This window comes from Muntiacus reevesi, chromosome 12 (genome assembly GCF_963930625.1).
Source record: "Muntiacus reevesi chromosome 12, mMunRee1.1, whole genome shotgun sequence".
Lineage (NCBI taxonomy): Eukaryota > Metazoa > Chordata > Mammalia > Artiodactyla > Cervidae > Muntiacus > Muntiacus reevesi.
This window is the reverse complement of record NC_089260.1, coordinates 48,620,145-48,908,502: the sequence shown is the minus strand read 5'-3', so window position 1 is coordinate 48,908,502 and position 288,358 is coordinate 48,620,145. Positions and strand designations below refer to the sequence as shown.

At 40.5% G+C, this 288,358-nt stretch overlaps 3 protein-coding genes and 1 pseudogene across 11 annotated transcripts; 2 read left to right on the top strand and 2 right to left on the bottom strand.

Moving 5' to 3' along the window:
- Positions 1–34,976: 34,976 nt before the first annotated feature.
- Positions 34,977–58,834, bottom strand: ARMC1 (armadillo repeat containing 1). 2 transcript variants are annotated; one of them, XM_065903170.1, is made up of 7 exons: positions 58,650–58,834; positions 53,684–53,904; positions 51,199–51,290; positions 42,119–42,308; positions 38,290–38,406; positions 38,129–38,203; positions 34,977–37,167 (listed from the first exon to the last, which is right to left on the bottom strand). In XM_065903170.1, the coding sequence occupies exons 2-7, from the start codon at positions 53,864–53,866 to the stop codon at positions 36,976–36,978; spliced, it is 849 nt and encodes a 282-aa protein (XP_065759242.1). In that variant the 5' UTR covers positions 53,867–53,904; positions 58,650–58,834; the 3' UTR covers positions 34,977–36,975. The 2 variants fall into 2 exon arrangements, with proteins under 2 accessions (XP_065759242.1, XP_065759243.1); XM_065903171.1 differs by lacking the exons at positions 42,119–42,308; positions 58,650–58,834 and having other exon boundaries at positions 53,684–53,897.
- Positions 58,835–66,156: 7,322 nt separating this feature from the next.
- On the top strand, positions 66,157–66,987 carry LOC136145228 (biogenesis of lysosome-related organelles complex 1 subunit 5 pseudogene; annotated as a pseudogene).
- Positions 66,988–69,633: 2,646 nt separating this feature from the next.
- Positions 69,634–127,864, top strand: MTFR1 (mitochondrial fission regulator 1). Of its 5 annotated transcripts, none has more exons than XM_065903557.1 (10): positions 69,709–69,739; positions 76,191–76,350; positions 77,232–77,350; positions 83,941–84,078; positions 90,788–90,886; positions 100,463–100,578; positions 122,153–122,388; positions 124,377–124,641; positions 125,268–125,436; positions 126,307–127,864. In XM_065903557.1, exons 4-10 carry the CDS (start codon positions 84,016–84,018, stop codon positions 126,373–126,375), a joined length of 1,017 nt encoding a protein of 338 aa, XP_065759629.1. In that variant the 5' UTR covers positions 69,709–69,739; positions 76,191–76,350; positions 77,232–77,350; positions 83,941–84,015; the 3' UTR covers positions 126,376–127,864. The 5 variants fall into 5 exon arrangements, with proteins under 5 accessions (XP_065759627.1, XP_065759631.1, XP_065759630.1 ...); XM_065903556.1 differs by having other exon boundaries at positions 76,191–76,381; XM_065903558.1 differs by lacking the exon at positions 76,191–76,350 and having other exon boundaries at positions 69,656–69,739.
- On the bottom strand, positions 127,136–237,084 carry PDE7A (phosphodiesterase 7A). 4 transcript variants are annotated; one of them, XM_065903554.1, is made up of 16 exons: positions 236,815–237,084; positions 177,687–177,747; positions 173,365–173,448; positions 156,300–156,451; positions 154,484–154,547; positions 148,764–148,859; positions 146,401–146,501; positions 144,240–144,371; positions 143,951–144,042; positions 141,024–141,168; positions 140,042–140,138; positions 139,259–139,339; positions 132,700–135,748; positions 128,989–129,612; positions 128,409–128,570; positions 127,136–128,130 (listed from the first exon to the last, which is right to left on the bottom strand). In XM_065903554.1, exons 1-13 carry the CDS (start codon positions 236,950–236,952, stop codon positions 135,540–135,542), a joined length of 1,452 nt encoding a protein of 483 aa, XP_065759626.1. In that variant the 5' UTR covers positions 236,953–237,084; the 3' UTR covers positions 127,136–128,130; positions 128,409–128,570; positions 128,989–129,612; positions 132,700–135,539. The 4 variants fall into 4 exon arrangements, with proteins under 4 accessions (XP_065759626.1, XP_065759625.1, XP_065759624.1 ...); XM_065903553.1 differs by having other exon boundaries at positions 127,136–128,570; positions 128,989–129,157; positions 129,351–129,612; XM_065903552.1 differs by having other exon boundaries at positions 127,136–128,570; positions 132,533–135,748.
- Positions 237,085–288,358: the final 51,274 nt, after the last annotated feature.

Below are 288,358 nucleotides of genomic sequence, written 5' to 3'. Positions count from 1 at the left end.
TTAGATATGTGTGAACAAAACATACAAAACTCCCCATGCTTAAGGAGTTTACATTCTACTGGGGAAAATATACAAACAAGAAGCACAAGAAGTTAATTATACACATTAAAAGATCATAAGGGGCTTCCCCAATGGCTCATCAGTAAAAAGTCTGCCTGCCAATGCAGAAGACGCAAGTTCAGTCTCTGGGTTGGGAAGATCCCTTGGAGGAGGAAATGGCAATCCACTCCAGTATTCTTGCCTGGAGAATTCTATGGACAGAGGAGCCTGGCCGGCTACAGTCCATGGGGTCACGAGAGTAAGACACAACCAAGTGATTGAACGCACATACAGGCACCAGGTAACAAGTGCTACAAAAAACCAAAAAGAAGGTAGAGTGAGGTGAGGAGGATGGATATAATAACGTGGGAAGGTGTGTGACATTGTTAGACATGTGGCAGGGAGTCTGGTGGAGAAGAGAGGGTTAAACTTGAGCGGAGACTTGGCGGAAGGGGAGGAGTTGGTGAAGCAGATATCTGTGGGGGTGGGGAAGGCAGGAGAGGCAGAGGCAGCGCCAGCACACAAGACCCAAGTCAGCCGGTAAGGAGGCCCTGGTTGGTTCACCTGAGTGGACGAGGGGTGGAGAAGAAGAAGTGAGGTCGGACTCTTCCCAAGGCCACACTCCGGCGGGCAGTGGAGGAGCCACCAGAACTGTCCCTTCTCCATCTCCTCCCATTCTACCAATATGCTATGTTGATTTCACCTCATGAACACGGTTTTACCTCTTCTGATGTCTTATTTTACACTCTCCTCATTTCCCACAGGGATTGTGGAAGAAGGTCTTACCTTCCAATCACTGGTTTTCCTAGTGCATTCTTGTGAATTTCAGGAATTCCTAAGGGCTTGAGAGGAGACCCAACTTATCATTCTGATAAGGCTATCTCAAAGAATGGTTTTCAGAATGGCCACTGAGGTTGTCTCTAGGTGATGGGATTTCAGAGGATCTTCTCCTATATTGCCTTTTTTTTGAAAAGTGCATTTTTATGAAAACATTGCACAGCTGATCCTTGAACAATAGGGATGAGGGGTACCCAGCATGTATAACTTACAGCCTGTGTATGTGGTTCCTCTGTATCAATAGATTCAACCAACCTCAATTACATGGTATTGTAGTATTTACTACTGAAAAAAACATACCTGTAAGTGGACCTACACAGTTCAGTTCAGTTAGGTCGCTCAGTCGTGTCCGACTCTTTGCAAACCCATGAACTGCAGCATGCCAGGCTTCCCTGTCCATCACCAACTCCCGGAGTTTACTCAAACTCATTCCATTGAGTCGGTGATGCCATCCAACCATCTTATCCTCTGTCAACTCCTTCTCCTCCAGCCTTCAATCTTTAACAGCATCAGGGTCTTTTCAATTGAGTCAGTTCTTCACATCAGGTGGCCAAAGTATTGGAGTTTCAGCTTCAACATCAGTCCTTCCAATGAATATTCAGGACTGATTTCCTTTAGGATGGACTGGTTGGATCTCCTTGCAGTCCAAGGGATCTCAACAGTCTTCTCCAACACCACACTTCAAAAGCATCAATTCTTTGCTGCTCAGCTTTCTTTATAGTCCAACTCCCATATCCATACATGACTATCAGAAAAACCATACCCTTGACTAGACAGACCTTTGCTGGCAAAGTAATGTCTCTGCTATTTAATATGCTGTCTAGATTGGTCATAGCTTTTCATCCAAGGAGCAAGAGTCTTTTAATTTCATGGCTGCAGTTACCATCTACAGTGATTTTGGAGGCAAAAAAATAAAGCCTGTCACTCTTTCCACTGTTTCCCCATCTATCTGCAATGCAGTGATGGGACAAGATGCCACGATCTTTGTTTTCTGAATGTTGAGTTTTAAGCCAACTTTTTCACTCTCCTCATTCACTTTCATCAAGAGGCTCTTTAGTTCTTCTTCACTTTCTGCTGTAAGGGTGGTGTCATCTGCATATCTCAGGTTATTGATATCTCTCCCGGCAATCGTGATTCCAGCTTGTGCTTCATCCAGCCCAGCATTTCTCATGATGTATTCTGCATATAAGTTAAATAAGCAGGGTGACAATATACAGCCTTGACGTACTCCTTTCCAATTTGGAACCAGTCCAATGTCCAGTTCTAACTGTTGCTTCCTGACCTGCATACAGATTTCTCAGGAGGCAGGTCAGGTGGTCTGGTATTCCCATCTCTCAAAGAATTTTCCACAGTTTATTGTGATCCACATAGTCAAAGGCTTTGGTATAGTCAGTAAAGCAGAAGTAGATATTTTTCTGGAACTCTCTTGCTTTTTCAATGATCCAGCAGATGTTGGCAATTTGATCTCTGGTTGCTCTGTCTTTTCTAAATCCAGCTTGAACATCTGGAAGTTCACGGTTCACGTACTATTGAAGCCTGGCTTGGAGAATTTTGAGCATTACTAGTGTGTGAAATGAGTGCAATTGTGCAGGAGTTTGAGCATTCTTTGGCATTGCCCTTCTTTGGGATTAGAATGAAAACTGACCCTTTCCAGTCCTGTGGCCACTGGCATATTGAGTGCAGCACTTTCACAGCATCATCTTTTAGGATTTGAAATAGCTTAACTGGAATCCCACCACCTTCACTAGTTTTGTTCGTAGTGATGCTTTCTAAGCCCCATTTGACTTCACATTCCAGGATCTCTGGCTCTAGGTGAGTGATCACACCATCATGATTATCTGGGTCATGAAGATCTTTTTTGTATAGTTCTTCTGTGTATTCTTGCCACCTCTTCTTAATATCTTCTGCTTCTGTTAGGTTCATACAATTTCTGTCCAATAATGGACAATAAAGATGTGCCCATATTTGCATAAAATGTTCCCTTGGTATCTCTAATTTTCTTGAAGAGATCTCTAGTCTTTCCCATTCTAATGTTTTCCTCTATTTCTTTCCACCTATCGTTGAGGAGGGCTTTCTTATCTCTCCTTGCTATTCTTCGGAACTCTGCGTTCAAATGGGTATAATCTTTTTATTCAAGGGTTCTCTGTAATTATTTTTATAATAAACTAATAATAAGTGTTTTCATTTGAGGGGCAAAGCCTCACCCTACTTACTTTTTTTCCACTTTATTGTTTTTGTTTGGTTTTTCATTTTTTTGCCACACCACATAGCATGCAGGATCACTACATAGCATGTAGTTCCCTGATCAGGGATTGAACCCATGCCCCTTGCAATGGAAGCATGGAGTCCTTGCCACTGGACCACCAGGGAAGTCCCCCTACTTATTCATTTACATGGAGAAATGCATTACATTGTTGAGTGAAAGCAATCTCTAAAATGAGTATATTGCATATACATTGTTTTTATAGTTTTTTAAAACTGCAATATTTTTCATATACTCCATACATTTTATAAAAGCTAGTACTAAAACCTTAAAACAAAGGCATATTTACATTGAAACTGCCTTTGCTAATGCTAATTAAGTGTCCTGTCCATTCTCACCTCTTGATATGTACTAGTCCCCTACTGACTAATAAGTCACATTGAGAAACCCAGGATAAGTCAGTTATGCAATCATTTCTTTTTGCACAGCTTTAAAAGAAGATTTTGAAGAAGGGAATGGCATCCCAGACTCCAGTATTCTTGCCTGGAGAATTCCATGAACTTCCATGTCCATGGGATCACAAAGAGTCAGACACCCTGAGCAACTAACACACACACACGAGAAGATTTACAATATGGCACTGAAGAGGTTTCATAGCAAGATGCTGCCAAGCCTCCAAATGTATCCTTAGACAGATAAGGAGGACTACACATGTCAACTTGGAGGGAATTCCCTGGCTGTCCAGTGGTTAGGACTCCGAGCTTCCACTGTAAGGGGCACAGGTTCGACCTCTGGAACTTGGCAATTCTCCATATTTTTGTCCAGATTCCCTTCAACAACCATACTGTTTGTCTCAACTGTTTAAGACCTATCCTTTAATTTCCATTTCTAACACACAGAACCCTGTTTTTCCTCATATTGAAATAACTGCTTTATCATTTTGATCTTTCCCCTTTGGAATTACACTCTTGCTCTCATCCTTAATCATAAGGGGTTAATGGCGGACCTTACCTTACATTTGTTCCTAGAAATCCTGACCAGGAAAGCTCTCCTCACTGTCTTTATTTTATATCTAAGTCATCTTCTTAGTCAATGAACCTCCCTAAAAGATTAATGTAGTTTGAACTTTTATAGAGGAATATCATTTGTGTGCTGTCATATTTAGCACAAATGGTGCTTCAGTCACAGCTCAGTAATATTCCAGCATATTATTTCTAAGGCATTTGAGAGTTTAAAGAATTATTGAAGGGCACGCTGTACTCATTTGGTAATAAGGCAGAGAGCACTGCCGTCTACATATGATTTCAACAAATGGAATCACCGCTAATTTCATCGCACGTAGCAAAATAGTTGTGATAATAACCCAGATAAAATATCCCACTAGAAGAAAATACATGAAACAGAGTCTTTTATAAGACCTCCAAGAAGTATGGAAGAGGAAGTCCTAGCAATTGAAGGCAAGATGCTGAGAAATCATCTTCCCACAAGAACACATACCCTTGGCACTGTGGTTTTGTCAACCCTAGGGGTTTTTAGAGGAAGGAAAGGTCTTGCTTACTGTCAGGTGTCACTTAATAGTTTAAAGGCTTCAGAATGTACCCTAATCAGAAGAACAAGAGAAACCTGCTGTCATGAAAGGTCCTTACACATACATTGCTTCAACTCTATTTCAGATACTGACTTCTCTTTATTAAGATATACGCTCTAAGCCAGCAGAGTATTTGAGTCTCCAAGTTATGAGAATCCTGAGAGCAGGAATGGATCTCTTCTTCTATTTCTGGATTTAAAAAGGCATAATATGGCCATTTTGGGAACTAGCTTATGCAAAACACATTATGTACTGTTTCTCCTGCTTATTAAAAGTTATAGCCTGCTATTAGAATTAACGAGATGTTTTGAGGATATTGTTATTTGTATTAGTTTGAAAAAAATCCAATCCTTTATTTAGACAAAAATGGCTCCACCGTCAGGCTTCTCTGTGGCTTGCCAACAACTTCAAGCCCCTCCACTCTACCCACTATGTCTTTGCTTCCAGTGACCAAAGGCACTTCAGCCTCTTTCGAGAAAGCTCTTGGAATATTCCGTGGGCAGCATCTACACATTACTAATTAAGGGAAAATGAAGTTATTTCAGTAATATTTTGGTATCTCTAAATTCTTTGGTGGGGGGAGAAAGCAGTCAAATAGTCAGGTAGCATATAAGGGGCTTCCCTGGTGTCTCAGTAGTTAAGAGTCACTAATACAGGAGATGTGACTGTAATCCCTGGGTAGAGAAGGAAGACCCCCTAGAGAAGAGAAAGGCAACCCACTCCAGTATTCTTGTCTGGAGAATCCCATGGACAGAGGACCCTGGCAGGCTACAGTCCAAGGGACTGCAAAGGACTGAGCAACTAAACAACAACAAAGCACATAAAACTCCTTAAAAGTTTAAATTTAAGCTAGATGAAAATCATAAAAAGTATATAAATGCCAATAAGTGGTTCATCCAAATACAACTGAAGTGATGACATGTCAAAATCCTTAGAAATACAGGAATCCCACCTCACCTGTGGGGAATACGCTCCAAGACCCCCAGTGGATGCCTGAAACCACAGATAGTACCAAACCCTACATGTACAATGTTTTTTTACTATACGTACATACCTATGATAAAGTTTAACTTACAAATTAGGCACACTAAGAGACGAACAACAGATAAATACAAGTGTAATAATAAAACAACAATTATAACACTACATTGTAATAAAAGTTATATGAATGTGGTCTAGTGCTCTTTCTCGGATCTTGTCTTGTGCTCACCATTCATGTGATGACGTGAGATGATGCGACACCTGCATGATGAGATGATGCGAGGTGAATGACTCTAAGCGTTGTGATCTAGCGGGAGGTTGCTGTTATTTCCTTTCGCTCGGACACTCAGCAAGTTAAAAGCTCGGACACTCAGCAAGTTAAACGTGGACGCAGAGATATGCAGCAAAGAGATGGTTTATGTGCAAGACCAGCGAGGGAGGGAAGAACACATCTTAAGCCCACCTCCCCACAGGCAAAGGATTTGGGGAATTTATGGGATAAAGAATAAAGCAGCAGGTGACCAGGAGCGTGGGGAAGAGGGATCAGAAAAAGGTACAAGAATTGGCGGTTCTACGCAGACTTTCTACACATGCACGTTCAGAGGGCGGAGCTTTAGGCCCTCTGACGTCAAAAGAGCGCCGAGGGGACACTCTGCATGTTCCCAGTTGAAGGGTCCGTGATTCCCCTGTGAGACTTAACTAGCTCAGCTCCTGACTGCTGACTCTCTTCTCAGCTTAAACTCCAGGTTTCTGTCGGGGGGAAACTCAGGCAAACATTTTATTGCTTAGGCTACCTGCCGCATGCAGAACACATGAGTCTTAAAATGGCCTTGACGATTTAACCCACAGTTTCACTGCTGTTGACCTTGGGTTGATACATCAGAAGAAAGATCGTCTGCTTGACGTGGTCCTGAGTCATCACGCCAGGATAGCATCATTGGCTGAGGATCGGAGTGGTGGGGACCTCGCGGAGAAGGCAAGATTTCATCACGCTACTCAGGAGGGTGAGAAATTTCTAACTTATGAATTGTCTATTCCTGGAATTTTCCACTTAGTACATTTAACACACGTTGGTTGACTTGGGGTAACTGAAATCACAGATAAGAGGGGACTATTATATAGGAAAATGGTTTTTACAGATTTCCTTAAAATACAGAAGATTTTGTCTTCAAGTATTTGGTATCGGGTATATAACACTTGGATTTGTTTTCCAGTATCTTATTCCTCCTCAGGTATCTTATCCTTTGTTGTTGTTATTGCTGTTTAGTCTCTAAGTCATGTCTGATTCCTTTAGGACCCTATGGACTGTAGCCTGCCAGGCTCCTCTGTCCATGGGATTTCCCAGGCAAGAATACTGGAGTGGGTTGCCATTTCTTTCTCCACGGGACCTTCCCGGGCTAGGGATTGAATCCGAGCCTCCTGCATTGGCTCAGATTTACTACTGAGCCACCAAGAAAGCTCGTATCTTATCCTACAATGATTCAACTCTCCCTGGCTATGACACTCTTCAGGGGTGGCCATTGGCCTTGATAAGATCCAGTAAACAGGGACTTCTCTAGTGGTCCAATGGTTAAGACTCTGTGCTTCCACTGCAGGGAGCACAGATTCTACACAGGTTTCTGTGTAGAAGTTCCACATGCCACATTATATAGCCAAAAAAAAATAAATTAATTAATTAAAAAGATCAGTAAACATGAAAATCAAAATATTGATCGAGACATGTTTTTTTCTCCCACTGAACGTAAACAACTGCACTCTGTGCTGTGAGTTATTGGAAGTCACTTTTCAACGACCAGGGGGAATCAGACTTGGAATAAAAGTTGGCATTTTAGAAAGCAAACTAGAAGGGAAAATGTGGCTTTAGTAACATGGTTGAGCTCTAAATGAAGCCCCAAAGCCTGACTTAACTTTGCATTTTTCAGTAACATAAAAAAATCAGCCTTTTTAAAGTTTAATGTGGTTTGAGACAGGTTTTAGTTATTTGCAGCAGCAATTTGAAAAGTACTAACTGACAGATCCAGGGGGAAAAAATTGAATTATACCTATTAAAAATCTAAATAAAAAAGAAAAAAATATGTAATTTTATAAATCAAGAAGTTCCAGGTCAGGGCTTCCCTGGTGGCTCAGTGGTAGAGAATCCACCTGCTATTTCAGGAGACACAGGTTCAATCCCTTATCTGAGAGGATCCCACATGCCTCGGAGCAACTAAGCCCATGAGCTGCAACTACTGAAGCCTTCGCGCCCTAGAGCCTGTGCTCCACAACAAAAGAAGCCACTGCAATGAGAAGCCCTCGTACCACTAATAGAGTAGCCCCCGCTCTCCACAACTACAGAAAAACTGCACAGCAACAAAGACCCAGCATGGCCAAAAATAAATAAATAAAATTATATTTTAAAAAAGTTCCAGGTCAAAGACTAAATAAAGCATTTTAAGCACATAATTTTATACAGTACTTATCACCAAGACACTCAGGTGCCATGATGAATGAGCAGGTTAAAACAGGATATCATGTCATTTCTCAGGTTTTGCTGCCAAATACCTCTTTTTTAAAAAATTTCTTGTCTCCAAACAAAACTGGAACTGAGGATTATATACAATTTTCTCTTGTATTCAGGGCCCAGATGGCAGACTGCAAAAACTTAATTTCTGGTCTCTTGATAGAAATTTGAGGATTGTCAGCTCTTAAGATTTTAAGTAATTCAGTCAAGTGACTATAGGCTCTGTAGGCTTGGGAATTGTGCTTTCTTCAGTTTTGTCATTGTTTTTGCTTTGTCCTTAATAACTGCAACATATCTTAATATTCATAGGCTGTCCTCAGAGAAAATCAGCAGGGTGTCCCCCCCACCTACCACTCCCCACCCCATATCTGACAACATGGATTGTTTACAAGCCAAGGATCCCCAAGGATCAAGCTTTGAGCAGCTGGAGCTTCAGAGGACTGGTGTGATGGAGCTCAGCGAGCATTTGGGAACATTTGGGAACATTTGGGAATTGTGCCATGAGATGCTGCCTTGAGGGAGGATTGACAATAGGAGAATAATGACATGTGACAGAGGCAGACGGGGACAGAAGGAATCTGGGTTGTCCATAGGACTCTGCAGAAGGCTTTTAAAGCTCACAGATTTGATCTGTTATGGGATTCTAGGGAGGGGAGGGGAGGAGGGCAGTGCAGGCAGGACTCTAAGATGGACCCCTAAGAAGTCCTGCCTCTTTCACTCATCCCCATGCACACCCTGCCAAATCCTCTGTATTGTGAATCTGATGGCTTTTTTTCTCCATATTTTGTTGTTGTTGTTGTTCAGTTGTTAAGTCATGTCTGACTCTTTGTGACTCCATGGACTAAAGCATGCCAGGCTCCCCTGTCCTTCACTATTTCCCAGAGTTTGCTCAAATTCATGTCCACTGAGTCGGTGATGCCATCCAACCATCTCATCCTCTGTTGCCTCCTTCTCCTTTTGTCCTCAATCTTTCCCAGCATCAGAGTCTTTCCAGTGAGTCGGCTCTTCACATTAGGTGGTCAAAGAATTGAAGCTTCAGCTTCACCATCAGTCCTTCCAATGAATATTCAGGGTTGATTTCCTTTAGGATTGACTAGTTTGATCTTGCTGTCCAAGGGACTCTCAAGAGTCTTCTCCAGAACCACAGTTTAAAAGCATCAATTCTTTGGAGCTCAGCCTTCTTTATGGTCCAACTGTCACATCCATACATGACTACTGGAAAAACCATAGCTTTGACTAGACCAAAAAAAAAAAAATAGCTTTGACTATATTACTTTGTCTGCAAAGTAATATCTGTGCTTTTTAATATGGTGAGTAGGTTTGTCGTAGTTTTCCTTCCTAGGAGGAAGTGTCTTTGAATTTCATGGCTGCAGTCACCGTCCACAGTGACTTTGCAGTCCAAGAAAATAAAATCTGTCACTGTTTCCACTTTTCCCCCTTCTATTTGACATGAAGTGATGGGACTGGATGCCATAATCTTAGTTTTCCTCCCATGGTCAGATTACATAATGTGACACAGGTCACTTTAAAAAAGGTGGATTATCAAGTTGTACACAACCTAATGGCCTGAAACCTTTCAAAGCTGGGAGTTTTCTGTGGCTGTGAGCAGAAGAGGAAATCTAAGATTTGGGGCCTGAGAGGGATTCTACTCACCATGGCTGGCCTGAAGATGCAGGAGCCACAACACAGTGGAATCGAGTTGTCCATAGCAAGGCCCTGCTGACAACCAGCAAAGAGACATAAATCTTAGTCCCCAAACTGCAAACAACTGAAATCTGCCAACAACAAGCAAGAACTTAGAGGCTGATTTTTTTTCTTCTCAGAATCTTTAGGCAAGAACTCAGTCTGGCTGACACCTTGCTTTTGGTCTTGAGTTCATCCTGAACAGAGAACCCAGTCCTACTGTGTGCTGGACTTCTGACCTATAGAATTGTGGGCTAATGAACGGGTGCTGGGGTCTTTTTGTTCTTGTGGGTTTTTCTTTGAGGGGGGCTCAGTGTGCAGCATGCAGGATCTTAGTTCCCTGACGAGGGATGGAACCTGCAGCCCCTGCAGTGGAAGTGCAGAGTCTTAACCACTGGACCACCAGGGAAGTCCCAACTGGGTGCTGTTTTAAGCCTCTCATTTTGTGGTTATTTGTTGCACAGCCCTTGCTGACAGATACATTTGTCAAATCCAAACCAAGAAAATTATTTTGGCAGGAACAGTGAAGAAAGAAGGTGAGGAGGTAGAGTTAAGTGAATAAAAAGTTATTCACATATTAAGGGCCAGTGGCAAACAGTCACATAGTTCAGACCTATGTATCTTGTTACTAATCACGTTATGGAGTTTTGGATAAGACCACATATCAACAGAGAAGATACATGAAAATCATATAGGAATATGACTTTCTTCATAACTTTATAAGCCCAGTGCTTCTGTAACACAGGCAGCAATGATTAGGAATGAATAACAGTATAGTTTTCATGTGATAAGATCAAATGATCTATAATACGATCTTATGACTTGATCGCCTAAGAGTATGCTAACTTTTGTAACAAACCATCAAACTATCTTCCAGAGTGTCTGTACCATTTTCTATTCCCACCAGCAGTGAGTGAGAGTTCCTGTTACTGCACATCCTCACTGGCATTTGGTGTTATATGTGTTCTGGATTTTGGCCACTCTAAGAGGTGTATGGTGGCATCTCACTGTCGTGTTAATTTTCATTTCTCTGATGACATCTGAAGTGGGGCATCTTTTTATATGTTTATCTGCTGTCTGTATATCTTGGCAGATTTGGTGAGGTCTTTAAGGGCTTTGGCCAAATTTTTAATTGGGTTGTTCATTTTCTTATTGTGGAGTCTAAAGAGTTCTTGGTATATTTTGGATACCAGTCCTTTACCAGATATATTTTTTTGCAAATACTTCCTCCCTCCCAGTCTGTGGCTTGTCTTCTCATTCTCTTGACAGTGACTTTTGAAGAGCAAAATTTTTTATTTTTAATTGAGTCCAGTTTGTCAATCATCAGTGATTCATGATGCTGTATCTAAAAATTCATGCCAAACTCAAGGTCACCTAGATTTGTCTCCTATGTCATCTTCTAGGAGTTTTACAGTCTTACTGTGCTTGGTTGCTCAGTCATGTCTGACTCTTTGCGACCCCATGGACTGTAGCCCGCCAGGCTCCTCTGTCCATGGGGATTCTCCAGGCAAGAAGACTGGAGTGGGTTGCCATGCCCTCCTCCAGGGGATCTTCCCAACCCAAGTGTCGAACCCAGGTCTCCCCCATTACAGGCGGATTCTTTCACCCATGATCCACTTCAAGTTCATTTCCATGAAGGCTGTAAGATCTGTGTCTAGATTCATTTCTGTGTGTGTGTGGATGTCCAAATGTTTCTGCACCTTTTATTGAAGCGTAAAGTTTTTCATTTCCCTACCAACTTTTAATGAAAGGCATCTTCTAGTATGTTAGTGGACATATGTTTCTAACAATAACAATAAATCTGTCTAAAAACTCAGGATGTAGGCGTTTTATACAAAGATCCAACAACGATGGTGAGTTTATTCACTTTTCTCATATCTACTCTCTGAGCTGGACTAGTGGCATGACCTCATTTTACAAATAGAAAAGCTGACAGAGAGAGAGAGGGGAAAAGCTGCCTTGTTTACCCCACAATGCCCACAACAGAGACTTCACGCTTACTGTCTCTAATTGTTGTGCCTGCTCACCTGAGTGCCTGATGCATCAGGTCACCCGTTTTTACGTGGTTGTTCATAAATCAGTGACAAGCCTGCGCATTGGATTTTCTTGGTCCTGCACTATGGAAGTAGCTAAGATTCCATTTTTCAAAAGTGATCTTCCTCTCTTAAAACAAAAGTGAGCAGAAACCCCGGGCAGCCCAGTCACAAGGAGTATGAAACCATTTCTTATCAAGAAAGGAAAGCCCTTAAACTCTGGTCCTTGTAGGACAAGAAGGAAAAATACACACTCTGTTCTTTCCCTCTTTTTGGCAGTAATACTAACAAAAGAACAAACATGCGAAATTGTGAGCCTGAGCTAGAGGTGAAGGGAACATTAGTTGCAGACCTTGAAATGTCATGCCCGTTTTCTGCAAATGACTCATCAGTAAAGTTCTAACAAAAAACAAGTCTGAGGGACTTCCCTGGTGGTCAAGTGGTTAAGACTCCACACTTCCACTGCAGGGAGCATGGGTTCAATCCCTAGTGGGGGAACCAAGATCCCACATACTGCACAGTGTTGCAAAAAAAAGTCATAATAATAATTCTGGGAAGTTGGGAAGTCGATTTGGACCAGAACACGCACAGATAACTTTTTTTTTTTTACATTTAATCTGCTAACTTTTTTTTTTTATTAGTTGGACGCACAGATAACTTTAGAAGCAAAAAGAAGATGCTTATCTCAAGTTCCAGTGGTCACAACTTAAATACTCCTTTCCTTAATTGAACATAATCCTGCTGATTTTTGTGAGCCCTTTGCTTGTGCACAGCTGAAAAAAAAGAAAAATGTTACATGACAAATTCACTGATTCTTTGAAAGAATATTCTAGAATCTGTGAGACAGAAGACAGACCTTTTTAAACACTGCAGTCTAGCCTTCCTGTTGACTTTCTTTGTTTGCTAGCTATTCCAGTTGCTCAGAATCAATGCTGCTCTTGCAGAGAAGTTCCACCTGAGTCATGGTGTCTGACATTGTTTCCAATAGCAATGCACTTGGTCCCAAAGTACTGGGTTACTTTCTTGACATTTTCAGCTTCTAGAAACTCCTCCATTCCTTGGCTCTTGTCCCCTCTCCACGTCGTTCCAACATCTCCCTTCCATCACCATGCCTCCTACTACTAACTGGGGTCCTGCCTCCCTCCTATGAAGACCCATGAGATTACACTGACCCAACCTGAATATTCCAGGATCATCTCCCCATCACATAAGTCTTAATCTAATCACATTTTCAAAAGTCTCTTTTACAACACAAGATGATATAGTCACAAGTTCTAAGAATTAGGACTTGATGTCTTTGAGGCAACCATATTTAGCCTACCTACCACATCAGTGGGCTTCCAAGGTGACACTGGTGGTAAAGAACCCACCCACCAGTGCAGGAGAGGTAAGAGACTCGAGTTCGATCCCTGAGTCAGGAAGATCCCCCGGAAGGGGGCAGGCAACCCATGCCAGTATTCTTGCCTGGAGAATCCTGTGGAAAGTGGAGCCTGGCAGGCTATGGTCCATAGGGTCACGAAGACTCAAACTCAACTGAAGCAACTTAGCATGCACACACCACATCAATAATTTCTTGGTTCATCTAAAATGTGTACTGTTACATTCACTGTCTAAAATATATAGAGCATACTTTGGTGCTGTGAGGGATCATAAGGACAATAAGACAAAGTCCCCCAATTTTAGGGAATTGATAACCTAATAAGGAAAATAAACTCGTAAATGATTTTCAGTTCAAAAATGCACATAAGCAAAGGGGACAGAACAAGTTGGTTTCTCAGAGCCCAACACAGGAAATTAAGTAGGACACTAAAATTCAGAAAGTGCCAAAAGTTAAGGTTGTCATGGTAACATGAACTCAGCAACACAGCAAAACCTGCTCTTCAAAAGTATACACTTAACAGCTTTGCACAATTCTGATCTGCTGAAGGAGCAGCTTTCATTCAATGATCCAGAACCCTTTACAGCTATGGATTCGCTCTTGTTCTATAGCTGTAAAACAGGAAATGGTTTGCCTCACCAAATTCAGTTCCACAAATATCTAAGGTCATCTACTACATGTAAGACGAAGAGCTAAATCCTGAGGGGATGCAGATATGCATAAGATCATTCCTGACCTGAAGGAACTTTTCATCCAGGGTTACGTGTGCTAGCGGTAATAGAGAAGGTCCACTGAACACAAAGAGTGCTAAAAAGGAGATCAAATATGTGCGAGGCCAGACTTGGGATGACACAAGTTTTCCTGGATCAGGCAAAGTTTGAAAGGGATGGGATATGTGCAAGAAGGTGCTCCGGTGGGAATACCCCAGTGAGAGCTCAGAGCTGGAAAGAGCAGAGGATGTCCGAGTCCAGCTGAAATAAAGGAACATTCCAAGTCCAGCTGAAATAAGGATTACAGGAAAGGGTCTTACAACACCAGGGCCCAGAATGACAGCCAGTAGTGTCATTAGAAGGTGTCAGTGTTATCAGTAAAGGTACTCCCCACTTCCCTCTGCATGGCCTCTTCCCTCTGACCTCATGTCCTACCCTCCCCCTTGGTCAGTGCCCTCCAACCACACACTTGCACAGCAGGCTGCTATCTTGAGGTCCAGGCATCCGCTCCTCCTCCTCCTCGGGGCACTCTTTCCCCATTTATCCATCCTTTCAAATCAGTGCTCAAATGTCATCTTATTCATCCTATTGGTAGGGCCTTCCCTGACTGACCCACTTACAAATGCAACTACTTTCTCCGCTTTGTTCATCTCTTTGTTCGTCCTTGGCACTGATCACCATCTAATATTATAAGGTTAGTCTATTCGCTTATTATCCCTCTCTACCCACTAAAAATTCAGTATGCCAAGGGCAAATCTTTTTTCCAACAAGAACAGTGCCTCCGAAGGTACTCAATGTAAACTTGTTGCATGAATGAAATCAAAGCATTAATGCACTGCAAACATTATATTTTGCCCTTGCAACTGTTAAAAGCGCATAGAGATACAGAACATATGAAACATAGCTTCTACAGTGCACAAGTGCACATTCAACGGTTTTACCTGTTTGTATGTTTTATCACGGGCTTCCCAGGTAGCTCGGTGCTAAAGAATCTGCCTTCCAATGCAGGAGATTCAGGTTGGATCCCTGAGTTGAGAAGATCCCCTAGAGGAAGAAATGGCAACCCACTCCAGTGTTCTTGCCTGGAAAATTCCATTGACATAGGAGCCTGGCAGGCGACAGTCCATAGGTTCTCAAAGAGTCAGACACAACTGATCACACACCTGAACATCAGTGTTGTATGATCTTATTTCATTTAAAATGCAAATGTTTTCTAGAAAAATACCTAGGAGGATATTAACAAACTACCTCAAAGGATTATGGGAGACTTCATTTTCTATGTCATATATTCCTATCTGCTTTAAAAGTTTGCAGCAAGCATCTATTATTTCTATAAACAAAAACACATTCGTGTGTGTGTGTGTAAAGTTCACCAAGTTTTGGGCATAATGAAACTCAAAAAAATGGTCCACAGCAATGATGATCAATTTCCTATTAATTATATCTGTAGAACAGACTTACACCTTGTATCACTTTATAAGAAATACATGAACCTAGAACTAGAAAACTGAGGTCAATCACAGGAAAACAACTTTTCTTTCTGACTCAAAAAGTCCAATTACCCATTGAAACAAATAAGCAAAAATGAAGCCAAAAATGTAAGATAGTATAAATTTAGGTGAAGACTGAACTCTGTATATAAATATTCTTTTCCCCTTGGGCTCCCTCTTTTCTTAATCTACCCACCACATACCCCCCCAGACAAGCTCAGGCCTCAACCTGAAAACCACTTTCACTTTCTTGCTTGTTCCTAAGTGATGGTACAAGTACGTTATAAATTTCCACAAAGAACACACTAAGTAAGATTCTACAGTCTGTTGGTCTCAGATTCCCTGAGATGACTAGTTGTAATGCTGTGATGGAAACACATAGACCAGCATATACTCTGATTGGCATTTAGATGTGACTCTCTTAGCAAAATATGATAAATGACTGTAAGATAAATAAAATAAAACTTTCATTATATCTTTCATAAAAGACCTGAGAAATCACTCTAAAGCTCTCACTGGCTACTCTTTGTTTAGAAAGGACCAAATTACAAAGATTTGTCTATAGTTTATTAAAAAACACTTAAAACAAGCTCTCTGAATGACAAATTTAAATGAACATTTCTCTGCTGCCATCTCGTGGATTATCTAGGTAATGCAGTCAAAGCTCAGGAGCAGGCAAATTTCCCCCAATTATACCAGATATGAAAAGACTTATTGGTTATTTAAATTTATATACTTGACAGACCAAACACAACGATGTATATATAATACTACTTCTAATTAAACCTCTTCCTAATAACCAGGTTAATATTAACTTCTTTTAGGTTTTAAATATTGTCACCTTGTTACAGAAACAAAATACTTTTTGCCACTGCTTAGGCAATAATTGGGGCTTCCCTGGTGGCTAGATTATAAAGAATCCACCTGCAAAGCGGGAGGCCCAGGTTCAGTCCCTGGGTCTAGAAGATTCCCTGGAGAAGGCAATGGCTACCATTCCTGTATTCTTGCCTGGCAGGCTACAGTCCAGGGGTTTGCAAAGAATAGGACATGACCGTGACTAAGACTTTCACAGGCAGTAATTACTATAAAAAATACATCATAAATATCCTCTGTTAAGGCAATGATCCCTTTAAAAATGAGTTATTAATATACACTATTAGTATTATTTCTACCACCTAATACTAAAATTTAGGGAAGGGGGGAGTAAAATCTGCTGTCTTAAAAGATAACATCCATGGCATTTTAGCCTAATTCCAGGTCCAGTTCCTCCAAACCCACATGCCATTGGGAAATGACTCCAAGAGACATAGCAGGAATTAACTTGTGGGGACCTCCCTGGTGGTCCAGTGGTTAAGACTTTACCTTCCAGTGCAGGGGGTGAGGGTTGGATCCCTGGTGAGGGAGCTAAGATCCCACATGCCTCCTGGACATGAAACCAAACAACCCACAAAACCCATAAAACAGAGGCAATATTGTGACAAATTCAATCCAGGTTGTTAAAATGGTCCACAACAAAAAAAATCTTTAAAAAAAACTTGTGGTCTTAGACAGTGGGAATTCAGAGCCTGAGCTCTCTGAGCACCTTCCCCCAACATCTGTGGACATCAGCCATCTCAAAGCCAAGGGCCTGAACCTCCGGGAGGACCTGTGAACTTCCTGGTGGTGTGACAATGCCGTGGGGTTAGGAATACCAACCAGAAGTCCCCGCAACCTGCTTTCTACTCTGTGAACGCAAAGTAGCATAACTACAGAACTGTCCCCCCTCCATCAAACCTGGAGCAGGGAAACATGAGTGCAGGAAAAGAGGAAAGAGTATTGTGACATGTCATTTATAATAACAAATGTATATTTGATCTTCATCTCCTTCCTGGCAAAATAAAGTGAAAGTGTTAGTCACTCAGTCATGTCTGACTTTTTGCAACCCCATGGATTGTAGCCCTTTCCTTCTCCAGAGGATCTTCCCCACTCAGGAATCAAACCTGAGTCTCCTGCATTGCAGGCAGATTCCTTATCTTCTGAGTTACCAGGAAAGCCTCCTTCCTAGTAAAGAGCTACTAAAACTCTTGGAATTTCCTGAGTGATCAGGGTGACATTTGTTACATTAATGTGGTGACTTTGGGGCTGCACCTAAGGATGGGGGCTGGTTGCCAAGGAAACCAACAGGGTAAGGGACTGGTGGTTGAATCCATTGCCAATAGCCAGTGATTTCCTCAATCACACCTATGTAGTGAAGCCTCCATAAAAACCCAGAAAGACAGGGTTTGGAGAGTTTCCATGTTGGTGAACACGTGGAGATGCTGGGACAGACACATGAAGGTCTGCATCCTCTCCCCACGCCTTGAGCTGTGCACCCCTGCCATCTGATGGCTCCTGAACTGTATTTTTTTTTTCATTTATTTATTTGTATTTTTGACCACACTGGGTCTTTGTTGCTGCACATAAGCTTTTCTCTGGTTGTGGCCAGTGGAGGCTACTCTAGTTGTGGGTCCTAGGCGTCTCACTGCAGTGGCTTGTCTTGTTGTGAAGCAGGGGCTCTAGGGCATGCAGGTTTCAGTAGTTGTGGCTCTCGGGCCCTGAAACACAGGCTCAGTAGTTGTGGTACACAGGCTTAGTTGCCTCACAGCTTGTGGGATCTTCCCAGACCAGGAATCTGTGTCCCCTGCATTGGCAGGCAGATTCTTAACCACTGGACCACCTGGGAAGCCCCTGTATATTAATTTATATTAATATTAAATATTTGTATTTCTACACTCGCTGCCAGAAGAGCACCTTTCAGCAGGTTGGGGCTTTGTGCACAGTAACTACAGTAAAAGGAGGGAAGCGGGGTAGTAATATGTGCTCTTAGTTGGGGATCTGTTTACCTCTGGCTGTAATATAGATGGTTCTGTGAGAAGAAAAGGGTGTTGACTAGTAGATCATAGCTTCTGAGTCAGGCCCTGGCCTCTGAAATGCTATTTGTCCTTTAGGGTCTCTAGAATCTTCTTTTGGGCCTTCAAGATATAACGTTAGATTGACCAGAAGGAGAGCCTGGGGTTACTAAATTAAGCAGAGAAAAAAGAAACACCCTATTAAATTAAAATTTCAGATTTAAAAAAAAACAAGCAATTGGGGATGAAGTAAGTCAGACAAAGAAGGAGAAATATCATATGACATCCCTTATATGTGGAATCTAAAAAGCAATGATACAAATGAACTTACTTACAAAACAGAAAGAGACTCACAGACATAGAAAATGAACTCATGGTTGCCAGGGGGAAGAGACAGTTAAGGACTTTGGGAAAGTCATGTACACACTGCTGTATTCGAAATGGAGAACCACGGACCTATTGTATAACACATGAACCTCTAGGCAGTGTTATGTGCCAGCCCGGATGGGAGAGGGGTTTGGGGGAGAATAAATACATGTTTGTGTATGGCTGAGTCCCTTTGTTCACCTGAAACTACCACAACATTGTTAACTGACTATATTCTGATATAAAATTAAAAGTTTAAAGTTTGAAGGAAAAAAAAAACAAGCAACTGGGACATACCAATATTACAAATATATCCATTTTTTTATCTGAAATTCAAATTTCTAATGGGCATCAGGAATTGTATACAGCAACCCTCGTCTTTTCCCTCCCCAAGGGGGAAACAAGTTGACATCTCCACTAGAGAGAAAGAAAACTGGTAATTCCTTTTTAACATAAAGCTAATATTTTTAAATTTTAATAAAAACTAGCATAAGAAATACACTGAGTAACAAGTTTTCCAAATATTATGGGGACAAAAAGTAAGGCAAATTACATTAAGGTTGTAATTACAGAGAAAATTGAATGTCAGGTAGAATGATTCAGTTCAGTAGTTCCACCACTGCAGGCAGGCACCATGCCTGACACCAGGAAGACAGAGAACAGGCCCATCGTCTAGACCTGGGGTCTCCAACCTCCAAGACCTAATGCCTCATGATCTGAGGTGGAGCTGGTGGAATAATAACAACATGCACAATAAATGTAATGCATTTGAATCATCCTGAAATCATCTCCCCGCCAAGGTCCGTGAAAAATTGTCTTCCACGAAACCAGTCCATGGTGCCAAAAAGATTGGGGACTGCTGGTGTAGAGGGTGGAGGTGGTACACAGGTGATATAGGCAGGAATCCAGACGACACACAGACCTCATGCCTCTCTTCTGCCTCCCACAGAGCCTGGTCTTATCACTCAGGAGGTGTGTGTATCAGGTGAAGAGATTTATCTTAGACAGACAGACCAGAACTGTCTGCACTAGCTCTTGGTTAACTTTAAAACCTACACAGTATCTGTTAAATGTGTTAGTTGCTCAGTCATGTCCAACTCTTGGCAACCCCACGGACCGTAGCCTGCCAGGCTCCCCTGTCCATGGAATTCTCTAGGCAAGAATCCTGGAGTGGGTTGCCACACCCTCCTCCTGAGGATCTTCCCGACCCAGGGATTGAACTTGAGTACCTTATGTCTGCTCATCGGCAGGCAGGTTCTTTACCACTAGAGCCACTTGGGAAGCCCCAGATAGAGGGTAGAAATTGACATAAATTACTGAAGCTAGTTATTTACTGCCAAGAATCCTTCTTTCCTTTACTTGTTACTTTAATTTAAAAGAATAAGTGGCGAGGGGGAGAGAGAATAGAGCAGAGATTCAGTCTCTGGGAGAAAAGGGTAAAATTACATCAAAGTAATGGAGTGCTTGTTCATGTTCCTCTCACTTCCCTTTCTTCAAATCCTCCTTTATGTAAGACATCCTTCTCTCAAGACGTCCTTGATGTCATGTTGGGAAAATCCTGCCTTGTCTCCCCAGTAACTATCTATGTTCCTCTATATACATAAGTATGGGCTGATCCCGTCTAGAAATAGGAAAACTGATTAGGACAATTGCACCAAAATGTAAATGATGAATAGTTTTTAATCTTCTGAACCCACCCAGTAACATTTTCCTGTTTTCACAAAATTGATGACATTTTAGGCATCGATACAGAGGTATTTTTAGTCATTAAGAACTTCTTTCTCTGCTCCCTGCCATCAGCTCTACTAGCAACTTCTTTTTTTTTTTTTTTTTACCACAGCATAAGGGATCTTAGATCCCCGACCAGGGATCACACCCATGCCCACTGCATTGGGAGCAGGAAGTCTTAACTACTGGACCACTAGGGATGTTCCAGGATGGACAATTTTTATAGTACATACTGGCCAGTCCCCAATTCACTACTCTTTGTTTTAATAAAATACTCATCTGCCTTTTGCCCCTTCATATTCAAAACTTCCCAACTTTTCTGAACTACATGATTGCAGAAAATATTTATGTTTTAGGCCTAAGACTTCTCATCTTTGGCTTAACTTATTTTGTTCTGTTGAGCTGAATCATATAAGCTCCCATATCAAACTAATCTACATCTAAAGTAAGCCTATCACTGAACTTTTTAGTTTTGTGAGCAGTATGTTATTAATACCTCTCTCGTTATGCAGTTTAAATCTATCATTTTCAATAAAGGAATATGATACAGTTAGTATACTTAGGAATATCTGAGACAATAACTGAGGCATGATGCTCTGAAAAGAGGACAGAGAACCTTCTGGTTCTTAAAACTCGAAACTATGATTTAAATAAAATTTTTACAGAGACCTAGAAGAGAAAGTTGAAAAAAAATCCCGCAGTGTAAACCAAAAAGGTGAAGCAGTGGAAAATATGAGAAAAAAGTTGGAGAATGCAAACTAAACTAAGTCAAATAGTACCTAAATAGGAATTCAAGGAGCGAGGGAGGAAGAGCCAACTAAAGTAAGAAAAATTTTAGACTTAAAAAGACATAAGTCCTGGGAATTCCCTGGGAGTCCAGTGGTTAGGACACTGCATGGGGCCCAGGTTCAATTCCCTGGGAACTAAGACACCACACATAGCCAAAAAAAGAGAGAGAGAGAAAGACATAAGTCTTCAGGCTGAAAAGCCATGCTATAAAAAATAAGAAGAAATTTATACCAGGGTATAGTCCCTTGGACTGCAAGGAGATCCAACCAGTTCATCCTCAAGGAGATCAGTCCTGGGTGTTCATTGGAAGGACTGATACTGAAGCTGAAACTCCAGTACTTTGGCCACCTCATGTGAAGAGTTGACTCATTGGAGAAGACCCTGATGATGGGAGGGATTGGGGGCAGGAGGGGAAGGGGACGACAAAGGATGAGATGGCTGGATAGCATCACCGACTCAATGGGCATGAGTTTGAGTCAACTCCGGGAGTTGGTGATGGACAGGGAGGCCTGGCATGCTGCGATTCATGGGGTCGCAAAGAGTCGGACACGACTGAGCGACTGAACTGAACTGAACTGATATCCTTATATAGTTGCAAAATTCTAAGGAAAAAGTGAAGATCCTAAAGATTCTAGTGGGTAAAAACAGGTTCCCTACAAAAGAATAGAATTCAAAGTAATACTAGATTACTCAACAGGCTACCTGAGTAATGTAACACAATATCTTAAAAATGGAAAGGAAGAAAATGATATGGATCTACAATCTGTATTAGTCAGTACTGGGCATCCAGAACAAGGCAGTAAGATTTTTAAAGATAAGAAGTGGAAGGAAAAAGATAAGGCTTATTATTCGCAGGTGATTTGATCTTCAAATCAGTCAACTCATAAAAATAATAAGAGAATTGAGCACAGCTCTTAGATTAGAAGATAAATTTATCAATAGTGTTATTCTACACTCACCCGGTGACTCAGCGGTAAAGAATCCATCTGCAATACAGGAAAGTCAGGCGGGAGACCTGGGTTTGATCCCTGGGTCAGGAAAATTCCCTGGAGAAAGGAAATGGCAACCCACTCGAGTATTCTTGCCTGGAAAATCCCAATCCATGGGGTCACAAAAAAGTCAGACATGACTGAAGGACTCCACAACAACAACAACACTCACCAATTAGAAAATATAACTGAAAGTAAGATACCATTGAGAGAAGCAGAGTCAAGCATAAGGAAAAATTTAAAGTTTTATAGAGATGCAATGACTCCTTTGACACACACCCTTATGAGAGAGAAAAAAAAAAAAAAACATAGAATCTGAAAACAATGAGACTAACCCAGAGTACAATGAAAAGACATTTCAAACAGGGAGCTCAGCTCAGTGCTCTGGGACCTCGGGAGGTGGGGTGGGCGGGAGGCTCAAGAGGGGGGGAATATAGGTACACTTACTGCTGATTCACACTGTTGTACTGAAGAAGGTAACACAACACTGTAAAGCAATTATCTTCCAATTAAACTTTTAAAAAATAGCAGCCATGTGGCTAGACCGAGACATTAAAATGTGTTAAGAAGTGGATCACAAAGAGTCGGACATGAGCGACTGAGCACACCCGGAGGTGCAACAGAGAAGCAGAGGCCAAAGCAACAGGACAGAAGCTTTCCCAAGATCAGAGTTGTCTGAAGACCAAAAGGGCAGCCTAGGAAGAGCTACACTGATGAACACAGAAGCAACTGGGTGACAAAAGGAACTACATTTAAAAAAAAAAAAACATTCAACCCTGAGACTTTAATCAATGTAATGTTTCTTTTTTTAGTATCTATGTATTTGGCTGTGCCGGGTCTTTAGTTGCAGTACATGGGATCTGAATTCCGTAGCATGTGGGATCTAGTTCCCTGACCTGGGATGGAACTCAAACCCCCTGCATTGAGAGCTCAAAGTCTTAGGCACTTGACCACCAGAGAAGTCCTTCAATGAGATGTTACACATTGAGAGGATGTTGCCTCCAAAGTTTATGCTGGGAAAGTAGACAGTCAGGGGATGTTTTTGATCCAATATTTGACCCACTATGGACAGTGGATATGGCCCAAGCTGCCACATAGGGTCAGACAAAACAGAAGAGGACTGAGTTAGCCTAGTGAGTCTTCCAGGGGCCCTCAGATCACCCTGGTGCCAAGGCCCAGATAGAGTTAACCATCTAGAGAAGGATGCTTTTACTCCGGCTTCTTTATGGATTGTAAGCCTCTCACATTTCACTCGTTTCATGAGCACCATCTACAAGCCACACTAAAAATTAATCAGCGAAACAGGATGGTCACTGTGATTACAGGACACAGAATCTAGGATCAGGAATGTAATCTTCACCACAGAACTGTCTGGTGAGGCCACAGAGACAGGAGGAGGGCCTGACCATGAGAGGACGATGAATTAAAGTTTCCTGAGCCACTCCTGCGTGGTGAGCCCACAGGAAGAGAGGGCTGTGATGCAAGGCCCCATCCCAGTCAGCACAACCCTAGTCCACGTGATCACACTGTACAATCAGGGGTGGAGGCCAAGCTGATACATCAATCAGAAATAAGGCAGCTGCGACCTCCCTGGCGGTCCGGTGATTAGTACTCGGCGCTCTCAATGCCAGGGCCCAGAGTTCGATCCCTGATCGGGGAACCAAGGGATCATCATTATTAGGTTCTGCTCTAAACTGAATCCCACTGTGAATCCCACAACTGTACTATATGGTGATAACACAAAGGAAAGCTGGTCTCAAATTTAAGGGAAATTTTTCAAGAGAAATTTAGAATACACTCCCACATATTAAACAGAAAAGACAACTTCACCAATTGAAAAACAAATATCTTCTTACTAGAAGTATAAAACTACTTTCTGACTCAGTAGAGTACTCACAGTTATTTCAGTGCTCAAATCACTTTACTGTTTTGTGCACCAGGGCTAACACCATCAAAAACATCTTGTATCGTTTTAGATTTCACCTTAAGGATCTAGATCTTTATACAGATATATATATATATATATATATATATAAAATCTTGCCTAGTCCCCATCTCTTTGAGAGAGATAAGTTTCATCTAAATTATTTCATCTGATTTATGATTATCATTTATAACTTTATTGCTACTTCTACCTTGGGTATTCCTTTGGAAAAGGTGTATGGATTCATTACATATTCTAATGTATTATCTATAAATTATAAGATAAAGTCAAGCATTCTATCTGCTGATACTTTTTAAGCTGACCTGTCTTTATACTTAGAAATGTCTCTTAATAGTAGGCTTCCCTGGTGGCTCAGATGGTAAAGAATCTGCCTGTAATACAGGAGACCCAGGTTCAATCCCTGGGCCAGGATGATCCCCCTGGAGAAGGAAAATGGCAACCCATTCCAATATTCTTGCCTGGAGAATTCCATGGACAAAGGAGCCTGGCAGGCTACATTCCATAGGGTTGCAAAGAGTCGAACATGACTGAGGGATTATCCCTCAGTCACATGTACAATTTTATTTTTGGCTCTACTCGGTCTTCATTGCTGTGCAGGCTTTCTTAGTTGTGGCGAGCGAGGACTACTCTCTAGTTGGGGTGCACAGGCTTCTCATTGCAATGGCTTCTCTTGTTCTTCGTTCTCTAGGTGCACAGGCTTCAGTAGTTGTGGTGCAGGGGCTTAGCTGCTTCACAGCACGTGGGATCTTCCCAAACCCGGGATCAAACCTGTATCCCCCAAGAGGATTGTTAACCACTGGACCACCAGGGAGGTCCCAGGAGTCTAGATCTTTAGAGCGGTGATTCTCAAACTTCAGTGTGCATGTATCAGACCTCTAGGAGAGCTGGTTAAAACCCTCATTGCTGGACCTCAGCCTCAGCTTCTAACTCAGTAACTATGACTGGGAGGGAGGAGGGGGTCTGAGTATTTGCACTGCTAACAGTTTGCACTGATGTCAGGGCTGCTGATATGGGAATCACATATGAGAAACACTGCCTTGGGCATCATTTTCTAACTCAGAGAATCCAGTGCACCCAATCCAGCCTGTCATTTCTTTGTAAAAATAGTCTCATGGTGACGCAGCCCCATTCATTTGTTTTCTTGTGGTCTGTGGCTGCTTTCTTGGTACAACTGCAGGATCAAGTAGTTGCAACAGACTTTAAGGCCTTCAAAGCCTTTTTTGGTCTTTTACAGAAAATCTACTATTCGGTGCTTTATAGAAAAAAAAAGCTCTGGTCTAATGCAACATCATCTAACCCTAGACAACCACCACATCATGTACTGGACTGGACAGAGGACAATCCTATCAGGATGTTGCCGTGACTGGGGCTTATTTCACTAAAGATGCAATTTGATAAAATTTTATAATAATCTTGACTTTGTGTGGGTCATTTACAACTCCATATAAACTAAAGAAAGGGCTTTCCCAGGTGGCTCAGTGGTAAAGAATCCACCTGCCAATACAGAAGACACAAGGGACCCAGGCTTAAAGCCTGGGTTGGGAAGATCCCTTAGAGGAGGGATTCTTGCCTGGGAAATCCCACCCACTTGCTACCCCAGTATTCTTCCCTGGGAAATCCCATGGACAGAGGAGCCTGGCGGGCTACAGTCCATGGGGTTACAAAAGAGTCAGACATGACTGACCATGTGTGCACGCATAAACTAAAGACATTCACTTAAAACCCTGCTTTATATTCAGGTCATTATTTTAATTCCTTGAATGAAGACTTTTTTAAAAGGTCTCCATATACTTTGGAAGATAAAGAACTGTTGCAAGTATGTTATCCAGTAACACAGGAAAATTGGAAAGATAGCAGCATTTATGATGGAGTTGTATCTTGTGCACAGATATATACACAAGGGAAAAAAAACCCTCATGGAGTCAGAATTATGCTTGGAAATCAAAGTCACCTTTAAAAGATACAGTACACAACATTTACAGACCATGTTGGAGGCAGACTCAATGTGTCCAACACAGTCAATTTTTCCCTTCAGTGTTCAAACAGATGGCTCATTCTTTGGGTGAGCACCAGATGAAGTAGTTGGCTTGCATTTGAGGCCATCTTGTGTAAAAAATACTTATCTTTAAACACTAGAATCACACTCTGCACCGTGAGAAGCTCACACTACAAGACACAAAGAATTTATGACCAACTTAGGGAGTTGTGGATTACTGTCTCCCTTTGAACGCTTAGTTGCAGGAGCACTAAGAGAAATGGTAGGCACAAGCGACTGCATGACTTCAGTTCTCAACCTCTCTCTTTCTCTGTGGCCCAGCACATATAGTTGGATGTATAAAACTTGAATGTGCCTCTCATGGGACTCCCCTGTGTTCCTGAAGACTCTGATGCTATAATAAAGGGTTCAACATGGTGCTTCATATCCCACTCTTGAGACCAGTTTCTGGTATTGCTCTGCTCAGACTACAAGTAAGAAATATGCCCAGGTAAACCTAAAGGAAAATGGATTATTTTTAAGCTCTATCAGCATTACTAATGGTACTAGTACGCTGACACATTGTCATCTGTTACATTGGGGCTTTTTAGCTTCCAATAACCCAAGCTGAAAGCTGATTGGGTCATTTCATCACCATCCACCACCTCTGATCCCTGAAGGGTTATTGTTATTGTTCAGTCACTAAGTCGTGTCTGACCCTTCACGAACCCTTGGACAGCACCATGCCAGGCTTCCCTTCCTTTACCATCTTCTGGCGTTTGCTCCAACTCAGGTCCATTGAGTTGGTGATACTATCTAACCATCTCATCCTCTGTCACCCTCTTCTCTTCTTGCCCTCAATCTCTCCCAGCATCAGGGTCTTTTCCAATGAGTCAGCTCTTTGCATCAGGTGGCCAAAGTTTTGGAGCTTCAGCTTCAGCATCAGTCCTTCCAATGAATACTCAGGGTTGCATTGGTGGTTCTCAACTTGGGGCTTTGCTGAGCAGTGGAGGATGTGTAGCATCCCTGGCTCCAGCACACTAAGTGCCAGCGTGTGCATGCTTGGTCATGTCTGACTCTGCAAACCCATGGACTGTAGCCCACCAGGCTCATCTGTCCATGGGATTCTCCAGGCAAGAATACTGGGGTGGGTTACCATGCTCTCCTCCAGGGGATCTTCCCAACCCAGGGATCAAACTCTTGTCTCCTATGTCTCCTTGCATTGGCAAGCAGATTCTTTACCTGAGCCACCTGGGAAGCCCGTGAGTGCCAAGAGTTCATTCCATTACTATGACCACAGCAAAGTGTGGGCGTTAATCACGAACATGCCCCCAAACGTTCTGAAAACCCTGTACCACTCTGCTCTTCCCCTTCAAGACCACTATGATGGATGTTACAGCAGCCCTGGACCAAGCTGGAAAAGTAGCCAGTTCTTTGGAAGAGGTTTTTAGAAGACTAGATGTATTCAAGGTAAGATATAGCTGAGAAATTTTTCTATAACTCATAATTTGACTTACTGACTTCTTCACTATTGAGCTGGCTTAATTTTGGAGTAATACATCCCTGTGATACTGAATAGGCATAATGAGTATTTTTTACTCCTGTAGATAACTGTGTTCATTTAAGTTAAAGAAGGGTTCTGAGTCAGAACTCAAAATTCAGGAATTATACCTTTCTCTCTTCCTCTGCCCCCTCCCCATACCCCCCCAATCACCACACAAGACTTGGACTTCTTTTTAACTTGAAAGAATAAAAATATAATGGAAAATCAGGGTACCTCTATTTATAAACTTCATGTATCATACAAGATTTCTTTAAAAAAAGAAAATCAGATTTACTAAACCGTTAAATCAATTCCTCATAGCTCAGATGATAAAGAATCTGCCTGCAATACAGGAGACCCAGGTTCAACTCCTGGGTGGGGAAGATCCCTTAGAGAAGGAAATGGCAACCCACTCCAGTATTCTTGCCTGGAGAGCCGCATGGACAGAGGAGCCTGGCGGGCTACATTCCATGGAGTCGCAAGAGTCAGACACGACTTAGCAACTAAGCCACCACCACTGATTTTATAGAGCATATTTACATATTAGTTTTAGATGTGCTTTTGGAAAATTGTTATGCAGTCACATCTCACAAATATATTACACTGCAGAGCCCCAGTACAATTATAAGAACTACAAACCAGAAAATCTTAACTGAATAAGACTGCATGGAGGCAACTATTAAAACACAGGTGAATCTGAAATCTAAAAAGTAGGTGGAGAATCAATCTGCTTTCATCCTTTCTCTTGGATAGTTCATCTGCCAAAAAAGAGGGAGGTAAAATTTATAAGAAAACTTTCAAATCTTCAGTTGAAACTAAAACCACTCCTTAGCACACAGGCACAGAATCTTTGTTTTATACAAAACTGTATTGAAAATAATCCAGAATATCCATTACATTTGTGTACTTGATAGTTACAAGTTATAATGTACATTATAGAGCCCTGAATCTACAATATGTACATAAACTGGCAATATTTACTTTAATAATGAGATTGCTTCTGTAGAGCAAATGATACAATAAATGTTCAACTATTTCGAATAGGGGCTATTTCTATTTTATAGTCTTCATATGTCTTCATTGTTTCGAAAATGCAGACAACTGAAATTAAACTGTCAATACCATTCCTCTGCAGTAAGTACTAATAGATGTTACACATGAACCCACTTATAAAAACACACTATGCTTTCCTTAGAAACAGGTAAAGAAAAATAACAGCCATAACTTGCTAAAAGGTCATGTAAGATAGCTGCCTTTCTATTGATGACATTTTTGCTTCTAGGGTTATGAATTAATATTTTTAATTTGCAGAATTTATAAATGTACAGAAAATGTGTGACACCCATTAACCAAGACTCACAAACCAACATAATAGAAGTTTATGTAATAATAGAAGCTGTGATTTATAACATGTACCAAATAACAATTCAAGCTTATTATAACTATCAAAAGCTTTTTCATCCTAAAACATTTATGCTTTTGAATAGTTGCTAGCTCTAAAATGTTTATGTCCATTTTAAGTATTCAACTGATTAATTATAAACCTTCTCCCCAGCAGAACCTTGAGAAAATTTTGAATTATATTCTTACTCTATTAATATCTTTTTACTTGGATCATGCCCTAGATTCTGGCTATCTGGAAAATACAAACATTTGAGGGTATATATGTTGTCAAAATATTTTAAAATAAGTAATATTATTGGGGGCTGAAATAAAAAAATATTTTAAGGTTAAAAAACTTCAAGTCTATAAAGAATATACACCATCAAATAGGTGGCACCATGCTGGATGCAGTTTAGAATACCCTGACATTTATAACAGGGAACATGTTAGAAATAAGCCCAAAGGCAAAATGAGTACACTAAAAACCATACAAAACTGAGTAACTAATAAAACTGCAAAGATACTCAACTAACAATTAATGTTTTATACTGGGTTGGCCAAAAAGTTCATTCAGGCTTTTCCATTACATCTTCTGGAGAAACCCAAACAAAGTTTTTGGCCAAGCCTGTATATAAGCTTTTGCTTAGAACTTCAATTTAAGCCGTTTCTAAACCAGTTGGTTGGAGGAAAGGGGCTTTCCTGAACTGAGAAATAAGTAACAGCTCTCACAAGACTTTTAGATCTTGAAAGTACAAGAATTAAGCCATGGTCTTCAATCTTGGCTGTATATTACTAGCATCAGCCCAAAGTTGTTAAAAAAAAAAAACACCCATGCCCTTACCCCATCCCCAGAGACTGGTTCAAGTGTCTCAGCTGGGGACAGACAGGGTTGAGACCCACTAAACTAGATGCAAGGATCAAGTGAAAGGATCAGAGAAAGCAGATAGTAATCTGGGAATCTGATGATCTTCCACGGAAATAAGCTGATCCATGCTAACATAAGAAATATGAGTGACTAGAAGATTGAGACTGAGCAGTCTCATTCTGGTTAATTTTTTACTATTATATTTATTGGCATGTGTGTGTGTGCGTGCATTCAGTTGTGTCTGACTCTTTTGAGACCCCATGGACTGTAGTCTGCCAGTCTCCTCTGTCCATGCCAGTCTCCTCTGTCCATGGGATATAACTGGCGTATAACTGCCTTCATTCTGGTTAATTTTAAATAGCCTTAAGATAAAACTAATTCAACTTGCCACCTTAGTCCACGAGGAATTTAAGAATAGGAATTTAAGAAATTTCCTAACAGGCCAACCTAGCAAATCTCTGTTCAGCCTTAGAGACTCAGAAGAGTTCATCTATCAGAGGCCAGTCCTTCCACTCCACTCTGGATTACTACTCACTTCTCATTCTACATTAAATGTCTCTTTTCTATATCTTCTCTCTCAAAACCATCCCACTAACATTTAAACATGTCCATTTCTCCTATCCTAAAATACACATCCCTAGATCCTTCATCAACATCTTCACCCACAACCCTATTCTTCCAGCATCTCCTTGCTCAGTGTCCGACAAGCCCATCAGTGCAGCTACTAGGAGTGCTGGAAGTCTTCCCTCAAAAGGAATCACCGAGTCTTTCTGTGATAATGCATTAAAAAACGTCTCCATGTCACCTCTCTCCATGCCCACGGCTACTTACCCGAGTCCAAGCCACCATCTTCCCTCACTGCAACTATAATAATACCCTTATAATCTGGTCTCCTTGGAGCCATTCTTCTCCTCCCAGGACCATTCTCCACATTGTGGCCTAGGTAACCTCACCTTAGGCAAATTATCAAGCTTGTGCTTCAGTTCTTTTCACATGTAAAGTCCACTTTTAACAGACCTAATACAATTGTTAAGATTGAATGAATACCAAACAAAAGCAATTATTAATAGCAACTGTGAAGCATAGTGAATGGTAGCTATTTTAAATTTGTGTGTGTGTTTAGTCAGTCATGTGTGACTCTTTGCGATCCCACAGACTGTAGCCTGCCAGGCTCCTCTGTCCATAGGATTTCCCAGGCAAAAATACTGGAGTAGTCTGCCATTTCCTGCTCCAGGGGATCTTCCCAACCCAAGTATCGAACCCAAGACTCACCTGCATTGGCAGGTGGATTCTTTACCACTGTACCATGTGGGAAGTCACTTTTAGTTTATTAAGGTACAAAGACTTAAAAGCAACTAAACTACTTGCATTATGAGAAGAAAGGATACTCAGGAACTAAATCAAAGGGCCTGCAAAGTCTTGTTTTATCTGGCCTCCACCAATAATATTTCAGTCTCAACATCTCCACTGAGTTTCACCAACCAGAAACACTATACATAAAAGAGTAAGGAAAGTATCTTTTTATCCCCCCTAATATTAAGGTTATATTTCTAACATAACTTACGGAGGTGACAAACCATCTGTTTTGCTCTGACAACACTAGGGAATGGTATGTGTGCTTAGTCGCTCAGTAGTGTCCAACTCTTTGTGACTCCATGGACTGTAGCCCGCCAGACTCCTCTGTCCATAGGGATTCTCCAGACAAGAATACTGGAGTGGGTTGCCGTGCCCTCCTCCAGGGGATCTTGGCCAACCCAGGGATTGAACCCAGGTCTTCTGCATTTCAGGCGGATTCTTTACCGACTGAGGGAACAGCATACTGAAGGAAAAAAGCTGGTCTATCTCTTCCTGTATCACAACTTGATCAGGATCTTAATTTCGTGAATTAAGGTGAAAACCCTAATTTCCAGTACACTTGCTACTTACTATCCAATCACAGGGTGAGAAAAAATTCCTGTAGGTTGTCATCCCTGAGTTTCACTATACAGTGTCCCCACAGGAAGTTAAATAAAAGGCTAGTAGTCCTTAATATCAAGTACCACATGTATCTACATCCAGAAGTGTCTTTCTGTTGTTTACCGTCTTTACACTAGTTTTCTACTATATTTGACTCTCGAGGGACTCTATAAACACTTGGATTTCTCCTAAGTATGTGGGTGCATGCTAAATCATTTCAGTCATGTTGGACTCTTTGTGACCCCATGGACTGGAACCCACCAGGTTCCTCTGTCTGTGGGATTCGCAGAGGATCTTCCTGACCCAGGGATCAAACCAAGTCTCTGCCATCTCCTGTATTGGCAAGTGGGTTCTTCCAGAGTGTGTGTGTGTGTGTGTGTGTGTGTGTGTGTATGCATGTGTGCACTTAGTTGCCAGGTGTGTGTGTGTGTGTACGCATGTGTGTGCACTTAGTTGCCGTGTGTGTGTGTGTGTGTGTGTACGCATGCGTGTGTGCACTTAGTTGCCCAGGTGGGTTCTTCCTGTGTGTGTGCACGCTTAGTTGCCATGTGTGTGTGTGCGCGCACGCACTTAGTTGCCCAGTCATGTCTGACTCTTTGCAACCCCATGGACTGTAGCCCTCCAGGCTCCTCTGCCATTGTGGATTTTCCAGGCAAGAATATTGATTAGAGTGGGTTGCCATGCCCTCCTTCAAGGGATCTTCCCAACCCATGGATCAAACCCAGGTCTCCCACGTTGCAGGCAGTTTACCATCTGAGCCACCAAGGAAGACCCCTCCTAAGTACATCTTGCTTTAATTCCATGTGTCACCAGAATATAATTTGAAAAACAAACCAACCAACCTATGACTAGAGGAACTTGATACATTAAAAAATAGGAAACTTTGTTTTACAAAGCTTTATTTTTACATACAAATTTCCTTAAAGCAGTACACTTTTCCTCTGAGTCTCTGTACTGCTGCTGCTTCTGTACTGAGAGGTAATAATTCTTCTTCCCATAAAATATATCTCCTTAAGATGAATCCTGCCTTCTAGATCAACTCTTTCAGTCTGCCTTAAGAGTTTCACTCTATTGTTTCCTTCACTGGTGATGTCAGGATGACTGAGTTTCCATGTATCTACTCTTTTTCCATCTTTCATTTCCTACTATCATTTTAAATTCATTATATGCCACTTTCTTACCTACCAGTCTTCTATGGTCTTTATCTTAAGCTAAAATTTTCCTTTTTTCACCAATCACAAGGTTCCTTTTTCCACTGAAAGTGTAACTAGAATATTCATTTGCAGACTACACATTGAGAATTATTTTTAAAATGTGCCCTAATAAACTATCATCCCACCTGGAATATTTAAACATGATAAAATGGGTACTTACACCACTTACATTTTCACATTGAAGTCCTTGTCAGAAGAGAATCAATTAGAAAAGAACCTCAGGAAACAGGCTGGCACAGAAGCCAGTAGTAATGAGGCGGCACAGAGCTAAGCTTCAATGTGGGCTTGGTTTAAGAAGACGGCAGGGTAAGAGGAAGCATGAGCTTTGAAAGTGATCTGTGCTGAGAGACACTCAAGCCTCTGGACTTGAACAGTGGGAGAAGAGAGGGCTCAGCAGGGGCCCCACGACACCGACTGCCCATGAGAGGCGGAGCTGGGAGCCAGGCCACCCGGTCTAGTCCCGGCCTCACTGCTTACTAGTTTTGTGACCCAGGACGAATGAGTTATTAGTTTACAACTAAACTAATACTTAGTTCCTGTCTCATTTTCACCCATCTATAAAATGGAGACATAACTATCTACCTCATAAACGTTAAGGATTAAATGAGCAAATATTTGCAAAGCACTGAGTGCAGTGTCTGGCATAGGACTAGTTTCTGTGAAACTCACTGCATGCCTACCGTGAGCTCAGTTCTAAGAGGGATAAAAATTCTCAGACTGTACATTAGATAGAGACAGCAAAGGAGAGAGGAGTCTCAGGTGATGATAAAGGGAGACTTAGAAGGTATCCACACAAAGGGACATGGAGACAGAGGTGAGTTCTTCAAGGGACCACCTTTAGACAAAAATCAAATAGCTGATGATTTAGCCTCAAAAAAAAAAAAGTCACATAAAGTGTGACTAGAAAGGTATAGTGTTGAGAGAGGAAAATCAAGGAGGGAATATATGGATACTTATAGCTGATTCACTTTGTTGAAACACAACATTGAAAAACAATTATCCTCCAATTAAAATTTTTAAACAGCTAGAAACTTTTAAAAAATTTAAAAAAATGTATGGTGTCTCACTTGAGAATCAAGGACAAGAAAAGAATCATGTTAACCTGGTGGCTCAGCAGTAAAGAATCTGCCTGCAATGCAGGAGACACAGGTTCAGTCCCTGGATCGGGAAGATCCACTGGGAAAGGAAATAGCTACCCACTCCAATTTCTTGTCTGGGAAATCCCATGAACAGAGGAGCCTGGTGGGCTATAGTCCATGGGGTTTCGAAGAGTTAGACATAACTTACCGACTAAACAACAATTTCATCTTATACTTGTATCACTATTATATTTAACATTCTCCTAGAATAATTCTGTAAGAACACAAAAATCAAGACACGTTATCTTTAAATTCATTAAACAAAGCATTATACTCCTCTCCCGATTAAAAAATAAAAACCAAATAACAAAATAAAATGAAGGAATGTGCCTAACATTAATCTGTCAGAAGCAAACGGCCAGAAAAGAAAAAAAAAATACAGCCTGACGTTTTTCCTGTTTGCCCAACGAGTTAAACAGTACCTTCCATTTAGTTTTACTGATTTGAAAAGTTCTTTGTTCATTCTCTTAAATAAATATTTGAGCACTAAATACTAGCCAGGTACCTCTACAGACTTTCTTGGTTCTCAAAGGGGAGAGACACTGGTACATACCATTTTAATCTAATGTGACACACGCTACAATGCCTGTATGACAGGAGTACTGATCCAAAGGCAGGAAAAGGCAGGTATGCTGCTGAGGAGATGAATGGAAGATGCCCAGGAATTAGTCAGGGAACACACCTGCAGAGCGCTAGGAGAAGGTGCCAGGCGTTGTGAATGCAAACAGGTTTTGGAGTAATCAGTAATGCTTATACCACACGAATGCAACATCCATTCAATTTTAATTATGTCACCTTTTATTATTTTACAGCATATTTCCAAAAAACGCCATTACAGTTGCCTTAACTGCTCTATAAGACCTGGAATCAGAGAACACTGAGAATTAGAACACACATCAAGCTGTATGTGTGCTGAATACCTACTTGTGCTGAACCATTACTACCAAAGGGATGCTGTTTCTTAAACAAGCAGATGTGTGGCAATGCAAAATAAAATACAAACTGGTTAGAACAGTAAACTTTGTTTCAATGGCTATAGAAAGGAGGTGGTTTTGTTGTGTGTTTTTTAACACATCTGGTCTGGCAGCAAGATGTAATATGCATTTAGAGCAATACATGCCCTGAAAGCTTGTGTTTTCAGTTGTGTGCATCAACCTGAACTCAGAGTCCAGATGAAAAAAGTAATCACTCTCCACACCCTCAACACCCCTCCCTCCATAAGGTCACAATATTCCTAAACTCGAGATTCTTGGTGAACTATTTTACAATTTTTTCTCCAGTGACACTGGATGCTTTTAGTTTTTTCTCTGAAAGAGAAGCAATGAAAATGCAAGGACACCCTCCAGGGTCCAATTTTCACATCACATTCTCCAAGTAGTAAAATAGCAGCTCTATAACGTGGATGAAAAAAGTTTTCAGTTTCTTCCTATTCCTCCTTCAGTTTTTAATCATATTGGCATTAAAATTTATCTGGAGTCAGTGGGCTTTCCCAAAGAAAATTTTTAGTTGCCAAGTATTTTCAGAAATTTATTAAAGCGTTACATATATGTAATTAGCTCTTATCTACCAAAAATATATATGTATATATATTTGTATTTATTTATCTTACCTTCACTGAAGTGCTGTTTTTTTTTTTTTTCCTGGCTGAACATAAGAACCTAGTGGACGGACAAATGCTGGCTTTATTTCTTTATAAGCAGCAACTGGAGTCTTTTTTCTTTTCATTCAATAGAAACTGCGTGTTCATAATAACTCACAAAAGGCAATATAAGGAAACACCTACTGAATAGGCATCTGCCAAACAAGTCATGTTAAGGTTGGACTCTACCAAGTAGCACTATGGCATTATAGGCATTCCATTTTTCTTTTTTCAAGTCTGTCAGTTCTTTGCTAACTCCCCCCCCCGCCCCCAGCAGGGGATAGTGTGTAATCACAAAGTAAGGCCTAGAAACCATTCATAGTCACTCCCAATATTAGGGTGGACATCATTCTCAAGAGCTGATATAAACCAGACTGAACAGGAAGTACTCAACTAGAACCACATTTGGTCCCATTCAAATAGTCTCCACTAACACTTTGCTGATACACATGTTCCCTTCTCGACCGATTTTGTGTCAACCTTTAAAAACTTTTAACAAGTAAGACTGCAAAGTTTTCATAGAGTTGTAGTCTTAGGCGGACTGCTACATTCCAAAGAATATGTTTTAATTCACAAAATGTCATTGGTAACGTCTTGTCCATAAACATGGTTGGCAAAATTAAAAAAAGGCACAAAAGGGGAATAACGAGAAATGCTTTCCACTTTCAGTGAAGAGTACCAAAGCAAATATCTTTCACGAGAAAAGGCAGAGAAGAGTGTTCAGTACGTCATGCACAACTTGAGCTAAAAAAAAAAAAAAATTCTCTTCTAGGTCCTGAAGCTTGAGAAAATGAGTTTTCCTAATCACGTGCTTCATGTCAAATAAAATGTAAAGCTGCACAAATACATGTTTGGTTTAACAGTGGACCCTTTTTTTTTTTTAAGTGAGGCAATTAAACAAAGGACAACAAAACCAAAATACCTTCATCAACAAAGCAACTCCACCTGTCGCCTCTGTCCCTTTTACCACTTAGTGGGGTAAAATGTCCGGTAGAATGTAAAATGCAGCATTCTCAATCATGGGATCTAGAAACTTTTCATGATAACTTATTGCAAATTGCACTTGACAGTTCACCACGACAATGGAAAACTGGCCCCTTGTTCGCTTATACAGTCCTTGAGCCCCAAAGGAAAGTCACCAGTAGAATGACCTGGATAAAAAGTTTGCAGCTGTGCTCAGCCAGCTAGCTCCACCCTCCGGGTGGGAGCCCACCCGGGACACCGCCTTGTCCTGCTCCTTCGTGGGACTCTCATCCTCGGGCAGGTAGTCAGGCAGCTCCGTGTTCTGCTCTACCTCCACAGGCGTGTCCTGGAATGGGACCAGCATCTGATACAGAGAACACGTGAAGAGTTATTACAAAATCAGCCTAACTGATGGAAGTATGTGTCACACACTGAAAGTCAACTTTACTTCTCGTTCTCATCCATATTCTCGGAGGCTACATTCCTTGAAAAAGTATCTTCTTCTTGTCTGAAGGTAAGTCCAATTAAAGAGCATTATGTAGGCACAGAAGGAAGAACTGCACATGAAAATTCTCACGCTTTTCTCCTAAGGTTCCAGGAATAAATGTTAACCTCTGTGGTATTCTCAGATGGTAAAGAATCTGCCTGCAACGCAGGAGATGCAGGAGACTTGGGTTCAATCCCTGGGTTGGGAAAATCCCCTGGAAAAGAGAATGCCTACCCACTCCAGTATTCCTACCTGGAGAATCCCATGGACAGAGGAGCCTGGTGGGCTACAGTTTATGGGGTCGCAAAGAGTCAGACACGACTGAGTGATTAATTAACACTTTTGTTGATTTCAAGATGACAAAACAAGTATCTGGCTGCAGTGGGCCCCTAAAGGGTCAATGAACCCCCTTTCTTTGGGAACCTTAAGTGAACTAAAGAATCTTTTCCCTTATCACAAAGCTAGTGAAGAGTAGCAAAAGGCAAAGATTTTCAAATATGTACTTGCTCAATGATGCAACTGGATCTTAATTTTTTTGGGTTGGCAAAACTAATTAAGGTTAGAAAGTATTTAAAATGCAAAGAAACTACATATCGTTTCCTTCCATATACAATCAGCAAGACACCTCCACGGAGATCAAGAATAGTCTGAAATCCAAAAAATATCTCTCCATATTTCTAGAAGTGTTAACTGTTAATGAAGAAACACCAGGATAATCTGACTCTGCCACATTCCTACATACTCAGTGGCCATTTGTCTAGAAATACTAGCCATCTGCCAGCCCCAAAGAAGAGTCGAGAAAGAGTCAAGCAGAAAGCAAACTGAACAGAGCTTTTACCTCTTCTCCACTTTCGCTCTTCACAACTTGCTGAGCCTTCATAACCTTGGTAGATGCTATTGCTGATGCCAACGCCTAGGCCAGGATAAAAAGACAACACTTATGAACATGGATGTGTTCACCCATAAGTTCAAGCGTATTTAGCCATTTGAGATACCAACCTCTGCTTTAAGGTCTGAACGGATTCGTACCACACATCTCTGAACGGCCATTTGAAAAGTAAAGCTAATAACACCTTTAATTTTTAACAAGGCCTCTTCACACAGGTTTCTCCGGGACTGAAAAGGTAAAGGCAAACTGTTATTAAAATTTGCAAAATAATGAATGCAGTAAACCAAACACTGAACTAGTAACACAGGGGAGATAGGAGGGAACAGGCAAAGTAAACGTCCCTATTTCAATTCTACAATTGCATATTTGAAGGCACATAAAGGGTGGTATTTTAGTTAAGTTTAGGAAAACTTAAGGGCCTTTGCAGAAGGGGAGACATGGGCCTTAACAGAAGGAAATTTGAAAAATTCAGAAATATATGGAAATTAAACTCCTAAATAACCAATGGGTCAAATAAAAAATCACCAGAGTAAAATACTTTGAGATGAATGATATGAAACACCACATACCAAATCTGGGGGGATGCAGAGACAATAATAGTGTCTAGAGGGAAATTTATAGCTATAATAATGACATTAAAGTAAAAGAAAATTGCAAACCAATTACCTAATACTCCATTCTAGGAAACAAGAGAAGAGCAAACTAAACCCAATGCAAACAGAGGAAAGAAATATAAAGATTAGAGCAGATAAAAAAAAGAAATAGAGAATGGGAGGAGAGAGAAAAATCAATGAAATCACAAGCTGGTTCTTCAGAAAGAGTAACAAAGCTTGATAAAACTTTAGCTAGACTGACCAAGAAAATAAAGAAGACTCAAATTACTACAAGCAGGATATATATATTATGACCAACTTTACCAAAACAAAAGGATATGCAAATACTATGAACAACTGTATGCCTAACACATTAGATAACCTCAACAAAACGACAGATTCCTTGAAAGAAAAAACTGCAAAGTGACAAGAAAATATGAATGGACTACAGAACAATTAAAGAGACTGAATTTATACTCAGAACATTTTCCACAAAGAAAAGCCCAGAACCACATGGTTTTACTGGTGAATTCTACCAAATGTTTATAAAGATCAACACCAACCCTTCACAAACTCACCCAGAAACTTCCCAACTCATTTTATGAAGCCAGGATGACACTGATACCAAAACCAGACAAAGACAGCACATGGCAAAAAATAAAAAAAAAAAAAAGGACTACAAACCAATATCCTCTATGAATACAGATGCAAAATACTTCAACAAAACACCACCAAACTGACTCTAGAAGCATAATAAAAAGATTTTGTACCATGGCCAATCAGAAACTAGGAATGAAGAGTTGTTGGTTCAATATACGAAAATAAACCTGATGTAATACTTGATATTAACAGAACTCAAAAACAGAAAGACAAATGATCAGCAATTTTTTTAAAAAATGGGCAAAGAATGAACATTCTTCCAAGAGAAAATCTATAATAAAGATGCATACAATAAACACTAACCACTACTTGGTGGTAAAGTCAACCACGAAAAATGGCCAACGGGCACATGAAAATATAGCACCACTGTCATTAGGGAACTGCAAATCAAAAGCACAATAACATACCACTTCACACCCCTTGGAATAGCTTTTTTTTAATAACAGAAAATAAATGTTGGCAAGGATGTGGAGAAACTGGACTCCTCATACATTGCTGATGAGAGAGTGTAAAATGGAGCAGCCATCGTGGAAAACAGTCTGGCAGTTGCTCAAAAAGCTAAACATAAAGCCCCCATATTATCCAGCAATTCTACCCTTAGGAATATATCCAAGAGAACTGAAAACATTTATTAACACAAAAACTTGTACATGTACGTTCACAGCAGAATTATTCACAAAGACAAAAGGTGGAAATAAGCCAAATATCCATCAACTGATGAATTAATAAACAAAATGCCAGATACCCTTACAATGGACTATTATAAAGAGGAATGATGCACTGACACATGATACAACAGGGATGAACCTCAACAACATCATGCTAACGGGAAGCTCGACAGGAAAGGCCACATCCTGTATGATTCCAGTTACATGAAATGTCCAGGAGAGGAAAAGCCACAGACACAGAAGTAGATCAGTGGTTACCAGGGGCCAGGAAGAGTGAGTGCTAACGGCAATAATCAGGCTTCCCAGGGGGCACTAGTGGTAAAGAACCTGCCTACCAATGCAGGAGACCTAAGAGACATCGGTTGAAGATCCCCTGGAAGAGGGCATGGCAACCCACTCCAGTATTCTTGTCTGGAGAATCCCACGGACAGAGGAGCCTGGTGGGCTACAGTCCAAAGGGGTGCAAAGAGTTGGATATGACTGAGGTGACTGAAGCAATTAACACACACACATCAATAATCATATGAATGGTGAATGACGCCAGCACTCCTGATCAAAGGTAGAAATTTTTAGAATTAAAATTTAAAAAGCAAGGTCCAATTACAGAGTGCCTGTCCATGTGAAATACAGACACAAATAGAAGATACACACGATAATTAAAAGAAACCTTGAGCACCTAATATTAAAGGCCGACAAGGTAGAATGAGTTGAAAAAAAACAACACTTTACAACTACTGTGCAGTACTTTTAAAAACTGTATAATTGATATTACTTTTTCCTTAAACGTCTGGTATTATTAGAATTCACCAATGAAGACATTGAGACCAGAATGTCTTTATAGGAAGGTTTTTAACTGCAAAATCAATTTCTTTGATAGACACAGAGCTATTCATTCAGGTTATACATCTCTTTTAAAGTGAGCTTTGGCAATCCATCTTTCAAGAGATCTTCCTGTTTCATCTATATTATTAAATTTATTGGCATAAAGTTAGTCAAAATATTCACTTATTTTCCTTTCAATGTCTATATTAAAGGATCTATAGCAATGTTCCTTCATTTCTGATACTGATAAATTTGTGATTTCTCTTTTATTCATGATAAGTGAGGTTTATCAATCTAATCGATCATGTCAAAGATCAGTTTTTTATTTCATGAATTTTTCTCTACAGTTTTCCATTTCACTGATTTCTGCTTTTTTTGTTTCTTCTGCTTACTTTGGATTTACTTTGCTCTTTTTCTAGTTTCTTAAGGTAGAAGCTAAAATCACTGAGGCCTTTTCCTTTTTGTATATAATATTCATCTGGTGCTAATGATTTCCTTTCTAAACTGTTTTAGCTGCTTCCCCCAAATTCTAACACTGCATTTTCATTTTTATTTAGTTCAAAATACTTCCAAGTTTCTCCTTTCATTTATTCATTGACCCATAGATTATTTTAGAAACGTGTTAAATTTCTAAAATATATGGGGGATTTTTCAAGTATCTTCCTGTGACTGATTTCTAACTTGCTTTTCGTTGTGAGCAAGGAATACTTTGCTTGGTTCTAATTCTTTTAAGACTTGTATTATGGGACACTATATGGACTGTTTTCATCATTGTTTCATGGGCACATGAGAAGAATGAATACTGTATCTTGCTGCTGAGTGGGGTTTTCTATAAATATTAATTAGGTTAAGTTGATTGTCAGTGTTATTTGAGTCTTCTATGTCCCTAATGATTCTCTGTGTACTTGTTCTATTCACTGGGAGACTAGTATTCAAATCTCCAGCTCTAGATGGAGCTTGGTTATTTCTCCTTGCATTTTTGTCAGTTTTTGCTTCACATATTTTGAAGTCCCATTCTTAAGGCATACCTATTTAATTAATTGACCCCTTAAGCATAAAATGCCCCTCATTACCAGAATAAAATACTGGTATTGGGACTTATTCTTGAAGATTGTTAGCAGGTGACACTGAGGTAACCAGTTAACATGAGTTCTCTCTCCCCCATGTTATGAATCATGTGTTTATACAAGTCTTACCGTATCATCAAGACCATCTATATGCAAAACCACTGTTTTGGCACGTTTGTTTGTAGTTCCCAGGAAAAACTGAGCTTTCCTTCGACGTGAATTCATTTCACTGAAACTATCCCCATCTGCCATATTGGAAGATTGAAGAATGTCATAGATTTCAGAGGCTAGCAGTTTTGTTTCCCCTGGAGTTGTAGACCTTGAAAAGAAACATGTAAATTAGCAAAGTAGTCTTGTCATTTCTACTGATTCTGTAATTTTATTCCCCAACTTTGCAAAGCCTTGTTTTCCTCATTCTGATGCTTTGTTCAATCTGAAAGAAATACTGGTGAATCCCAGAATAATCAATAATACAAAAAAAGCATCTAGTCTATAATAGTCTTCTAGTTTCAATTTAAACTCATGGTTCATCAATATTTAAAACTCATCACTAGAGTGATATAAAAGCACATTTAAAGAAATCATTAATTAAATAGGACATCAACTGAAAAAAAAAAATCAGGATATAACATGTCCCTGGATTAACACTAACATCCAACACTCACTTCAACTTCCAAAAAAATATAACACATAAAAATCCAAAAGTAAAAAGCAAAATTGGAGAGGATCATTTATATTAGTTATCTCAATACAGGGATTTGAGCGTAGACACAAACACCATTTCTCAATTTACGTTTTTATGTACCTTTTACAAAGCAAGTATGTATCGTTAAACCACAACTCAGGCAATAGTTTTCATAAAATTTTCAATCCTACTATGGCTTCTCACGTAAATGTCTAGTGCCATTCTGTCCAACAGAACTTTTGGCACTGATAGAAATGTCCACTCACCACATGTGGTTACTGAGGACTTGAAATCTGGCAAGCAAAACTAAACAATTTTTTTTTTTTTTTACTTTGTAGTTCTTTTTTTTTTTCTCCTGCAGTTTATTTTTTATTTTTTTTATTTATTTTTTTTCAGTGGGTTTTGTCATACATTGATATGAATCAGCCATAGAGTTACACGTATTCCCCATCCCAATCCCCCCTCCCACCTCCCTCTCCACCCGATTCCTCTGGGTCTTCCCAGCCCACCAGGCCCGAGCACTTGACTCATGCATCCCACCTGGGCTGGTGATCTGTTTCACTATAGATAATATACATGCTGTTCTTTTGAAACATCCCACCCTCACATTCTCCCACAGAGTTCAAAAGTCTGTTCTGGACTTCTGTGTCTTTTTCTATTTTGCATATAGGGTTATTGTTACCATCTTTCTAAATTCCATATATCTGTGTTAGTATACTGTAATATTCTTTATCTTTCTGGCTTACTTCACTCTGTATAATAGGCTCCAGTTTCATCCATCTCATTAGAACTGATTCAAATGAATTCTTTTTAACGGCTGAGTAATATTCCATGGTGTATATGTACCACAGCTTCCTTATCCATTCATCTGCTGATAGGCATCTAGGTTGCTTCCATGTCCTGGCTATTATAAACAGTGCTGCAATGAACACTGGGGTGCACGTGTCTCTTTCAGATCTGGATTCCTCAGTAAACAATTTTATTTACTTTTAATTAAATAGCCACACACTCCAAGTGGTTACCATAGCTGGAAGCACACGTTTAATGGTTCTTATTAATTAGTTTAATTGAATAAGCAATAAGTACACATAACTAAGAAAATAATACTCATTTCACCTATACCTAGGCTCAATTAGGGGGTCTTCCTTTGTGGCTCAGCTGGTAAAGAATCCACCTGTAATGCAGGAGACCTGGGTTCAATCCCTGGATTGGGAAGATCCCCTGGAGAAGGGAAAGGCTACCCACTTCAGTATTCTGGCTTGGAGAATTCCATGGACTATATAGACCATGGGGTCACAAAGAGTCAGACACAACTGAGCAACTTTCATTTCACTTCACTTCAAACCCTGTAACATGCATCCCAAGGATTTTACAATCTGTCCCCTTTCAGCTTTACCAACATCAGCCAGAAGAGCTTCACCTTGACTGTATCCTTGAAGGCTCAGCTCAACCACCGTCTTCTTCATGAAGCCTCCTCACCCCAGTACCCACATCCATTCCTCTGCATTCAAAGTACTATGCTTGTACTTAACACTACTAATTGAAATTTTCCATTTCTCTTCAAGAATAGGGATATAGTCTCTCCATCCCTCCCACAGAGTCAAACAAAATTCTGTGTAATCCATTTGTTTACTGGATGGATTTTTCCTGATATTCAGACTGTACACATTCCAGCTACACAGACCATCAACTCCTGGGGTACTACTCTGGCAGTTTTCTGGGCCCCCAACTTACCATACCAAGTGTTTTTCTGGGCTACTGTTGACCACAGAGATCAATTACCTTGAATGATTTTAGCTTTGTATTCCAGGAAGCTACCAAAAGGAAAATTTTTTTAGGAGATGTCTCAGCACATTTCAGATAGCTGTTTCACAGGCCACTGCAGTTGTGAGGTATTTTGAATACTAGCCAACCAGAAGTTGTAAAAAGTATGAGGACATGGGTAAGAAGCACCATGAATTTAAATTGAAAAAAAAAATTCTTTCCTCTCTACAATGGATACTGTTTCTACGCATTTGCATCAAATAAAAGAATCATCATGACATGTAATAGGAGATTATCTAATGATCTTTCTCATAAAACTTTTTAAACACACACTATTCTAAAACTTTTTTATGTGCTTCCTAGTCAACCAGTAGTTACCAAACATTAAAAGACTAATATCAAATTATTATCTTTCTGTTCTGCAGAATAGGAACTAGAACTAGATAGCACTGGTTCTTAAACAAATGGGTCTACTAACCCCTTTGAGAAGCTGGTATAAAATAAATACTCCCACCACCACTATTTTTAACTTCTTTTATTTCATAGTTCCAAGTGTCATCATTTCCATACAGTAATAAATTCCTTTCTGGAAGATTTTCAATTTCTATCTACTTAAAACCAAAAGATTTTAAAAGAATAATATAGTCAAATCAACATGATGGTCTCAGTTTGTTTCGAAGCATGTTCTACTGGCATATCTCCTAGGACTAATTTTATTGCTGCACTTCCTATAAAGCAGTTGCAGACTGTTTCTTCAGACACAGTTTGAAGAGACACAGTTTAAGAGACACTCTCTTAAATGGAGTAAAATTTTGTCTTAGGCAAAATGAACTCTGCAAAAACATATAAGCAAAAATGAAGTAAAAATTAAGTTACTTCTTGATCTGGGCACTAAATAAAGTATCACAAATATCTATGTGTATGTTGCTGTTCAATAAATTATCATTTCCTTTTTTCCCCTTATTTTTAAAAAATGCTTTTAAAACCAGAAAAAAAAAGTCAAGATCATCTACAGATTTGGAAGCAAGTAATTTAGTCTTTAAAAAAAAAATTACTATTCAAATACTATGATTTAAAACATTCAAGTACAAGAAGTCTAGAGTTATGTGGTACATTTAGCCATAAATGTAAGAAAGACTGTATAATTAAACAAGTATTAATTGCCCTAATCTTCTTAGACAAATGAAAACTGAAAGAGCTGATTAATGCCCTGGATTTAGTTCTTCAGTCTTTAAAATGTGACATCCAAGAAAAAGACCATCTTAAAAAACTCTTCAAATAATTGGAATTCTGCTCTAAGTAATTTACTATTCCATAATGAAGTATACTGATCCTTCACCACTTTTTCTAAATAGTTATCTATATTGAAAACACTCAAAATGTTACTCATAAAACACTGAAAAGTGAACTCTGATCTTTATTATATATAAAAAATAATTTTCATTTTGGATATATTTCCTTATTGATCATAAACAGCAATTCACTCTAAGTCTAGATGCTGCAAATAACATTTTATATTACCTATAAAAGCCAGGTAAGACTTTCATATTACTTCATGAAAGCAATGAAAATACTATTTCAGTATTAGAAGGCTTGCTATCATCTTTTGAAAAACTTCACAACTTTTCCTTTAGGAGTTGGTTTTACTTTTTTTTCCTGTGTTGCTCACTAAGAAAAAGTGTTCTCGTAATGTTTATGCAACACAGAAAACCATCCTCTATCTTTCCACGCAGAAACAATCCTAACTCAAGGCCTCTAAGAAGAAAGCCAACAGCTCTGCTTAGTAACAGTGAAGTCCAAAGGCAGAAAAACTATGACCCTAAGGCAACAGCCCATCATTTATGTATGTATCACCTCTGGCTGTTTTGATTCACAAGGGCGGAGGTGAGTACCTCAACATACAGACTGTGAGTCCAACAAAGCCTAAAATAACTACTATCTGGTTTGCTTTTCTTTTTTTAGGAAAAATTTGTCAACCTCTGTTCTATACAAATAACATAAAAATCAAGGCAAAATGGAGCAGCATTTTCAAAAATCACAAGAAAACAAAAAGTGAGTCACGAATCTAGTTCAACTGTCCTGTTCAATTTTTTTTTAATATTAAAAAAAAAAAAACCACAGGAAAAAGCATAAAGAAATGAAGCACATATTTTTCATCCAAGATTTTAGCAAGGATAGCCCACCATTACTATGGCACTGTTTCAAAACTAGAATTTTAGGCAGTTCTCCAGACAAAATGAGATACTTTAAAGTTGAAATGCCACATTTTATTAAAGTGACTTATTTATACCATATTTCATGTGAGATATTCACACATGCTTTTATAAAATGCATCTTATATCAGAAGTATTACTCCTGAAATACTAATTAACAAATGTCTTAAACTGAATTTAGATGTTCTCCTATCTGATATTCTGAAAATTTTCTTCACAGAGAGATTCAGGGTTAAAAATAAAACATAAAAAAATTTTTTTAATTAAAAAAATAAAAATAAAACGTAAACAGGTTCTAACCGCTAACGATCAGTTTTCATTTATGGAGAATTAAAATTAGAACACAATATGAGCTTCATTTTGAGTAACAGAGAACTTAAAATTCTCTTCACAACTGAAGAACTGAACACAACAATGACTGAAGTCAATCCAACTGCTGATCTCTAAGCACCAAAGTGACCCAAACACAAGTCAAACCTGCTCTTGAGTAACATGTTAAAATCTCCACAAAATTCTGTAGCAAAATATGGTGATTAAAGGACAGACATTATAAGATGCATAATTTTCTCTATTTTATAAAACATTCCTCCCTGATTCTCCCTGATTCTCATGGTAAGAACCACCTCTACTCTTCCCACCTTCTTCTGATTTCTGGTTTTCTCTTTGATCACTTGAGAGGATTCCTCTTCAGTCAACATGAAGTAGCAGCTTGCCACAAAAGATCTGTTCTACGGGGTCTTACTAGGATATCAGGAGATCCTTCTGCCTCTTCCCGAGTTGCACAGATTCACAAAATCACAGCTCAATCTCCTCCTAACTCAGTGATCTGAATTCCACCCTGCCTGCCTGGCTGTCAAAGGGCAGCCACATCACTGAAAACAATTAGGGTATCTATATTATATGTGCTCCCGTGCTACGGCTCACCAAGATGACCTATGTAAGAATGGAAGAGTGCGTGTCCCTGGTGGTCCAGTGGTTAAGAATCCACCTGCCAATGTAAGGGACAGAGGTCCAATCCCTGCTCTGAATAGATTCCACATGCCTCGGAGCAACTAGCCCCACAAGCCCATGCACTGCAACTACTGAAGCTTCAATCCCTAGAGTTGGCGCTCCACAGTGAGAAGCCTACACAGACCACAAGTAGAGAAAGCCCTGGCACAGAAACAAAGACCCAGAACATTCAAAAATAAATAAGTATTTAAAAAAAAAGAATGGAAGAGTGATAGTCATCTGTATCTGGTAACACAGGTGTGAAAATGCAGAATAATGTCTAAATAACATATGTCTACAGTGTCAAAACAATTATGTATATATAAAGTTCACCCTGCTCTATATGATAAAAACTTTTCATTTTGATTTCTTAAGAATAGTTAACACAAGTACCCAAAAGAAAAAAGTAAATGAGAAAATAAAAAGCCAGAGCAATCTAACTTTTTTTAAAAAAAGAGAGAATCATGTCCAAGCCATGAGGTAAGTTTACAACACTGAAATATGCTGAACCAAAACCTGATTCTAATACGTCACAGCCTTACATGTTGACAGGCCAAAACACATAGTTTTATCAGCCTTCTGATAACATTCACTGATAAACTTCTAAAATGATTATTTCAGTAAGCAGAGGTGACTTTTAAAAAGCTTGAAAGGCAACCTTCAAATCTGCGATCTCCACTGGCCAAATGAGCTGAAAAATATATATAAAAATTATTACCTTGTATCTCGACTTTTCAGAGGGGTATAGGACCAAATTATAATGGAGTATGCAATGAGTGTGCATTCGTTTTACTACTGGAGGAGCCAGCAACGATCCCCACACTGTCCAAAAAAGTATACTTTATTTGTATTAAAAATAGAAGCTGCTTGTAGCAACCATGAAGACATGCTCGGATCTCCCTTTAAGAAGCCTCCCCTTCGGCTGTGCGAAGCAGAACGGCAGAGCCGCCGGAAACAGTGGCCCTGAGATCTAGCACAGCACACAGTCCAAGGCCTGGCCCCTCCGGGGAGACCCCCAGTGGGCGCACTGGGGCCTGGCCAGTCCTGCCCGGTGCAAGACTCAGCTACAGGGTGACCCTGGCTCTGCACCTCCCTCCAGAGCTTTCTGTCAGATCTGCACTGCAGTCTGAGACGCTCCTTGTCGCATCAGTTTCCTCTTCACTTTCCTTTAACAGAGGTCAGGTCTGTGTTGTAATCTAAAGACAACAGTCCGATCCTTCTTCATTCCCTTCTCCCTTTACAGACCATATCTCATAGTAAGCTCTGCCAGTTCTAACTCCATCTCAAGATCTCCCTCCCAGATGATCTGTTGTTGTTTAGTCCCTCAGTCATGTCTGACTGCCACCCACCATGGACTGCAGCACACTTTCCTGTCCTTCACCAGCTCCCGAAGTTTGCGCAAACTCACGTCCATTGAGTCAATGATGCCATCTGACCATCTCATTCTGTCGCCCCCTTCTCCTCCCAGAAGATACTGCAAGATAACGACCTAAGCTGACACAACTCTTCTCCTATAAAGACACTAGTAGGGACTTCCCTGGTGGTCCAGCGGCTAAGACTCAGTGCTCCCAGATACTGATCCCTGGTCAGGGAACTAGATCCCACCTTCTGCAACTAAGAGTTCACTAAAGATCCTGCAGGCCACAAACTAAGAGTCGATGAAGCCAAATAAATGTTTATAAAAATATACATACACTGATAGTCTCCTTACTATGTTATAGATGGGTCTCTCACTTACATACACACACATACATATATACATATCAAAACCTTACCCAACCAAGCTCAGAAACTGTTGTTAAGTTAAATCTATGGTGCCTCTAAAACTTGCTCTAAAGTTCAAATGCGAAGTATATTTTAACAAAGAAATTTTCATTTCTTACATTTTTAAAATTTGTACCATGTATTTTCAGCTTCAATAAACAAACCTGTTAAAAGAATACACAATCTTAAGTTCATCATGTGAATAAAATAATTGTACAGAAGCATTGATTATTATGTTTAATCCTTTCACTGTTTCACAAAGAGTATGCCAGTTAAAAATAATTACATGGCATTAAAGCCTACTAAGAACAAGAATAATGCAACCTCGTATTTTATATAACACTTTAAAATTTACAGAGCATTTCTACAGATATCCCACTGAATCCTCAAGCACTTTGACCTCAAATCATGGGCAATGATTAATAAAATTAATGCCAGTCAATATTTTCTAATATTTATTTCTAACTGATCACCTGAATTAAAAAAAAAAAAAAAGCCCTTCAGGTTCTAACTTGTCATTATCAAAGATCAAGGTACCTAACAGTGTAGCTCGATTGAAAAAAAAAAAAACTATTAATAAAATAAAATTTATCTAGAAGCCAAGAACGCTAAGAAAAAAAATACAGTTCCTTGGAAGTCAGTCTGGAAGATTCACCACTGATATAATTTAACTTAATAGTGTTTGGGAATTATAGATATTTTGTGAGCATTATAGAAATTTCGTGAATGCTCAAGCCAAAGAAATTGCAAATTTTAAAAACCAGTAAATTAAATGGTTACCTATTACAGTCTTAAAGACAGTCATGTCTTAGGTAAGATCAAGATACACAGTAAACTAAGATAAAGCCTCAGAAAACATAGCTTTTTTGCTTTCAGACACAGCAGAAGTATCAAAACACTTCATCTTCAATTTCTATTCTTTTACAAGGAAATCAGCGAGGCCTGAGAACCGGACGTCCCCAAAGGCAACACAGCTGAAGGACTACAGATAAAAAACCTGGCCTCTATGTAATTTTCTTACCCATAAAATTTATCTAACACACTTCAAATAGCAAAATAAGAAGAATACAAAAATCTTTGTAAGATGAAAGGTACACTTAAAAAAAACATCCACTTGCTAAAATTCAAATTAAATGGCTCTGAGAATTTTCTGGAGGTCCAGTGGCTAAGACTCCACACCCCAATGCAAGGGGCCGGGGTTCAATCCCTAGTCAGGAAACTAAATCTCATATGCCACAAATAAGAGAGTTCACATTACAACAACTAAAGATTCTACATGCCACAACTAATACCTGGGGCAGCCAAATAAGTTAAAAAAAGAAAAAAAAAATTTTAATGGTTCTCAGTCTCTAAGAGACCTCTCAACGATGCTCAGGAAAATCTCACCTAAAGCCCCTTCAGTCATGATACAGATCAAGGTTCTTTTGAGTAAGACTTAGATGGAGTAACAAAAGAATTATGTAGTATAACACTGCATATTCTCAAACGTCACTGTGTTACTCTACTAGCAAATCAATAAACATTTCACAAAACCTCATACAAGGTAGGATCTTCTCTTCTTAGAAGAAATAATATTCATAAGCACAATGTGTATCAACATTTTAAATAAAATCTGAGCATTTTCGTAAGGACTACTGTTAATGTTTAAGAATAATCAGAACACTGCCCATCAGAACAGTTTTGGACATACAACCCACACAACCTACAAAGCTATGCCTTCATTTCACCAATTTCAGTAAAATAACACGATCCACTTCTCTACCCTACTAGGAGGCACTACCTACTGTACTTACTTCTGTATAACATTTTGCAAGCTTAACATCATTCCCAGCTCTCCTTTCATCTTTTCTCTGTTGGCACGGCACTCTGCCAAGTATCGAAGAGCCTACAGCAAAAACAGGAATAGGTTAATTCACATGTCCAGACAACTCAAAGTGAAACCCTGTGCTCACTGACTGCAAGAGGAAAGAAAGTGAAAAATAGGTTTTTGTTTTTAGAATCAACTGGTTTTGAAGTGTTTGGAAACTCTTCTTTAAATGTGATCAGCAGAGCAGTCCTCTAGGGGAAAAAAAATAATTCTGAGCTGACGGAGCTGAATCTGCTTAGAAACAAAGGTTCCCAACTTATCTGCAAAGTCAAAATCAGGATGTTTCAGTTTTATTTTCACTTTATCCTAACAAAGATATAAGGAACTAAATTCTATTAATTAATTTCAGAAAGCAGTCCCAGTAGCCATCATTTCCCTAGGTGCTTTTTACATATTAATTAAAACAAACTACCGAGAGGGACAAAACATACAACTCCCTTTATGGAATGGGTGATTTCTAGCTTTATAATTCACTTTTAAAATGTTTTTTTCCTTTTCCTTTTTTAACTGTGGAAAGCCAAACCTGAACTCACTCTCACAGATTTCTATCTTGTGAATTTCACTTTTCTAGGATGCTTCTCTCTTAAGATTTGACATACATTTTTGCACGTTTCCTTCATGAGCTGATTCTTGGGTGACTGGGCTGTTCTACAGACCTCCTCCTCTCTCATCATGTGCTGCAGAGTTCAGTACCTGTGTCGCAGGGGAATACCTCTGTGGACTACACCACCCAAAAGGGTCCTGTCCCTCCACTGACCTTCACATTTCCTACCAGTCCTCTCCACAACATCTCCAAAGTGCCTGGTCATCACCAGGAATGGTACCATCCGTGAAATCACAAATCCAGCAACCTGGCTCTGACTGCAACCTCCTATCTTTCCTATAACTCCTTTTACCTAGATTTTTACTTGCACTAGGAGAGGGGAGCCCAGTGAAGGCTGGTGGTCTTGCCCTGTTAGGCAGGCAGACAGCAGAGTTGGGGAGGTTAGGGTGGAACAATATAATTTAAAAATATACATTTGGTCTTCATCTAGTTCCTGACACAGAGCTCCTAAGAGCCGTGGAATTTTCCGACAGGGGTTTGAGGAGGTCCTTTAGACCACACTTGGTTGAGTTTATGTGGAAGAAGTAAGGGAAGCTGGGGCCCCTTGATGGCCTCAGGCTGGGACTAGTCACCAGAAAGACCAAATGACTAGAGCGTGGCAACTTTCAGCCCCACCCACCAACCTGGGCTTCCCAGGTGGCACTAGAGGTAAAGAACCCGTCTGCCAGTGCAGGAGACATGAGAGACACGGGTTTGATCCCTGGATCAGGAAGATCTCCTGGAGAAGGGCATGGCAACCCACTCCAGTGTTCTTGCCTGGAGAATCCCATGGACAGAGGAGCCTGGTGGGCTATCGTCTATGGGGTTGCAAAGAGTCGGACATGACTGAGGTGACTTATCACACACACACTGATCTGGGAGGTAGGGGGAGGATGGAAATTGAGCTCTATACAAAGTCCTGAAAAAGGAGATGCAGAGTTTCTGACTTGGTAAATACATCCACCTGGCAAGGTGGTGTGCCCCAACTCCACAGGGACGGCAGTTCTGGCACTCCCCTCCAGATCTTGCTACTAGAGAGGAGCCCCCACCTGTTGCAACTAAGGAAAGTCCGTGCACAGCAAAAGGCCCAGTGCAGCCAAAGACTGATGTTAAAAAATGGAAAAACTTAAAAAAAAAAAAAAAAAATGAAGTATTGACACATAGTACAATGTGGATGAACCCTGAAAACATTATGCTCAGTGAAAGAAACAAGTCACAAAGACCACATATTATATGATTCTATTTATACAGAAAATATACACACACTTTTGCCAGAGACATCTGCAAATAGAAAACAATAGAGAGTCATGGCTGTTTAGGGAAAGGGCGTGGGGGCTGAGGAGCAATAGAGAAAGAGCAGAGCTTCTTTCCAACATGATGAAAACATTCTAGAGTTAATTGTGGTGAAGGCTGCAACTGCGAATACACTAAAACCCACCAAACTGTACACTCTAAGTAGGTAAACTGCAAAGTCTGTGATTTCATCTTAAAGTTGTTACAAAACAGAAACAAAACATAAGTGCCTCTTTGAGTGTCTTTCTGTATTGATATAATATAATCCTTAAGAATTCTTCCTCTTCCTTGAAAAAAGCAAGTTGCAGAACATTCCATGCAGGTACTATGCTACCACTTGTGCCAAGAGTAAAAACAGTATTATATCCTACCATTTGTCTAAGAGGACTATACACACTTATATGTCTGCACATACAGAAATATAGTCACACTAGTATCTGCTCTACACTTTTAACTTACCATGTCATCTGCTATTTTTCCAAATTTTAACTGCAAAATTATAACACTGAGACTAAAATTACTGTAGTCAACTTACGAGCAAAGCTGAGTGGACGACAGGGGGGTTGGGATGGTCCATAAATAAAATAAGGCCAGGCAGACATCCCTGATCCTGGACAATGGCTCGTCGGTTTAAAGGATCTGCGGCTAGGTCTCGGAGCTGGTTAACTACAGAGAGCGCGTCAGGTTCCTCATTCATGGTGGAGGAGGACGAATTCATCTTCTATGCCATACACGTGGACAAAATCTTCTTAAATTCTGTAGAAATGGGTGGCAAAATCATTTCTAGGCTACTGAGCTGTTTTACAGCATTTATTAAACCATCAGAATCACACCTTCAGAAAGAAATAGATGTATCTAAATCTTACAAAAAACTTAAGAACTAGCAATTCCACAGTCTGGGAACACAGTCAAATGAACATAAGAAAGGCTAACTTAAAAAAAGTTATTTATGTGTGCACAATGTTTAAGGAACATATATCTTCATGATTCCAATTAACTTCTTTTTTAGCAATACAAATTTTAACACCAAAGTCACAATAAATAAGATCTTTACAGTTCAAGTTTATAACCCTTGCTACACTTCTCAAGGAGCACTGAAGAACTGATGCTTTCAAACTCTGGTGCTGGAGAAGACTCTTGAGAGTCCCTTGGACTGCATGGAGATCAAACCAGTCAACCCAAAAGGAAATCAACCTGAATATTCACTGGAAGGACAGCTGCTGACGCTGAAGCTCCAATACTTTGGCCACCTGATGTGAAGAGTCGATTCACTGGAAAAGACCCTGAAGCTGGTAAAGACTGAGAGCAAGAGGAGAAGGGGACAGCAGAGGATGACACGGTGTGATGGCATCACCAACTCAATGGACATGAATTTCAGCAAGCTCAGGGAGATAGCTGCAGAGCCTGGCATGCTGCAGTCCATGGGGTCACAAAGAGTCAGACAAAACAGCGACTGAAAACACTTAACAAAGTGTAACACTGCCAATGTTTTCTTCCTCTAGGACACTACTGGAGCCCAAGTGTCTCAGGGAAAAGTTGCTAGCTGACAGCTTTTATTCTAATTCATCTGTGAACAATACTAAGCTTACTGAGATTACAGCAGATAAAATCCTCTAAGGAAAGAAGAGAGTCAAAGAAGGCCATAAACACAGAAACCAAGAAGGGTACCTTGCCCTGTGCCTCAGAACAGTGGAGTCTGGGAGATCAGAGTGAAAGTGAAAGTCACTCAGTCGTGTCCAACTCTTTTTGACCCCAAAGACTGCAGCCTGCCAGGCTTCACGGTCCATGGGATTATGCAGGCAAGAATACTGGAGTGGGTTGTCATTTCCTTCTCCAGGGGATCTTCCCAGCCCAGGGACTGAACTCTGATCTCCTGCATTGCAGGCAGATTCTTTACCAGCTGAGCCCCAAGGGAAGCCCTGGAAGATCAGGGTGAATCTGAACCAAATCCAAGTACATCTGTCCATCCCTGGGTGCACCATGCTCAGAAGAATGAGAGAGAATCTGAGGTGACGTCATTCATTTGATAGATAGGGAAACAGTCTCCGAGAATTTAAATAATTTGCCCCAGGTGACAAAAGTCACATAGTATAGAACTGAGCTAAAATCTTATCTCGACTTGATGAAAATCAAGCTGGAAAGACTGCCTGGAGAAATATCAATAACCTCAGATATGCAGATGGTACCACATTAATGGGAGAGAGCAAAGAAGAACTAAAAGAGACTCTTGATGAAGGTGAAAGAGGAGAGTGAAAAAGCTGGCTTAAAACATTCAAAAACTAAGATCATGTCATCCGGTCCCAACATTTCATGGTAATTAGATAGGGAAACAATGGAAACAGAGACACATTTTATTTTCTTGGGCTCCAAATTGACTGTGGACGGTCACTGCAGCCATGAAATTAAAAGACACTTGCTCCTTGGGAGAAAAGCTATAACAAACCAAGACAGCGTATTGAAAAACAGAGACATCTCTGTTTGTACCTTTGTCAACAAAGGTACATCCAGCCAAAGCTATCATTTTTCCAGTAGTCATGTACGGATGTGAGAACTGAACCACAAAGTAGGCTAAGCGCCAAAGAATTGATGCTTTCAAACTGACGCTGGAGAAAACTCTTGAGAGTCCCTTGGACAACACAGAGATCAAACCAGTCAGTCCTAAAGGAAATCAGTCCTGAATGTTCATTGGAAGGACTGATGCTGAAGCTGAAACTCCTATACTTTGGCCACCAAGAGCCAAATCACTGGAAAAGTTCCTGATGCTGGGAAAGACTGAAGGCAGGAGGAGAAGGGGGTGACAGAGGATGAGATAGTTGGATGGTATCACTGACTCAAAGGACAGGAGTTTGAGCAAGCTCCAGGAGATGGTGAAGGTCAGGCAAGCGTGGTGAGCTGCAGTCCATGGGGTCAGAGTCAGACACGATTGAGCAACTGAACAACAACCATCTCCTAAACTGGTCAGCTCTTTCCACTTCCCATACCTTCCTTTGAATCCCAGCATACCTTTTTTTCCCACAAAAGTAAACAAGATTTCTAGATAATGTAACATGATACACATACAAGCCAAAATACAATGTATCAAGGAATAATTCTCACAAATCCAGAAAGTTAAAAACAGAAACTTCCATTAAACAAATTACACAGTATATTTATTAGGAGAAATATAAAGGTGTAAATACTTACCACAAATTAATGAGTTAGTTTAATGTGAAATCCAAAAACAATGCCAAGTGGGGGGAGGTGGGCTGGGAACAAAATTATTCTGTTAACTCCAGAAAGCCTACTAAAGTTAGTTGGGGACTGGCAGGGGTGGGAAAAGGGAAGGTAATAAACAGCAATAGCCTTCCAAAGTATTGAAATACACAAAGATATAGAGTAAAGCCATAGCAAGGGGCTGGAGGGGCGGTGGTCAAGAGATACTGCTCCCAAGAAAGCTGTTTATACACCCAATCGCAGGCTCTGTGTGAGTCAATACCCAGGCTCCACCCATTTTTAAATGTGATTTTAGGCTGATCACTTGAACTCTTTGTCTCATATGTAAAATGAAATTAATCACAGCAGCTCTTAAATGCTATATTGTCCAAATGAAATAACAATATACACTAAAAGGCTCAGGGTACTCAGCACACTCTAAATGCTCAACAAAAATAACGGTTTTAAGTTACAAGGAGTCGAAAAGCAATTTAAAAAAATATAGTTATTCAAAAAATGGTACTGGCATAACGTCTAAGCAACTTTAAACCAGTGCTAAGGATCTTTAACTCTTAACATATTTTAAAATATCATCCCCAGAAAAAAATTTGAGAAGTTAAATTTCTGAAGTTTGCAAGCAAATGCAAAATATAAAACTCAGAGAACACAAGGCCTTAACAGGATAGTACTTGGCAGAGAGTTTTCTCAAAATGAAAATATAGTTACTTCGGCAATTTTAAAAAGAATTTTTTTTTAAAACTATAGACTGAATACACATAAGACTAAAAGGTTTGCCTCTTACGTGCTTCTATTATCAACAACATGAACATCCCTGTTTACAAATCAGCTTACAAATGAGCTTTATGTGCTGTCACCAGCACAAACCATATCCAAAAACCAAAATTGCAGAACCAACCACTGGATCAACGATCCAGGAACCACACTTAAGAACCAAATATGCTGGGTGATGGCCTTTGGCGTACAACACTGGCCTTGGAACCTGAACCCTCCATTCTCATCTAAAGAGTACTTAGAGAACCACTCAATGGGAATGACTCAGTTTCAGTGAGCCTCCCCTGTTCCTTTGAGATGAACGAAAAAATCAGAAGAGTTAAGACTTTCAACTGTACCAGTCCATTGATAAAGAGATGGCAGAAATTAGGATTTGCCCAGGAAAAGGTAGGAAATAACACAAGGCATACCTTTTCCTTTCTCTCATTTAGTTCAATTCGGAGAAACAAATCATCATAAGACAATGAATGCACCCCAAACTTTAACAAGCACTCTGATCTCCATGTTAAAAAAAAAAGCCAATTCAGTAGGTGGGGTGACGCCTGAGATCTGAACTCTATCCTGCTAGTTGAATTCTATCCTACTAGTCAGGGAACCAAAAAACCAGGAATTAGGTGATAGACGTGAAGCACCTGTAGCTAGGCAGCTGCCTGAAAGACACTCTTTTCTTTGAGCCAAGACGTACCACTCAACTCGAAGATGTATTTAACTCTCATATGCAAAGTTAAATATAAATACACAGAACTATGGAAGAAACACACCCACACCCTAAATCCACATTCAGCTAAGTTTTGGGTTGTTTTTTTTTTTTTTAATAACCTCAGGCATTGACAGCAGATCTGGCTTTCCCTCCGCTACCACCTAACTGTAACTATTAGAGAAGCTGGGTTACTACCTCTGAGCCTCAGCTTCCTCTCATAATAATCCTGAGTGGTTGTCAGGTTCAAAGAAAACAAGAACTTGGCATGGTGATGAGTACCAGCAATCGCCAAACCACAATATTTGATCCTGTGGGGATTCTATAAGGCCAAATGTTAAGGTACACACAAGAAAGGAGCTGCCTGTGTGCACAAGAGCCCCCAAGAACAGCTTTTAAAATACAGAGAAGTGAATGCTGGGCTCGCCTTAATGAAGCGGAACACAACCACCTCCTTCTGCCCCTAAAAGACAAGCGTGGGCACAAAACTAATAGAAAGTCGCCAAAGAACTACCCGGAGAGATGAAGTGACGACGACACCCATTAATGCTGCTAGGGTCAAAATAGTGATAATTAAATTAGGGTTGTAAAACTGGCGTGTAGAGGACGGGGAGGAAGTGAACAAAGCTATCATTTTCACAGGACACGTGGGAGCAGGACGCTTTAGAGAGCCTGGAGGGACGCACTGCTGGGTCCTGCCTGACCTGAAGGTGGGCAGAGCACCCCCGCCCAAGAAGATTCGCCGCCTGGGTGCAGGGGCCCGCATTCTGCGGCCTTCCCAGCCCCACCGCTTTGTCTGCCTTCCCCGGACACTACATACCGCTCCAGCGCTCTAGGAATTCACAGCCTGCCGCACCATTAGGGCCACATCGACGATGAGGTAGAGGAACCCAGAGGCGCGTAGCAGGGTCAGCGACGACAAACGACCAAACTGTCTTCTGGAGCCTAGACGCGAGGACGCTGGCGGGGAAAGGCTCTACAGACTCTCCCTCATGACCCAACCACCTCCGCCGGTTCTGCCCTCCCATTGGCTGAGACTATTCCAAAGCGAGGATAATCTATCCAATAAGAAACTGTCTTCTTAGACTAAAGCGTTCATTGGTGACCAAGGGAAATACCCAAAGTGTTAAACCGGAGGACCCAATGAGAACCCGGAAAGGGTGAATTGGCCCAAACGACTCTCCGTCTTTTAAGCGCTAAGACAAGAAAACTTCATTCCCCAGGAGAAACCCTCGCAGTTTCCCGACTACAAGTCCCAGAGTTCCGGCGCTTGAGGAACCTCTCCGCCCCTTCCTTCAGCAATTCAAATTGAGCTTTACTTCTCAAGCAACTCATTCAGTTCCAATAAAGCAGTTTTGTACTGCTTCATTCGCTTCTGTGCGTCTTAATTCAGAATCTTTTCAAATTTTTTTGTTTGTGCCTAAGAACATTTGCACTAGCTTCTTAGCAGCGCGAGGGTTGCAAAGGACAGGTTTTTTGTTGTTGTTTTAAAGGGAAGCTTCTTTTTGGAATGACTTTTTTTGGGGGGGCGGGGTAAGGAAAAAGAGACTAATGATGAGATAATTTTCTCCAATTCTTGAGGAAGTATTTTTTTAAACTTTTCTTCTATTTAGTTTATCAAAGTAAGGATTTAAATACTTGTTTAATTCATGGCTGTCACTGACATTTTTGTCTGGGTATAGATTTTATATTTCTAAATATTTCTCTCAGTTCAGTTCAGTTAAGTCGCTCAGTCGTGTCCGACTCTCTGCGACCCCATGAATCGCAGCACGCCAGGCATCCCTGTGCATCACAAACTCCCGGAGTTTACTCAAACTCCTGCCCATCGAGTCGGTGATGCCATCCAGCCATCTTACCCTCTGTCGTCCCCTTCTCCTCCTGCCCCCAATCCCTCCCAGCATCAGGGTCTTTTCCAATGAGTCAACTCTTCGCATGAGGTGGCCAAAGTATTGGAGTTTCAGCTTCAGCATCAGTCCTTCCAATGAACACCCAGGACTGATCTCCTTCAGGATGGACTGGTTGGATCTCCTTGCAGTCCAAGGGACTCTCAAGAGTCTTCTCCAACATCACAGTTCAAAAGCATCAATTTTTCGGTGCTCAGCTTTCTTCACAGTCCAACTCTCACATCCATACATGACCACTGGAAAAACCATAGCCTTGATCAGATGGACCTTTGTTGGCAAAGTAATATTTCTCTAAGTATAATTTAAATCCCACAGGCCAATCTGAGTATAATGATTGCATTGCACTCAATAAACTCATTAAATAAATTCTGAATTCTCTTTCACAGTTTCATTCCACCACGTACTAAATATATTAAAGTTCAAAGGAATTCGACAGGCCTCTAATGGAGAAAGTGTGAGTGAAAATAAATATCCCAAGCTGTAGTCTCTGCTACCGCCTCCAGAATTTAATTCGTCTATACGTAAATTTAAAAGCAAAATAGATACTTCTGCTCAAATTTTTTTGCCTTCTCTTATCTTTGGTTAGAGCTTCACAGATGGCACTAGTGGTAAAGAACCTGCAGGGGAGAAGGCAATGGCACCCCACTGCAGTACTCTTGCTTGGAAAATCCCATGGACGGAGGAGCCTGGTAGGCTGCAGCCCATGGGGTTGTGAAGGGTCGGACACCACTGAGCGACTTCACTTTCACTTTTCACTTTCATGCATTGGAGAAGGAAATGGCAGCCCACTCCAGTGTTCTTGCCTGGAGAATCCCAGGGACGGCAGAGTCTGGTGGGCTGCCGTCTATGGGGTCGCACAGAGTCCGACTCGACAGAAGCAACTTAGCAGCAGCAGCCAATGCAGGAGACATAAGAGACCCAAGTTCGATCCCTGGGTGGGAAAGATCTCCTGGAGGAGGGCGTGGCAACCCACCCTAGTAGTCCTGCCTGGAGAATCCAATGAACAGAGGAGCCTGGAGGGCTATAGTCCATAGGGTTCCACAGAGTCGATACAACTGAAGCAACTTAGCAGGCATTCAGGCATCCTTGGTTATTCTTCTCTTCCTCCTAATTAATTTGAGCAAAAGGAGCAAGGTTGAGTAGAAAAAGTCTCTTTCACACCATTTGACCTAAAAATACAAAAACATGTTTGGCTGGTTTCTGCTTCCCAAAGTCACAAGAGGGAGTGGTGGTAGTAAGTAAACGTTGTTATGTTGTTGTGCTCAGTAGTGTCTGACTCTTTGCGGCCCCATGGACTGTAACCCGCCAGGCATCTCTGCCCACAGAATTTTCCAGGCAAGAATAGTGGAATGGGTTGCCACTTCCTACTCCAGGCGATCTTCCCAACCAGGGATTGAACCCTGAGTCTCTTATGTCTCCTGCACTGGCAGCAGGCTCTTTACCACTAGCGCCACCTGAGAGGCCCCAGTAAGTGAATACTGAGTCTAAAATAAAAATGAAACAAAAACAATGTATAATGTCCAGTGGTAGAAGCACCAGCCTCATTTGTAACAATCAGCTAGACCAATTAACAGCTAGAACTGAAAAAGAAAGAAACAGGGGAAAAAAGGAATTGTAAATGTAGAAAGATGTGAGAAACATATGTCCAAACAGCAGTCAGATTAAACACAGCCCATTGATTGAGTAAATAAAATTTCATTTGGTATTGTTATTGAAAACAATAACCCAGGAAAATAAACTTGCTATTTTTGCTAGATTAATTTGCACATTTGAAAGGGGAAAGACATTTGGGGTATTCCCAACTAGTAATTGATAACATAGGTTTTTAGCATCATCCAGAATAAAATGTTTAATAGAGTCTTTGACTTTTTTAAAATCATACTTCTGATTTCATAGTATTGAAAAGACCAATTCGTCCTAGCAAACTGCCATTACGGAGGGTAGGTGACTGATGTTAAAAGGCAGGGCATATAATCAAAAAAACAATTACTAGTTTCATAAGTACCTATAATCCTATAAACCACAAGAATGTCTTTTGAGAGTTTAAGAATTTATGTTCCCATGCTAAAAATGAACTCAACACCAGTGAAGTTATAGTACCTGCCATTGTGAGTCATAGCTTGTGTTTAACCTCAGATGTCTCGCCACAGGACACAGCTGGAATGTCAGGTTCCTCAATGGCTGTGTTGCTTAAGACATGAATCACACAATGGCAGTTTTATTCATTCGATTCATTAACAACCATTTTTGGAACACATACAACGTGCCAGAGACAATCTGAGCAATGGATTCAAAGTTGAGGACAATCACTCCTCTAAAAGAGCTCAAGGTCGAATGCAGTGGTTTCCAAAACTTTTTGATCAAGCACTAATTTTTTTCTTTTTTAGCACATAGCTCTGATATATATATATCAGGCATATATATATATATATATATATGATTTATTTATAAATTCTATACACAGACTATCAAACTAGTATGTTTGACTTAAAAACATGTCAAAATAGAAAAGTTTAAAGGATGAGAAATAGTAACACTGAAATATAAAATTGTATGAACATAAAAGCATTAGCCATATATCATTTACCAAAGAATTAAATTCCAGATAGATTAAAAACTCAAATGTAAAAAATGAAATATTAAAAATCCTTTAGGAAAATCTTGGACACTACAATGAACAAGTAGGGGGAGACCTTAAATAGGAATGGAAGAAAAAATGGACATATTTGACTTGTTTTTAAAAACTTTTTTGTATGGTAAAAAGATACATAAGCAAGATCTATAGGTAAGAGATTTGGGAGTAATTTGGTGAGCAAATAGAGAGTAACATTCAAAAACTGATTACCAACTGTCAAGAAGGGTGTTGACAACCCTATTGAAATTGGGTGCACCTCTTCTAAACACATCCAGCTTCCCTTTAAGTGTCCCTATCATGGGTGTTCATTGGAAGGACTGATGCTGAAGCTGAAACTCCAATACTTTGGCCACCTCATGTGAAGAGCTGACTCATTGGAAAAGACCCTGATGCTGGGAGGGATTGGAGGCAGGAGGAGAAGGGGACGGCAGAGGATGAGATGGCTGGATGGCATCACCAACTCGATGGATATGAGTTTGAGTAAACTCCAGGCATTGGTGATGGACAGGGAGACCTGGCGTGCTGTGATTCATGGGGTCGCAAAGAGTCGGACACGACTGAGCAACTGAACTGATTTGAACTGACTGATCATGGGCACTTCACTGTCTTACCCAGTGGTCTTTTACCAGCTAGGTTTTCTTAGATTCTAAAATCAGGAACTCTTGAGGCCTGTTTCAGTGTGATATTTTTTTTTATAGACAGGCAATCAGAGCTGTCAAAAAAGCAAAACTAGAGAAAGGGTCTTGTTTATCTATTTACTCATGTATTTTTGGCTGCAGAAGGTCTTTGTTGCTGCATGAAAACTTTCTCTAACTGCAGTAAGTGGGGGCTACTCTCTAGCTGCAGCACGTGGGCTTGTCATTTTGGTGGCTTAGTTAGTTGCAGAGCGAGGGGTCCAGGCATGTGCGCTCTGCAGTTGTGACACACGGGTTTAGTTGCTCCACGGCAAGTGGGATCTTCCCAGATCAGGGATCCAACCAGTGTTCCTGGCACTGCAAGGTGGATTCTTCATCCCTAGACCACCAGAGAAGCCCTGCCCTTAGTATTTTACAAACGTTACACAATTAGTCCTCAGAACTACCCTTTGAAGGTGACTCTTTTCCCCACTGTGAAGAAACTGAGGCCCACAGAGGCTGGCTGGCTTGCCCAATGCTGCATAGCTGGTAGTGTCTGACTTAGAAGCCCATAGTCTTTTTATCAATACAACAGAATTCTGCCTTACCATCAACCAACATGAATACATAGGAACCTAACCTCTTGTTAAATCTCTACATAGAAACTGGCCCACAACTGGCCTTGGTCACTTTTTTATTCCCTAATATACACTTAATAAGGATAAATCTCCTTGCCTTAATAATGGCATCATAATCCTTTAGTTTTCTGTTAAGAATCTGGAGGCATGTAAAGGTCAAGGTACTTTTTCAAGGCTGCACATTGAGTAAGAATGAACTCTTGTTTTTTTTTCTCCTCTATTCAATAAATACTTCAACTCGCAGATGAAATTTCAGTTATTCTGGGTTCTGCCAAGAAAGCAAAGCCATTGGGTCAAGAATTCCAGGATCAGATACACTAAAAAGAGGTCTATTTTCTTCTAAAATCCCCAAATGGATTGCCCTGTAACCTTCTACAGTTTTAAACTTACCTATACAGAGCAATCACATAAGAATCTGGAAAGAAGCTTCGCTATATGCATTTTTAAACAAATCCCTGGGAATTCCCTGGCAGTCCAGTGTTACGAAGTGTCCAACCTTCCATGGCAGGTGGCATGGGTTTGATCCCCGGTCTGAGAATTTTGAGATTTTATCCCATGTGCCAAAAAAAAAAAAAAAAAAAAAATTCCACAGTGAAATTTAAGAACCACTGATTTTATGGAAGAGTCAGAAATTGTATTAGTTATCTATTGCTTTCTAACAAATTACTCAAAATATAGCAACTTAACACAATAATCATTTATTATCTCGTAGTTTCTATGCATGAAGAACCCATGTGTGGCTGAGCTGGATGTTTCTGGCTCAGGGTTTCTCATGAACCTGCAATCAAGGTGTCAGTGCGGCTGCAGTCATATCAAGGCTCAAGGTGCAGAGGATCTTTTTCCAAGTTCACTCACGTGGCTGTTAGGATTCAGTTTCTTAGGCTGATGTACAGGTGGTCAGAGGCCTCCCTCAGTTTCTTGCCACATGAACCTCTTCATAGAGCAGCTCACATAATGGCAGCTGGTGTCTCAGAGTGACTGAAGGAGACATCAAGAGAGAGCAAGCAAGTCACAACCCTTTTGTAACCTAATCTTGGAAGGGACATCGCATCACTCTTGCTGTATTCTCTTCGTTAGAAGGAAGTCACTAGGTCCAACCCCACCCTCAAAGAGAGGAAATGACACAACAGCATGAATACCAGGCAGGGATCTTTGGGGGCCAACTTAGAGGTTGCCTATCACAGAGAGGTAAACAAAGAATTCAAAAACAAGGCAGTAATATATGTCCACTAAGAGAGGCTAGTATCAGTGACACCTCGGGGCAAAAAGTACACCCAGTATCTAGATTTTGGTTCCTAAATACCATTCCAGGACTCCTGGAAGAAAGGGAGAGATGGCGACTCTAATGCTGGGGCAGGAAAAATACAAGATCAGCCTGGAGCTTCTTGTAGTGCAAGAAAAAAGATGGTGATCAAAAAACAAAAAGGACACATGAGCCAACCTCAAAGGTTTCAATGGTCAAGATGGAGACATTTGAACTACAAAATTAAAATCATAATATAAAATATAAACTGAAGTATAAAATATATATGCATATTTATAATAAATGATTGGATATAAATAAGTGAGGGAAGGAGGAAGAGATGAATCTTCTTTACAGAAAAATTCCCAATAATATGCATAAATATTCTACTCCAGGAGGTGAAGCTTAATCTCCTACTCTCCTTCAGTGTGGGCTGGATTTTGTGACTTACTTCCAGACAATGTGAAAAGAGGGGAGAAAATGCTACTTTACAGTGTTGACACTAGCAAACACTACTGTGGGCTAGGTGGTCAGGGTTAAATTAACATCAGCATAATTAAGGCATCATGGACCCTTCATATGATATGATGTGAAGAGCATCTAATCCATATGGTATTTTTCCCAAAGCTTATAATCCCAGTTTAATCACAAGGGGAAAAAAATCAACAAATTCAAATTGAGGAACATTTAAAAAAATATCTGACCAGATTCCTCAAAACTGTCAGGGTCACAGCAAGGTTATGAAAAACAAGGAAAGATTGAGAAACAGACCAGGGAGCCTAAAAAGACATGATGACTAAATGCAATGTGGCACCTTGGATTGAATTCTGGGATAGAAAAAGAGTTAGTAAAATCTGAAATAAGTCTGGAATTTGTACCAATGTTGGCTCCTCAGTTTTATAAATATTTTATGATAATGTAAGATGTTAGCCTTAGGGAAAACTGGGTGAGGAGCACACAGAAACTTTTTGTACTATCTTTGTAATCTTTTCTGTAAATCTAAAGTTATTCCAAAATAAAGTTGATTAAAAACAAAAAATAAAGCACTCTGCTTATAATTTTGAAAACGTGATGACTGCAGAATTTCCCCCTAGATTAGCTTCTGGCTGAGCACACTTCAAACCCTCTTTGTCTTCCATCAGCTACATACTTCTAATGGCAGGTCCCACAGGACACATCCATTTATGAGACAGAATAGAGCATGGTTAGGAGCTTTCCTGGAAGTCATTCCAACACCGGGAGAGTCAGCAATAACTTATCAGGGAAGTGACTCAAATTCATCTTTTTCCCTCACCCAGATTCCCTATATCCCCGGAGCCATGCATCTAGAATGAAGCCAAGTGTGAATGAAAGAAAACTGGAATGGAAAAACGTCTTAACCAAACCCTGTTGAGGAGGTCTTTAAGATATCTTCCTTGGAGCTAGTCGGGATGAGCGGTGGTGGGACAGAGACCCCGGTGGGTTGTGAGGCAGCGGCGGCAAGAAGAAGGACTCTCTGGGGTTCGCAGGCTCACTGGCACACCTCATTATCAAGGATCTTGGAGAAATTCATTCAAGGCTCTTAGATCACAGACCAGTGATCCAAGGTGAAACCCGTTATTTTGTGAAAGAATTTGAAGAAAAACGTGGTCTTCGAGAAATGCGAGTTCTTGAAAATCTGAAGCATATGATCCAGGAGACAAATGAACACACTTTTCCGATGTGTAGAGCAACAATGCAAGACAACTTAAACCAAGTTCTCCAGAGATTGCAAGCAGCTATTGACTCGGTCTGTAGACTCCAGCAGAGGGAACAGGAGCGAAAAAAGATTCATAATGACCTTTTGATAGCTAGTGAGAAACAGCACGTGACGCGGTGGGAGGATTTCATGAAAGAGCAGCAGGGCCAGCAGGCAGAAGTGGACGCGGAGCACAGGGAGGCCCTGGGGAAGCTCAGAGAGCAGTATGCCGAGATGGAGAAGGGCCTGGCCAGTGAGCACGTGAGCCACAGCAGCGACAAATTACCGAGGAAAAACTGACCAAGAAACTGCTCCCACCCAACCAGTTAGCCTCTGCTTCACGCTTAGCAATATATCCGATGGCACTCTTCTGTCGGAAGACGGAGCCCTCTCCTGGAGCCTTCGCTGTTTATCCTAGAGGAGTGCCACATCTTTCCAGTTTCAAGTGCCTCTAAATGATCCTTCGAAGGGGAAGAAGTTGGAGGAAAGCGGTGTCCACATGCTCTTGGTTAATGTGGACCAGTCGTGGTTTCCATTGATTGATTATTTCAGAGACCCAACCGTAAGTACAGACTTCTTAGGGAAGTAATGTAATTCATCCTTCTGCAGGGTTAATGTAAGTTTATCATTGTGGCTTAGAAAGCAGAGATGATGTCTGCCTGTCATGGCCTCCTTGGCTCTTGAAGGAATGTATATGGTGTTATTCCATGAGTAATAGAGACAGAAACAGTTGTCCCGGGAGCAGAGATCATAGTGAAGAGAGAGGAGCGTCAGAACCGCGTCTCTGCTGTGACATGGGGCCACACTGGTCTCTGAACAGTTCACTGGGAGAAGCTGTCGTATAATGCCGTGTTTTCGCTGGACACGCTTGTTAAGATTGTGGCCTTCCAACACTTCATGTTTTCAGCTTTGTTTAAAACATGCTTACAAAGAAAAGCTTACCAGAAACACAGTTGACTTTGAACCTTTTCAAGAACCATAATCTTGCCCATAGTCTTTACCTCATTTTTACGTCTGTTTTTGCTGTGGGTAAGCTTTGTAAGATAAATAATGTCTCTACATGTTTCAGCCATTTAATGAGTAATCAGCAAATTCTGCCAAGGCCTCCCTCTGGAACCGTATAAAGATCCTGGCTCTGAATAAACCAGAAGTATTTGCCCACACGGCAAATGATCCATGTTAAATGTAAATCATTTTTAGTGTTGAACGTCTGTCCGCATAAGCAGGTGTATTATGATGAAACATGTACCAGTTCTGTCATCACTGTGATCTTTAAAAATCTGCATTTAACAGTCTAATTGAGGAACTAAATAGATTTTTTTTTTTTATTTACCATGAACCAAGCAGAATTTTATGCAATAATTTCAAGAGATTTATGGCAGATGAATGTGAGGTATGGGTAGAACTTTCAGGTGTTTTTCTCGTTGCTTTTCAGTGAAGAAAGGCACGAGGAAGAAAACACCCAGCTCGCTTGTGTTATCTCAGTGTTGCTGCTGCAGAAAAGTGACAATGCCTGCCTGTGTAAATGTATGGCTTAACTGTCAAGGCTTCATTCTTGGCTGCATGTTGAAAATGTGATTAAAGTTAATAGAGGAGAAAAAAAAAAGATATCTTCCTTTTAAAGAGTTGAAACTACATATGATCATGTGAACTCAGTGCTGGATGCCCTCCTTGGGTCTTGGAAAGAGCCAGTGCAAGTCACGGGGTTTGGGCAGAAGCTTCATTTGTCATTGTTGTTTAGTCACTAAGTCATGTCCAACTCTTTTGCAACCCTGTGGACTGTATGTACCCCGTCAGGCTCCTCTGTCCTTAGGATTACTGGAGTGGGTTGCCATTCCTGTCTCCAGGGGAACTTCCCCACTCAGGAATCAAACCTGTATCTCCTATATTGGCAGGCAGACGCTTTACAACTGAGCCACCAGGGAAACCCTCAAAATGTATTAGCTTAGCACTAAATTCTCCATGGAAAGACCTTAGAGGATACAGGTGAATGCTGTCAGAAATGATGCAAAGCTTGCCCCCTGCCCCTTTAGCTCAGGTGCTCTTGCTCTTTCATCAGGTCAGGTCCCAGCTCAAGCATTCAGCCCTCTCTACTGGGTTCCCTGAGAACCCGGGGCAGGTTTAGGTAAGCCTTTCAGGCCCCCTCCATGCCTCCATTGTAACATTTGATTACATAAGTTAAGTGTGTAGTTAGCCTGTAGGCTCACTGAGGGCGTGGTTCAAAGCTTTTTATAAAATCTTTGTACTGTCACAGAGGGCCCCCAACAATCCCTTGTTGAGTAAGTGAATTGATGCTCTTGTTGAAGGAGGGAAGCCCCACCAGGGAGAGACTTGGGCACCCGTGATAAGAACATCAAAGCTCTGATGACTGACCTCTGGGGTCAATTACAATGGGAGGGTAAGAGAAACAGCTCATCACCAACAGCCTCTTGATAGTTTATACAGAAATAGGGTTCTCATTCTACAAATGAATCTTTAAGCAGTCCTACACAGATTACCAAGCTTAATATATTGTTAGCTATAAATATAATGCTATTTTCATGACAATGATTTGAAATCCAGTGTTCTAGAATATTCAACTACTGAAAACACACCTGTCCCAATGAATCAGACTAAGATGCTGGAACTGAAGACAGTAAAATCCTCATATATAACCCCACACCCTCACTTCCCTTAAAGACAAACACACCCGAGATATGAAGGCACAACATAGGCTAGGTGAGGACACGTCCCTACAGCGAGATAAGAAAGAGCTCAACATCTGTTAGCTTAATAAGGGCTTAAGATTCACAGCTTCTCTCAAGGTCACCCACATTGGTGGCCACAATTAGAATGTGGGTCTTCCTACACACCTAGAGCTTGAAGTTTACAAAGCACTTCGCAGCGCAAGAAGTGAAGACAAAAAGCCAGGCTCAAGAGAAAGCGCACACGCGGTCGAGCCCCGCGCGTGCGCACACTGCGAAAGACCGCCCCAGGCGCGTCCCGCCGTCACCTCGCCTTCCGCTCCCGGCTCTCAGTGCCCGCCTTCGGGTCACGCGCTGATTGGTCGGGCTGGCCGGTGCTCGGGGCGGAGACTGGGTGATTGTCAGCAACGCCCCGGGACAGCCTAGCTCCAAGCCTGAGTTGCGGGAGCAGGCTCCTGGCTGCCTCGCGGCCGAGGTACAGTGGGGGCTGACGACTCAGGAGAGCGGTTGGGGCTTGGGGGTCCAGGAGGTGCCGCCGGGCCTGACGGTGGTGGGGAGCCCTAGTGACAGTCAGCGTGGGAGCTGAAGGAGCGCGGTTCGGGGTTGCGGGGAGGAGGGCGGATTCCGCCGGCCGGTTGGGTGCCTGCGCCGCGGCTGATGGGAGAGGTTCTGGGGCCGCCGCGTGGCTGAGGGCTTGGGCGGGGCTGGAGCTTCGGCGGAGCGGAGGGACTTCGGCCGACTAGCCCCGAGGGCTGCCCCCCTCCCACCCGCCCAGTCACCCCACGGCTGCCCCCCTCCCACCCGCCCAGTCACCCCACGGCTGCCCCCTGCCTTCCTCCGTCTTCGGTCCGGTGTCCGGAAGGCCCTTGGCGGCGGTTCCCGTGGGTGTTGCGCTTCCCCCGGGATCGCACCTCCCCAGCAGGCCTCGGATGTCCGGAGCGGGCTGCGTACCTCCCGGGTGGCCCGAGGGCTTAACCAACTCAGCTGGCTGGCTTTTTACTGTTTTCGCTTTTCGCCTCCTTGGACTTTCCCACTGTGTGTTCTTGACCAGGACTTGCATTAATCCCAAAGTGGGGTGGGGAGGGAAAGAATCGACCTTTTAACATTTAAAAACACGTTATTATTATGGAAATCGGGTCGAGAGACTAGCGTGGAGTACGCGGTGTACCCATCACCCAGTTTCAACAAGTTTCAGTAAATGGCTAAGCTTGGTCCTCTCCCCGGATTGTTTTGACGTGTATCTGAGACATATTCTATCTCTCTTACGTATTTCTCAGGATCAGTAGTCATCCTTTTCCTGTCATTTGCTTCCCAGAGAGATTGAGTAAAAATAAGGCACGCTTTAAGGCGTAGCCGGCGCCAATACATTTTGCGGTAGGAGAATGTGGGCAATTTTCCAAAGGTGCAGTCTCATTTACCTGGTGCTCAGGTTTTCGAAATCACTGAAAACAAAGGTGCCAAATAATCTCGTTTTGTCTGTAGCTTTACTGCATTTGAGTGGTAATACTATTTGATTTTTATTTAATAAATTTTGTTTTAGTACTGATAATTTTATATTTACCGAGTCCTTGATGTGTATGAAGCATTGTGAAATTGTTTTCACCTGTTCACTGAACTTTTACAACAGCTGTATGAAGTATTGATGGGTATTATCCCATTTTACAGGTGAGGGGGGAAAAGAGCTTTAGAGAGGTTAAGCAGTTTGCCTGAGGTCAGGCTGATGTAAGGGGCTTCTTGTTGTTTAGTCCCTAAATGTGTCCAACTCTTTTGGGACCCCATGGACTGTATGTAGCGCGCCAGACTCCTCTATGAGATTTCACAGGTAAAGATACTGGAGTGGGTTGCCTTTTCCTTCTCCAGGGATGGAACCCAGGGAGGATTCTTTTCTGCTGAGCCACCTGGGAAGCTCTATGTGTGAAGCAGGGGGCTGTAATTTAGCTTGCTGACCCAGGTCACTGCAAAATTCTTGCTCTTTTAACCACTATTGAATGTCCTAAGAATTGTGGGGTAAACCTAACTGCTGTGGAAATTTCTGTTGGGCTACAAACCCATAATGGGAAAAAAACACACCTGGATATTTTGAATACAATAGTAAGATAGGTATTTTTTGTCCCTTTGAAGCAATAAAAGGTTAATACAATTGGTTTTAAAGTAATGAGCAAAGTATACAAGTGTTGTTCAATAAATAGAATTAAATTTTTTTCTATAGGTATGGCCAGTTAAAGGGGAAATGAAAAGGGAAAAAAATATATCAAGGAATAGTCTCTACCTCTTTTGGCAGTTAGCATATACTGGCTATGTATACTGGATACTTTAATATGTATCCCTCATCCTCTCAATTTTACACTACTTCTTATCCTCATCCAAGTATTGAATTGGCTGAAAACTTTGTTCAGGGTTTTTCTGTAACAGCCTTTGGAAAAAGCCAGAGGAACTTTTTGTCCAACCCGATAGTTTTTGAGTAAGGACTAGAGAGAGAGACAGCTGGGCTTATTCAGAGGACAGTAGAGAAGACTTGCTGAGTTGGAGTTTAGGATTCCTACTGTAGGGGAGTAATTCAAAAGTCGAGAAGTAAGGTTAAGTTCACACATGAAGGAACTTGAGTGCCAAATTTAAGAAATTTGAATTTTGAGCAAAGAAGTGACATGATCACAGTCTCCTAGGAATATAATGAGCTGGCTCTGTCAAAAATGGCTTCACCTGAGACGTGGAAGCAATTAGTGATTTGACCTGGTGAATAGAAAGGAAATGGGCTTTCCAGGTCTTTCTAGCTGCAAAGAATCCACCTGGCAATGAAAGAGACGTGGATTCTTGGATTTGATGTCTGGGTTGGGAGGATCCCCTGGAGTAGGAAGTGGTAACCTACTGCAGTATTCTTGCCTGGAAAACTGAAGGACAAAGGAACTTGGTGGGCTCCAGATCCTGGGGCTGCAGAGTTGGACACGACTTAAAGCAACTCAACAACAACAAATATCCATGAGCCCTGTTCAATTTCAGGAAGAAGGAACTCAAGACAATACAAAATGGCACAGGGAAGGTGGATATGCATTCTGTCTAGTGCTGTGCAGAAAGGGGGAGTTCATGCTCTAAGCAAGTCTGGCAATGAAGCAAGACTCACGGTGTATTAATTTTCCGGGGCTACCGTAATATGCTGAGTGACTAAGCATACACATATAAAGGAAATAGATTTTGGTTTAACTGGTGAATTTATGGACATAAGGAAAGAAATGGAGGGAAAAAAATAGTCTGTGGTAGAGTGGTGCATGCAGTAGGTTCTGAAGTCCAGGTAAACTTCAGTTTCTACTCCTTTGTTTTCTTGGGTAATCTTGGTGATATGAGTATTATTACTGTATAGCTACTTTTTGAATTGTTGACAACTCAGCTGTTCATCTGTTCTTTTATATGTTTATTATGTACTGTTGATACAAATTGCACCACTTAGTTTAAGCAACAAAACGTGGCACTATAATCTCACTATGTAATGATACACAAGAAAGGTGGAGAATTCCATCACCTAGCCTCAGACACAGGCAATGTTAAGCTTTGGTATCTTTTCAGATCTTTTCCTCTGTGTATGCGTGTGCATAAAATATTTATTTCACCACCGTTTCTATGCTTTATTTTTTAAAACAGAATCACATATATGTTAGTCATTTAGATGTTCATCAGTTATCCTTTCTTTTTGTTTTAATGCCCATAAACTTAGAAAGGGTATGTTGAATTTAACTATTTCCTTATTGATGGACATTTAGTTTGCTTCTCGAGTTTCTCTTCTACAACTAGTACTTCAGTAACTAGGCTTCTCTCGTGGCACAGTGGTACAGAATCTGCCTGCAAGGCAGGAGACTGGGTTTAATCCCTGGGTTGGGACGATCCCCTGGAGAAGGCAGTGGCAACCCACTCCAATATTCTTGCCTAGAGAATTCCATAGACAGAAGAGCCTGGCGAGCTACAGTCTATGGGGTCGCAACTACCCTTACTAGCTTTTAGAAACTCAGCATCTTTTTTGAAACTGACACAACATTGTAAATTAAGTATATTTCAATAAAAAGTAAAAAGTATTGTTAATTTGAGAAAAAACACCTTTACTTAAAAAGGTATAATTTATTGACTTTTTCCATAAGGCAGTTTTATATATACATAATATGTAGAGGACAGTAATTATTACACAGCTTATCAAAGCACCTTTATAATGAATTTTCATCAATCTGCTTGGCCCAAGGAAGCAGTTTTAGTTAGTGAAAAATATTATTGACTTCCAAGTAATGTGAGTGTTTCTACTGGTGTCCAGGACCACTTAAGATATTTGAGCAGTCTTTTCAAAAGATTGTTTTGAAACTGATGCCAGAATACTTAATTCATTTGCATGGGAATGCTTAAAATAACACTTTAAGGAAATTCCTATGTCATTCACAATAGGGTTATATCTCAGAGTTACATGAAAATGACACATCTTTAATTCAAATGGAAACATACAATTATCTCTAACCTCTTTTATAACATAAGGAAAGTCATCCTCTAAAAATGTTAGTGAAAATGTCCCTCAGAAGTTTAGTTTCATATCTAAAGCTGTTTTAATTTGAAAGAACTTTCATCAAGTTTTAATTAGGTAATGTTCTTAGGCTTCTTATCTAAATAGTTTGTTGTTGAGAGATGTAGTACAGGTCATGAGATTTATTCATTTGTGGACTGAAAAAAGTTTAACTTATTATATGTCAGATTCTGTGTTGGGTACTGGGAATGTATGAGTATATTTAATTTTCTATGACTAGTATAGAATATTAGTTCTAAAATACTGCCAGTAAATCCCATACCCATAGGTTGAATACTATGTCATTACTTAATAGTGTGATAAAGTGTTCTTATTTAAAGTCTCAGCCCAGACTGATGTGGTCACTATAGCTGGTCTATAGCTGTGGTCACTAGACTTGAATTTCTAAAAAGTAGGGTAGGGTGTTGACATATGGTAGACAACTTTTTATTACGGTACATAAACATTTTTGGGGGTACGGGGGCTTCCCAGGTGGCTCTAGTGGTAAAGAACCCTCCTGCCAATGCAGGAGACGAGAGATATAGGTTTGATCCCCGGGTTGGGAAGGAGGGCGTGGCAACCCACTCCATTGTTCTTGCCTGGAGAATTCCATGGACAGAGGAGCCTGGTGGGCTGCAGTCCATAGGATTGCAAAGAGTCAGACATGACTGAAGTGAATTAACATGCACACACGAGCATTTTACGTATTTTTTTAATTAAAAAATATTTAGTTATTTAATTTTGGCTGTGCTGGGTCTTCATTGCTGGGCATGCTTTTCTCTCATTGCAGTAAGTGGAAGAGGGCTACTCTTCATTGTGGTACTCGGCCTATCATTGCAGTGGCTCCTCTTGTTGCGGAGCACGGGCTCTAGGGCACATAGGCTTCAGTTGTTGTGGCCTCTGGGCGCTTGAGTGCTGGCTTAGTCGTTGTGGTGCGCAGGCTTAGTTGCCCTGCAGCATGTGGGATCTTCCCAAACTAGGGATCGAACCTTTGTCTCTTGCACTGGCAGGTGATTCTTTACCTCTGAGCCACCAGGGAAGCTCAATAAGCATTAAAAAAAAAAAAAAACAAAACTTTCATCTGCTATCCCATGTTCTAAAAGAAAAAGCATTTTCACACTAGAAACATAAGAAGGATATGTTCTCAAAGGACAGTAACTTTTTTTTTTTGAGGGGCGTGGTGCCCTGCATAACTTGCGGGATCCTAGTTCCCCAACCAGGGATTGAACCCAGGGCATGACAGTGAAAACACTGAGTTCTAACCTTTGGACTGCCAAGGAATTCCCATCAAAATAAAGGACAGTAACTTTAAATTGATTAAGCTTTTATTTTTTACTTCATGGCCCTTGTTTTTCTTTTGCATCATTGTTTGCACCCAGAATGTAGATTGTCTTTTGGGGTGCACTGATTTGGTTTACCTGACTTCTTAGTTTTCTGAAAACAGGAAACATTATTCCAGTAATTTAGCCAATGGAATAACTAAGAATGTTCTTTTAATCTTTTTAGACTCTGGGTATAAAGTGGTCACACTCTTCTGTTACATTGTAAAGATAATTAAGTGGCCATTTCTGTGAATAGTTCACAAAGACATTATAAAAATAAGCTCCATGTACTATTGTAGCTTTTAAAGTTTGTAGCATTTTTAGTTTACTGACAACTTTGTAATCCCTGCTAGCAGGTTTCTTGTGAAACTATTGCTAATAACTTTTTTAAAAGTCATAACTATCTCAAAAACATACACTGCATTACTTGAAACAATTTGATTTGATTGTGGGCTTCCCTAGTAGCTCAGTTGGTAAAGAATCCCCCTGCAATGCAGGAGACCCCGGTTCCATTCCTGGATTGGGAAGATTTGCTAGAGAAGGGATAAGTTACCCCCTCTAGTATTCTTGGGCTTCCCTTGTGGCTGAGCTGGTAAAGAATCCCCCTGTAATGTGGGAGACCTGGGTTTGATCCCTGGGTTGGGAAGATCCCCTGGATAAGGGAAAGGCTACTCACTCCACTATTCTGGCCTGGAGAATTACAGTCTATGGAGTTGCAAAGAGTTGGACAAGACTGAGTGATTTTCACTTTCACTTCACTTTTAATTGGTCTACCTATGTGCTGTTATATATTTTTGTAGTATTTGTGGAGGGAAAAGAAAGTCTGTTTTCAATGTTTATCTATTTCTCATTCAGTTTTGGTTTTCTCTTCTACCAACTCTCATCCTCCCCCCGGCCCTGCTATAGTACTGCACTGTATTTCTATGTCTAGTCTAGCCAGATTAGATTATAAGCCTGTACCATCATCATATAATTCCAGAAATTAAATTTTACACACAGAACCAAACGAACCAACCAAAACAAAGTGCAGCCTGATTCTTAGCCATCTTTTTTAAACCTTTTTTATTGTGAAGTGTAACACAGGAAGATGGATAAACATAAATAATACAGCTCAATATATGATCACAAAGCAAACATCCATGCAGTGACCACCCAGATTAAGAACTAGAAAGTTGCCCGCCTTCTGGAAAACTCCTTTTGCTGCCTTGCACCTGCTACCCATCCCATCCAAAGGTAACCACCGTGGTAATACCTTACGCTACAGGTTTGTTTTGCCTTTTATGATTTTCTGCATGCCTTTAAGAGGTATAGTAATGTCCCCTTTTTCATTCCTGTTACTGGTTAACGCGTGCCTTTTCTTTCCTCAGTAAATCTCATTTAGAGGTCAGTTCTTTTTACTGTTCCTTTCAAAGCACCAACTGTTGGCTTGGTAATATTTCTCTGCCTTGATAGTTCTCCAATGCTTTCAAATAGTTAATTAAAAAATTTTTGTTGTTCCCCTAGTTTACTTGTTCTCAGCAGGAGAGTTTGTCTGAAATTAATCTAGTTCACATATAAATAGAAGTAAAATTCCTCTTAAGATATCTGTTTACAATTGAGACAGTATAGAAAAGGCACTGGCTTGGGGCTTAGATTAAAGCCTTTCATTTAATATTCAAGTGTTAACTGAGCAACTGTTGTATTCTATGTAGTGTGCCGAGTGCTGGGGTCTTGTGATGAGTGAGCTCGTCTTTGCACTTTGGGTGTTCACAGTGCTCTGGAGGAGATGGGCAGTTTAGATACATTGTTTTAATGTGCAGTGTAGGAGAAGACACACAGGAGGGCCCCAGTACTGGTTGGTCAGGAAAACCCTCTTGGAGGAGGTGAGAGCTAAACTGAAACAAAAGCTTGGTAGAAACTAGCATAGTCCAGGAAGCATGTTGAATTTTTATTATCTATGGGACTGAATCAAAGATTAGATTATGACAAATGCAGAGGATAGGGAAACAGATCAAATCATAAACGCTTGGGCATTGAGAATGGATAGCAAGGGACAGCAGAATCAGGGGAAAGGGTGGTTCACACAATCTAGTAATGTGTATGTATAATGTGTATTTTTTTTTTACAATATACAGACTCAGAAGAGCAGCAAGAGCAATAGATATGGAATTTGATATATACAGGAGGGAAAATAGAACTTACTTGTAGGAAATGAAACAGAAAGAAAGAAGAACTAGGGATACCATTGTCTGAGGTAGGTACGAACACATTTAGGAGGAAAATTAACATGTTCAGTTTTTGCTTTCTTTGGTTTGAAAGAAAATGGGAAAATCCAGAAGGTAGCATGTGATTGCCGTTAACAGGGAAAAGAGAATCCATGTAATACAGGGTATAGCTGATGTCATGAGACCTGTGAGTGGAGGGGTGGGTATGATCCTGAGTACTTGGTTGGAAGGAGGGATAGGAGCGAGTGGGGGAACAGGTTTAGGGGGACAGAACAGGTGTGAATACAGAGATGGTGCGCTTGTGGCATATGGAGTGTGAGCTCGTTGAGGGATTTCCTGTCAGATGACTTTTCTTATTTGAATAGTAAGTTTGGTCATCTGAGAACTGACGGAGCTAGAATTAGAGAGATTTGGGTAGTATACAGAATGCTAGAAATAGCTGCCCTGGAGAATGGAGGAGGGGAAGAGCAGGAAAACAAGACTGCCCTGAGTGCTCAGCAGCAGTGAAGGCCTGGCTCTTATCAGTCCCTGAGTCATGTCCGACTCTTTGCGACCCCATGAACTGTGGCCTGCCAGGCTCCTCTGTCCATGGGATTCTCCAGGCAAGAATACTGGCATGTGTAGCCATGCCCTCCTCCAGGGAATTTTCGCGACCCAGGGATCGAACCCTGGTCTCCCACATTGCTGGTGAATTCTTTAGTCTGAGCCACCAGGGAAGCCCGTGAATACTGGAGTGGATAGCCTATCCCTTCTCCAGGGGATCTTCCCCAACCAGGAATCAAACCAGGGTCTCCTGCATTGCAGGTGGATTCTGTACCAACTAAGCTACCGGAGAAGCCCCCAAAGGCCTAGTTGAGACCAGAGGTAGTACATTTGTAGCAACTTCAGGATGTGAGATTTAGTCATTTTTCTACAGCCCAATTTTCGGAAGTGTAGGCTGGTGTACTTACCAAGTTCTGGCTTGTTGAAGAAACAAGACAGTAGAAAAAGGGACCGAAAGTACTAGAAAGCAGTGGTTCAGATGTGGGGCTGCATGAGGAAGAAGAAAGTGAAGGTGGGAAGGGATTGGCCAGGAAGACTGAAAGTTTAGGGGAAGGAGACTGAAGGTCTCCATATATGATGCAAGGCGTGTCTGAGTGAAAGCTGTGATATTTGGATTTTGTGACTTCTAGATTTTGTTTTTAAATGACAAGTAAAACATGCTTTGTAGCATTGTTCTAAGCAGCACAAACCATATAAAGAAAAAATTACTTCTCCCTGCTCTGGCCAGTTTTAATAGTCTGATGTAAAGCTGGTTGGGTGGTGCTGAATTCTCTTAATATTTGCTGTATGTGAAGCTTTTGATTTCTTCATCAAATCTGAATGAGTCTTGCTGGATAGAGTATTCTTGGTTTAGTTTCTTCCCTTTCATCATTTTGAATATACTGTGCCATTCCCTTCTGGCTTGTAGAGTTTTTGTTGACAAATCAGCTGATAGCCTTAAGGGTGTTCGCTTGTATTAATATGTTATTTGTCATTTTTTCCTTGTTCCTTCTAATATTCTATCTTTGTCTTTAGTTTTTGTCAGTGCGATTACTGTGTGTCTTGGTGTGTTCCTCCTTGGTGATTATCCTGCCTGGGACTCTCAATAAAATTTGAATCCAGTTGTCTGCTGAGGGGCGGGGCTGCACTCCCTCCCTGTTAGTTTGGCCTGAAGCAACCCAGCCCTAGAGTCTATAGACTCTGTGATAGGGCCAGTGGCCACCATAACAACGGCTCATGCCAATGGGCATTTCCCAGAACTGCTCCTGCCAGTCCTCTGTCCCTGCTGTGGGCTGCCGCCCCCTCACGTTTCTGCAGGAAACCCTTCAGCACTAGCGGGTGGGTCTGGTGTGTGCCCTCCAAGAGTGGAGTCTTGTTTCCCCCAGTCGTGTGCAAGTCCACAGTCAAATCCTGCTGGCCTTCAAGGTCAGATACCCCAGGAATTTCCAATCCCTTTGTCAGATCTCCTGGCTGGGAAGCCTCATGTGAGGCTCAGAACCTTCACAACAGGGGGAGAGCTTCTTTGGTACTATGAACAATACCTAGTTTTGTGAGTCACCCACCTGGTTGGTATGGGGTTTGATTTTTATCATGATGGTGCCTCTCCTCCTGTCTTGTTGCAGCTTCTCCTTTGTCTTTGAATGTGGGGTATCCTTTTTTTGGTTGGTTCAGCTCTGTCGATAGTTGTTCAACAGCTATATCCATGCTTTTGCAAATGAGTGCACGTCCTTCTGCTCTACCGTCTTGAACCAATCTCTCTCAATAGTTTGATGTATATCTTTTTATAAATGAAAAGGTTGAAGATTTTTGTCTTTTACAGAAATCAAATCATAGTATATTACTCTCCTGTATCATACTATCAAGTCATTGCATAAACTGTAACTCACTTTTAGTAGATGCATAAAGGTTTGTGATATGCATATACTGCAATTAACAGGTGTTTTATTGATGCACATTTAAAGCTGATCCTAGTTTTGTGAATAGAAGAAGCACTGCAGAAAGTATCTTTGTGTATGTTCTCCATGGGTAATGCTTTTATTTCTGCAAAAAATTCCTGAAAGTCACATAATTTAATCAAAAGCTATATGTGCTTTTAAAATTTTATTTGAGGCGTAACTTACATTACGAAAAGTATGTAAGTGTGCAGCATCTTGATAAGCATTCCCAGAGTAAACACATCCAACTGTCTGTCTGTCAAGAAATACAGCTTGGCCAGCACCCACTGAAATCCCTCAGTCACTACCTCTGTCTCCACAACAATTAGAAAAAAAGTTTTGAAAAAGAATTCATAATCTGTGATTAGCTTGCTTTTAGTTTGACCTGTCTTATATCTTTATGTAACTAGATTCAAACGGTGCTGTATTGGATGCATTATTGTAAATATTATAACCGCTCAGCACTGGCAAGAATATGTGTTTATGATGTACTTGTGCTGATGAGTCCAGGGTGCACAATTCCATTTAGGGAAGGACTTGGAGAAGAGAGGAGTCAGCTGAAGTCATAGTTGAATAATAAGGAATGCTCAAGCGTCCTTAAGTCAGTCCTCATGAGGAACAGAGGGTGGTCAAGCAGTGCTTCCTAAGGAGGGCTGCTTTTGCTTGTTTCTTAAATAAGATACAATTTACATACAACAAAATTCACTCCCTTTGGTAGATTTCTTTGAACGCAGTCATGTAACCACCACCACAATCAAGGTAGAGACAATGTCCATTTTTCCAAAACTTGCCTTGTGCTCTGTTGTAGTTGTTACAGTGGAGCTGTTCCTCCACTGACAGTCCCTGGTGACCCCTGATCTGTTCTGTTGTCTCTTTAGTTTTGCCTTTGAGGGAGAGTTTTGAAAAGAACTTAGAGCAGTAATTCGGAGATGGTTGGATAGCATCACCGACTCGATGGATATGAGTTTGAACAAACTGGGAGATGGTGAAGGACAGGGAAGCCTGGCGTGCTGCAGTCCTTGGGGTCGCAAAGAGTTGGACGTGACTGAGCAACTCCACCACCACCCCCACAAAGAGCAGTGATTGATTGGAAACAGCCTGGGTATAAACTGAGCGAGAGTAAGCGAGTACTGGACCCTTTGACACAGCATTCTGCAGGGAGAGCCAAGTTTCAGTTCGGTGAGGGAGGAAACGCTCACCTTCATTCAAACAGGCCTCCAGAGAGCACAGTGGAGCGGTCTGCAGTAACGGGTAGCTGTGGCAGGCCCCCAGCTATGTGACCTCTCTTCCATGTTTTCTGTTTAACAAGGACCATTCACTTCCCTGATGGCTTAGACGGTAAAGTGTCTGCCTACAGTGGGGGGGACTCGGGTTCAATCTCTGGGTTGGGAAGATCTGGAGAAGGAAATGGCAACCCACTCCAGTATTCCTGCCTGGAAAATCCCACGGACGGAGGAGCCTGGTAGGCTACAGTCCATGGCATCGCAAAGAGTCGGACACGACTGAGCGCCTTCACTGTTTATTCCCCTTACTGAAAATTCCTTTTTTTCTTTTTGGTGACAATATCTCTCACATTTTTCGTTACCTCTTTTGAATATTTTTTCCCACTGACCTTTGCTTGATCTTCAGGTATTTCCTGAGATTTCTATCCTGGCTTCATTTCTTACTCTGTATGAGTTAGCCCATTCACTCTTAGGTTGCATTTTCTAAGCAACGCTTCCTAATCTTTATCTCTAGCGCAGATTCTTTTCCTCATAAGAATAATTTTTTAAAAAAAACTTTTCACTTAAAAAATCAGAAAAAACTTCTCAATGGAAGGTATCAAAATATGCCCCCAAAACATGTGAATAACCCCCTACTAAAATTAAAAAGACTGACAGTACCAAATATTAATCATTGACAGTACCAGGGATTGTTGAACAGCTAGAGCTCTCTTATTTATCTGCTTTTGAGAGTGTAATTGGTATAACAACCTCAGAAAAGTTAGTTTCTATTAAAGATTTAACCATGTATCTGTATATATTATGATCTGGCAATCTTACACCTGGGTATAAACTCAAGAGAAATTAGTTCTTGTGTGTACCTTGTTATATTATGTGTGTGAATTGTTTCAGCAACTTTATTTGTAACAGCTAAAAATGGAAACAACCCAAATGTTCAGGAACAGTAAATCATGTAACACAACACTGTAAATTAACAATATACTTTAACAAAATAAAATAAGAAACAAAAAATCCCTATTAAATTGGGTAAGTTAAATTGTGGTAGAGTATCATAGCAAAATACTGCACATCAGTGAAAAAGAACTGTGGTTCCCAAATCATGGGAATAAATCTCGCAGGCAATATTGAGTGAAAGAAGTCAGACCCAAAAGAGTACATACAACCTGCAAATGTGATAGACTGGAGAAGTTAGAGTACTATTTAGATGGATGAAGCATGGATATTGACGGGGTGGAGGCTCACAGGAGCTCTTGGCATTCTTTAAGTGTTTTATATTTTTGTTTGGATGGAGGTTCTACAGGTTTATATCTGGACACAGTTACAATTTGTGCACTTTTCTGTGTAAGTTATATCTCAGTTTCTAAGAAAGCGGTAAGGGGAATTCCCTGGCCATCCAGTGGTTAGGACTTGGTGCTTTACTGCTGAGGACTCAAGTTCAATCCCTGGTTAGGGAACTAAGATCCCACAAGCCTCGAGGCATGGCCCAAAAAACCCAGAAAACGGTAATAGGTTTTCAAATCCTAAATAAAACCATCCTTTTTCTCTGATCAGTTTTTTTTTGGCCAGTCATCTCCAGCTTATTTTTGGCCCTCTGCACTTTTTATTCCCATTACCTCAGAGTATTCATTCTTATAAGCAATTATAGATGCTGGTAATATTAAAATATATTAATATCTCACCACTGTTGTAGTTGTGACCGTTTCTTAGTTACCAGTAAATTATATGTTCCTGTTAGTGCTTTCTCTTTCATTACATACTTTGATCTCTCATTAGGGCTGGTCTCTTTCTGGTTCATGTTTCACCCAGTGCCTGTCATATTTATGTCATCTTTATTCTAACCCACCCCTCTCCATTCTTTATAATTGTTCATCAAGTTCTTCTCAAAGTATAGGCCACAAACTTTATTTCTGGTCCACAAGAGGATAAACTTCTATCAGAATGTGAATCAAATATATGACAAAGTACACAGTTTTTTTAAAGGCTTCCTTGAGAAGAAAGCAGCACATTGATTTATAGTCTGGTCTACAGTCCTTGTCACTTTGGAGACCAGCTCTTCCAGTAAACTGGTTTATGCCGTATGAGTTCATATCTGTGTCAGATATACAGTATATTGATGGGGAAAGGAGGAGGATGAGTGGCAGTGTCAGCGCCAGTGAGTGTGGAAGAACTTTGTCATTTTTTTTGACCTGGCATCTGAAGTCCTGCCTTATATTTATGGAGTTCCTTTAGGATTTTGGTGGAAGGTAGAATCTGCCAGGTGTACGCTCAGTCTCTGTCATGTCTGACTCTGTGACCTCATGGATTGGAGCCCGCCAGGCCCCTCTGTCCATGGCATTTCCCAGGCAAGAATACTGGAGTGCGTTGCCATTTCCTTCTCCAGCGGATCTTCCTGACCCAGGGATTGAACCCATGTCTCCTGCACTGCCAGGCAGATTCTTTACCACTGCACCACCTGGGAAACCCTTAGTCAGGTAGGTTTGACCAAACAGATGCCACTAGGAGGACAGCACCTCAGGAGCCAGACGGAGAAGGGGGACCTGGTCGATTCTGTCCCGTCAGTAGTCACGGTAGCAGCTGTAGAGGTGTCTCCAACACAGTTTTGCTGTAATTTTGGATGTCTTTCCTAGTTGTGTAGCCTCTAAGTTTCTTCTAAGATTGTTATCTACTGGGTGTCTTTCCATAAATATATTTTCTGCTTAAGTCAGCCACAGTAGGCTTTCATTGCTTTCAACATAGAACCCTGACTGGAAAAGTTAAAAAATAGTTAGAAAAACAATTGTAATACTAGTTTATATAAAGCTGATCTCAAGCAAAAAATATTTTTAACTTACAAAGATTTAAGATGTTGTAGACTAGACTGACTTTGTGAGACGTGTTGTAGACAGTAAAGATTCTAAATGATAATAATTTCACCTCAGTATTTGCGTTTCCAAATTTCAGTGCTTTGTGGACCATGTGCTGCTGTGTATGCCTGAAGTACTTGAAATGCGAATTTGGAGAGACTTTGCCGTCTAAATGCTTGGCTGGATTAAATGCCTAATTAGGATGATTTTTCAACAGGTTGGAAGCATGCAATCGGTGAGTGCTCAAAATTCATTTTTAAAATCCAGACGTTGATAATTTTTTTCTGGGAAAAAATGAATCTATGTATGGCCAACATATGTACTGTTTAATTTGCTTGCTATTTAAATCATGGAAATGAATCTTTATCCAGCATCCTAAGGGATGGATTACATCGAAAACTTATTCAATATTCATGTGACTGTTAAAAGCAATGAATTTGTTATTAGTAAGGAAAAGGCTTAAATACATATATATATAAACCACTGAATAAAATATGTTTGACTAATGCTTGACAACTCACTGTTGTATAACTGTTAATATTGGAATATTGAATGCTTTTATTATGTGGTTTATCACACAACTGTTTACAATAAAAGTCATGTCTGCTAAAATACAACTACAGATACAAAGAAAAAATTAGTGTAATATGGTTATTCTATGCCAAAGATGCTGTAATCTTAACATTTAAAAAATATATTCTACTGATACATAATTTTTTTTTTCAGACCCAGTGTAAAGTTATTAGAACAATAGTTGTACCAAGCATATTTTGTGGAACATTTATCATTTTCAAATTCGGTGTTATTGGTGACATGGAATTAAGCTGTTTTCTTAAAAGATATAGGCAAGTTACATAATTTGAGTATTCTTTTAATTGCACTGCTTTTATGTTTTGCTTTTATTTTGTGTCTCTTCAAGCTGAGAAGGTTGAACTTTTATTTTCCCCACGCTCCCAAAGTTAACATCTATTTTCTTTGGAGATAAAAAGCAAAGAACCAAATAAAATTACCCTTTTTTATAGTTGCATAATTTTGAGATTATCATCTTGAGGATAAGCAATAGGAAAATGGTTTGTAAAGTTAACAGTTTCGTCTTTTTCAGTTGCACATTCTTAGGTTTCCAACTTCACGTAGTGCAGCTATACCACCTTTCTTGTTTGCCGCTTACCACTATTTGGCTACCTGGGGCAGATGAACATTTCACTACTGACAGCAAGAGAATTTCTTTTCCATTCGGGAAGTCAGGAAGCTTTTCTTGCTAATGATTCCCCCAAAGTGAAGCTTTACAGTTTGTGATTCCTTTTCATTTGCAGTTTTAGTGAGAAGTGTAGTTTAGTGGAAAGATCATATATAGGTCTTGGACTCACACACACCTCAGCCTGAAATTTATTTCTGCCAGTTACTTTCTCCCTCTGCAGAGTGCAGGTGGGAAGAACTGCTGCCGCACAGTCAGCCTGTGGATTAAATGGCAGGGTATGTACAGTGCCCATCAGTGGCCTGTATGTAGCGTATAGTCAGTGACAGTCAACTTCCTACCGTTTTGCTCTGTCATCCTCCTGCCCCCGCCCGAAGTCGGGCAATGTGACCAGGGCTGATTGAGGCCAAAGTGCAGAATTTTGTTTCAGGAACAGATAACATGCTTCACTTAGTTTAATTTGCTTATTTAGCTTTATTCATTTCGAACTCTAAAACGAGTGCCTTTCATCAAAGAATGGACCAGGTAAGAGAGCATTCACTTGCTCCCAATATTGTAATAAAAACTGACAGCCCTTTTTACTAATGGCAGATGGAAATACCATTTTTTTTTAATGTAACATATCATCACCTTTAACCAGTTAACTGAAAATCTATATAAAAATAAAATTTCTCCTAACATGAAGCAGTATGACCCTTTGGAGTTATTTTCTGTCTTTGTTTCCTGTATCTCTCAGCCTGCTACCTAAGAGTAATCTGAAAATTAAAAAAAAAAACCAAAACCACTTTTTAGCTCCGTTTTTCAATGATAAAATATGTATTTCTCACTGTTTTGATATACAAATGTACTGTGTTTGAATGTATTCAAGAACAAAAACTGCCTTCATCCTTTACGTATTTTATCTGCCTAAAAAAAAGTGCAAGTCTGAGATCAGGATTTTGTTTTTGGTGATGACAACCTATTTGTATTTTATCACACAAATCAGCGCCTTCATAATAGCTATCATTCATTGGCTTAGTATACCTAGTTCTTTTATGCATATTATCTGTGTTCACTAGGACAATGATTTGTTTTTTAAACAGATGAACCTGAAGTTCAAGTTCAACTGAATTGTCTAAAGTTACCTGACTAATAAGTGGCAGAGCTATAATATGAATCCAGTTCGGATTCCAAAATCCTCTTTTTTTAGTGTACTTGGCTACCTCTTATAATAGGGGAAGATGGCAGTATTTATTAAATAATACATACTTCAATCTTTTAACTCATTTAATGCTCATAAGCATGAGGTCCCCATTTTATAGATGAGGAAAGGGAAATAGAGAGGGATCAATGACTTGCCAGCTTTATATAGACAATAAGTGATATGCCTACTTTTATTTCTTTTTTAATTTTATTTATTTTAATCTTGGCTTTTAAAGCCAGTCCTACATGCTGTTGAGGCCTCTCTGTTTTCTCTTCGTTGTCTTCCATTTGGCCTCAACATTTGTTTGACTTTAAAACTATATACAGCTGACCCTTGAACAATGTGGATTTGAACTGCTCACATCCACTGATATGCAGATGTTTTTCAGTAGTAAATACTGCAGTACTGCAGGACCCATGGTTGGTTGAATCTGGGGATGTGAAACCCTGGATATTGGGGGCAACTGTAAAGTTCCTTGTGGATTTTGTCGGGAAAGTGGGGTAGTGCCTGGTACCCCAACTTCAGTGTTTTCAGGGGTCTGCTGTATTCATATTTGTCCAGACTTTCTCCTCAGTGTATTATTACTATATTTTTGCCCTTAAGTAAAAATCTTTTTAAACTAGAGAAAGCAAGCTATGAATCTAATGCGATTCTGGTTAATCTCAGTATTTTACGTTGAAAAGTTACAGCAAATATCTAATTTGAATTAGTAATAAATTGCCAGTAATACCTAAGAAGAATTGTACCCTTGTTTTCCTCTTGTGCTTTGGAGGAAGCGTGTGAATGTGGCTAGGAGTTTAGATAAGGAGGAAGAGAACTGAGGGAACGGTTATCTTCAGTTGGGGAGTTCTAAATTGTTACAGAATTTCATCTTCCTGTCTTTACCCTCTTCTCCCCAACACATACTCTGGTTCCCTTGGAATTAAGAATTTATACCTTGTTGGGTCCTAGACTTTAGGTCCTAGACTCCCTAAAAATTTGATTAATAGTATGTCCCTTCTTCCCAGAAAAATGTTGTGTGTGCACACAATTTTGCATATAATTTCAGGGATATGTGAACCTCAAAATAAGAACCTTGGGTTAGTATTACATAGTTTTTCTAGAGAAAAAAAAATTTATTTAAAATTAAGTTTCTACTTTATCTTGTTAAAGTGGTGACTCTCAAATAGAAATACAGATTAAACTAGTCTGTAACAAACCAATTAACATATAAAGCTTGAGAGCAGTCGTCATGATGAGACAGATGACAGCTTCAGATCCCAGCCTCACACTTCAGCACTGTGACAATAGCGTTGCACGCTGTTAAAAAAGAACAAATAGCTTTCCTGTTGTCATCCTCCTGCCTTGCTGTCATCACTTTCAAACTCTGTTGCTAAATGTTATGGACTGTCATTACTAGACTCAGATATGCAAACACCCCCACTCCCGATTCATTATTACATTATTTATCAGTAGTTCTTTTGAATAAAGCAAAACAGTTTTTTTATTTAATAATTACATTTATGTAGTTATTCCTTAATGGAATTGAATTCTTATTTCTTAATGAAATGGAATTGTCTAGTAATGACAGTTTTCTCCCTGACCTCTCTCTAACATCTGAAAATATTAACGACAGTTTATCTTTAGAGGAAGCCTTTCCTTCTCCAAACAAGTAACCTGAAAAGCCAGTTCAGCCACCAGTTAGGACAGTAGATGCGCTTGGGCCGTGCAGCCTCCCATCGTGCGCAGATGGGGACTTTCCATACCATCTGTTCATTATTTCTTCGCAGTCATTTACAACTTCGCCCCCTCCATGAGGACTGAATAGAAAAAAATAGTCAGACCTAGTTTTAGAGTTCCTGGAAGTTAGCTGCTCCTTCCTCTAACTTTTTCTTCAATCCAGTAAAGTTTATGGCTCCTCCTCTTTCTGAATATCCCAGTCACTAGCTCATTTAGACCCTTGCTTCATATTTTTTGGTGCTAAATGTTATGAAGTTCACAAGTAACAGGAGAACTACCTTATGTTAGTCCACTATGTATACTTAAAAAAATAATCATGTAAAGCAGTCTGTTCTTTTATTTTCCTTAACTTTGTACAAAAATCCTAAATAGTCTACTTAGTCCTTGCAAGTAAAAACTGAGTCTTTGGCCACCTTTTGTGGAAGGCACCTGCTAAGTCTTTCCTTCTGATATTAAGCAGATGGGAAGAGAGTAATTGAAACTTAGTCCTGAAGCATACATAGCAAGGAAAGCTAAAAGCTGGCAGAAGTCTTAGTTCCTGACCTCGGCAAGTCCTCTCTGAACTTTTCTGTCCTCTCCATCTGCAGTTAAGATCTTTGCTCACTGGAGGGACGAAAGGTTTCACATTAGGCTGTGTAACTATCACATTGTGATGCATAAATAGTGTTCTACTTGTACATCATAGAAGAGTTTTCACTTGTGGCTAAATAGAAGACACTAGAAATGGTTGACTGGTGTAGTTACTATTGCCCTATGGTTCTTTTTTTCCTTTAAAGATCCATGTCTATTAACATGTATAAGGTAAACAGTTTGCTTAAATACTGTCCATTTTAGAATTACTTGTCATTTTTTCTTGGTCTCTTACATTGAGTTTGTAAGTCTGTGATTCTTCCCTTTATCCTCTGGTCAGGTGATTTTCCTGCTCTTAGTTCTCATGTGTTATCAATACTGTTCATGTGATGATCCTCTGTATGATCATTGGTGTGGATAATTTCCTTTCTTCAACTCCACGTAATTCTCTTCTAAGCTTCACATAGCTTCCTCTCTTGTATCCTTTGTTTAATGTTCTCATTTCAGTATTGATGTCTTTCCACTGACCAGTTTTCCAATCTGTATCATCCTTTTGTATTTCTTAAAAAATATTTATGTCTCTAGAGCAGGAGTTAATATAGTTTTTGTTGGTTGAAGTGTTAGGCTATTAGTACTTTCTGGAACTCTCCCAGGTAAAATCATCAGTGAAACGTTGAGCGTTGTTTTTATTTTATTTTATTTTTTGAACGTTGTTTTTAATGCCTTGAAAAAACAATCGAAGTATAGTTGATCTGCAGTGTTGTGTGAGCTCACATGTACAGCAGGGTGATTCAGTTAAACATATATAGGAAAATATCTGTTCTTTTTCAGATTCTCTTTCATTATAGGTTATTGCAATATGTTGAATATAGTTCCCTGTGCTGCACACAGGGTCCTTGTTATTTTTCTGAAACTTTGAACGTATTGATGATGACAATTACATGAGCTGGGCAGATGCCAGAGGTATATATACCCCATTATCCTCACTTTGACTCATACTGTTAACCTTAACTTGGATTTGATTGCTAAAATGTAAGAGATCAGACTGCTTCTCTGTTCGTTTTACAAGTTATGCATGCTTTTAGAATGGTCTAGAGGTCTAGTTAGGGTTATATGTGGAAGCCATGGCTCTTTACACGAACACTGCTTGGTCTAACTGTAATTCCATTCTTCAGATTAGAATGGGCATGGAGTGACTTTAAAAAGGGCAGGCAGTGTCCATGGCTCAGAATACATTATTTATGTTAGGATATAATTGAATATTTAAGTTGAATGAAGTAAATAGTCACATCATTCTCCCTCTTGTCTTTTAAAATTGCTTTTTCATAGCATACTACCTCTCTTTACCTCTTCTGTCTAGGCTTTCAGGTATAGCACTGAAAACAGATGGATAGTTTTTCTCTTTAAGGAAAGAGCATATACTTGGGGCGAAGTTTCAAGGTACATGTCGTAATGATTTAACATTTAACATGCATCTTTTTGTTTGCTTTTTGCTTTGGAGGTTTATGTTTGTTTTTGCTTTAAGCATAGCATAATGTCCTCAGTGTATTATGATTTCATCTGAAAAGTTCTGCTCATTAGGGTTATCACTAGCCTATTTAGTATCTTTGTATAAATTAGGAAAATGTACCTTTCCCCCTAGACAAGGCCTCATGAGAAAATGGAATACAACTGGATTTTGGCCCCCACTCACCCTTGGCCAGGCCTTCCTGTGTAAGCAAACAAAATGAAGCATCGTGCATGGTACAAATTCAGATTTTGAACTTTGTACTGATTTGCATTTGTTTGGAAAGCCTATTGTAATAAAAGCAACTTGTAGTTTTGAGAGACTTATGCATATATAAAATTCTAAAAATAGAGGAGATAAAATAGCTTCCTTTGCAGAATAGTATGGAAGCCTAATGAAAATAGATGAGAGTTTTTATTCCAAATATAATGTTATTTTACAATTGCTCGTAGTTGTTTTTATGGGGTGGGGGCACGCCAGCTTGTGGAATCAGATTCCTGACTAGGGGTTGAACCACTAGGCAACTCCCACTAATTTTTCTTTACATTTTTATATGATGCCTTACATTAAGCTTTACTGCATTAATAACAGCCTGCTATATATATTATTACATTTTTAATTGAAAACTATTAGCTTATTTCCTGTAACATAGAGCATTCTGATTCCATAATTAATATGTCAGCTTGTCATGCAGTTAATTGTCTGATGCTTTTGTATGAACAGTTCTGTAAGTCTTGTCATTGAACTTTTGGTTGTTCCTACTTCCTCAGGTTCTTTGGTCTGGGAAGCCATATGGGTCATCTCGGAGTATTGTAAGGAAAATTGGTACCAATTTATCTCTGATCCAGTGTCCAAGAGTTCAGTTTCAGGTACTGTATTTTATATACTTCAGATTTTATATTAATATGTTCATTGGTAATGTAAATAGGCAAGGCAGCGTTAAAAGTAGTTTTTGAACCTCTCCTCCCATTGATGCCACTATCAATAAAATAAGAGGATAAAAACCACAGTAAAGTCTTTCTAATTTTAGTTCCTCTGTGAAGTGATTATTCAAGCTCTTTAAGACATTTATCCTTAAGAATACATATTTGAAGACTTAGAAGCATATAGTAAGCCAAGCAGTTAATTCCCAGGTGACCTTGGACATTGTCTTCTAGCACCAAGTCAGGAACCACTCATTTCTTTGCTTGGATATAAAGGTCGTATTTTTTGATCTGGGCTTTTGTTCCTGACTGTTGTTTTAGTGTTAGACATGTATCACATAGCTTTGTTCTTGTTTTTCAGTAATTCTCTACAACAGTAATAAGACAAAACCTTTCAGTTCAACATTTAAGTATAATATAAAGTTCAGCAGACATTTATACCAATTTTAAATAATAGATGAGCATGTGAAATGTGGAAGGTAAATATTTAGTTCATAACTCAGAAGCGCTCCTGTGAGCTCACTAGATACTATGTATTACTCAAAAGTCACGCCTCCCGGTAGAGGCGGTTAGCAGTCTGCTCCTCAGTGAGTGGCAGAAATGAGCATTTGTTCAGATTGACTAACAGGCTTGGCCATTGTTGTGCCCACTAGCAGATTGACTGGCAAAACCCTTGTGCATCAATCTAGACCTTGACAAATTGGAACTTTCCAGAAGTCATTTTTATCAAATGATACAAAACGATAAATTTTATCAAATTTAAAGAAATTAAAATGGAGAAACCTATGGTAGTAATTCTGTCAAGCACAATATCTGAGAATTCAGTTCAGTTAGACACCAATTGCTGATTTCTTTATTTGCCAATTTCCTTCAAATAACTATTGCGTTAACCAAGACTTACCAACTTTTCTTCTGATTGCACTGTTCCATTTAAATTCTGTTTATCAATCTGCTTAACCTAGTTGCAGGAGAATTTGATTCAGCATTTGTGTTCACCTCGCTAGATGTGAATGAAAGCAATGGAGATAATCCAGCATTTTCTGGTAGCAGCCCAAATCTGCCTTGACAGTCAGTGGGCTGAGATACTAGGACCAAGTTCATTTTCTTGGAAGGAGCCTCTTTCTCAATGTTATTAGTTACTTAGAAGGGTCTGAGCAGAAAAAGAATTTTAGGTTTAGTACAGGAGCTACATTTGAATAGAGATTAACATAAGGAGAGGAATAAGGTATGAGAAATCCTGGTGACCTACTTGAGAGTATAGTAGAAAACAGAAGACATTTGTTTAAAGTGAGATTTTTACTTCTAGGCAGCTTTGTAGCATGCTGCTGCTTTTCAGATTCAAAATCAATCTTGAAAGCGTTTATCTGTTACTTAGATAATTTGTCTGCTATTTTTCTTCTATATCCTCTGGTATTTTTGTTTTGCTTTTACCATGTCTATCAAATTTTAAAAATGGAGAATCTTTGAAAAATATAAGGGATGAAATTTAGAGTAATAAAATTGACAATCGTTTTTGCTATTTTTCTGGCTCATTGGGGGTTTGATTGATATGGAGTGGGTTTGGACTGTCTAGGACTCCAACATGACTATAGGAAGTCTGAAACTGGGAAGCCACTGTTAGGGCCCCGTAATGGGGTCTACTCTCCTTGGGTCTATTTGGGAGACAAAAGTTAAAATAGATTAAACTTGAGAATGAAGCATTCATGGGTCAATTCAGAAGCAGTAGTCAAAGCCAGTTCTTTGTTTTCCTGGGTGATTTCCATGTCTTTGGAAGCACAGTTTTGTATTTTCTTTACTTCCCCTACTCTTGTTGGCTTTCACGTCCATTCCTTCCCTTGTGCCCACACTCATCGGCAACACCTCAACTGTGTCACCCTCACAACAGTTTTCACCTCTGAAGTCTTAGGCCTCAGTATGTTCCTTCTAGATCATACCATCTCTTCACTGTTGTCAGCTGACCCATTATCTGGACAAGTAAGACTTTCACATAAACGAGGGGCAAGACAGGAATGTTACTTTGTGATGTGATGGTTAGGATAATCTGTAACTCTCAGTATCGTAACTGGTACATAATTAGTGCACAATAAAAGTGGTGGGATTTTATTGTTATTGTCACCTTACAGCAGAAAGCAAATTAAACTTATTTGGCTCATTAAGTGAACTCTGTGATTTACAAATTTGATTTCTGTATATTTATAAGGTCACAAATCAGAACACAGACCAACATGTTTATTTACACCTGCATCCAGTTAACAGTCACAGGGAATATTGGGCTGGGAATAAAATGAGATAATGAATGTAAAAAAGCATGTAAAAGCACTCTATATTTTTGCTATATTGTTTGTTGGAATGGCGTTCAGAGGTTTTGATTTACAGTGGTTCTTAATACTAGGTGCATATTTAAATCACCAGGAGCTTTAAAAAATAAAACATACATGCTTGAGCTCCACCCCCAAGGCTCCACCCCCCTCACAAAAACACTTAACAGGGCTTCTAAAGAATATAGATGTCATTCAAAGTTTACTAAATCTGAATTTCATATATTTGACTTTCTTTCATACATTTGTTTTTTAAAACTTCTCCAGGAGCTTTTGCAGCTGTGGTTGAGGACTTCACTTACAGGTTGTGTTTTCATATTTTGCTGAAGAAAGTTTAAAGCAGTATCATGCCTATCTGTTGGCAAATATGAAAGTAGTCACTAAGGCACCTTTAGGGTCATTTTTATAAATTTAAAATTTTATGAGTTTAATACATGGAATATAAGTGTGGCTTATTGGGGGTAATAAATAAATATTACACTTAAAAAACCTAAGGCAACAAAAAAGTGATCTTGCATGCTATCAGATAAAGGGATGGGTGGGGACTCGGCCCTGTGCTATAGAAGTTTAAATCCTTGCTCTGCAACCGGCAGACCTCTGGGTAATTTTACCTGGACTACATTTTTTTTTTTTTCCTGTGGAAACCCTGCCCCAGGCTAGTTTCTGGGATGGCTAAGAGTGATTGTTGGAATTGGTGGAGAAGAGAATGTTCTGTAACCAAACAGGTAATGATAAGATTCTCACTACAGTTCTCACACTGTCACTAAATCTGGAAGGAAAACAACCACCTGCCCATTGCATTTAGCAAATAAACTTGAGATCCATGTATTATGTTAGGTACTGTTGGTCAGTGATGAACCAAACAGCCATGATCTTCACCCTTACTGGGATATAGTTCAGTGGAGAGATATTAAGGAAATAAGCTAATAAATGTACAATTGCCATTTATACTGAGTGCCCTGAAGGAAGAGTTAGTGTAGCATGGGAAGACTAACAGGTGGTCCAGGAGGAATGATAACTGAAGATTAGAAGGAGCCAGCCCTGCAGATAGCTGAGGAAAGGAATGAGGGTGGGAGCGGTATTGGCTGAGAACAGTAAGTGCAGAGGTCCGGAGGCAAGACTGAAGTTATGTGTGAGGAATGAGACCAGGTCCCTCTGTCAGGAACAGGTGAGGTGGGAGACGTGGTGTGTATCATGGTCTTTGATGTCTCAGCCTTCTGAGGATAAGTACCTGGACTCAAACTAAGAATCCTCGTTAATCTTAACATTTTCCCCAGTTTGTTGTTGCCAGTGTTGTTCAGTCACTAAGTCGTGTCCAGCTCTTTGTGACCCCATGAACTACAGTACGCCAGGCTTCCCTGTCCTTCAGTATCTCCCGGAGTTTGCTCAAACTCATGCCCATTGAGTTGGTGATGCCATCCAACCATCTCATGGCTCGGTCACCCACTTCTCCTGCCTTCAGTCTTTCCCAGGCATCAGGGTCTTTTCCAGTGGGTCAGCTCTTCCAGCAGGTGGCCAAAGTATTGGAGTTTCAGCTTCAGCACCAATCCTACTAGTGAATATTCAGGGTTGATTTCCTTTAGGACAGACTGATTTGATCTCCTTGCAGTCCAAGGGACTCTCAAGAGTCTTCTCCAACACCACAGTTCAAAAGCATTAATTCTTTGGTACTCAGTATACTTTAGGTGCAACTCTCACATCCATACATGGTCCATGTATGGTTCATACATGGTCCATCCATACATGGTCCATACTATATGGACCTTTGTCAGTAAAGTGAAGCCTCTGCTTTTTAATACCCTGTCTAGGTTAGTCATAGCTTTTCTTCCAAGGAGCAAGCGTCTTTTAATTTTGTGGCTGCAGTCACCATCTGCAGTAATTTTGGAGCCCAAGAAAATGAAATCTGTCACTATTTCCACTTTTCTTCCCCCATCTATTTGCCATGAAGTGATGGGACTAGATGCCATAAATTTCGTGTTTTGAATGTTGACTTTTAAGCCAGGTTTTTCACTCTCCTCTTTCACCTTCATCAAGAGGCTCTTTGCTCTCTGCCATTACAGTGGTGAAAGTCGCTCAGTTGTGTCCGACTCTTTATGACCCCATGGATTGTCCATGGAATTCTCTAGGCCAGAATACTGGAGTGGGTAGCCTTTCCCTTCTCCAGGGGATCTTCCCAACCCAGGGATTGAACCCAGGTCTCCCGCATTACAGGCAGATTCTTTACCAGCTGAGCCACAAGGGAAGCCCCATTATCGTGGTACCTACCATCTGCATATCTGAGGTTGTTGATACTTCTCCTGGCAATCGTGATTCCAGCTTGGTCTTCATTCAGCCCTGCATTTCACATGATATAGTCTGCATTTAAGTTAAATAAGCAGGGTGACAATATGTAGTCTTAATAGCTTCCTTTCCCAATTTGGAACCAGTCTGTTGTTCCATGTCTGGTTCTAACTGTTGCTTCTTGACATGTATACAGGTTTCTCAGGAGGCAGGAAAGGTGGTGTGGTATTCCAATCTTTCTTAAGAATTTTCCATAGTTTGTTGTGATCCACATAGTCAAAGGCTTTAGTGTAGTCAATGAAGCAGATGTTTTTCTGGAATTATCTTGCTTTTTCAGTGATCCAGTGGATGTTGGCAATTTGATCTCTGGTTCCTGTTTCTTTTCTAAATCCAGCTTATACATCTGGAAGTTCTAGGTTTACATACTGTTGAAGCCTGACCTGGAGGATTTTGAGCATTACTTTGCTAGCATGTGAAATGAGCAGAATTGTGCGGTAGTTTGAACATTCTTTGATGTTGCCTTTGGGATTGGAATAAAAACTGGCCTTTTCCAGTCCTGTGGTCACTGCTGAGTTTTCCAAATTTACATCTACCAGATCTAGTCCTTTGAATCTGTTTGTCTCACTTCCACTGCATAATCATGAGGGATTTGGTTTAGGTCATGCCTGAATGATTTTCCCTACTTTGTTCAATTTGAGCTTTAATTTTGCAATAAGGAACTGATGATCTGACCCACAGTCAGCTCCAGGTCCTGTGTTTGCTGACTGTATAGTGCTTCTCCATGTTCAGCTACAAGGAATATAATCAATCTGAATTTGGTATTGACTGTCTGGTGATGTCCATGTAGAGTCATCTCCTGTGTTGTTGAAAGAGGGTGTTTGTTATAACCATTGCATTCTCTTGGCAAAACTCTGTTAGCCTATGCCCTGCTTCATTTTGTATCCAAGGCCAGACTTTCCTGTTACTCCAGGTATCTCTTGATTTCCTACTTGCATTCCAATCTCCTGTGATGAAAAGGACATCTTTTTTTGGTGTTTGTTCTAGGCAGTCTTACAGATCTTCATAGAATCATTCAACTTCACCTTCTTTGTCTTTATTGGTTGGGGCATACACTTGGATTTTTGTGATGTTGAATAGTTTGCCTTGGGAAATGAACCAAGATCATTCTGTCATTTTCAGATTGCACCCAAGTACTGCATTTCAGACTCTTTTGTTGACTTTGAGGGCTACTCCATTGCTTCTAAGGGATTCTTGCCCACAGTAGTACATATAATGGTCATCTGTATTAAATTTGCCCATTCCCGTCCATTTTACCTAGATTCATGAACCTGACAGTCCAGGCTCCTATGCAATACTGTTCTTTACAGCACTGGGCTTTGCTTTCACCCCCAGACACATCCACAACTGGGCATCATTCATTCTGCTTTGGCTCAGCCTCTTCCTTCTTTCTGGAGCTATTTCTCTGTTCTTCCCCAGTAGCACATTGGACACCCACCGACCTGGGGAGTTCAACTTTCAGTGTCCTATCTTTTTGCCTTTTCATATTGTTCATGGGGTTCTCAAGGCAAGAACACTGAAGTGGTTTGCCATTTCCTTCTCCAATGGACCACTTTTTATCAGGCCCTGACTAGCAGGGACCTGCCCTTCAGCATTATCCGTTACTTTCTGATAATCTGCAGTATGCTAGCATGAAATGTCATACTGTGTGTGATGTCCATTTCTTGATATTAATATTTTTGCTATAAGATGGCCATTAAGGATAACTGAATCAAGATTACAAGTGTTATGTTGTATAAATTTGGTAGCCTGGCATAGTAATTTGAAGCCCAGCTCTGTACGTAACATTTATGGTATTTTATTCTTTCTCAGTAATTGACTTCTTAGAGACTTGTTTCTCCATTGGGGATACTGTTACTTACCTTCCTGGGTTATTATGAGGGATAAACACATTTCTCTCCCTCTCAACTCTCAGGTCTTTTTTCCTTCTCCCTATTTTCCCCTCACCTTCTTCCTTCCCCCATTCCAGGTGTGTCATGAATAGAAAGTGTTAATAAATGCTCAGTTTTTTGTTTTTTTTAAAGTGACCACATCACTCAGCAGTGTTAGTGCCTGCATTTCAGCTAGAGTATTTGGTGTTCTTTACACAGGCATGCCCTGTGACCTATTAGTGTCACTATATTAAAATGCAGAAATTCTGCTTTTAATATTTTAACTATGACAGGAATTGGTAGAAAAAGAGGAATAATTAAATCTGTAAATAAAAAAGCTAGATGTTATCAGTATTTTACAGTATTGCTTTGAAGAATACATGTTTTGCATTTAGCTATAAACAACTGGTGGTGAAATAGACTGAGTATATTTACTGTTACACCATTTTTGGCAAGAAACAGAGAATCCTGGTTTCCGGGACCAGTGTGTTTGTTTTATGAAAAGTCCCATGAGGACATGCTGAGTTCTTCTAATATTTTAAGTATTTCAATACTTTATATTTTTATTTTATGTATTTTATTTAATAAATCAGTTTCTTTAGTATAGTTTTACATTATCAGAATGTTTTAAATCACCTAAAATTACTTTGGTAAAATTCTTGAAATATAATTGAATCTTAGATAATTTAAATTGTATCAAATGTTGATTTGAATTTCTTAAGATCAGTAAAAAATACAGTGCTACTAAATTTTGCTCTGAATGAAATGCTTTTCGTACTTTCTGAAAAGACTTTGGATACTGATGAACACTAATTTTAATTTTAAATTTTATAATCCCCTTATTTTGAAAAAAAAATTTTTTTCTGTCCCTTCACTGTTGTTGTTTTGTTTTTCCCCCTCCTAACAATAGCTGTGATAGGACAGGACCTTGCTGGAACCTTCAGTAAGTTGACCTTTACTTTTTCAAACTTCCCATCGGTCACCCATGCATGTCCGTAGTGGCGTCTACATCCCACTTGCTAGGACTCCGTGCCCTCAGACCCTCTGCCTGTGCTGACCTCGCCTACACTAGCACTTCACTGAGTGAATTGTCCTTGTCATTTCATGCTCATGCTACTGAATGCACACTTCAGCAACAGCGGAAGAGGCCTTTTAAAGAAAGATTAGTGTTAACTGTTTTTTCAGTTTTGTTCTTTATTTTTTTGTACGAGTCTGGTTTCCCCAGGGACTTTGTTAGGCTTTTTTGGTGGCATAAATCACTGCTATTATCTAGATATGTAACTTAAATATTTAAACTGCCTTATTTTGTGGGGCAGGATGTCAACTAGAAATGATACAGATATTATTAATTCTGGAGTTGGTGCTTGACAGTGTCATTAACATTTTCATTTCATTGAGTCCATGTTGTAGACATTATTTCAGTGATTACATTTAATCACTGTTTAGTAAGATTACAAACTAAATCCATGGAATAATTTTTTTTTAAAGTTTGTGCAGAGTTTAAATAAAAAAAAAAAAAGTTTGTGCAAAAAGCAGCATTTCATGTTTAATATATGAAGTATTACAGATGTAAAATTGAGAAGTATTATATGATCTTTACATTATAAAATACTCTGAAAAGCTGTCACAAAACATTTTTTTGAGTATTCTTAGAAAAGTATCATTTTGCTTCCTTTTATGAACAAAACTATCTGAGATGAAAACAGCAATTTTTATAACCTTTATGGGGAGGGAAGAAGTCTTCAGGTCAAAACTCGGTTTAACATAAATATACCTTTCTTCCTACCAACTAATAACTGTATTAGAACAAAATTTATTTTCTAAACAAAGAATTATGTAACCAAACTGATCTTGATGAACTAACACCTAAAGGTATTTAAAATTGTTAACCATATTAGTATTATGTGTTTGTATGGTATATTTTTACAGTTGAGGAAGAAGTATTAATTCATTATAGCTTCCAAAAGCTTCATCTGCAGTGATAGTAAGAAGGTTCAAACTAAGCATGGGTTACAGTAGAAACTTTCTGATAAACCCGTAAATATGTAAATCTCTCTCTTTGGCCTTTTAAGCTTTTTCCTTCAATTAAGTCTGCATTTTCTTTTTTATTTAAACTCTGTAGGAAGTATCATATTAATCTGATAACTATTTGTAAGTTATTATTCATTGGCCTTTTGGCTTTGAGGCATTATTCCATAACAAAAATTAAATTTAATTCTTCTTCCAATTTTTTCAAGGTAAATTAAAAAGTCTGCATTTTCTTTATTTAAATCCTATAGGAAATACTATGCTAATCTGATTACTATTCTAAAATTATTATTATTCATCGGCCTTCTGGCTTTGAGGCTATTCATATTACAAAACTTTAAGTTCTTTTTCCATGTTTTGAAGGTAAATTTCAGAACTTGCATGCTTTTTCTTTGTTATATTTATTTCAGAATATTCTGTTCCTTCATCTCTGTGTTTAAGGTTCGGTAGGGAATTCTACTCTACTGCTATTTGTATTTTCAGTTCTTTAGTATAGTTAATACTTTTATTTAAAAGCAAGAGATTTAATGACATTTAAAAATGTATTTTCATTGTTATAACAGCAATATCCATTAAAAAATATTGCCAGATTTAGCACAAAGCAAGGTCGCTTGTTTATTCTTGTTTCTATACTTTTTTTTACTACATATCTTCAGAAGAGAATTGATTCTAAAAATTTTCTTAATGTTTGAGGATGAACAGAGGTTTGTTTTTTTTTTTAAGTCAGTCTCATTTGACCTGTAAAATAAAAACTGGATGAGTTAAATTATAATTCAGAGATTGCATACATTATTAAACAATAGTATGACATAAGTAAAGGTCCCTTTTGTGGAGACCTTCAGTGGAAATGTGAGAAACTGCCTGTGTGTTTGTAACGCTAGAGCTGAAGCTTTTCCTTTAGGTAATTAAATGTTTCATTCTACCATTTTGGTGCCAGATGAAGAATTTCCCCTATTTGTAACTTACAGCTGACCAGCCCTACGACAGAATGGAGCTCCAGCCCCCCGGGAGAGGAGGCAGTGGTGTCTTTTGCTGATGTGGGATGGGTAGCTGAAGAAGAAGGAGAGTGTTCAACAAGACAAAGGTTAGTTTGGGTGGCTATCAGGCCTGAGATGCAGTATTCATTATTTTAAGATGACATGTTTGCAGTATTTCCTTGTTTTTAAACTTAAAACTTTTTAAAAACTTGTTTTAGTTGCAGCACACGGATCTTTTATTTGTGGTATTTGAATACTTATTTGCGGCATGTGGAGTCTATTCATAGTTTCCTGTTGTTGTTCAGTCCCTAACTCGTGTCCAACTCTTTGTGACCCCATGGACTGCAGCACGCCAGGCTCCTCTGTCCTCCACTGTCTCCCAGAGTTTGCTCAGATTCATGTCCACTGAGTCGGTGATGCTATCTACCATCGCATTCTCTGCTGCCCCTTCTCCTTTTGCCTTTAATCTTTCCCAACATCAGGGTCTTTTCCAGTGAGTTGGCTCTTCACATCAGGGCAAAGTATTGGAGCTTCAAACTCAGCACCAGTCTTTCCAATGAATATTCAGGGTTGATTTCTTTTAGGGTTGACTGGTTTGATCTTGCTCTCCAAGGGACTCTCAAGAGTCTTCTCCAGCACCACAGTTCAAAAGCATCAGTTCTTCTGTGCTCAGCCATCTTTATGGTCCAATTCTCGCATCCATACATGACTGCTGGAAAAACCATAGCTTTGACTAAGACAGACCACTGTCAGCAAAGTGATGTCTCTGCTTTTTAGTACACTGTCTAGGTTTGTCATAACTTTCCTTCCAAGGAGCAAAAGTCTTTTAATTTCATGGCCGCAGTTACCATCCACAGTGATTTTGGAGCCCAAGAAGATAAAATCTGTGACTTCTTCCACTTTTTCCCCTTTTATTTGCCATGAAGTGATGGAACTTGATCCCATGATATTAGTTTTTTTAATATTGAGTTTAAAGCCAGCTTTTTCACTCTCCTCTTTCACCCTCATCAAGAGGTTCTTTAGTTCCTCTTCACTTTCTGCCGTTAAGAGTGGTATTATCTGCATTCCTTGCCCAGGGATCAAACCCAGGTCCCCTACAGTGGGAGCACAGAGTACCAGCCACTGGACCACCAGGGAAGTCCCTGAAGTATTTCCTTTTATTAGCCTAATATGATCTCTAGTAATTCAGTTCTCTTTTTTGTCCTTTTTGAGGGGGGGGGGGGGACAGGGGGAGTAGTCATCTTTTCTGTTCATTTTAAGGACTCAGCTAGTATTTGTAAAGTTCTTAGAGACATATAACTATTCTAGGTCTTTAAGAATTACAGAATTCCCTGCCCTTCAGAAGTTTACATTCTAAAATGAAACCAGAAAGACCTTATCATAAATGTGTTTAGACAAGTAGAGTAAATATAATGGTCTTATTAGAGCAAAGGCATCACTGTGGATCATATTAGAAGACTTGTGTGTATAGTCAAGATGAGTTTTGAGTCAAAGGAGACAGTGTAAGAGAGAAGTGCTTTCATTGATTTAATAGAGACTGAATAAACTATTGACTTCTGTTCAATTTAATAAACACTTAATCAACTCTTCATTCTTAGTAGGTATCAAGGATACAGAGATAAAGTAAGACACAGTCCTGTCTTTCAAGGAATACTTGGAAATATTTGCTATTTTACAAAATAGCAGATTACAAAATAGAAGATTTGTTATTTTACAAAATAGGAGATTACAAAAGGAAATAAACAATAGCAATACTGGAAAGACTACCAAATAAATACAGTAGGCCACTGGGGATGGGAGGTTCAGCAGAGCTTCTCAGGGAGGGGATGCCAGAGCTGAATGCTGAGGTGTGACAGGAGCCGTTCAGCTGGGAAGGCTGTATTACAGGGTGAGTGAACATGATTAAAGGTACTCATGGCATGTTCGGGAAATTCCAAATAGCTCTGTGAGGCTAGAGAGTAGCAGAGAAGGGTAAGCTGTAGGAGATGAATATGAAAGTAGGTTGAGGTTTAAAAGTCATACATATTAGGGTAAGAAATTTATACTTTTTCTTGAAAGCAATGTGGAGCCTTGGAAGAAGTTGAAGCACCATTGTAATATTACCAAATTTGTATTTTAGTTAAAATTTCCTGTAAATAGTATAAACAGTGGAAGGGAGCCAGGCCAGGAAATAGGCTAAATAAGAGATGATAAGAGTTTGACTAAACTAAGAAATTGACAGAACACATGAGAAAAAGGACAAAAATCAAGGGATACTCAGAAGAATTTAAAAGACTTAGAAACTTTTTAGGTATTGGGGTTGAGAAAGGAAGAGACTAGGAAAACTCCTAGGTTTCTGAGTAGGATATTACGAGAGTGGGGTAACAGATAATAAGAATATAAGAAAACATTTCTTTTTGGTGGACAGGAACAGGAGGTAGTCCAGTATGGACTGCACTGTGCTTGTGCCTGTGGACACTTGCTCTGGAGGCTGTTTATGTCGTTAGATAATTGATAAGGACGTGAGGATGGAATGGCTGATACCCAGAATACTCAAGGAGCGTATGTAAGACAAGAAATGCTGGCTGGATAAAGCTAGCATTTGGGAGTAAATAAGGGGGAAAAAAGTGGGGGGGACTTCGCTACCCCCCAGAGGCAGCTGAAGAGGCAGGAGGAAAACCAACAGAGAGTGTTGTTATGGAAGGAGAGGTAGGAGAGCTTCAGGGAAGTGGACTAAACTACCATCAGTGTCAAATAACTTAGAGGTGAGTAAACCAAAACACTAGCAAGTTTCCATTTTGTTTTGTAGTTGAAAGATGACTTTAACAAGAGTAATTTTATTTGAATGGTATTGGCTGAATAAAATAAGGGCCAAATAATTCAATAGCAAAGAAGGAATTTGATGTGAATGATAGGTAGGAGGGGGGCCATAGCATTAGATGAACAGACCAGGTTATTGCAGGATTAGTAGGTAAACAGCCTTTCTTTTTTAAGATGTTTATTTTTTGACTAAACTTTTAATTTTGAGATAATTATAGATTCCTCTGGAGAAGGAAATGGCAACCCACTCCAATATTCTTGCCTGGAGAATCCCATGGACAGAAGAGCCTGGTGGGCTGCCGTCTGTGGGGTCACACAGAGTCGGACACGATTGAAGCGACTTAGCAGCGGCAGCAGCATAGATTCTTCACATGCAGTTATAAGAAGTAGAGAAGCACAGACGTTACAAGGGTACAGAAGCATTCTCCATACCCTTTAATCTCCAGTCGTAACATCCTACAAAATATGTGCATTATCATAGCCAGGATACTGACACTGCTGTAGTCAAGATGCAGGATATTTCTGTATTACAAGAATCCCTCATGTTGGCCCCCTGTTACAGCCACACTCACTTCCCTCCCATCTCCAACCCCTCCTTAATTAACGGCAACCATGTACCTGTTTTCCATTTTCACAGTTTCGTCATTTCAAGATAGTTTAAGTCAAGTCATGCAATATACAGTCTTTTGGGACTGGCTTTTCTCACTAAGTGTAATCTCTAGTGAGGCATCCAGATTGCTATGTGTAACAGCGGTTCAGTTTTTTTTTTTTTAGTGCTTAATAGCATTCCTTGGTATGGAGGGACCACAGTCTGTTTAATCATGCTGGCTGATGGACATCTGGATTGATTCCAGGTCTTGGCTTCTCTAAGTAAAGTTAATGTAAATCTGTACAGGATTTTGACCCAGCATGAGTTTTCCTTTCTCTGGGATAAATGCCCGAGAGTGGACTTGTTGCTTCATGTGAGTCACAAGGTGGCGGCGTGTTTATTTTTTTAAGAAACTGGCTGAATCATTACATTCTCACCAGCCAGTTTCTGCGCTTCCTCACCGTTTGATGTTTTCACTCTTTTTTCCTTTTTTATTTTTTGCCATTCTAATAGGTGCATATTGTGCATCTCATGAATTTGTATTTCCTTAATGGCTAATGATGAACATTTTTCATGTGTTTGCTCTCTTCATATGCTTTTGAATAGAATGTCTCCATGTCTTTCGCCCATTTTCTAATTGGGTTTTCTTTTGAGAGCTCTTTGCATATGCTGGATATGAGTCATTTTTCAGATACGTGGTTTGTGAACATCTTCTCCCAAACGTAGGGCGAGTAGCACAAGTAGGACAAGTTAAAGGTTGTCTTTTCCTCTGTTAACAGTCTTTCACAGAGCAAAACTTGTAAATTTTAATTTATTCCTTTTTCCTTTTATGGATAATACTTTTGGTGTCACTACAAGAAATCTGTACCTAGTGTTAAGATCCTTCAGATTTTCTCCTGTTTTGTTTTTTCAGGCTTACAGTTTTATGTTTCACAGTTAAATCTCTGATCCTTTGTCTGGTTTTGGTATCAGGGTAATAACAAGCTTCAAAAAATGAAGCTTATCTATTTTCTGAAGAGGTTGTGTAGAACTGGCATTGATTCTTTAAACATTTAGAAGAGTTATCCTGTGAGCCATCTGGATCTGGAGATTTCTTTTTGGTGACATTGATTGATTGATTTTTTTTTCATGGAAAGCATTTTATTTTAAACATAGCAGTGTGTTCCTGTCAATCCCAAATTCCCCGTCTTTCCTTCCCTTCCACTCTTACTCACTGGTAACCATAAGTTCATTCTCTAAGTCTGAGAGTCTGTTTCTGTTTTTGTAAGTAAATTCATTTATATCATTTTAGATTCTGCATATAAGCGATATCTGTGATATATGTCTTTCTCTGACTTACGTAGTCTGATAATCTCCAGGTCCATCTGTGTTGCTGCAGATGGCATTATTTCATTCTTTCTGAGTAATATTCCATTTTATATATTTATCATATCTTCTTTATCCATCTGTGGATGGACATTTAGATTTTCCATGTCTTGGCTTATTGTAAACAGTGGTGCAGTTAACACTGGGTGGATGTATCCTTTCAAACCATGTTTTTCTCCAGATATATGCCCAAAGAGGGGACTGCTGGATCATATGGTAGTTCTAGTTTTAGGTTTTAAGGAACCTGAATACTGTTCTCTATGGTGACTGTGCCAGTTTACATTCCCACCAACAGTGTAGGAGGGATCCCTTTTCTCCACACTTTCTTCAGCATTTATGTTTTCCATATTTGTTGATGAGGACCATTTTGACTGATGTGAGGTTGTATTTTATTGTAGTTTGATTTGCATTTCTCTAATAATTAGTGGTGCAGATCATCTTTCACGTGCTCCGTGGCTATCTGTGTCTTCTTTGGAGAAATGTCTTTTTAGGTCTTCTGTGCATTTTTGTAATTTTTAATATTGAGCTGTATGAGTTGTATGTGAATTTTGGTGACTAATCCCATGTTGGTTGCATCATTTGCAAATATTTTATACCATTCTGTGATTTTTTTCATTTTGTTTATGGTTTACTTTGTTGTGCAAATACTTTTGAGTTTAATTTGTTTAGGTCCCATTTGTTTATTTTTGTTTTTATTTCTGTCAATCTGGGAGACAAATTGAAAAAGATGCTGCTGTGATTTATGTCAAAGGGTCTTCTGCCTATCTGGTCTTAAAGTTAGGTCTTTAATCCATTTTGAGTTTATTTTTGTGTGTATGATGTTAAAGAATGTTTAATTTAATTCTTCTACATGTGGCTGTCCAGTTTCCCAGCACCATTTACTGAAGAGATTTGTCTTTCCTGCATTTTATAGTCTTGCCTCTTTTGACATAGATTAATTGGCCATAGGTGTAGTTGAGTTTGGTGAGTTTTAAAATTATGAGTTCAAGTTCCTTAATAAAGTTATGTGACCATTTTATGAATTTCATATTGGAAGAGATGTAGTAGATTGTTTTTTTTACCTCTGAGGTCTCTAGTAACCTGTCCCCTGTTTTCATTCCTGATATTAGTAATGTATGTTTTCTCTTTTTAAAATATTTGTCCATGTATTAATCTTTTCAAAGAACAAGATTTTTATTGATTTTTCTTTTTTTTTAAATTTTATTGATTCTGCTATCTATTATTTTCTTCCTTCTGCTTGCTTTGAGTTTATTTTGCTTTTTTTCCCTAGGTTTTTTAGGTGAGAGTTGATATTATTGAAACTTGCTTGTTTCTAATGTAAGCATTTAGTGCTGTAAACTTCTCAACATTGCTTTTATCTGCATTCCACAAGTTTTGGTACATTGTATTTATATTGTAATCCAGTTCATTGTATTTTTTAATTTCCCTTGAGACAACCTCTTATAACTGTTGAAGTTAGAAGTTTGTTGTTCAGTTTCCAAATGTTGGAAATTTTGCTATTTTTCAGTTACTGAGTTCTGGTTTGATTCTACTGTGATCAGAGGACACAACTGTATCCAGTTGTCCCTTGAGTAACACAGGTTTGGACTCTGTGGGACTATTTGTATACAGATTTTTTCCATTTTAAGTACTGTAGTCCTGTACAATCCAAGGGTGGTTATCTACAGAATCTGAGGCACTGTGGATGCAGAGGAACTGCAGATACGGAGGACAGACTCTAATTTATATGAGATTTTGGACTTTGGTGAGGGTTGGAGCCCCTAAATCCTGTGTTGTTCAAGGGTCAGTTGTATTTTCATCCCTTTAAAAATTTCTTGAGGATTTTTTTAATGGTCCAAGATATAGGTCATTTTGGTTTATGTTGCATGAGTACTAGAAAAGAATGTGTACTGTTGTTAATGGAATGTCCTATAAATGTCAAATATATCCTGTTGGTTGATGGTATTGCTAAATTCTTCTGTATCCTTCTTGATTTTCTGTTTCTTCTAACAGTTACTGTGGAGGAGGTGTTGAAGTCTCCCGACAGTATTTGTGGATTTCTCCTTTCTGTTCTATCAACTTTTGGTTTTCATATTTTGGAATTTTATTGTTTGGTGCATACATATTTAGGATTGCTGTGTCTTTTATCTTTTTATAGTTATATAATGTCACTCTCTGCCCCTGGTAATTTTCTTTGCTCTTAAGTCCTTTTAATGTAATATAGCCACAACTGGCTCTTTTTTTTTTGGTTGACGTTTGCATAATACATCTTTTTCTTTTGACTTTCATCCTGCCTTTATAATCACCTTTGAAGTGAGTTTCTTATAGACTATTGTTGGGTCATATTTTAAAATTTATTCTGTCAATCTGTCTTTTAATTTTTGTATATAAACTATTTAAATACATTTATGTAATTATTATTTTGACACAGTGGTAAAGTATCCATCTGTAATGCGGGAAACTCAAGAGACACAGGCTCAATTCCTGGGTCAGGAAGATACCCTAGAGTGGGAAATGGCAATCCACTCCAGAATTCTTGCCTGGAAAACGGCATGGACAAAGAAGCCTGGAGGGCTACAGTTCATGGGGTAGCATGAAGGAGCGACTGAGCACACATAGAATTATTATGTTAGGCCTTACGTATGCCACCCCATGTCTCCATTCTGTTTTCATTTTTTAATGCTTTTCTGTGAGTGACTTATTTTGAAATTCCATCTTCATTTGTGTTTTTGAGTGCCTCTCTTTGTATAGTTCTTTTGATGGTTAATCTAGGTATTACACTGTGTATATCAACATATAGTTTATCACATTATATTGGTGTTGTCATTTTACCAGTTCAAGTCTTCTTTTATGACCTTCTACCTTCCCTGACTATTACATAATTTTCTTTAAAAACTTCTCTGCAGACACTTTGAATGACATAGGACAATATAATATTTGAAATGAATTTATTTTCTCAAGAGGAGAATTTAAATTATTATCATTGTGTTTTTCTTTCTGTCTGATGCAGAGTTCTTTTTTTTTGTTGCTTTGTTTCTGTTTAGAGAATTTCTTTGAGCCATTCTTTTTGGGTGGGTTCTGCTTGCAATAAATTCTTTTAGTTTTTATTAATTTGAGAATTATTGATTTTCCCAGTCTTGAAGGATATGCTTTTGCTGGATATAAGGTTAGAATTTCATAGAATTTTCTTTTAGTACTGAAAAATGTGCCAGTTTCTTCAAGCCTCCATGGTTTCAGTTGAGAAAACCTCTGTCCTTCAAATAGGACTCCTTTCCTATTAGGGAAAAACTTTCTCTAGTTGCTTTAAAATTTTCTTCTTTTATTTATCTGTTGGTTTAAAAAATTAACACAAATTTAAATTAAAAAAAAATTTGTCTCACACTTTTGAGAATACTTTCTGACAAAGGCCTTAAACAATGTCTGAGGTCATGTTCATGAAACAACCTCTAAAATAAAATGGACAGTTTTATTTAACTGATAAACTGATTTTTTTCAAGAGCTCCTAATAGCATTTGGGGAGCTGGCAAAGCAAAGTATCCTAATTTAAATAAGGCATGTAAGCTATCAAGACTGAGAAATAGTTCTAATTTATCTGTTTAGTGGTGGGGAAATACTATGTAAAGATATCCTTATTCTTTTTACTAAAGTTGCACAATTCAAATTCATGTATAAAATAGTGAGATGTGCCTTACCATAAGAGCATGTCACCTCTCTTCACCTTCCCCAGAAAAGGAATATTAAGTCATTTACAATTCTTTTGCCATTACTACTTTTAATGGGGCTTCCCTGGTAGCTCAGCTGGTAAAGAGTCCACCTGCAATGCAGGAGACCCTAGTTCGATTCCTGGGTCAGGAAGATCCACTGGAGAAGGGATAGGCTACCCACTCCAGTATTCTTGGGCTTCCTGGTGTTTCAGTTGGTAAAGAATCCCCTTGCAATGTGGGAGACCTGGGTTCGATCCCTGGGTTGGAAAGATCCTTGAAGAAGGGAATGGTTACCCATTACAGTATTCTGGCTTGGAGAATTCCATGGACTCTACAGTCCATGGGGTCACAAAGAGTCGGACACAACTGAGCAACTTTGACTTTTAATATTTACTTTCTGCTGTGCTGGGTGTTCATTGCTTTGTGTGGTCTTCCTCTAGTTGTGGCAGGTGGGGGCTACTTCTTCCTTGTGCTGCATGGGCTTCTCTCATCGCGGTGGTTTCTCTTGTTGCCGCTCTAGAGCACAGGCATGGTAGTTGTGGGGTGTGGGCTGTAGGACCTGCAGGCTCTGTAGTTGCAGCTACAGGCTTAGTACTTGGGTGTGGGCTGTAGGACATGCAGGCTCTGTAGTTGCAGCTACAGGCGCGGTACTTGTGGGGTGTGGGCTGTAGGACATTCAGGCTCTGTAGTTGCAGCTACAGGCTCGGTAGTTGTGGGCTGTGGGCTGTAGGACATGCAGGCTCTGTGGTTGCAGCTCACAGGTTCTGGGGTGAGGGCTCAGTGGTCGTGGTGCACAGGCTTTAGTCACCCTGCAGCATGTGGAGTCTTCCTAGACCAGGGATCAACCCTGTGTCCCCTGCATTGGCAGGCAGATTCTTACCCACTGCACCACCAGGGATGTCCTGCCATTATTTTTTTGAGTACTTTTTCAGCCTTGCCTTTTTACTTCTCTCCTCTTAGGACCCCGATGACACAAATGTTAGATCTTCTGTTGTTGCAGGTCGCTGAGACTCTGCTCATGTTTTTTCCCTAGTTGGTTCATTATTTGTTTTCCTGATTAGATAATTTCTATTGTTGTCTCTAAATTTGCTGTTAGTTCCTTCTGTCTTCGTGCTGCTTTTGATCCTATCCATTGTGGTTTTTAGCTCTAAAATTTTTATTTGGCTTCCCCCCCCCTCTTTTTTTGCTGAGACTTTTTTTTTTCATTTGTTTCAAGAGTGCTGGTGAATGTTCACTGAAGCACTTCTATTGTAACCGCTCTCAAATCGGTTGGATAGTTCCCACATCTCGCCATCTCAGAGTCAGCATCTGTCAATTGTCTTTTTTCATTGTTTGTGTTCTTTCCGGTTACTGTCATGAGAAGTGATTTTATTGAGTTCCAGATATTTTGAGTATCTGAGACCTTGGATCATTTAAACTTTTTCTTTTACTAGTAGCTTTCACTAATAGCAAGGGAAGTGTGGGTGCCACTTTGTCACTCCCAAGTGGGAGCAGAAGTCCAGGTTTCCCATTCAGCCTCCATTCACCCTGAGGGCAATGATCCGTATTTTCACCAGTCTGTGGTGGGTGCTCCAGCTCTTCAGGAAGCCACCTGGAACACCATCCTAGCAGATGGGAGGATGCCTCCTTACTGCTGGATGAGGTGCAATTCTGGGCTCCCCAAATTGTCTACACTACCCTACAGGGCTTCCCAGGTGGCGCTCGCAGTGAAGAACCTGCCCGCCAGTGCAGGAGACTTAAGAGACACGGGTTCAATCCCTGGGTCAGGAAGATCCTCTGGAGAAGGGATGGCCGCCCACTCCAGTGTCCTTGCCTAGAGAATCCCATGGACAGAGGAGCCTGGAAGGTTACAGCTCATAGGGCTGCACAGAGTTGGGCACAACTGAAGCAACTTACACACCCACACATTGCTTGTTCACCCTTGGAGGTAAACAGAAATGGCCCTCTGGATGATGTGCACACAAAAGGACTGCCTGATAGAGGAAATGCCTTTCACTGTTCAAAAAGGCTTCCCAGGTGGCACTAGTGGTAAAGAACCTGCCTGCTAGTGCAGGAGACATAAGAGACAAGCGTTCGATCCCTGGTCGGGAAGATCCCCTGGAGAAGGGCATGGCAACCCACTCCAGCGTTCTTGCCTGGAGAATCCCACGGACAGAGGAGCCTGGCGGGCTACAGTCATGGGGTTGCAGAGACCGAAGTGACGCAGTACACATGCATCCCGCAGGGAGGTGGGTAAGTCCTGGCTTTCTCCGAACTACCTCATAGGGATTCAGGCACCTCATTGCAGCCTGAAAAGGAGGGAAGTTAAGTCTTTGTGGCATGGTGGAGCTAGGGCTAGTGTTTTCTGTGATGTTTGGCTGGAGCAGAACCACTGTTTTATGTAAGTTACCTATCGTGGGAGGCTGCCCCTTGGTGTTTTGGCTAAAGAGCAGGCTTTTATTGGGGCTTTTTTTCTTCCCTGCTTCTCTTGGCATTTCTGGGTTACCTGTTACTTGAGCACCCAGTCTGCCATATGTAAGGCAAAAAGAAAGCTCAGGGAACTCACTCCTATGAATTTTTTTTTTTTAATTTCAGGTCCCACCCAGTCTGCCTTCTCTCCACCTGAGAGTCATCTTACATTTGTTGTATATGTGATATCCAGAGATTTTAGTTGTAGTGAGGATGAAGAATAGTGAAAGTTTCATTTGCTCCATCTTCCTCAAGATAAGTTTCTAAAGGGCTTTTAACGTAAATGTCATGTTTGTACTTGATGTGACATTATAGGGTAGCTATTATGGGGATTGTGGTTATAGAGTAATTGAGTTGGTATAATTGATCTGGATAATGGATTTTGTCTGTGATGTTGAAAGTAACTGGCTAAAGGATCTTTAAAAAGGTGCCCGGAAGTATTCCAGGCAAAGATCATCTGATTGTGAACAAAGTGAGAAGGAAACAGAGGAGATCCAGTTGGATCTGCCTGGTGCTCTAGAGGAGGAAGTAGACACACAGGTGGGAAGTGGTCCCAGACTTCCAAGGTTAGTGACATGGCCCACATGACTAGGAAAAGTGGGTGGACTTTGTTTTGCAGTGTGGTGCTGTATTACTTTTTGCATCAGTTGTGATTAACTATCGTTGTTACTGTTGTTCAGTCTCTCAGTCGTGTCCGACTCTTTGCAACCCCATGGACTGCAGCACGCCAGGTTTCCTTGTCCTTCACCATCTCCCAGAGCTTGTTCAAACTCACGTCCATTGAGTCGGTGATGCCATCCAACCCTCTCATCCTCTGTCATCCCCTTCTCCTCCTGCCTTCAACCTTTCCCAGCATCAGGGTCTTTTCTAGAGTCAGCTCTTTGTATCAGGTGGCCAAAGTATTGGCGTTTCATGTGTATAAATCTAGATGTCTGGGGGAAGGTACTGTTATTTTCCTGTGACTGAAAAAAAAGTGAAACTCACTCAGTTGTGTCCAGATCTTTGCAACCCTGTGAACTGTATAGTTGTGTCCAGATCTTTGCAAACCCATGGACTGAATTCTCCAGGCCAGAATACTGGAATTGGTAACCTATCCCTTCTCCAGGGTATCTTCCTGACCCGGGAATTGAACCAGGGTTTCCTGCATTGCAGGTGGATTCTTTACCAACTGAGCTATCAGGAAGCTGATATCCTAATAATTAGGCTGACAGAGTCTCACCATCTTCCCACAGAAGGGAGCTTTGAGGAAGCTCTATTTGGTCAGTTTCATATACCCGATCAAGTGCTTTTTACAGATTGATGAAATAGCAAATTTACCATAGAATGTATTTTAATCAATAGGACAAAATAGAAGGGTGAGAGCTGATGGAATTTTACTTTGTCTTGACAATTACTTAATGCTGATCCTTTTACCAGGCCGTTGGAGTCTTTTTTCATCTGTCGCTTTGATATTAACTGCATTTCTATTGGAGTTTTTTTATAGCTTAAACTTGTAACTTAACTTAAAACATGAAATAGAGTACCTCTAAGATTCATATATAGCCATTTGAGTGTTTCTCTGCCTCACATTTATATGAAAGCCAAAGTTGTTCAATATATAATTATTTCTCCCTTGAAATTTATGTTTGCATTTCTATAACGGTTACAGTGTTATGGTATTCTCTTTCTGGGAAAATGGCATAAGCATGAGTTATGTACAGTTGAATATTTTTTTCTAAATACTCTGAACTTGAGTTTTTCATCTCTAAATTGAAAGTGCTAATACCTACATTGAGAGAATTTTGAAAGACAACATGAGAAAACTTACAGCACAGTGGCACCTACTATGTGTCTTTTTCTCTTTACACGCTTTCATTTCCCTTTGAATTAGTATATGTGCTGCCAAAGCGAGCACTTCCCTTTGAATTAAAAGAATAGCCTCTATTGCTTCTTGGCCTTTTGGCTAAGATCAAGTGTAAAAGAATAGCCTCAGAATTGAAAAGAAATCTTCGTTTTTATAAGAATCATTGAGATTCTTAGAAAGAGTCAATATAACTGATAGTCTTTCTCAGATAATTAAGTTGTTCTCTGTCATAATAATAGTTTCTGGAGACTGTATGGGTCTTTGGACATAGACACAGCATAACATTTGTTCTCTGTGTGGTGAAATTAAAGACTATAATCTCTGTGGCTTCTAGAAGACATCATAGGCATTATCAAGTTTCTGATTGCTTTTGGAGTAGAGCAGTTGTAAATTTTACTTTTTAATTGTTGTTCATTCACAAAGTCATGTTCAAGTCTTTGTGATTCCAGTGACTGCAGCACGCCAGGCTTCCCTGTCATTCACTATCTCCTGGAGTTTGCTCAAACTAAGTCCATTGAGTTGGTGATGCTATCTAACCATCTCATCCTCTGCCACCCGCTTCTCCTTTTGCCGTCAGTCTTTCCCAACATCAGGGTCTTTTCCAGTGAATTGTGGCTCTTTCCATCAGGTGGCCAAAGTATTGGAATTTGAACTTCAGCAGTCAGTCCTTCCAGTGAATATTCAGGGTTGATTTCCTTTACGATTGACTGGTTTGATCTCTTTGCTGTCCAGCTTTTGCTATACAGTGAAGTGATTCAGTTATACATATACATACATTGTTTTTTATATTCTTTTTCATTATGGTTAGCACCAAGATATTGAATATAGTTCCCTGTGGTATACAGTAGGACCTTGTTGTTTATTCATCCTATGTATGAAGTGAAGTGAAGTCACTCAGTTGTGTCCGACTCTTTGCGACCTCATGGACTATAGCCTACCAGGCTCCTCCGTCCATGGGATTTTTTCCAGGCAAGAGTACTAGAGTGGGTTGCCATTTCCTTCTCCAGGGGATCTTCCCGACCCAGGGATTGAACCCGGGTCTCCCGCATTGCAGGCAGACGCTTTACTGTCTGAGCCACCGGGGAAGTCATCCTGTGTTTGTACTGTTTGCTATCTGCTAACTCCAATCTCCCTCCTTTCCCTCCTTAATCCCTCTCCCACCTGACAGCCGCAGGTCTCTTCTCTGTTTCTGTTTCATAGGTAAGTTCATTTGTGTCATCTTTCAGATGCAGTGCTTAAGTGGTATCATATATTTGTCTTTCTCTTTCTGACTTCACTTAGTTTGATAATCTCTAGGTCCATTCACGTTGCTGCAAATGGCATTATATCATTTCTTTTAATGGCTGAGTAGGATTCCATTGTATCTATGTACCACACCTTCTTTATCCATTTGTCTGCTGGCATTTACGTTGTTCTCATACGGCTATTATAAACAATGCTGTATGAACATTGAGGTGCATGTGTCTTTTTGAATTATAGTTTTGTCTGGATAAATGCCCAGGAGTAGGATTGCTGGATTGTATGGTAACTATTTTTAGTTTTTTAAGGAAACTTCCATATTGTTTTCCATAGTAGCTGCACCAGTTTACATTTCCACCAACAGTGCAGGAGGGTTCCCTTTTCTCCACACCCTTTCCAGCATTTGTTATTTGTACTCTTTTTTTAATGATGGCCATTTTGACCCAAGTGAGATGGTATCTCATTGTAGTTTTGGTTTGCATTTCTCTAATGATAAGCAATAAGCAATGCTGAACACTTTCCATGTGCCTGTTGGCCGTCTGTCTGTCCTCTTTGAAGAAATGTCTATGTAGATCTTCTGTCCCCCCCCCTTTTAAAAATTTTATATAATAGCCAGGGTTTAGTTGCAGCATGTGGGATTTAGTTCCTTGACCAGGGATCGAACCCACGTCCCCTGCGTTGGGAGCATGGGGTCTTAGCCAGGGACCACCAGGGAAGTCCCTTCTGACTATTTTTTAATTGCCTTGTGTTTTTGTTGTTGAGTTATATGAGCTGTTTGTACATTTTGGAAACTAAGCCCTTGTCGGTCCCATCATTTACATGTTTTCTCCCTTGAGTAGAACATTATGTAGGGAATATCTAAATGTTTCAAAGTTAATTTCAGTTTGTTCATTCTTTATCAGTGTTAATTTCCAGTTGTATCTGATTGCCCACATTCATATCAAACTATGTATTAAATAAAAATTTATAAATTCACAGGATTTTAAAGTATTTGAGGTAGCTCTTCTTAATACATTACCAGAATGTTTGTAACCCAATGACTAAGAGGAACATATTTACAAAAATCTGACATAAAAATAATGAATAAAGTGAGAGTGAAGATACCAAGATAAAATGGAATGTGCTGTTCTTTTTAAAGCAATACTGGGGAAGAATCCTGACCTCAGAGGATGATAGTGGGTAACAGGACTCCAAAGGCAGGCAAGCAGGCTGGCTTGCTGAAACTCCATAGTGAGAATGTAGGCCAGGAGACATAATGGTTCAGAGCAAGGTAGTTTCCCATTCACAGCACAACGGACAGCAGATGTTATTCATTCCCATCTTAATCTTATTTGGTTGTTGTTCAGTTGCTAAGTGTGTCCAATTCTTTGTGACCCCATGAACTGAGGCAGCGCCAGTCTTCCCTGTCCTTCACTATTTCCCAGAGTTTGCTCAAACTCAGGTTCATTGAGTTGGTGATGCCATCCAGCCATCTTGTCCTGTGTCATCCCCTTCTCCTCCTGCCTTCAATCTTTCCCAGCACTAGAGTCTTTTCTAATGAGTCAGCTCTTCACATCAGGTGACCAGAGTATTGGAGCTTCAGCATCAGTCTTTCCAGTGAATTTATTTCCAGGGTTTATTTTCTTTAGTATTGACTGGTTTGATCTCCTTGTTGTTCAACAGATTCTCTCTCAGAGTGCAGCACCATGATTCGAAAGTATCAATTCTTTGGCGCTCCGCCTTTATGGTCCAACTCTCACATCCGTACATGACTACTGGAAAAACCACAGCTTTGACTAGATGGACCTTTGTTGGCAAAGTGATATCTCTGCTTTTTTAATACGCTGTCTAGGTTTGTCATAGCTTTTCTTTGAAGGAGCAAGCATCTTTTAATTTTGTGACTACAGTCACCAAGTGCAGTGATTTTGGAGCCCAAGAAAATAGTCTGTCACTGTTACCACATTTTCCCCATCTGTTTGCCACGAAAGTGATGGGATTGGATGCCATGATTTTCATTTTTTGAATGTTGAGTTTCAAGCCAACTTTTTCATTCTCTTGTTTCAACTTCATCAAGAAGCTCTTAGTTCCTCTTCACTTTCTTCCATTAGAGTGGTGTCATCTGCATATCTGAGGTCATTGATTTTCTCTTGGCAGTCTTGTGCTTCATCCAGCACCACATTTCACATGATGTACTCTGCATATAAGTTAAATAAGCAGGGCGACAATATACAGCCTTGACATATTCCTTTCCCAATTTTGAAACCGTCTGTTGTTTCATGTTGGGTTGGGTTCTAACTGTTGCTTCTTGACATGCATACAGGTTTCTCAGGAGGGAGGAAAAGTGGTCTCATATTCCCATCTCTTTAAGAATTTTCCTATTTGTTGTGGTCTACACAAAGACTTTAGCATAGTCAGTGAAACAGTAGTAGGTTTTTTTTGGAATTCCGTTGCTTTTTCTGTAATCCAATGGATGTTGGCAATTTGATCTCTGGTTCCTCTGCCTTTCCTAAATCCAGTTAATACATCTGAATGTTCTAGGTTCACATACTGTTGAAGCCTGACCTGGAGGATTTTGAGCATTACTTTGCTAGCATGTGAAATGCATACAATTGTGCAGTAGTTTGAACATTCTTTGGCATTGCCTTTCTTTGGGATTGGAATGAAAACTGACCTTTTCCAGTCCTGTGGCAACTGCTGAATTTCCCAAATTTACTGGCATATTGAGTGCAGCACTTCAACAGCATCATCATATAGCTCAGCTGGAATTCCATCACCTCCACTAGCTTTGTTTGTAGTAATGCTTCCTAAGGCCCACTTGACTTCACATTCCAGGATGTTTGGCTCTAGGTGAGCGACCACACCATCGTGGTTATCTGGGTCATTAGGATATTCATTGTATAGTTCTCTTCTGTAAATTCTTGACACCTCTTCTTAATATCTTCTGCTTCTGTTAGGTCCATACCACTTCTGTCCTTTATTGTGCTCATCTTTGCATGAAATGTTCCCTGGGTATCTCTAATTTTCTTGAAGAGATCTCTAGTCTTTCCCATTCTATTGTTTTCCTCTATTTCTTTGCATTGTTCACTTAAGAAGGCTTTCTTATCTCCCCTTGCTATTCTCTGGAATTCTGCATTCAGTTGGGTATATCTTTCCCTTTCTCCTTTGGCTTTTGCTTCTTTTCTCAGCTATTTTTAAGGCCGCATCAGACAACCACTTTGCCTTTGTGCATTTCTTTTTCTTGGGGATAGTTTTGGTCACCACCTCCCATACAGTGTTACAAACATCCGTCCATAGTTCTTCAGACACTCTACAAGATCTAATTCCTTGAATCTGTTTGTCACTTCCATTGTATAATCATAAGGGATTTGATTTAGGTCACACCTGAATAGCCTCCTAGTTTTACTTACTTCAATATAAGCCTGAATTTTTTAATAAGGAGCTGATGATCTGGGCCACAGTCAGCTCCAGGTCTTGTTTTTGCTAACTGTATAGTGCTTCTCCATCTTCCACTGCAAAAAATATAATCAATCTTATTTTGGTGTTGACTATCCAGTGATGTCCGTATGTAGAATCATCTCTTGTGGTGTTGGAAAACGGTGTTTGCTATGACCAGTGCATATCTCTTGGCAAAACTGTTAGCCTTTGCCCTGCTTCATTTTACACTTTAAGACCAAACTTGCCTGTTACTCCAGGTATTCCTTGACTTATACTTTTGTGTTCCAATCCCCTATGATGAAAAAAGAACATCTTCTTTGATGTTAGTTCTAGAAGGTCTTGTACCAGGGCTTCCCTGGTTGCTCAGATGGTAACGAATCTGCCTGCAATGTGGGAGACCCAGGTTTCCCTGGGTTGAGAAGATCCACTGAAGAAGGAAATGGCAACCCACTCCACTACACTTGCCTCAAGAATCCAATGGACGGAGGAGCCCGGTGGGCTACAGTTTTTGGGTCACAAAGAGTTGAACATGACTGAGTGACCAACACTTCCATTTTTCTAGAAGGTCTTATAGATCTTCATAGATGTACATAGTTCAACTTCAACTTCTTCAACAGTAGTGGTTGGGGCACAGACTTGGATTACTGTGATGTTGGATGGTTTGCCATGGAAATGAGCCAAAGTCATTCTGTTGTTTTTGAGATTGTGCCTAAGTACTGCGTTTCAGACTCTTGTTGACTGTGAGAGCTACTCTGTTTCTTATAAGGGATTCTTGCTTACAGTAGTAGGTACAATGGTCATCTGAATTAAATTCGCTCATTCCTGTCCATTTTCGTTCACTGATTCTTAAAAGGTTGACGTTCACTCTTGCCATCTCCTGCTTGACCATGTCCAATTTACCTTGATTCATGGACCTAACATTCCAGGTTTCTATGCAGTATTGTTCTTTACAGCATAGGACTTGACTTTTATACCACCAGACACATCGACACCTGAGCATTGTTTCTGCTTTGGGCCTGCCACTTCCTTCTTTCTGGAGCTGTTTTTCTGCTCTTTCCCAGTAGAATATTGGACATCTACCAACCTGGAGGGCTTATCTTCCAGTGTCATCTTTTTGCCTTTTCATACTGTTCATGAACAATATGAAATTATTTGGTACTATCATTAACTATTAACGTACATCAATAAAATACTGTGGTCAAGGGTAATTTCTGCTACATATCACGTATAGGAAGATCTAGCTTTTAAAATACAAAACAGGATTTTGTTGAACAGAATCAAGAATAGGTGATAAATTCCACTAGTCATGTCTAGTGAGAAGTCATCTGTCTAGTAAAAAGAGAAGCAAAAAGCAAAGAAGAAAAGGAAAGAAATAAGCATCTGAATGCAGAGTTCCAAAGAATAGCAAGGAGAGATAAGAAAGCCTTCCTCAGCAATCAATGCAAAGAAATAGAGGAAAACAATAGAATGGGAAAGACTAGAGATCTCTTCAAGAAAATTAGAGATACCAAGGGAACATTTCATGCAAAGATGGGCTCACTAAGGACAGAAGTGGTATGGACCTAACAGAAGCAGAAGATATTAAGAAGAGGTGGCAAGAATACACACAAGAACTATACAAAAAAGATCTTCACGACCCAGATAATTACGATGGTGTGATCACTCACCTAGAGCCAGACATCCTGGAATGTGAAGTCAAGTGGGCCTTAGGAAGCATCACTACGAACAAAGCTAGTGGAGGTGATGGAATTCCAGTTGAGCTATTTCAAATCCTAAAAGATGATGCTGTGAAAGTGCTGCACTCAATATGTCAGCAAATTTGGAAAACTCAGCAGTGGCCACAGGACTGGAAAATGTCAGTTTTCATTCCAATCCCAAAGAAAGGCAATGCCACAGAGTGCTCAAACTACCGCACAATTGCACTCATCTCACATGCTAGTAAAGTAATGCTCAAAATTCTCCAAGCCAGGCTTCAGCAGTATGTGAACCGTGAACTTCCAGATGTTCAAGGTGGTTTTAGAAAAGGCAGAGGAACCAGAGATCAAATTGCCAACATCCGCTGGATCATCGGAGAAGGCAATGGCATCCCACTCCAGTACTCTTGCCTGGAAAATCCCATGGATGGAGGAGCCTGGTAGGCTGCAGTCCATGAGGTCGCTAAGAGTCAGACACGACTGAGCGACTTCACTTTCACTCATTGGAGAAGGAAGTGGCAACCCCCTCCAGCATTCTTCCTGGAGAATCCCAGGGACGGGGGAGCCTGGTGGGCTGCTGTCTATGGGGTCACACAGAGTCGGACAGTACTGAAGTGACCTAGCAGCAGCAGCAGCTAGATCATTGAAAAAGCAAGAGAGTTCCAGAAAAACACCTATTTCTGCTTTATTAACTATGCCAAAGCCTTTGACTACATGGACCACAACAAACTAGGGAAAATTCTTCAAGAGATGGGAATACCAGACCACCTGACCTGCCTCTTGAGAAACCTGTATGCAGGTCAGGAAGCAACAGTTAGAACTGGACATGGAACAGCAGACTGGTTCCAATTAGGAAAAGGAGTACATCTAGGCTGTATATTGTCACCCTGCTTATTTAACTTATATGCAGAGTACATCATGAGAAACACTGGGCTGGATGAAGCACAAGCTGGAATCAAGATTGCAGGGAGAAATATCAATAACCTCAGAAATGCAGATGACACCACCCTTATGGGAGAAAGCAAAGAAGAACTAAAGAGCCTCTTGATGAAAGTGAAAGAGGAGAGTGAAAAAGTTGGCTTAAAGCTCAACATTCAGAACACTAAGATCATGGCATCTGGTCCCATCACTTCATGGCAAATAGATGGGTAAATAGTGGCTGACTTTATTTTTGGGGGCTCCAAAATCACTGCAGATGGTGACTGCAGCCATGAAATTAAAAGACACTCCTTGGAAGAAAAGTTATGACCAACCTAGACAGCATATTAAAAAGCAGAGACATTACTTTGCCAACAAAGGTCCGTCTAGTCAAGGCTATGGTTTTTCCAGTGGTCATGTATGGATGTGAGAGTTGAACTATAAAGAAAGCTGAGTGCTGAAGAATTGATGCTTTTGAACTGTGGTTTTGGAGAAGACTCTTGAGAGTCCCTTGGACTGCAAGGAGATCCAACCAGTCCATCCTAAAGGAGATCAGTCCTGGGTGTTCATTGGAAGGACTGATGTTGAAGCTGAAACTCCAATACTTTGGCTACCTGATGCAAAGAACTGACTCATTTGAAAAGACCCTGATGCTGGGAAAGATTGAGGGCAGGATGAGAAGGGGACGACAGAGGATGAGATGGCATCACTGACTCAATGAACATGGGTTTGGGTGAACTCTGGGAGTTGGTGATGGACAGGGAGGCCTGGCGTGCTGTGGTTCCCTCACATGAGACTGTAAGGGAAATTGGGATGTACTTAACTTGGGTGTGGTGATTATTTCAGTGTATACACATGATCATATTATCATGCTGTACAGTATTTATATACATACAATATTTGTCAGTGATTCCTCAGTAAAGCTGGAGGAAGGAAAAAAGAGAAAAGGGCTTAAAGCCCAGAAAAACCTAATTGTAGAAAATAGGTGGAAATGGATAAATATACAGATTGACAGTTGAAAAGAAATCTGAATGTTGTTTGCAACCCCAGAAGACTTCCATATGGAGCTACAGTGCAGTGCATATTAGAAAACCTTTAAGTGAAAATGAGACCATCTATATAATTACTGCATGAGTTTAATTATTATTCCCCCCCCCCTCCTTTTTAGTGTCTAAAGCTGTAGTTTGGGTCATATTGTTACAGTATGTCTTATAGTTTGGTATGTTTTTATCATATATGGAAAACACTGATGTGGAAATGTGGAAACAAAGACATTGAGGAAGGGTCAATGGACTACTGCTTTGGATGTCATTTATAACCAAAAATTAGTTTACCATTTTAAAGAGCATTAAAAGTTGCATCATCTTAGTTCAGGCCACCAAAACAAAACATGAAGTAGCAAAAACACTGTTGGAACCTGTGATGCCTCCTGATAGTATTGGCTTGAATATAAAATGTAGAGATAAAGATTAAGAATGATGGCAACCAGAAAGTTGGCCTGGTGTGAATCTACATCAGGTTGACAAGTGCTTTGTTGTTTTGCAACTTACAGCGGGGGTTTTATGTAAGGTCAACCTGATAAGTGGCTCTCAGATGTTCTCTTCTGCTGTGTTCTGATTAACTTTGAAGTGATGATTTTTTATAGCCCCTCTCAAAGCCTGTGACAGCCAACTTCTGTCCTCCTTGCAGGATAGAGGTCCGGTCAAGGCCAACCCTTCAGGATGATCTTCCTTTCCTTGAGAAGCCCCACAGCAGGCAGCCATCCTTACCCACCCTGTCTCCAGAAGAGCCTCCGGTGCAGACCTCGACACTGGCCAATGAGGAAGCGCTGCAGAAGATCTGTGCCCTTGAAAGTGAGCTTGCTGCCCTCAGAGCTCAGATTGCCAAGATCGTGACCCTCCAGGAACAGCAGAACCTCACTGCAGGTCTGTGAGTCCTCTAATAGTTGTCAGTCAGCAAATGGGGGTGGGATGCCACTCACTTAGGAAACAAATTATATGTGTATATATATATAGTATATATATTTGTGGACTCCATCTCTTCAGTCGTGTCTGACTGTTCGCAACCCCATGGATGGTAGCCCTCTAGGTTCCTCTCTATCCATGGGATTCTCTAGACAGGAATACTGGAGTGGGTTACCATGTCCTCTTCCAGGGGATCTTCTCAACCCAGGAATCAAACCCGTGTCTCCTGCACTGCAGGCGGATTCTTTACCTACTGAGCCCCCTTCGAAGCCCCAGGATGCATGCATATATATAACTGAATCATATGCTGTACACCGGAAACTAACACATTATAAATCAACCATATTACAATAACATTTTTAAAAGAGGCTAATTAGTAACAGCTGTTGGGCTTGCTAGAAAACTAGCAGCCTGTCCCCTGCATGGCCCAGTACAGGACCCAGGCAAGTTTAAATGGTTTTCATTTGTTTTGAACAATCTTAATGCTGTCAGAGGATGATAAGTGTATTTTGGAAACACAAAATATACATCCACTGATAAAGGTGAACACTGCTCGTGTGTCTGCTGTAGGAACTTCACTCTCTGTGATAATGGCACCATTCACGTCAGACTGGAGTAGGTAACTGCGAAATAGCCCTGATGGGGTCGAGTGCTTTACTTACCTTTGTGCCCTGAGGCAGGCATAAGGCCTCGCTTTCCTGCTCTGTAACTGGGACAGTAGTTACTTATGTTCTGGAGTTACTGTGGGAGTAAATGTGGAAAGTATACATAGTACCTTTAGTGCCAAGTAGCTGTTTAATACTCATTTCTCTCCCTCTCGCAGGAGTGGAAACTGAATTCAGGGCCTCTGACTCTGGTCTCATACTGTTGCTTTTACTGGTATGGCATTGTCACTTTGGAGAAGAAACCACAGTCTTGAAACCCTAGCTTACTAACCTGCTGGCAAGCAATGGTTGTTTTTCCTAGTGTTCCTGAGTCTTGACGAGAGGCAGTATGAGCCAGCTCTAAAGGGTAAAGGATAGTTAGTCCACCTCTGAGTCGCTCAGCTTGTGGTCCTGTAGTTTAATGTGACCCACACGGAAACCTCCTCAAACCTGGGTCAGGCCACGACGGGCAGGGTGAAGGCACTCCAGGCACCTGCTGTTACTTCCCTGAAATCTGCAGGTGACATTTGAAAACCCAAAGTCCTGCCCTTTTCTGTTTAACCTGTAAGTTATTTCTCTCTGGCTTTACCTCCCTCTTCTGGCAGACTAGGAAAACTGCTGTGAATTGTGAGGTCATCTGGGGATTTCTGTTAGATGTTCTATGCACAACCCAACTCCCTTGAATAAACTAATCAATACAGTTCACGCCCAAACAACTCTCTAATCTCCAGTTATGCAGAAAGATGGATTTTTAGGTCCTTATTTTAGAACCGCTTTAACTCTTAGTTACTTATTCTTTTGGGGAATTAACTATACTTTTTTTTTCCTCTCAATTTTTTTCAATAAATCTAAAACTTTTCTTTCAAACAAACACATTGTGGTCAATTTACATTCTCTAGTTCATGCTGATCTTCTATGTAAATATACTTAAAATGAACCACAGAGGTATCCGATAGTTATTTACTCTAGTACTAAACTGTCAGACTACCTACTGGAGTTCTGTGTGCAGTCCAGATGCTGTTTCATCTAGAAGTAGCTGCACAGAGTGAAGCAGTGAGACCTGAACATTTGATATCACAAAAGCACCCTGTAAAGTTAAATGGAACATTTCCATCTGGAGACTGTGGGATTAAATTCAGGCATTTAGATTCCAAGCAAGCAACTGAAACTTCCTCTTTACTTGTGACTGAGATTCTTTTTAAGGTTACCGCTTTCAGGTATAAAGTCCTTAACATAACTCTACTTTAAAATATTTTATTTGCCTCTTACCACCAGGATTAAATTGCTTTTCCCTCATTTCTGTAGGTGACTTAGAATCCACCAGGCCTGCTGCCACAGCACCACCCTCAGTTCCAGCGCCCCCGCTGCCACCCCCTCCGCCGCCGCCTCCCCTCCCACCCCCGGGGCTCCAGCAGAGCACTTCTGCTATTGATCTGATAAAAGAGCGGAGAGAGAAAAACGCCTCTGCTGGGAAGACCCCGGTCAAGAGCAGTCCAAAGAAAACAGACCTGCCCAACATGCTGGAGATCCTAAAAGACATGAACAGCGTGAAACTGCGCTCAGTAAAAAGGTGAGGAGACGTCTGCCTTCTCTCCCACTTCCCTTGGTTTCTTATGCCTTTTATAAGCTACTGACTAAGCTGCTTTGGAGGAGGAAGTGGCAACCTACTCCGGTATTCTTGCCTGGAAGGCTATAGACCACAGGGTCACAAAGAGTCGGACACCACTGAGCACACACACATACACTAAGCTTGTTGAGAACCTTGTATTATAACATGACTACTGGAATAGCTCCTAAGTTTTTAATTTAAAAAAGGTAAGCCCCCCCGGGAGCCCTTGTATGCCGTTAACTGAGAGATTAGCAGGACAGACTCTTGCAGGCTGCTCCCATTTCTCCCCCATTGCCCCTGAAGCCCTGTTACTGTGTGGTCCTTCTTCCCTCAGGCTGTGTGTGTGCCTGCTAGGGTAGGGGTCAGGCTTGTGCCAGAGGGAACCCTGCCTGCCTTGGAGGAGCCTGCAGTCTCTGCTCCTTAGAGAAACTGGGGGACTATTCCCTGGGTACCTTTGTGCTGTTTTGTCAAGCCGTAAATCTAGGGCTGCCACCTCACTGCGTCAGCATCTCTATCGGGTGTCTCTGCTGCTAGAGCTGTGCTGTCAGCCCTGCAATGCCCCCTTGATTTCTCTGCACTTCTCTAAGGTCAGAACAAGACACAAAGCCCAAGCCGGCAGATGCTGCTGACCCCGCTGCCCTCATAGCAGAGGCGCTGAAAAAGAAGTTTGCTTATCGGTATCGAAGCGATAGTCAAGGTGAAGCTGAAAAAGGAATCCCAAAGTCTGAATCAGAGGCCACCTCCGAGAGAGTGTTGGTGAGTACTGGGCAGCCTGTGGTTCAGTCCACTGCTGCGCAAGACACTCAGCTGGTCGTGTGCTAGATGCAGAAGGATGTGCTGTAGGATTTATTTAGTCCTTACCGCCAGCTAGACTGCTTCCCTCTTGGTGCTCTTCTGTAAGTAAAAGCTAACCCTGGGTATCTCTCATGTTAAATTTTCCATGCTGTTTGTTTATATGTAAGCACAGTGAAGTGAAATTCATTACAATAAAATTTACATCTAAGGACAGTGTAAATGTTGTGGTGTAGAAAGGAAAGGTCATTCTCTTAGGGCACCTGTGAGTCTTGTGAAGGGGAAAGAGATCTGACCAGGGCCTTGCAAACTGTGGGCCCTGCAGAGGTGGAGACTGAGCAGACTTCATGGAAGCTCTTAAGTATCAATTTAGACCTTCCCTTTCTTCAAGTTACTGTCACTGGGGAGATGTGTTTATCTATCCCAGAGAGGTAGATATCTTAGAAATTCTAGCATCTTTGAAACTCTAGATATTGAAGGGGAAACTGTATCTATCTTCTTTGATTAAAAGAAGTAAAATTGAACTAATTAAGCCAGGGTCTTGCAATGATAACTACAGTTTGATAGTGAGTAATTTTGCTATCTTTCTCACTGTTGATATGAATTGACAGGTTGTTACAAATCTAACAGTTTTTTTTTTTAATATTATTTTATTAGTTGGAGGCCAATCACTTTACAACATTTCAGTGGGTTTTGTCATACATTGACATGAATCTAACAGTTTTAACACTATCAAGCTGCTTGGTTTTTCATGAATATACCTTGTGGCCCATGGTTGGCAGGGGGCTATCATTGCTGTTACATGAACCTATATCTTTTTTGTTTCTTTTCTAGTTTGGTCCACACATGTTGAAGTCTACTGGAAAAATGAAGGCTTTAATTGAAAATGCTTCAACTTCCTAATAGACAAAGTGCTGAGAAAGACTATCTGAAGTTCAGCTGTTGGTTTATTAGGGCTGTTCGGCTAGTAGATATCAACACTGTTTGTTTGGTAAATACCTGAATGTAGTACTTATTAGTGGTCTCCTTTTAGGTCTCACTAGAGGATGATGCTATAACAAAAGCACTCTAAGTTGTTTGCTTTTAAGAGAAGGTCAGTTCTGAAGTTTTCCATAGCATATGTACATTCCAGCATGTTTTTAATGTGTAACCAAGATGTTTAGGTTTCCAGTCTGGAAAACAATTACATAGATTTCAGAACAAAGGAAGGACACTTTGTAGACGTGAGTTTTTAATTAACACTAATTTATCTGTACACATATTTTATATGCATGTATTTGGATATACAACAGGACATAAGATTTAGCAATGGCAGTGACAAGGCTGCTGGTAATCATTCCTGCCCAGTGATGGAGCAGCTGGTATATCCAAATTGTTGAAGTGAAATGTTCGAGTTTGGAATGTCTTCTTGTCTTGAACAGAACTTTTAGATTCTCTCTCACATTTTCTTGGAGATGGGGTTTGAGTAGGAACCAGATAATGTTCGCTGCTGAAATTCCATAATACTTTCCTTTAAAGGGAAGTCAAGGATCATGAAAACTGTTTCCACCTCAGTGCCATCCAGTTCTGAGGAAGAAATGTAGTTTTCAATAGTGAACAATCAAATTATTGAATTAAAATCTGTTTTAAAGTAAAAACTAGAATGTACCATCTTTTTCTTTCAGTTTATCATAAAGATGACTTCTTGCTAAGTTAACACTTCTGGAAATGTCAGCATAATGGAGTTAAAAATTTTTTCAAATACTGGTCAAAATAGTAGCTTTATAATGAAACACTGAATAGGTGACAGACTTTCCTGTAAGCTGCTTATCATTGGTCAGACAGCTGTTCTGCTGAGCTCCAGCATGTAGCAGCATAACCCGTAGGTGCTGTCAGGAGGTGGAGAATCGCCTTTCTCATCCAGGACTTCTAAGGAAGTCGTCATATCTAAATGCTTCATGTATCTTCATGATTTTCTATACTTCTGTTAAACTCAGCTATAGTTATCCAGAATCTCCTACTATAAGTAAATAGTTAGACTTATTATTTAAATCTAGTGGGAAAAAAGTTCCATTTCCCAGGGCGATTAGGAGATATGAAGACAATACATTCACTTTTAAGTTATTGAAACTATGTGCAATGTTCTAAATGATAGCAGCTTTTCATGGTTTGGCTGTTTAGCTTAAATTTGAACTGTGGCTTAATTTTACACATGTTGTTGACATACATTGTTTCTAATTGTTTTCTATGGTTTAAAAATTCTGCCTTTAAAATAAATTCAGGAAATTCACCTGATATACTTAAATATTTCTCAGAAGGTCAAAATATTTGTACCAATAATTGAACTTTTAGCCAGTGCTCCAAAATAAGGAAGTTACTGTTTCGAAATAAAGCAACTTTTCTTTTCCTTGAACCGTCATGCCTATATAAATGTTTTTTTCCCCCACAGTAGGCAACATTCTTCTGTGTTGTACATGCAACTTTAGAATAATTTGCTTTCTGCATTTTCCAAGTGGAAATATACTGCTTAAAATGTGTCACCTTTTCATTCATCTTCAGCATTAAAAGAGGCGTGTAGGTAGGAACCCGGAACAGCTGGGAAAGAATCAAGGCTCAAACCTTTAGTTTCTGATTCCACATTTTGTGACCTAAACGCAGGCTTCTCTCCGTACTTAAAATCTGTAAAATGTAAATACAGGTACTGTATTTATACTGAAAGAAGTCCACGTAGATGTGGACCCATGCAGTTCAAACCTATGTTCAAGGGTCGACTGTATACATAATGTGAGTCAAAGAACACTGAACTTGGGAGTTAAAACACGACATGTATATGTGATCCTGGCCCAGGCACATCTGTTTTTAAAATGGGAATAATGCTCATTTCAGGAAATTATGAGGATTAAAAGCAGCATTCTGAACACACACTATGAATAGCAGAGTACCAATTAAGTTCTTACAGTACTTTACACAAGGTTCCCAGCAGACAGCCTTCTCCTAGGAGACGAGGTCCCTGTGTGCGGGCCAGGGCGGAGGGGTAGGTCCCGGCTGTCTGCCCAGTCGCAGGCGCTTCTGCAGACGCAGCCTGTCCTCTTGCTCTATGAATCCCTGTGAGTCTGCATCTTGGTGGGGAAGGAAGAAAACACGAGGTAACAACTAATGGAAACACACAGCTGGAAAAACCATCCTCTAGTAACTTCTCTGAAGATAGAAGTCCTCGCTGTGGACTAGATTTGGCAGATGAAAGTTTAAACTTTCAGCTGTGAACCCCGTAGCAGCAGCTCTGGGATCGCCAGGCAGGAGGAGGCACTTGGTTTTAGCCAGTATCATTGTTACTGCCTGTTACTGTCAGTCTTCCCCATGACCTTCAGCCTCTCCTGAGTCCTCTCTCCACTTCTCATCCTGGGGTCAGTATTCTGTGCTACTCCACTGAGCCTTTTTAACATCATTTTTAGTTTTTCCTTATCAATCTTGTAAGCAGGCTAGTTCTTCATTGATACCAGAGCAATCACTTAAGGAAAAGAAATAAGAACAGCATACCTAAGGAAGGATCCAGAAATCTTAGATGTTTCCCTCTGAGACTGCTGTCCTTCGTCTGCTTCGTAAGGACTGGACACCTTACTGTTTCTCTGGCTGGAGCTTCTCAGACTTCTTTTCCCTGGGAGGTTCTCCAGCCTCTTTGGAAGGTCAGAGAGCTCTTTCCACAAAGCTGAGAGAGTAGCATGGGTGGGATTTAGATGTGATCAAGAAGGTGATTAAGATGATACATATAGCGCCTCCCATTCCATCCAAACAGCTGTGGCTGCTACAGGGCAGTCCCGCCCTTCCCAACTGCTCTCTTCCAAGCTGGCAAAAGCCTTAATCTGGGGGAGAAAGACACCCCTTCACAACAGCGGTTTTACCAGAGGTATGAACAGCCTTCCACTCACATAGCTTAGGAGCCATCCCTCTTCTTTGGCCAGCCACACCTGCTATCAGAAGACGAGAGACGGTGAGAAGCAGGTGCCTCGGCACGTGGCTGCGTGACCTGGTGTTCATAGTGAGGGTGGAGAGCAGGCGGCCCTCTGCAAGGGGCACGCCTGCTGAGGCAGAGGCTGTTCTGCGGCCCAGGGTCAGCCTTCCTGAGTTGGTCCAGGTTGTCCCTCGGGAATTTGAACAGGAAACCTGGAGAGAAAGGGGTGCATTCGGTACTCAGAGCTCAAGAAAGCAGGTCACAAGGAACAGCTCTACCACGAGCAGTTTATACAAAACACGATGCGGAAATGAAAAAGGACAATGACTCAGCCTGAACTATCCGTCAGTACATTTTTTAAGAGACACACATTTTACAGGTTAGAAAGATACTCAAAAGATGAGGTGACAGAAGACTAAACCTAGTCTATCTAGCCATAAAGACAATGCTTTAAAAATGTTTACCGCCTTTCCAAGCAGACACTCCAAGGTAGAGAAGAAGCTGGAAGAGAAGCAGGAGTGGCAAGAAACAGGTGCAGCAAAAAGCTACACTTAAGTGATTAGTCTGTCTCATGAAAATGGATCCTCAATATAAAGCTCCAGCTAACTCGCAGTGACCTGAGACCATTCCCTACAGTGGAAAAAGTTAACCCCTGTCCTGTGAGGATTCTTAGATGGAAATTTTAAAAATTCTGCAAATGTTCAGCTAGGAATTTTGCCACATTCCTTTATGATACTTTCTTCAAAAGATAAAAAGCACCTTGGGGTATCATGCACCCTCCTGATTCTTTATAGCAGGGGTCCCCAACCTCTGGGGTCTAATACCTGATGATCCAAGGTGGAGCTGATGTAATAATAATAAAGTGCACAGTAAATGTTATGCACTTGAATCATCCTGAAACAACCCCACCACCAACCCTGATCCGTGGAAAAACTGTCTTCCATGAAACTGGTCCCTGGTGCCAAATAGGTTGGGGACCACTGCTTTATGGCCCAACAATAAACAAACACTTCAAATTTACGCTCAAAAATCTCAAATGATGCATAGCTTAAACATTAATACAAGATGTACTTTCTTCACGAGACTGTTGATGGGACTGGTAAAACTTGCAATAGACTAGTAAGTTTGCTGTGCTTCAGTTTTAAATTAGAGCTAAAAAGAACCTAACATTAAAAATGGGTGTTTCTCTTTCCCCTACAACCTACCAGACTTTAAAATAGGTTCAGGACAATTCAACGCAGCTATGAAAGTAAAAAAAAAAACAAAGATACTGTGATAAAAGCTAGTATTTTACTAAAAGTATCATACTGACCATCTAAGACATATTTTAGAATCAAATTTGAAAACTAAATTTTACCAGTCATGGATGTTAATAGCATTCAATAATTAGTAGAAATAGTATCATTTCCATTATTACCCAATAAAACCATTTTGTACAGGATAGAAACCCGCCATGTCATACGACAGATACTTTCCACAGTCACCCAAACATTCTGAGAACAGGGGCCATGCTCTGTCACTTTTAATGCCTTTACTACATCCCCAGTGCAGCGCCCAGCACACAGCAGGAACTCGGGTGCTGTGACCACAGACTGCAGCATGGACTAGTGTCAGCCAAACTGCTCATAATGACAGACTGATAGCTGAAAAGGAGACATGATACCAAGTTGTTAATTTGTTCAACATTCATTGATGGCAGTTTATGCCAGTCAGTCCTATGCTGAGCACGTGACTGACTCATCAGAAAAGACTCTGATGCTGGGAAAGACGGGGCAGGAGGAGAAGGGGACGACAGAGGATGAGATGGTTGGATGGCATCACCAACTTGATGGACATGAGTTTGAGGAAGCTCTGGGAGTTGGTGATGGACAGGGAAGCTGGAGTGCTGCAGTCCATGGGGTTGCAGAGTCAGGCATGACTGAGCCACTGAACTAATGTTGAGCACAAGAGATGAGAAGGTGCAAGAGACAGCTGTGTGCACCTGGCTGTCCACTCCAAGTAGTGGTCACCCCCCCACTGGAGGCCACAGACCACCGGGGGCCTTCCAGAAGACACAGGTTGCCTGCAAATCCTTAGCCAACAAAGGCTAAGTCCTGCACATATCTGGACAACTATGTGTTTCAAATATATGCTGATAGAATGGTGATTAATGCCACATTTATTTAAAAACATTACTGAGTGCGTATTAGCCATTGGTCACTGTCCCAAGATGGAGATACTAACTGGGAAAAGATTTAAACAAAATATTTACACGTTAAAGAAAAGTACACATGGAAACACTGAACCTCTGATATGAAAATTTTAAAAAGAACTCTTTGGAAACAGAGAGACCATTACAGGAATCTTCAAAGAGTTACTAGCACCTCTAACCTGTAACCTAAAGTACAAATATATTCCCCAGGCAACATATGGCAAAAACCACTACAGTACTGTAATTAGCCTCCAATTAAATAAATTAAAAAAAATTTTTTTTACTTCTGTATTCAGAAGATCATTATAAAGCACCGCATTGACAGAGTACAAGTACTGACCAGGAACCAGCTTGTTTGGTTTTGTTAAGCTGCTGCTGCTGCTGAGTCACGTCAGTCGTGTCCGACTCTGTGCGACCCCATAGACGGCAGCCCACCAGGCTCCCCTGTCCCTGGGATTCTCCAGGCGAGAACACTGGAGTGGGTTGCCATTTCCTTCTCCAATGCATGAAAGTGAAAAGTGAAGTCACTCAGTCGTGTCCGACACCTAGCGACCCCATGGACTGTAGCCCACCAGGCTCCTCCCTCCATGGGATTCTCCTTGTTCTGAGGACCTTGAGGCTCTAGCAGAGGTGCCGCCCCCAGCACTAGTTGCCCCAGGGCCCCAGCAAGCTGCTACAATGCTCTAGAATTCTTTGAAGTTTCCCCTTTTATCTTAAAAATTCACATGAACTTTGCACTCACTTCCATAATACTTATTTAAAAATGTGATCTTCTAAATTACAGTTTCCTCAAGTTTTCTGAATTACTGTACTGTTTCCTTTTTCTAGATTTTTCTAGAAAAATCAATGTTCAAAGAATACACAGATACTATGAAGCAGGGCTATCAACGCTCATCCCACATATATGTAACAACATGTATCTTTGCCATGGGTTTACTTACCTGTAGGCGGGAAACAGGAGCACACTCGGGTGTCTCCCCCTCGAGAATGGAGGAAACGAGAGATTCCTCTGAATAGCGAACCCAAGTCAGAGAAGCAGCAGCAAGCACAGCCTGGCAGGTGGAGCCCAGGCAGCCTCAGCTGATGCGAGGCTGAGGGCCTGACATACCTGCCAGACACGCCAGTCACGCAGGTGTGGAGATGCAGCTCCTAGCATTCAGTCCCTAGCCTCGTCCAGGGGAACCACAGTCCACCCAAGCACGAGCATCAGCAGGCGCCTCCTTTTGGGATGCGTGAGGGACCTTGCTCCCTTGGCTCAGAATCCATGATGCTCAGGTAACCGGCTGATTGTAATTTAGCTTCCCAAGAAGATCTGCCTAAAATGAGAGAATGATAGTCACCTTTCTCATTGTAAATTAAACTACTAATGGGAAAAAAACAATCAGTCTCTGTGAGTTTGGTTACAGTGAGTTTGCCATGAGACAGTTCTGCTCTCCATGTGCTGACATACTAGGTCTGTGAGCCGCAAGTTTCCTCATCACACGCAGTGCGTCAGATTCGCCTCCATCAGACCAGCACCCAGTGGTCCAGCGTGGTGGCCACGAGCCACGTGAGGAGACTGGGCACCTGAGACACGGCTGGCCCAAACAGATGTGCTGTAAGCGTCAAGGACACGCCAGATTTCAAAGACTTGGTAACAGAGAAAAGAATGTAAAACATCTCAGTAGTCGCTTTTTTATAATGGCTACGTTTTTTTTTTTTTTTTTCCTCTCGTTTTGTGGCTACATATCTAAATGATAGAATATTCTAGACATGCTGGAATAAATTTCATCTTTTTTTAAAAAATGTGATTACTCCAGAATTGACAATCACCTACTCACTCTGTGTCTACTGGTCCTCACTCTTCTATGCAAATGACGACGGCATGTTTGTGCTCAGAGTTTACACTTATCCCTTCCAATGAAACGGACTTGGGGAGCCCAAGGAGAGGCCCAATGGTCCCTGTCTTACACTGAAGCCGGTCAAGCAGGATCAAGTGGCCATTTCCTATTATTTGACTTTAAAAAGGCCAACACAAGTGGTATTTTGTTACCTGCACGAGGATCTGAGGTTCCCACCGTGGGAACAAAGGGCTGTGGAGACCAGCGGGTGGGCTCAGAGCTGACTTCTCCAGGCTGTCAGGACTCAGCCATCTATGCCCTGGGCCTCAGCATCTCACCTGTGAGGTGCAGGTGACTGGTGAGCCCACAGGATGATGCCTGCACCCAGCGACACCTGAACAAGTGTCCTGTGAGCTAGTGCTAGAATTGAGGAGTGGACGCTTAGTTTTCCTGGTAACTTTGCCTTATCCTTTCCCACAGACTGACTTATAAGGTAAATATCAAAGATAAAAATGTGAAAAGATAGGTTTTATTCATCAAAAGTGAACAGCAACAGGCACATATTAAAATGAGTCTGGCAAAGCCTTTTACAAATGGCTTTACACTCAAGCTTTCTCCCAAGAAAATGGCTGTTGCAACAAACTGTAAACATAATTAATAAACAGTCTTTTACAGTAACAAGGGAAATACAATGAACTAAAAGAAAGCACCGGTTTCTCTTAAAACTAGATTACAGTTGTGCTTACTATACATAAAACAATTTAAAACAAATTACAAAAGTGGAATGTTTGTTAAATTTAAAATTAGTCCTTAGATTTTTTTTTTTTTGTCCTAGAAAACATCTGTTCACATCAAAAGGCCCGTCGAAGGGGAACGTTTCATCAAAGGGAGGGACGAGAAAACAATGCACTTTTATTTTTCAAATCAAAACAAGAAGTTTGGTCACTTAGCTTGGTGCATAGTTAAGGCATCTGGCGTCTGGAGCCATCATCTCTCACGGCCGACCTCCCTTCCCCTCCCATGTGTGGCTGCTCACTACGTCACATTCTACAATAATAAATAAAAGCCGACGTCTCCGATCCTTGCCACGTGGATAAATAGAACACATGCACAGTCACACATGCACAAGCGCGCCCCAAACACACATCCACACACACACAACATACCTCTCACTCCCTGTAGCGAGAGGGACTTATAGTACCCTTGCTCTGAAGGACACACTGGCCCATCCCACTTTATTTCAGATTGGCAATACCCTGAGCTGATTATGGTGTTTTAAACATTCCACCTTTTTTTTCTTGCATGTGCAGGTCAAGTGTACAGTAGTGAAAACAACATGCAATGTCTTCACCGCGGAATCATAATACAGCTAGGACACTGGGGTTCTGCCCCGCCCGCCCCAAATTAAAAATGAAAGAGTTAAAAAAAAAAATTGCATTGCCAAACAGCACTGGAGTGAAAGCTTGGCGGCACTCTATGATAAATGCTCAGTTTCCAGTGCACGAAATAAAACCAGAGCAAATGGGAGGCTTTGGTGGCATTCGAAGAAAAAAAAGGCAAACGGGGGGAGGGGGAGAAAGAGCTGCAGTTCTAGGTTTGATCTTCAGAATTCTTAGTGGTTCCTTCACAATCATGCTCCAAGGCAAATTGAGAACCAATATTTCAAGAGTTGGTTTGTAAACATTGAGTCCTGCCAGAGGTGCAGACACTGGGCACTTCACATTTCCATTTTCTCCAAGAGAATCAGTGGAAGGTACAGATAACACACTGTTTGCATCAGGCTGGTTAAATTCCGAAGATTTCTGCTGAAGGCTTCAGTTCAAGCTTCATGATGATGCTTCGAAGAGCAATACCTCCTGCAAAAACTTCCTCGCTTATTCCCTCCGTTTGCTCCTGCCAGGCGCTGCCTCTTCAAGGTATCCCACGAAAAGCCAAATGCATATTGCTGTAGGTTCGGGTCTTGTCGTTAACAAGTGGGTTCAAATGATCCAACAGAGGAAATCTTGGAAATAAATAATGCTGGCATCATTCATTTCCCTTGGCAGTCAAGAGTAAGTTCTCTCACCTCAAGACCCCGTTTCACATTTCTAACAACCTCCAGGAGGCATCTGTCCACTGGTCCTGGGGGCTAGGATAACCGGTTTTCCTGAGGTAATAACTGTGAGCTCAACTCCTCGAACGGAGCATCGGTGTCCTCGCTGCTGGACTGTTCCCTCTGCAGCCCCTTCCAGCTGGCTTTGTTCAGCCCCACGTGTCCGAGCATCGTCTGGGACAGCCTGGTGTTGGAGAACCGGGCCCATTCCGTGAACAGAGGCTCCACGAGATAGGTCATAAAACCTGAGGAAACAAGGAGAAAAGGCCTCTGTGTGTGTTCTGAAACTTTCCAAGGTCGATATAGCGTTTACTCTCTTAAGTCCTATTCCAGTACTGTCTAGCTCTTATTTTTCTAGACGTGTGTGAAAATTTACATACCTTCTCGAAGAATCTATGTAAGCAACGTAATGAGACTTGAAGTGAAGGTGAGCTGACAAATGCAGCACATCTCTTCTGATGATTCCTCTCAGCTGCACCAACCACATCCTCCTATTAACGTTTCAGCAAAACCGTGGCGGCCCTGGAGCCGGGCTCAGCGGGTCCGAGGGCTGGTTCCCGCAAGACCACTAGAGCTAAGGGGGTCTCCCGGGCTGCGGGTGACAAGACCGGAATCGAGGTGCAGCGGCTCTGCCGTCAGTGGGGGGTGATCATCACCCTGGTCATGAGCACAGGGGGCCTTTATGTATTGATACCTCAGAATTTATAAAGCTAGAACTCACGACACCATGGCTTCCCTGGTGGCTTGGTGATAAACAGTCTGCCTGCCAGTGCAGGAGACCTGGGTTGGGAAGATCCCCTGGAGGGGGAAATGGCAACCTGCTCCAGTATCCTTGCCTGGGAAATCCCATGGACAGAGGAGCCTGGCATGTTACAGTCCACGGGGCCACGAAGAGGCAGACACTACTCAGCAACGGAACGACAACATGACAGCAAGGACGAGTCTAAGAGGAACACAGACTAATTCAAACCATCACTGAAGCAAACACTGGAAGTGTGCTGGGGCCTACCTGATGGACACCTCATACAACCGATCTCCCTTAACTCAGAGAAAAGGAAAGGCGATGTCAGGACAGTCTGCACCTCGGGGTTACCCAGTACTCGAGCCCACACTGTATCTGACTTAATAATACCACACGGTATCTTACACAGGGTGAAAGAAGCCTCCTAGGAAACACCTTGACAAAAGCAAATATGACATCATCTTCCTAAACTTTTGATCAAGGACACGAAAATATACATTCAAATTCTATCACTGTTAATAGTTTTTAAATTTTTTTCATCTCTAAAACTTTCTTCTCAGGGCAAGATTCTATGGACCACAAACTACACATGGTCCACTCAGCCAACAAGAAAATCTCACTGGTGGGACTTCCCTCCTGGCCCGTGCTCCCAATGCAGGGGGCCTGGCTTCGAGCCCTGGTCAGGGCAGTAGATCCCACACGCCACAACCAAGAGTCTGCATGGTGCAAGGAAAGATCCCACATGTTGTGATAAAGACTAAAGATCCTACAATTAAGACCTGGTGCAGCCAAATAATATATGTATTTTTTAATGTCACGGAAATAAAGCAGTTAGCACCCACTACTTTTAATCAGAAAAGTCATGTATGGTCTGATGGTTCAATTTCAAGGGTACCAATTCTGGTCTCTGAAGTAGCAGTGACGATACTGGAAACATGGCTTTCTTCCGTGTCTCCCACCTCCTCCACACGTGTTAACTGAGAACGTACGCTACGCCAGGCACTGCTCTGGGCTGGCCAGGGCTCAGCAGGGAACAGCTGAGATGTGCCTGCCACGAGGAATGTTCTGGTGAGGAGAGGACATGAGGAGAACGTCACCACTGTGGTGAGAGAGCATTTCGGCCTCTGGCAGTGGCCACCCTCATACCCCCCGTCAGGTTGAGCCTGCGCCCGGAGCCCCGTCTTTTTCTAGGTCAGGTCATGAGCAGCTGGGCTCTTGTACCCAAATGTAGGACCTTATTACCACTGGTTTCACAGGGTCCATTTCCTTTTTTAAAAATGGAATAGCATTCAGCCTTTAAAAAAATTTTTTTTTAAAGCAAATTTGTGGCTGTGCTGGGTCTTCGTTGCTGCGCAGGCTTTTCTTCAGTTGTGGTGTGCGGGCTTCTCACTGCAGTGGCTTCTCCTGTTGCATTGGCAGGTGAATTCCTAACCACTGAAAGGCCTGGATCCCTGTTGATTCTCCCACAGTTCCAACCGGCTGAGAGCATCTGCATCCTGTTTCTCCCATCCAACAGACTAGCTGTCTCTCCAGGCTCTCCGTTCCCTGGGGTTCTCTGAGGTCTTAAGCACCTGGTATCAGCACCCAGGCTGGGGCCACAGACACAGCCGGGAGGCACCCTGGGCTCACAAGCCATCCACCCACTTGTGAATCCACTTCTCTGTCCCTGTCCACGCGCCCCTCTCTCTCCTTGTCCAGACACCAGAGGGCGCTGGGTCACATGCCTGACCCTCACCTAGTACACAACAGACCCAGGGCTCCAATCACAGAAGAAAGCCTATGGACTCAACATGACTGCTGCTTACTGACCACACCCTGGCTCTGGGTAACTGCTGCTTAGCACAGAGTTTATTCTAACAGTCCCGACTTACCCTAGAAGGAGAATCTCTCCAAGTCCCACTTTTGCTTAGGATTTGAGGTTGCAAAGACCAACATTTGCTAACTGGATAAACTGGGCAAACTGGAAGAAGAGGAGCCCAGCAGCGTTTGTCTTGGGTGGCTGTGAGTCAGGAGCCGCCCAACCACTTGTGCGTCCACTTAACTGTCCCAGGACAGCCCAGGTGCCTGGGACTCCTGCCTTCACACGGCTGTGACTGTGCGGAGCCCGGTGGAGTCTCAAGTTGCTGAAGGTAGATGAGCGGGCGGGTGCTGGGGAGACGACTTGAGGCCAGGTTACAGGGGCCTGTGCGCAGTACTGCAGAGTCAGCTTCAACCAGCAGGTGGCGGTGAAGAGCCTGAGGTCGCGAGTGTTCACTGGCAATCTGGTCTAGTGGTTCCAGAATGACAGTTTCTTTCTTTTTTGGGGGGGGTGGGGGGCTGGGGAGGGGTGCTGCACTGGATCTTCATTGCTGTGCACAGGCTTTTCTCTAGTTGCAGAGAGGAGGCGCACGGGCTCTGCTGCCCTGCAGCACGTGGGATCTTCCCAGACCAGGGATCAAACCTGTGTCCCCTACATTGGCAGGCAGATTCTTAACCAGTGGACCACCAGGGAAGTTCCTATTCTTTCCATTTTAGAACAGAAAGTTACTGCAACCTGCTCTGCTTCCTTTTTAACTATTTAATTTCTGGCTGGGTCTTTGCTGCGCACGGGCTTTCTCTAGTTGTGGTGCGCAGGCTTCTCGTTGCAGTGACTTCTGCTGTTGCCGAGCATGGGCTCTAGGCACACGGGTGTCAGTGGTGGGCTCAGGAGTTGTGGCACAGAGGCCTAGCCACCCCATGGCATGGGATCTTTCCCAACCAGGGATCAAATCTGTGTCCCCTGCAGTGGAAGGCAGATTCTTAACCACTGGACCATCCAGGAAGCCCTGCTCTGCTTTTTATCAACTAAAATCAAATGAGAGTAAATTATAAGGGTCAAAAAAAAAAAAAAAAAAAAATCCAGGAATAAGATCTCTTAAAGTATTTAAAAATTAGAAGCATTTTAACATTTATATTTCAGATGTACCTCTCTTCCTGACAAAATTAAAGTCAGTGGCATTTTTAAAACCAGTCATATCTGAGTATGTATAGTTACCAATCTGGATGTTGGCAATTGATTCAGTCTGACGATCGCAGAGTGGACTCACACCCAAATGATACTTTTTTTCTATATCTCCTAGAAAGTTAAAAAAGAGAAAGATAATTCTTTATGTGGAATATACCTTATTGGTTAAAAATATAATTAAAGTCTTCATCTTACCTGTAAATTCCTTAGGAAAAATGTAACATACTTAATCCTCATGAGAGGACGCCTTCTAAATTAGTTCTTTTTTAAATTTTAAGTTATTCACACATAGAAAAGGTTGCCAAGCTGATAACCTATTTCAAATGGAGAGGGTGGAAAACTTAACTAGATGTTATCCCAGGATTGTAATTCTGTCACAGCATTTTAGTTTAAAACTTAAGATTTCTAAAAGGAAGATGCATGGAATGAAGATCTTTATCTTTCTGCCTTTAATTCACAAAATATGTCCTATGGCCACACCCTTCACAAGGGACAAGGATGGAGCAAGGGCAGGACAATCTTTCTGTGCAGCAAAACTTCCAAACTTGCTCTGTGTCTATTCATAAATGCACACATATCAGATCATTTCAAAAGACAACCACTGATTTTCAAAACAGGCCCTCAATTTGTGCATTATTGGTTCTACATCCATCTATTGTGAACTGTCGCTACAACTATCAGGCACCTACTGCTAGACTCTACAGTTGTCTAGCCGTTATTTTGTCTAAGTTATTTTAATTGTCTATGTTATTTTATTCATATGATGCTAAAAAATGAACAGATGATCACTCAATACTCAATACTGTAACTTGCCTTGATGGAAGAATTCCTCTGTTACTTTTTCACTCCACTGCTTGCTTAATTCCCAGGTCCGACATGGGTTACAAATATCAGCACACTTCAAAGCCATCTAGCAAGCAAAACATTGAAACTGTCTTAAGAAAAAAAGTAAAACTTCAAATGTACTAAGTTTAAATATACTCTAATAGTGAGGAAAAGAACACCTTAAAAAAGAAAAAGAAAATGTTGCAATAGGACATCTATTATCCTTAACACTGAGTTTAAGAATCTGCCTCCAGTGCAGCAGATGTGAGTCTGCAGCAGAGTCGATCCCTGGGTCAGGAAGATCCCCTGGAGAAGAAAATGGCAACTCACTCCAGTGTTCTTGCCTGAAGAGAAGCCTGATGGGCTCCTCTGTCCATGGGGATGAAAAGAGTTGGGATACAACTGAACGACTTTCATTTTCACAGTGAGTTTATAATACTGTTAGTTACAGCAATCATTTTATAGAGGTACTGAAAGCCTGCTAACCAAACTGAACACGCTTGATAATTCCAGAGAGCTAACACAGAACTGTATTAATCAGAAAGCTACAAACCAATCAGTCATTTCTCATTTTTCATATGTGAGAACTTGTTAAAATAAAATGCTGTTTGGGACTTCCCTGGCCATCCAGTGGTTAAGACTCTGTGCGTCCAATGCAGGGGCACAGGTTCAATTCCTGGTCAGGGAACTAAGATCCTGTGTGCTATGTGGCACAGCCAAAAAAATGTAACCAAAAAAAAAAAAGCCGCTACTGTTGACTGGTACTGCATCTTGTAAACACTGTTTTTGTTAGAAATCTCAAGTGTGAAAGAGACAAAAGTGATGGCCCTTTCCTGCACAGCCTTCTGCGACGCTTTGCAGGCCACAGCTTGCTCTCAAGATTTAACCACTCAGAGAACTACATGAGAATATTTCATTTTTATTCGAACAATCTGCCCTAGAAATAGAATTTTTCCAGGCCACATTTTACCTGTAAGACCAAATGCCTGTGCCTGGCATCTTCCAGATGCAGGTCGCCCTTGTCCAGATGGGCCCGAAACAAGGACAAGTACTCATTCTGGCGGCTGATGTCTGTGGCCAGTATCAGAGCGCCTATCTGAGCCTCCATCTGTTGTCTGGAAGTAGAGAAACAGAGAAAAACAAGGCTTTCAGTTGAATAGCTACTTCTTAATTATTTTTCCCTTAATCTTAACACTCAGAAACCTTTACTGAGCTCTAAGATATTCTGTCATTCAACTTTTAACCTACCGCAAAACATGGGTTTTAAGGAATGCATTTTTCAGTTCAGTCGCTCAGTCGTGTCCGACTCTTTGAGACCCCATGAATCGCAGCACGCCAGGCCTCCCTATTTTTAAAACCTACAAGAATTGATGCTTTTGAACTGTGGTGTTGGAGAAGACTCTTGAGAGTCCCTTGGACTGCAAGGAGATCCAACCAGTCCATTCTAAAGGCGATCAGTCCTGGGTGTTCATTGGAAGGACTGATGCTGAAGCTGAAACTCCAATACTTTGGCCACCTCATGCGAAGAGTTGACTCACTGGAAAAGACCCTGATGCTGGGAGGGAATGGGGGCAGGAGGAGAAGGGGACGACAGAGGATGAGATGGCTGGATGGCATCACCAACTCGATGGACATGAGTTTGAGTAAACTCCAGGAGTTGGTGAGGGACAGGGAGGCCTGGCATGCTGTGATTCATGGGGTCACAAAGAGTCGGACATGACTGAGCAACTGAACTGAAAATGGTCAAACCAAGACCAAGAGAACTTGTGGGGAAATACCACTAGGCAAACACTCTGAAAGGAAGGCCTTAAGGTGGAATTATGTGCCTTAAAAAAAAAAAGTCTATGTACAATTGACATGCTGCTTGGGAAAATTTTTTGCTATGATGTAGGGAACAACCTTGGATTCTATGTTCGTGCCTGAGATGCAGGAGGAGGGTCAGACGGAGGAACAGACTATTCGACTACTGACTTCTGCAGACATGAGAAGATATTTCTGAGTAAACCCTAATGAACCTCCACCAAGCAATGTAATAAAATTTAGATTCAATTCTATTTTCAGAACCAAATTCAGGAATCAATTATCTGTAAAACTATTCAAATTTTCTGTAAGGGAAAATGTAACATGTTAAAACAGATAACAAATATCTAAAAAGCTTTCTCAAGTCAAATAGGAAGAATGTTTAAAAATTCCTTTTGTTTCAATGGGCCATCGCCAATGTTTTCTTTGTATAATGATCAATAAAGAACTGATCATTATAGATTAAAAAGTTCACAATATCAAATATTAAAGCCCTAAAGAAAGAAGACATAAAAGGATGCAACTGTGTAGTAGTCCTGATTTTGTTTTTATTTGAAATAAATGAGAATTCAACAGGGTTAACATCAAATGCAAAACAGGATAAAAAGGGAATCATAAAGTGAACAATTTAATCCATCTTATTCAAGAAAAAGAGCACTTATATACTAACAGCAGTTAGTATATGGTGGTTTAAATAGTTTTTATAATATTTGTACAACAAGAAACAATTTTATTTACCAGAAGTATTGTCAAACTCCAAATGGTAGCCATGAATACAGACTTAAAAAAATTTTTTAAAGTCCACCATTTTTCTTATGATCATTACCAAAAACCGTTGTTTTATACAGTTCTTTTAAATTGAGAAAGCAAAAGAGAAAGGAAAGAGCAGTGACAGTAACTTAACCCTTGACATCCTAACACATTTTTTTACGTTCCCCCTTTCTCTAGAATTAGGCAGTTAATATCCACTGACACTGTTTCCCCAGGTCACCTTCTCGAGATGAGACACCATTAAAAGCTTTTGTTGGTGGACCAATGACATGAGATTCTGCTGACAATACCAGGATACTGGGCTCCTCTATGTTATTGCTTTATGTTAGCTTTTCACATGGGTGTGTGTGTGTGTGTGTACACGCGCGTGCATACTTAGTTGGTGTGTGTGTGCGCATGCGTGTGCACGTGCTCAGTCGTTCATTCAGTCGTGTCCGACTCTTTGAGAGCCTATGGACTATAGCCCTTGAGGCTCCTCTGTCTGTGCAATTCTTCAGGCAAGAATACTAGAGTGGGTTGCCATCTCCTCCTACAGGGGAACTTCCTGACCCAGGGATCAAGCCTGTGTCTCCTGCATTGGCAGGTGGGTTCTTTGAGCACTGAGCCACCTGGGAAGCCCCACTCAAATGGCCTGCTTGACATCAAATGACAGTGATGTCTAAAAAAAATTAAGTTTTCCATTCTTTCTCTTCATCATTTTTCCTAAAACAGATTTTAATGAATCTATTTCTTATACAGATTGCTTACTTTCTATCCAATTTACCTTTACATTAAGGTTTTATTCAAAAGAGTATAAAATGGAACTATGTAAGTCTATTTACATAAATAAACAGTAAACATGACTGAGCCACTGTGTATCCGGAGTGCATTCTGTAATATCTGTGGATTGACCCTTCATAAAAATTCACTGAAAAAAAAAAAATGCTACTGACTGTATTTCAGAATAGGAGTAAATTATTAAAATTTTGATGCAAATTTGTAAAATAAGATAATTTACCCCCAAACTGGGGCTTCCCTCGTGGCTCAGATAGTAAAGAATCCACGTGCGACATGGGAGACCTGGGTTCGATCCCTGGGTCAGGAAGGTCCCCTGGAGAAGGGAATGGCTACCCATTCCAGTATTCTTGCCTGGAGAATCCCATGGACAGAGGCGCCTGCTGGGCTACAGTCTGTGGGGTTGCAAAGAGTCGGACATAGCTAGGCAACTTTAATTTTCACCCCCAAATTGTGGGACATCTGAATATAACAACATAATCTTAAAAACTTTAACGGTTTTTCCAACTTAATATCCACAGTTCATAACTAATTAATTTTGTCTTAACCTACCTGCTTTCTAACGGCATATGTGAGAATAAACCGGATTCTCTCAATAGCCCCACTGCAGATCTCCAGTGGTGATTTTCCAGAACTGAGGTATTCTACCAAAAAAAAAAGGACAGATCTGAATTAGCAAAGGCTAAGTCTTTTTCTGAACATAGAGCAATATTTCTAAGTAATATCAAGCTGGTTAAAATTCTAACATTCACTGAGAACCGATTTACTTTCACTCCTTTAAAACGTGACCCATTTTCTAGAATACAAGAATATTAAACTCTGAGGAAGAGCTTGCACTCACCTTGTATAAAGTTGCCAGGTAATGGTTAGTTTTAATGAGGAAAGGTTGATTAACACCTGGATGATCCAGATCATGAGTGGCAGCTGCAATTAAGCTCAGCAAGACGTCCCAAGGAGTTACAGAGTTGGCAAGCTAGACAGTGGAGAGGAATAACTGATTACAGACGTGTCTGCAACGACCTGTACCATAACAGCTGTTCTAAACCAGCCCTGAATGAGACTGTCCAGACTCCTCCCCTCACGTTTCTCTGACTGTCCCTCCAGGCCAAGGCGTGCCTGCCACGCGCTGTCCACTCATGCCCCTGGTGGCAGGTGTGGTGTGATGCAGTCCCTTGTCCACCGGGAGGTCATGGACCCGGCTCACCTTTACACTGCTTCATTTGAAACAAGCCTAACTAAGATGACAGCTAAAGTATAAACCATCTTTTTGAGTGTTTTGAGTGGTGAAAAGTGTTTAAAATGAGGATGATCAGGGCTACACAGGCAGAAAGTGTTTCACATCACCACTGCCAGACGTGCACGGGTTAAGACGGCGTTGCACCCCTGTTCACTCCCCGCACACTCTCCCCTCTGGTGCCTGGCATCGCTCCCCTCTGCTCCCCAGCCCTGGCTTCCGGCTGGGCGCGGCCAGTGGGAGGGTGAGGCCCCCACAGCCCACGGACTAGGTTTACCCCCGCCGCTCGGGTCCCCGGGAAGGCAGCACTTGGTTCCATTGGCCCACTTCCCTGGCTGTGTGGGGATGGAGTACCAATTTCTACCACAAGACTGTCAAACAGAAACTTTAGACTTGGCCCAGAGTACTTTTTTTTCTCCAGAGTATTTTTTTACAGTTTAATTTAAAAATTGGGGCAGCTGGGTGCACATGCATAAAACATATCCATTTTATCACTGTATACGAATGATGCCACAATAAAATCGGTGTTTTTTAATTGGGGTATTTTCATATATTCCACGATCTCTTGAAAAATCAGAAGAGTGGCACCCACGTTGCTGTCTTCTCGGAGTTGGCATCAACTGGCACAAACTGGCCCTGTCAGCCTGCTTCCCTCCCAACATCTAGCCGGAACTAAGACCCCAGAGGAGAGGAGTCTAGAAGCAGGCCTAAGGGTGGGCGGATGTAATTTCACCAGCTCTAGAACAGGAAACGTCCATGAGCAAACACGGCTTCCCTTACATCTATGGCTGATGAGCCCCAACTCAGACTTCTCTGTTTAACTGCAGACTCCTATCCACCTCTTCACTAGATCCCTCCGCTTGGATATGTTGGCAGGTGCACGTATAACTGCACACATCCACAACGGAGCTCACCATCTCCCCGGCCCTCTCCCCCTCTACCTTCCCTCCCTCGCAGCGATTCCCACTCGCCCCTCTGCGGCCCAGGGCGGTGTCCACTCACCTCTCTCCCGACTTCACCCCCCAGAGGCGTCCAGACACCACATCCTCCTCATTCTGACTTCCGAAGACCTCACCAACTGCCCCCATCTCTCCTGCCCCAGGGCTACAGAAGCAGCCCCTCACGGGCAGCGTCCCGGTTGCTGGTCTTCTCTGCTTTGTTCTCCCTCCACAGCCAGGACGGTTCTGTAAAGTCTCCCACTTCACTCCCACAGCTCCCTACTCATCATCACTGGACACAACACCAATGCCATCCCTGCCCTCATGGAGCTCAACGTGATCGCCAGATGACTCGCGTGGAGGCGCCAGATGGCTTGGCCCTCGCGTGGGCTTTTGCAGCCTTGCTCTTGACAATCACCTCGATTCTCTAGCTTAAAGTGTGATTAAAAATACAGCCACATTTGGAAGCTTGATCCAGCCACATCTCATTCCTGAGAAGGAAGCTTCTGAGTCTGATTAAATCACCAACTTAGGGCTTCCCAGGTGGTTCACTGGTTTAAAAATAAATCCGCCTGCCAATGCAGGAGACGTGGGTTTGAACCCTGAGTCGGGAAGATCCCCTGGAAGAGGAAATGGCAACCCACTCCAGTATTCTTGCCTGAAGAATCCCACGGACAGAGAAGCCTGGTGGGCCACAGTTCATGGGGTCACAAAGAAGCGGACATGACTGAGTGACTAAACGACAAAATCACTAACTTAAGGAAACGTTTGAAATTAAATCAAGAGAATTTTCTCAGGGCTTTGGCTGACTGTAAATGTCAGCATCTTACCTTAGGTTCTTTCAGGTAACAGTGCATGGCCTGAGTAACATCGGCAGCGTGGACTGCATTGTGGTAAGGGTTCTGACTGTGGTAATCTTCTTGAATCATCACTGCATCAAAGGAAAAAAGACCCCAAATTTAATTGCAAACAGGAGGCATTTACAAGCGCAAAAACTGCAATAATTATGTATTTCCCACTTACCCTATTCACGTGGCTATCAGCTAACAGTTCAATTCAGACAGATGATAACTACTTTATAACTCACATGAACACCACTGTGACTAACTTGTTTGAAACTTTTAAAATGAGAAGGTATTCATGTCAAATTTATAAAATCATTTTCTTCTTCTCTTTTAAAATGTCAGTCTCATTGTGTCAAACTCCTTTGACTGTTGTTTACTTTAAAAAGAATTTCTTAGTTAAATAACAGAGTGCAATTCATTCAACAAATACGTATTGTGCTAGGTGCTGTTCTAGGAACTATGAATTCATTAGAGAACAAAAATCTTTGATGCAATACTAGTACAGACGTTGGGGAATGTGTGTGGATTCCAGGATGCTTCATCAGTGAGGTGAGTTTCGGATCTGGAATTAGTTTTTCAGGAGTGCGGGAAGGATGACCTGTGAGTCCGCCTCCTCTGCTAGTGTCAGTTACACTAACCATGAAAAAGTAGACGAGGACGAGGGGTCCAGCCAAACCCGCCACCATCCAACCTGCGCCAGGGTCCCAGCGGCCCTGCACTCAGTCCAGCGGTACCCGGTGCAGTGAGCCAACCCCAAGTGGTAAACGAGGACACACAAGTGAAGGGCGAAGAGCACTGGAACTCTGTACTGACTCTGAGTCCACCCTTTAAAACAGCTTTTCAAATGCTCTCGTTAACATCTATGTTTGTATGTGCTTTTATAATTTATGTATTAGTACATATTACAGGCATACAATTTATAAATAAATATGCATTACAAGTCTCTCAAAAAGCCCTAGATATCTTCTCTTAGTTAGCTACTTAAGAGGAAAGAAAATAGTCTCTTCTTCCTTAAAAAAATAAGAAAGAATCCTTACGCTAATTTTCTTCTAACACATTTATTTAGTGAAAGACCCCAATTTGTTTCCTGGCAGAGTGCTCTTAAATATCAGTGTGCACATTAAAACACAGTCAAAATAATCCTTGGAGATTGCTGTCAAGAGATTTCAGGGATCAGGAAAAGAGGAGATCCAAGTGCCACGTACCTGATCATTTAAGGTTTTAATCTTCGAGAAGTGAGGAAAGGACAGAAGTCGTGTTGTCTTTGTGAGACAGTTGTGGCTGACATGGGAGACTGTGGGCAGAGGGGCTCCGGCTCCTCACCAGGCCCCTGGTGCCCCCACCCATGGCACTGGGCCCTGACAGCTTCCCCACCCAGGGGTGCGGTTCCCCCCTCTGACTGGCTCTGGCCATAGGGTTGTGGTGGACGGGAAGGTGCCAGCGTCCAACCTGGACTCTGGGCACACCAGCGGTCTCCTGAAAACTGGCCACAGCACTTTGAATAAGCTCGGCTTGTTGTAAAATAATAATTTTTCCAAAAAACCATTATTTTACTTATTTCACTGCATTGGATCTTAGCTGCAGCATGCGGGATCTAGCTCCCTGACCAAACCCAGGCCTCCTGCATTGGGTGCGCTGAGTCTTAGCCACTGGGCCATCAGGGAAGTCCCTATTTTTTGTTTTTAATGTGACTCTGTTATGGTGCCAAGCTCCGCTGCCTCCCTTTAACTTAACAGCAGACCACAGAGAGCTGAGCTGGGTCAGGCCCGGCACCCCTGGGGAGGGCCCAGCCGAGGTCCACGAAGCTGCCATGAGGCTTATCCCGTGTCCAAGGCAGGGACACAAGCCAGCTCAGCCAGCCCAGGAGCGGCCCACAGGCTCAGGGCTCCACACGTGTGTGCTGCTTCAAAAGACTAACTCTGGGGTGGTTAGTGTCAAAGCCATAGCTGATATAACCGAGAGGAAAGCGAACAGTTCAGTTCAGTCGCTCAGTTGTGTCCGACTCTTTGCAACCCCATGAATCGCAGCACACCAGGCCTCCCTGTCCATCACCAACTCCCGGAGTCCACCCAAACCCATGTCCATTGTGTCGGTGATCCCATCCAACCATCTCATCCTCTGTCATCCCCTTCTCATCCTGCCCTCAATCTTTCCCAGCATCAGGGTCTTTTCAAATGAGCCAGCTCTTCGCATCAGGTGGCCAAAGTATTGGAGTTTCAACTTCAACATCAATGCTTCCAGTGAACACTCAGGACTGATCTCCTTTAAAGTCATAGCTGATATAACCAAGAGAAAAGGTAAAAAGTTCCCGTATAAATATTACTCTTAAATGGGTTAGAATCACTTACCTAAAAATCTACGAAGTTTCATCATATCTAAATGGAAGTACTCAATTAATCCATGGAGACTAAATAAATGAAAGGTTAAACTTACTAGACTATTTCCTAAAAAGAAAGAAGAGGAGACATTAGTAGGAATACAAGATATTAATAACATAACTGCACTGTGCTTCCAAATAAGGGTTTGAATATAAACATAAAGAGTACTAAGTCCTACTTGTTGTCCATCTAAAATTTACATCTTATCTTACCAGTTTTGAATTTTAAACATCACATCTTTTTCCCCATTCTAAGAAAAAACTTTTTTTGGTTCTATTTTTCAAAAACCAAACAACTGGAAGATAAATAATTAGAATTGATAGAAAACTTTGAAAATTATCCACACTGAGTAAGTTTAATTCAATTTCCCAAAGCACCTAAAACTTCCTTGCAACCATCCCCCTAACTGAGCAGGCATGTCCCAGAGCAAAGTGTCTTGACTGCAAACGCTGTATTATTTAACAATTAAGTAGACTGTACATTTAAAGGTGTGTGAGCTCATATATTACTGCCAGCATTCAGACAGTAACATACACATGATTCTGTATTCTCAAAAGAAATCTATGATTCTTCCAAACATATATATATATATATTAAAAAAATAAGACCCAACTAGTTCCACAATGAAAATTTGTAGTCATAATATTTACAAAGAATGATAAAGGACTACTGGGCTAAACTAATCCAAAACTGCCTGAGTAACTGTTGAGAAGCCCATGGCTGAGGGAAAAAAGCAAATTAACTGGAACAATGTTTGCATGAGCAACACAGGAAAGGATGTGGCTGCCGAGAGAGCCCTCTTAAACACCACCTCACTTATCATCTTCAAACAGAAAGAAAAAAGCCATTTCAAATCTTTTACCTTCAAGAAGTGAAAAGTTAAAATGTATTCTAATTTTGGTAACACGCTACTGGTGCAAACATGAGCCCATGTGGTCTAGAATCAGGTGAAGAAGTGGGCTATGGTTCTATTTTTACTGCTCTAACAACCAACTTTTCTTGGGACAGATACACAGATATTTCAGAATGTATCATCAAGAAAAAATCTGATTTTTAAAAACTGAGCAGAGGATCTGAATTGACGGTTTTCCAAATAAGACATACAAGTGGCCAACAGGTGTATGAAAAGCTTTTCACTGATCACCAAGGAAACGCAAATTAAAACCACAAGGAGGGACTACCTCACACCTGTCAGAATGGCTATTATCAAAAAGATAAGAGATAGCAAGTGTGGGCGAGGGTGTGAAGAAAAGGGAACCCCTTGGTGAACTGCTGGTGGGATTCTTAAGCTGGTGTAGTCACTATGGAAAACAATGGAGGTTCCTTAAAAAAGTTTAAATAGAACTACCATATGATTGAGCAATTCCACTTTGGGGTACATATCTGAAGGAAATGGAATCACTATCTCAAAAAGATACCTGTACCTCTGTCTTCACTGAAGCATTATTTACAATAGTCAAGACATGGCATCAACCAAAGGGCCCATAGATGGATGACTGGATAAAGAAAACGTGATATACATGCAGTGGAATATTACTCAGGCATAAGAAGCAGGAAATCTTGCCTCATGTGACAGAGTTTGAGGAACCATGCTAAGTGAAAGAGAAAGACAAATGCCACATGATCTCACCTCTACGTGGAATCTGAACCCAAACAACAAAGTCCTGAGCTCACAGATACAGAGAACAGATCGGTGGCTGCCAGAGGTGAGGGTGTGGGGAGGTGGACAAAGTGTACTGCATATTTGAACGTTGCTAAGATAACAGATCTTAAAAATTCTCATCATAATAAAAAGTTGTAACTTTTATGTGTGGTGACTAGACCCATGTGGTGATTATTCTGCAGTATATACAAACAGTAAATCACTATGTCGTATACCTGAAGCTAATATAATGTTATGTGCCAATTACACTTCAATAAAAAAAAGGATGTATATTCATTCTCTATATTTAGGTTATCATAGATTCTCCCCAAAAGTGTTTCCCAAACCTAATGAAATAAATGACTGCTCTCTAGGGTCTAGAGTAAGTTTTAAGGAAGCTGCAGTCCAAAATGGCAGGAAGAAAGGCATGCCAACGTCTTCCCTCCAAGAACCTCAGAGAAATCTGACAAGAACCAATCTGTCAAAGTGCACCACCCATACTAGAATGAAAAACTGCATGCAACATTTTTTCTTACTTTCAGTTCACAAGATACAACTGACTTAATACCAGTGAGTAACAATACAAGTCATTGAAATTTATTATTTCAAAGCAAGTGATGCTTAGTTGATATGTTACAACAAGAAGTAGGCACTGAAGACATTTTATATGAAAATGGAAACAAACGCTTTCTGGGAAAAGAAAATTTATACCTTAGAGAAAAGTTACCTTATACAAAGACATACCAAAGGACAGGCCTGCCTAATCCATTATGGCTCTCAACAGGTTTCTGGATGGGACTCTACATGTAAGGACTGGGTTATGGCAACAACACAGGTCTAGCAACGAGGGCCCTCATGTGCCAGGTGACCTTCACGGGTGACAAGCCCTATCTTGGTATCTCATGTAACTTAACTCATTCCTGCAAAAGCAATATCTAATATATTCTGTGTGTGTGTGTGTGTGTGTGTGTGTGTGTGTGTGTGTGTGTGTATGTTAGTCGCTCAGTCATGTTGGACTCTTTACGACCCCATGGATTGTAGCTCGCCAGACTCCTGTGTCCATGGGACTCTGCAGGCAAGAATAATAGAGTGGGTTGGCATTCCCTTCTCCAGCGGATTTTACTGACACAGGGATCCAACCTGGGTCTCCTGTATTGCTGGCAGATTATTTACCATCTCAGCCACCAGGGAAGCCCAAATATATCCTACCAGAATATAACCACTTTCCACGTTGCAGTGGACAAGCCAGGAGTCATCTGTCTTAGTGGGAATCAGAGCTTCTTCCCTGCCCTCCTCACAGTATCATTTGAAAAATCACCATAAGAAGAAACACAGGGCACACCGGCCCAATGAGCAAGAAGCGAAAACTATACACTTAGATACCAAGTACATGTAGCATCCAGGATTCATTCCAGGCAAAGCAGCTTTGAAAGGAAACCAGATCCAATTAAATACTGCAAGTTAAAAAGGAACTTTTTTCTGCCCACTTGTTTCCCAATAATATCTCTTCCTATATAGAATTCCTTAACTTTTGGGTGACTGTAGTCAACTGAGTATGTATTAACAGGTCATCATCTGTAAAACAAGTGGGTAGTTAACCACGGATGGCTTCTACTAACCCTTAACAACTCTAAGAAGAAATCATCTGGCCACCTTCTTCACAAAAAAGGGGTGAGATGATTAAAGAAGAGCTGGTGTTAGTTGCTCAGTCATGTCTGACTCTTTGCGACCCCATGGACTGGAACCCACCGGGCTCCTCTGTCCATGGGATTCTCCAGGCAAGAATACTGGAATGGGTAGCCATTCCCTTCTCCAGGGGATCTTCCCAACCCAGGGATCGAACCTGAGCTACCAGTGAAGCCCACAGGCAAGCCAAGCGCTACCCAAGTTAACTCACATGGACCAGTGGCTAGAACTTCACTGCCACTCTGATTCCACTTCCATCGCCACACCCCCTGGCTGGCAGGATGCCTTCTTTTTAAAAATAAAATCTAGAGAAAAACAATCAACTATTTCCGTGAGTGACAAAGTGTCCAGGGGACTAAGAATAGGCTATGAGCTGTTAAGTGTTATGTGAGGTTAGACCTTGAAGGTGTTAAGGGCGGCACTGTATTATCTATATTTATCCTGAGATAAGGACTAAATGAATATTTGTGTTGCATTGGGAAAGGGGAGTTTCCCAGATCTGGAAGAAGCTGAGGCACCTATATTTTCAAAGAGGGAAGGCTGCATGGAGGGACAGCTATGTAAATGCGATTAGAGTCCTTTCTATGAGGACAGGGAGGGGCAGACAGAGATAGAACAGGAAGAGAGAAGAAAAACAGAAGGTGGGCAAGTGGGAGGGAGGTTCCACCACGGAGGTGACCTTGACTGTCCTCACACTTGTGCCTGGGATGGTCTAGTTTATTTTCTGTCGACAGACACGGACAACTAGAACATGATCACAAAGTTGTCCTCACTGTGCCTGGCCCACACAGCTCAGAGGGAACAATGATGTGATACTAAAAAGCTTCTTCATTATTGTTCAGTCACTAAGTCGTGTCTGACTCTTTGTGACCCCATGGACTGCAGCACGCCAGGCTCCCCTGTCCTTTGCCATCTCTGGAGCTTCCTCAAACTCATGTCCATTGAGTTGGACCCATGCTATTCTCAAGATGACTATAGTTTGGTTTCCATATTTGGCTTCCTTGTAAAAAGGAACTTTATTCCAAAGTAATATTAGGGGGAAAAAAGGTAGTTTCAAAGTATAGCAGGGAGCCACATATTTATTTCATTCTCAACAGTGAGAACTTCCTCTCAATGAACTTCCCACTCTGCTTCATTTATTAAAAAGGCAAAAGAGACAAAGTCTAGTTGCACTATACAGGTACCACCAATTTTTTACGTCAAAAATTTTACACTAAATGAAAAATGACCCTCAAAGGGAATTTTGTTCCTGTGCCCAAAGATAATAAAGAAAAATGAACCTTGGCTCAGTTGGTAAAGAATCTGCCTGCAATGCAGGAGATCTGGGTTCAATTCCTGGGTTGGGAAGATCCCCTGGAGGAGGGCACAACTACCCACCATAGTATTCTGGCCTGGAGAATCCCTTGGACAGAGGAGCCTGGCAGGCTACAGTCCATGGGGCCACAAAGAGTTGGACACGACTGAGCGGCTAACACTTTTTTCACTTTCTGCCAAAGCAAAACAAAACTCAGAAAAAGGTAAACAAATCAGAATCACCTTTTTTTTCCCCCAACGCACTCATACTTTCCATAGATAGTGATTAGCTCCAAGCTCTCCCCCACCCCACCCTACCAGGGAGAAGCAGTGTCAGAAGGACCTGCTCTGCTGATCATAACACACCATCTCTCTAAAGTGTGCATAGAAAGGAGAGTCCGAGAACCACAGCGAGACGAAAAACCATCTCTCAAAAGGGCGTCAATCTACCACACATCTCAGGCTCTCGAAACTGGAATACAAGATTGGAGGATGTCATTGTACATGTATACAGCACAAAAAAAACCCAAAAGGGAAACGTCAAGAACCATGAGATACTAACGTTCACGTTGGGTTATTAACTGCAAGAGAAAAGAATAGAAAGTGTGTGCTCAGTCGTGTCTGACTCTCTGCAGCCCTGCGGACTGTAGCCCACCAGGCTCTTCTGTCCAGGGGATTCTCCAGGCCAAAATACTGGAGTGGGTTGCCATGCCCTCCTCCAGGGGAATCCTCCTGATTCAGGGATAGAAACCACGTCTCTTGCACCGGCAAGTGAATTCTTTACCAACTGAACCAGCTGGGAAGCCTCTTATTAACAGAAGTAGGTTTAATTAGAGATACCCAAGTGACGATGACAGTGATTACTTTTTATTACAACTAAGAGTGATAATCAAAAAGTAAAATTTTAGATGGATGCTGTAGGCTTACAAGATCAGTCACTGAAGAAGGAACAAAATGATGCTCCCTCAGCCAGCAGAGGGCGCCTATACTCAATAAATGAAAGCAGCGGCAATCCCATCAATGCAGCAATCCTGAGAATACATTAGAGTAAGTCAAAGTCTTCACTTACCATTTGTTAGTCTATCAAATAGAAAGATATCAAAATTCCAATTTCCAACTTTTTCCAGCATACACTGAAATGAAAACCAAACATTCCTACTGTAATTTAATCTCAGTAACTTTCTCTGTCTTTTGTAGATAGTCCATAAGGAAGCTAACAAAAACAGAAAGTGGTCGCTTAAGAAATGCTAATTATCACTCTCCTTAATCATGACCTTTCCAAACAACTCCAAAATATGTCCAAAAGGATAAACTCCATTTGAAAAACAAATAATGTTTTCTCAATTGATAAATGTATAGGTAAGGCTGGTGTTCCTTTTGACTTATTCTTATGCTCTCATGAATTGTCAATGATTCCAATACCCATCACAGAAGTGTAGTTCACACATTGCATGGTCTAGAAACTAGATTTTAAAAATCTAATAAAAGTTGTAATAGTTGAATACCTGCTACATTCCAGGTACTATTAAAAATGCTTTATTTTTGACACATTCTTACTATTCACACCAACACTATCATGTAGGCATTGTTTTCAACCCTCATTTATAGATGGGGAAAGAGGGGAAAAGTCATTAACTTGCTCAGTGAGAGAATCACAGAGCTGGGTCTTAAGTCAGGCGATCTGACTCTGGAATTTAGGTACCAGACACCTGTAGTATATACTACACTTAAATTATTTATTTGTCTTCTTAAAACACATTCCCAATTTATTTATTAACATTCCTTAAATATCCTAATAAAATAGTCGATAGCATTTACTACATAATTTTTAGGTTGATGGTTATTTCAGCCAAGCAAATAAGCCCCACAACAACTCTAAAAATCAAAGATATTTTTACACCATGTCTTTGTAACCTCAAAATTTTGTGGTTACAAAGAAAAATTTTCTTTTTCAAGAAAAAATTTGTATTTTGTACCCAAAAGTTCACTGTCATATATACATATATGGCTAAACCAGCATAAGCAATACTAGGTATTACCAGTAGAGATGATAACAGTCCTAACAACCAATGACACACAGACCAATATTCTCATTTGAAAAAGCAGAACTTGTGAACTTTTTTAAACTTAAAGAAAGTATGAGTACTCTTCCATTCAATTGTTTTATCAAACAGGGGAGCAAACATTTTCACTTTAATGTAATCGTAGACTGAGTACCCTGGCCCCATCTACGCAAACCTACAACATCTAACCTATAAGTGTTAAGTCAAAGAATACTTTTACAAATGTTAGAAATGTGAGATTATTAAAAAATCCTCATTTAGTAAAAAACAACCTCAGCCAATTTCCACCTTCGTTAAGATATTTCTTTTAAACTATATTAAAAAAACAATGCTCATAGTCACCGAGTTTAAAAAAACATTTAAATCTTCCAAATATTTCACTCATACAAGAGATTATGTAAAGCGTGACCGAAAGTCATGAGACTACCTGTGTTGAGTTTACTTTTAAACAACTGGAAGAGATCAACCAAGTCCCTTAACTATACTATAGAGAAATTACATCAGACAATCCATAATAATCTTTCCAGCATTAGGATCCTTGTGACCTTACAGTTTAATGTTCCACTGATCTACCTGCTGTTATAATAAATGTTGTAATGCTATAATACACAAAAACATTTTCATTATTTTAGTTCCTTGCTCTGTAATAACCTAATTAGAAGATGAACAGTTGCTCTAAAGGAAAAACCTATAATAAAAATTGAGTTCAACTGATTTCACATACCAAAAAAAGGCTATATAAAATCAGTACCATATGGGAGAAACAAGGCTTTGTTAAACTTATGTAAGAATCAATGTTTTCTTGAAGAAAGCAATACACACCTTGGCTTGTCCATTATAATCATCATCTAAAATGTTCAGAGAATTTGAAACAGTAGTACCACGAAAAAAGCGTGAAGATCTAAGATACCGCTGGAAACTTAGTAACCTTCTGATATTCCTTGCAGACACAGAAACTTCAATTTCAGATTGAGCTGAAATGAAAGGAGTAAAAAGGTGAGTAGAGTTAAGTCAAAACTGCACATAACCTATTAAGAGCCCCTTCTAGTTACATACAAATATTTCTTAAAATTGATCAACTGTCATGCCACATTTCTAGGAAAGAAGAGGTACTTTGATTTTCAATTAAACAGCTAAGAATGAAGGGGCAAATGGCCAATTTTATCAGCATTTAGAAACATAATGAGGAGTGTGGTTGGATTAATCACCAGTTTCTTCTTTTTTTTTAACTTCCAAGAATGATCACCTCTCACTCTGTCGCTTCAATACACTACAGAAACACTACAGACCAGGAAGACAAAAGCTAGTTTCAAACTGTCCTTCACATGAGAAACCAGGTACCCAGTTACCTATGAGACGTGGAACTCAAGCATCTCAAATCCTAACGAGGTATCATTTCAAATTTCTTAATGACAACTTTATTTCGAGGAAAAGGAGGCAGAATGGAGAATAATGTAGTCTGGATACTGACATGTCTTCTTTCCATGAGTATAACCGTCATGTTTCCCTGCAGTGTGGGAAGGAACCAAAGTTTCTGGGGCACCAGACAAAATAACAGACTGTGGTTAAAAGTTATCTTGTAGGGAATGAAGTCTTCAAATTCTATAAACTAACTAAATTCAGCAAAATGTTCACAATAAAAAACATGAAAATGAAGGCTAAGGATCAACAAGTTAGCTTCTCTCATCTTAACTTCCATTAACTCTCCAAAGGTCGAGTGACAGGCAATCAAACACATTCTCTAGTGTGTGTCCCATCACTTAACTCTTCTATCAACCTCTATTACCCAGTGTTTTCTCATCTATAAAATAATGGCAGTGATATCTAATTCAAACAGTGTTGGATTAAATGAGATAAATATATACACAGGTCAGATATATAATAGGTTTCAAAGAAGTGGTGCCAGTGAAGATGGTGATAAAATTCATGCTGATGCCCCTGCTTAAGAGGTAGGTATGCCTCTCAGTAATTCTTCCAAGTTCCAAACCTGTTTCATGTTGCTCTAAATAAAAGTATTCATTGGTCTATCAGCATTTCAAAGTAAACTCCATCTCCTTATCCTCGAGGAAAAGGCCTCATTTTCCAGGTGCTGGCTCTCTCCAGACTCGACTCCGGTGACACCTTCCCTGGGACGCGCACCTGGACACCTGCATGCACATCCCCCATCTAGGAGAGACGAGGGCACCTCCTCTGGGTTCTCACGGCTACCTGGGCAGACACCAGCCAGACTTCTGATAATGTACAAAATTACTTATCTCCCTGTCTGCTTCAACAAATTATGACCTCCAATATAGGCACAAACTACTTTTTCACCTTTGTATTTCAAAGCCTAGTAATGGTGCCATGCAGGTATGCATAACATACACTGAAAGAATGAATGAATAACTGCATGTGTGTGCATGTGTTACGCTGCTTCAGTCGTGTCCAACTCTTTGTGACCTCATGGACTATAGCCCACCAAGCTCCTCTGTCCGTGGGCTTCTCCAGGCAATAATACTGGAATGGGCTGCTATGCCCTCCTTGAATAAGTGCATACTGCTTGCGAAATAACTGATGAGTTCTGAGGTTCCCATACACTCATATAAGCCAGAAACAACACACAGTTATGTGGTTTTTTTCATTTTTCATCTCAGTGAATCTAAAATAAAGAGTATCTAGAACAATTGTGGAGTTACCTTTTGATCTTTATCAATATGACTTACATAAAAAGGACTGGAAGCAAAATGGAAACACTATTAAATATCAAGTGATTATGTTTGAACTAGAATTAGTATGTTTGAGGAATGAGGTTAGCTTAAGTTCAGAAAATGTTCCATGTGCTTTAAAAAAAAAGTATCTCATTTAGCCCTCTACAGTGCCAAAAAATGACTATTATTATCTTCCACTTTATACATGAAACACTGAATCTACAAGAGATTATATTTAAGGTTACACAGCCAATACAGGGTGACAACTAGATTTTAAAACACAGATCTGCTTACAAATCCTGTGTCCACAGTATTACTCACAAACTTCTTACTTCAAATCTACCATATGGTTTATTTTTTTACCATATGGTTTATTGACGGTTTATGATAAAAATCTTGCATACACCATCATTCACAATTGTCCTTATTTAGATGAAAGTATGTACAAAAAGACAGACATAGGGAGAAAAGCTAACATGCAGAAATACAAGTATTTAATGTGACCCTTCTAATGTTATTCCTAGAAAAGACTGGACCTGGAAGGGACAGAGTGGAATGACATGAACACATGGGGACCAGACGAGATCTAATTAATACTAGTACTGCCATCTCTGTATTTACAAGGCACTTTACAGTTTTACAAGAGTACATTCACACCTGTGATCCCGTTTAGTAATTACAACAATCCTGTGAAGATGGCAAAGATTATCATTCCCATTTTACAAATATAACCCCAGAAACCAAAGTAGAAATGCTGTATAATTAACGTATTAGAGCCAATACATTTAAGAAAGCTTCTAAAAAATGCTGCAGAAGACACATATTCTATTAATTATACAAAAGTAATCTAAAAGAGTTCAAGGTCATAAGCATGACTTCATGAGCATTCCCTTCTGTTCAGTATCTTAAATCACACAGAGAAGGTAACAGTTTCTGGCAATCACTTTGCATCCAGACACTGATAGAAGGATCACTGCTCCCAAATTACACGTCCAAACTAACCCATCCTTGAAGTAAACTTGAGAGTCTCTTTGGGAGGATAATTATGTAAAGTCCAAAAATTGAATGAGCCTCCTCTGAAGGGTTCAATCCACACTGTGCTAAGTGCATGCAACAACACGCTAGGATTTGCACAATCAATGTAAAGACAGCTGGCAGGGTCCAGGAGTCAGGGCTCTGCTTTCCTCTTATTTTCTAGGTGACTTCACAAGTCGCAACTTCTTGATGTCTCACCTCCCTTAACTGGGGGGAAAAAACAGAAAACTAACCATAATTTATGTCCTTTTTCTCTTGCAGAGCCCTGAAGTTGGGACTCATTATCAAGAATTCTGTTTTGACCACATTGAGCATGAATATTAGATATTAGCTCAAGACGAAAAGCTCACTCATCATAGGAGCCCAATGCCTTCCAGCAAGACTGCTGCTGCTGCTAAGTCGCTTCAGTTGTGTCAGACTCTGTGCGACCCCATAGATGGCAGCCCACCAGGCTCCCCCGTCCCTGGGATTCTCCAGGCAAGAATACTGGAGTGGGTTGCCATTTCCTTCTCCAATGCATGAAAGTAAAAAGTGAAAGTGAAGTCACTCAAGTCATGTCTAACTCTTTGCAAACCCATGGACTGCAGCCCACTAGGCTCCTTCATCCATAGGATTTTCCAGGCAAGAGTACTGAAGTGGGTTGCCATTGCCTTCTCCCACAAGTAACATTTACAACAGGGTAAGAACAAGACCTTTACTTAATGACAGAACCAGCTCTAACAATTACTGATTATTTCACATACAATCCAAGAAAGGTCAGAGTAGCTGTCCAAATGAAATGGCAAACCATCCAGTGAAAAGAATTTTCTCCACCTAGTGGGCAAGAAACCTATATCTAAGATTACATTCTAGAAAGAACAGACAATTCCATGAGACTTTACAGAGATGGCAATGCAAACGAACTCAAAGGTTTGCCTGAGACTTAATATAGGACCAGATTGGGAGATGGAGTGGTATTTTTTTTTCATTATGTTTTTTTCAAATGCCCTGCACTCACGTTTTAAAAATAAAAATCAAGGAGGGAAAGGAGGGAGAAAAGAACACAGCGATAAATCCTTACCCCTATCCCATTCCCAATCCAATCAACTGCCAGACCCTCCCCTAAAATGATCATCTTTTATCTGAAAAGTTTTGTGGGTATGCTTCCTGAGTGTTTGGAGCAAACATGTGGACACCCTGTTATATACTATGTTTCTACTTCTTTTACATAAATGGTAGCATATCCTAGTCCTGTTTTGTACCTTGTCTTTAAATTTTTCTTAGCGTTCTTTCCCTATCAGTACACAGAGACCATCCTCATTCTGAGTCTGTAAAGTATTCCACCATATGAATGGACCATAATCTATTAGTCCAATCCTCTACTGAAGGACATTGCTATAACTCTACAAATTAAAAAATATCTCTGTTTTACTAAGTATACTTGTGTTTCTATGACTTGTTTTGTCTGCTACCTTAGATGTCACCTTTTAATGTTGTGTTATTACATTCTTCTTTCCCTTTTCCTCTTTCAATATCTGTTAGTGGTCAGAGTGTTTCTCCTCCCCTTTTCATTTCAACCCCCATTTTCATTTTAGTTCAGCTCTGGAATTAAATATTCAGGTCCTTTTACTATGGCTTCCCCAGTTATCTTTGTCTTTGGGTTTCAACAATTTGGCTTTTTGTTATTTTTATCAGATTTTAGTTGCTTTACAATGTTGTGTTTAGTTTCTGCCATACAGCAAAGTCAATCAGTTATATATACACATGTATCCCCTCTTTTTTAGATTTCCTTCCCATTTAGGGCACCACAGAATGTTGAGTAGAGTTCCCTGACCTATACAATAGGTTTTCATTAGTTACCTATTTTATACACAGTGTGTTAGTCACTCAGTCATGTCCGACTCTTGGCGACCTCATGGGCTGCAGCCCACCAGGCTCCTCTGTCCATGGAATTCTCCAGGCAAGAATACTTGAGTGGGGTGCCATTCCCTTCTCCAAGGGACCTTCCTGACCCAGGAAATGAACCCAGGTCTCCCACATTGCAGCCAGATTCTTTACTGAGTCACCAGGGAAGCCCTTTATACATAGTATCAGTAGTGTGTGTGTGTGTGTGTGTACATAGTCACCAGGGAAGCCCTTTATACATAGTATCAGTAGTGTGTGTGTGTGTGTGTGTGTGTACATAGTCACCAGGGAAGCCCTTTATACATAGTATCAGTAGAGTGTGTGTGTGTGTGTGTATACATATATATATGTATATATATATATGTCAATCCCAAACTCCCAATTCATCCCCCTACTTCCACCCTTCCATCCATAACTTTGTTCTCTACATCTGTCTCTATTTCTGCTTTGCAAATAAATTCATCTGTACCATTTTCCTAGATTCCACAGTTAAGTGATAATATATGACATTTATTTTTCTCTTTCATTCCGTATGACAGTCTCTAGGTCTATCCATGTCTCTGCAAATGGCACTGTTTTGGCTGAGTAATGCTCCACTGTATATGTGCACCTCATGCTCACCCTCCTTTGAGTTCACCGAGCTTCCTGGATGTGTATATCCACATCTTCATCAGCTGCAGGAAGTTTTCCACTGTTCAAACAGTTTTTTCTGCCCTCTCTTCTTTCTCCTGCTGGGTCTCCTATGAGTCACATGTGGTACACATGAGGATTCCTCAAAGGGTTTCTTGCACTCTGATCATTTTTCTTCATTCCTTTTCCTTTCTGCTTCTCAGTCTGGATTATTTCAATGTTCTTATCTTCAAATTTGCTGACCTATTCTTCTGCTCAGTCAAATCTGTTGCTGAATCCCTCTAGTGAATTTGTCATTTCAGTTATCATACTTATCAGCTCCAGAACTTGCTGGGTTCTATTTTATAATTCCTATTTATTGAGATTTGGATTTTGTTCACACAGCGCCTTCCTGATTTCCTCTCATTCTCTGCCTTGGTTTGCTTTAGCTCGTTGAGCATTAAAGACAGTTGATTTAACCTCTTTGATTAGCAGTTCCCATGTGTGGGCTTCCTCAGGGTGGCTGTTGTGACGTTCTTTTGTCATATGTATGGGTCATAGTTTCCAACTTCTTTTTACGTTCTATAGTTTTTCACTGAGAACTGGACATTGTGCGAATTATACTTGGGGAACTGGAAATCTAATCTCTCAATCTTCCAGGACTGTTTATTTTTACTTGTTGTGGTCTGAAGCCAACTGTTTTGTGATTTCTCCAAACTGGCCTTTGCCTATCTATCTGACTTTGTTTATTCCTTGCTGTGTGTGGTCACTGAAGCTCCTATTACAGTATCGCTGAAGTCAGTTGGTGACCCAACACAGACTTCCTTAAATGTCTGGTTCCAAAGGTTCTTTAACTCTTCCGGTAGGTGCTGCTGGCCGAAGCCTCTGCAGCTGAAAAGGGATGAAATCCAGGCAAACATCAGTGCCCATGCCTCGGAATCTGCCAGGCTGACCTAAAGACGCAACTCTAAATTTTTGGAGGACTGGATCCCCACTGCCCACCCTGGCTTCAGCAAGCCATGACCGGAACAGCGTTCCCACAGGCTGAGGGGCCGAGGAGTGGGTGACGGTCACGGGTCTGTGCCGCCAAGCGCCAGAGAGCAGCAGCGCCTCCCTCAGCGAGCAGTCCTGAAATAGTGAATCCTGCCCATCCCCCCTTTAAAGTGGCTGTTTTGATGGAGAGATCAACCCCCGGAGCTGCCTACCCTGTTATTTTGAGGCACACCGTCACTTTCTTTTAAAAGGTATGTTTTTCCTGGTCCCTTCTGGGAGGAGCTGCCCTAAGCCTTCTCTTCTCCTCAACCTGGGTTTGAGAATGGGGACAAGCCGCAAGGGAAGGCTTAGCAGCCCAGAAACAACAGCTGTCAACAGTCTGGCCCTCAAGGTAGTTTTCAATAAATTATTTCCTACATACACATAAAGTTTCTCTTTTATCCCACACAGTTCACAGTTTTTTTTTTAACTTAAAAATTCATGAATATCTCTTCAAGTCAGTAAATGGAATTTACATGTGCCATCATTTTTACTAGTCAAAGATAAAGTATGAAAATCATCATAATTTACTAAATCTTTTTGCTGTTCCTAACTTTCACATTTCTTACCAGCAATTCTGTAATAAACATTCCTGTGACTAAATCTTGGCACCCATCCTGATTCCCTTAGAACAAACCCTCAGAAGTAGAACAAGCACACAGGAGACAGTTCAATGGAGAACAGGTTTTCTAAAAGAAAATGACAGAGAAATTTCCAGAACTGGCCTAGGATAGCTTCCAAAGTATGACCAAAGAAAAGGGAATCAGTAACTTTAAATCAAGGATGAAGCATGATGACATCATTTTAAGGTGGAAAATTTTAGTTTCTTTAGGTTTGTTTCACCTACCCTATCCTTCCTCCACACACAGATACACACTGATACTTCCTATAAGTAAGAATAAAGCTTCTATATTGAAACAAGCAAGTAGAGGACACATGGGGAACTGCGGACAAGAAAGAGTGATCAGGGATTTCCCTGATGGTCCAGTGACTAAAACTGCATGCTCCCAATGCAGGGGTCACGGGTTCAATCCCTGGCCAGGGAACTAAGATCCTGCATGCCACATGTGCGGCATGGGCAAAAACAAATGAAGAGAAAAAAAATATATATATATATAGTCATATATACATATAATATGTATATTATATATATACATGTGCAGCGTGGGTAAAAACAAATGTAGAAGAAAAAAATATATATATATATTATATAAAAGAAGAGTGATCCTGAGAACTTAACTAGTACTTCTATGCAGACAATTACTAAAAAAGCTCACCCCACACCATATTACATAAAATCTGACCCAACTGCCAATATTCTCATGAACTCATTTTGTGACATGAGACATGCCATTATTTATTTCACAGCATAACAGACAACAGATTAAAGGTGTCTTTATTAAAGCCCAGCTTCCACCAGGCTAGGACTATTTAAGTCCTAGGCCTGTTCTAGTTTACATGGTTACCTACATTCCAGTCCAGCTTAGAAAGCCGACAGGGCTCAGTGACTTAATCAAGTTACTATTAAGAACTGTTGGCGCTGCTGGTTCTCTTTTAAAATATCACATTACCTCACTGTGTGACCACAAACAAACTAGTCAGCCTTCACCAAAACTAAATGAGCCTTGTTACTTAATGATCATGGGAATTACTTCCAGTCACCCACCCTTGGCTTCTTGGAGCCAGCAATGAAACGTGGGATAGCAGTAAATTTAGAAGCCGTGTTTTTCTCTTGCTTTTCTCCTTCATATTAGAAAGCAGACTGAAAAAAGAAATCTAGGCAATAGGTTAAGGAAAGAGACGGGCTGGAAAATCGACATACCTTGAGCAGTATCATGCCCAGCCCTCCTAGACCCTCTTCTCTGTCAAACAAATGGCATGGCAGAGACATCACCGGCATTTAGTTATTAGACAAGAAAAGATTTTTCACAGAAAAAGCTTTTGGATTTTGAGACTTGATCACTACCTGCTTTAATCGCCCACAAGAGGGCGCCCTGCAATCACTATTATCTGCTACCTTACCACGGTGACAATCATTTAGATGCATGTTAGCATGAGTTCCCCTTGGAGATTGTTTAAAAAAAATTTTTTTTTTTTTTAATTCAGTGCTACAAGGTTTTAACTCTAGACTAAAGCAAGGTCATACTGAATGGTAAATGAATAGAAAAATTAAGACATTCTATGTTCTAATCTCTCTTTACTTTTCCTTAAAAAAGAATAGGAGCCGCATCAGGAAGCCTACTGTTAAATACTGAATAAATACATTTAGTTACATCTAAATTCAAGTTTTCTTGGAAGAATTTTTACATTCAGCATGCATGGATAAAGGGGGGAAAGTAGCAGGGTGCTGAGAACGATGGTCTTTAAGCAGTAGCCTGTACTGATACGGAGCGGCAATGCAGCACGGGGAATGAACACATGAGCTATGGAGTCATACCCCCGGGTTTGAATCCCAGGTCTGCCACTTCTACTAGTTTTGTGACATCAGGAATGTTATTTAAGTTACCGAATTGAACCTTAGTTTAATTACAAATGATGGAACAGCCATCTTTGCAGGTCAAACAAATACTGGTTAAAAGAAATATAATAGGAGAAACTATATTTCTAATTTCAAATTTAATTTCAAATTTCCTATTTCCTTGTAAACAGCAAAGTAACGACCAGGCAGTACAGTATGAAAGAGAGCAAGAAAAACAATATAACAACAACAAAGTCCCTGTTTAGTCATTAAGTCATGTCTGACTCTTTGGAACTCCACGGACTGCAGCAAAGCCAGGCTTCCTTGTCATAGCTGAGGGAAACGCCATGCAACAACTTCCATTCTTAAAGGGAAGAAGCGGTAAAAAGGGTCTGAATTTGCGTGGGAGTTACTGTATACTAAAGACTTAGATAATCCAAGACAATAAAATCAGTATGACATAAGCTTTTAAGCTCAAAATAAACACAGAAGCAGATGTTCTTTCTGTTCATATCACTAAGTATCAAAAAAGTTCCCAAGTCTAACAGGGCCCTGTTAGGAAGATAAAAAGCAACCCAAGTGCACATGAGGCTCTAAGGCAAAATTTAAGGAGAGTTTTGTCTGTTGTCACTGTAGGTCATCATAATAAAGACAACATGAGACCTCGGATTCAACATAAGGGCACTGGCCTGCCTGAATTCAGTTTACGGCTAATACCGATCATACTTAGAGAAATACAAATGGGACCTTATAAAGTCTAACTGATAGAAGATACACAGTTTAGTCAACTTGATGCAACAAGAATATATTCAATCTTTATAATGAATCATAAAGAAGACTGAGTACCAAAGAATTGATGCTTTCAAACTGTGGTGCTGGAGAAGACTCTTGCAAGTCCCTTGGACTGCAAGGATATCAAACCAGTCAATCCTAAGGGAAATCAACCCTCAATGTTCATTGGAAGGACTGATGCTGAAGCTGGAGCTCTAATACTTTGGCCACCTGATGCAAAGAGCCGACACATTGGAGAAGACCCTGATGCTGGAAAGACTGAGGGCAGACGGAGAAGGGGGTGACAGAATATGAGATGGTTGGATGGCATCATTGACTCAGTGGACATGAGTTTGAGCAAACTCCACGAGATAATGAAGGGAAGCCTGATATGTTGCTGTCCGTGAGATCGCAGAGTTGGACACGATTGAGTGACTGAACAACCAAAAATAAGTCACTGGCTGCCAAAAACCAGAAACAAAAAGACTAGTAAGGCTAAAAGCCTTTGAGGCTACAATGTAAATACCTTGAAAGGTTCCCTTGGTATGGGGTGGAATAAAGCACTAAAGTGAACATAAAGGCTCAAGATAACGGGCAAAACACATTTACATAGAATGGAACATTACCATGTGTCAGGAATTAAAAGAAAACGGAAAACTGCACTTGTGTGGACATGAAAGAAACATACTGCTTATACAATACAACATTGCCCAATGTTGGCAGAGAGACCAGGGTTTCCAGTCTGGATGACGTCAATGAGCTTTGGTGAATTCCATGAAAAGAGGGAACTGTCAAGCTGACAGCTTCAGTTACTGTTTAATAATCATGTCAGAATCTTTCAAAGGAAGATCTTAGATTTTCTAAGTGCACATTATGGAGCAGAATTATAATAATTCTCTTATGTTTAAAGAGATTAGAATTTGTTACTATAGAAGCTAAACAGAAAGTGTAACTAAAAGAATAATTTATTAAATGTAGGGACATTGAATTTAGAACAAACATGAATTTTGACAAAAACTCAATATGGAACCCATTAAGTCCACCTAGTTTAAGAGTCCAACATGTTATATTTCAAGAGAACAAGTGTATGGTCAATTGGACATAGAAAAATATTTGTAGGAATATTTGGGGCTCTTAATCCAGACTACAGAAAGCTGGTCACTAAAGCCAGCTGACTCAAAAGAAGGAAGCTGACAGGAGGGAGGCTCCTTGAAAGACTGGTGAGGCGCTGTGATGCTCAGGAGCAAAGAAGCTGCATTAGGGAGACACAGATCGGGGGCCTTTTCAGTTCACACCACTCAGCCACCAGCCTAACATTTTTGCCACTCTCTTGCTCTCTCTAATCAATCAACTTCCCTCTTCTCAGCCTTCTTCTCTCCCCCCACTACTTTTTCCTCCCAATTTTTCTTACTGTACATATTGCTCATTATTATCAGGTGCTTCAAAACTATCAGTCTTCGCAACATAAGTAAGGAGACGATACAGTTTAAAATTAGTTGAATGAGGGACATCAAGATCAGTTTATAAATGCCAGAGGACCAGAATTCTGGACCTTAGTGGAAGTAATTCCTAGACAGAGTAGGTCTGAAAGTTGGGGATCTTCTAAGAATAGGATGAATGTCGAAGTTTTTCAGTAGCTGTCAAAGACGTGTCAATGTTGAAATATCTGCCAGAAATGAATCAACTGCCTATTGAGAAAGTGCACCAAGCCTTTTAAAAAAAGAAAAAGGTGTATATTATAAAATGATCACATGATTAGAAGAGTGAACTGCTTTATCTGCGAATAATCCTACCGGTTTCAACATCATTACAGGATTCCATGTATAGCTTTGGGGGACAGACAAGGGACAAAGAGGTTAAGTAAGAACCACCAATGTGAGCTCTTTGCTATCTAAACAAGCAACTAGTGATAAGCATACTGTGAATACTCATGGTTGTTACGACACTTTTAAACACTATCACCAGAAATCGCTCTCAATCAGTAAGCAATCTTACATCTCTTTTTGGGCTGAATAAAAACTTCTGACTAATGTAAGCATCTGAAAATTTCAGCAGTATCTTTAATAAGTTAAGATCTTCCAAATTTCTTAATAAACACAACCCATCATATAATTCCCAGTGAAATGTAAGTTCTGGTAAAGAATCTGCCAGTAATGCAGGAGACCTGGGTTTGATTCCTGGGTCAGGAAGATCCCCTGGAGAAGGAGATGGTAACCCACTCCAGTATTCTTGCCATGGACGGAGGAGCCTGGCAGGCTACAGTCCATAGGGTCTCAAGAGTCGGACACGACTTGGTGACTAAATCACCAACATCCAGAGAAGAAAATATTAGTACAAAACAGTGCCCCAAGGAATGTTTCTGAGCATCCTAAAATAATGTCAACAATGACTTCCTTACATGAAAAATCCCTTTCTCAAACTATGCAAATATGTATGATATACATTATCTTTTGTACTATAAGGTAAGTAGTAAGAACTCAGAGGTAAAAGAAGGCTTCATAAAATTTCTTTAGTGAGAGATGATACCTGGGAAAATTTTTTGTTTTCTTGTCCCATAGAACCAAGATAATAACACCTGATAAGTTCACAAAGAAGCTAGCATGAACAGTCTACTTAAAGCATTAGAGACCAAGACACAAACAACCAAACAAAACCCCCCAAAAAACAAAACCTAGTTAAGAATGAAAGCTTCTGTAGGATTCCATTAGTTGAGGGAAGATTTAACTTTTAAAGTAGAATCTGCAACAAACTGATCTTCAACAGATCAGAATCTGAACAGACTAACCCTGACTGCAGATTTACAACACACCAGGTGTTTGGGAAAACACTTCTAGCAAAGAGGATTCTCGGTCATAAAAATCCCTCCACCCTCTGTAATCATGAATACAGGGTAGTTTCAAAATGTCCTCCCAACGTCTGAACTCTCTCCCTTCTTTATAAACAACCACAGATCTGATCTAATATTGGTTAATAAATCTGTACTCTGAGTATAAACCCCTGATTCTTAATAAATGCATAATTTAATTACTACACTTTTAAAGCTTTTTGCTTGGAGATCACAAAAAGTTGCAAAGCCAAATAGTACAAGGAATACTCTTTATCACATACCTCTTTACTCAGATTTGCCATTGTTAACGTTTTATTTCACCTGCTTTACCATTTTGTACTATGTGTGTACGTGTGTGTACGTGTGTGTGCGTGCACTGTGCGGTATGTGACCTGATTCTATTCTGAACATCTGAGGGTAGGTTTTAAACATTCTGGTGTTTACCCTCAAATATTTCAGTGAGTAACACCACAACCTAATTAATACATGCTCCTATTATAAATGAGACCAACATGAATGTCTTCACACCTACATTCACAATTGTATAAGATTATTCCCTTTGCATACATTTCTAGTGTTGAAATCAAAGAGGAAAAAAACATGTTTAAAATTCTTGATGCATAGTTTGTAATAATGTGAACTTCTATCAGTAGCACCTTACTGGATTATTTGCTTAACCTGCTATACCTGATAGGAATCTGTCTTAAGAGGCTGAACACCGCTTCTGTATTTAATGTATTTCCATGTTCAGCTAATTTTTTTCTTTTGCCTCTTTATATCCTTTTAGAAAGATTCAAAGTCAGAACTCTCACTGCATGATAATGCCCATGGCAAATCCTATTGTGAAAATCCATTTACAGGCCTCATGAAAACAAAAATAACGATTTATGACAAAGGATAATCCAAAGCACAGAAACTCAAGGCAGATAATGTGATATCTATGTAATGAAATCATTATTGAGGTCCCACTTGTTAACTTGGGGCCTGTAATTGTTCCCTAACCAGCTAAATAGCTAGAGGAGAATGCACTTTGATATGGTAAATCCAAACATTGTTTCTTATGTACTAAGAAATCTTTTTTTTTCCCCATTTATTTGTATTAGTTGGAGGCTAATTACTTTACAATATTGTAGTGGTTTTTGTCATACATTGACCTGAATCAGCCATGGATTTACATGTGTTCCCCATCCCATTCCCCGCTCCCACCTCCCTCTCTAAGAAATCTTTTTAAGATCACACTTCACCAAATATGCCAGATTAAAATTTTTTATTTTCAAAATTCTGAGTGGTGTGATAAATAGAGCCTACTATAGCAGCAGAAAAGAATGACTCACTTTTCTCCATCTTAAAAACCCCTCCAAATTAAATGATCATCTTGGCTTAGAGAGACACTCCTGTTTTGCAATAACTACAGGATCAGTTTCACAGTGATAATTTTCAACTGTGGCCCAGAGTCTAGGACATTTGTCACGATGGGGTCAGGAAGAGAATCCGCAATCCTCAGAAGCTGTGTGGACTCCTCTGACACCGGACCACAGAGGCTCCACATCCGGAGGTTATTAGGGTGCAGGCCCAGGTCCCCAAACCCGAGGAACCTCAAGCCTGGGACTGCTTCACATTGCCTCTCACCCTTTCTTGTCACTCGGTTTCATTTTTCAGCCAAACTGGTCATCTGTATCTCTGAGAAGGAGTATTTCATCCCTATACCTTTACTGCCATCACTGATATCTATGATCATATTTTTGTGTTTAGATTTTATATTCTTTGCTCCTGGTTTCATAATGACTTAGAAGATAAACATCCTATTTTAATTCCATGAAAGATTACTTCCAATGATGTGACCATTTCTAAGTTTCCTCTTCCACCAAAAAGTCCCATTATGTCTGTTTAAGATTTCCAAAATCTGTTAATAATTATAATATTCAAATTCTCTATTTCACTAAATTCAGTTAAAGACAAGGGGTAGCCTAGGGACTCACAATGCAACTGCATTTTTCTTTAGGTCAATATGGAGACGTCACCATTTTACTGATATTCTTATGCAGAGCCAATTTTTCTAATATTACAATATTTACAAAGAATTTTATCTGAACATTTCAATGGGTAATATGTTCACATGAACCAAAATTCAAAAGGGTGTACAACGAAAAGTTTCTTTCTCATGTCCTCAAGCCACCACAGTTTCCCTCCTGGAGGCAACCAATGTTACCAAGTTCTAATGTATTGTTACAAAGAAAAAGTACTCTTCCTTTCCCAAAGAAACCAGCTAAGCTTGGAGTATTCTTTTATGCTATTCATATTCTTTTTACTAACATTTGTTTCCAAAGATTTTTTTTATAGATATTTACACAGAGTATTATATGTGCCTCTTGAATACTTATTTGCTCTACACAGAAATAAATCTGAATGATTCCTTTTTTTTAATCTGAAAGAATTTAAAGAGCTGTGAAACTAATTGTTGTTTAGTCCCTAAGTTGTATCCAACTCTTTGTGACCACCTGGACTGTAGCCCACCAGGATCCTCTGTCCATGGAATTCTCCAGACAAGAATACCGGAGTGGGTTGTCAGTTCCTTCTCCAGGGGATCTTCCTGACCCAGGGATCGAACCTGTGACTCCTGCATTGGCAGGCAGATTCTTTACTGTCTGAGCCACCAAGGAAGCCAATAATCAGTCTTTTAAAGACCCTGAATAATTTGCTGTAAAACCTCAGGACGTCATGCTTTTAGAGAGGTAACTGCAACTTTCTACAACATGTTGATCCCAGAACTCTTTTACACTCTTAAAATTATTAACTGCCCCAAAGAGCTTTAATTTATGAGAATTATATCCAGTGATATTTTCCATGATAGGAACTAGAACAGAAATTCAAAATACTTAATGTATCGTTTCATTTAAAAATAACTATAGGATTTCTGGTTTCTGGAACTGTATAGAAGGAGCTGAGAAGGTGCCATTCTGTCCTACCAACACACAAGAAGCTGAATAGACTAAAAAGTCAACAACTCTTCCAGGATGCACTCACTGAAGAGGTGGGAACACGAGGCGACTCACCACCCCAAGGCTGGAGAGATGGACGAAGAGAGGTAACTTGCTGGTGCGGAGACTCACAAACAGAAACTGGGAACCAGTGCTGGGGCAGAGGAACCTGAACATAGTTGGTGAGCTTCTGGAGGGTTCCCTGAGAGTTAAAAACTTCAGGGAAATCTAGGCATGGGCTGAGTACAGCAAGAAGCTTGTGAGATTTACCTCCAGGAGCCTGATCAGGTTAATCCCACAGTAAACGCCTGCCAAAACTCACAGAGGAAGAATTGGCCAAATTATATCTATTAATACTAAAGAACCTGAATCATTAATCAGTAACCTTCCAAAACAGAAAACACAAGGCCTAGATGGGTTTCACTGGTGAAATTATTTAAGGAAGAAATTATACCAATTCTTTACAATCCCTTTCAGAGGTTAGAAGCAGAGACAACACCTCCTAACTCACTCTAAAGAGATGCTATATATAAAAAAGAAAACTACAGACCATTATCTCTCATGCACATAAATGCAAAATTTCTCAATAAAACATTCCCAAGCCAAATCCAAGAGTCTGCTTCCTCCAACGAGGTTTAATGTTGACTTCTGGCAGGTGACTTAGAGGCTCTAAAAAAATCACAGATCACCTTAATCTAACCAATAACTGAGATACTTTAAAGCGGGATTTACTTCTAACACACAGCACTTGGAATTTCTAACTTAAGCATAGAGAGTTTACCAGGACAATCCCCCAGCCCTGGTGAGTTATAAACATCTGTTTTTGTTTTTCTAGCCTTGGGTGTTCAACAAAAAGCTCTGCTCAGCTTCTCACCCACTTTCCCAGCATCAGCAGATGCCACTAAGGGGAAAAGTCAGCTGAAATGCCAGGCTCATCTCTGGCTCGATGGTACTCTCACACACTCAAATACATAATCTTTTATATTTTGTCCAGTTTTCTTAATGTTTTTAGTTGGAGTGTTACTACAAATGATCTATCCAATGTTACCAAAAGCGGAACTCCTCCAAAAACAGATTTAATATGTAATATTCAAGGGTCTTTAGAAGTTCTGTTTTCTCCTTTTTCTTCATCATGTGCTGGAACCAAACAATGTTTGTTTTCAAAAACATCTTTCACGGTTATATGTATTTTTTAAAATAAATTCAAAGGATACATCTTCTTAGTGATGAAATACCTTTGTAAAATATCATTTGCACAGAAACATTTTATCTATAGTAGTGAAGACAAAACATTTAGAATGAAACTTTTTTGAAAATGTAGCTTTAAAAAAAAAGAATGTACCAAAGTAATTTCACATTTAAATTAGAAAGAAGAAAAACTATTATCAGCTTTCATATTTCTATAATTTCCAACTCTACTTGCCTCTAAACATTTATGAACATTATTTAGGAATAAAGTGTCATTTATAATGACCTAATGTTTTGAAAACATTTTGAACATGTTTTTTCTTGTATTCTTTTTCCCCCCTTGGAAAATTACATCATTTTATGAAGACTGAAAGTTTACTGGAAGTCTGAGAGAAACAGTATATCTGCCAACACTTACCATGAAAAATACGAAAATCAATATATGGATGAGAACCTCGTCTTTCTGATTCAAATCCTGCTCGACTCCTTACACGTACATCTCCTAAACAGAATGAGGGATAAAATGAAAGTTGAGACGGCTGCTATTCAGGAAGAAGCTCCCACATGCAATAAAGGTCTCAGTGGTATCATACTCATAAGGAATGGCCTGCTAATGATATAAATGGAATAGGTAGTTAAGAGCTGATTTATTTGAAGGGGTTTACAAATTTTTAGCACTGAGCTGTAAGGCTAGATGAACAGTTTTTTTTTTTTTAAACCTCCCTTACAGTAATTATAATCTCTATTTTAGAGTTACCTTCTGAAAGATGACTCAAGTATATGATAATCCAAACTCATATCTTATTACTCACATGGAGTTAAAAAAATCCTGAGCAGGAAACTTTAAAAAGCCACAGTGAGAAGCAAATATTTACCAAGTGTCTACTCTGCCTAGTACTATACTATAGGCCATATGGGATATAAAGAAATAGAAAATATATTACCTATTCTCGAGCAGCTTACATTTTTTGAAAGTTATAGAAAATGAAAACATTAAGTATTTCGCCTGAGACGTTTAATTTGATCAGCCTCTTTTCTCACTGAAAGTGGGTGTAGTCAAGGTCTTCGGCTGTAAACTTCCTTGTTGATAAGCTCAGTATGTGACTCTTGTATCCACAGCAACATAAACACTGCAGTCTTGTGCCAGGTACTCTTTTTGCGCCTTGAAGACATTCTTTTATTTAATTCTCTAACCAACTCTGAGAGATAGGAATCTTTTTCTTTTTAATATTTATTTACTTGGCTGCATCAGGTCTCAGCTGCAGCATGTGGGATCTATTAATAATTTCCTGACCAGGGATCAAACCCCTTACACTAGGGGTACAGAGTCTTAGCCACGGGACCAGCAGGGAAGTCCCAAGAGATAGGAATCTTAACCCCCATTTTCAGATCCAGTAACCGAGATTTCTAGATGTTAAAGAGCACGCACAGGGCCACAGAGCTGGTATGAAGCAGAGTCAAGATTTAAACCTAACTCTGCGGGCTCCAAAGGCAGGAGCTTTCCCATTACACTTCCACAGCCTCCAAGTTCATAGCCTTTCAGTCGTCAGTGCCCACACCTGCTTACAACTCCACTTGCCTGGAACGCCTTCCTGCTTATGCTTCGTTTCAAGGGGCCTGTCGGCCACTGTGAGTCTATCCTATAATGATTAATCACTTCTCTCATGTGGCGATGCCTTCACTCTGGATCAAATGTTTACCGAGCACTTGCTGCACGTCAGGAAATACAGCAGTGAGCAAAATACACAAAGTCCCTGTCTTCATGAAGTGCGTCCTTCCATGCAGAGACCAATAATGGAGCAAATAGATAATTCCACTCTATGGAAGATGGTAACAGCAACATGGAGAAAGGAAACCAAGGAAAGAGGAACAGGGAGGGAGGTGAGGATGGCCGGGATGGGAAGCTAGTCATGATGTGGTCAGAGACCTCAGTGAAAAGACAGTATCTGAGCAGGGACCTGGAGGCAGGGAAGCAGCGAGCCTCAGGGCCACCTGGGCAGAGAGGGTTCCAGAGGTAAGGAAGAGCAAGCATGAATATCCTGAGATGGGAGCTTGCTCGGCATGTTCAAAATCAAGCAGAGAGGCCAGGAAGGCTGGAGTGAGGTGAATGAAGGGAACTGACAGAAGGGGGGAGGTCAGAGAAAGAGTTGGGCTAGATCATGTTGGATCTTCAAGGGCCTTTATAATAGCTTTGGCTGTTACTCTAAGGTAGAAAACTACTGGAAGATTCAGAACAGAGGAGTGAGATGGATCTAACTTAGGTCTGAAAAGGAATACTGGTTGTATAGACTAGAGAGTCAAGTAGAGACACACAGGTAGACAGACGCAGGGAGGTCAGTTAAGGAATGAGTGCCTTCATCGAGGCAACAGCTATGGCCTGGGGGGAAGTGATTATGGGCAGATGCTGGTCAAGGATAATAAAGCTTCGATTACACATGGTAAGTTCTGGAGATCTTATGTACAACGATGTGACGACAGCTAACAATAAAAAACTGAGTGACTGTGGTTTAGGTTGGGATGGTAACAGCACTGGCATGGTGAAATTCTGGATGTACTTTGAAGGTACCAGTCAAGAGGATTTGCTGCTGAAGGAGACTAAGTGAGAAACAAGTCAAGAATGATGCCGATGAACCCAAAATCTGTCATACAGAGTGAACTATGTCAGAAAGAAAAAAGCAAATTTTGCATGCTAACACATATATATGGAATCTAGAAAAACGGGACTGAATAACCTATCCACAGGGCAGGAACAGAGATGCAGATGTAGAGAAGGCACTTGTGGACACAGTGGGGGGAGGACAGGGTGAAACAGTGAGACAGCGGTACTGACATATACGCCACCACGCGGAAAGCAGAGAGCTAGTGGGAAGCTGCTGTATAGTAGAGAGGGCTCACTCGGTGCTCCGGGATGACCTAGAGGGCTGGGGCTGGGAGGGAGGCTCGCGAGGGAGGGGTGATATGTACACTTATGGCTGAATCATGAATTATACAGCAGAATCCAATGCAACACTGTAAAGCAATTATTCTCCAATTAAAAATAAATTTAAACAGAAAAAAAAAAAAAAAAAACGATGCCAGGGTTCCTAATCTGACAATAGAAGATTCAAGTTCCTTTTTCTGAGATGGTGAAAGAATATCAAATGCACAGACTTGGGGAACACAAATATTTTAACAGATCTGTTAAATGTGAGGTGCCCATGGCACATCCACGTGGAGATGTTCTACAGAGTGAAGAAGACAGGAGTCTAAGCTTTGTTTTAAGAAGAGCAGAATGCGGACATCTCTGCAGAGAGATGGAGATGGTAAGGAAGAAAAGGCTCCACATTCCTGGGGGAAATATGTGCTAGAGTAGAATGGAACCAGGCAGGTATGATACACGAGGTAAATTAAAGAGGGAAAAAAAGGGAAGATGACACACAAGGGGCATTGGAGAACAAACGGGTTTACGAGGAGGAGGAGGAGTTGTTGAAATGGGGGGGAAAAAAAGGCCACCCCAGAAGCAGGTGAAGAATAAGGATGACTCAATATTGTGGAAATTGAGCAAGGAATTCTGAGCATGAGAAGAACAGCCAAGCCAGAAAAGACAGTAAGAAAAGATGAGTAAAGGTGCCTATTGGAATCTTTTTAAGATATTTATTTACTTAAAACTTTCTGGCCATTCCATGTAGCATGTGGCATCTTAGCTCCTGGACCAGGAATTGAACTAACGTCCCCCTTGCATTGGCAACACGGAATCTTAACCACTAGCCTGCCAGGGAAGTCCCTGGACTCTTAATAGCACATTTTTAATATTATGAACTAAAGTACAAGGGATCGAGGAGTACGTGGATGAAGGGGAAAAATCTGGCAAAGAGGAGTGAGAAAGAAAATTATACACACACATACACATCAAATCCATTTACCCTCTGGACTTGAGAAATACATTAAAGATTTAAGAACCGAGAATAAGAGAAGACACATGGCCTTCTCACCAGCCAACTGAGAACAAACACATCCAGTGACAGGACTGTGAGATCAGGTATTTCGTGGTCTCGTCTTTGTTCATGTTACCGTGGACATCTGTTTAGTATTTAGCAACTCTGCAAATCTGAGACTTTTCATGAAGAATCATCAGGATGCATCTTAAAATTGTGTACTGGTAACAGAGTCTCAGTTATAAAGCTAGAGATTTCTTAATTACCTATAATTCTTAAGATGCCCCTCTTCTGCACATCACGTTAATTTTGGTTTCTAGATTCAACTTCAAAGTAATAGACATTTATGCTGCTAACAGTGATGAAAAGCTACCTAATGAAAGATATCTCAGTCCTGAATAACAGCAGATAACAAAATTAACTTATACTAGTGCAAACTTAATTTTTGATTTGCGGTGCTACAGGAGACTCTTGAGAGTCCTTTGGACAGAAAGGACATCAAACCAGTCAATACTAAAGGAAATCAATCCTGAATATTCACTGGAAGGACTGATGCTGAAGCTCCAATACTTTGGCCACCTGATGTGAAGAGCTGACTCACTGGAAAAGGCTCTGATGCTGGGAGGGATTGGGGGCAGCAGGAGAAGTGCGTGGGCGACAGAGGATGAGACGGTTAGATAGCATCACTGACTCAATGCACATGGACTTGAGAAACTCCAGGAGACAGTGAAGGACAGGGAAGCCTGGCATGCTGCAGTTCATGGGGTCGCAGAGTTGGACACAACTTAGCCACCAAATAACAAAATGCAAAATAAAGAATTCTTACCGAGCATACGAATGTACAGTGCAGTCTGATCCGAGCTGTCATAGGAGATAGCTCCACGCCTCTAGAAGAAAAAACACACACATTTTAATGCAGTCAATTTAGTATGTGATATCGAGTACAATTCAACATATATGTATTTGTTATTTTCTGTGATGCACTGTGCAAGAGAAGTTGGGACACACAAAATGAAATTAAATATGGTATTTGCCAGTCCTGCTGACATCTTTGTCTCAGACTTCCAGCGTCCAGACTTCTCAGTAAATTCTGACCTTGCCTCCCCACTCTGAGTATCTGTTGTTTAAGCCACCCCATCAGTGGCACGTTAGAGTAGTCCAAGCAGACTAACAAATGTAGGTAAATCAGGGTAGGTAGTTTTAATCCTCTGTGTTCAGGCCAAAAGTGGAGGAAGAGTTTCATTTTTCAAGGGATATATTTTCTTTTTGGTGTGTTCCCAATTTTGGCCCACTTTTTACAGTGTCTATTGCATATCTATTCATTGGATTTCATTTTCATGTTAGTAAGACATGAAAGTTACTCAGTCGTGTCCAACTTTTTGCAATCCCATGGACTATACAGTCCATGGAATTTTCCAGACCAGAATACTGGAGTGGGTACCCTTTCCCTTCTCCAGGGGATCTTCCCAACTCAGGGATGGAACCCAGGTCTCCCGCATTCCAGATAGAATCTTTTCCAGCTGAGCCAAAAGGGAAGCCCAAGAATACTGGAGTGGGTAGCCTATCCCTTCTGTAGCAGATCTTCCCAACCAATCGAACCGGGGTCTCCTGCATTGCAGGTGGATTCTTTACCAACTGAGCTATCAGGGAAGCCTGTTAGTAAGATATACTCACAAGTAATATGTTTCAACAATCCCTGAGTGAAGTATTCGCTTATCTTAATGCTTATTTTGTGTAACTGTATATCTGACTTGCATCTGTTGAGTACCAAATACATGTTCCTGGAATGCAAAGTCAAGTGGGCCTTAGGAAGTATCGTTACGAACAAAGCTAATGGAGGTGATGGAATTCCAGTTGAGCTATTGCAAATCCTAAAAGATGATGCCGTGAAAGTGCTGCACTCAATATGCCAGCAAATTTGGAAAACTCAGCAGTGGCCACAGGACTGGAAAAGGTCAGTTTTCATTCCAATCCCAAAGAAAGGCAATGCCAAAGAATGCTCAAACTACCACACAATTTCACTCATCTCACACGCTAGTAAAGTAATGCTGAAAATTCTCCAAGCCAGGCTTTAACAGTATGTGAACCGTGAACTTCCAGATGTTCAAGCTGGATTTAGGAAAGGCAGAGGAACCAGAGATCAAACCACCAACATCTGCTGGATAGTCGAAAAAGCAAGAGCATTCCAGAAAAACATCTACTTCTGCTTTATTGACTACAACAAAGCCTTTGACTGTGTGGATCACAACAAACTGTGGAAAATTCTGAAAGAGATGGGAATACCAGACCACCTGACTTGCCTCTTGAGAAATCTGTATGCAGGTCAGGAAGCAACAGTTAGAACTGGACATGGAACAACAGACTGGTTCCAAAGAGGGAAAGGAGTACGTCAAGGCTGTATATTGTCATCCTGCTTATTTAGCTTCTATGCAGAGTACATCATGAGAAACGCTGGGGTGGATAAAGCACAAGTTAAAATCAAGATTGCTGGGAGAAATATCAATAACCTCATACATGCATATGACACCACCGTTATGGCAGAAAGCGAAAAAGAACTAAAGAGCCCCTTGATGAAAGTGAAAGAGGAGAGTGAAAAAGCTGGCTTAAAACTCAACATTCAGGAAACTAAGATCATGGCATCTGGTCCCATCACTTCTTGGTAAATAGATGGGGAGACAGCGGAAACAGTAACAGACTTTATTTTTGGGGGGCTCCAAAATCACTGCAGATGGTGACTGCAGCCATCAAATTAAAAGACACTTGCTCCTTGGAAGAAAAGTTATGACTAACCTAGACAGCATATTAAAAAGCAGAGACATTACTTTGCCAACAAAGGTCCATCTAGTCAAAGCTATGGTTTTTCCAGTAGTCGTGTATGGATGTGAGAGTTGGACTATAAGGAAAGCTGAACACTGAAGAATTGACGCTTTTGAACTGTGGTTTTGGAGAAGACTCTTGAGGGTCCCTTGGACTGCAAGGAGATTCAACCAATCCATCCTAAAGGAAGTCAGTTCTGAATATTCACTGGAAGGACCGATGCTGAAGCTGAAACTCCAATACTTTGGCTACCTGATGCAAAGAACTGACTCATTTGAAAAGACCCTGATGCTGGGAAAGATTGAAGGTGGGAGGATAAGGGAACAACAGAAGATGAGATGGCTGGATGGCATCACTGACTCAATGGACATGAGTTTGGGTAAACTCCAGGAGTTGGCGATGGACAGGGAGGCCTGGTGTGCTGCAGTCCATGGGGTGGCAAAAACGACTGAGTGACTGAATTGAACTGAAATACATGTTCTACTTTATTTTCCATTAAAAAAAAAATACGGCATTTGATTTTGAAATCTATAGTGACGCAGACAAATTATAGTGCAATGTGATTAAGCATTACCATCAAAGTGGATAGGCAGATGCAAATTTAATGTCAGAGATCATACAAGCTCACCTGAGGACAGAGCAGAGGTAGCCAGAACTGACAGAGACACGGTTCAACGACCTCACTATTCTCCTCAATTAAACACAAATGAAAAAGACAATGAGAATCATCAGACATGTGCACAAACCTTCCAGCTAGAAATCAATGAAACAAAATGAAAAACCAAATGGCCCAGAAGCTAGCAAGACATAAGAGAATTAAAAAAGTTAATGAGCATACTCAAAGAAATGTGAGAAGACGCTGCATCTATTACGCCAAAAATACAGAGTGCCATTGAAAGAGCACAGATTTAAAAATACATTTTGAGATTAAAACTGAACAGATATAAAAAGCAACATTACTGCTAACAGTCCCCGAGTGGAAACAATCCAAATATCCACCAACTAATGAACGTTTAAACACACTGTGGTACAGCCATACAGTATCTCATTCGGTGTTACTCAGTCGCAGAGACTGAAGTACTGATCATGCTACATCATGGGTGAACCTTGAAAACAATGTCGAGTGAAAGGAGCTATCACGAGGCACCACGAAGCCTATGGTTCCATTTATGTGAAATATCCCAAATAGGCAAATCCACAGAACTAGAAATAGACTGGTGGCTGCCAAGAATTGGGAGCGGTGGTGGGAAATGGAAGTGAATGCTAATGGGTACAGAGCTTCAATCTGCAATGATGAGAATGTTCTTAAAGTAACCACAGTAATGACTGAACAACTCTGTGAATACACTGAAAATCATGGAATTGGGGATTGTATACTTTAAATGGGTGAATTGTATGGTATATGAGTTATACACCAATAAAGTCATTATAAAAATAGCCAGTATTGCAAATATTTTAAATACAATTACAAAAAGAAAAAAAAAAAAAAACCCTTGTAAGAGCTCAAACACCTTCAGCAAGTTCTGCCAACTCCACTTCCACAGCGGTCTCCCTCCTCAATCTCCTTTCTTTGTTCTGTCTTGGACAACAGCATCTATCACCTGGGCTCCTTGATGGGCTGCTGCCTGGCTTTCCTGCTACATCCCGTGACCCCCCAGGCCCTTCACACACAAGAAGCTAGAGTGACCTTGCTTCCAGCTACTGCTCGAAGTCCTCCAATGGCCCCGAATACCTGGAATGGAGTCCACAGACCAAGCTCTCCACGACCTGCCCACGCCTCGGCTCTACCGCAACTCTCTTCACCAGGGAGACCCAGCCCCCTGGCCTCCTTGCGTCCCCTCAACCACGCCAACACACAGCCGTGCGGCCCGCTGTTCCGCGCAGGACCGCGGCAGGCCGTCTCCTTCCTCTCTCTCAGGTTCCAGACGAAGCGTCATCTCTTCAGAGGGCCATCCCCAGGCTGCCAAACCCAGGTCACCCGAGAGACCCCCTCACGCCTCCTGAAGGCAGGGCTCCCCCCAACCTTCGCCCGCCACCCAGCACTTGGCCGACCTACTCTCGTTTACTTGTTCCAGAACAAAGGCGCCACAAGAGCTGGAACCCTGTCTGACTTACTCACCGCTGTATCTTTGGCTTCTAAAACTACTATTATTTAGCAGATGCTAAATAAATACCTGGTAAATCGATGATTGAGTGCATTTATTGTAAATAAGTTAGTGAATAATTTTTTACAGATTAAGTTGATGAATACATTTGATGGGCAAATTGACAAATAACTGAGATGAAGACCAATTAAACATCTAGAAGATAAAATTAACAAAGCCTCCTACCAGACTCTAATCTCTGCGGGGGCAGGGACTTTGTTCAATGCTGTATCCCTGGATATAGAATAAATCCCAACATTTAGAACAGTGCCTAGCACACTGAAAGAAATAAATAATAGTAGCTGAATAAACGGGCAAGCAAATTCTTAATACAGAATCTAGAATCAAATTCAATAATATATAGTAATTTTATTTATGCTAAAGGATTTCAAAATCTGTGGGGAAAATATTATTTAACTTGCTATTTGGAAAAACATAAAGCTGCATTATTACCTTTCTATCTACTCCAAAATAAATTACACATGGAACAAAAATTTTAATGTAAAAAAAAGCATGAAAGTATTAGAGGAAAACACGACTGTATTTTTAAAAATTTTAAATAACAACAAAGACCTATAATGAATCACTTTGCTGTACATCTGAAACAAACACAACACTGCAAATCAATTATACTTCAATAAAAAATTTTTTAATTTAAATAATGACACTAAATCTTAAATAGGAAAGACCTAATTGTCCTATAAAATCGAGAAGTCATGAAAAACAAATCAATTTGGCCACAAAAAGTTAAATTATGCATGGCAAAAAATACCATAAACAGGCAAAAGACAAACCCCAAACCACGAAAATTAAGTTGAACAGATGACAAAGGGGTAATTTTTCCCTGCTAATCTAAAAAAAAAAAAAAAAAGTCTCACAAATCACAAATCATTATTAGCAAATAATGAATAACAATGCATAAAAACAGGTAGGACATAAATATACTACTCAAGGAAGAGAAATAATAAACAAATAAACACAAAAAAAGATGCTTGACTTCATTAATGAAAGAAATACATGTTAAGGAAATGAGATGGTATTTTTACATATTAGATTAATGATATTCTGTCTTCACAAAACTCTGGCATGAAATTTACAGTTCTTTAACATACACTTAAAAATCTCAAGGAAAAATGCTTTTTACTATTATTATAAAGAAATGTTATTGCATTTAAAACCCTCATTTGGATTTAGCATGCAAAGTATTAGTCGCTCAGTGGTGTCCGACTTCTTGCAACCCCATAGACACACCGGACTCCTCTGTCCATGGGATTCTCCAGGCAAGAATAGTGGAGTGGGATTGTCATCCTTACTGCAGGGGATCTTCTCGACCCACGTATAGAACCCAGGTCTCCTGCATCGCAGGCAGATTCTTTATCATCTGATCCACCAAGGAAACAGCTCCCCAAATCATTGTTTTTATCCCCTTAATGCATGCGTGCTTAGTCGCTTCAGCTGTGTCTGACTTTTCTCCACCCCATGGACTGTGGTCTGCCAAATTCCTCTGTCCATGGAATTTTCCAGGCAATACTGGAGTGAGTTGCCATGCCCTTCTCCAGGGGATGTTCCCAACCCAGGGATCAAACCAGCATCTCTTGCAACTCCCACATTGGCAGGTGGGTTCCTTACCACTAGCGCCACCTGGAAAGCCCTACTATTTAAGAGAAAAACATCAATTAAAGTCGTGTATGATTTAATGAAGATGTAAACAAACAAGAAAAAACCTCCAACAGTTCATGAAATATAAAAGGAACACAAGTTACAAGCAAAAATAAAATTCTAATTTTTGATACTGGCTGCCTCCAAGGAGGCACAAAGGTAGGAGGAGAAATTACCAATAAATACCTTTTGAATTTTGTAGCATGTGGGCTTCTCAGATGACTCAGTGGTAAAGAATTCACCTGCCAATGCAGGAGATCTGGGTTTGATCCCTGGTTGGGAAGATCTCCGACCTCCTAGAGAAGGGAATGGCAACCCAACTCCAGTATTTTTGCCTGGGAAATCCCCTGGACAAAGGAACCTGGCAGGCTACAGTTCATGGGGTCTCAAAGAGTTGGATACGACTAAGCATGTTCACACATAGTTATCATATATTCACAGAATAAATCAAATAAAAAATACAGTAAGAATCTACTACAAAGAAACCTACAAAGAAGTGGATGATCTCAAATTCTAAGGGACTAAATCATACAGAACACATCCCTGGCAGCATCATGCTGAATAAAGTTAAAGCGTCTTCCACCAACAGAAGACCCTAAGCCTCCTGAAGTGTCTCATCATAAACTACTCATTCAGGAACAGTCACTGTAATCACTTGGTATTAAAAGGTACAACTCACACCTGCTGTTCACATCCCCACCCCAAGATATTTAGCTCACTAGATTTCAAGCCTCCCCTTAATACCACCATAAGAGAGGAAAATCTAGTAGTATGAAGAGCACAAAGGTGGAAATAAGTATTCCTACCGGCCAAATCAGATTCATGAAACCACAGGTATGATTGTGTAACAGCTTGTCATGGTCAGTACCTATCAACCAACTCATATCCAATAAAACTTGAGTAAACAGCTTGTTAAAACAAATTGTAACCTGTTATCTCTAACAGTCCTCTTCAGGAAACCGGTTGCCTTTTTTTTTTTTTTTTTTAAGTGTAGGGAAGGGTATTTACTAAAAGAGCCACTAATTAGAGAGGTAAAATCTCATCACTTTAAGGACTGAGAAAGACTAATACCAGCTGTTAAAAGAGTGTAAGTGAAAAACTGACTTGTTTGTGGCCAAATCGTGTCCAACTCTTGTGTGTCCCCATGGACTGTAGGCCACCAGGCGCCTCTGTCTAGGGGATTTCTCAGGCACACACACTGGAATGGGTTGCTATTTCCTTCTTCAGAAAAACTGGGTAATGAACATAATCTAGATTATAACTATGACATACTAAACTTATTTTAAGGTATTCACTTTAGACTTATTTATAGGGGCACCAGTTTAGATATTAAAATGGTAGACTCTGTCTTAATCATTTTTAAAAACTGACAAAAAGGGTAGAACTTAATTTTAAATATATTTTAACAAATTACTTAAGGATGTGCAAAGTATTCATTTAATTTGATTTATTACTAATTTAAGTAAGTCTGGTCCGTAAATACTTAAAATTCTACCCTAAGCCACATGACATGACTCTTATGAAATAAATCTAAATGAGACAAAAAGAAATCTTTTTAAGAATGGACTCAAAAATGTGAACCATCAATGAATACATTCTGAGTGATAATTTACTCATTTACTTGCCTCACAGATGAAGCTTAAAATGAATATCGAATTTGTTTCACTAAGCAATCTAGGAACTCCTTTCGGAAAAATGCACTATAAATTATGAATTATAAAAATCTGAGTTCCATGTTAAGTGTTATTTTAAAAAATAATCATAGGGACCTCCCTGGCCATCCAGTGGTTAAGACTCCCGGCTTTCACTGCAGGGGGCATGGCTTTGATCGCTGGTGCGGGGCGGGGGGTGTGGGGGGGTGTGGGCAGGGAACTAAGACCCCACCCCACATGACACACAGCACCGTCAAAATAAATAAACAAAAATTAATAATAAAAAAGACCTACATTTACTGAAGGCTCAATTAAAAAAACAATAATTATATGTGCTTTATACACCAAGACTGAAGCACAGGCTTAACATATACCTTTTCAAAAAGATTACCACTTTACAAGTCATATAGTTGTAAAATTCTATTTTTAATAAAGATAGTAAAACAAATTGAACCAAAATCTCAAGTCGCGCTGTCAGTCATAAAACACCATGTGCTATCATCCACATTCCCGCTCACCTCACCAGTGAATGGAAATAACTGAGAGGCTCCTACTTGTGACTTTTCTAATTTAGCCATCCTGGGAACAGCTTGTAAAGCAAACCAGTATAGGTCAAAACACGGGCGCGGCTGAGCTAATCCGAAACTGACGGCAGCACTAGCAAGTTAAACAGTAGGGTGCCAGAGAATCTACAGCCACAGAGTGCCCAACTAAGACACGCACCTTGAATCAGGGTGAACTGCTCTTCCACAAAAGATCTGACTTACAAGGTAGAGGACAAGAGGCGTAAAAGTTGTTCCTGATATCAGTTAGGATATAACTTTTAAAGACAGACATGTTGTGTGCTTTTGTGGGAGGGTGGGGCGCAATGCTGCGAGGCTTGTGGGACTTTAGTTCCCTAACCAGGGACTGAACCCAGGGCCCCAGCAGGGACAGTGAGAAGTCCTAACCACTGAACTTCCAGTGAATTCCCAAGGATGATGAGTTTTATAGGGACGCCCCAGGTGGCTCAGTGGTTGAGAACTGGCCTTCCAATGCAGGAGACGTGTGTTCCATCCCTGAGTTAGGAAGATCCCCTGGAGAAAGGAATGGCAACCCACTCCAGTATTCTTGCCTGGAGAATCCCATGGACAGAGGAGCCTGGTGGGCTACATACAGTTCATGAAGTTGCAAAGAGCTGGACACAACTGAGGGACGGAGCACAAGCACGAAAGATATTTTAAGTGCTATGGTTTTTATCTTGTTCAACTTTTCCACTAAAGTAACCTATTGTGCAAAAGCGTGTGTATTTCCCTTATGTGGTTAAGTAATGATACATTAACTCTTTGCTGCGCTCCTACTCTGTGCCAGTGAACACTCCAGGTGCTTTCAGACAAAATCTCTCTTTACTGAACAAGACCTCTAAAGGTAGGTTTTATACTCTCTGTCATTATACGCTTTGTCACAGGGCCTAAACACAGTAGCACTGAATATACTTTTGGGTCACATTACAAAAAATGGTAACACAGTACAAAAGATGAAGAAGCCCAGAGTTCCGAAAGCTTTCTCTGATGCAGTAAAGTGAGCTTTTTCAGAGTGTTTTCATCTTACACCTGATGGGAAGAGCCAACTCATTAGAAAAGACCCTGATGATGGGGAAAGACTGAGGACAGAAGTGGGTGACAAACGATGAGATGAGATGGTTAGATGGCATCACTGACTCAATGGACATGAATCTGAGCAAACTCTGGGGGCTGGTGAAGGACAGGGAGCCTGGCGTGAAGTCCATGGGGTTGCAAAGAGCTGGACACAGCTTAGCGACCGAACAACAACAATTCTTCTTACATATGCCAGAAAGGCATTCCTATCTGAGTGCCTATCCGAGACCCGCATCCATCCATTGACCACTATCCTCCAGTTCTTCTTCGCTATATAAATATACCTCTAAAAGTCACACACTGAAAATAACAGCAGTCTGTTGCTTAAAAACTTTAAAAAATTTTTGATTGTTATAACAAAGTAAAAAGTAAAAAAAACAAAAACAAAAACTACAATTCAACTAATCCATTATTAACTTGACCTTCATCCAGTAACTTGGCAAGCTAATCCTCTAAAAACAATGAGTAAATTGGTGTCAGTGTGACAAAATTAATTAATTTACAAAAGACAAAGATTAAAAAAATTCAAGCCTATTGTTTTTCTTTAACAGATTTCTTCAATCATGTTCAGTAAGAAAATACGACTGCTTCAAGAAAGACACAACTATGCCTAAAACAGTATGCTTAAATGTGAAAACACTACCTTATCAGGGATTAAAACCTCGCTTGAAAAAAAAAAGTCTTTTAACTTTATAGAAGCTTTTGTGTTCCTTACTATCAAATGGTATTGGTCCTAAACATTTTAAGTTTACATTCATACTTTTCAGTATTCTTAATAAAGAAAGAAAAAAGCTGCATGGTGGGTTAAAGATATAATCATTTTTACACAAGTACAGACAAAATAATTTTAAATAGTTTAATCTTAAGTATTTCCTACTTTAGACTCTCAATCAGATGCCAAATGACTAGCATTCTATCAAGCATTTCTTAAGCCTGGTCTTTGGAATCCAAATTTAAGATCAGCAGATACATAATACAATAATCTTACTTTTTTCACTATAACTAAGACATATATTTCAGTAGCAATAAGACCTTAAGTGAGAACATGCTAGAAAGTGGTATTTAGTTTTTTTAAAAAGTTTACAATTGCTTAGAAATCCCCAGTAATTATACTTTGAAGTTATAAGTAAAATAAATTTGGTAGCTCCAGAAGAGAATGTTTAAAATATGTACACCAAAAGCCTAAACTGTCGGTAATTTCATAACCTTAGAAGCTGAACTTCTTTAAGCATAAAAACTTGATTTTTAATGGCAATGAAGACTTCAGTTTGTTTGTCAGCCCAGTGGCACTCTAGTTTTTGGATAACTTCATCTTGATCACCCTGGCACAGTAAATAGACATGACATTAACTAGTTTGAAAAAAAAAAGAAAACAGACTTCCTTAAAGGCATGATCCTGAGCAAAGTTACTTCGATATCAAGAAATGATCCATAAAAAGCCCTTCAGGAGGAATAGATGGGAAAAAACTGAAAATACACATAGCAACATGACAATAACATGAAAATGACAGCTGACAGGTAAAACCGCAGAGCTCTTGTAATCAGAGGAACAAAAACCGAAACAAAAGGAGAAGGAACTCCACTAACTAGTCCATTCCTACCAATGTATAAACTAAAGATTCATGTCACCATCCTAAAAATAAAGATGGCCTACCTTAGAGGCGATCCACTTGATGAGAACCAAGGCCAGACACCAGATCAGTGTAATTCCCATTGGGTCTAGGAAAAGCCCTGCCGCATAACCTCCCTCCTCGCCCCGCGAGCAAAGAGCAAGGGAGGCTCGTCAGACCTGACAATAACCAGCTGTCCCGAGGCAGAAGAGAGGGGAATGCCGGCCCTGAACCTCACACAGCTGCCTTCAAACAAGGGTCACATGACTCTGAGAACGCGCTGCCAGCCAGCCTTCCTACCGGCGCGTGGTTACTGCCACAGCCCAGGGCTGGGGTGGGAGAGTCAGTGACATGGGGAAGAGGAGAGGAGAAACCTTCGCGACAGCCGACTTAACAGTCCCACACAATGGAGGCAAACGAGGTCTCTGGATAGCCCCAAGCTCGTCTACAACCTTCACATCAGCGCTGCTTTCAAATAACTTTCCCCCAAATGCCTGGCAGCACTAAAAAAGTGCTCATTTCTTCCATAAGGACCAGCTCCACAGGGAGAACTGTCCTGGCGTTTAAAAATATTAATGCATTTCATTCTATCTTTTCAACTTTTAGTACTGAATGTGTTCAACTTTTTCTTTCCTTTGGAGCTAGGATTACTTCACGAAGGTTAGGGGCTTTCATAGACAATGTTGTGCTATATAACACTATAATTCACACATTCTGGATTTATTGACAAAGGCCAGCCTACCTGTGTGTTTTCAAGCAATTATAAGAACATTACTTCCAAGCCCTAACTGTGATCTAGCATCTATGATAATACTTGTGCTCCAGGTCTCACTCACTGTTCTCTCGCCTATGAGTGGGGGGCGCGGTGACAGCAAAGTGGGCCTCTGTCCACCTCTGTGATCTCTTATAGCAGCCAGCAGGAAAGGAAAAGCCTTTCATGACACTTCCATGCAAGTTATTTCTAAAGCAGCAAGCAGGGACCAGGCCCTTGGTGAGATGCCAGGGGTATTCAAGTGGAAACAGGCTCTGGCTCCTGCCCTCCTGAAGCTTTCCATTTCATCAGGATCTACACGAATCAAAGACTGGAAACAAGCACAACGCTGCAACGGAAACAAATGTGATGGGGCTGAGGCGGGAACTGCCAACGATGCTTGGGTCCAACCTGGTTAGGAAGTGAGGAGCTTCTTCCCAGGGGCCCTGAAATATCCCAGAGCTGAACTGAAGGGGCAAGAACGCAGAGAGGATGGGAAGACGATCTGTGTGGATGTGACAATGCGTGACAAAACCAAGCGGAAGATTCGGGAAGAAGAGTAGACGAGGCTGGAACGCAGGTCACGGGATGGCCAGAGGGGAGATTCTTCTGACTTCATCCTAAAAGCTAATCCCAACCTGCTGGATACTTCGGAGGTTTTGGTCAAGTGCAGCTCGGTGGGATAAGGCTGGGTGGGCACTCAGGAGACCACAGCAGAGGGGATCACAGCTCTGGCTGGGGGCGGGGAAGGGGGGAGAGGTTAGACAGGCTGGGAAACACTCAAGGCAGGACTGCGTCAGGGACCGCGGTTCACAGCGAGACAAAGTCATCCGCCTGGTGATGGGACCCACGTGATGGTTCTAAAATATCTGAAAATATCCCCAATAGTTCAAATACCAGTGCTGTTTTCATTATCCAATCCTCAGGACAAAGAGGGCATTAAAAAAGAAAAAAAAGTTAATTCTCGACCTGTTAAAACAAGTCATAAATTCAAATTACAGGTCCAAATCAAAATTTTTCTAAATTTAAGCTATACATGAAACACGGTCATGTGTTTCTCACTACACCTTATACATATCTCTTCTTTCTTCTGAACAAGCTGTGATGCTAATCTTCACACACACGGAGACAACTTTTTTAGTCTGTCATGGAGCTAGGTGTGACATGAGACTGTCAGGGGCTCAGGTTCCTCTTCGGGCAGTGAGGTTCCAGCCAGCAAATTCAAAGGATGCCCACGACAAGGACAGAGCAGCTGAGTGGAGTCAGCCCCATTCCCAGGAGAACGACTGGTGGTCATCATTCATTACCTGCTGGGCTGGCCTGGGCAGCACACACCAAATGAGCCTGCTATCTCCATGCTCAGCCCAGAAACACTTCTTATCCTCACAGTGCCTTGCCAATCAGCTGCTCAAAAAGCTGAGTTCTCAGAGGCAAACATGATACTGCTATTTTTGACACAGTACTTAAACATTTTGATGTATGTCTTATAGGTTAACAGTGAGGTCAACAATCTGTACTTGCGTCTTGTCTAAAAGGGAAGGATGGAACACGGGAAGAAGAAGATCAGAATTGAGACATGGAGGGGAGAAAAAGAAAGGCAGTTCTAAAACTTCTCTCACTGAAAGGAACTTCCGTTGAGATTATTCTACCATCTCCAAACTCTGCTGGGTCCGGAGTCAAGAACCTGGGTTTGCTTCCCAGCTGTGCTGCCAACAGCTGAGTGAACCTGGGCAAGTCACCACCTTACTTGCCTCCCTTCACAGGAGTTAAGCGACATCTGTGCAAGAAGACCTTGCTCAGAGCAGGCTCTCAGAAACACTTAGTCAAGTCCAAATTAAATCAGTAAGGCCCAACCACGGTAATGACCTAACCTCTCCAGCTACACCCCAATTCTGGGCTTAACGGAAACCACGCGGTCCGGGAGGGGAACACGTGCGGGGCCCGCCCAGCGCCCAGAGATGCTTTTCTGAGTCCTGGGAGGGCCAGGGTAATTTTTCACACCAGTCAACAGGCTGGCTCCCTACAAGGGTTCCCCAGCATCCCCTTCTTCAATTTCTACGACATATCTGACGCTGAAATACAGAGATAATCAAGACACAATCCTCGCAGGTCAGGAAATTTCCTATTTGAATAGAAACAGCAGGGACTTCCCTGGTGGTCCAGTGGATAAAGCTCTGTGCCTCCATTGTAGGGGGTGCAGGTTCCATCCCTGGTCAGGAAACTAGCACCCCACATTTCTTGCCACATGGTCAAAAAAAATTTCAACAGAAATAGCTACTGTGTTTATGCCTAAAATCACAGCTCCTTCGTTGCTGATGACACATGTACATTATTCAAATCTCACAAAAACCTCAGGCAATAGTTTTTTCTTAGTATACTTACCTTTCTTTAATGGCATGAATCTAACGGCTTTAAAACTTTTTCTTCTTTTGAGATATGAAATACTTACTACTAATTTATCTTGACAAATTATAAAGCTTCTCTTAATAATAAAGAAATTTCAATAAGATGAAATAGAAACAAAAGCTGTTATCAAATTGTATTAATACTCATCTATGATATTACATTACTTATCAGAAAATTATCTTAAAAATTAATCTCTCCAAATATAATTTATCTTCCCCTAAAGAAATAGTTGCCTCTTTTACAACAATAACAAATGTATTCTTTTATATTAACATTTCTCACCTGCCTCAAAGCTTGAGTGAAAGATGACAGGTTAACAAACAAGGGTCACTTGGCTACACTAGAAAAATTCATGCGTAGGATAGTGAAGCTTTTGATAACAGAATTTGATACTATAAGGAGAAAAAAAAGGATAAAATCCTTTATCTCCCTGGGGCTTACAAAATATCTGAACAGTCAGGGTATTAAAAGCAAATCTCACTATTCTAAGAGCACAATCAATGGAAGGAAAAGGTACAACTTTGATCGCTGTGTCTTAGAGAAGTAATCCAAGTACAAATTTTACCCCTGGGGCTCTCTGCCACTCACAGGACACCTGTCAATCTTGGCAATAGCCTTTAGCTATCCATACAGAGACTCAGCATGTCCTTCTCTTGACCAAATTAGGCTAACCTCATCTGCATTGACATCAGTGTCTATAATTTTGGAATCATGTTGACAGGAATAGTCTACCCCAGAGTTCTTTATACGAATGTAGTGTCTGTTGAAACCATAACCAGATTTATAGTAGAAAGGACGTGAATGCGATAGTCACAATTTCCAACTGCGCCCTTGTCATTTTGTATTGCAGCCAACTTTAATAACAAATAATAAATCAGGGTGAACTTTTTTTTTTTAACTGATATTTCTGCTACTGAAAACCTCATATCAAAGCTGATTATTTTTCAAATGTTATGAATTTCAAGATCTATGAAACTGGTGAAAAATTAAGCCTTGATAAGTAACAAAAATTATTTTAAAACTATGCTGACATGGGACTTTTATCAGTTAAGACCTTTGTTAGCACTCTGAATTAAGCTTTCTATACTTCTGTCATCTCAGTATTTAATGGCAACAAACACATGATTAGTACTAGTATGAAGGAAGTAATAAAAACTCCCTGACAGTTTACAAACATTCAAGTCTTCTGGTTCAGGAAACTACATCTAAAAAAGAACTGAGATTTGCTTATTGAACCATCGTTCGCAATATTTTAAAAATTATGGGAGTCCTGCTCCTCACCACATTTTCTCGTAAGATTTCCAGGATCAACTGATTCCTGGCCAAAAAACAAAAGCAGAATAGTCCTATTCCCCAATGGATTCGAACGAAAACTGGTACTGAAATCAGGTACAACTCCAAGAGAAGACGCTGGAGGAGAACCAAGCTGGGTCCATAGGAAGCCTCGGACAACACGTGGCACATGGATGGAATCTGAGTCAAGGTCAGCTGCGTCTTACACTGAGAACATTGCTACTAGTGTAACAGCTGGATGTGTTTTGTTGGGAAAATGTTTTTTCTCTTCGTGTCAGTGTTTCTGCTAATGCTCTGGCTCAATAATAAATGTGAGAACTTTTGTTGGAAAAAAAATTATAGAAAAGTAGAAGTGGCCACAATTACCAGAAGAAAAAAAAAACCCAATGGTGTGGCTCCTACAAGTGTAGAGTTTGGACTTAAGCTGCTAGTATAAAAGACCAGGAGCATATCACAGACATCGGCCACCTTAATTTCCGCAAGGTTGCACAGTCTCTGGATGCATCCGTAAGAAGAAAGCAGAGCACTGTTAGGCTGACTCCTGGCTGACTGAGCAAACTTAACCAGAGTTCAAGCTCTGGATATGAAACTAGTGGAAGAATTCCAGAGATACCTAACAGAACTCTATATCCGACTCTTTTTTTTTTTTTTTAAGGGCATGGTTTTTCCACACACGCTGTGAGTACATCACTCTCTCTTTTTTTAAATTTCATTTATCTATATATTCATCTGGCTACACTGGGTCTTAGCTCCAGCACAAGGGATCTTCAGTCTTCACTGCAGCATGTGGGATCCAGCTTCCTGAATAGGGATCGAACCTGGGCCCCATGCATTGGGATCTTGGGGTGTCAGCCACTGAACCCCCAGGGAAGTCCCCTGACTTTTTTGTTATTTATTAGGAAGCAGATAGGACTAATGTATATCAAATCTGCATATAAAACAAAGAGTAAATCACATTTTATTACAAAATAACCTGAAGAGAATGGAGCGTGTGCTTTTATGTAAGATAAACTGCATGCAGATAGAAGAATGAAAACAGAGCTTAAAACAGTTTCCTTTGAAAAAAACAAGTCAGGATATTTCAACTCTAAGAGGAGGCAGTAAGTGAAGGCAACCTTAGGAAGCACTGAGGGTCAGGTATTATGTTCAGTAGCTTTAGTCGGGTCCAACTCTTTGTGACTCTATGGACTGTAGCCCGCCAGGCTCCTCCATCCATGGGATTCTCCAGGCAAGAATACTGGAGTGGTATGCCACGCCCTCCTCTAGGAGTCAGATGTTAACAGTATCCAAAGCAAGGATGCTCCTCTTGTCTCAATACAGGCCACATTTATGAGACTGAATTCAGTTCTGAGTATTACACTGGAAGATGCATTCATACATAACATTTTTAAAAGCACATAAGGATATTGACAAACTTAGTGTACTAAGAAGCAGAGACATCACTTTGCCAAGAAAGGTTCGTACAGTAAAAGTTATGGTTTTTCTAGTAGTCACGTATGGATTTGAGAGTTGGACTATAAAGAAAGCTGAGCGCTGAAGAATTGATGCTTTCAAACCGTGGTGCTGGAGAAGACTCTGGAGAGTCCCTTGGACAGCAAGGACATCAAACCAGTTAATCCTAAAGGCAATCAACCCTGAATATTCACTGGAAGGACTGATGCTGAAGCTCTAATACTTTGGCCACTTGATGCGAAGAGCCGACTCACTAGGATAATATATAAGGAATAGTTGCATAAACTGAGATGCTTTAGGCAAAGAAATAAAAACAGGGTGTAAACTGCTATGAGAGAAAATAGCTAAAGAATTTAGCTTCAGTCTATGAAATCATAAAAGGTGGAAGCAGGCCCAATGTGCAGAAGTTTGTGGAAATATTGATTCAATATTACTTTCTAAGAACTTTCTACAGTCTGTAAGAAGTTTCAGAAATCAGAATAATGGAAATTGAAAGAAGCTATCTCAAACTAGCCTCTGTCAAGGAGACTGCGGGCAAAAAGAACAAATGACCTTCAAGGTCTTTGCCAATTCTAAGATTCCACAATACTATGTGTCCTCAGTCGCTTCAGTTGTGTACAACTCTTTGCTACCCTATGGACTGTAGACCGCCAGGCTTGTCCTCCATGAGGATTCTCCAGGGAAAGATAATGGAGTGAGCTGCCATGTCCTTCTCCAGGGGATCTTTGCAACCCAGGGATCGAACCCTTATCTCTTATGTCTCTTGCATTGGCAAGTGAGTTCTTTACCAGTAGTGCCACCTGACTCAATTTCATTTTCAAAGAAGTCTTCCTAAGAAAGCTACTGTTATTAAAGGCTCTTCAATGGCAACTGCATCCCTTACCACACCCCACAGACCTAGCCATACTGACTGCCTCAAAGCTATGACAACAATTAAGTGGTTACTGGTATTGATCTCAAAAGATAATTTTAAAATGAGAGCTATTTGCAGGTATGGAAAAAAATTTTTCACCTCTAAAAATAATATTGAGTCGAGCACTATTTGTGGGTAAGTGTATATCAAAATATTTGGAACACAAATACTAAAGAAGAGGGCTTCCCTGGTGGCTCAGTGGTAAAGAATCTGCCTGTCAATGCAGCAGACACGGGTTCAATCCCTGGTCTGGGAAGATCCCACATGCTGTGGAGCAACTAAGCCTATGTGTCTCAACTATCAAGCCTGTGCTCTAGAGTCCACAAGCCCAACTACTGAATCCTGCGTGCCCCCGAGCCCATGCTCCACAACCAAAGAAGCCACTGCAAAGAGAAATCTGAGCACTACAGCTAGAGAATACACCCTGTTCTCCATAACTAGGGAAGAGCCCCTGCAGCAATGAAGGTGCAACACAACCAAAAATAAACAGAATAAACAAACAGTGTTCAAAATACTAAAAAGGAAAACTAGTGATCTCTACAGAGACTGGTCAAAAATTTTAAAAGGAAATTTCTGAATAAGGATGGTAGCTGTCAATAATTGTTCCCCTCTCCAAACCGATCGGAGTAGAGGCATAAAACACTTCAAAAGCATACTTGAGGCACTGAGTAATACCACCTCATCTCCACATATAGTGGTACAAAGGAGAGAACAGGACACAGAAGAGATCCTGAGGTTCCCACAGGGCTGGCCGTGAAAGATACAACATAACTGAACACAGTCCTTGCCTTCAAGTGGATCAGAGTTTTGTGGGGGCTACAAACGACCACAATAACAAATAACTACAATTACAGGCAAATGTAAGATGAGTATGGGTACCAAAAGGAGTACTTAAGCTATGAGCACCAAATATGACACTTCATCCAGAATTTGGTAGTGGCTAGAAGACCACTGGGGGAAAGTGACATGTAATCTGACCCTTCAGTGATTTCATGAGTGTCATACAGGTGGCAGGGGAAAGAGTTCCAAGCATAGAGAAAGCAGTAGGCACACATATCAGAGGCAAGCAAAATCACGGCCAACGAAGAATATTAAACATGGTTCAATAAACGGCAGGACAACTGACGGTGGACGAGCACTCCCATCAGAAACAACTAGAGAGCTGGGCCTTCTGCATGAGAACAAGAAGTACAGGACACCGATCCCTGAGACAAGGGGGTAAAAACAAGGTGAACCCTGTAATTGCCCAGCTTTCTTGAAAGCAGTTACCAAACCCCAAAGCAGAGCAGGGTAACCACGCAGAGCAAGAAGGCTCACAAAGTTGAGGACACAGGGAGTGGAGTTCAGGGAGGGTCCAACACTGGGCTTTTGCAGAGCTGAGTACTGGACAGGAAGAGCTGTGAAGATAACAGGCTCCAGAGGTCTGAAAGGGGGTCTCCTTGAGCCTGTGACCGAAGACCAAGCTACGCACGTGTAGGACAAGCTCCCATATGGGGCTTGGAAAAGAACAGTTACCAAGGAAAGAACAACTCAGGGGAGCTGGGAGACATTTCAGTCCCAACCAACCACGGAGAAGAACTCTCACAGAATACCTGGAGTGTCCCATAGAAACCCCAAAAAACAGCCTTTCATAGGAGAAGGGCAAATGAAGGTCATCAACGCAAAAAGTTCTACTGGACAGCACTGTTCTGGAACCACACTAACAATGCTTAAAATATGCCGAAAAGGATCAGGCTGATCCACAAGTAACTAGACTGCTTACCAGATCAAAACCCAACACTCTTTTAAAGATGGTATGTGAGATATTATAAATTAGGGGAATAAACAAGAAAATGTGATCCCAAACAGGGTGGGGGGCATCAATAAAAACTCAGAAATGAATAAGATGATGGAATTAGTAGATAAGGACTTGGAATATATCCAATTATTTAAAAGAAAACATGGACATTATGAAAAAAGAAATGGAAACTTAAAAAAGAAATGGATCACCTATAGCTGAAAAATACAACACCTAAATTAAAAATTCAGTTGGGCTTAACAGCAGAAGAAATACTATAGAAGAGATCAACAAAAAAAAAAACTTCTAAAACATTTTCCATATTTGATGACAACTACTAATGCAGATGTCAAAGAAGCTCAATGAATCCCAAATAGGAGAAACACTAGAAAACCACACCAAGACACATCACAATAAAATTACTAAGAAAAACAACTGATGCCCAAACCACACAGAGACATTACAAAAGGAAATCATGGACCAAATAGCTCATAAACAAAGACACAAAGATCTGTGAGAAAATAATTGTAAATCAAATCCAATAATTTATAGAAAGGAAATGCATTATGATTAAATGGGTATTACCTCGGGACTCAAATTGGTTTATTGTTAAAAAAAATAAATATAATTCAACATATTAGAATAAAAAAATCATATAATATTTCAGTTGGTAATAAAATTCAACACTCATTTATGCTAAACATCCTTTACTAGGAATAGAAGGACACTCTCTCATCTGACAAAGGGTATCCATAAAAAACCTATGGCCACCTCACATTTAAAAATAAAAAAACTAAGTGCTTTTGCCCTAAGATCATAAACAAGGCAAGGATGTCTGCTCTAAATCTTTAATAGGGTATTTAAAGTCAGAGCCCATGCATTAAGGCAAGAAAAAGAAACATGTGGCATCCAAACTGGAAAGGAAGAAGAAAAACTATCTTTTATTTGCAGACAACATAATTATCTATATGGAAAATCCCAAAAATTCTACAAAGGAACTACTGAAATTCATAAAATATAGCAACATTACAGGGCACAAATTTGATATGCAAAAGTCAATTGCTTTTCTATATATTAGTAAAAAGTGATTGAAAAATGGAATTTAAAAAATAGCATTTCCAACAGCACCCACAAACATGAAATGCCTGAAGACAAATTTTACAGAATATGAGCAAGATCTGTACAATGAAAATTGTAAAACATTTCTGAGAGAAGTTAAAGACCTAACTAAATGGAGAAATATATCATGTTGTTGTAAGACTGAACTGTGTTTTCCCCAAGAGATCTGCCAAGGTCATAACCTGGTACCCATAAGTGTGACTTTACTTGGTTCCTTGCATATGTAATCAAGCTAAAATAATGGTACGCTGGGTTACAGCAGGCTCTATAGCCAATATAACTCATGTTCTCATAAGAAGAGAGAAATGTGGACGGAGATACACACAAAAGGAGAAGATCACGTGCACAGGGAGGCAGAGATTACAGATTTACTGGATCTATAAGCCAAGAAATGCAGAGGATGGCCGGCAGCCCCCCAAAGCTAGAGGAGACGAGGAAGGATTCCTCTCCCAGAGCCTTCAGAGAGAGCACGCCCCTGCTGACACCTTCATTTCTGATTACGAGAATAAATTTCTGTTACTTTCAGTCATACAGTTTATAATACTTTGTCTTGGCAGTCCTAGGAAAGTAATACATAAGTTTATGGAAGGCTTGACGTCGTTTCCAATTTTTCTCAAGTTAATCTATAAATCCAACACAACTGCAATTAAAATTCTAGCATGCTTTCTTTAAGAAAGAAATTCTAAAATCTATATGGAAACACAAAAGATCTAGGATAGCCACAATATCTTTGAAAAGAATAAAGAAGATTGGAGGACTTACACTACCTGATTTCAAGACTTATTTTGAAACTACAGTAAATCAGACAATGTGGCTTTTACATAAAAGCAGATGTAGAGCATCAGAACTGAATAGAGAATTTAGAAACAGACTCACACTGGTGTGATCAATCAATATTCAACAAAGGTGCCAAAGTAATTCAAGGGCGTATAATCTTTTCAACAGATGGCACTGGAAAAACTAGATAAACTTAAGAAAAAAAATCTCAACATGCAATCTCTTGCTATACAAAAAATTATTATATCTAAACATAAAGGCTAAAACAAAATTTCTAAGAAAAAGTATGAGAATATATTTAAGATTTGGGGCTAACTAAAGATTTCCAGATACAAAAATACTAGTTACAAAAATTTTAGTTATGCTTAATTGTAATTAAAAACTTCCCTTCAAAGATAGTGTTAAGATATGAAAAAGCAAACCACCGACTCAAATATTTGCAATACAAAAATCTGACCAAGGATTTGATCCAATTATATTATATATCTACTAAAAACTCATCTTAATGAAAAATAATTCAATTTAAAACACAGGCTAATGACTTGAACAGACAAGTCATAATGGGACGATATATAAATAGCTGATACACACATGAAAAGATGCTCAACATGTTTAATCACTGGAGAAATGAAAATCAAAATCATAAGATACCATTAAACACCCAACAAAAATGGCTAAAATTCAAAAGGCTGACAATATCTAGTTTTAGGATGTGGAGCAATCAGAACTCTCTGTAAATGAAACATATGCCCCCAAAATGATCTGAACATGAATGTTCATAGCTTTATTCTTAATATAAGCATCCCCAGGAGACAGTAAATGTTCAGTTATAGATCACTGCAATTAAGCAAATGCACAATAAAGTAAGTCAACCCGAAGTCTTTTGTTTCCCAGTATATAAAAAAGTTATATTGGGATGGGGAATACATGTAAATCCATGGCTGATTCATGTCAATGTATGACAAAACCCACTACAATATTGTAAAGTAACTAGCCTCCAACTAATAAAATTAAATGAAAAAAAAAAAAAAGTTATATTTACTGTGGTCTATTAAGCGTGTAATGGGCTTCCCTGGTGGCTCAGTGGTAAGGAATCCACCTGTCAATGCAGGAGACTCAGGTTCAATCCCTGGGTCAGGAAGACCCCCCTGGAGTAGGAAATGGCAACCCACTCCAGCATTTTTGCATGGAAAAAAATGGGGATCTTCCCACCCAGAGATCGAAACCATGTCTCTTATGTCTCCTGCACTGGCAGGCAAATTCTTTACCACTAGCACTACCTGGGAAGCACTATTTAAGAGTATGTGTATGCTTTAGGAGAGTGATGCATAAGCTATATTTTGGGGAAAAAAAAATTACTCTGGTGCCAAGGGATGGAATTGATTAATACAGTGGAAGGCCAGTCTTCAGGAGCTGTGCAAGAAGGCTGCTGCCTTCATCCAGAATAAGATGATGGCCAAGATTAGGGATGGTCCATGGGAATGGAGAAAGGTGACAGGATTCAGGGGACTAATTTGTTGTGTTTCAGGAGAAGGCTCAGTGCCCCAGGGACAACTGAGTGGAAGTGTCCACTCAAGAGTCTGGCTTGTGTTGAGCTAGAGAAGGGATCTGGGAGTAATCACTCAAGACCATGTGGTAAGTCAGACAGAGAACAAATTTATGGCTGCCAGGAGTAAGGATGAGGGGAAGGAACAGTTAGGGAGTTGGGGACGGACAGGTACACACTGCTATTATTTAAAATGGATAAACAACAAGGACCTACTACATAGCACATGGAACACTGCTCAATGTTTTGTGGCAGCCTGGATGGGAGGGGAGTATGGGGGAGAATGGACACATGTTTATGTGTGGCTGAATCCCTTCACTGTTCACCTGAAACTTTCACAACGTTGTTAACTGGCTATACTCCAACCGAAAAGGTTAGAAAAATAATAATAGATATAATTGCATCCCCCCAAAAGAAGACCATGTGGTGAGTAAGACTGAAAGTGAAAGTCGTTCAGTCGTGTCCGACTCTTTGCAACCCTATGGGCTATACAGTCCATGGAATTCTCCAGGCCAGAATACTGGGTAGCCGTTCCTTTCTCCAGGGATCTTCCCAGCCCAAGTCTCCCACATTGCAGGCGGATACTTTACCATCTGAGCCACAGTGAATCACCAGATTACTCAAGGAGAAAAGATAAGACAGTTAAAACTAAAATCTTTAGACTTACAAACAGGAAAGGCCTGTGAGGGCAAAAGACCAAAATTCACAAATGGTTAACTATTCAAACTAACCAGTAACACCCCCATGTAGTGGTTTTTTTTTTTTCCCTTTCACACATGAATACAAATTACATTCCCTCTTCTACCTCTGTCACATTAAAGCCAGTAAGAAACAGCTTTAAGTGTACTATGAAAAGCAAGTGACAAGAAGGCCATCACTCAACAAATCTCTACCTGCATTCCTGGCAGGGCTTATAGCTTCTTTCAGACCTGGGCTAGCGAAGGAACTTTTGGTTCAGACCCTTCCTCCAATACAGGCTCTCTTAGTTCCTTTATAAAATGAAAGTGAGATACAGTCGATAATACTAAAAATTCTTCCATCCAGTCCTGTAACAGACACTGATTTGGAACAACGAGCCAAGAGCAAATAATAGCAAATTAAGACAAAGCCATTGAGTAAATAATAATAGACTTTTTTTTTTTTTTTTTTAACTTAGTGGCAGTAATCAATCAGTGGCCTCTGTCTGAGACCACTTCCATTTTCAACAACAGACTGCTTTAGAGAGTGGACCCTATCACTGAACACAACGGAAAATGCTAGAAAATATCTATAGAAATAAATTCATGAGCTGGCAATAAAATAAAGAACATCTGGGCAAAAACTAAGTAAAGGCAGGGAGGCAAAGAGAGAGGCAGAGTACTGAAGCTGGCTCTAGCATTTAGGTCAAAGTAAAGTGGGTGAACCTGAACGCCAGGTTTCTCACAACCTCCTGAGTACATGGAACAACAGCAACAGAAAGCATGAAGTCCGTGGTCTGCCCAGAGTAGAGAGAGCACCTCTGAGTAACCACTACTAACGAATACAATGAGCAGGAGTAATTATATTTAATGTATACCTATGGTAGATTCAGGTTGAGGTTTGACAGAACACAACAAAATTCTGTAAAGCAATTATCTCTCAATTAAAAATAAAATACAACAACAAAAAAACAGCCTGAGTCAAATCACATCAAATCATGGTGTGATTTGACCAGCATCAGCCAGGAGAACACAATGGACTTACACAGGCTAGTGAAAAGACTGTCATCTTTTGCATTTGCTACTATTTTGATGAACTTAATTGCAAAGGCAGTTAAGATTGACACTACCTTAAGTAGCTGGAACTGGGACAATGTATTTTAAAAAAGCAATTTGGTAATAAGGTTCAGAAAAAAGAACTATTTTCTCTTACATTAACACCATTTGTTTACATTTAATAAAATGAAAAGAACACAAAGGCTTCTGTACTTAACATATGTAATTACAATAGACAAAGAAATAAAAAGACAAAAATAACTTCTAATTTATGGCAAAGTATGTTGTACTTCTCAAAGAAATATCAACATTCTATAAAGAAACAGAAAACTTAATTTATACTATCTAACATCAACAAAACTCTCTCACTAAAAAGGAATTTTATCCATAGAGACAAAAAGTAGAATAGAGGTTCCTAGCGGCTGGGAAAGAGGGGACCAGCAATCACTGTTTAATGGGTACCTAGCACCGTGTGGCCAATAGGAAAGCTGGGCAAATGGGGAGAGAGGTGAAGTTTGCCCCACACTGGTGAATATACTCAATGTCACTGAATTGTACATCTGAAAATGGTTAAAACAATAAGCTTTATCTTAGGTGTATTTTAGCACAATTTTAAAAATACATAGGCAAAAAAACCCATTTTCATCTAATTTCCCTCAAAGTTCGGATTCTCTTAAATTTGAAATTTGTGCCAACACATATCTTCTTAAAGCTGGACCAGGAGAGCAGAGACTTTGTGATCATGGGTTCAAACCTTCTTACTGTCCAGTTTTGCTAGAAGTCACATTCTAAAAACCTGTTTCTAGTCTTCCATTTGGTGACGTACTGTATCACACTGATTGACTTCTAGATACTGAAAAATCCTTGCATCCCTGGGATAAACCCTATGTGATCACAGTATATGATCCTTTTAATGTGTTGCTGGATTTGGTTTGCTAGTATTAATATTTTGAGGATTTTTGCGTCTATGTTCAGTAATGTAGCCTGCAATTTTCTTTTTTTGTGATACCTTTCTCTGGCTTTGATTATCAGGGTGATAGTGGCCCCACAGAATGAGTGTGGGTATATTCTTTCCTCTGCAACTTCTGGGATGAGTTTCAGAAAGGTAGGCATTAACTCTTCTCTAAAGGCTTGACAGAATTCGCCTGTGAAGCCCTCTGGTCCTGGACTTTTGTTTGTTGGAAGATTTTTAATCATAATTTCAATCTCACTACTTGTGATTGGTCTATTCATATTTTCTTTTAATTTTCAAAATTTTTTATTTGTTCCTGGCTCAGTCTTGGAAAACTGTACCTAAGAATTTTTCTAGACTGTCCATTTTATTGTCAAGAGTTGCTTGTAGTCATCTCTTATGATCCTTTGTATTTCTGTGTTGTCCGCTGTAATTTCTCCTTTTCCATTGCCGATTTTACCGATTGGAGTCCTGTCCTTTTTCTCTTGAGCCTGACTAAAGGTTTATCAATTTATCTTCTCAAAGAACCAGCTTTTAGTTTCATTATCTTCGCTATTATTTTGTCTCTCTCTCTCTTTCTTTTTTAAAGCCATGCCATCAGCATAGAGGACATCAGATTCCTGACCAGGGATCAAACTCACGCTCTCTGCACAGGAAGCACAGACTGTCAGCCACTAGACTACCAGGAAAATCCCTGTGCTTTTATCTCTACCACTTCTTTCCTTCTTCTAACTGTGGCTAAAAGGCACATGGAAAGATACTCAACATCACGCTATTACAGAAATGCGAATCACCTCACATCAGTGAGAATGGCTGATCAAAAAACCTGCAAACAATAAATGCTGGAGAGGGTGCGGAGAAAAGGAACCCCTATACTGTTGGTGGGAATGTAAAATGGTACAGCCACTAAGAACAGTAGGGAGGTTAATGAAAAAATGAAAAATAGGGCTACCATATATATGACCCAGCAACTCCACACCTGGGCATATACCTGAAGAAAACAAGAACTCAAAAAGACATATGCACCCCAAAGTTCACTGCAGCTATGTTTAAATGAATTTAATCACAGGTGTATTTACTTATATTGGAAAAACAGTTTAACAGGTAAGTCGTGCCACTTCTGTGACCCCATGGACTCTGTAGCCCACTCCTCTGTGGACTGGGTTGCCATTTCCTCCCCAGGCGCTCTTCCTGATCCAGAGATGGAACCCGTGTCTCCTGCATCGGCAGGTGGATCCTTTACCGCGGAGCCACTGGGGAAGCCCATGTCCCTCTCCAGTATTCTTGCCTGGGAAATCCCATGAACAGAGTCAGACATGACTTAGAGAGCAAACAAAAACAACAAACATATGAGTTTTTACATTTACTATTTCAAATACATGTGGGTTCAAGAACCCCTTGCCAATATCCCACATTCTCCTGGGATCTGCCACAAGCAATTGGGAACTATTTGTCAGAGGACCGTGAGATCAGGTGTGTGTGTATGCATGCCCCTCCCCTCCCCTACCCCAAAGACACCCATTTCTAAAAGAGGTATGTCCCATTCAATATACCACCATATCACTTAAAAAACAAAAAACACTGATAAAACTGAGGAGGTAAAGGTGATATGAGAAAAACTGATAAGAAAAACACATAGGATCAAGGTTAAAAGGGGGACACTCCAACGAGCACTAAGTATTTAACCCTCTCACCAAGCTGCACATATAGCACCTTATCATCCATCCTTCCCTACCCTGTAGGAGGGTATTCTTTATTATCAAGAAGATAGAGAAAACCAGTTAATATTTGTCTTTTATGGCACAAATTTAACCTCATTATCTCATTTTCACCCTATACTTGCTCCAAATAACCTGCTTACGTTTTCCTGATGAGAGCCTGGACATGGCCACGGCCACACCTGCACCCAACTCACTTCCTCCATCTAGAATACATTCCCTTCCACTTGGGAAAGTCACGTCAGTTTTAACACCTCCAATGTCTGGTGTGTAAAGAGAAAAATAAAAGTCAGAGATTTCTGTCAGCCAAATGGCTTATTTCAAGATTTACTGAGGAAGCTTAAAAAAATAAAAAAAGAACTGAAATAGCTAATTTAATACAGCTTAAAGATTTATTGTATGAACAATTAAGAGCCAGTTATATAAAGTTCAGGCAATCTGCAACTGATTAATAAGATTTATTTAGAGAATTTCTTGTTTTGAACTTAGAATACTAGATGGTACTATATAGTTGCACTGCTAATTTAAGACAATGTTTCAAGTACGACTGATATAAAAATTATGACTCCTGTTCACTGAAAAGTTTCTAAAGTGTTGAGCAGAAATGATATTCAAAATTTGACAAGTTAATTTGACAAGTTAAACGCTTAACTGAAAGGCATTAGTATACTTCACAACTTACATGATTCTTACATTACTTTCTGAGTGTAAATTAATACACGCTTTCTTGAGGGTAGTTTGGCAATGTTTATCAGAAGGCTTTAAACCACACCTAATATTTTAACGAGTCATACCACTTCCAGGAAATAATCTTTAAGGAAGCTACCAAAATGGACTGATTGGTTAACTATTAAAGTGAAATATGGAATAGCCACAGACATTTACAGTGAGTGGTATACAATGTAGTGTTCTATTTTCAAAAAGGTTTAATTCCTGGATACTTTTAACTACTTGAAATTTGTAGTTAAATACACACAGACAGAAAGTAAAATGACTAGTTGCAGGGGCTGGGAAGGGGAGTGAGGAGTGATTCTGGTTTCTTTTTTAGGTGATAAAATAGTAGTGAAGGTGTGCAATATTCCACAACTTTGTGGATGTGTGAAAAAACACGCTACATATTTTAAAAGAGTGAATTTCATAGTATGTGAGTCATTTCTCAAAAAATACACATATTTGAACATTTAATATTTTAACTCTTTGAGCACTCCCACCTCTGGCATCTCTATGTATCTGCCTGTTTCATATATGTACTATTGATTAGCAAAGTCTAAATTAGCCTTCTTTTTACTCATTTGCTCCTGTGTGTGGTTCCTCATGTAAAACTGTGCTAGATCTACCAAAGCAACTCAGCTCCACAAACAAATGTAAATGCAAAGTTCAGATGCATCTGCTCAGCATATACTGTCATTAAAATTAAGCAGTTTTATGCTAACAGATGAATATGCAAGAACACACCGGGGTTGTATATTATAATTTTTAATGCTTGGTGTGACTTTGGTGTACTTTTCTGACTTTATGACCAACAAGATGGACGGAACTTTAGATATTATGACTGACACCTACATTGAAGCAAACATTTCTGAATATTTTTCCTTCAAAATTCCAGATCATTAATTTTAAAATATTCTGAAACTGCAAGGGAAGCTTTAAATAAAATACTGTTAACTTTTTTTTTAACAGCTTTCTTGAGCTACAGCTCACAAATCCTGTAATTCCCCCATTTGAATATACAATGCAATGGTTTTTACAATAGTATAGTGACAAATTCGGGCACCCATCACCAGTGTTAATAGTATTTTCATCACCTCAAAGGAATCCCCGGACCTGTAAGCAGTTAGTCCCATTCTCCCTCACCCAGCCCACTGCAACCACCTATCTTTTTATCTCGACTGAAATACATTTCCTGAATATTTTAAATAAATGGAATCATGCCCAAGGTGTCTGGCTTATTTTCTGTCTCAGCATGTTTTCACGATTCACCACATATCAGAAATTTATCTTTTTTATTGTTGAATAATATTTGTCCATTATGGAAATGAGTCCTGAATATTCATTGGAAGGACTGACGCCGAAGCTGAAACTCCAATACTTTGGCCACTTGATGCGAAGAACTGACTCATGGAAAAGACCCTGATGGAAAGACTGAAGGTGGGAGGAGAGAAGGGAACGGCAGAGAATGAGACGGTTGGATGGCATCACCGACTCAATGGACATGAGTTTGAGTAAGCTTCAGGAGTGGGTGTTTAACAGCCTGGCATGCTGCAGTCCATGGGGTCGCAAAGAGTCGGACACCACTGAGCGACTGGACTGATATAACACTGTTATGGATATAACACTTCAGTCTATCAGCTGATGAACATTTGGGCTATTCTGGCTATCAATTTAATAATGCTATTATAAACATTCATGTACAGATTTTTGTGTGGCCCTGTTTTCCCTTCTCTTAGGTATATACCTAGAAGTTAAACTGCCAGGTTGTAGCATGACTCTACGCTTGGGGTTTTGAGGAACTGCCCAACAGCTTTCCGAAGTGACTGCACCATTTTTCATTCCCACCAGTACTGTATGAGGGTTCTGATTTCTCCACATCCTTGCTAAGACTTACTATCTTTATTTTTTAAGTCATGTCCCATTGTGGTCTTAACTTCTATTCCCTGATGGAAAAGATTGGACTATCTTCCATGTCCTTACTAGCCATTTGTAAATCTTCTTGGGAGAAATGACTATTCAGACCTTTGGTCCATTTTTTAATTGCATTGTTTTTCTTTTTATTATTGAGTCGTATGAGGTCCTTTTATATCCTAGATATGACTTCCTTATTAGGTATGTGATTTGCAATTATTTTCTTCCATTACGTGGGTAGTCCTTCATTTTTCTAAGAGTGTACTTTGAAATATAAAAGTTCTCAACTTTGATGAAATCCAAATCTATCTCTTTTTTTCCTTTGTTGCTCAAGGTTTTCACACCAAAGAATCCTTTTGGAATCCAAGGTCATAAAGATTCACCCAATGTTTTCTCCTAATTTTGAAAGTTTCAGTTTCTAAGATTAGGTCTCTGATTCTAAGTTATTAGGATCAACTATCTTTGTGGGGTTCTGGTATCAGGGTAATACTGGCCTCATAGAATGAGCCGAGAAGAATGCTATTAATATTTACAATTTTTCTCGATGAATGAAAACTTTTACTACACAATCAAAATAAAATAGAAAAATATATACTGAAGCTGATGATGTGATTGGAAGTGTCATCCACAATCCTGTGTAGACAACACTGTTGGCTGTATATTCAACAGCCACCCCTCCTTCTTCCCTTCCTAAAGCAACATTTTGTTCAGGTGTGTAGACAGCCATGAGCATCAGAGAAGTGTGGGCAGCCTCAGATCCGGAGAGTGGGCTCTGACTGGTCCACACCAATCAGGATGGGCCCCTCTCTCTTGCCATGGACTGAGTTAAAAATGGCCAAGTGAAGCAGTCAGGTGTGATGCAAAGTGTGCGGTGGGAAGCTTCACGCGATGGGGTTCTTTGCACTTAACACGATACAAAACCGAAGACTGCCCCTTTCTTCCTCTGGAAGTTGTCCTGCCTGGATACAGAGAACTGTGCAGCCACAGCAGGGACACATCATCATACCAAAGAGGGTAAAACAGAAAGATAAAGCACCTGGGTGCGTGATGGCGATACGGAGCTGATCAATCAACTAAACCTGGAGCCACTCTTGAGTCTTCTTGCTAAAGCTTTTGCTTGCGAAACTGGAATTAGTTTTTGGCTACGTTCAACTGAGAACTAGCTGTATAATGAGTGGTGAGAGGGAGCCTGTGCACATCAGCTCCAGGCACCAAACTGTGCACTTGTCCCGACAATTCGTTCACTGATCTTACGTCAACCGCGTCGTATCAGCCACGGTAAGGGTAAGGACGGTGGCAGAAGCTGGCTCACAACACAACTCAGGGTTACTTTTTTCTCAGAGATCCAGTCATTTGAAGCCCTTCTGGATACAACTCGATTTAAAATTTTTCTGTTCATCAAATCAACCTTTTTATTCCCATGATAAAGCTATAAATGAGTATTTACCAAGTTTACCAATAGAATACTGTACATATTTCGGTTTCTAATAAGACTACTCAGGAAAGAGACTCAAGTATCTGAAATACTGCCATAAAATATTCCAAGTGAAAAATTACTGATAATATAAGTTTTAAAAGATTATAAAACATTATGCACAGTAAAAGCCAGAAAGAAAGAATATATCTGGATAGATATTAGGATTGTTGAGTGAAGTGAAAGTTGCTCAGTTGTATCAAATTCTTTGCAATCCCACGAACTATATATAGTCCATGGAATTCTCCAAGCCAGAATACTGGAGTGGGTAGCTGTTCCCTTCTCCAGGGGATCTTCCCAAGCCAGGGATCGAACCCAGGTCTCCTGTATTGCAGGCAGATTCTTCACCAGCTGAGCCACAAGGGAAGCCCAAGAATAATGGAGTGGGTAGCCTTTCCCTTCTCCAGCAGATCTTCCTGACACAGGAATGAAACCAGAGTCTCCTGCATTGCAGGTGGCTTCTTTGCCAACTGAGCTATCGGGGAAGCTCAGCTTGACACCAATATGTTCATGCTGCCATCTCTGGGTGGTAGAGTACAGATCATTCTTATATTTTTGCCTGATTATTTTTCCCCTAAAATTTCCATCACGAACATGTATTACCTTAGTAATGACGAAAAATACAACTCATCCTTTAAAAAGGAAGAAATTTAGTGTTTTCTGTTCATGAACACGAGAAGACACTATTTTTTATTTCATTTGTATCCAGGAAGAGCCTACATAATCCTCTGCAGGCAGGAAGAGAGTTCCAGTTTTTAAACTGGGTGATTCTGTGCTACTATCTATAGCACAAAGTCATAACCTGTTCTCTGACACTACCTCAAGATGTTGCAGGCAGAAACTGAATTATAATATGCATTATAAGAAGAGTGGCTGAATTCACATAATCCTTTGAAAATAAAATCTCAACCAAAATCTCTATTTTGGAATATGCACGTGATATGACCTATGAAATTGCATTAATTCTATTCTTAAAGATAATGAAGTAAAGGAGCACAGGTAGAGTGTCAAAAGATTTGGTTGCTAGAGGTCAACCTTATTATCCTTAGGATCTCTGGCAAGCAGCAAAACTCTCTGAACCTAAACCTTTGCACTTGTCAAATGGGGTTAATACCTTCCCATCTCTCTACACAGGTTGAGACAAAGTAGATGAAAGAACTATTAGGAGAAAGATGGTATTATATGTCACCACTTCATTGCAGACACATTTTAAGTCTTGTAACAACTGTATTATGTTCCACTCTGATACAAAAGACAGCAGTTATAACTAACAATGTATGATGCTAGTTTCCCTGGTAACAAGTTAACTTCCTCACTGCTTTAAAAAGCTTTGTATTAAAAAAAAAATCTCTTCTCTTTGCTGCCTTGCCTCAAAAAATATAAGAATGCTATCAACAGGATACTGTTACCATAACACAATATTGGATGGGAAAGAAACCTATAGACCATTTCCTGTAGAGTGCTGCAAAAGTCCTTAACAAAATACTAGCAAGTAGGAATACCAGATCATCTGACCTGCCTCTTGAGAAACCTGTATGCAGGTCAGGAAGCAACAGTTAGAACTGGACATGGAACAACAGACTGGTTCCAAAGAGGGAAAGGAGTACGTCAAGGCTGTATATTGCCACCCTACTTATTTAACTTTTATGCAGAGTACATCATGAGAAACACTGGGCTGGAAGAAGCATAAGCTGGAACCAAGATTGCTGGGAGAAATATCAATAACCTCAGATATGCAGATGACACCACCCTTATGGCAGTAAGTGAAGAGGAACTAAAAAGCCTCTTGATGAAAGTGAAGGACAGTGAAAAAGTTGGCTTAAAGCTCAACATTCAGAAAACTAAGATCATGGCATCTGGTCTCATCACTTCATGGGAAATAGATGGGGAAACAGTAGAAACAGTGTCAGACTTTAATTTTTTGGGCTCCAAAATCACTGCAGATGGTGATTGCAGCCATGAAATTAGAAGACTCTTACTCCTTGGAAGGAAAGTTATGACCAACCTAGATAGCATATTTAAAAGCAGAGACATTACTTTGCCAACAAAGGTCCGTCTAGTCAAGGCTACGGTTTTTCCAGTGGTCATGTATGGATGTGAGAGTTGCATGGTGAAGAAAGCTGAGCGCTGAAGAATTAGTGCTTTTGAACTATGGTGTTGGAGAAGACTTTTGAGAGTCCCTTGGACTGCAAGAAGATCCAACCAGTCCATCCCAAAGGATATCAGTCCTGGGTGTTCATTGGAAGGACTAATGTTGAAGCTGAAACTCCAATACTTTGGCCACCTCATGTGAAGAGTTGACTCATTGGAAAGGACCCTGATGCTGGGAGGGATTGGGGGCGGGAGGAGAAGGGGACGACAGACGATGAGATGACTGAATGGCATCACCGATTCAATGGACATGGGTTTGAGTAAACTTCAGGAGTTGGTGATGGACAGGGAGGCCTGGTGTGCTGCGATTCATGGCGTTGCAGAGGGTAGGACACAACTGAGCGACTGAATTGAACCAAGGACCATTAAAGGAATAATATACCTTAACCAAGTAAGAATCATTCTAGGAATGTGACAGCTAATTTTAGAACACTTACTAGGATAATTTACCAAATTAGTGGTTCAAAGGTGAAAAACTTTAAGCACCTCAAACAGATGTCCCAAAATGCTTACAAATAAAAGAAACAACCGTTCCCAAATAAATACTCCCAATGAAGTAAAGATAAAAGGGCAAAATTATCATTATTTGCAAATTCTGCATTACTTGCAGGTGATTATGAAATAAACAAGGTACTGAGAAAACATTAGAAAAAGAAAATTCAATATGCAGGTGATGACAAAATTAATACAAAAATCAATTGTTTGTCTACCCAGACAGCAAGATCAAACCAGTCAATCCCAAAGGAAATCAACTCTGAATATTCACTGGATGGACTGGTGCTGAAGCTCCAATACTTTGGTCACCTGATACGAAGAGCCGACTCACTGGAAAAGTCCCTGATGCTGGGAAAGATTGAAGACAGGAGGAGAAGCGGGTGACAGAGGATGAGATGGTTAGACAGCATCACCGACTCAATGGACATGAGCTTGACCAAACTCTGGGAGATGGTGAAGGACAGGGAAGCCTGGTGTGCTGCAGTCCATGGGGTCACAAAGAGTCGGATACAACTGAGAGACTGAACAACAACTTACAAACAGAAAACATAATGCGAGAAAAGATTCCAATGACAACTGAACATAAGCAAACCTGGGTATGAACAACAAAAATGATAAAGGACTCTACAAAGATAATTTTCATCTCTATTGAGGCATCTCAAAAAAAAGACTGGACTAGAAAGACTCAGTGCTGGGATGAAGCCCAGTATTGGAATGAGAGCAGTTTTATCAGTCAGGCTCCAGGCAGGACACTGATGACATACTTCAAGGAGTAACTGAGAAGAAATTCAGGAGAGAAATATTTACTAAGGTCTGGGCATGGTGAAGTTCTCAGAAGCTAGTAGTAGCAGGAAGCTGTTACTTCTAGATCCTAGTGAGGATGCTCACCACAGGCGAGGAAATACCAGGTAGAAGGTGAACCTTCAGGAGACAAACAGCGCTAAGAGGGTGAGAGGCTGGGATATACACCCTTAACCTCTCCTTCCTCCCACCGCCCGTCCGCTGCCAACCCTCCCATGTCCAACAAGAAGCCAGGGGCAAGAGACAGCCGGCTGAAGAAATCCACAAAGGTCAGCCTCCTGAGTTGGTGCAAAGAGAAGACCCAGCAGCTTCTCTTCTGACTCCTCACTCTATGTTAAGCACTGCTCTAACCAAGTTGTTTGGATGAATTCTAAGAATGGCAGTTTGCCCACACAACAAATTCCAACAATCCCAGTAAAACATACCAATAGGATATTTTATGGGTGTAACAGGGGAGTTTTTGACTACTGATAAATACTTCTAGAATAATAAACATGCATGCCCAACCAGGTAGGGGAAGAAAGAGGGGACAAGAGTCCTTTCATATATTCTAAAAGTATTATTAAGCTATAATAAACACAACAGTTTAATCCTGGCACACCAACAGACTGCTCACTCAAAGAGAATAGGGTGCAGCAATAAACCAAATAGACACCAGAATTTCACTCATGATAAAGGTGGCATTTCAAATATATGGGGGAAAAGCTGTTTAATAAACGGTTTAGGGGAAACCGGATAGTAAGTAAAGGAAAAAAGCGAGATTTGTGCCTGATTTTCTTACACCACAATAAATTCTAGAAGGAGCAAAGATCAAAACATGAAAAACAAACTGTGGAAATAGAATTATCAATGCAAAAAGACTATGGAAGAATACAAGAAAGCTCTGTTATCTTGAGGCATAGCAGTAAGACTCTAAGTATGACACAGAACCAGAAGCCTTAAAAAGGGGTAAAATCATACACTTCACTAAATTACCACACACAAAGAATTACCATAAAAAGTCAAGAGACTAAATACTAGTCACATTACAATAAGAATTTATTTCCCTAATGTTGGGACACTACTTTTATGATACAATAAGATATTTTACATGTTATTTAAAAATATAAATGCCATTAAAATTAAAATGTGCATAGTATCACTTACAATTAGAGAAGCAAAACATACTTACATAGATACCTTTTTAACCCAGCACAATGTCGAGGACTAAAAACATTGATAACACCACCTCAGTGCCAGTGAGGGTGTGGTGATGACAGAAGAAAGAAACAGCAGGTATTCTGCATTATTCAAACTGTCATCATCTAACTCAGGAACCAGCGTCCGATCAGTTTTCAAATGGCCCACTCACTGTACAGACTGTCCCTACTGTGGCCATCCAAATCTTAGGAACTAAACAGATTTCGGTAACACCACATCTCTCACTACTTGAACTCACTACACAAACTCTAACTGTGTTAATTAAGAAAAGATGTGAACAACAAGGAACACACTGTGAAGTATACAGACAGTTTTGCAGTAAGAAAGTCAATTGGTGCAACCCTTCTGGAGCAAACAAAATTGTAAATGCACATAGCTTTTGACCCTAGTTCTTCCCCTTCCAGAAATGTATGCCATGGATATACTCATGTGGGAATGTGAAAATATGTGCATAGGATATTCACTGCAGCACTGTTTATAAGAGACACACAAACAAAAGTACCATCAGCCTAAATGTCTTTTTTCCTTTTTTTGGCCACACCATCTGGCTTGCAGGATCTTAGTTCCCCAATCAGGGACTGAACCCAGGCCTGGCAGTGGCACCACTGGCCTGCAGGGAATCGTACACACGTAAATGCTCACTTGTGTCAACTCTGGGGCCCCACGGACTGCAGCTCGCCAGACTCCTGTCTGTGCGATCTCCCAAGCAAGAATGCTGGAGCGGGTTGCCGTTTCCGACTCCAGGGGATCTTCCTGACCCGGCAAATTTCCTAGCCTAAATATCTTAATCAACAGGGACATAAAAGTTAAAGAATATTCATGCAGTGAACTCATGAGTTCCCAGTTTTCCAGAGACGACTGATACTGGGAAAAGACCACTTAACGAAACTAAGGACCAAAATGTCATTGTAAATATTAAAAATGATAATTGATTTATAAGATTTTGACTTGCAAATAAAAAATATAAAAACAGGTTATATTTAACAAAATTTAGGTTATAATTTTAACTATGCACAAATTCTAAGAATTAAAAAAAGAATCAAGTATTGACTATTGTTGAATGCAACCTTTTCAACAAAAATGTATAATATATCCTTCATGTTTTCTTCCTCAAATCATGATGATCATCTTTTCCAAAAATACTGAATGGCTTCATCCATTTTTTCTAAGATTCTCTCTTTAATTATTTACATCAAAAGTCACTGTAATTGGGTTTCCTTAAAAACATCTATAATAGTATGTTATCATCTTTCACCTTCAGTTGGCCACCAATAGTTTTGAATTCTTTAATGAAACACACACATGAATTTCATGAAAGCCTGCATACTTTTTGCAAGATATGCATTTTCAGTTTGCAACTGATTTTACTGTATTTGACCAATTAAAAATATTAATAATGGACAAGAAGCAATATTTAAGTGGAAATAAATTTTTAAACTGGTAAATATTTTTTTCCAATAATCAATCTAGTAACAGATACTAGATATCTATGCAAAGAAAACAGTGATCAAATAGCCAACATCTGTTGGATCATAGAAAAAGCAAGAGAGTTCAAGAAAAATATCTGCTTTATTGACTACACCAAAGCTTTTGACAATGTGGACCACAACAAACTGGGGAAAATACTTCAAGAGGTGGGAATACCAGACCAGTTTACCTGCCTCCTGAGAAATGTGTATGCAGGTCAAGAAGCAACAGTTAGAACTGGACATGAAACAACAGACTGGTTCCAAGTTGGAAAAGGAGTACGTCAAGGCTGTATATTGTCACCCTGTTTATTTAACTTACATGCAGAGTACATCATGTGAAATGCTGGGCTGGATGAAGCACAAGCTAGAATCAAGATTGCCAGGAGAAATATCAATAACCTCAGATATGCAGATGACAACACCCTATGGCAGAAAGTGAAGAAGAACTAACGACCCTCTTGATGAAAGTGAAAGAAGAGAGGGAAAAGTTGGCTCAACATCCCAAACACTAAGATCATGGCATCCAGTCCCATCACTTCATGGCAAACAGATGGGGAAACAAAGGAAACAGTGAGAGACTTTATTTTGGGGGGCTCCAAAATCACTGCAGATGGTGATTGCAGCCATGAAATGTAAAAGACACTTGCTCCTTAGAAGAAAAGTTATGACCCACCTAGACAGCATATTAAATAGTAGAGACAACACTTTGCTGACAAAGGTCCATCTACTCAAAGCTACAGTTTTTCCAGTAGTCATGTGTGGATGTGAGAGCTGGACCATAAAGCTGAGCAGCAAAGAACTGATATTTTTGAACTATGGTGTTGGAGAAGACTCTTGAGAGTCCCTTGGACTGCAAAGAAATCAAACCACTGGATCCTAAAGGAAATCAGTCCTGAATAATCATTGGAAGGACTGATGCTGAAGCTGAAACTCCAATACCTTGGCTACCTGATGTTAATAACTGAGTCACTGGAAAAGACCCTGATGTTGGGAAAGACTGAAGGAGAGGGGTACAATGAGAATGAGATGATTGGACGGCATCACTGACTCGATGGACATGAGTTTGAGTAAGTTGGTGATGGACAGGTAAGCCCGGGGTGCTGCAGGCCATTGGGTCACAAAGAGTCAGACACAACTAAGCAATTGAACTAAACACAGACACTAAGGAATCATTAAGAGAATAACATACCTACTATACTCATACAAAGATGCTCAAAATTTATGTATTTATAGAATAATGCTTTTTATGATTTCATGTGTTTAAAAAAGATTTTCATATATATACCTATAAAATGTACCCAGATGTGTATGTGAACAAAACGGCAATAAAAAAACCTTTAAGAAACCACAAACATTACTTTTCTCTGGGGAACTGGGAAGGAGAGGTTTCCTTAACTGCATTCAATACCCTTCTGAATTTTTAAATTTCACCACAAAGAAGTATTACTTTTACAATAATGATGGTGATGAGGGCACTATGGGCATGCTGTGTGTGGGTGCTGAGTCGCTCAGTTGTGTCCGACTCTTTGCGACCCCATGGACTGTAGCCCGCCAGGCTCCTCGGCCCCTGGGATTCTCCAAGCAAGAATACAGGAGCGGGTTGCCATGCCCTCCTCCAGGGCAGGCATGATTCCCCCAGGAATCAAACCCGAGTCTCTTACGTCTCTTGCACCGGCAAGAGGGTTCTTTACCACTGGTGCCAAGGGATGATGCTGTAACTAAGCTATAAATTAAGTACCTAGTAATGATACAGAAAAATCTGTGATTCCAGCTTCCAGGAGTTTAAACTAAGTCCTAACTTACTGAAGGCATTAAATTTAGAAATCTCAAAAGCTAGTTAATGAAAAGCCTTTCAAAAGATATTCTTACGCAATACTTGATTACCCTAATAGTTGTTGCCCCCCCCAAATATATTACCTCAGACAGCAAACTTTTTATTCTATTACCCTTCAGAGATAAACAGGAACAATGAGCTTTGAAGGAACAAAGTTTAACAATGAATCAAAAAATTCACCAGTACGTTTTAGACTCTACGTTGCAACTAACTACCCAGAAACTACCACTTCTGTTCTGGCATCACATCAAAGAAAAATATCCACCATTATAAGGACAGGCGACTTTAATACATCTCTTTTCCAAATAGCGGGGCCAGATTTTCTTCACATACTTCAGCCAAAGCAACACACTGAAACAGGTTCCAAGCAGACTGTCTTCCATTAAGCCAAAACTAATGAGATCTGAAAAGTGTAAGTCAACGACACTCATTAACTTTTGTGCTTTGGAAGACACAGAATTTTTTTTCATTAAAAAACATTTTGTTAACACACAACTGGTGTTACTGTTATTTTTAAATGAATAGTATTTGAATGTTTCCACTTTGTAATACAAAAAATATCAATAGATAAAATCCGTATTTCTAAAAAAAAAAGCTCTTTAGCATCTTCACCAACTTTGTTAGCGTGGTCCTGAGCCAAAAATTTTGAGACCAGTTCAGTTCAGTTGCTCAGTCGTGTCCAACTCTTTGTGACTCCATGGACTATATGTAGTCCATGGAATTCTCCAGGCCAGAATACTGGAATGGGTAGCCCTTCCCTTGTCCAGGGGATCTTCCCAACCCAAGGACTGAACACAGGTCTCCCACATTGCAGGTGGATTCTCTTCTAGCTGAGCCACAAAGGAAGCCCAAGAACACTGGAGTGGGTAGCCTATCCCTTCCCCAGCGGATCTTCCTGACTGGAATCGAACTGGGATCTCCTGCATTGCAGACAGATTCCTTACCAACTGAGCTATGAGGGAAACCCCCCCCCCCAAAAAAAAAAACACATTATGGTAACACACAATTGGTATTACTGTTATTGTTAAATGAATAGTATTTGAATTTTTCTACTTTGTAATACAAAAAAAAAAAAAAATCAACAGATAAAACCCATAGTTAAAAAAAAAGAAAACCTCTTTTGCATCTTTACCAATTTTGTTAAGAGTGGAAAGTGGTCCTGAAAGCAAAAATTTTGAGATGAGTGCAGTTCAGTCGCTTAGTCATTGTCCAACTCTTTGTAACTCCATGGATTACAGCACGCCATGCTTCCCTATCCATCACCAACTCCTGGAGCTTGCTCAAACTCATATCCATCGAGTCAGTGATGCCATCCAACCATCTTATCCACTGTTGTCCCCTTCTCCTCCTGCCTTCAATCTTTCCCAGGATCAAGGTCTTTTCAAATGAGTCAGTTCTTCACATCAGATGGCCAAAGAAATGGAGTTTCAGCTTCAGCATCAGTCCTTCCAATGCATATTCAGACTGACTTCCTTAAGGATGGACTGGTTGGATCTCCTTGCAGTCCAAAGGATTCTAAAGAGTCTTCTCCAACACCACAGTTCAAAAGCATCAATTCTTGGGCGCTCAGCTTTCTTTATAGTCCAACTCTTACACCCATACATGACTACTGGAAAAACCACAGCTTTGACCAGATGGACCTTTGTCAGCAAAGTTGAGATGGTAAGGACCAAAAGGCAAACAGCCTGGAACAATGTGTGTACAACTAGGACGAATGAGTTAAGGAACTGGACATGGAACGGCAGACTGGTGCCAAACAGGGAAGAGGGTATGTCAAGGCTGTACATTGTCACCCCGCTTATTTAACTTCCAGATGCTCAAGCTGGATTTAGAAAAGGCAGAGGAACCAGAAATCAAACCACCAACATCTGCTGGATCAACAAAAAAGCAAGAGCGTTCCAGAAAAACATCTATTTCTGCTTTATTGACTATGCCAAAGCCTTTGACTGTGGGGATCACAATAAACTGTGGAAAATTCTGAAAGAGATGGGAATACCAGACCACCTGACCTGCCTCTTGAGAAATCTGTATGCAGGTCAGGAAGCAACAGTTAGAACTGGACATGGAACAACAGACTGGTTTCAAATAGGAAAAGGAGTACGTCAAGGCTGTATATTGTCACCCTGCTTATTTAACTTTTATGCAGAGTACATCATGAGAAATGCTGGGCTGGAGGAAGCACAAGCTGGAACCAAGACTGCTAGGAGAAATATCAATAACCTCAGATATGCAGATGACACCACCCTTATGGCAGAAAGCGAAGAAGAAAGAGCCTCTTGATGAAAGTGAAAGAGGAGAGTGAAAAAGTTGGCTTAAATCTCAACATTCAGAAAACTAAGATCATGGCATCCAGTCCCATCACTTCATGGCAAACAGATGGGGAAACTGTGGAAACAGTGACAGACTTTATTTTGGGGGGCTCCAAAAATCACTGCAGATGGTGACTGCAGCCATGAAATGTAAAAGACACTTGCTCCTTGGAAGAAAAGTTATGACCAACCTAGACAGCATATTAAAAAGTAGACGTTACTTTGCCAACAAAGGTCCATCTACTCAAAGCTATAGTTTTTCTAGGAGTCATGTATGGACGTTAAGAGTTAGACTATAAAGAAAGCAGAGCACCGAAGAATTGATGCTTTTTGAACTGTGGTGTTGGAGAAGACTCTTGAGAGTCCCTTGGACAGCAAGGAGATCCAACCAGTCCATCCTAAAGGAAGTCAGTCCTGAATATGCATTGGAAGGACTGATGCTAAAGCTGAAACTCCAAAACTTTGGCCACCTGATGCGAAGAACTCATTTGAAAAGACCCTGATGCTGGGAAAGATTGAAGGCGGGAGAAGGGCAATGGCAGAGGGATGAGATGGTTGGATGGCATCACCGACTCAATGGATATGAATGTGAGTAAACTCCGGGAGTTGGTGATGGACAGGGAGGCCTGTTGTGCTGCAGTCCATGGGGTCGCAAAGAGTCGGACACGACTGAGCGACTGAACTAACTGAGGATGAATGAATTAAAATGTGGTGGAGGTGGGGTTGGGGGATGAAATGTTACAGACACTAAGCTTGTTTTTAGATCTAATCTAATGCCCTCTTTAAAAGTTAAGAAATGGGGGAAATGTATTTAACGTTTTTATATTAACCTTCATATTTAGATTTCTAGTGTCTTCATCTTATCCTGTGGATCTGATTTACCATCTGGTGTCACTTCCTGACAACCTTAAGAACTTCTCATATTTCTTTTAAGGCCAGTCTGCTTGCTACAAATTTCCCTCAGTCTCTGCATAGGAACATATTTATTTCACCCTCATTTCTGAATGATAGCTTTGCTAAATGCAGAATTATTCACAGGCAGCTTTTTTTCTTCCAGCCCTTCAGGCACGTCACCCCATTGCCTGCAGAGTTTCTGAGGAGAAGGCAGCCACTGATGATAACTGAATTCTTTTATCTTGCTGCTCTCACGGTTTCCTTGTTGTCTTCCAACAGACTGTCCACGCTGCATCTAGGCACAGGTCTCTTTGTATTTATCCACCAAGATTCACTGAGCTCCTGGTGTGTAAAGCTCTTCATCAAATTTGGGAAGTTTCCCAAAACGCTGTTTTCTGCACCTTTCCCTCTCCTTCTGAGACTCCCATTACACATATATGTTTTATGCTTGAGTCTGAGGCTCTGTACATTTTTCTCTTTTTCAGACTGAATCCTATCTGTTGGTCTGCCTTCAGATTCATTGACTCTTTTTACTAGCATCCCAAAACTGCTGCTGAGCCCCTCTGGTGAATTTTTCATTTCAGATATTGTAGTCTTCAAGTCTAGAATTTCCATTTCAACCTTTCACTTTGGAATACACCTAGATTTATTCACAAAGAAGTTGCAAAGACAGTACATAGAGTTCCTGTATATGCTTCACCTAGCTTCTCCTAAAGTTAGTATCTTACATAATCATGATACACTTATCAAAAGAAAGTAACATGGATTCAAAACTGTACACTTTACTCAGATTTCACCAGTTTTCCCTCAAATGTCTTTTATCTGTTGCAGGAGCTAATGCAGAATACCATATTGCATTTAGCCATTATGTCTCCTTCAGTTCAGTTCAGTCGCTCAGTCGTGTCCGACTCTTTGCGACCGCATGAATCGCAACACGCCAGGCCTCCCTGTCCATCACCAACTCCCGGAGCTTACTCAAATTCATGTCCATCGAGTCGGTGATGCCATCCAGCCTTAGTCTCCTCTCATTTGTAATAATTTGTTTCTCATGATCTTGACAGTTTTCAAGAGTACCAGTCAGGTGCTCATGTAGCATGATCCCAAGTTTCACTCTGTTTTCTCATGATTGGACTCAGGTTATAGGTCTTGACATCATATCAAGGAGAGGCTTCTTTTTGTTTTTTTGTTTGTTTTTTAAATAATTTTTACACTCCATTTGTTGGAGAATCTCCATCTGTTGATTTACTATTGTCATATTTTCCTTTAATTATTTAAACACAGTTTCCTTTGATTCTTTTAACATAGTTGCAATAGTTAAAGTCTACTAAATCTAACATTTGGGAACATTGAGACAATTTTGGGGGCTGCTATTTTTTTCCCCCATGCACTAGTTACAATTTCTTCTGTTTTCTTCCATGGCTTGTAATTTTGCTATTGCTAAGCCTTGGGATTTTATATAATGTAGCAACTCTGGACTCTGATTCTTTTCACCTTACAGGTATTGTTGCTGTTTTTTACTTCTCTGTCTGGTATCATGCCTGGGCTAAATATGTGAACTCTTGCCTCCCTGAGGTATGTCATCACTGATGTCTCTGCTCAGTCTTGTTTTAAATAGACCTTTTTATTTTCAAGCCTGACTTCCCAGGGCTTGCAGCTTTGCATAACCTCGTGGTCAGCCTGTGACAGGGCAGAGATTATGTTCAACACCTCAAACCAGTGAGGTTCCCTCCTCTGCTGACAGGTACATGCAGAGGTAGGTGAGCTTACGTGATGCTCAGTCTGTTCCAGTTTGCCCCAGGTTTCCTTTCCTCAGGGCCCTTTCACATCTCCCAGGTGTCTTTCCTATGTTTATGCTCCACCTCATCCAGCACCATGTTTATCCCAAACAGCACTGCAATTCCAGGCTCTTGGAGCTCACCACTGGCCCTCCCTACACTTCTGAAAATTCGCATGCACAGAAAACGTCACTGCACATCACCCATCACTCCAAAGAGCTGAGCCCTCTTCAAGCTGAAGTCTGTATGCCCTGCTTCCTGCTGGCAGAACCTCACGGCAAGCAAGCCAGGACAGAGTGGGGTGAAATGGGAGGAGCTCCAATCAAGAATGCCACAGATTTTCGTTTTTCTCACTCCAAGTTCAACGGCATTACACTTTCCAAAGTTTCATGCAATTGGCCTTTGGTCAGTCTCCAGAGTACTGAAATGGTTGCTTTAGAAAAGCAATGTAGAAATAAAAATTCTATTCAAGTGTTCACACTCTTTGAACCAGTAATCCCAGTTCTATAAAAACTAACCTAAGGAAACCCCGAATGTGGAGAAAGCTGTGTATAGCATATTCTTTTATTTCTGCACAGAAAAACATGGGATAAAAATATCTAAAATGTTAACAGCAGTTATCTCTGGATGGTAGACTACGGACGATGCTTATTTTCTTCTTTATAACAAGTGTGTATTAACTTTGGTCCAAAAAAAAATTCAAGTGACTTTTTACAATTCCTCTTAACAAATATCGCCCAACTCTCTCTTATAATGTGTTTGCTATTCCCAGTCCAAATGGACATGGCTCCTATTTTAATTCTGGGTTTTTCCTTCCCACTCACCGAAAAAAACTCAGAGAAGCACAATCAGAAAGGCACTCTCAGAAAGAGATCTAAATCCAAATCCTAGAAACACTGCTTACAGCTTTGCTACTCTGGGTAACTTTTCTAAATCTCAATGCATCTTTAAAAAAGATTATGTAATCTTAGAGATTAAGATAGGGAAAAGGCAACCCACTCCAGTACTCTTGCCTGGAAAATCCCATGGATGGAGGAGCCTGGTGGGCTGCAGTCCATGGGGTTGCTAAGAGTCAGACACGACTGAGTGACTTCCCTTTCACTTTTCACTTTCATGCATTGGAGAAGGAAATGGCAACCCACTCCAGTGTTCTTGCCTTGAGAATCCCGGGACGGCGGAGCCTGGTGGGCTGCCGTCTATGGGGTCGCACAGAGCCAGACACGACTGAAGTGACTTAGCAGCAGCAGTAGCAGAGATTAAGAGCTCCAGTACCACAGAGGGCAGCTCAGAAAGGGTATAAAAATGAAGCTGGAACTTTGGGGGGTGCGGGAGGGAAAAGTCTGGGACTATAAAATGAAATTGTCAACATAAGAATATGGTTTGGGATCCATCCCAAAGAGAGTTGTGGTGACACATGATATGACATGATGAGCATGACTGTGACAGAGGAAGTTTTTCTTCCTTCTGTAGTGAACATTTCCTATGTGTTGAAGGAAGGACACATCAGGGAATAGTGTGAACAAGGTTCGTGCTTCCTGACCATACCTTCTGTGGTGGCAGGGATGGAGAGTAAGGTCTGGGTGGAAGCCAGACAGAAATAGACAAATCCAATTAGTGGGTCTGTGCCATAAATAAAACAAGGTAATAAGACAGATGGGGGGGGGGGGGGGGCGGCGGTGCTTTTTAAATAGGGTGGTCAGGGAAGGCTCCTCTGCAAAGGGTGAGCTGAGACTTGAAGGAAGAAGAGGCACAGAAGACCTTGGGTCTGGGGGCAGAGCAGGTACAAGGTCAAAGATGGGAAGAAACCTGACAATGTTCACAGACAGCAGGAAGACCACTGCAAAAGGAAACAAGACTGAAGTTAGGAGGGGCTAGATTTTACGGGGCTGTATGCTGAAAAGGAGTTTGAATTTTATTTTCATTGTGACAAGAACCATGAAACAGGGATTTTTCTGCAGAGTAGCATGATCTGGCTGCATTTTTAAAATTACTTCGAGACGTCCCCTGGTGGTCTAGTGGTTAGGATTCGATGCTTTCACTGCGGAGACCTGGGTTCAATGCGTGATCAGGGAACAGAGATCCTGCAAGCCGTGTGGAGCAGCCAAAAAAAAATTTTTTTTGACTGATCTGGCCAGAGAGAATTCTAGCAACAGGATACTACACACCTTGAACTAGTAGGAGTGACAGCACTCGCAGTGGCAGGATCAAGCAGAATTCCCACACAGGTGGTTTCAGCTCTTTCTTTCTAAGCAAGCATAAAGGTCTCTTGTCAAACCTTCCTTGTTCTCCCAGCTTCACTGTGCCACCACTGAACTTCACACACAATCCTCATCAAGTACTGCAACCATATCCTTACACAGCTATCTTTCTTGATGGACGAACTCTAAGAATGGGAAGCAGGAAGCATGTCTTATTTATCTTTGATAAACAAAGCCAAGTGCCTGACAGGGTAAAAGTGCCCCAAAATCTCCTGACTATTGCAAGGAGGAACAAACACATTTTAAAACATTCAAAGCTGTGTGTGTTAGTTTCCTAGGGCTGCTGTAGCCAAGGACCCCCAACAGCGTGGCCTACAATAACAGGTATTTCTTCTCAGTCTGCAGGCTAGCAGTCCAGAATCAAGGTGGTGTGGGCAGGGCTGTGCTCCTCTGAATAAATGAAGGCGCGAGGGAGGAATCCTCCCATGCACTGCAGTGGTTCCCCACGCGGCCCGGCCAGCACTGGAGTTCCTGGCCTGTAGCTGCCATCAGTCCGGTCTCTGCTCGCTCTTTACAGTTTCAGAGGCTCTCTGGGTCCTTGCCTCTTCTTAGACTCCAGTCCGCCCTAACCCATATGACCTCAACTTGACTGCATTTACAAAGATCCTCATTCCAAACAAGGTCACGTTCCGAGTTTCCACATAGACGTGAATTTCTGGTGGACTCTATTCAACCCATCACACCTTTCAAGACTGCAATGGACTGCCTTAAAAAGCGGTAGTCTTCTCATTCCAAACGTGCTCAAGCAAAAATGGAGGAGCCAAAATCAGGGTGTTCAACTGAAGAGGCTGCCACAGCGCCCAGCATGTCCTTAACCCCCTTGTTCCAGTTCCTCATCTGATGCCGGGGGCTAACTCACCCAGACTCCTCTCACTTTGATGTTCTATGATTCCAGGCCATAAATATTATAGCAGACAGCTTACCTTCTCAGCTCTGAAACAGGCAAAATATTTTTTGTAGACTATCTGCCTCCAAACTCACTTCATTTTTCCATTAACAATGTAGTGCATTCCTCCACACATCAAACCACCACTATAATTCCATTTTAATAAACCGTTTTTGAATACCTACTATATGCCAGTGAGTAACTCGTTTCTGACCAACCTATCAACATAATAAATTATTAGCTTGTGTACTCCTACGGAGGACAGTAAAATACAGCAACAAGGTTCTGTGGTGAAACACAGTGAACCGCGGCTGACACACGGGGTCACGCGCACACGTCCCGAGGAGCACCCAGGCGTGGGGAGTTTCAAGGGGATCCATTTCTAGGTGCTCAGCTTCCAAAGGTACAACGTTCTAGAACCATTCTACTGACACTTTTCATTTACCTCCTCTCCCCTTTCATCTCTTCTCTTCTACCAGACATAACTCAACACTTCCTAAAACTTCCTGTGGAGCTGGGGCCTGACAACAGCTGAGGAGCCCAAAGGAGAGTCTAAAGCATTCATGTTGAAAAAGTTAATCACTTTCTGGACTGTGTATCAATTTTTTTTTTTTTCAAGTCAAGGGTCACCAATTCCAACTATCATGAAAATGGAAAGAGGATCAAGTCCATTTGCTAAATCTATAAATGAGACTTCTCAATACTTCCACTATTAAAGAAAGAAAGAAGAATACCAATGGAGAACCTCATCTTTTCTAATAATATTTATAAATAGATAAAATCTATTAATAAGATGATTAAAATAAAATGCATGTCCCATTAAATTTTTACTATTTAATATTTATAAATTTTAAAACTCATGCTATTTTGAATGTCTACTGGCTATCATTGTATTGACAACTCAAGTCAAAATAAATTTGACAAAGCCTTACAGACACAGAAAATTTCAAATGTTTTACAATTGCTTTTGCATAGAACTCAGAAGAAATGGTGACATTGCTAAAATATTTTCTATTTCCATCTGTTAAATTAATGAATGAATTTACTTTTGTTGTAGAAAAGTATACTGTAACTGATAATTATTCTTTTATACTTGAAAGCATTTTAAGGATAAGCAGGAATAATCAAATAGAAATGAGCTCAAAGAGAAAAATAAGGAATATAAAAATTCTCACTTGAAATTAAGAGCTTGCTCATACTGTGGTTTAAGTAATATACCAAAATTTACATCATTTGCAAATACTGATTCAAATCTATATCATTTACAAATATTTACAAATACAAAGAAAAGTTCTAGATGAGTAAGAAGGGAGTCAGTCTTTTGTCTGTTTTTTCAAGTTTTTCAAAGGGATGTGAGCAAAAAAATGTTTGAAAACCCTTGTGGTAGAAGTCTAAATATGTCGTTAGTCTTAACCTTCATCCTACATCCTCACCTGGATGGCTCCCCAAAAACTTGAACTAGGCATATTTAATGTGAACATAAAATGCACTCTACCATCCTTGCCCAGTCCTCCACACACATACACAAAAGAGGAAAAGAAGAAAAACAAAATCTGCCTCTTCTTTTGTATTTGTATTACTAGCCTCATGATCTAACTATCTGGTCTCTCAAATTTAAAAGGTGCAGAGTTTTTGTTCGTTTTTAACCTCTCAAATCAAATCAGTTCCTAGGATCTAACTCCTCCTAACTTTCTATTCCTTCCACCACTACTACTGCTCAAAATCTCTTCACAGGCTGTCACCAAATAGCTCTTCTTTAAAACAAAAACTATTAAAAAAAACAAACAAAAACTATACTTAAACGCACTTCCCAACACCTCCCACGTGAAACCTCTTTATCATTACCAGAGCTACATATCTATCAATCACGCAACTGAGCTACCAAATCATCACAGAATCATGAAGTTGGCAGGAACCAGAAGAGTTAAACCCCTATACAAGAACTTCATCCAAGTATCTTTTGGGAATTTATAATCTCACGAGGCAGTGATCATGAGGTTTTCTTCTCTGGACATCTCAATCACAGACCCAGCCCAAATACAACTTATTTAAATTTTTCTAGGATTAAGAGATTTGTATGATGCAGGAAGTTCAAACCCGCTCTGTGATGATGGGGTAGGATGGTAGGAGGTGGCAGGGAGGTTCAAGAGGGAGGGGACATAAGCACTCCTGTGGCTGATACCTGGTGATGTATGACGAAAACCACACAACACTGTACAGCAACTATCCTTCAATTAAAAACAAATTTAAAAAATGGAGACTCATGCTAAAAGAACATGTAAAATTACATAAACAGCTAAACAAAAAGTTAAATTACTTATAATTTCACCATCCAGAGATAGCTTCAATTTGCATTTTGGGATATATACTGGCTCCGCCCCCCCTCCCCCCACCCTCCGTTGCAAGCATGCAACTGTGTGAGTGTTTATGTTTTGTGATCTAGTTTTAAACAAATTAAAAAAAAAAAACACTGAGGTTTTGTTTGCTAGCTTAATATTGCTATAAGCTATTTTTCATGCAATAATCTTCAAATTCTTCCCAGTATTTTAGTACATAATACAGAAATAATTGGAAATACTAAAATTTATTTAGCCATTTGTAAACTGTACTGTATACACTTTAAATTCAATGCATTTTAGTAGTCACACAATGTAAAAAATATCATATACTCACAAGAAGAAATACTATAATTCAACCAATTGTAAATTAGGTTTTTAATTTTTCAGTGACAAATACATGATGAAAATCCCTGAGGATCATTAACCTTTATCTAAATTTCTGGTTATTTGCTCAGTACAGATTCCCAAAGGGAAATTATCAGGCAAAAGTATTAATTTTATTCAATTGTCAAATTACTTTTCAGAAACTTAACGATTTAGACTCTTACTAGCAGCTTGCATGAGTACAATCTTCAAGCTATACACTTACTTTTTAAAAAGTTGTCAATGTGAAAACAAAAATCAGTATCATTCTTTTAACATTAAATATGGACTTCCCTGGTGGCTCAGACGGTAAAGTGTCTGTCTACAATGCGGGAGACCTGGGTTCAATCCCTGGGTCGGGAAGATTCCCTGGAGAAGGAAATGGCAACCCACTCCAGTACTCTTGCCTAGAAAATCCCATGGACGAAGGAGCCTGGTGCCCATGGGGTCGCAAAGAGTCGACTTCACATATACACATGGTTAAATAAAAGAGCTCCCTCTCTATTTCTATTGTTTCTACCTATTGGTCCTTATCTACCCTCTGAGGTAACATTTTTTTTTCCCATATAGTAAGAGGAAGTAGAAGAGAATGCATGGGCTTTAAGGGTCAGAATGACCCAGAGATGAATTCTTTTCCAATACCTGGTAGTGTTGCCTTGGACGAGACACAGCTTAAAGCTTGGGTCTCCTCCTGTATGTTAGCAACTGACCTCACAAAGTAAGGAAAAGGCGCTGCAACTGAGAACATACAACCAAAGCAAAACCTAAATTCATGCTTTTCTTCTCATTCACAAGGCAATCCTTCAAATACTAGGAGACAGCAACGCTCCATCACATCTCAGCAGCCACTACCCACCTCCATTCCCACCCCTCCTGGCTTCAATCCTGAGTCTTCTCCTCTCCAGACTAACTGTCTTCCACTCCCCCCATCACATTCCACCCTAGTCACTGTCCTCATAGTATGACTTGGCTAAATCTTGTCCCCCTAGAACACGGTGCCTAGGACAAATTATTCCAGATATGATTTGAGAAGACCATAGTGAAGGTTATCATTTCAAATAATTGTCTCAAATCATCAAATGTTTTCTTTATCCAGATCCGTGAGTCAACAAAATCTATAACCCATAAACCTAGAAGTCTAACTATATTCCACTCACCTTCACCAATGAGGCAGACCAGTTTGAAAGGAAGACTCTGGAATGTGAAAGGCTCTTCTCCAACATCTTGCCTGATGCTTTAGGCAAAGCAAGTGCAAGTACTAAACTCAGTTTATGTGCTCCTTGGTAAAAATGGGATTTAACGTCTCTAAGCTCAGTTTTTACTCACTCCTCAGTAAAAATGGGAGTACAGCCAATTATCTCATAAAGTGGTCTTTTATAAAGATTAAAAACATCAGTTACAGTATCTGGCACGTAGGAGGTACTCAATAAGTGAAAACAAATAATTATAATTAATATTAAAGAGAGATTACTGCCTCTTTACTGAGTGCTGTTTGCCGAGTACTTTACACGGTCCTGAGCCAGAGTTTGGTCTACTCAAAACTCCAAGAAATAGAGTAGATTTGGCCAGTATTCAGTCATCTGATTAACAATTTTTCTTTCCCAAACTATGCCCTCCCTGCCTTTGTCCTTGCTTTCTCCCTCTAGCCATCTTCTGAAAACGAAGCACCAATCCCTACCAGCAGGTGGAGGCATGGAGCAAGAATCCTAAATTCCCACTCAAAATTAGAAGCGGGAGAGACTCATGTCCATCATAGGATCAGTGGCATAGGTCCCTTCAGAAGGTTTCCTGCCAGCAGCCAAAATGAAGCCCTGCATGCTTAGAAGGCTCATCTACAAATATAATTTTTATTCCTTTCCCCATATACTGATCACATGAACATTTACACCTGAATGCAACCATACAAAAATATCATTTATGATTAATCTTTTGAAAGATGTATTTGTCAACAATGTAAAAATGTACCTTAATTTCAGGCAAGAACAGACCATTTCAATGTGGAAGAGAACACTCAATTTTCTCGCAATTCAAATTATAAAATATGAACAATCTGTAACCATAATAAAATAGGTTTTTAATTTTTTTTTTTAATTAGAAGAATAAAAATTGTTGAAGTTTTCTGGAGTGGTCAAAGGGAATGTAAGAAGGTCCAGAAAACTCTGGCTAAAGATACTGAGTGAAAAAAAGATAATGGGTCAAAAGATTTCTAACAAAATTAGAAAGATTTTACAGAAACACAGCAAACGTAATACACAGTCTATAGTACAGACAAAAAAAATTAAATTCATTAAGAGTATCTGCATGCAATGAGGGTTCTTTATCATCTAAAATTTCCTAGGATCTCTATAACTATTAATGATCCTAGACAAAAATTGAGTCAAGCTAAACTTTGTCAATTTCCCTTTCTTCAGCTCTCCTCTTTCAAGCTTGTCTCTGTATCCATCCTCAGAAAAGAATTCAGTTCTCTAAAACTGCTCTAACCCTTTTTGCAAAGAACGAAGGGAAGGAGGCAGGGAGGAGGAAAGGAAGTGTTAGCAGAAGTCTTATCAAACGGCTTCAAAAAGAATGGATGATACACACCCCTCCCTGTTTCCACCTAAAGTGAGCCCCCTAATCTTCCTAACTCCTGTAAAGGGCTTAATATTTTACCTCAAGCAGGGCTTCCATGTTTAAAAAAGAATTTTTGAGTATACAGTATATACAACTGACACAATTCTAAGCAACGCAACAAAGCCACAAAATCTGGACAAAGGTCTAAAACCTCTCAGTTCACATCCCACAGACGACACATGCTCCTGATAACCACGTATAAACAAGCAATTTCAACACCCTAATCCTCAATCAAAACTACAGTCCAAATACACTATAAATTTACATTAATATTATGTGTGAGCATGTATCTGTAGTATACATATACATATACAGACATATGTTTGTTTTGAAGTAAAAGCCCAAACATGGGAGTACTGAATTTAAATCAAATTATGAACCCTTTCTGCAAACAGAACAATGAAACCAAGGTTCCTACCAAAGGAGTGTCTTGGCGGTGGGCAGGGAAGAAGGTCTCAGAAACAGAATCACTCCCCGGTTCACCACTGGCTGCACGACCTCCCTTCCCCCTCCACCACCCTCCCCACTGGCTTCTGAACACAGGCTTGTGAAGGGCCGTGCAGCTGTGCTAACATCTGAGCACTGCACCTTTACCAACTATTAGGTAGATAACAGTAGCCATAAATAAGCACAGGATATGCAAAGGAGGGACTTTATTTTGGGGGCTCCAAAATCACTGCAGATGGTGACTGCAGCCATGAAATTAAAAGACGCTTGCTCCTTGGAAGGAAAGTTATGACCAACCTGCTACTGCTGCTAAGTCACTTCAGTCACGTCCGACTCTTAGTGACCCCATGGACTGCAGCCTACCACGCTCCTCCGTCCATGGGATTTTCCAGGCAAGAGTACTGCAGTGGGGTGCCATTGCCTTCTCCGATGACCAACCCAGACAGCACATTAAAAAGCAGAGATATTACTTTGCCAACAAAGGTCCATCTAGTCAAAGTTATGGTTTTCCCAGTAGTCATGTATGGATGTGAGGGTTGGACTATAAAGAAAGCTGAGCACCCAAGAATTGATGCTTTTGAACTGCGGTGTTCGAGAAGACTCTTGAGAGTCCCTTAGACTGCAAGGAGATCCAACCAGTCCATCCTAAAGGAGATCAGTCCTGTATTATGCACTGGAAGGACTGATGCTGAAGCTCCAATACTTTGGCCACCTGATTCGAAGAACTGACTCATTGGAAAAGACCCTAATGCTGGGAAAGATTGAAGGTGAGAGAAGGGGACGACGAAGGATGAGATGGTTGGATGGCATCACCAACTTAATGGACATGAGTTTGAGCAAGCTCCGGGAGTTGGTGATAGACAGGGAAGCCTGGTGTGCTGCAGTCTATGGGGTCACAAACAGTCAACACGACTGAGTGACTGAACTGAACTAAAGCAAAGGAAATGTCACAAAAGAGGAAATGCAAATGTACAAAAACATATCAGAAAGTGTACTCTTGCTTACTGCAAGTGAAAACAAACTTAGTGTACCACAGCACATCTGCTGAAGCAGTAAAGCATTTATATAAGTGTTTATAAAATATTTAAAATGTTTATCTAACACATAGTATAACGATTGCATACTATACAATTGGAAAGAGATATGCTCATTCATCTTTGAACCGTAAAAGTGAAGATTCGAGAAAGTCAAAAAGCTTTCCTACCTCCTGACCCAATCAAGTGATTTCACTCTAAAGACTTGATCAAACTTGCATGAAGGTATTAAATGAAGTTTTGCGGATAACAGCAACAGCCCGAAAGGAGCTCTTACAGTCAGCATCCAGAGAATGGGCTACTGACAGATCAACACCACATCACCACTAACCACCATTAACTACAACTACACACCACGTCCGCCAATGCCTGAGCCACTAGCCATATGCAGCTATTTAAACAAAACTCAACTGAAAATTCAATCCCACAGTCAAACCTAGCCACATTTCAAGTGCTCATCACATGGCTGTGTGTGTGTGTCCAGCTGCTCAGTCATGTCCAATTCTTTGTGCTCCCATGGACTGTAGCCCACCAGGCTCCTCTGTCCATGGCATTTTCCAGACCAGAATACTGGAGTGGGTTGCCATTTCCTTCTCCAGGGGATAGTCTCGACACAGGGATCAAACCCACATCTCCTGCCTTGGCAAGCTGATTCTTTACCAGTAGCACCACCTGGGAAGCCCTGATATATGACTGGTGACTATTAGATACTACAGAGAACATTTCCATCATCACAAAAACTTCTTCTGATGGTCTATTAATCTACTTAGCTGCCGGTGTGCTGTCTCTCCTCCTCCCTTACAAGCACCCACTTACCTAGAAACATCTTAACCTTAGCCTGAGGCTTAAACTACCAAGTGAGGCTTACCTTCCTGTAGTCTCATGACACCTTGACAATGCCACTACAACAAATATATCACATATAACCATACCATTTTCCTCACCAAAATCCTGTAAGCTTCTTCAAGGAGGAATCAACTGTTTTCCAAGGGGCTCTGAACTGTCCTGGCACACACAGGACTCTGATAATCTTTCCTACACGAAGAACACCGCTAAGGATGACAGATATGCACACTATGACTACAAGTTAAAAATGTTTATGAATAAGGACGGCGAGACTTCAGAAAGAGAAACTTGGTTAGGCTGGCAGGCTCACAAATGATTTTTTTTTTTAACTAATTCTTTGCATTTTCTCAGTACCTAACACATTCACAGAAGGTGTTCAGTAAATATTTGTGGAATAGTTTCTGGATTAAACAAAAAAAAAGATACCAATAATGAACCCTATGGCAAAGGATGCACACCTGGGTGATGTGCAGAGGTAGGTTCAGCAGTGTAACAAATGTTCCAACTGTAACAAATGTTAAAATATCCCACAGGTGAGAGATATTAATAATAGGGGAGTGGTACATGGGAAATCTCTCCATATTCTACTCAATTGTGCCGTGAACATAGAACTGCTCTAAAAAACTTAAGTCTATAAAAAAGATACAGATGCTAAATTAGCAATTAAATTTAGCTTATTACAGTGCTAAAAGCGTATGTTTGCACACTAGATCCCCAAATTTTGTTCAATAATAATACATACCATAGATTTATGATCATTAAAAAAAAATTAAACCTCAGATTTCTCACCCAAATAAGATTTGTTTCCAGTGCATAGGAAATCTGACTGAAATAATCCCATGTGTGGTGTTTTGGCATGCTACCAATATACCAATTAACTCAACTTCCACGCTTAATAAGCACCTACCTACGAAAAGCACTGTGGCCACAGTGGTGGACAAGATAATTTCTGTTCTCACGTTTTTGTTTTCCAAATAACAAAGGTGTTCTGCGCGAGAAATGTTTAAATTCCTCTAACAACAATACATATCCCCAAAATGGCAAAAAAAAAAAAAAAACCATCCTTATTTTTCAAATAATTTAAAAATCTCTTATTATCAACCATTTGAGAAAGTAGTACATGACCTGTTTTAAAACAAAAAATTAATGCTTCATTTATTTACTTGGCATCCTTGGGAGAGCTGGTGCTCCACATAAATGAACTTTCCAGATAACTCATGCTTGCCCATTTAAGCACCAACACACACTGGAGGTTTTGTTTGTTTTAAACAGTATCAATCTTTCAAGTTTTAAAAACAGATTCTATTAAGTACTATTTTGACTAATGTCAAAAACATGCTTGTGCTGCAGACCCTCAAGATGCCAAACTTTTTAAAAGCTGCTGGTTTTGAAGAGTGTTTCTTGCAGTCCTGAGCTTCTGGTGCATCAGTTGTCAACTTCTGCTGCTCTCAGTGTAAACCTGACTCCAGAAGCCTCCAATCCCCCTGCAAATGTGCCATTACTTGGAAAAGGAGTTTGTCAGAACTCAGAGGATCTCCAAATCAGAGGATTTCCTTTGGCTGCTGAGTCTTCTGATTTTCTGAATGTGTTAAAAAGTCTACAGTTACAAACTCCAAAGCAAGTTTTGGATAAATGAGATACTGCTAGACCTGGATCAAAGTCTTTATGTTGATTTCCTATTTTCAAAGTCAGTGGTAACTTCATTAGCCATTCACTCATTCAGCCAGTACTTACTAAGTCCCTACTATGAACTGGGCTCCAATATTAAAGTAAAAATTGAAAAATGAAAAGATTGCTAGCTGTGAACATATTTTAAAATAGAAGTACTCTAAAATAAATGACTTCTATTTAGTACCCAAGGAGGAAAAAAACAAAACCAGGTTTCCTGAAGTCTTTTCAATGAGACTACAAAACCACCTAAACTTTTTATAATTCCTGTAGCTCTAGACTTAGAAACTCAAGATTCAAGGATAAACGAAGCTTTTGATTTAACCAAATATTTACTTTAGGAGCTCTGAATAAGATTCCAAGATTTGTCTCTTTTTCAGTCTATTACAAATTCCCATTGGCCCCAAACAAATCACTATGATGTATGTTTTAGTACTAAATAATTATTTAAAAATTTGAAAATGATAAAACATACCCACTCACCACCATGGTAAGTTTAATGTCATTTTAATGACATCGCTAAGTTGAACACTCAGGAAAACCAGAAGCTTCAATACACGTCACTTTGGGGTACAAACAATTTTTTTTTTTAAGTTTTAAGATTAAGTATAATCATCTTCCCGAATGATTCAGAAGGTAAAACAATCTGCGTGCAATGCAAGAGACACAGGTTGGATCCCGCGTTGGGAAGATCCCCCTGGAAAAGGAAAATGGCAACCCACTCCAGCATTGTTGCCTGGAGAATCCTATGAACAGAGGAGCCTGGCGGACTATAATCTGAAGGGTGCCAGAGAGATGACTGAGTGACCAAGCATTGCGTGGCATTACAGTGTGACTATCCAATATTCGCTTTATCTGCCACAATCAATTTTAAAATTCCATTGCCCATTTATACCTAAAGCTAGGAACTGAGTTAAGAAGGAATGGGCCTTAAAATTGGTCTCTGAGGATTAATTAAGGCATCAGGTAAAACCCCTGGCATCAGCCTGCCTTGTATTAATTCCCTTGGAATCTCCGATATCATTCATTTTCTCCTTGGGGAGCTCAACTAACCTTATTCACCTTTTATAATTTTACAAGTGATAACTGACTGCCTTCATTATAACATTTAGACTGAACCGGAAATGAGTATTAGTCATGCGCTGCTGATATGAGAAAGGAAAAAAAGTTACTACCATTAAAAACCTTTTTAATCCATTAGTATCTTTTCAATTTTAAATTTGGAACCTGAAAATGCTTGAAGCAGTACTGTAAGGGCAGATCATGGACCTAACTTTCAAAGTTACTACATAACATTATTTTAAAATGTCACAGTAATCTTTATAAGTTGACTCTGACCTCATTAGCATACCACTTTGTCCCGTGAAAGAAGTCTGATTTTAAATAAAAACAATTCAGAGAAATCCAAATATAGGCTTCTGCTCTCTCTCTCCAAACTATTTAGGCAAAGAAGCAAATGACAAATATTTACCGGACACACCTACTCTAAGAAATCTCTGTTGGGTGCCATCCACTGTACCAGTAAAAACAAAAAGAAATACAGACCGGGCTCAAGTTATTTACAATATACCTGGGGGGCGGGGGGGAGATATGCTCCCATAAAAGAAGCTAATACTAGTCAACAGGAAAAATAAACATATGTGACAAAATGTGATCATGAACATGTAACGTTCTGGCAGCAGAAATGGACGGCACTCAGTTCAAATGTAAACAAAATTCTTTTGTACTCCCTATTTTAAATCTGGCAATCAAAATCTGCCAGAAATAAGAGGCTGTGCCAACAGAATCAAAAAACCAAAAATTTCAGGATCAACTGATACTGGACCATTCAAAACAAAGTCTTCCTGTGAGTACTCCATCAGTAGTTTTTCTCTTAATAATCTTCTTATCAAATTAAAAACAAAACTGATTCCTGGCTATCAACTTTCCGGAAACCGAAGCTTTGAGGAGGCACTCTGAATACTTGTTTCTCTGACCTCACTCAGGGTCCATCCACAGAGTCGAATAAGTAGGGAGACGAGCAACCGAGAATCGGCCTATTGTTCGGAGAAGTGCAGGACCGTCCCAGCACCGCGGGGCGCGCGGGAGGCGCAAAGCCAGCACAGGTGTAGGGGTGAGGGGTGGCCAGGTGTGCCCAGGACCACAAGTAAGGAGGAGAGAGGCCCAACTGCCAGACTGAGACGTCGAGAAAAGGAAGACGACTTAAGGCATTCCAGACCCTTAAGCCGCTGAGCACAGAGTGGGGCACGCCTGGGGAGGGTACGAAGGGGCTCCCAGAGCCCACCCGGCTCCAGCCTTGGGCAGGCCGGGGTGGGGGGTGGGGTGAGGCTTGAGTCCCGAGGATCAAAGAAAAGCCTCTCGAATCGAGGCGGTCAGCCTAGACATCCCCAAACAACGGGCAGTGCTGGTCGTGGGGGTGAACGGCGAGGACTGGGGAGTAGGGGTCGCGGAGGTGAAGCCAGGTGGAAGGAGAGAAACAAAAGAGCAGCCCCCAAGTGTGGGGCCCCCGGCGGCGGCGTTTACCTGGGAGAGCTGCCGGGGATTGGGGCAGCCGAAGAGCGCGGAGCTGGAACTGAAGCTGATGGCTCCTCGGCGGCTGAGGACGTGCTGGGGGACCGGCCTGTCCAGAGGCAGCACCGGCAGCTGGTAACATACTTCCATTGAATACGCCCGCCCTGCCCCCGCGCGGCGCCCGCCCTGCCGCGGCCGCCGGCCCCTGCGCTGGGAAGGGGCCGCGGCTCGGGGGCGCCGGGCCGAGGCAGGGGCAGGGCGGGCGGGCGCCGACCCCGGGCCGGGAAGCCGCGCTCACGCCTCCCCCACCCCAACACTCCGCCTGGGCCGCCGGCGGGAAGGCGCTGCGGTGGCCGCGGCGACAGTTAACGAAGACCAGCGCGCGCCCGGCTCCCGGGGTGCAAGCGAGGGCAGCACCCGCCAAGTCGGAGGGGGAACCCCGGCGTCCCCAGGCTGTTCGGCCCAGAGGAGAGGGTCCGGGGCGGGGGGTGGGGGGGCAGCGGAGCAGGAGCGAAGCAAAAACAGAGCAAAGAGGTGCAAAAACACACAGCTGGAGCCAGCAGCGAGACCCAGCGCGCGCGGGGCTTGGATGCAGGCACCAGCTCCGGCCGCGGTCCTGCCCCCTCCCCTCCCCTCCCCCGGAGCCTGACTTCACTCCGCCGCCGGCGCGAGCCCGGCGTAATTCACACTTTGCAGCCGCGGACCCTGCGCCAACCACGGCCGCCGCCACCGTGACGTCACGACGCCGCGCCGCAGGCCCCGCGCCGCCGCAGCGCCCAGGGAGCCGGGCTAGCGGTGGTGGGGTTGAGCCGCCCTCCCCCGGGGCCGTACCTCGGGGCTCACTCACCGTTCCCTCCCGCTGCCCTCCTCCCCGACCCATCCTTGTACTGCAACACGCCACCGCCCCGGCCAAGGCGCGTGCGCACGAGGCCCCATCGTGTGGGGACATTCCCCCTGATCGCTAAACTCTGGTGTTGGGGCGCTCTGAGGGTGTGGGGTGGGTTCTGCCTACGCGGGAGGCGCGATTCCGGCCTTTTCGCTTCGGAAACCCCAAGCACGCGGCCCAGTCGCAGCGCTCAGCCCTGACCGCCGGGTCACCGCCGTGTTTCCCTCCTTGAATTCCCATCCTTGGGCTTCGTTGGGAACCGCTGCGGCAGTGACGTCGGCGGGCCGCGCGGGCTCCGGACTCCCCTCTACGTCACTGTCAGCACCCCGGGAGGGTCGGGGTCGAGCGCGCTCCTGGCAGCTACGGGCCCCGGGGCCGTCCCGGGTGGAGGGGCTGAGAGCAGAGCCCAGTAAAGCGGGCGTGAGCAGGGGCCGAGGGGTTGGAGGGAAAACACCCGAGACTGAGAAAGAAGAAGTGAGAGTATGCATTGGAAAAAATGAGAAGAATGAAAATGAGAAGACAAAGGGGGAAAAGAGACTGCCCGCCCTTTACCAAATGTGTTTGTTTCTTGGCTTCGATTTTTAGAAGGCAGGAGGAAGAAAACTCTTGACCTGAGTTGTAGACTGCAGGTTTATTTTGTCACGTTTCTCCCCAAACCATGGAAGCTTTTCAGCTTCAACCCTTTGTTTCAAGTGCATTCCAGCTTCTGGGACATCAGCCTAAACCAGCTCTCCCCGGTTGGCAAAATTGCTTGAGCTCTGCTCTCAGGGGACCCACCCTTCCACTTACGTGCTATGACCAGCCACTGGCAAGGTGGCAGGTCTTTGAACGTACTGGATAGCCGGTTCGGATGAGATCAGATATCTTACGCTCATGATTCCATAAATCAACAGAAGTCTGCAAAACCTTTTATCTTTCTACGGCATCTGTTTCTTTTGTATCACTTAAAACTTTCTACATCTTTGCGAGTGTTTTTCAACTTGTCTGCTTTCTACTATTAAAAAGACATCACTTCCACTGTGGTTTCATGGATTTTTTTTTTTTTTTGTCTTCACTAAGTGGAAGCTTCCCTTTAGCGCAACTTTTACCAACCGATGTCCTTGGATTTATGGATAGGCGCCAGATGAAAGTTCAAGTAAGGCTTTATTGGACCTCATGATACTGCAGGAGGGAGTGAAAACTAGCAACAGATCTCCTTGCTAACTCCCTGGGTGAGAGGGGGGAGGGGCATGAGCCTGTCCCTTAAATGGAGTAAGGGTAGGGGTCCTGAGGTCATGCTGGAGAGGTAGCCTAGGTAGTCTACCCAGCCCTTTGATGATGTTGTGTGCAGAAATAATGCACAGTACCCTGCTTTTGCTCCCCACATCTCAGAAGTGGCAGTTGGGCTTTTGGTCTTTTTGTAGCTTATTGTTCATAATTTGCCCCAGCTGTGCCTTCATGCGTGTAGTTTATTTTAGCCCTTTATTGTTTCTTTGTATTTATTGCTGGAGGAGCCCTCTGTTCAGGTGTAAGCACTGCAGCAAAGGGTCCCGGGTCCCAGCTTGTTTCACAATGACTAACCCAAGTCATCTTTGAAACCCTAGTTACTCCCACAACATCTCACAGATGCACTGAGCACCTTCTGTACCTCCTGATTAAGCTGAGTACTCTCTTGCTTACTTCTGATGAAAACCCCATGAGGCAATAGTTTCTAAATTGGAATGATGCTCTGGTAAGATCTTGCCTAAGATCTTCCACAGATAAATGGCAGAACTTACCTCCAATAACATCTGAATTCTGTGTTCATCTAAACACCCAGAAGGCAGTATTGGTGTGATATCAGACAGTATATGCCAAAATAACTGTCATATTTAGTAACATCTAAGAGATGGGGAAACAGTGTCAGACTTTATTTTTTTGGGCTCCAAAATGACTGCAGATGGTGATTGCAGCCATGAAATTAAAAGACGCTTACTCCTTGGGAGAAAAGTTATGACCAACCTAAACAGCATATTAAAAAGCAGAGACATTACTTTGCCAACAAAGGTCTGTCTAGTCAAGGTTATGGTTTTTCCAGTGGTCATATATGCATGTGAGAGTTGGACGGTGAAGAAAGCTGAGCGACGAAGAATTGATGCTTTTGAACTGTGGTGTTGGAGAAGACTCTTGAGAGTCCCTTGGACTGCAAGGAGATCCAACCAGTCCATCCTAAAGGTGATCAGTCCTAGGTGTTCATTGGAAGGACTGAAGCTGAAACTCCAGTACTTTGGCCACCTCATGCAAAGAGTTGACTCACTGGAAAAGACTCCAATGCTGGGAGGGATTGGGGGCAGGAGGAGAAGGGGACGACAGAGGATGAGATGGCTGGATGGCATCACCAACTCGAAGGACATGAGTTTGAGTAAACTCCAGGAGTTGGTGATGGACAGGGAGGCCTGGCGTGCTGCGATTCATGGGGTCGCAAAGAGTCGGACATGACTGAATGACTGAACTGAAGAGACTCAAGCTTGATTAAGTCATTTGAGAAGACTCAGATCTCCCTTCAGAGAGGGGAGCTGATATTTACTATGCAAGCACTGCGAACCATGATAAGTAGTCTACATACAATGTTTAACTTAACCCTATGCAACAGCCACATAAGTAAAAACTTGACCCCAATTCTATAGATGGGGAATCAGGTTTGGGACCATAAATCATTTGTGCCATTTAACTCTGTTCTGTATGATTTCAGAGCCATGCATTGCCACCACACCATGTGCTTTTTGGAGACCAGAACTTCAGCTGTTTTCAGTGTTCTTTACTATTGGAGAGTGTACTCTTCAGAAAAGCAGAACCAATAGGGAAGGGAGAGAGAGAGTGATTGATTTGCCACATCTGTGTCTGGTCCAGCAGGCAGAGAAGCCAGAGGGGCTGCAGGCTCTGCTGCCAGGGAGAAGAGTTAGCAGGCCATGTGCCAAATCACAGTGGTGTCTGGGACCCTGCACGGATCTTTCAAGTGTAATGGCTGCTGCTTCACTTCCACTTTGTAATTCTCTCAGAAATTTCTACTGTGGCCAACTATAACCAAAACTATAAAAGAAAGAGAATTCTGGGAAATCCAGTTCCAGCTTAGCTAATTCGTGAGTATAAAACCACTCCACTCCAAATACTCACCAACTTGACATCCATACATGCTCTTTTAATCATATTTAATTTTCAAATAAAAATTATAGCAAAATCATGCCTCTGTCCATATAATGTAACTTTCATATAACCCAAAACAACTCCCTACTTCCCTCAAAGAGGACAGAACCTTAGAGTGATGTTAATTCCTCTTCTTGACAAGTTATAGTATACTTTGGCTATTCTGTAACATATATTAAGATACAAGTTTACCTACTATTAATATATTCTAAGACACTTATCTCACACACTAGTAAGGTAATGCTCAAAATTCTCCAACCCAGGCTTCAGCAATACATGAACCATGAACTTCCAGATGTTCAAGTTGGTTTTAGAAAAGGCAGAGGAACCAGACATCAAATTGCCAACATCCGCTGGATCATCAAAAAAGCAAGAGAGTTCCAGAAAAACTTCTATTTCTGCTTTATTGACTATGCCAAAGCCTTTGACTGTGTGGATTACAATAAACTATGGAAAATTCTGAAAGAGATGGAAATACCAGACCACCTGACCTGCCTCTTGAGAAATCTGTATGCAGGTCAGGAAGCAACAGTTAGAACTGGACATGGAACAACAGACTGGTTCCAAATAGGAAAAGGAGTACGTCAAGGCTGTATATTGCCACCCTACTTATTTAACTTTTATGCAGAATACATCATGAGAAACGCTGGGCTGGATGAAACACAAGCTGGAACCAAGACTGCTGGGAGAAATATCAATAACCTCAGATATAAAGATGACACCACCCTTATGGAAGACAGTGAAGAAGAACTAAAGAGCCTCTTGATGAAAGTGAAAGAGGAGAGTGAAAAAGTTGGCTTAAAGCTCAACATTCATAAAACTAAGATCATGGCATCTGGTTCCATCACTTCATGGCAAATAGATGAGGAAATAGTAGCTGACTTTATTTTTCTGGACTCCAAAATCACTGCAGATGGTGACTACAGCCATGAAATAAAAAGACACTTACCCCTTGGAAGAAAAGTTATGACCAACCTAGACAGCATATTAAAAAACAGAGACAATACTTTGCCAACAAAGGTCCGTCTAGTCAAGGCTATGGTTTTTCCAGTAGTCATGTATGGATGTGAGAGTTGAACAATAAAGAAAGACAAGTGCCGAAGAACTGATGCTTTTGAACTGTGGTGTTGGAGAAGATTCTTAAGAGTCCCTTGGACTGCAAGGAGATCCAACCAGTCCATTCTAAGGGAGATCAGTCCTGAGTGTTCATTGGAAGGACTGATGTTGAAGCTGAAACTCCAATATTTCGGTCACCTGATGCGAAGAACTGATTCATTTGAAAAGACCCTGATGCTGGGAAAGATTGAAGGTGGGAGGGAAAGTGGATGACAGAGGATGAGATGGTTGGATGGTATCACCGACTCAATGGACATGAGTTTGGGTAAACTCCGGGAGTTGGTGATGGAGAGGGAGGGAGGCCTGGCATGCTGTGGTCCATGGGGTCGCAAAGAGTTGGACATGACTGAGCGACTGAACTGAACTGAAGGGAATGAGAGAAGAGTAAAAGAAAATAATTGGTTAATAAATACACAAATTCATTTCAAAATTAGGAAAAATGCTCAGAACTGTTAAAGTCCTTGTATCTGGAACTGACAGCATGATCATAATTACTATGTATAACTATTTTCTCCCATTACCTGTCTCATATCCCCTTTGCCTTCAGCAAGAATCTCAGCTGAAAATGATTCCTGGCCTTGTTTGGGGTGACCCAAACCTTCATTCCTAAAGGATCTGGCCAGCAGAGGTTCTAGTTCTATCTAAACGTATTCTTGGGTTGTAGTTTTCCACTGCCATAACACAAAGCATTGGAGTACTAAATACTAAGAGACACCCCAAAGAGTCTCCTGTATTCCAGTCATACTATCTACTTAGTAGTCAGGGTCAGTCACCCCAGGCAGGTTTCTTCGCCTGTTGGTTAACTAGCACCAAATGGCCACGGGGCAGTCTCAACTTCCAGTTTAACTGAACTCTTGCTGTGTACCCTGATGCAAACATTCTTCCTTGAGAACAGAGACCTCTGGACCAGGAGAGCCCAAAGTTGCAGGAATGGAAAGCAAAATTTTGCACTAGGGGAAAAAATAACTTCTTAAAAGTAACTTCCCACTCCCAGTCCCACTCCTTGATTCCTGGATCATGAATATACATTTTGATTTAGAACATATGCCAAGACCTGGAGAATATTATCCTAGCCACAGGAAGTGCTGCCACCCAGTCAGAACCATTATTGAGCCTTCAAAAGGTCATTCCAATGAACCTTAAAACATGCTAAGTGAAGGAAGCCAGATACGAAATGCTAAATATTGTATGACTTCATTTATATGAGATATCCAGAACAGGCAAACCATGGAGACAGAAAGCTAATTAGTACTAGCCAGGGGCTGGAGAGAGGGAGGAATGGGGAGACTGACTAATGGGCATAGGGTTTCCTTTTGGGGTAATGAAAAAGTTCTGGAGCTAGATAGTGGTGACAGTTGCACAGCATTGTAACTGTACTTAATGCCACTGCATTATACATTTTAAAATGGTTAAAATTGTAAAATTTTATCACAATAAAGAGAAAGGCCATTTGATCATCCTATTAAGTCAGCTACTTCAGGGTAATAGGCAACATATTAAGACCAGTAATACATGGTCTTAATACATATTAATACCAAAATACATGTAACTCCATGGCTGATTCATGTCAATGTATGACAAAACCCACTGCAATGTTGTGAAGTAATTAGCCTCCAACTAATAAAATTAATTGGAAAAAAAAAAAAGACCAGTAAATTCTATGAGCATGAACCCATTGCTTTATTTGCTGTACAGTGAGTTTCTTGGTTAGAAGTAATACTGTGTGGAATAGCATAATTGTGTTAAGTCCATATGTGGTAGTTTTGATAGAAGCATTGCCATCAGGGGAGGAAATTCGTTTCCAGAATAAGTATCTATTCAGGAAGAAAAAAAAAAGACTGCTTCATCCATAATGGAAGTGGCTCAAGTGCGATGTACTTGATGGCTAAGTGATACCTCCAGGAAATGAAAGCTTAGTCTTACACTCTGCTGTTGGCAACTGGAGCACTTAGCAGTTGCTGTAGCCAGATTGGCCTTGTCGAATAGGAATCGATCCTGCTAAACCCGTATCGAACCCTCATCCTGCCACCGTGGTCACGTCGTTCATGAGTCTGTTGAACAGGAACAGGGTTGGATGAAGGAAAAGGCTGACAGACACAGAATGTACCATCTCATCCACCTGATTATTATGCTTATCCTCTGATGAGATTCCTCTTTGGAAGCCCATGAGACACAAATATATTCACACCTTGCTCATCCAGTCCATCCACATATGCATACCCCCTTTCCCAGGCCTCCTTGTAATCAATTGTCTAATTATATTCCTGTTTCAGACCATACAGTCTGTCGGTCAGACACTGCCCATCAGCATGATCTGTATATCTAGCTCTCTTTCCTCAGGGGAGGAAAAAAAATGAACAACGAGGTACACTGCTCCAAGTTCTCCCACTGGGAGTATTTCTCTTCACCACCTTCAGGACCACCCCCAAAGAGTGATCATAGTGCTGTAGCTATCCATGTTTCTGCACCATAGAATACAGAACTACTTGTAAGTCAATCCCAAGTAAAATATTTTTCTTCTATCACTCAGTAGGAGATAGGGGGCTCCCCCATGATGCTTTATATGAAAGTTGAGAAGCAGAAGGCAAAGTTTTAATAGTAGTAACAGGACTGATGGCCATCAGCCCACAAGCTTATATTTATGTGCACCCTCCTTGTTTTATGTCCCTGGATATGTTCCAGTGTCTCCTAGTTTGCAGTCTGTGGGAACTTGAATAGAATTTATATCCTACTGTTGTGTGAAAATTGTATAAATCTTAATTATGTCAAATTGGTTCACAGTGCTTTTCAGGTCTACTATATCCTTCTGTTTCTCTGTATATTCATTCTATTAATTTTTGAGAGCTTGATATTGAGACTCCAACTAAAAATCTTAATTTATCTACTTAAAAAAAATTGCAATATATAGTGGAACTATATGCAACTTTGTTCTGTATTTTGCAAATCTCCTGTAAATGTGTTATCATACTTTTATTATGTACAAAAATAAAAATTAAGTCACATGTCAAGGGGCAACTAAGCCCACACACTGCAACTACTGAAGCCTGTGAGCCCTAGAGTCCATGCTCTGCAACAAGAGAAGTCACTGACATGAAAAGGCCGTGCACTACAACTAGAGAGTAGCCCCCACTAGCTGTAGCTAGAGAAAGCCCATGTGCAGCCAATAAATAAATAAAAATAACATCTATGATCCAAATTTTTCTAAAAAAAAAATGCTATAGAAAGAGGAAAGTGTAGTTATAAACCATCAGCATGATCTGTATATCATGATCTGTATACAATCATAATAACAGCCAACTATCTCAGCCTTTGTAGATAAATTGAACCAAACAGTCTCTGGACTTGGGTTCACAGGCAGAGCTGAGAGTAGTGTTAGAGTGACATATGAAAAGTGGTGGGATAAATGAGACTCTGCCTACTTGGTGACAGCCAAGTTTATATCCTTGAGGCAAGGGGTTTGGAGAGTCCTCTTTTAGAAAATTGGACCTATCTGGGACTTCCCTGGTGGTCTAGTGGTTAAGAATATGTGTTCCTAATGCAGGGGGCCTGGGTTTGACTGCTGGTCAGGGAACTAGATCCCACACGCTGCAACTAAGAGTTCGCATGCCACAGCTAAAGATCCCAAGTGCTACAACTAAGATCCACTGCAGCCAAAATGAATAAATAAATAAATAAACACATAAATGTTCTTTTTTTTTTTAAGAAAAATAAAAGTGAACCTATCGAAGGCAAAAGTTTTACAGGTTCTATCAGTTTGGGGTCTTCCAGTCATATAAGTAGGTCAGCACATAAATCTAAGATAAGTCCTTCCTGTGTACATAGAGTTAGAAATAGCATATCAGTGTCTCATTCTTAAATATGAAAGAACAATCAAGCACAATCAGAATTTAAGTAAATCCCATAAAATGAGAGACAATGAAATGAAAAATGAAAAAACAAACAAGAGGAAACAGAAACAATAGAATCCTTTTTCCAAAAAAACCGCAATAATATCACTGGAGAGCTGAGGATTTATAATATACAAAAATACGATATAACAAAAACTGGAATAATTTTTAAAATTAAAAACTGTGATAGGAAAAATTAAATATTTAATGGGTGTTACAGAAACTAAAGTTGAAGATATCTTCCCAAAAGTAGTTTCCCTGGTGGCTCAGACGGTAAAGCATCTGCCTGTAAAGCAGGAGACCTGGGTTTGATCCCTGGGTCAGGAAGATCCCCTGGAGAAGGAAATGACAACCCACTCCAGTACTCCTGCCTGGAAAATTCCATGGATGGAGGAGCCTGGTAGGCTACAGTCCATGGGGTCGCAAAGAGTCGGACACGACTGAGCAACTTCACAGGTTTGCTGGCTCCCAAAAGTAAAACAAAAAATTAAAGATTCAGATAATGGGGGCTTCCCTGGTGGTCCAGTGGTTAAGAATCTGCCTTGCAATGCTAGGGACACTGATTTGATCCCTGGTCCGGGAGGATCCCACATGCCACATGCCACAGGGCAACGGAGCTTGCGTGCCACAGCTAATGAACCCGGGTTCTGGAGCCCCAAGCCAAAGCTACTAAAGCCCGTGTGCCCCTGGAGCCTGTGCTCCACAACAAGAGAAGCCACAGCAATGACAGACCCTCAGCACCACAACTGGAGAGAGCAGCCCCCACTCCCCACAGCTAGAGAAAGCCTGAATGCAGCAACAAAGACCCAGCACAGCCCAAAATAAACACCATTTTAAAAAAAGATACTGACAGTGTAAGAAAAGATATTAATATGGAAGTCCCAGACCAGGATATTTATCATCCAAAATGAAAATGGTCAGGAAGACATGATTGAGAAAATTACAGGGAAGAAATAATTCAGGAAAATCTACCTGAACTGAATTTCCAGATGGAAGCAGCCACATTTGTGCCTAGAAGAATGGATAAAGACCTACACCAAGGTATATCGTGACATTTCAGTATAATGGGGACAAAAATAAAATCTTAAAATCTTCCAGGGAATGAAAATAAAAGCAGGTCACATAAAAAGTGCCATCGCAACAAAGAGAAAGTGTTGAAAGTGAAGTGTTAGTAGCTCAGTCGTGTCTGACTCTTTGTGACCCCATGGACTGTAGCCGCCAGGCTCCTCTGTCCATGGGATTGTCCAGGCAAGAAGACTGGAGTGGGTTGCCATTTCCTCCTCCAGGGGATCTTCCTGACCCAGGGATCAAACCTGAGTCTCCCCACATTGCAGGCAGATTCTTTGCCATCTGAGCCACCAGGAAAGCCCAAAGAGAAAGCCAAGAAAGCAACCAGGCCATGTAGGAGCCGGAGTATGGGGGCTCTGAGATGAAAGTGAAACTAAGAGGTGACCTGAAGAGGCTGAACACAATGAGAGAAGCTCTGGCAGAGTTCTGGAATAAATTTATTAATACTACATAGAACACTAAGCAAAAGAAAAATACAATTATTAACACCAGGGGGGAAAAATGTATGAGAATATAGATTTAATCATCATATACTATATGGGTCCTCCATATATAATAGTTACATATTCATAATAATATAGGCCCTGAATACTGATTTAACAAAAATATGGTGTTATAACTATACTGACGGATGGGAGGGGATGAATTGTGTTTATCTGGGTGGTATTAGAAAGATAAATTTTCACCTTTCACAGTAGAATATTATTAGACAATATCTAAAATTGATATGTGAGCTAATAACAGGGAGCTAAATATTGTAAGTGGCTATCAGTCGCTCAGTCATGTCTGGCTCTTTGTGACCCCATGAACTATAGCCTGCCAGATTTCTCTGTCCATCGGATTCTCCAGGCAAGAATACTGGAGAGGGTAATCATTCCCTTCTCTAGGGGATCTTCCTGACCCAGAGATGGAACACGGGTCTCCTACATTGCAGGTAGATTCTTTATAGTCTGAGTCACCAGGGAAGCCTGTAAGGAGCATTTAAAATATTAAAATATTTTAATTTTTTACAATATTTTACAATACTTTAATATTTACAATATTAAAATATTGTAAGAAGCAATTTAAAACAGTTAACATTCTTGCCTCAGCAGAACAGGAATTGGTAGGATACTGAAATGGAGCAATATGCTTCTAGGTTTATTGTAATACAGTATAACTACTGAACTCTAAAAACTATGTGTTATTTTTCTCATTAAAAATTAAAATAATTATAGTGAGTTCAACTATGTTCCCTAAAGAGATGTTGAAGCCCTAACTCCTGGTACTTATGACCTTCCTGGGGCTTCCCAGGTGATGCTAGTGGTAAAGAACCCACCGGCCAATGCAGGAGATATAAGAGACACAGGTTTGATCCCTGGGTCGGGAAGATCCTCTGGAGAAAGAAATGGCAGCCCACTTTGTATTCTTGCCTGAGAAATCTCGTGGACAGAGGAGCCTAGTGGGCTACAGTCCATGGGGTAGCAAAGTGTTAGACACAACTGAAGCAGCTTACTGAATACCAGACCACCTGACCTGCCTCCTAAGAAATCTGTACGCAGGTCAAGAAGCACCAGTTAGAACTGGACATAGAACAACAGACTGGTTCCAAATCAGCAAAGGAGAACGTCAAGGCTGTATATTGTCACCCTGCTTATTTAACTTTTATGTAGAGTACATCATGAGAAACGCTGGGCTGGATGAAACACAAGCTGGAATCAAGATTGCCAGGAGAAATATCAATAACCTCAGGTATGCAGAAATGACACCACCCTTATGGCAGAAAGCAAAGAAGAACTAAAGAGCCTCTTGATGAAAGTGAAAGAGAAGAATGAAAAATTTGACTTAAAACTCAACATTCAGAAGACTAAGATCATGGCATTCAGTCCCATCACTTCACGGCAAATAGATGGGGAAGCAATGGAAACAGTGACAGACTTTATTTTGGGGGGCTCCAAAATCACTGCAGATGGTGATTGCAGCCATGAAATGTAAAAGACACTTGCTCCTTGGAAGAAAAGTTATGACCAACCTAGACAGCATATTAAAAAGCAGAGACATTATAGCTCTTAAATAAATCAGTGTTACAGCTCAAAAAAAATAAAAAAAATAAAAAGCAGAGACATTACTTTGCCAACAAAGGTCTGTCTAGTCAAAGCTCTGGTTTTTCCAGTAATCATGTATGGATGTGAGAGTTGGACTATAAAGAAAGCTGAGCACCCAAGAATTGATGCTTTTGAACTGTGGTGTTGGAGAAGACTTTTGAGAGTCCCATGGACAGCAAGGCGATCCAACCAGTCCATCCTAAAGGAAGTCAGTCCTGAATATGCATTGGAAGGACTGATGCTGAAGCTGAAACTCCAATACTTTGGCCACCTGATGCATAGAAATGACTCATTGGGAAAGACCCTGATGCTGGGAAAGACTGAAGATGGGAGGAGAAGGGGACGACAGAGGATGAGATGGTTGAATGGCATCACTGACTCAATGGACATCAGTTTGAGTTGGTGATGGATAGGGAAGCCTGGCATGCTGCAGTCCATGGGGTCTCAAAGAGTCAGACGTAACTGAGCAACTGAACTGAAGTGAACTGAAGCAATTTAGCATGCATGACCTTATTTGGAAATAGAGTTTTTGCATGTGTAGTCAAGTTAAGACAAGGCCGTACAGGATTAGGATGGGCCTGATTCCCGACAACTAGTGTTCTCATAAGAAGATGAGAGTTTGGAGGCCCACATAAACACAGGGAAGAAAGACATGTGAAGACAGAGATGGAGATTGGAGTGTTAAGTCTACAAGCCAAGAAACATTGAGGACTGCCAGCGACCACCAAAAGCTAAGAGAGAGGAATTAGACAAATTCTCCTCCAGAGACTTCAGAGGGAGCATGGCTTCACCAACATCTTGATTTTGAACTTCAAGCCCCTAAAACTATGAAAGGAATAGGTTTCTGTTTTTCTAAGTCACCCAGTTTATGGTAATTTGTCACACAGTTTATCGCAGCCTAAGGAAACTAATACAATTATGTTCTTCAAGTTCTGTATACTTTGAATTGGAGCAGGAGATATTTCACGGAAGGCCAATTCTTCTAAGTTCATGTCCACACTTGAGGTTAAAAAAAAAAAAAGAAAACAACTAATCAACTTAGCTGGGGAATTTTGTATTTTTTGGTTTTTTTTTAAGGGCACAGTATAAAACCCATCTGTTAAATTAAGGGACGTGGGAGCACTGGCAAATGTGAAGCACAAATTTTAGTCTCTAGTTACAATATAAATATTTAAGAGTATGCCTCCCTGAGATTAACTTTCTGTTTTTTAAAATATTACCATTCTCTCTTGCTATCTCTGAAGGAGAATAGTTATAAAGAATAGGCCCCTTTCCTTCACACCCCATACAATAATAATGTAAAATGTTGAATGGAATGAATATTATTCAGAACAGCAAACTCTTTGGGGTCTTCCCAGGTGACTTAAGTGGTAAAGAATCCTCTTGCCAGTGGACGAGACACAGGAGACACAGGTTCAATCCCTGGGTTGGGAAGACCTCCTGGAATAGGAAATGGTAACCCACTCCTGTATTCTTGCCTGGAGAATCCCTGCAAGCCTCTTCCTGCAGGCTGGCAGGCTGCAGTCCATGGGGTCACAAAAGAGGTGGACATGACTGAGTGACTGGACACACAAACCTTTAAAGTGGAATTGAAAATTAATTACTAAATGTTTCTCCAACTAAAAAGCATCTTGGAACTTGTTAACTATCATTTTTATATGAAATAGTAACAGATTTAAAGAAAGCTCTGGTATTATTAATTCCAGTGTCTTGTCTTAGGGTCCAATATCATCTTAAAAATAATGAGATATCTCAAGCAATGAGATATTTAAGATCTTAAAGCAGTTAGTTGCAGAGTATTATGGTTGAATTATGCCAGCTCCTCCCTCCTCCTTGCCCCTCTCCCTCAAAAAATACATTGAATCATAACCTCCAGTACCTCAAAAATGTGATCCTTTTGGGAAATGAGGTCAATACGTGCTCAGTCGTGTCCGACTCTGTGTGACCCCAGGGACTGTAGTCTGCCAGACTTCTCTGTCCATGAGATGTTCCAGGCAAGAATAGTGGAATGGGTTGCCATTCCCTCCTCCAAGGGATCTTCCCGACCCTGGGATCAAACCTGTGTTTCCTGTGTCTCCGGCACTGGCAGGCAGATTTTTACCACTGCACCACCCAGGAAGCCCCAGGTCATTATAGATATAGTTAAATTCAAATTAAAATTAGGTCATAATAAATTAGGATGGGCCCTTAATCCATTATTACTGGTGTTTTTATAAGAAACTGCACTCCCAGTGCAGGGGCCAGGATTCCATCTCTGGCTGGGGAGCCGAATCCCACATGCCACAAACTGAAGATCTCATATACTGGATCTAAGACCTGGGGTAGACAAATATATAAATATTAAAACGAAGAAGAAGACAGTCATGTGAAGACACAGGTACAGGGAGGAGGCTGTGTGAAGATGGAGACAAAGGCCGGACAGATGCCTCTACAAGTCAAGGGATGCCGAGGATTACTGGCTGTCACCAGGAGTTCCTAGGTAGATGACATGGAACATCCTAGGATGGAGACAGGAAGGGGATTCTTCCTCAGAGCGCAAGAAGGAACCAGCTCTGCAGACACCTTGATTCTGGACTTCTGGTCTCCAGAACTGTGAGAAAATAAATTTCTCCTGTTTTAAGCCATGCAGTGTATACAGCATAACATAAAATTTACCATTAGCCACCCAGTCTGTGAGACTTTGACTGGCAGTCTTAGGAAACAAATATTCAGGGCTTTTATCAAAATTATAATACTTGGGGTGGGGTAACGGGTCCTTGAAAATGTTTTCAGTTCTAGCTTTTTCATTCATTTGTTTATTCACTAAATGGTGGTTGGGTGACTATTTTGTGTTAAGCCCTCCTCTGGTCAATGGAGATAAAATAAGATAGAGAAAGGTCCTGTCTGAATGAAGTGAAAACTCTAATGGAGAAGAGTGATAAATAAATACATAACACAACATAACAAGCTCGTTTTAGGTGTGTGAAGAAAAATAAAACAGGGAATGTTTTAGTAAGTGGTATAAAGAGACTTATGAAAGGCATCTTTGAAAAGATGACATTTGAACTGAGTCTTAAATGAAGTCAGGAAGTAAGCTAGGCAAGGATTAGTGAGTACAGAGAGCTTTCTTGATAGAGGGAACCAGGATAAACACCTAGCCCATGAATAAGGCCAACCAATGTAGAGGGAACACAATGATTGGGAAGCAGGGAAGGGAGATGAGACCAAATCAATGTAGGCCTGGTTAAGGATTTGGATACTATTCTAAGTGTGATGGGAAACCATTGGAATGTTTTATTGTTTTGTTTAATCAGAGCGGTGATATTCTCTGATTTATATGTTTTAAAGACCTCTCTGGCTGCTCTGTAGATGATGGTTTCTAGATGAAAAGTGGAAGCAAGGAGATGGATTAAAAAGCTTTTTAAAAAGCCCAGAAGAAAGATGGTGGTGCCTTTGAGCATCTCTGGAGGTGTTGCTATGCAAATTTATGTAGAGTGAATTTAAAGATAACCATCTAAGCCTAAAATACGTCATCCCCTTTTCAAGTTAAATATCATACAGTCATGGGTCCTTTCACATTTCCTGAACCTTTTTTTTGACCATGCCATACAGCTTGTGGGGTGTTAGTTCCTTGGCCAGGGATCGAACCTGGGCCCATGGCAGCAAACTTCTAACCACTGGACCACCAGGGAATCCCTCCTCCCCCGAACTTCTTTAGAGCAGATACCAGTCGGAATTTCTGAATCAACTAGTTAACATCCATTTAGAACATCTTATTCATAGCTCCAATCCTAAAATAGCTCTAAAGTTGAGGAATGAAATTGCTATTGAAAAATCTCAGGATTAATTTTTTTAGGTAACCAACTTATATAATTAAGTTTTTATAAGGTATAGCAAAATGTTTTGTATGCTAGCAGTATCAAATCAATTTTTAAAATGCAAACAAAATAATTATTCTACTTATAGGATTTAGAAATCTCATATTATCTAAGAATTAGTAAAACTTCACAATTCTTAGAGTAAAAGAAGTCAGCATTCAAAATTCAGCTAATTTTAAAGAGACATCTGTTCATTTGGGAGTAAGTGAATATAATTAGAAATAATGGTCATTGACTCTAGAAAGTGAAATGTATTTGCCAGCAATACTATAATTGCAATGTCCCTACTGGGCTTCCCTAGTAGCTCAATGGTAAAGAATCCACCTGCAATACAGGAGATGTAGGTTCAATCCCTGGGTTGGGAAGATCCTCTGGAGAAGGAAATGGCAACCCACTCCAGTATCCTTGCCTGGGAAATCCCTTGGACAGAAGGAGCCTGGTGGGCTATAGTCCCTGCAGTCGCAAAATAGTTGGACATGACTGAGCCGCTGAACGACAACAAAATGTCCCTACTGGCAATTATGATAAAACACACAGTCCACAAGTCAGCACAAGTAGACTGCAGTATGCATACACACGGGAAGACAAAGGAACCAATTATCTGTAAAGCCAAACAAAATACTAATAAAAGCTTTAAACCAAAGGAGCACTTTACCAAAAAAAAAAAAAAAAAAAAACCTCCCCAAATAAACAACCAAAGGTTAAAAAAAAAAAACCTCTGGAGCAAAGCCACAAGAAACAGGTTGCTCTTATGTTAGACAAAGTTCAGTCTCATGAAAATCTTCCTCATGAATAAAGACTTCCTCTGAGAAAGTCTTCCTCAGTTGGAAGGAATGTTTTCCTTAATCTGTGGAGAGTTTCACCTGCCAAATAAACCTAAGTTGTCCCTCCTCACTCCATTATGTTTAAATGAAATCACACTCTTCAGGCTTATAATAAATGCAGCAATGATGAAAATTCTCAAAGAAGTAGAAATAAAAAATGTTTTGCATATGCATGAATAAACGTTATCAGAGGAAAAAAATACCAATTGTTCTGGAAAATAAGTGACTAGAAATGATAGTGAGAGGAGAGAATGCTCCAGCTTCTGTAAAATTCACAGGACTTTGGAGTAACTGGTACCCTCAGAACCCTCATTCTAGCATTCTAAACTGTTCTTCCCAAAAGCACCTTGCCCTTTTTTCTCCACCTCTTTGCTCACAATATTCCCTCTGAACTGAGCACCCATTCCTTCCCATCCAGTGCCTGGAAGTTTGAAGGTTCCCCAAGTTCGAATCCTACATATCAGATGATGCAGTTTACATGTCCATCTTCAAGGAAGCCTTTCCTGAACTTCTCAGCTGGAAGCAATCTCTCTTACAAGGTCCTGTAGGACCATCCGTGCTTCTCTTAAGGCATTCCCATTTGTGCATGATGCGATGTTTATTTATGTACATAAGTGATCTCTCTGGATTCCTAAACACAGATGTTCTGCAAAGATCTCTGCTGGACCCTTTTCTCTTGTCAATCTATATGGTAGCCTAACACACTCAGACAACATGCATCCCTCCACCATGGCCATTTCTCCACTGCTTTGCTCTCTCTTGCTTCTATGAACATGACTCCAAAATCTCTACTCCCGTCTTCCATCCTACAGTTCTCTCAAGTTTCAGCCCCTCGTTTCTGACTGCCTCCAAGATTTCTGCAGCAAGTTGCCCCTTTTAACCTTAAACTCACTAAATCTACAGTGGAAATGGTCATCTTCCCCACTCAACTTTCTTCCTCTGTTCTCCTTATGCTAAAGACACCACTTGCTGGTCATTTGGGTGCAAAACCCTTTGCTATCCTCACTGTCCAGATCTAGTTGGTAACAAAGCCTTGCCAATTTCATTTCTGTAATATGATTGTTGCTCCAACCCTTTCTTCTCATCCCCTTTCCCTAACCAACTCTTAATAATAATGTCTTATGTAATCCACTACTGTATCCACAGTATCTCGAATGGTGTCTTACCTAAAGTGGAAAATCAGCAAACACACATTGAAAGATTAAATGAGTGAATTTTCCACCCCAACACCTTTGCTCATGCCATTCTCTTCTCTTGAAGTGTCCTTGTACCCCACAGTCAGTATCTTCACTATACAAGGCAATTGCCATATCAGAGGGCAAATGTCAGATTTCAGACTTCTGAATCAGTCATGACTCTTTTCAAACAAATTTGACTATTTTAAAGAGAACAACACAAACAATTTTTCAAATGATGTGATGGAGGCTTACAAAATGGAGGGGAGCCTGGAAATGGGTAGGGTGACCTACAGGCTGGACAGAAGCTTTTGGCATGGATGCCACCACCATTATTACCACTATACTCCACTGCTGCTGAACTAACAAGCCAATACAATCTCTTCATCTTAAGTTGCTTGCTCAAGGTCTGAAGTCTCAGGTATGCATATACATTTGGCTATTCCCAGATTATATGCAGGGTTCAAGGTCACGGGGTACTTGCTCCTTGACCTTCATAAGAGGTGGCAAGACTGCCTCTCCAAAAGACTGAAAAATGAAAGAATACCTATATTTATAAGAGGATTCACATGCTGGGCAACAAAACAGAGCAACAAATGTCAACTACCCTGTGCAGTGTCCATGCCCAGTGGCCATGTTTCTTCAAGGAAAACAACAGACAATGTTTGTTGTCAATGATAAATTTCAAACTTTCAAGTGAGTATTAGAATTTTGAAAAATTTTGTCCACCATCATGAGCTAATCCTGAAAGATTTTTTTTTCTTTTTTTTTTTGGTCACATTGTACAACTTGTGGGATCTCAGTTTCTTGACCAGGGAGTGAACCCAGGGCCTCGGCAGTGAGAGCACCAAGTTATAACCGTTGAATCATCAGGGAATTCCTCTGTAAAATTTTTTTAAATGAGATCCATGGTGATATTAATGGATGTGTTTGTATTTTTCAGCAATAAAGTATATATATTGACGTGTAGTTGATGTACAATATTATATAAGTTGGGGTTTCCCTAGTGGCTCACAGTTAAGAATCTCCCTGCAATGCAGGAGATGTGAGTTTGATCTCTGGGCAGGAAGATGCCCTGGAGAAAGGAATGGCAACCCACTCCAACATTCTTGCCTAGGAAATCCCATGGACAGAGAAGCCTGGCGGGCTATAGTCCATGAGATCGCAAAAGAGTTGAACACGACTTAAAGACTAAACATCACCAACAATTATATAAGTTACAGGTGAGCAATATTTAAAGGTGCAATTTTTAAAAGTTATAGTTGTTATAAAACCTTGGCTGTATTCTCTGCATGGTACAATATATCCTTGAGCAATAAAATATTTCTAATTAGGGTATGTGCTTTGTTTTTTAGACATAATGCTATTGCACACGTAATAGACTACATTACAGTTTAAACATAACTTTTATGTGTGCTGGGAAGCCAAAAATTTGTGTGACTTGCTCTGCTGTGATAGTCACTTTATTTCAGTGGTCTGAAACCCTAACCCACAATATCTCTGAGGTATGTCTATATGTGGGCTTCCCAGGTGACACAGTGGTAAAGAATCTGCCTGCCAATGGAGGAGATGCCAAAGACTTGCTCAGGTTCAATCCCTGATGGCAAGATCCCCTGGAGTCGGATATGGCAACCCACTCCAGTATCCTTGCCTGGGAAATCCCATGGACAGAGGAGCCTGGCGGGCTACAGTCCATAGGGTTGCAAAGAGTGGGACACAACTGAGCACACACACACATGCCTATATTTACATGAATATTTGTCATAAGCTGTTTCTTTTATTTAAGATGTTTATGTTTCCACATAGCAGTAAAACCTTTATGTTTCCTAACTCAAGCTTTTAAAATTTCTCAATACCATATAAACTAATCCTGTTCTGTAGTATAAATCAGGGGTGATTGTCAGCTTGTTTCATTATGAGACATGAAAGAAAATAACATTTAATCCTAAAGAGATCCACATAAGCATAATGGATGTATTTTTAAAATATTACATAATGAAATGTTCCACTATTTGGAAAATTTGTTCTTTTTTCTCCCCCCTTCAATAATTTAAAAGAATTGAGATATAATTGACATGTTACATCATATTAGTTTCACATGTACAACATCCCTCTATCTGCCCCTCACATCTGATGATCTTGGACTCCAACCAGGTCACATCTCTGAATAGCATTTATTTCCTAAGGCGAAGCAGGAGTCATGTCCAGCCAGGTTTGATCTTCAAGCTTGTATACACAAGCCCACACCACCTACCCACAGTACCTTTGGGCATAGTCTCGGGTGTTCAACTTGGTCAGGGAATTTGGGGTCATTGCAAAATGATCACCACAATTAATCAAGTTAACAATACTCAAGATTTTTTTAAGGGGTCCTGTGGTCACAACATTTGAGAACTGCTAAGTGTTTTGGAATGAGCATGGTCTTCGGAGCCATGTGGAACTGGTTCAATTCTGGCTCTATTTTTTTTCTATTTTTTCACTTGTTTTCTCTATTACCATGGGTAAGTCACTCAAGTTTTTTTCAGTCCAGTCTGCCTGTAGGTAAAATATAATAAAAATAATAACTATCTCATAGGGTTGTCTTTAGAATAAATCTGGTAATATCTGAAATACCTAAAACAGTGTCCAGCACACAGAGAAAACATAACTTACAATATCTAAAAAAATACTCATATTTTTTTGACCTGATAATTCTATACTGGAAAATAAGCATATTTTTTTTTGACGTGATAATTCTATACTGCAGAATGAACTACAAGGAAATAACTTCAAAGGTTGGGGCAATATTTAAACAAAAGTGTTTATATTAGCACGTTCAACTATAGTGGAAAACTGAAAACAATAAGAAACAAGATAAACACATGATGCTGTTACAATACAATGGATTATATAATCACTAAAATGGAAAAGTATACAGGTTAGGTTGATTCATGCAAATCAACACATGAAAAAAATTTAGGGGAAAGATAATATTGTAAACAGTGTGTAAATGCACTATAACCATAACAAATGCATTTTATAAATTGAAAATATTAGGACTTAATTTGAATAAAAAGTGAATTTAAGATTTACTAGCTTTTTCGCCTGTAAACTTGCTTACATTCATGTTTTTTAAATTATAGCAAATTCCTTACTGTTTAGTATTTTGGGGAAGCGTCTGATAATTACTAAAGTGTTTTGTTCATTTAGTCCTTAAGTCATGTCCAACTCTTGCAACTCTTGCAGCCTGCCAGACTCCTCTGTCCTCGGGATTTCCCAGGCAAGAATACTGGAGAGGGCTGCCATTTCCTTCACCAGGGAATCTTCCTGCCCCAGGGATTGAACCTGTGTCTCCTGCTTGGCAGGTGGATTCTTTACCACTGAGCCACCAGGGAAGCCATTCTGAAATTTACATAAGTTTATGCACATCATTTGCACTGAGGCTATACAGAGTTATCCCTGCAAGTTAATCATATATACCAGATGTCCATCTTCTCTTGTAAATTTACCAAGTCTCACAAAATCCTTGAATTTGCAGATGACTCTCTAAAACTTGGAATTAAGGCCCATGTGACCTTTGTCATGAGACACAGGAGTCGCAGTTTCCATCCCTGGGTCGGGAAAATCCCCTGGAGGAAGAAATGGCAACCCACTCTAGTATTCTTGCCTGGAGAATCCCATGGACAGAGGAGCCTGGCGGGCTACAGTCCATAGGGTCAGAAAGAGTTGGACACGACTGAGCAGAGCACACAGCAGCCTCTGTTACAGACAACTGTCACTAGGAGTGGGAGAACGTTCAGAGCTAACAAGTGAAAAGAAACCTCTGGAGCAGGGGGAAGGAGCGGACTCAGCTGTTTACCGTCTTAGCTCTTCGCCTTGAGAGGTGTTACGCTAATAAAATGATTTCTGTTACTGCTTCCTTCACACTGAAGTGTGGAAATAAATTCTCAGATTTAGTCTTTCTTTGGATAGCACTTACTGTCTTGTTCCAGCACTGAGAAGTTCCAGCCAGCAGAGCCAGACTATATAGACTTTCTTTTACTAACCAACTGATGTGTCCATTATTCAAGTCATCGTTATGGAGATGCTGAGTGAACAATGAAACTAAAAACTTTTTTGAAAAAAAATTTACTCTCTCGCACCAGGGATGGTAACTCCTTTCAGGATTCGCTGTCTTCACACCACAGAGTTTTCTCATTATCCTTCCAGTTACCAGACTGACTACTTTGTACCTTGTTAATTATTCACTGGGGCTTCCCAGGTGCCACTAATGGTAAAGAACTCGCTTGCCAAGGCAGGAGAGGTTAAGAGACATGGGTTCGATCCCTGGGTCAGGAAGATCTCCAGAAGGGCATGGCAACCCACTCCAGTGTTCATTATATAAAATTTCCTCTCTTCAAAAAAAAATTACGCTCTCACCCCTGAAGCATCCCAATTCTTTCCATTTTTACGTTACTCTCCAGTCTTGTTGATAGGGAAATATATATTTATGCAGCTGCAATTTCAGATTCCCTTTCTTAAGACAATGGCATTATTTAAAAGTTCATTTTCCAAAAGCCACTGTTGCTGTTTACATCTGTGGCTGACATTTAACTAAGCTGGTGTTCATAAACATCAAGTATGAAGGGCTGGAGAAGAGAGCGTTGTCATTACATAATCTTAGCGCTGATTACTGAAATCTCTAGCATGTTATCTGACCTTTCCAGTTTGGCCTCAATTTTGTCTTCTGCTCATATTTTAAGGTATCCTGCCACAATATTTCATTCAATTTTGTGGGAAAATAAAGAGATATAATATCTGACATTTTAAGGAAGCATATTAAATTTTTTTAAAGGCAGCCAAGAGTTTTGTAGCTTATTTACAATAGACTGACAAAGTGTTGCCATGGAAGATGTGACATCATCAGGACAATGAATGTGAGAAAATTGTCAAGAGTGTTACAGTTACAAAGGAGAAATAAAAAGGAAAGGAAAGCTTGAACTTGCCAGGAGGTCAAATCTCCTAGGAAATGAAAGTATTAGGTACAGTTGAAGTCCCATGATTTTTCTAATTTAGTGTTCTAAGGATCATTAAAGACGTAATTTTTATCTAGAGAGACTGCTATGAAAGAAGTGTTGGTTTTCATAGCTTAATTGTCTCATGAATTCGGATGTTACTTATTACTTAAGCATACCTGGAAAAATTGTTAGATTCCTATTCAAATAGAAATGGAAAAATTAATTGAGAAGAACCTAAAGAAAATACATTAGAGGATAACTTTTTGGTGATTTTTCTATGGTATTTTTAAGGCACATTTAAAACCATCTCACTGCTTCTTTTCTGTTTTCTCAAGTGGGAAAGTTATACTGAAAGGTTAATAATAGCCTATAAGATTTATAGAGAGCATTAAAAGGATAGTTTTCAAATCTACATGTCTGTCATTCATCTTTCTCTGAGAATAAATTTTCATCCTTCTTTCATATGATGTCATAGATTGATGATGAATGCCCTAAGAAGTCATCTCACCACTCCTGCCTTCAGGTAAAAGTAAGTCTTGATCTAATCTGGAGGGGAACATTTTATTGTAGGGAGTTAAAACACTTTTCTAAATGTTGCCTGTTTTCCTTCTGGTTGTGTCAACCTGCTGGGATGGCCTCAGAGTCTGCCTCTGGATTTCTTTTAGGGCGCCAGGTAAACCTGCCCCAGGTATTAACTCCAGAGATATCACAGTTCATCTTTCATATTTCCCATTTTCCCTGTTGGGGCCTCTTTTCTCCCAGGCCCCATCTGGTGCCTTACCTGTCACACACCTGTAATAACAGCCCTGGGCCAGTGCTGCAGGCAGGATGACTGAGCTGGCACTCAGAAGAAGATTCTCCCTGATTGAACCTGGGCTTCGTTTCCATTAATATTCGTTCTTTCTTCTCTCAAGTAGGCAATTTCCCTTTACTGACCCCAGAAAATTCAGTTGAAAATCCCTGAAGTCTCAGAGAAATATGGCTTCAGTTAGTTGTAAAGTTTATTTACTATGATATAGGAAGGAAATTTGTTCCTCCAGAGAAGCAGACTAACTTCCTTTAAATAGTGATTTACTTCTGCGTGGCGATGCACTTTTCCATGTGTGGCTCACAGGGTGAGCATTTCATACGTGAGATAAAGTGGACTCAGGAGCAATGGACTAAAGTAGGGGATGCTGAAGGTTCAGGTCTTTTTTTTGCGTAGCTCTTTCCAAGGCTTTGGGAAAGGATTAAGCAATGTGTTCATGTGCCACGTGTTTTTGCAAAATTTGTGAAATGAGAGATATTTAAGCTACTCTCAGTTAACAGGACTCTCTTGCTCCTTTGACTTAACCCATGAAGGCTTTACACTAAAAGTCTCAGAGGATATCTTTACATAGTTTGCAGTCATTTTTGGGACAAGTTAAGTTATATCCATGTATCCTGGTGAAGGAACAGCTTCCAGGAAAGCTTGTAACTCCCACTATGTTGACCCACCTGGCACCATGTCATAAAGCTGCAAAACCAAGGTTTACACAACACGAATTGGTCCTATCACACCTCTGACCAAGATTGTGTAAGTAAGTGGTGGAGAAACATGTTTAAAATGTCCTAAGCTAGCGTATGGGAAATTCTTCCAGTCATCAGATGTACAAATCCGTAAATGGAAGATTCAGTTTGCCTCCAAGTCTAGGCAAAACCATGGCTTTCCAGTTGGAACATATATGATGAGGTAGCACATACAATTATCAACACATCAGTATATCAACACAGGTCTTTCTTTTGCAATGGGAATTGTGTAAAACAGAATTGATCAAGATTCTTTAGATTTTAAGACACAAACTCGTAGCAGTATCAAAAACAGCAAGTAGGTCTGTGTATGAGGTTGTGAAGATTCCCTAGTCTCTAGTACCTAGTCCCTAGTCTCAAAGTGTGAAACAAACTTTGATCAACTACTGCAAGAAAGACTGAATTACTTTTATATTTTCTTTACAGAAGATGATATTACAAAATAGCTGTTGCATAAAGAAGATACTGAAGAGCATTAAGCCAAAACAAGTAGAAGAAAAGTATGATAATAGTATGTTATGCATTTAATTATAAAAAATATCATGTAATTTTTCTGAGTTTGTATTATTTACAGTATTCATCAGCATTAGAATGTTTTTAACTTACTGTAATTTCTATTATCATTCTTTTAACCTACTTTGGCAGTCATAATTTTGTATCCTTTTCCTTAAAGAAGGGCCCCCAATTAAGTAAGCTTTCATCTGTACAAAACTTGTACCTCCCTCTAAATGAAATGAGATGATCTGAATCAAGTTGATCCCTGGCATCTGACACAATGGGCTAATCAAATATGGATTATTGAATTGAATTGTCTTTCCTACCTTCATAAGCAGGCTTCTGTCCAGGGCAGCCTACTCTTCATCTCAAGTTTATGTACAAATTCAGCTCCTTGGAAAGTGAAACTAGTGTTAGTGACAGGTCAAGCCATAGATGATTACAGCGTCCTGGAACCAGTTTTCTTGGTACGGCCTCTGTAAATTCCTGTTAGGATGATTAGTTAATTCTTACTCTTCATTCCAAGGGTCTGAATTTCCGGGGCAAGCAAAGGCACATTGTTAGCGGTAGATTCTTGCCTCTGGAATTTACATTCCTTGTTATCCTTCTGAGATCTGAGAGTTACTGATCCTATCTCCCAAATACCTGCCCAAAGCCCTCAACAGTGCTCTTCACTCTGGGTTTCTCATTGACTGACCTTCATAATGAAGGGTAATGGTGTTGTAGGAAAGGCTGGAAGAAATCTCTTCTACTTCCACCACTGCTTCAATTTTTATCTTTTCATTCTGGAATTAAATCCTTTTTTTCTGGAGTATTTACTATCAGATTTTCATTTTCTAGTATAAATCTTACAGGTAGGAAGTAGTTGATTAATGATAATAACTGGGTTAAGAAACTGCTAGAATCCTGCTCTGGCTGCTTCTCTCTCTTTTGCTTAAACTCTGCTTAAAAAACAAAACAAAACTAGACAGTTTTGCTCAAACTGTGAAGAAGCACAACGAAGCACTTAGAAAATCCAATGATGGGAACCAGACTGCATCTGTCATGCTTTCTGCATACCCTAATGCAACATGGATATATAAGAAATATCAAATTTTAAAAGTTTCCAGAGGATATACAGAAGTTGCATTAGACTTCTTTTAAATTTTTTTTTTCACAAATTGTATCCATTTGAGCTATATTTAATCCACATGTTTTTATTGCCATTAGGTATTTGAAACTAGTTAAAACTGCTGTGTGCTTTTCTGGTTGGTAAAGAATCTGCCTGCCAATACAGGAGATGCGGCTTTGATCCCTGCATTGGGAAGGTCCGCTGGAGGAGAAAATGGCAATCAGTATTCTTGCCTGGGAAATCCCATAGACAGAGCAGCCTGGAGGGCTACAGAATTGGACATGACCTAGTGACTGAACACACATATCGTGTTCTTTGTGTTGGAAGAATGACTCAACAGAAGTTTGTGAACTGCTAAGCCAGGATGAGTGATTTTCTGGAGCTTGTTGTACCAAGTCAGAAAGATCAGCCTCCAGAAGGATGGCGGCAACCTGCCAAATGGCACAACCTGGCGCTTACTCGAGCTGATCAAGTCATGAGTCTTTTCTGCTTATTAGACTGTGTTCAAGAATTGAGAGGAGAATATGACCCATTGTCTCTCTACTGCATTTTAATCACACACAAAAAACAAATTTCTTTCAGGCAAATGCTCCATATTCTGAAAATACTAATAGTGTAACACTTTTATTCAAATATTCCAGCAAATCATTAGCCACTGTGTTAACACTTACCACAGAATACTCAGGTTCTAATTGGCCAAGTGTGACCTTGCCAGTATTTTAGGTAAGTTTTTATATGTGTCTATTATTAAATGTATTATCTGATATCAATATCATATGATTTATATATGTATTTTGGTAATCCTTGCACACAAAAAAACTTTAACTCAAACCCCCAGAGAATTAAAAGAAGAACTGGAAATCAGAAGTCATGGATTTTCTCATTTTGTGTTCTTACGTTGGTGCTGTTTAGACACTAAGTCATGTCCAATTCCGAGACCTCATGGACTGCAAGGAAAGCATGCCAGGCTTCCCTGTCCTTCACTATCTCCCAGAGTTTGCTCAAACTCATGTCCATTGAGTTGGTGATGCCATCCAACCATCTCATCCTCTGTCACTCCCTTCTCCTTTGCCTTCAATCTTTCCCAGCATGAGGGTCTTTTCCAGTGAGTCAGCTCTTTGCATCAGGTGGCAAAAGTATTGGAGTTTCAACTTCAGCATCAGTCCTTCCAATGAATATTCAGGGTGGACTTCCTTTAGGATCTCTTTGCAGTTTGATCTCCTTGCAGTCCAAGGGACTCTCAAGATTCTTCTCCAGCGCCACAATTAAAAAGCATCAATTCTTTGGCACTTGGCCTTCTTTACATTCCAACTTTCACATCTGTCCATGACTATGGATGTACGGAAAAACCATAGCTTTGACTATGTTTGTTTTCTTATAGTTTTAATTATTAAAGTAATAGTGATCTCTAAAATGCTTGTTTTAACAATAGATGAACATAAAGAAAAAGGTTAATAGTCTTTCTGTGCTTCTTTTCCTAAATCGCTGCCTTCTAGTAACTAAGACTAACAGTTAGCTAAGTGTTTTTTCATATCTTTCTCCAAAACAACACAGCTCTGTAGATCCTATTTTGCCCCTGACTAGCTGGGAAACAAATATGAGATTCAAGACTTCAGTTTCCTCTTGTAAAAATAAGGATGATTCAAAACTACAATGAGATACTACATTAAACTCACTAGGATCATTAAAAAAGACAGGCAATAACAAGTGTTGGCAAGAATGTAGAGAAATTGGAAACCTAGTATACTGCTGATGGGAATGTAAAATGGTGTAGCCATTTTGAAAAATAGCAGTTCCTAAAAATATTAAGTATAGGGTTAATATATTTAACTTAGGTACAGTTTTTTTTAAATATATCCTTTATATATATTTATGTATATCATATAGCATTTAATATATGTTAGTTTATGACCCAGTAATTCTACAAGGGTATAAATATAAGAGAAATGAAAACATATGTCTACACCAAAATGAATGTTCTTAGCTGCATTATTAATCATTGCTAAGAAGTAGAAGCAACCTAAATGTCCATCAGCTGGATAAATAGAATGTAGCATGTCCACACAATGAAGTATTATTCAACCATAAAAAGAAATAAGATACTGACATGAGCTATAACATGGATGAAATTTAAAAACATATGATTCCATATGTATGACAAATGTCTAGAACAGGCATATTAGAGACAGAAAGTAAATTAATGGTGTCAGGGGCTAGAGTATCAGGCTTCTACCAGCCCACAGAAATGTTTTCCAATTACATTCTGGCAATGGTTGCACACCTATGTGACTACACTAAAAACCACTGAGCTATAAACTTTAAATGGGTAAAATTTATGGTACTGATATATGAAGTATATCTCTAAAAAGCTATAAAAAATAAAAGTGAGGAAGTTTAACTTTGTTGCTCTACAACGTATCTTTAGATAACAGAAGTTCTCTCTTACACAACATGAAGACACTTCCATGTTCTTTCTTATTTGTTGACAAATCAATTTCAATATCGAGTTCTTTACCTGTTTATTGGATTCACTCCATTTCTCCCATTCCCTTAAAATAGTTTTTCATATAGACTTAACATGAGCTTTTACTTAGGACAATATAGAATACAAAATATCCCAGTCAACAGGAAAGTAAAAGTGAGTTGTCGTAACTAGTGTTCTTTTGGCTTTGCATACACAGTAGGGTCCTTTATTCATCCTAATAATTGATCAGAGAGTCAAAACATTGGACTGGTCCTATTGGTAAAGGATATCAATGTTTAGTTTCTAATATTTCTAGTATAATTATTATATTTTTAAGCCTCAAAATAAACTTAATTTAGTTGTCATTTGGCCAAGGTGAATGTCCAGCACAGGAACCATCTCTATACAGACCTTCAGCAACTGCTCCAGGATATCTCAGAAGGCAGGGGCTTCTGATCTGCACCCTACAGAGGTGAGGGAGGAGACTAGAGACTATGCTTGCAAAAGACAGAGGAGGCTTCAAGTGACCGTTTAGATCTGTATACGTTACAGGAAGATGTACGAAAATTAGGGCAGATCAGGGGAAGGGGGTAAAGCCGTCCCCCTATCCTTTTCTTGGTATAGGCACTGGCTTAGCAATTTTCTTAGTATCAGAAATAACTTTCTCCTTGCCTGTACTTCCAGTGTAGAAAACTACTCTATTCACACTCAGAGAAGGCAGATCTGAGCATGACCCTGACTCCTATGCAGTAGCCAAATAGACCAGAGTTAGGCTTTGTTAATTTAAAATAAATTTATAGCACTCTCACTTCTTAGAATTCTGTGAGGTTATATATTTTACTAAAGTAAGTTACAACTTAAGGGAAACAGAAAATAAGTTTGGAAAAGTAAGTTGAGGTCAGATTATAGAAGGCACAGAACACCTGATTAAGGAGCTTGGATTGTATTTTAGGGGTGAAAGGAGAAATTAAAGGTTTGGAACAGGAGACTGATGAAAGCAGAGAAATGGTGCATGGGAGGAGCTGATGGAAGACAGACACTGAAGATAAGTCTTTGAGGACCTCTTCAGGGAGTAAACTTTTAGACTAGAATGTCAGTGGACAGAGTGAAGAGGGAGGAAGGCGTTTCTAAGGCACTGAGGCGTAAGAGTCAATGGAAGTTTGTCGCCAATCAGATATGGGAGACGAGAGATGAGGACAAGGAATTATCAAGCATGAGGGGGGTGTTAGGGGCTTCCCCGGCAGCTCAGAGGTAGAGAATTCACTTACAATGAAGGAGACATGGGTTCGATCCCTGGGTCGGGAAGATGCCCTGGAGGAGGGCATGACAACCCACTCTAGTATTCTTGCCTGGGAAATCCCACGGACAGAGGAGCCTGCCGGGCTATAGTTCCATAGTGTCTCAAAAGAGTCGGACACAACTGAAGCTACTTAGCATGCATGTACACATGAGGGGGATGTTAAATCTCAGAGCAGTGAGACTGCTGATGCCATAATGTAAATAGGAAGTCTGGAGGGGGAGGCACTTAAGGACCAGGTTAATGATTCAATTAATAAGATCACTGGTGGCCAGATATGTGACATGAAATGTCCAACAGGTCACTGAAGCCAGGGAACTGGAGCCGAGGAGTGGTCCTAGTCACACACTGGGTCATCATAGTGTGACAGCTGAAGCCATGAAGATGGACAAGATTTCAGAGGGACTGTTGGGGCGGGGGATGGAGCAGGTGGCCGACAGCTGATCCTTGGGGACCCGCCACTGTCTTGGGACTGGAGATGTCCAGGAAGCAGCTGCCAGAGAAGAAGGGGGTATGCCAGAATCTCATTGTTTCTCTTAACACCAGGAATAAAGGGGTTTTGAGGAAGAAAGCGGGGAGTAAACTATTTCAAAGGCTGCTAAGAGAATGGGAATGGAATTTAGCGAGAGGTTGAGTTTAAGTACATAGTTGCAGTGTAGGCCTCGGACCAGAATTCATATAATAAGGGACTAAAAGGAGATCAGTGGAGAAAAAATAGAAGCAGAAAGTAGGATCAGTCTCTATGAAAATTAATCAATGAAGGAAAATAGAAAAACAGCAAATTATCTGGGGGAAGCAGGAGGGGTTAAATGAAGAGTTGCCTCGTCCCACTTTCTTTCTATCAGAGAGGAGATGGGCATGTATGAAGATGCCAGGAGAGAGCAAAAACAGTTAAAACTATGTAACAAGAAAAAAATGAGAGAGAAAGCAAGGTCCACGTATTTTGATGGTTTTCAATTTCTGTTAGAGCTAATTCCTCCCGCCAGTCTCACAGGGAAACCTAATGTGTAAAACAAATAGAAGGGGGGGTGCTCTACTGCAGGTTACCCTGTGGTGTGTGAGTTGGGAGGTGTTGCCTTGGGGTTCAGGTTCTTCTATGGAAACCAATGACATGCCTGATCTCTTCTGGCCTCCTTATCAGTGGTGGTGGTGTTTAGTTGTTAAGTTGTGTCTGACTCTTTTGTGACCCCGTGGACTTCAGCCCACCAGGCTTCTCTGTCCATAGGATTTCCCATGTAAGAATACTGGCATGGATTGCCATTTCCTCCTCCAGAGCATCTTCCCTATCTAGGGTGGAATCCGTGTCTCTTGCACTGGCAGGCAGATTCTTTACCACTAAGCTACCAGGAAAGCCCTCCACTTCCTGGGGGAGGCATTTTTATTGTTCTAGTTTACATTTGAGGAAACTGGTGTAGAGTGGCTTAGTGACATTACAAAATCATACACGCGGGATGGGGCAGAGTCAGGGTTAGAACCCACGGTATACAGCCCCAAATCTCTGTTTTTTCTGATACAGCACTGAATGCCTTTTTCTTTCTGCTATAGTATACTCTCTTCCTTGTCAAAAGGATATCCTTTGAAGAATCAGGAGCAACAAAAAGAAAATAAAGTTTTGGGGAAAATATGCAGCAAATAATAGTTCAGTAAAATCAGCTCCTGTGTCTTACCAGAGAGTCTAAAAGGTAGTGCATTTTAAGAGGGAGCTCTGGTCCCATGGCACCTTTTAAAAAATGATTCCTTACTGAAAGACATGATTGTTCTTCTTTTCAGAAATGACAGGCATTCCTGATGGAAAATGTAAAATGGTGCAGCCAATGTGGAAAACAGTATGGTGGTTCCTCAAAAAATTAGACATAGAATTACTGTGTGACCCATAAATCCCATTCTGGGTATATACCCATCAGAATTGAAAGCTGGACTTAAAAAGATATCTGTACATTAGTGCTCATAGCAACATTATACACAATAGCCAAAAGGTAGAGATAACCCCAGAGTTCATTAGTGGGTGAAAGGAATACACAAAAATGTGGCAAATACATACAGACAAACGGGATGTTATTCAGCTTTAAAGAGAAATAAAATTCTGATACATGCTACAACATGGATGAACCTTAAAGACTTTATGCTAAATGAAGCAAAGTGAGTCACTCAGTTGTGTCCGACTCTACGACCCCATGGACTGCAGTCCATGGAATTCTCCAGGCCAGAATACTGGAGTGGCTCGCCGTTCCCTTCTCCAGGGGATCTTCCCAACCTAGGCCTCCCGTATTGCAAGCATCTTTACCAGGAGAGCTACCAGACACAAAAGGATAAACATAGTATGATTCCATCTGTATGAAGAACCCCAAATAGTCAAATTAATGGAGTGAGAAAGTATGAACAGTGGTGATCTGGGCTAACAGAGGGAGCGTGGGGAGTTATTATTTCATGAGTACAGTTTCTGTCTGGGGTGATGAAAAAGTGCTGGAGATAGAGTGATGATGGTTGCACGGCAAAGTGAATACTGAATGCCAGTGAAATTCTACTTTAGAATTATTAAAATGGTAAATTTTAGGTTACATATATTTTACCAAAATACAAAAGAAGAGGATTTTGTCCTTTGTTGCCTTCTCTGCCATATTTAATTTCTTGGCTTCCATAATAGTTGCTAAATCGTGCCTGACTCTTTTGGGACCCCTTGGACTGTAGCCTGCCAGTCTCCTCTGTCCATGGGATTCTGCAGGCAAGAATACTGGAGTGGGTGCCATTTCCTTCTCCAGGGGATCTTTCCATCCCAGGGATCAAACCTGCGTATGCTGCATTGGTAGGCAGGTTCTTTACCACTGGGAAACCACCTGGGAAGCATTCCTGAGAGACTCTCCAAATGAGTGACCAGCAAATCTGTATATTAAGAATGATTCTGGGACTCCCCTGGTGGTCCAGTGGTTAAGACTTTGCCTTGAAATGCAAAGGGTGTGGGTTCAATACCTGGTAGGGGAGCTAAGATCCCACATGCCTCACAACCAGAAAACCAAAACCTAAAACAGCAGCAATATTGTAACAAATTCAATAAAGAGGCTTAGTGAAAGTGAAAGTGAAGTCGTCTCCGACTCTTTGCAAAGCCTGGCTTTGCTCTGCAATGTCCGCCAGTCTGTATTAATTTACGAGGTCCTGTGATCAAATTCTCAGAATATGGTAGTCTTCCAAACTCAGCATGTTGTGAGCACTAGTCTCCCGGCCTGTTCTCTGTTTACGTGACTTGTCTCTGGGGTCTGGATGCCCAGCTACCCTAGTGTCCACTCATCACTTTCTAGAACAGACGGCACCCCTTCCAAACTCACGTCCTTACACAGCTATTTCCTTGGCTTCTAGAGCTCATGCTCGTCTTTGCTAACATCAACTCATTCATTCTTCAGGTCTCAACCTTCCTGTCACTTCCTTGGGGAAACTTTCTCCAACCCCCTAGTACAGGTCAGGTTTCCCTGCTGGAGACTCTCCATCATGGCACTCGAAAGTGTGAAAGTGTTAGTCACTCAATTGTGTCCAACTCCTTGCAACCCCATGAGCTGTAGCTTGCCAGGCTCGTCTGTCCATGGAATTCTCCAAGCAAGAATACTGGTGCGGGCAGCCATTCCCTTCTTCAGGGGATCTTCCTGACCCAGGGATTGAACCTGGGTGCTCCTCCAGGCAGATTCTCTACCAGGGAAGCCCCATCATGGCACTTATCACAAGTGGAATTTATTAATTATTTGGTTAATTATTTCTCCAACGTATAACTTCCTCCACTAAATAGTTAGTTCTGAGAATATAAGAACCATGTTGTATTTTAGACTATCCTTTCCAGGAACAAATACCTAAAATATAATTTCCAATAAATATCTGTTGATTTAATTAATGGATATTAATAATGTCTGTGAAAATATAAAGTTTTATAAACGTGGTATTGTTACAATCATTATTTGTACTCTACTTAGAATTTATATTTTAGTGTGATTATGATAAATAATAAATGTGTATATGTTAAATTAACTAACATATTTTCTCTTATTTTAATACTTGAGTCTAACTTTGGTCAATCTTATGGGTTTATATGGGGGCTTCCTAGGTGACTCCGTGGTAAAGAATCTGCCTGTCAGTGCAGGAGCCACAGGAGAGCCAGGTTCCATCCCTTGGTTGGGAAGATACCCTGGAGGGGGAAACAGCAACCTGCTCCAGTGTTCTTTTTTTTTTTTTTTTAATATTTATTTATTTATTTGGTTATGTCAGGTCTTAGTGGCAGTATGTGGGATCTTTAATTGAGACATGCAAACTGTTAGTTGTGGCATGTGGGGTCTAGTTCCCTGACTAGGGATCAAACCCTGGCCCCCTGCATTGGGAGCCCGGAGTCTTAACCACCAGACCACGAGGGAGGTCCCTGCTCCAGGATTCTTGCCTGGGAAATCCCATGGACAGAGGAGCCTGGTGGGCTGCAGTCCATGGGGTCGCAAGAAGTCGGACGTGACTGAGCACACACGCACGCATGCTTTAGTATGACATGCACTGCAAGGGCAAAAGTTAACCAAGCAATGGCAGGCAGATTTTCATTCAGCCGTGATGAGAGAATCCTAACTGAAGACAAGGCTGTAAATTTCACACATCTGACCTTTTGCCAGTAAGACAGTAAGTCAATTCTAAAAGATTCATAGCTCCAATCAGAAGAGTTTTGGCAATCTTGCTGGTACTGCTTGTTCCCAGGAGAAAGCATGTGTTTGCAAACAAACGTGTTTGGGTTTTTTTCGGTCAGAAAATGTAGATCATGTTACACAAGATGCGTCCAACTTCTGTCATGGTTGCCAAGATAGTAAAATAAATCCAGTGCCCAACTTTAACTCTTCAAAGTCTGGCATTCTTTACTTTTCTGCTCTTTTTAAATGACTGATGTTCTATATTTATTTCTCATTGTCCTGTTTTACATTGTATTAGGAAGCCCAGAGTCCTTTGGGGCAGTAGGCATTACAGTTACCAGTAGTTCAAAAAGTAAGGTTGTTTTAAAGGAAGAGCTGGCAAAAATAAAGCTATTATCTTTACTACAGTAATGGAATATAGACACTGTGCCATTTCCACTGGAGAAATACACCATGCATTAAGCCTTCTTTGTGCGTGTGTGTGTGTAATTTACTTCAATCGTGTCTGACTCTTTGTGTCTCCATGGACTATAGCCCACCTAACTCCTCTGTCCGTGGAATTCTTGAGGCAAGAATACTGGAGTGGGTTGCCATTTCCTCCTCCAGGGATCTTCCTGACTCAAGGATTGAACCTGGGTCCCCGCATCATAGGCAGATTCTTTACCATCTGAGCCACCAGGGAAGCCCCTCTATGAAACCTAAGATTGATCAGTTAGACTCAGCTATTAAAATTTAAAAAAAATGTGTTACAGTTAATTTAACATAAACAAATTTATTATTTATCATCAATCTCACTAAAGTTTTCTTTAATGTTCCTCAAATCAAAATCATATATAACTCCTCTTTTAACTAAGAGAAGGTAATCTTTAACACAAGATCTCTAAGACTAGCCACTATTTTTTAGTTCACGGTATTAATTTAATGTGTAAGAAAGCACTTTGTAAACATTATTTAGTAAAGGTTTTATGCTCTGTCCCTCAGTCATGTCTGACTTTTTGCAACACCATGGACTCTGTAGCCCTCTAGGCTCTTCTGTCCATGGGATTCTCCAAGCAAGCGTACTGGAGTGGGTTGCCATTTCCTCTCTACCCAAGAGTAACTCTACAGTTATAATTATTCTTACTCTTGTTACATAAAAAAATCATTTAACATGTTAAATGTTTTGAATCTTGAATATTGAATCTGGGCATTTTGAGCATCCTAAATAGTTGTGCATTGCCTTCTGTCATTTAAAGAAAATAACTTTTTGCTAGAAAAGTATTAATAGTTAACATTTTTAAGAGTTTATTGTATGCCAAGCACTGTAATTAAGTACTTTATGCAAATGATCTCATATAATCCTCACAATCCTAAGAATAGAACCATGATTATTTTCACCCTCCTTTTAAGATGAGAGGAGAGGTTAGTAACTTATTAATATAAACCAGGGTGATTTTCATAGCCTCTAACAGTAGTTATGGCAAGGAGACCTAACAATCAGAATGGACATTGTCTATAGCCCTGCAGGGTCTAGAAGTCCAGTAAATTCCATTTAGCTCTTGCATTACTGGTTGGACCTGGGGTTATGGTTGTAGGATTGGATAGACTGGGAATTCAGCTGAACACCAGCTCTGCACATAAAACAAGACACTTGCATGGTGAATATTAGACTGAGAATTCATTTCAGCAGAAAACTAACTCTCTGCCAGACACTGAGAAGTTCCTCAGTCAACAGGACTGAGGAAGATGTGATGTAAAACCAAGGAACTTGGAATTGGAAGACCTGAGGGTTGGTTTTGGACCTGATTTGGGGAGCTGAGTGATTTGGGAACTGAGTCACTAGCTTCTTGGAGCTTCTTAAGAAATGGATTAATTTTCTAATTAGTACAACTCAGGGTAGGCAGAGGGTGATTGATTTTTCAGGAGCCTAGATCATGAGCGACCATTTCTTAAAGATTTGCAACTGCCTTCACATACATGTCAAGTAACATTTAGCTGATGTTTTCTTATTTGGTGGGACTGTGATAGTCTGCATTTGAAACTCTGTAAGGCAGCAAAATTGATTGAAATTGTTAAATAATTTAGACCAACTAAACCCTGTACACAAATGTGTAATTATGTAAATTACTGTGACTGATGTTGGAATGTAACTGTTTACCCAATGAAAGCTAAAGGTGTTCTCCAATTAAAGTCTTTTAAATTCATGCTGATATTTGTACAGTTGAAATGCCATAATTGGGTTCAAATGAATTCTTCAGGGAACATGTGGCTGTAGAAAATAATAATCTTGCCATAATTATTTTCAGTGTATATTTAATGATGTCATGACTTATGCAATGGTAATGTTCAGATGCAACGGATTGTTAATGATGTGATTAATGAAAACAGTTAAATATGTCATCATTTAAAAAATCTGTGACTATCTAATTTTTGTTATATTATGCTAACGTGATTTTTTTTTCACATGTTGGATGATAAATATCACACGTTACTTTCTTACATAGTTTATTTACATAAATATGCCGGGATAGGACTTTACATGGTTCACACTTACTGTGTACTTAGAACACACAAACTCCGGTATTTATCCATCCTCATGCATGCATGCTAAGTCACTTCACATGTATCCAATTCTTTGGGACTCTATGAACTATAGCCCGCCAGGCTCCTCTGTCCACGGGGATTCTCCAGGCAAGGATACTGGAGTGGGTTGCTATGTCCCCCTCCAGGGGATCTTCCTGACCCAGGGATGGAACCTGAGTCTTTTCTGTCTCTTGCATTGGTGGGCAGGTTCTTTATCATTAATGCCACCTGGGAAGCCCATCTATCCTCATAGAAACACATTTCTGAATGTTGTCAGCAACTGCCATTCTGGTAAGGGAAACAACAGAAACTAGGGAGATGGGTAAAAAGAAGCAAAAGGTTGACATGACATTTCATCTTACAGGACCAATTCCTTTCCTGCCTCTAGCACTGAGAAAGCATGTTGTGCCCCACATTGGTTTTATTACTCTAAGACCTGAGTGGATTACATTCAATGAATGTTTCCATAAAACAACTACACTGCTTCAACGAACAATCAAGACTGCATTGTCCAAATCACCAACACACTGGTCACTTTGAGCTGGACATTTGTATGTTCAGAGTTATGAGACTGAAGAGGGACTTCCCTTCTGGTCCAGTGGCTAAGACTTGGAGCTCCTGATGCAGGGCGCCAGGGTTCAGTCTCTGGTTGAACTGGCTCCTACATGCTGCAACTAAGAGTTCAAATGCCTCAACTGAAGATCCCTCACGCCACAACTAAGTCCAGGCACAACCAAATACACAAATGTCAAAAAAGAGAGACTACAGAAGTCCTCATAGCATTGTGTACAAATACATCCATGAAGGGGCCATTCAGCTTTGCTTGTCACAGGACAATTGATGGTATAGTGTTGCATGTGGCAAAGGTGGAAAGGGTCTGAGATTCACAGTCAGGGGCAGTGCTGGTTGTTCAGTTGCTCAGTGGTGTCTGACTCTGTGACCCATGGAGTGCAGCATGCCAGGTTCCTCTGTCCTTCACTGTCTCCCAGAGTTTGCTCAAATTCATGCCTGTTGTGTCAGTGATGCTATCTAACCATCCCAGGTGGACCTGGGTTTAGATCATGGCTCTGAATCTTAGCTGTGACTAAGATACTTGTGCTCTCCAAGTCTCAGTTTCCTTCGACCAGGGTTTCTCAACAGAGGTGCCATTGACGTTTTGATAACTCTTTGTTGTGGGGGAATATTCCAGGCATTGTAGGATGATTGGCATCTCTACAGACAGGAGGCCAGTAGAAGTTCCCCCTAATCATGACAATCAAAACTGTCTCCAGACATTGCACATCACCCCTGCTTGGAAATCATTGTTTCAGATGTTAAACTGTGAATTATAGAATCCACCTCATAGGTGTGGTAGGCAGAATAATAGCCTCTGAAGATGCCCATATCCTAAGGCTTGGAGCCTATGATGATGTTACCTTACCTGGTAAAGGGGAGTTACAGTTGCAGATGGAACTATGGTTGCCAATCAGGTGATCTTAAAATAGGGAGATTATTCTGGATTATCTGGAGGGATATAATCACAAGTGTCCTTGTAAGTGAAAGGGTGAAGCAGAAGAGGTCCGAGTGACATGATGTGAGAAGAACTGTGAGTTTGGCTTTGCTAGCTTGGAAGACAGGTAGAGGTCTGAAAACCAAGGAATACGAGTGGCCTCTAGATGCTCGGCAAGGCAAAGAAAACGGACTCGACCAAGAGCGTTCAGGAAGGAACACACCTGGCCAATGCCGTAAATTTATTCCAGTGTCGCACTTCTGACCTACAAAACTGGAAGATAATAAGGTTGTGTTCTTGTAAGCCACTGAGGTTGTGTTAACTTGTTGCAGCAGCAAAAACTAATACAGGAGACTTCCCTAGTGGGCCAGTGGATAAGAATCCACCTTCCAATGCAGGGACTCAGGTGTTAACTCCTGGTCAGGGAACTAAGATCCTACATGACACGGGGCAACTAAGCCTGTGTGCTAAAAATATTGAGCCCACACATCACAGTGAATGAAGATCCTGTGTGCTGCTATTAAGACCCAATGAATCCAAATAAATAAATATTTTTTAAAAAACTAATACAATAGGGCCACTGGGAAAATTATGAGAATGCAAGTATGTTACTACTGCCTGACCAACAGTAAGGAGTCAATCAATGTTAATAACTTTTTTTTATTATTTCAGGGAAAGTTCAGGTCATAATTCAATAATAGGCAAACTTTAATGGTGTCCTTTGAAGGACTGATGCTGAAGCTGAAACTCCAATACTTTGACCACCTCATGCGAAGAGTTGACTCACTGGAAAAGACCCTGATGCTGGGAGGGATTGGGGGCAGGAGGAGAAGGGGATGACAGAGGATGAGATGGTTGGATGGCATCACTGACTCGATGGATATGAGTTTGAGTAAACCCTGGGAGCTGGTGATGAACAGGGAGGCCTGGCGTGCTGCAACACATGGGGTCGCAAAGAGTCGGACACGACTGAGCGACTGAACTGAACTGAACCTAATGGTGTCCTCGCCCTTTTAAAAGTATCCATGGATGTTCATGCAACATGCAATCTGAGCATGGCACTTGCTCAGCTATAGCAAGAAATCTCTCATGCTACTGCTTGTGTCTGTCAACCTACAGGTCTATGCTCTATGTTCCCAGCTCTCTGAGTCTTTGACTTCCTTCTCTAAGGCCTTTCTTCCTGTGGCCACTACTCTGGACATGTACCTTTGGCTCTGGTTCCTGGAGCTCTCTCAAGTGTGGTCTCTTTACTTGTCTTCCAGTCCCTGCATGGCAGCTGTGATAAGGCACATGAGACTTTGTCCTAAAGTCGCTGTAATTACACAAGTTGTCCGAGACCACCAGCCAGCCCCTGTCCTGGGGTGTGTACAGGACAACTGGGATAGCTTTGTTTTACGTATTTTGATGCCCTGTTTTTGATACTGTCATATTTGGAATCATTATGCCTTCCTGGAAGACTGATCCTTTTATCATTATAACATGTCTCTGTCTTCAAGCATTTTCTTTTCTCCAAAATCTACTTGATATTAAAGTAGCCACTACTGCTTTTTTTTTTTTTTAATAATGCTTATGTAGTATAAGCATCTTTCCCCCTCCTTTTACCTCCAACCTATTTATGTACTTGTATTTGAGGTTTTGAGGTGAGTTTCTTGTAGACAGTCTATTGTTAGACCACTTTTTTTTTTTGAGGATGACCTTTATTTTTTATTATTACTGTTTTTAATCAATTTTATTGGAGTATAGTTGCTTTACAATGTTGTGTTCGTTTCTGCCGTACAGCAAAGTGAATCAGCCATAAGCACAGAAATTCTAGGTAAAAGGACAAATCTGAAAACCAGAACTGAACAATTTCAATTTCAATGTATTAATGATCTCTTCTCTGCAAAAGAGCTGCATGTTCCAAGCATGTTTCAGGTAGTAACTTCCCAAAAGGAATGATAAGGTTTGAAGTTAAAAGGTGTACTGAACTTCATTCTGGACCTGGAGACAGCAGACTCCAGTGAGAACCTTTTCTGTGAGCTGTATGCCTGTACAAGAGAAAAGGTTTCAGGATGCGGACTCAGAGAAGTAAAGAATCCTGCTTCACTGAATGTCAGAACATACCTTAAAAATGCTCACAATGTGGACTTCCCTATTGGTTTAGAGGCTAGGACTCTGCACTCCCAGTACAGGGGGCCCATTTCTATCCCTAGAGACATGACTTGACTTGCAAAGGTCCCTATAGTCAAAGCTATGGTTTTTCCAGTAGTCAGATACAGATGTGAGAGTTTGACCATAAAGAAGGCTGAGCACTGAAAAACTGATGCTTTTGAACTGTGGTGTTGGAGAAGGCTCTTGAGAGTCCGTTGGACTGCAAGGAGATCAAAACAGTCAATCCTAAAGGAAATCAACCCTGAATATTCGTAGAAAGGACTGATGCTGAAGCTGAAGCTCCAATATTTAGCCACCTGATATGAAGAGCCATCTCATTGGAAAAGACCCTGATGCTGGGAAAGGTTGAAGGCAGGAGGAGAAGGGGATGATAGAGGATGAGATGGTTGGATGGCATAACCAACTCAGTGGACAATGAGTTTGAGCAAACTCCAGGAGTTGGTGATGGACAGGGAAGCTTGGCGTGCAGCATGCAGTCCATGAGGTCACAAAGAGTCGAACATAACTTAGTGGCTGAACAACAAGGAATTACAACCCACACGTCAGAACAACAACAACAAAAAGACCCTGCATACCGCAACAAAGGTCCCACGTGCCGCACCTAAGATCTGATGCAGCCAAATAAATAATTTTTTTTTTTAAATGCTCAGTGTGGAAGTCTCTAAACTGAGCAGAGAAAAACCTGTAGGACATCAGAGGGTGACAAGAAAGTGAGACCCTGGCCTGCTCCTTGCTGTGGGGGGCTCTGATTGGCTGTGTTCTCCGGCAACCCTCTTCAAGTACTGTTTTCTCTGGATTCTGGCAACGCTGCCCTCCATGACTACAGGTGGCAATAGCTTCCTGCAGTTGCTAGCACCAGGGTTCTTCCCCATCTTTCATTAGTTTCCCTAAACCCTGCTCACACCTCTATAAATAGATTAATCATTAATTCTCATTAATTACTTAGTTGAGGGGCCCTGTTTCCCACCGGAATCTGAGGGATATGCCCATTCTCCTGTGAGATTCTCCTCACAGCCTGTGGGGGAAGGAGAGTGAAGATTTATTTACTGCTCACCCGTGCTCTGGGGGATGTAGAGTTTTGAAGTCTCAATTTGGCCTGAGAATTCTTTTATCAGCTCATTTGCATGTGTGTTATGTCACTTCGAGTGGTGTCTGACTCTTTGCAACTCTAGGACCAGGCTACACTGTCCATGGGATTCTCCAGGCAAGAATATTGGAGTGGGCTGACATGACTTTCTCCAGGGGATCTTCCCAACCCAGGGATCAAATCCACATCTCTTGTATCTAATGTTTTGGCAGGCAGGTTCTTTACCTCTAGTGACACCTGGGATTAAATCTTTTAAAAAGATGATGTTTTACCTTTTATCCAGGTAAACTTTTCAGCATACAACCACCGTATCACCACAGGTGGAAATTATTTGTTACTTTTGTATGTGTATGTGTGTGTGGCAGGTGAGAATTTTTATCTTTCTTATACCCTTTTCCTTCCTACCCTCTATCCTCTTGGTTTTGTACAATACAGGGGTTTTCAGTTTAGTTTAGCTTTGTTTTGCTTATATAGTCAATGTTTTCCTGCTTTGACTGTAAAATCATTCAGTGTTGAATTAGAAAAATAGACTATGACTACCTTTCCTTATCTATTTTTCCAGTTGACAATCAACTCAATTTTTAAAAAAATCTATGACTAATCTTTCTGCGCCATACCTATCCTAAATATCTTGACTGATAAGTTAACTGAATATAAAATTCAGGGATACAAATCATTTGCCAAAAGATTTTTAAATGCATTGATCCATTGTCTTATTTTAACACTGCTATAGATAAGTTGATGTCATTTTGATTCCAAATCTTTTGTATGTCTCTGTTTTTCCTTTCTCTGGAATGTTTTAGGATTTTCTTTTTTTTTTCCTTACAATTCAATATAGTGAAGTTGATATGGTGTTCTTAAAATCTACTTTACTAGGCATTTAGCCACCAATATCTGGAAATTCTTATCCTTCAGTTTTAGACAAATTTCTCAAATTATTTCATAACCTTCCCCCCTGAGTTTTCCTTTTTCTCCTGGAATGCTTATTTGTTAGATGTGGTACCAGTTTTCTATGACTGGTTCACTAATATTCTTATGTTTTATGTTCAATCTTTGTCTTGTTTTATTTTTAGTGAGATTTGTTTAACTTTTCCTCCTAATGTTTCTAATCAATTAAATAAATTCTTCAATGATATTTTTATTTTCAAGAGTTCTTTCTGAGAATTCCTTGGCAGTCCAGTGGTTGGGACTTTATGCTTTCACTGCTGAGGACTTGGGGTTCAGTCCCTGGTCAGGGAACTAGGACCTGTTGGCTACACAGAGCAACCAAAAAAAAAAACAAAAAAAAAACTGACCAAACAAAAGGAATTCTTTCTTATTTGCTGTTCTTTCATATAACATATCATTCTTGTTTAAATATGAAACATCTCTTATCTCTCTGGGGATATTAATTACAGCTTATGATTTGTTTTGGGTTTTCCTGGCCAAATGGCTTGGTGGTGAAGAAACTGTCTGCCAAGTAGGAGATGTGAGTTTGATCCCTGGGTTGGGAAGGTCCCGTGGAGAAGGATATAGCAGACTGCTCCAGTACTCTCGCCTGGGTATGCCATGGACAGAGGAACTTGCTGGGCTACAGTCCATGGGCTGTCAAAGAATTGGACATTACTGAGTGACTAAACATCAACAAAATGATTTGTTTTGGTCTCTATCTTCTGTGTCAGAGGCTATGCTAAAAAGAACTGGAGATACCCTAGAAAGCAGATTAGGATCTCTGTGTTAGGGAGTGGCTTGCAGACTGATAAGCCTCATTGGTGGTCGGTAGTTTCTCCATTAGCCCTTCTCTTGGCCCACCCTCCTGACTACCCAGAGACATTTGACAGCAGCCTCCCCTCTTACCCGCCCATATCCCCAACAAAGAATTATCTGGTCCAAAATGTCAACAGTGCTTAAGCTAAGAAACCCTGGTGTAGGGGCAAGGCCAGCATGCTTTCTCATTGTGGACTCCCTATGTCAACAGCTGAAGGATTTTCCTCTGGTGTGTGCGGTCAATTTCTTCAGGGAATAATCTTCTAGTCCCCGTTGGTGTTGTTCAGTCACTAAGTTGTGTCTGACTCTTTGCGACCCCATGGGCTGCAGCACTCCAGGCTCCTGTCCTTTACTAGTTCCCTGAGTGAGTGAGTGAGTAAAGTTGCTCAGTCGTGTCCAACTCTTTGGGACCCCATGGACTGTAGCCTACCAGGCTCCTCCCTCCATGGGATTCTCCAGGTAAGAATACTGGAGTGGGTTGCCATTTCCTTCTCCAGGGAAATCTTCCTGACTTAGGGATTGAACCCTGGTCTCCTGCATTGCAGTCAGATGCTTTAACCTCTGAGCCATTAGTTCCCTAGGGGATAGTAAAAGTCTGGATGCTCAGGTTTAGAATGGGCAAATGTCGAGGGAAGAAAGAAGGTGCTGGCAGGGTTCTTAAGCTTTGATATGCAGACTTTTGCTTATAATCCAGGTTTTACTCTTGTTCACCTGACCATTCTTTTTGTTAATCTCCTTTCTAGTTCAAATCTCTCCAGAGGGATGGTCCCCAGGCTGAGAGAGGTGGGAATGAAGATGTGAGCATCCAATTTTTCCTTTTACAAACTTCTCAATGACCTTCTTCTTATTAATGCTTCTTATTAATATCCTTATCTTTTAGGGGGCTGGTGTCTCTGCTTTCTGAGCCATACTGGCACATCCTGTGAGTCAAACAGGCTTGCTTCTAGTCAGTATCAGCTCTGCAGGCACTTAGATGTTCACTCCCTGTGTTCTGCTAAGTCATTTATCATTCCTCCATCTGATTTCCCCCCTAGTATAATGTGGTTTGGGGTTACAGATGTTTCCTAGATCAAAGATGAAACTTGAGTTTCTGCTTCTTGTTCTCTATGTGAGAAGAAGGCATTGGAAATGTCTTTAAGAAGGAAGTAATTAGAACTTTATACCAAATTGCAGAAAATTCATTCTTCCCACCTTACTTATTAAAATTTCTTTTTGTGTATATACTTGCTTTTTTATATATTTGTTTGGCTGTGTTGGGGCTTAGTTGCAGCATGTGAACTCTTAGTTGTGGCACATGGGATCTAGTTCCCTGTCCAGGGATCAAACTGGAGCCTCCTGCATTGGGAGCTTGGAGTCTTAGCCACTGGACTTCCAGAGAAGTTCCTCTTTCCATCTTTAGCTGTTTTCAGTTTACTATTTAAGCATAGTGTCTTCCTTTACAATGAGCTGAAAGATGATCTTTGAACCTCTCTTTTCTGAGTCCTCATGCCTCCTTCACGTGTGCTTGCTAAGTCGCTTCAGTCATGTACGACTCTTTACAGCCCCATGGACTGTAGCCCACCAGGCTTCTCTGTTTACGGGATTCTCCAGGAAAGAATACTGGAGTAGGTTGCCAGGCCTTCCTCCAGGGGATCTTTCCATTATAGTTGTACTATTGCTATTTTTTTTTTTTTATGAAAAGAGGACAAAAGTAATAGATAAATGCTTTGGAGGCCCAGAAGAGAAATGAATACTTTGGTAGAATGCAGGAGGATTTGAGAGAGGGGAGCCTTTGGTCAAAATCTAAAGATTGTTGAGCATCTGGCTGTCAAAGAAGGTAAACAAAGGAGAGGGAGCAAAGTGGAGAGAATTCCAGATACAGCAAAGTATGAGAAAAAGAAGTGTGGCAACACGAAAGAATTGCTAGGGAGAATAACAACCTGCTGATTGTCTCTGGAAGGATCAGAAGATGGAACAAAAATCTAGAGATGTTTATAGAAGCAGTGTTTATACACTGGTATTCCTTGGAATGTGGAGCAATTTCTCATTTCATTACCAGAGACTGACATGCAATGGGATCATTAAATAATTAATGGTCATGGATATATTCATATAAATATGTTACAGTTACAGTGACTAATGATATTTAAGTCTCTTTTCATCAAAGTGCATTACAATCTTTATGCTGGTAGAGGATTTTGAGCCTATGTGCTATTAAACACATGATAAAAAGTCAATAAACATGATTGAGCACGTCCTAAGGGCTATGGGAGATACAAAGAAGTATCAGGTATTGTCCAAGACCTGAAGCAATCTGTAATCTAACCATGTGTCATCTGAGATGGTTTTGTATACATTTTTGTTTGTTTCTTATTCTTCTTTCTACACATCAATTATAAACTGCTGAAGTAAAAAGCTCCTGCTAGATGTTGACCCTTTTATCAGACATTCATACATTTTATGACACAGCACAGGGCCTGGGACATAGCAGGAACTTCATCATCATGGCTTCCTTTTTCATTTGCTGCTTCGGTACCTTTCAGTGTTTTCTGCATTAAGGTAGATTCTATATTGACATCAATAGTGGAAGACTTAAACATTTCTTATTAGTATCATTTATTTTGGGATATATACTGTATTCACCTAGCTAATTCTTTCCAAGCCCATGTAAATGTAAATAATATAAAAGCTATACTTTCAATTTTCTTCTTTTTTTAAAATAAAATATCTATTTATTTGGCTGTGCTGCGTCTTAGTTGTAGCACACAGGATCTTTCAGTTGTGGCATCTGGGATCTAGTTCACTGACCAGGGCCCCCTGCATTGGGAGCTCAGAGTCTTAGCCACGGGACCACCAGGGAAGTCCTTTAGTTTTCTTCTGATTATAAAAACAATACAGTATAGAAAGTGGAGAAAAGTAGAAAAAATAAAAATTACCCATAATTTCCCCACTCAAAGATAAGATTGTTAACATTATAAAATATTTGCAGATTTTTATCCTGAGAAAAGCATCAGAAATGATAAGGATCTTTTCATCCTTTAAGCATAAGGGTGCTTATTATAACATTATTTATCACATTTAAAGTGAAAAAAATATAATTGCTCAAAAGAGGTAAATAATTTCGGGGAAGAGTTCATAAAGAACTGGTATTAGTTTTTCGTTGATAGAATCCAGCAGTGAAGTCAGGGTCTGGATCCTTTCTGGGCAGTTTTGATTCAATCTTTTATTTGTTAAAGGTTTATTCAGGTTATCTATTACTTCATGAGTTAGTCTTAGTAGTTTGTGTTTTTCTAGAAAATTTTCCATTTCATCTTATTTGATGTTCAGTCATTCATATTTTTTTATAATCCATTTTATCTCTCTATGGTTAGTAGTAATGTCCCGTCTTTGATTTCTGATTCTAGTGTTAATCATTTGAGTCTTTACTTTTTTATTGGTCTATCTTGCTAAAGACTTGTCAATTTTGTAGATATTTTCAATGAACCAGCTTTTTGCTTCTATTGCTTTTCTATTCTCTATTCCATTATTTTTTGCTCTAATTTTTATTCTTTCATTTGTTTGTTTTGCATTTAGTTTGTTCTTTTTCCAGAGTCTTAATGTAGAAGTTTAGATAATGACTTGAGATTCTTCTTCTTTTTGAATCTAGGAATTTATAGCTTTAAATTTCCCTCTAAGCACTCTTTAGCAGCATCCCTTGAGTTGTGGTTCACGACTCAAGATACCAAAGAGTACCACTGCTAGATCATATGATAAGAGCGTGTTTAGTTTTATAAGAAACCTGATGTCAACTATAAAGAAAGCTGAGCACTGAAGAATTGATGCATTTGAACTGTGGTGTTGGAGAAGACTCTTGAGAGTCCCTTGGACTGCAAGGAGATATAACTAGTCCATCCTAAAGGAAATTAGTCTGAATATTCATTGGAATGACTGATGCTGAAGCTGAAACTCCAATGCCTTGGCTACCTGATGCAAAGAACTGACTCATTGGAAAAGACCACCCTGATTCTGAGAAAGATTGAAGGTGGAAGGAGAAGCGGAAGACAGAGGATGAGATGGCTAGATGGCATCACCGACTCGATGGACATAAGTTTGAGCAAGTTCCAGAAGTTGGTGATGGACAGGGAAGCCTGGCGTGCTGCAGTCCATGGGGTTGCAAAGAGTCGGACATGACTGAACAACTGAACTGAATTGACCAGACTATCTTCCAAAATGCTATACCATTTTGTATTCCCATGCGTGATATACAAGAATTCCTGTTACTCTACAGGAATTTTCATTCCATAGTTATTCCATAGTTCTTTTTCATTCATCTCATTGAATTTTGTTATTTCCCTGATGAATTTTCTTTGACCCACTGATATATCTTTTTCCAGTCTTTCACTTTCAACATATTTGAATCTAAAGTATGCTATAAGCAGCAAAAAGTTGGATCTGGTTTTATAAATCTAGTTTCATAATCTCCGCCTTTGGGTTGGATTATATTTAATCCAGTCACATTTAATGTTATCATTGATATAGCTGAATTTATGTCTGCCATTTCACTTTGTTTTCTTTATGTCTTAAACCTTTTTTGCTCCTCTATTTGTCCTCTCCTGCTTTCTTTTGCACTAAGTGAATATTTTCTACTGTAAGATTTTAATTTATTTAATTTTTTCACAATTTTTTGAGTTATTTTCTTAGTAGTTGCTCTAGGACTTATCATATGCATCTTATAATGATCTATTACAGATTTACACTAATTTTTCCACTGAGATATAGCAATGTTACTCCTATTTAACTGTAGCCCTTCTTTCCCACCCTTTGTGCTATTATTATATCTATATATGTTACAAATTCAATAATACAGCTATTATTATTTTATATAATTTAATATCTTTTTAAAAGGTGGAAGTAAACACCCACAAGAAAAAAAAAAAGAATCTAAATACAAATTTTATATTTTTTGCAAAAACTAACTCAAAATGGATCATAGACCTAAATGTAAAATGTAAAACTAGAAAACTCCTAGAGGGTAATATGGAAGAGAAAACCCAGATAATTTGGAGGTACAGTGATGTCTTTTAAAGAAAGAATACCAAAGGCACAATCCATGAAAGAAATAATTGATAAGCTAGACTTCATTAACATTAAAAAATGTTAGGAGAATGAGAAGACAAGACACGGACTGGGAGAAAATACTTACAAATTGACACATCTGATAAAGGACTATTATCCAGAATACACTAACCCTTTAAACTCAACAATAGGAAAACAAATAACCCAATTGAAAAAAATGGACCAAAGACCGTAACAGACACCTTATCAAAGAAGGTATAAAAATGGCTAGCAGACATATGAAAAGATGCCTCACAATGAATTATCATCAGGGAAGTGCAAATCAAAATAACAATATATAACTCTGCAACTATTACAATGGCCAAAATCTAGAACACTGACAACATCAAATGCTGGTGAGGATGTGGAGTAATAGGGATTCTCATATATCACTCATGGGAATACAAAATGGTATAGCCACTTTGGAAGACAGTTTGGTGATTTCTTATAAAACTACATATGTTCTTACCATATTCTAGCAATGGTGCTCTTTGGTATGTAAGCAAAGGAGCTGAAAACTTATATTACACAAAAACCTGCATGTGGATATTTTTAGTACCTTTATTCATAGCTTGGAACCAAGAGATCCAAGATGGATAAATTTTGTACATCCAGACAATGGAATATTATTTAGAGTGAAAAAGAAATGAGCTATCAAGCCATGAGAAGACAGGGAGAAGGACTCTTAAGTGCATATCACTAGTGAAAGAAACCAACCTGAAAAGTCTGCATACTGTATGAATGCAACTATGAGACATTCTAGAGAATGCAAAGCTATGAAGACAGCAAAAAGATCAGTGGTTTCCAGGGTTGGGTTGGGTAAGAATGGGGAGGTAAATAGGTAGAGTATACAGGATTTTTGGAGCAGTAAAACTGCTCTGTATGGTATCATAATGATAGACCATAAATCATTGTACATTTGTCCAAATTAGTAGAATGTATAACACCAAGAATAAATGTTAAGATAAACCATGATTTTTGAGTGATTATGATGTGTCAATATGGGTTCATCTTTGGCCAAAAAAAAAAGTACCATTCTGGCTAGTAATAGCAGCAACAACAAAAAACTTCCCCCAGAGTATCTTCCTTGTAAATATTTCTCTTCATTGACAAGAACTGTTTTCATGATCACTGTTATCTTCAAAAGAGTTTGAAAGCAGTATCTTAGCCTCTGTAGTTGAAAAAGACAAGGGGAAAGAATATGAATGGCTTTTGGGTCATCAACCTGTTATGTGACACACCCCAAGTTCACTTAGCTAGTATATTGTGTAGATCAAATCTCTTAGCCTAATAGCCTGCCTGCAGGTTTCAGAGATTCTGTTTGGAGTATACATATGACTTGTGTCACATTTTGCCATTTTATGACTTTCAGATTTGTAGTCACAGAGCTACACAGAGGATTGAGAGAATTCCTGATCCATGAGACGACATTAAGAGGGCTGGAAAGCTGTTGCCTGAGAAAGATCTAAAAGAAGGTAGATTCAATCATGCAATAAAGGGGTCAGTTTAATTCAATTAGGGTTAACAAAAGGAGGGTGGAAAGTGGTTTGTAGAATTCCATCTACCAAAATCAAGGTACAACAAATAAAAAATAGAGGTCTTCCCTCCTATAGAGGTTGGGGGACCAAGACCCCATGCTTCCAATGCAAGGGGCTTGGGTTTGATCCCTCATCAGGGAACTAGATACCACATGCTGCAACTAAGAGTTTGGGTGTTGAAACTAAAAAAAAAATCCCACATACCATAATGAAAATCAAAGATCTTCCATGCCTCAACTAAGACCCTGTATAGCCAAATAAATTTTAAAAAATTTTAATAAATAATGCAAATACAAATTAAAAATAATTGTAAAATATTAAAGTTGAAAAAACAAAAAGGTAGAATAAACCCAGGGAACAAACTGCTCTCTGCAAGTAAGTATCCTCAAAGTAGTGTCCTGCCTGGAATTCATAAGATAAGCAGCCGTCTCAGGTCTAATGATCAGCAGTCACCTCAATTTGCCTGGATGTTCCAACTTCACTTCTGTGCAGCTAAGTGTCCTTCCAACCATATTGAGTTTTAGTATTAAATTTAAATATAATAAATTTAACCAGCCCACGAATAACACTTTGGTGTAAAGTATAGGAGTAAGTAGTCTTTGGGATAATCTACTATATTTGCTATTTAAAGTGTAATGCTTAAAGAATCTGACATATCATATGCTTTCAGGTTTACTTGGACTATTGATTTCAGACTTATAATTTTAAACTGATACACATAATAATTTGACTAATTTTATGTATCGTTCTTAAATTTTTAGGATAACTTGAGATTCACTAAATTAGTATTAAATTAGCTCCTGAATTGTTTTGCTTGTAAAGATTATTTAGTTTACCTTGTCAGGCATTTGAAGTCTTAGAAGAGAACAGTCAATGTGTGATATTTTCAAATGTAGTTAAAATACTTAAGGAAGTGACTAAAGAACTTGGGAAACTGGTAAATGGGAATGATTATTAAAAGGAATTTAGCTTGTTTAGTTTGAGTTAATCAAATAATAAAAGAATGAACAAAAATATTCTTATCAGAACTATAAATCAAAGAACATGACTCATAAGTTGCACTTAAAATGTAAGGGGATTAGGTTTTAAATTTTGTAATGTTAATAAGTAAATCTTAAAACTAAAGGAACTGTGAAGAGTCCTTTCTCTGAACAAAGGCCCCTCTTGGACTTTAGAGGCTACATGTTGACACATTTTCACTCTGGATGAATAGAGGCTTTATGTAGCAATTCAGTGTTTATGCAGCCCATAGCACTTGTCTAGACAGGGACAATGAGTTGGTTAATGCCAAATATGAAGGGAGCAGCAGGTTCCAAG

What these genes read in the sequence shown, in the direction of transcription:
- ARMC1 (XM_065903170.1), bottom strand. Translation starts at nt 53,866, where the DNA reads ATGAATTCGTCCTCCTCCACCATGAATGAGGAACCTGACGCGCTCTCT. An exon ending in TCGTCCACTCAGCTTTGCTC is followed by an intron (nt 51,291 to 53,683) that starts GTAAGTTGACTA and finishes TTTTTGCTGTAG; the next exon opens with GCTCTTCGATACTTGGCAGA. An exon ending in TTGCAAAATGTTATACAGAA is followed by an intron (nt 42,309 to 51,198) that starts GTAAGTACAGTA and finishes TTTCTTTTCAAG; the next exon opens with GTCTACAACTCCAGGGGAAA.
- MTFR1 (XM_065903555.1), top strand. Translation starts at nt 84,016, where the DNA reads ATGCTTGGCTGGATTAAATGCCTAATTAGGATGATTTTTCAACAGGTT. An exon ending in GTCCAAGAGTTCAGTTTCAG is followed by an intron (nt 90,887 to 100,462) that starts GTACTGTATTTT and finishes TGTAACTTACAG; the next exon opens with CTGACCAGCCCTACGACAGA. An exon ending in ACAGCAGAACCTCACTGCAG is followed by an intron (nt 122,389 to 124,376) that starts GTCTGTGAGTCC and finishes TCATTTCTGTAG; the next exon opens with GTGACTTAGAATCCACCAGG.
- PDE7A (XM_065903552.1), bottom strand. Translation starts at nt 236,952, where the DNA reads ATGGAAGTATGTTACCAGCTGCCGGTGCTGCCTCTGGACAGGCCGGTC. An exon ending in GTTACCTGAAAGAACCTAAG is followed by an intron (nt 144,372 to 146,400) that starts GTAAGATGCTGA and finishes TCCACTGTCTAG; the next exon opens with CTTGCCAACTCTGTAACTCC. An exon ending in AATTGCCAACATCCAGATTG is followed by an intron (nt 135,749 to 139,258) that starts GTAACTATACAT and finishes TTGTTTCCTCAG; the next exon opens with GTTTTATGACCTATCTCGTG.